A 288,358-nucleotide genomic window follows, 5' to 3' on the forward strand; every position below is an offset into this window, starting at 1 on the left:
CTACGGCAAGGAGAAGGAGTCGGGACTCCCCGGTTCCTCCTCCCGTTCTTTCCCCAATGCCTCCATTTCTAGTCTCTCCTCAGGGGTCTCTGGGCAGCTCTGTTCCCCGTCTGGCCAAGGATCCACCACCTGTGTGGACTGTGTTTCAATCACAGGCAGTCTGGTTCATGCGCGCCCTGCTTCTGCCTCTTTGGGTCGCGCCTCTCCAGCCCACAATGGAGACTATCGAACGGGGAGGGAGTCGGGACTCCCCGGTCCTCCTCCCGTTCTTTCCCCAACGCCTCCGTCTCCAGTCTCTCCTCAAGGCTCTCCCAGCCAGTCTGCACTCAGCCCCGCAGCTCACAAGCGTACTGTGTGCGGAGCGCACAAAAGGCAGGTTAATGGATTCCCTTATGCTTGAGCGAGATGGTAGCTGCAGAGTGGGAGGTGCGTTATCACCCGGGCTCCACTGGCCACTGTGTCAGTTCTCTTCACAAAGTTTTCCTCACCAGTCTTTTCCCAGGCACCAGCCCACCATGCTGCCGCCTCTACCCAGCGATCAGGGAGGGTGGCTGCCACTCCAGCTTTTGCGTTGGCCCTTTAAATGTCTCTTTGCATCCCCAGCCACCTGTCTCCGGCAGATAGCGTCCCTAAGGTTTTCCGGGTTGCGTTTTGTCTGTATTTTCTTGGCTTTAGCTGCTGTAGTTTAGGGGTTCCTGTTTATGATTCAGACCCCGTTCTTCTCGGGGGAAGCTAACTAGCCCTTTCAATGTCCCTCTGTTGCCAGTGTCCGTGGGCACCCAGCCCACCCTCTCGAGCCTCCACCGCACTTCTCACCTGTTGGGATGTGTGAGAGTAGAATCCACTGTCCATGGCACCAGGGCTCCTCTCCCACTATCGCTCCAGTGATTTCCAGGTGATTACTCTCTTATTTAGTTGCAATTCCAGTTTGGTCTTGGGAGGAGGTCAGCGTGACTCCCATTCACTCCTCCGCCATCTTCTCTCCCCCTTCATTTTTCTGATCTAAATGTGGTCCATCCTCTTTTGCTTACTTGCAAATGGTGCTTAATATTGAAATTATAATATTATAGATTAATTACTTTGGCCTAAACTTCTCACTCCCTCTTGAAAACAATATCGTTGGTTGGGGATACATAGGGAAAAGTGCCAATTTTACTAATCTTTTACATATCAGTAAAAATTATTTATAGAGCTTTTTGTAGAGTTTTTCCCCCCTCTCCATTAATAGGGCAGAAAGAGCTGGATAGAACTTTGAAGACACATGTGACGTACTAGATATTTTTGCCAAACAAGCTTTCTGACTGAGGCCTAAAATAGAGCCTCATTAAGAACAGTTATATAAAATATTTCATTTGTGTTCCATGTTTCTTCTTCATTACCTAATCAACAAATATTTGTTGAGTATCGATTATGTGGTAGACATTGTGTAGGGCCTGGAAATACAATGGTGAGCAAAAGCAAGCATGAAACTTACAAACTTGACCTTACATACAAGCCATGTTGGTGGACATTATTGCTGTCTTCCTCCTGATATACATAGTTCTTTTCCTGGGGAGGTTTTTTGGCTAGGCCCTCCATTCCTCCACTTTTTTTTTGTAGTTTCAGGCTCAGTACGTACCATGTTCTCAATATGTACTTGTTAATAATGATAAGATAGCAAACAGTTTTAGGAACCCAGATGTTCTAAATTATGTAGCATAACTCCAGCATTAGTCAGGGGGTAGTAATTCACCTTGTAGGTACTTGATAGAGAATTATAGACCATATTTAAAATTATCAGGAGCTGGATCTGTAATATAGAAGTAAGTACAAACCACTTAGGGGAATCTAGTACACGAAAAAGCTAACTAGAAAAGCAAAGGCTAGAGAATGTTGATTGATTTCAGAAAGCAGTTTAATAGTGTAGAGGTTTATAAAAGTTACTGCCTGGAACAAATACTGAATCCCAGGATAAGTATACCTCAGAGAAGAAAGGGACTTACAGATTTTCTAGTTTAGCTGAGGGGAAAAAAGAGAGATTGAGAAAGGAAGAACAAATTCTTCAATGTTACATGGTGAGTCAGTGGCTGAAATGGATTTGGGACACATTCCTTCTGAATCCCAATGCAGTCTTCTTTTCAAACAGCAAGAAAGACATTGTGTGGTCAGTATCCTATCTCATTTAATCTCTCACATCAAAGCATTAAATTAAATTCACCTCCATTTTGCAGAATAGGACATTGAAGATCAGAACAAACATGTCAAAAGGTGTACTATTAAGACCTCCATTCTAAAAGACTAGAACACAATGTAATTGGTGGCCACACGCCCCTCCTTCCAGATGTGCAACACTGAACCCCGAGTGAGGCCTAAGTGGGCAGTCCCAAGGCTAGTCTTGAATACTAGTAAATTCCTTTTAGTGGATAATAAATCTCTACCTGAGCCTCTGAGTTTACTCCACCTGTTCCCCTCATTACCTAATTAATTTTTTTTATGAGGAACTAAGGGATTTTTGTTAAAAAACAAATGAATCATTAAATGTCAGCCTAGGTAGCATAAAAGGTATAATAATGTTGGTCTCAGTGACTTTATAGTTTAGGGGCTGCCGGCAGGCTGTCTAATACAGTGCTCAATCAACTGGGATGCAACTCTCCATTGTATCACAGTGTGCCCTCAGGCAAGTTACTTACCCTTTCTGAGCCTCAGTTTCATCATCTGTGCATGAGGGTGATAATAGTGCTTACCTCAAAGGTGTATGCTTAGTTTTTATTTTTTAATTTTTTTATTTTATATTATTATTTTTATTTTTAGAAATAAATGTTTTATTTGGTAACAAGGAGTAAAAGAGGAATCCTTCATTTCTTTTCTTTCTCTGGTGACTGAACTGTGATAGTCAAATGTATAGCAACATACAAGAATTCCCTTGAAGTCCTTGATCTTTTGCTGAAGTGTAAAGATGCCTGAATTATGTGACTTGCAATTATCATTTTCTAGACAGAAGTGCCAGCTGTTATGCTCTCCAATGTATTAGCAGTTGCTACATTTTCCTTGTCTTCATGTTTCATGGCAGGAAACAGAAGTACTTCCTTGATGTTATTGGAATCTGTAAGAAACATGATGACTCACTCAAGGCCCATGCAACAGCCAGTTGTTGGGGGCAGCCCATATTCCAGGGCAGTGCAGAAGTTTTCATTTGTGAACATGGCCCCATCATCACCAGTGGCCTTGGCCTTGGCCTTTTCTTCAAAAAGCTGCTGCTGCCTCACGGGGTCATTTAGCTCAATGTAGGCATCGCATATTTCCTTCTTCCTGACAAAAAGCTCAAAGAGCTCAGTCAGATCCTCTTTTGAGCAGTGTCATTTGGCCAAAGGGCTCATTATCTTCAGGTGATCACTGTTGAATGTAGGACTGATGCAGCACTTCTTGGAACTCCCCCACAAATGTATCCACAAGCCTGGCTGTGGTCCCAGATGGAGGGCATTCAATAGCTTTTCCACAGAGATATCAACAAGAATTTTGTGAATTTCTTCAGTTTCAAAGAGGTTGGTTTCTGGCAGTTTCACTCCAAGGGCTTTCTCAAGCTCTACTGCTGATTTTTCCAGAAGGGTGGCGTGAAGTTAATCTCATAGGCTTGGTCCTCTGGGCCATCTGGATGGTAGGTGACCTTGTAACTGCCTGTAATATGCTTTATCACCCCTGAAATCACCTTCTCTGTGATTTCCATGAGATCATGATAGAGCCATGGAAGACTCATAGGTGGTGAACTCAGGATTGTGATTCATATCAATTCCTTCATTCTGGAACTGGTGTCCAATTTCATAAACCTGGTCAATGCCACTAACCACCAGCATCTTATGATAGAGTTCTGGAGCAATTCTCACATATGAACTCATGTCCAGCTCATTGTGGTAGGTGATAAAAGGCTTTGCCACAGCTCCCCCTGGGATGATATTCATGGGATTTTCAATCTCTAGAAATCCCAGCTAATCCAAGAAACTTCTTATATGTGTGATGATTTTAGAGTGGATGATAAATTGCTGCCTCACAAAGTCATTGAGGATCAAGTCCAAGTATCTCTGATGATATCATATTTCCTTGCCTTTGAGGCCAAAGTGAAGATGAGGTAACACATGCAATCAAAGACACAGCAGTGTGATCTCATAGGGAATGATGCTTAGCTTATCCTTCCTGGTTTTCCCAGGATTCCCCTGAATTCCAGTCATGTCTCCCTGATGCAGTTTGTTATTGATACAAATAAATTCTTCTTCTGATTTATAATGCCTGGTATTGGCTATGACTTGCAACTTGACCCCCTCTCCTCGAAGGTCAGAGAAAATGAGCCTTCCTTCAGATGCTCTTTCGGCATGGATGCTAACTGCCACCTTTAAGGTAATGTCACTCAGGTGATCTCCAGGTGACTGTATTCATGGAGGAAGTGAGTCAGCGAGATGTCTACATGGAACTTTTGTGGGTACAGGTCTTCCCCATTGACTTTTAGTTGGTGGATTGCTTGGCTACAAATCTTGTAATATTGGTTTGGGTCCAGGCCCTCCTTTGCACCCACATTATTGTTAGTGGTGTGGTTGGTGGCAGCAGCATCGGCCTGGCTTAGCTGTTTCTCACTGAGCTCCTTCTACTTGGCCTCCTCTGCTATTTTCTTTTCAGCTTTCAGGCATCTCTTTAGCTCATTTTTGCTGAGTTTTGGCTTGCTGCCATCCACATTCACTTCAGGCCCCTGCAACGTAGCCATCTCTCCAGAGGCCCAAACTGAAAGGAATGAGGATGATACCACAACTTCCAGGTCATTGTATGCTTAGGGATTTAAATCAAAATTTTAAAATAACATAATGTATGAAAAGAATTTTGCCCAGCCTTTGATACATAGCAAGAACTCAGGAATTATCTTAGCCTTTGTTATCTGAGTGATAATTTCTGGCTAAATGTAGCATTTCTGTGAGAGAACCCATCAAACTAGGTGTGTTTTGTCAAGAAGAGGCAGTAGGTTGCTGTGAACAGGGCTCTATTCTTCATGTGGATTTCCCCTCACTGTTTCCCACTCCTAATGGTTGAAAGAGTGAGTTCCTATAAGGACAGAGGTATCAAACAGTTCAATATCCCTGTTACAATGCAGTCCAAAAATAGGGACCCCTTCCATGCTTCCTCAGAGAAGGGGCTGTTCCTAGAGTGCCTTCGTTCCCAAGATTTTCCATGACAGATAAAAGACTGGGGTGGGGTGGGTGGGAAGAGAAAAATGTGTCTATTGACTAGAACTCAGATTGCAGTGCCAGGCTGGGGTTCTTTGAAGGCTGAGTCCACAATTCGCACCCCATGAGGTGAATCTCAACCTCATGCCTTCCACATAGCATGTGGAATACATCTATTTGGGGGGAGAGAATTTGGACTGGATTATTTTTGAAGGTCTAGGAATAAATTTGAGCTCCTTTGTGTGTAGTTAGTACAGAACCACTTTTTCACCCCCATCCCAAGCAAAGCTGGAAGTTTTCCCTCTCTATCCTACATACCTTTCAGCCTCTGAGTCATCCTGTTTTGTGAGACATTTCCTGTTCAATTCTTTCTTGATCCTACTTTTAACCAGCTTTCACCTGTTTATAAATGTTGGGGCATTCTATTGTGGCAAGTCTTTAAGTTTTAGCAGATATGACCCTGACTGGTCTCTTGAGAAGTCAGGCTTTCTCATAAAATTAATGATGAGAGTCAAGATAATAACTAACAGGCCTGGCACAGGCAGATTGTTTGTGGCAATAAACAACCAGGCTGGGCTTTATCGGTGCACACCAGTGCTGATTATCAGCCCTGGAGAGAGCCATGCCATTACTTTTATCTTTGGTAAAAATTAAAAATTTAGTAAGGCCCTGGCTGGTGTGACTCAGTTGGTTGGAGCATCATCCTGTGACCCAAAAGGTCACCGGTTTGATCCCTGGTCAGGGCGCATGCCTAGGTTATGAGTTTGTTCCCCAGTTGAGGTGTGTGCAAACAGCAATCGATCAATATTTCTCTCTCACATTGATTTTCCTTTCCCTCTCTCTCTCTTCGCCCCTCTCTAAAATCAATAAGCATGTCCTCAGGTAAGGATTAAAAAAATGATAACAATTTAGCAAGAATTTTCCTTATTACCATCTTCCACAAGCAACTAATGTGTTTTATTATGTCATGTGGTTATTCCTGACCTTAGATCAACTTTAATGTTTATTAATTCATTTCACAAACATATGATACCTACTCTGTGTTGGGAACTTGGCCTTAGGGTTATTAAGAGGACCTCTAAGAATTTCCAATATAGTGGGCTGTATTCTGCATAGAGAGTTGCCCTAGGTGTTGCCCACTCCTTGTGGTTGAAGTGTGAGATCCTGTAAATATGGAGATATCAAGCAGTTCAGTATTCTTGTCACAATATACACCAGAAATATGGATAATGTATAAATCAGAGTGACCCTTCCCTAATGGGTATAAGTATGAGGCACATATGGAAAAACAATGAATTCAAACTGGGGGTGTTAACTAAGGATGCATAGAGTAGGGAACACTTTGGTTGGTTCTTGAAGGTTGAGTTCATCAGGAGAATCCAGAAGTGGAGTATGAGAGGAAGGGGGAGGGAATTCAAGGCAGAAGAAATGGCATTTTTCAAATCCTATACTTGACAGACTATGTGATATCTGTCCGTAGAACTGCAAGAAATTTACTGTAGCATCAGGTGAGAATGGTGGGAAGTGGAGGTGTACAGAAAGGCAAGGGCCAGATGGAGAAAGGCTTTGCTTGCATCATCATGAAAGAATTCTCTACATATGCTGACTCCACTTCATTTATTTCTATTCAGTTTTGACTCATTGTGGCCCCTCAACTTGCAGCCTTACTCTCTGAATCCAAATCCAATGGACAGGCTCCTTTCTATCTTTACTTGGATACTGAGCAGAGTGTAAGATGTGATAGACATTTTTCATCCTCAAAGTTTTATCTTCCTTGGATTATAAGATACCACTGTCTCCTGGATTTTGCTGTTCCTCTGAACTTTTCATGTTAATTTTCATTATGACTTCTTTTCTCTCTGCTTGACCTTTAAGTATTGTGGGTTCTCAGGGTTTTGTCCTCTGGCTCCTTTCTATATTCTACAACTCTCTTATGTTGATCTTATGTACTGCCACATCCTCAATTAGCCTCTATCAGTTGATTACACTCAAATTTATAAATCTAGCTCAGTTTTCTATTATGAGATGCAATATGCCAAATTATCTACCAGATATTGCCACTTGTACATTCTACAAGCGTCACCAGTTCAACATGTCTAATAGAATGCATTGTATCTCATTCCTTTTTCTCTAGTGTTCTCTATCTCAGAGACTTATATCATTTTTTGACCAGTTGCCTGGGTCTGAAAAGCATCAAAATCAAAATTACCTGTTACTTCCTACATCTTGTCAGTGGCTAGGTTGTTATTGGTTCTACTTTCTTAAAGTCTTTGGTATTTTTAATGTTGGTGAAATTCATCTCCATTTTTCTATATATTCACTACCACTCTCTTGGTCTGTCATAATTTCTCATATGGATTACTACAATAGCCTCTAACCTGGTCTCCTGGACTCCAGTCTTGCCCCCTTCCAACCCATTCTCCACAGTGCTACTTGAATGATCTCTGAAAACTAGAAATGTGATACCACTTCTCTTCTTCAATCCATTGTCTACAGGATTAAATCTGAAAACCTATGAATGGCATATATGACTCTTGACAGTATGGTCCTTACCTTGGCTACTAATATAGACTTGAGCAGAGCAAATGGCATATAATTCTGAGAATCTAACATATCCTTTTAAAAAAAAGTCTTTATCTTACTTCATGCTGTTCTTTCTTCCTGCAAGGCTCTTAGCACCCCCTCCCCCAGCCACAACCCCATTCTCCTGGACTTGTCTTTCAATACTCAACTAGAGAGATGTCCCTTCTCCTACCTCCTCCCCTCCCCTGAAATCTGGGTTTAGGTGATCTTCTCTGTCTTCCTCAGTCTGAGCTACTTCAATAATAGCACTTTTTACCCTACATTGCCATTATCTGTTTATATCTTTCTCTCTCTCCAAGAGAGCAGTATGGTGGAGAAAAGTAGACATATTTAAAACTATAATAATGATAACATCCATAATATAATGCTAACAACATGCCATGGAAAGATGGAGCAGACTGAAAGTGACCAGTGGGGATGTGGAAGGAGGACAGTGGTGGAAAGAAGGAGGAGGGACTAAACAAAGAACATGTATGAAAGACCCATGGACATGGACAACAGAGTGGGAATTGACTGTGGGAGCAGGGGATGGGTGTCGGATGGATGGAGGAGGGCAAAGGGGGAAAAATTGAGACAACTGTAATAGAATAAACATGATTTAAAAGTAAAAAATTTAAAAAATGCTAACAACATGTCAAACCCTGTTAGGGGTGCTTGCTGTATGTTAACCCATATAATTCTCACAACACATGGGGTGGGCAGTTATTACTGAAGTTAAATCAACAGGACTTGGTAATGGATTGAATGCGGGGACAGAGAAGAAGGAAAAGTCTCAGTTGGCTACCAGGTTTCTGACTGGAGCAATTGAAATGGGTGAACTGTGGATGGAAGTGCCATCTACTAATATTAGGAGTACTGGAAGAACAAGAAAAGGAGTTTTGGTCATGGGGAAGGGGAAGAAACTTTTAGTTTGGGGACAGCTATTCCTTTGCCATTCTTTCATAACCAATATTTCCAGAAGCTTCAGGAATAATATGAGTAACACATCTTTCTCTTTAATTGACAAGCATTTGGAAACACCACTGTTCATCTCAGGAAAGCACACTACACTTCCAGTATCTCTTTGTAGCTTGCTGGAAACAGGAGGGCAATGTTCTCAGGACTCTGGCCTTTCTCTCAACTTACGGTCTGGTTTAAGGCTACCAGAAGACAGTGAGGACACTATGACCTTGCATCGTTCAAGCTCCTGTGGTGCTTGTACCTCCTGGCCTTCACAATCCTCCCACAGCAGGTGTGGGCACCCCCCTACAAGATAGACGTAGCGGGCCCTTGGCCTTGTGATCAGTTGTTCTCAAAGGCCCTGCCTAAAGTTGCTGCTCAATTAGCCACTGAATGGATCAACAGAGACCCATCATTGGACCTGAGTTACTCTTTTGGATATGTGATTCTCAGTGAAGACTGCTAGACTTCCAGGGCCTTCTCCAGTTTCATTTCTTACCACCAGATGGCCTCAGGATTTATTGGATCTGCCAACCCTGGCTACTGCGAGACAGCCGCACTCCTTGGAAACAGCTGGGACAAAGGGATTTTCTCTTGGGTTTGTGTAAATTATGAATTAGACAATAAAAATAGCTACCGGACATTTTCTCAGACACTCCCTTCTCATATCCAGGTGCTGTTAACTGTGATGGAATATTTCCAGTGGGCTCCTGCTGGAGTAATTTCCTAAGATGAAGACATCTGGGTGCACACAGCCAATCAAGTTGCAAATACTCTTTGGAGCTGTGGCTTACCTGTAGGGGTCGTCCTGACTACAGGACAAGACAACCAAAGCATTCAGAAAGCTCTCCAGCAGATTTGCCTGGGAGAGGGAATTTGAAGTGTGTGCTTTCTCCTAGCTGAGGTTTAAACATGGCTCAGAGAAAGATACTACAATCTCTAAAACGTTTCCTACCCTTAAGCCCTAGGGTAGCACATTACTCCCCAGTTCTTCATGGGTTTCCCTTTTCTACTCCCACGCAGGCCCCAAGACTGTCCTTCAACAGAGCCTATTTTATTAACTGAATAAAGGTACAAATAATTCTGCAGTTAAAGTGCTCATATATGCCAGTGCCTGCTCTCACCACCTGTGTGGGGAAGAATAGCATCAATAGCAACTGCACCCACATACCCTCTATGCCCTTAGGACCCCTGGTGGTTTCAGATGAGCCAGAGAGTGCTGTTCATTTTTTTTGAATATGCATAATATATTTATGTTTAATTTTTAATTCTTATTTTTTTGATTCAACCTTGACTGTATTTTTCCCATTAGCATTTACCCCTTATACCCCTTCCCCCAACAATCACTACACTGTTGTCCATGTCCATGAGTCCTTTCTCCTTTTTGCTCAATTCCTTCAACCCCCCAGCCACTAGCTATCATCCTGCTCTTCATCTATCTCTTCATCTCTGATCCTATCCCCATTTTCCTTGTTCAGTTTGTTCATAGATTCCACATATAAGTGAAATCAAATTGTATTGGTCTTTCTCTAACTAGCTTATTTCACTTAGCATAATGTTCTCCAAGTCCATCCATACTGTCACAAAGGGTAAAACTTTCTTCTTATTTATGGGCGAGTAATATTCCATTGTGTAAATGTCCCATAGTTGTTTTATCCAATCATCTACTGTGGACACTTGAGCTGCTTCCATATCTTGGTGATCGTAAATAATGTTGCAATGAACATAGTGGTTCTTTCGAATTGGTGTTTTGGGTTCCTTCGGATATACTCCCAGAAGTTGGATCACTGGGTCAAAAGGCAGATCCTTTTTTAATTTTTTGAGGTTATCTCCATAAAGTTTTCCACAGCAACTGCACCTATCTGCATTCCCACTAATAGTGCAAAAGGGTTCCACTTTCTTCACATCCTCACCAGCCCTTGTTGTTTGTTGATTTATTGATGATAGCCATTCTGACAGGTGTGTGATGATATATCATTGTGTTTTTAAATTGCATTTCTCTGATGATTAGTGACATTGAGCATCTTTTCATTTGTCTATAGGCCATCTGTATGTCCTCTTTGGAGAAGTGCCTATTCAGGTCCTTTGCCCATTTTTAATTGGGTTGTTTTTTCTTTTTTTCTTTTTTTTTGGTGTTGAGTTTTATAAGTTTTTTAATAAATTTTGGATACTAAGATGTTATCAGATGTATCAATGAATATGTTCTTCCATTCTGTGGGTTGTGTTTCTATTTTTTTGATTTGCTGTGTAAAACCTTTTTAGTTTGATGTAGTCCCATTTGTTTATTATTATTTCTTCCCTTGCCTGGGGAGATATATCTGATAAATAATTTATGCAGACAATGCATGAGATATGGCTGGCTATGTTTTCTTCTAGGATTTCTATGGTTTTGGTCTAACACTTAAGTCTTTGATCCATTTTGAATTTAATCTTGTGTGTGGTATAAGAAGGTTATCTAGTTTCATTTTTCTGCATGTATCTGTCCAATTTCCCAACACTATTTATTGAATAAACTATATTTAGCCCATTGTATGTGCTTGCTTCCTCTGTCGAATATTAATTGACTATAAAGGTGTGGTTTTATTTCTGGGCTCTCTGTTCAGTTCCGTTGATCTCTGTGCCTGTTTTTATGCCACTACCATGCTGTTTTGATTACTATGACCCTATAGTATAGTTTGATATTTGGTAGCATGAGTCCTCCCACTTTGTTCTTCTCTCTCACTATTGCTGTTGCTATGTGGGCCCTTTTGTGATTCCATATAAATTTTTGAAATATTTGTTCTAGTTCTGTGAAATATGTCCTTGGAATCTTGATTGGAATTGCATTGAATCTGGGGATTGCTTTGGGTGGTATGGACACTTTAATGATATTAATTCTTCCTATCCATGAACAGAGTATGTGCTTCCACTTATTTGTACCTTCTTCAATTTCTTTATTCAGTGCCTTATAATTTTCAGAGTACATGTCTTTTACGTCCTGGTTAGGTTTATTCCTAGGTATTTTATTATTTTTGAAGCAATTGTGAATGGGATTGTTTTCTTAATTTCCCTTTCTGTTAGTTCATTTTTGGCCTATAAAAATGCAACAGATTTCTGGATATTAATTTTGTATCCTGTTACTTTGCTGAATTTATTTATCAGTTTTAGAAATTTCTTGGTGGAATCTTTGGGGTTCTCTATCTATGGTATCATGATATCTGCAAATAATAACAGTTTAACTTATTCCTTTCCGATTTGGATACCCTTTGTTTCTTCTTTTCTGATTGCTTTGGCTAGGACTTCCAGTACTAGGTTGAATAAGAGAGGTAAAAATGATATCCCTCTCTTGTTCCTGATCTTAAGGGGAACATTTGTATTTTTTGCCCATTGAGTATGATGCTGACAGTGGCTTTTTCATATACGGCCGTTATTATGTTTAGGTGTATTCCCTCTATTCCCACTTTGCTGAGAGTTTTTATCATGAATGGGTGCTGGATTTTATCAAATGCTTTTTCTTAATCTATTGATATGATCCTTTGGTTTTTATCCTTCATTTTGTTTGGTGAATCACATTTATTGATTGGCAAATGTTGTACCAAACTTGCCTTCCCAGAATAAATCCCACTTGATCATATGTATGATCTTTTTGATGTGTTACTGTATCCTTTTTGCTAATATTTTGTTGAGGATTTTAGCATATATATTCACTAGGTATATTGGCCTATAATTTTCTTTCTTTGTAGTGTCTTTATCTGGTTTTGGAATTAAGATAATGCTAGCATTGTAAAATGAGTTCAGGAGCCTTCACTCCACTTGAACTTTATGAAATAGTTTGAGCAGGAAAGGTGTTAGCTCTCCTTCAAATGTTTGGTAAAATTAACCTGTGAAGCCATCTGGTCCTGGGGTTTCTGTTTGTTGGTTTTTTGATTACTGCTTCAATTTCACTAGGTGTAACCTGTCTATTCAGATTCACTGATTTTCCTGATTTAGTTATGGAAGGTTGTATGTTTCTAGGAATTTATCCATTTTGTACAGGTTGTCCAGTTTGTTGGAATATATTTGTTCATAATATTTTCTTACAATCCTTTGTATTTCTTGGTGCCACTTGTTACAACTCATCTTTCATTTTTTTAAGATATGAAAAAGTATCCATTTACTTTAGAGCCTGTTGTTGACTTTTTTAAATTTATTTTTTCAAATACATTTGTCTCTGACTACCCCCCACCTTTCCCTTGCCCTCTCCCTCATTCCCTCCCTCAGCTCTTCCCCTTTGGTTTTGTCCATGAGTCCTTGCTATATGTTCCTTGACTTTCCCCTTCCCTTCCTTTCCCCCCCCCTCTTTCCCTCTTGTCTCTGTTGATTTCTTTTAATTTCAGTGTTGCTAGTCTTATTTTCCTTGCATCTTTGTATTGTTGGTTAGGTTCTGCTTAAGGTGAGATCATATGGTATTTGTCTTTCGCCCCCAGCATATTTCTCTTAGCATAATGCTCTCCAGTTCCATCCATGCTGTTGCGAAGTTTAGTAGTTCTTTTTTTCTTTCTGCTGCGTAGTATTCCATTGTGTATATGTACCATCGTTTTTTGATCCAATCATCTACTGATGGGCATTTAGGTTGCTTCCAACACTTGGTTATTGTAAATTGTGCTGATATGAACATTAGGGTACATAGGTCCTTTGGAATTGACATTTTGGGATTCTTAGGGTATAGTCCCAGCAGGGGAATCACTGCAGCAAAAGGCAGTTCCATTTTCAGCTTTTTGAGGAAATTCCACACTGCTTTCCACAACGGCTGCACCAGTCTGCATTCTCACCAACAGTGTTCTAGTGTTCTCTTTTCTCCACAGCCTCACCAGCACCTGTTGTTTGTGGATCTGTTTATGATGGCCATTCTGACAGGTATGAGGTGGTACCTCATGGTGGTTTTGATCTGCATTTCTCTGATGGCTAGTGATGCTGAGCATCCTTTCAAATGCCTCTGGGCCCTCTGTATCTCCTCCTTGGAAAAGCATCGGCCCAGGTCCTTTGCCCATTTTTTGATTGGATCGTTTGTCTTCTTGGAGTGGAGTTGAGTGAGTTCTTTATGTATATTGGAGATCAAACCTCTATCAGATGTATGATTAGCGAATATATTTTCCCATAGGGTTGGCTCCCTTTTCATTTTGCTGATGTTTTCTTTAGCCGTGCAGAAGCTTCTTATTTTGATGAGGTCCCACTTGTTTATTCTTTCCTTTATGTCCCTTGCTTTAGGAGACATATCAGTGAAAAAATTGCTGCGTGGGATATCTGAGAGTCTCCTGCCAATGTTCTCCTCTAGGGCTTTGATGGTGTTGAGAATTATATTTAAGTCTTTTATCCATCCTGAGTTTATTTTGTGTATGGTGTCAGCTGATGATCCAATTTCATTTTTTTGCATGTACCATCCAGCTCTCCCAATACCGTTTGTTGAAGAGGCTATTATGACTCCATTTTATGCTTCTGCCCCCTTTGTCAAATATTAGATGCCCATAGAGACCTGGGCTTATTTCTGGGCTTTCTATTCTGTTCCACTGGTCTATGGGTCTGTTCTTGTGCCAGTACCAGATTGTTTTGAGTATGGTGGCTTTGTAGTAGAGTTTGATGTCCGGTATTGTGATCCCTCCTACTTTGTGTTTCTTTCTCAAAATTTCTGCGGCTATTCGAGGTCGTTTATGGTTCCATATAAATTTTTGAAATGTCTGTTCTATTTCTGTGAAATATGTCATTGGTCTCTTAATAAGGATTGTGTTGAATCTCTAAATTGCTTTTGGTAGTATGGACATTTTGATGATATTAATTCTTCCAATCCATGAGCACAGTATATGCTTCCATTTATTTGTGTCTTCCTTAATTTCTTTTTTCAATGTTGTTAGTTTTCTGCATACAAGTTTTTAAGTCTTTGGTTAAATTTATGCCTAGGTACTTTATTTTTCTTCTTGCTGTATCGAATGGTATTTTTATTTCTGATTTCTTCTTCTTCTATTTCATTGCTGGTGTACAAAAATGCCTTTGATTTCTGAATTTTGACTTTGTGTCCTGCTGTTTCGCCAAATTCACTTATTAGGTTGAGGAGTTTTTTGGTAGAGTCTACAGGGTTCTCTATGTGCACTATCATGTCATCTGCAAATAATGATAGCTTTACTTCCTCCTTTCCTATTTGGATGCCTTTTATCTCTTTCTCTTGTCTGACCGCCATGGCTAGGACTTCCAATACGATGTTGAAAACAAGCAGTGAGAGCGGACATCCTTGGCGTGTTCCCGATCTTAGTGGGAAAGCTTTCAGTTTTTGCCCGTTGAGTATGATATTGGCTGTAGGTTTTTCATATATTGCCTTTATTATGTTGAGGAATGCCCCATTTATTCCCATTTTGCTGAGTGTTTTCATCATAAAAGGGTGCTGTACCTTTTTGAATGCTTTTTCTGCGCCTATCGAGATGATCATGTGGTTTCTGTCTTTTCTTTTATGTATGTGATGTATCGGGTTTACTGATTTGCTTATATTGAACCATCCCTGCACGCCTGGGATGAATCCCACTTGATCGTGGTGGATAATCTTTTTAATGTATTGCTGGATGCAGTTTGCCAATTTTGTTCAGGATTTTAGCATCTATATTCATCAGTGAAATTGACCTTTAGTTTTCTTTCTTTCTAGGGTCTTTATCTGGTTTTGGGATCAGGTGATGCTGGCCTCATAGAAAGAGTCTGGGAGTCTTCCCTCCTCTTGGATGTTTTGGAATAGTCTGAGAAGGACAGGGGTTAGCTCTTCCCTCAAAGTTTTGTAAAATTCTCCTGTGAAACCGTCCGATCCTGGGCTTTCCTGTGCCGGGAGTTTCTTGATTACTTTTTCAGTTTCTCCAGCTGTTATCGGTCAGTTCAAGCTTTCTGTTTCTTCCTCCTTCAGTGTTGGAAGATTATACTTTTGTAAAAATTTGTCCATTTCATCAAGATTTTCAAATTTCTTGGCATATAATGGTTCATAGTAGTTTCAGACAATCCTTTGTATTTCTGTGGTATCAGTTGTTATTTCTCCTCTTTCATTTCTGATATTATTTATTTGGGTCCTCTCCCTCTTTTTCTTGATGACTCTGCTTAAAGGCTTGTCAATTTTATTTATCTTTTCAAAGAACCAGCTTCTAGATTGTTTGATCCTCTGAATTGTTCTTTTCATCTCTATGTCATTCAGTTCTGCTCTAATCTTGACTATTTCCTTCCTTCTACTTGCTCTGGGATTTATTTGTTGTTGTTTCTCCAGTTCCTGAAGTGGTAGTGTTAGGTCGTTTTTCTGAAATGTTTCTATCTTTTTTAGGTAAGCCTGTATTGCTATGAACTTCCCTCTCAGGACCGCCTTTGCTGTGTCCCGTAGGTTTTGGACTGTTGTCTGTTCATTTTCATTTATTTCCAGAAATTTTTTGATTTCTTCTCTTATGTCATTATTGACCCATTCATTGTTTAATACTCTACTGTTCAGTCTCCATGAGTTTGCAAGTTTTTGAAGTTTCTCTTTGAGGTGGATTTCCAATTTCAAGCCCTCGTGGTCCGAGAAAAAGTTTGGTATTATTTCAATATTCCTGAATTTGCTGAGGCTTGCTTTGTGTCCTATCATGTGGTCTATCTTTGAAAAACTGCCATGAGCATTTGAAAAGAATGTGTATTTTTCTTCTTTGGGATGTAAGGTTCTATATATGTCAGTTAAGTCTCTTTGATGCAGTGTGTCATTCAGTGCCACAACATGTTTATTAATGTTTTGTTTGGAAGATTTGTCCATTTTTGACAGTGGGGTGTTGAAATCCCCTACTATCAGTGTGTTGCTGTCTATATCTTTTTTGAGGTCATCCAACAATTTCCTTATAAACTTGTTGGCTCCTATATTGAGAGCATATAAGTTTACAATTTTGATGTCTTCTTGATAGATTATTCCCTTAAGTATTATAAAGTGCCCCTCTGGGTTTCTTTTTATGGCCTTTGTTTTGAAATCTACTTTGTCTGATACAAGTATGGCAACCGCGGCCTTTTTCTCATGCCCATTTGCTTGGAATATTTTTTTTCCATCCCTTTACTTTCAATCTGTGAAGGTCTGTTGCTCTGAGATGGGTCTCTTATAGGCAGCATATGTGTGGGTCATGTTTTCTTATCCATTCAGTTACCCTGTGTCTTTTGATTGGGGCATTTAGTTCATTTACATTAAGAGATATTACTGATAGAAACTTACTCACTTTTCTCTTTGTACATGTGTTCCTCTCTCTCTCATTCTTTTCTTCATCTGCTTAAACCAGTCCCCTTAGCATATCTTGGAGTCCTGGTTTGGTAGAGATGTATTCTTTTAGCTTTCTTTTGTCTGGGAAACTCCGTATTTCCCCTTCTATTTTAATTGAGAGCCTAGCTGGGTAGAGCAGCCTTGGCTGTAAGCCCTTGCTCTTCATGACTTGGAATATTTGTTGCCATTCCCTTCTGGCTTGTAGTGTTTCTGTTGAGAAGTCAGCTCCTAGGCGTATCGGGGCCCCCTTGTATGTTACTTTCTCCTTCTCCCTTGCTGCCTTGAGGATTCTCTCTTTGTCTTTGATACTTGCCATTTTAATGATGATGTGTCTTAGAGTGGACCTCTTTGAGTCCCTCTCGAGTGTGGTCCTCTGTGCCTCCTGGATCCATGAGAGCCTTTCTCTCCTCAACTTAGGGAAATTTTCCATCATTACTTTTTCGAGGAGGTTCTCTATCCCTTGCTCCTCTTGTTCTCCTTCTGGTATCCCTATTATACAGATATGATTGCATTTCAGGTTGTCCTGCATTTCCCTAAATGCCTCTTCATTCTTTTTCAGCCGTTTTTCCATTTCTTGTTCTTTCTGGGAGCTTGTTTCTACCTTATCCTCCATCTCACTGATTCGATCCTCACCTTCTTCCAGTCTGCTTTTGATTCCTTCTACTGTGTTCTTGAATTCAGAAATGGTATTCTTCATATCCTCTTGTGTCTTCTTGATAGCTTCTATGTCCTTTTCCAGGCTGATATAGTTTGTTGTAAGATCCTGATCGTTTCTCTGCAGTTTCTCATAGTTATCTTTGAGCTGGCTGAGTTCATTGAGTTCCTTAGAACCATTGTTTTGAATTCAATATCTGATCGTTCCCTTGCCTCTATTTCATTGAGCTGTCTCTGTGGGGAGTCCCCTTTTCCACTCATTCGGGGGGAACTTCTTTTCCTTCCCATTTTTGTGAGAGTCTGTTAAGTAATTTACTTATTTATTTATTTATTTTTGCTTCTGCTTCCATTGGGCTGTCTAGATTTCCTGGCTTTGTGGATTAAACTTCTATGGTAGTAGTTGGGTCTTTTTAGTTAATTAATTATTTATTTTTTCCCTTTACTTTTCTTTCTGGGCCTGCCTTTGTTAATGTCAATTGTTGACCCTCTATGACCTTCGGTTATTTTTTTCAGCCTTCCAGGAGTCTACTGTCTGTGTCTGACTCCTGTTTGGGGCAGGTCTGTGACTCCTTCGGTCAGGGCTGGACTATTTTTTGGGATCGCTCTGCACTCTCACGCCGGCTCCTTCAGTGCGCTGCCCGGCGCGGGATGATCCCCAGCCTGCCTGGGCTCCCGAGTGGTTGCCCCAGATCAGGGGGCCTATTTGCAACCTCACGTACTCGTCTGGCCCCCTTGGCTGGCGAGCTCCCCCGCACTGGTGTGTTTAGGGTCTTCTATTGCGTGTTTTCCCCGCTTTTGGCTCTTTGGGTGCATTGCTTGCCCTGGCTGAATGGAGACTATGGAAATGGGAGGAAGTCAGCTCCAGGACTCTCCGGTTAATACTGTCTCAGGTCTCTCTTCCAGGGACTCTGGGCAGCTCTGTGACCCCTTCGGCCGGGATCTACTAATTTTGTGAGCTGCTCCGCAATCGCGGGTGGGCGGGTCAATTTACGCCTGCCCTTGGCGCTCTGTGCACTTCCTCACAGGCCATATCAGTGCCAGTCTGTGGGAGGCCTTGCTGGCCGGTGCGAGCATTCACCAGCCCGGGCAGGTTACATACACGCTCACCAACCTTCGCGGGTCACTCGGCGCAAATGTGCGGAGCCTGCACTAGGTGGCTTTGAGGTGTCTATGTTGTTTTCGGCTTTTGGCTCTTCGGGGGTGTGGCCTCTTCCCGCACAATGGAGACTATGCAAGGAGGAGGAGTCGAGACTTCCTGGTTCCTCCTCCCGTTCTTTCCCCAACGCCTCCCTCTCCAGTCTCTCCTCAGGGGTCTCTGGGCTGTTCCGTGACCGCTTCGGCCAAGGATCCACCCCTGTGCGGACTGCATTTCAATCGTGGGCAGTCTGGTTCATGTGCGCCCCTCTTCTGCTTTTTTGGGGGCGCGCCTTTCCAGCCCACAATGGAGACTTCGGAATTTGGAGGCAGTCAGGACTCCCTGGTTCCTCCTCCCGTTCTTTCCCCAACGCCTTCATCTCCAGTCTCTCCTCAAGGCTCTCCCAGCCAGTCTGCACTCAGACCCCCAGTTCACATGCACAAGCTGTGTGCAGAGAGCACAAAAGGCAGGTTAATTGATTCCCTTATGCCTGAGCGAGATGGTAGCTGCAGAGTGGGAGGTGCATCATCACCAGGGCTCCACCGGCCGCCCTGTCAGTTCTCTTCACAATGTTTTCCTCACCAGTGTTTTTGCAGGCACCAGCCCACCCTGCTGCCGCCTCTACCCAGAGATCAAGGAGGGTGGCTGCCACTGCAATTTTTGCACTGGCCCTTTAAATGTCTCTTGGCATCCCCCGCCACCTGTCTCTGGCAGGGAGCGCCCCTAAGCTTTTCGGGATTGCGTTTTGTCCGTGTTTTCTTGGTTTTAGCTACTGTAGTCTAAGGGTCCCTGTTTTTGATTCAGACCCCATTCTTCTCGGGGGAAGCTAACTGGCCGTTTCAATGTCCCTCTGGTGCTAGTGCCCGTGGGCACCCAGCCCACCTTCTCGAGCCTCCACCGCACTTCTCACCTGTTGGAATGTGTGAGAGTTGAATCCACTCTCCGTGGCTCCAAGGCTCCTCTCCCACTATCATTCCATTGTTTCCCAGGTGATTACTCCAATATTCAGTCGCAATTCCAGTTTGGTCTTTGGAGGAGTTCAGCGCGAGTCCCATTCACTCCTCCGCCATCTTAATCTCTCTCATCATCTTTCATTTCTTATTTATTTGGGCCATTCTCTTTTTTCCGAAAGCTTTTATTTATTTATTTTTAGAGAGAGAGGAAAGGAAGGAGAAAGAGAGTGATAGAAACATCAATGTACGGTTGTCACTCATGCACCCCCCTCTGAGGACCCTGCCCGCATCCCAGGCATGTGCCCTGACTGGGAACTGAACTGTGATGCAGACCGGCATTCAATCCACTCAGCTACATCAGCCAGGGATTTCATTATTTTCTTAATGAGTCTGGTTAAAGATTTGTCTATTGTGTTTATCTTTTAAAAGAACCAGCTCTTGGATTCATTGATCTTTTATACCTTTTTTTAGACTCTATTTAATTTCTACTCTGATCTGATATTTCCTTCTTCTACTCACTTTTGGCTTTGTTTACTGTTCTTTTCTAAGTTTCTTTAAGTGTGAAGTTAGATTGTTTATTTGTTTATTAACAAACTCTTTTAGCTTTTTCTTGTCTGGGAAGGCTTTTATTTCTCCCTCAATTTTAAAGATTTATTTATTTATGTATTTATTTTTAGAGAGGGGAAGGGAGGGAGAAAGAGAGGGAGAGAACTATCAGTGTATGGTTGCATTTCGTGCACCCCTACTGGGGACCTGGCCTGAACTCAGGCATGTGCCCTACACTGGGAATTGAACCAGCAACACTTTGGTTCACAGGCCGGTGCTCATCCACTGAGCCACACCAGCTAGGGCTCTCCCTCAATTTTAAATGATAGCTTTGCTGGGTAAGTAGCCTTGCTTTCATCACCTTGAATATTTCATGCCACTTTCTGCTGGCCTGAAGTGTTTCTGTTGAGCAATGAGATGACAGTCTAATTGATGTTCGCTTGTATGTAACTACCTGTTTTTCTCTTGTGCCTTTTTGGATTCTCTCCTTGTCTTTAAGCCTTGTGATTTTCATTATGATGTGTCTCCTCTTTGGGTCCAACTTGTAGGGGACTCTCTGAGTTTCCTGGACTTGTATGTCTTTTTCCTTCAGCAGAGTAAGGAAGTTTTGTCATTATTTCTTCAAATATGTTCTTGATCCCTTGCTCATTCTATTCTCCTTCTGGTCTTCCCATGATAGAGAGGTTGTTACACTTCATGTTGTCCAAAATGTTTCTTAAGCTCTCCTAATTTTTTTTAATTCATTTTTCTTTTTGCTGCTTCACCTGGGTGTTTTTTTCTCCTTTGTCTTCCAAATCACTGATTCAATCCTCTGCTTCATCTAACCTACTGTTTATTCTTTCCAGTGTATTATTTATCTCAGATATTGCATTCTTCATTTCTGACTGCTTCTTTTTTATGGTTTCTATGTGGTTTTTTTTGCATGCCATTGATTATTATTACTCTAAAATCTCTGTCTGATAAATTGTTTGCCTCCATTTTCTCTAGTTCTTCTGAAGAATTCTCTTGTTCTTTCATTTGGGGTCTGTTTCTTTGTTTTCCTATTTTGGCTGCTGCTTTGTATTTTCCACCTTAGTGGTTAACTGATCAGTGATATAGCCTGAAGCTGTAATCAGCAGCCTGCCCTAAACACCACAGAGTGGGGCAGATTAATTCCTGTGGGTGGGGCTATTACTTCCCTTGTGGCTGATGTCACTTGGATAGGAGTGCTCTGCCTGAGAAAGATGGCTTCTGCAGTATGGGGAATGACTCAGCACGGGGATCCTGGTGGCTCTTTTGTCAGTTCTTTCCCCGGAGCCACCAACTGGCTTCTCCTCAAGCATCTCTAGTGTACTTTGCCATCTTTCTGCTCTCAGGGTAAGTGGCTGCAATAGAAATTTTGTGTGTTGGCCCTTTAAGAGGCTCTCTGTGTCTCCAGCCATCTCTTTCTGGCAGACAGAAACTCTGCTGCTTTTCACAGCTGGATGTTATCTGGGTTCCTTTCCCAGCTCTTGTACTGTAGGCTGGGGAGCCCAGCTTGGTATTCAGGCAGCATCCCCTGTCTGTTGAAATTTCCTTCCAGAACATCAGCTGCCACCTATGGAAGCCCAGTCAGCCCTCTCGCACCTCCCCATCACTCCCTACCAGTCTTATTGTGGTGAAGTGTTTTCTTTTGTCTGGTTATAAGGCTTCTCTCCAGCTAGTGTTCAGTTAGTTATTTTGCATGCTTTTTCTACAATTTAGTTGTAATTCCAGATTGGTCCTGGGAAGAGGTTAGTGTAGCTTCCAGTTACTCCTCTGCCAACTTGGATTCCTTATTGGGGTGTTCTTATCACTCCGTTTTTTTCTGTTCTAGCCTCTGAAGGGAGATTTTTCCTTTCACATACTTCTTGGTACTTTCCCTCATAAGTGCCCCAGGCCTTTGTGTCATCATATCTCACTTAGAATCTGTCTTACCTGGATTCCAAAATGCATGTCCCCCTTCTGTCCTTCACCCCCAAACCAGGACTGCTTTCTCTGTAGCACACAAGTAGCAGATATGGAACACCATGTCTGGCTGATAATTTTAAACATATTCAAAAAGCCTGCCTAAATTTTAATCTTTCCCCTTTCAAGAGAAGTTTTATGTTCAAAGATGATTTTTTTTTACAAGAGAATGGATAAATTGTGAAGCACTTTGGACTGACCCACTGAAACTACCCAGGGTATGTTGTATACGTTTTGGGGAAGAGGGTCCTTACTGATCCTTTTAAATCAAATCTTTTACTTACATTTATTGCAAACCCTGTGACACTTGATTTTAATTTTTTTCTATTCTAATTTTTTAAAATCTCCACTTTACCTTTTTCTAGAAAGTAGCAGTAATTTGTGGGAGCCCTGCTTATTTCCTCATTGCAGCCACCCCACAACTTTAGGACAGACAGCTCAGACACTACTTTGTCCAACTGATTACTTCTAGGATTAGTCCTAGTTCCAGTCATTTCCTTAACATAACAGTGGGCATTTTAGAGAATGGTTCAGCTAAGGCCTGGCCAATACCCAGAATCCCATTTTAGGTTTCAAGTGTCTTCAGTCTTGGTCCTTAATTAAGATCATTATGTAAGGATAAGGCCAGGAGTTTTTAGTTGCAGGAACTACAGTAGTCTGCTTTTAGCTTCCCTCTACAAGATACTTTAATGTTAAGCAATCAGTGTGGCTCTGATTACTTCATAATAGAGCTGATACTTTCAAAGCAGAGCTCAGAATTATTTTAAAAATATAAAATCATTTCCTGGGAGAAGTCATGCCAGAAAAAGGCTTACATATTTAATATCATAACTTCATAAGATGTTACAAATTCTCATAAAGCCAGGTGTATTCTGCAAGTTTACATTTCATGAGTGTCTCATATCCCACCCATTTGAAATGACATTTTGACCTCTACCATGAAATGTTAAATAAATCCAAGTCCTGAAGCTCTTGGGGCTGTCAGGCTGAGAGAAGATAGGACTGAGTGCTCACCACCCACAGCTTATTTGAGGTAGGGAAGTAGAAAAGGTACACAATATTGCCTTACTGTTAGAAATTTATTTCTGTAGGTCAGAGGTTCTCACTGTGGCAGCACACTGGAATTACCTGAACATCTTTTCAAAATGTACTGATACCGGAGTGCTACTTCCAGAGATTCTGATGGTCTAATAGTGGGACCCCAACAAAGATATTTTAAATAGCTTCACATGTGCTTGTGAAATGCAGCCAGAGTCAAGAACCACTTCTTTAAGTTAATGAAAATGCAAATGAATGTTCCTTATGTTGGGTTATTAGTCATTTTTGTCTTATGACTTTGTTTAATCAGATTGGTTTCTTTGTAACAGTATGGATCAACCCACTAAGAAAATGAAAATTTTAAGATTATGAGGGAAACCCAGAGAGGAAGGTACGTATTTATGGAAAAAAAGGAAGACTCTGGGTAAAGAGGACAGCAACAGGAAATGAAGTAGGGACTCAGAAAGGGAGATAAAAGGTAGTGAAGACAAACCTGTGCACCCTAGGACTTTGTCTCTGATTTCTGACAAAACACAGGCAGACTCAGATGAGGCATTCTGGGACCTCAGCAACATGAGTCAGAATGTGGTCAGGTGGGTGGGGGGAAGGACAGGCAAGGAAAGCGAGCCATAGGTTAGGCTGTACTCTGAGTATACTTTCTGGTAGGTCAGTGTGCAAATGTCCAGAGTGTGTGGTACTCACTTACACTTGATACTGCCAGTTGTTGGTATCTTAGGGCATGCCAAGTAGTAGGAGGGATGTGACAGTAAGAGCTGTGGAAGGGGAATAAGTCTTAAAATAAGATAGACCTGTTGTCCACTTTGTCATCCATTGAGAACAGTGCCTCAGCTACTAGGAGCATGAGAAGTAGGATCCAGATTATAAACATAAATAGACAGAGTCTTAGGACTTTAGCTAAGTGGCCTATGGTTCAAAGCACATTTGCAGCTCAATCAGAAAATGGGAGATCTGATGAAAAACTGAGCCAGAAGCCAATGAGTATGGATCGAGCCAACAGAACAGTGAGGAAAGTTACAACACATCAAGCACAGCACAAACCAGAATAAATCTCTAGCTGATGTTTTAGCCCCTCTCAACTGGTAAGACTGAGACTGCTAAAGTATTCCTAGCTGTTATCTATCATGACTGAAAAAGACTCTAAGCTTTTTGTGTGACAGCTGAAAAGAGATGGGGAAGGCAGGCCTTTCATATTCTGCTGGATATGAGACTACTTCTCAATACTGCAGACCCCCAAGTGAACCTTCAGAGAAGGACCTTTTGTGATATAAAAAATACAGTGAAAAGGAATCCTTTCCTTTGGAGAGAACTGGCACTAGTTGGAAGTAAAAGAAGTGGTTGGAAGATTGGCTTTGTCTGATTTGCTCACAATAACAGCAATTACAGCTTCATGTGGTGATAGTGTTGATAGATAGTGATGGGAGGAAGGGGAGAGAAACCTAGGCTACTACTGGCTGTCAAGCTATTTCTCTTTCTTGTAAATTTGTGTTTCCAACTAGGAATAATACCAGCACCTTACAGGAGTCAGAAGGACTGACTTTCTCAGAATCAGGTCTAAATTGTGCTTACACAATACCAAGATGATGATGAAATTTAATAGTAAATATGATAACAATAACAATAATAACAGCTGTGGGCTCTTGGGAGAGGAAACAGCAGGGATGTTATTTGATGATACTATAGAGACAACAAAGCAGCCATAATGCCAATTTGCATGTGAACAGCTCTTTAATCCTCAGAATTATCTAGGAAATAGTTATTTTCTTTCAAATTTTACAACATGTGTGAATCTCAAAAAACAAGTAGGTAGGTGTAGGTGTTACTAACACCAAAGAATGGGATAATGAAGACGGCTCAGAGAAGGGGGTATTCAACCTCTCCCAGATTATCAGCACATTTCTTTTAAACTTCAGGGCAATTACCAATTTTATTTGTTTCTGACAAAGTCAAATAGGAGAGATATAATCAAAGACAAAGACCTCAATTTACAGTCAGGGCTGCTGTGTGTGGTTATGTAGGTTGTGCCCTACACAAGGGAAAATGAGTGGGCATGAGGGCCAAAATCCAGTTTACTCTCTGCCTCTTTAACCATGAGCCCTGATGGAGGTTTTGATCAAATGGGACAAAAGAGCATCCATTCATCAGGCAGAGCACCTGTGGGATTGCAATTATTCTGAATAGGTTCTTTTGCTAATTCTCACAAAGGCTAGCAGGAGGCCCAACTGAAAAAGCTCTTTAGAAAACCTTTCAAATGGCTATTTCAAGCCCTCTTTCCTTCTCCTCAACTCTTTGCCTATCAATGCTTGGCTGATTGTGAACGCCTTTCAATTTGGGTTTACCAGGTTGTTGAACCATTTGGGGAAGTCCTTTAAATCTTTCTGAATGGGAAATTCTTCATGACAATATGATGTTCAGTAAATAGGACACAATCAGAATGGCCTTCTTTTGCTCTTCCAAAAATTAGATACCGTATTGCTCTCTTATTTCTAGGAACCTGGCTAGCCTCTTCCTATCTATTGAAGATTGCTGGGCATAAGAAATAATAATAACAGCAATGATAATAGCTAATATTTATTGAGAGTTTATTATGTGCTATTTTGCAAGAGCTCTGTATGGACCATCTCATTCAAATCTTGGGACATCCTTATAAAGTAAGGCCAATAATAATTTAATGCACTTTATAGAAGAGACTTCTGAGGCTAAAAGAGGTTAAATAATTTGCCCAGTGTCACACATATAATGAATAAGAAAGCCAGGATATATATTCAGGTATATATATTCAGGTTGGTCTAAAGCAGTGACTCTCAAACCTACCTAGGTACAAAAATCCCCTGCAAGGCTTTGTAAAACACAGATTGCTGGGTCTTTCCTACACAGTTTCTGATTCAGAAAGGCTGGGGTAGGACCCCTGAATTTGCATTTCTCAACAGTTCATAATGGTGTTGATGCTGCTGGTTCAGAGTCCACACTTCGTGAACCACTCGTCTAATGAAAGACATTCTCTACTGCCTCCTGTCAACTTGAGGTATGACCATAAAGAATACTCACTTGAGATCTTGTGTTCTGTGTGTGGTATATAATTCAGCCCTTCCATTTTTCTTTTTGAACTTTTGGATCCACTAATGAAATTCTTTTAAGTGCCTCAGGGTACCAGGCCTTGTTTTCTTAACAGTAATAACAATAGTGATACTGATAGAGCTATGGCCAAGAGTCTTAGTGCTGATAGGGAAATTGGTATAGGATTTGACATAGATAAATGTAGGTGAATATAAGTGGTGAAAGAAAAACTTACTCTCATAAATGGGTCCACTATCAAAAATGATAAAAAATATTGAAGACCCAGCAGAAGAGATAATCTCTAAACATCTAGGTTTACTGTATTTAAGAGGACTTATCTGTATAGCAGGTTAGGAAGATTGAAGAAAACATATGTTGCAAGGTGTGGAGAAATATTAAAAACTTATTTCAAGCTGGACAGCAATAAATGCACTTGCACTACCAGTTGTATTGGGTATGTGAAAAATGACCCAATGCAGACAGAATGGCCATTGACTGTAATATGTGTCTGACATCATGCTGAGGTACTTGGACTGGTCACCATTTGTGGCAGCTAAGTAAGTGGTGGTCCCAGGACTTAAAGTGAAAATGTGTGGGGTGTCCTCAGCCAATAGAAACAGCCACACGTCACCTAGTGCAGTGTTCTTAAAGTATGCTTTGAGAGCCTCTTGTACTGAATCACACTGTGGGGGAGGGGGAGGGCTGGGAAGCATGCAGATTCTACATCTTCCTAACCTATTTTTATGTATCCATTTTATAGACTGGGTAGGGGAAAACAGAGGAAGAAGGTATGAATCTACTTCTTTCATAGTATGGCCAGATGGGGTAAATCCTAGAGAAATATGAGGCTTGGGGTAAATCACATTGAATACCCCCCTCCTCCCCTGACCTGCCTACTGTCCCCTCTCTCTTAATATTTGTTAAAATAAAATAGGTTAAAATAGATGTTAGTGGTGGAAAATGTCACAAAATGGTAAAAATGAAGAGCAAAGACGATAGAATGGGGGTTTCTGTGAATTCAGAGCAAGACTGTATGCTCATGACTCTTAAGGGCTTCTTCAGCAAAAGTTAGTGGAATAATTTCCACCTAAAAAAGTGTGAGACTGGGCACAGTTTCTCTTCCCAAGGACTACATAGCCAGTAAGATGTGAGAAATAAAAAAAAAATAACTTTGCTTTCTCAGAAACACAGTTCCTCTATCACAAGGAAATATTAGACAGAGTATTTTAATATAGAAAAAGAAGTAGGAGTTGAGTGACTTGGTGATTAGCTTTTCCTAGAGTTTCATGACATTTCCTGCTACTAGTGTTGAGGGTGAAAGAGGGGGTCCTGGACAGCCTGTCATAATGGATACCACAGTATAAAGACATCGAGCTGCTAGACATATTGAGCAGGGTTCAGGTAACTCAGATACAGAGCAAATATTAAATCCTGGTAAGATAGGAACTCAGGAGAATGTATCTCCTGGTCTTTGTTTTGGTCATGGAATAGCTTGACTGGTACTAATGAGAATGGAAACTTAGGAATTGATATTATTCAACTATCACTTGCTGACCCAGGCCTTGCCTGGGATTTAAGGTTTCTGTCCACTAATCCTTTCCTGACAACAACTTACAGGTAAAATCCCATTTTAATGAATGTAATTTTGAGATAATAAAGCTATTTAATATATCATGGTGTAGACCAGATTCATCTACAAATCCCTGTTCATGAAGCAATCTATTAAATTAAGATGTGGTTGTTTGAATTCCATATTTATGCTTTTTAATTTAATTATGTTCAATAGCAGGGTCTTGCCACAAAAAACAGAGGAACCTATGATCATTCCATCTCAAAGCTTCCATTTCCTCACCCATAAAGTAATGGGAGTGAGAGAGGAGCTAGATGGTCTCTAGGGGTATTTCCAATTATGAAACTTCTGACTTCTTATCTGAAATGTCCTCAGTGAGAGATTCAGTTTGAGAGTAAAGTCTTGAGCATATTTAATGATACTAAGCATTAAAAATAGCCATGGTAGTATCTACCTGCTCAGCAAATGTCACTTCAAATTGTTGCTCCACACTAACAATTCAAATATGCCCATGTCTTTTAAGGTACCAACAAGAGATACCCAAGTATACAACCTCTCTTTCTGAAATTTTCAAACATTCATTTAAACAATATTTACCTAGTACCTAATATGTACCAAGATAATACATACCAGGATAGATAACATACAGTCTCAGGAGCTCACAGTTTCATAGTGGAAGCTGATGTAAATAGGGGAAATACATATTGTATACGCCATGATAGAAGTCAGTTCAGAGCATAATGGGGCTCTAAATCAGTGTCCCAAGTTGGTTCCCTGGAAAAAATGTCTGCCAAATGAATATTTGTGTGCAAGAAGCTTATTGGGGGAATGTTTTCAAGGACATCACCTGTGAGGAAGAGAAGGCAGTAAAATTGGGCAGAAAGAAAAATGGAATGGTCGTGTAGCTGCAACAAAGGCCTTAACCAGTCCCAACGGGAGCTCTCAAGCTGGGATAACCCCTTAGAGTGTTCCAGCATTGAGGTAAATATTCTTGGCCTTTATATCTCCATGTTGACTAGTCACTGGGTACAGGCTGAGGCAGAGAAATGGGTGCAATGTGAAAATAATTTTTTAACAGCCAGCTCTTCAGTGGGGAGGAGGAAGCTCTGATTTGTAGCATTAGCTCATTTTAATAGTGTAATCACCACCACCATGCCTGATTTTATGTTACAAATATGACATTAACTAGCTCACAAAATCCCTGAAGATTTAACCATAAGCTCTGTTACCAGCACCAGCTGACTCCAGTACACTAATGATGGGATGTGACCTCAGGAAATGTGGCTTTCCTCAGCTAAGGGCAATTCCCAGAGAGGCATCAGCTATCACCTCCTAACACTCCCAGCAGTTAGGAGAATTAGTGCTTCAGTTATGAAGGGTACATTTGTGTGGCACACTATAGCACCCACTACAAGTATTATATGTTAAAATTATTTCATATATTTCAACCAACACAAAGCACCTAGTTCTACTTCTTTAAGTAAATTAAATAGAATTCTATCTCTATTGGGTAACATCAGTTGAGTCATCTAATTCCTGCTTTTGTAGAAGAAAAATGTCAATACTGACCTATTTTCCAAGGATACTGTTGGACGAACTGGCCAACTAACCGAAACATTTGACTTAACTCAGTTTTTCCCTGTTACTAGATTTATTTGACCAAACTGTTTAATAGTGTAGATAAATGTAGGAAGTTGGAGAACTTTGGTTCTAGTTTCTTTTTCTAAATCCAACCCTTGCCTTGTCAAACCTCTTTGGTTCTCTAGTTTCTCATTATACAATATGTGATTATGCACAAGGGAGGCTGAATCCCCTGTGTGGCTCATAAACTAGCTCCAAAGATATCCCTAGAGAATTTGAAGAAAGGTTTAAGCATCACAATACATTTAGAACCTCTTAAGGTAATTATATTGAAGGGGCTAACGGTCATTTGGAAACTCAAGTTATGTGTGTGTGTATGTGTGTGTGTGTGCACATGCGCGTGTGCGGTGTGTTTAAATCAGTTTCATAATTCATTCCTGAAAAAGTGAAGGGTACCAGCTTTAGCTCCAAGGGGAACTTTTCTGGGGCTATTTAACAAGTGCAAAGAAAGTTTTTGAAAATTGATGAAACAATGTGTAAATTCCAAGGACCAGTCATTGAACTTAGTTAAGTGTAGTCAGATGGGAAACTTCCTGAGATTAAAGCTTCCCACTTAAGCATGTATAATTAATATTTATCAATTGCAATAGGACATTTTCCTTTCTTCAAGGAGCTTAAAATACTTACCAGCATTATTTAATTAAATTACGCAATGTACCTGTGAAATGGATTGGAATCTACATTTTAAAGATGTGGGTACTGAAGTGCAAGTGAGCCTACACTAAACTCATTTACATGGAGGGCAAAATTGTGTATAAGACTTTCAGTCTCATGATATAGTTCCCATTCTTCAGCCATGGTTTCCTCTAATCTACTCTATTCTAGTGTAGCCTTGCTAACCAACATAGTTTTATAAATCTAGGAAGAACTAAATTGAGTGCAAAGTAATTCCAATTGTAGGGAAGTTAGATTTTTAAAAGTTGAACTTACCCATATTAGTAACATTTATAGGTGAATGTAAATTAGTGCCATTCATTGTCTATAAGGATCCTGGTGAGAGTGGGAACAGTAGGTCAAAATCTACTGAAATGTTTTTAGGGGTTTGGTGATAAAAAGTAACAGTGGCAATTGGAGTATCTCCCATCATCTCTTTCTAGCTTACTTATTCTTAGGTATAATAATAGCTACTATTTATTGAGAGGTATGTGCTAAGCCCTTGGTATGAATTTCTTCTTCAATCATTACTACCACCCCATGAAACAGATATTTATTAACTCCATTTTATGAATGAGACAGAGAGAGGTTAAGTAAGTTACCTAAGGGTATACAGCTAATAACTGATGATGGTAAGATATGAACCTAGGTCTTCCAACCACAAAGTCTCTTCATTATGCTACCATTTGTTTTCTATATTTGTTGTTGTTTCTACCTAGTATTAGGTTCTGCACCTGTGGACATATTTGTTTTGTCCCTATGCCTAATCCAGAGTCCCTGAACATACCTCAGCCTCAGATCAGGACTTCAAATTTTGCTCATCTTGGAGGCAAAAGATAGAAATCATTTACAAATTGGTTATAACACATATATTTACTTCTCCAAATCTGTAGTTTGGGGTACTATATTTACTAACATATTGCTGTCACTACCTTCTTGCTCTGTTGGTTTCAGTAATCATAATGTGTATGCATTCAGCCTTGACTGAGGGAGAAACTCAGACACATCTCTTGGAGTGGGCTCATTATCTGAGTGTGACTGATGGAACCTATATCTTTGTTCCCTATGATGCCCTGTTCTACAGTTTACCCTATAGACATACCTCCTACCAGGTTCTGAAAAATGACCCAAAACTCTGGGAAGCTTATGATGCTGTGTTGACCATTGCAGTAGAGTCTCAAGAAAATACTTTCTATCAAGCCTATTGAGAGGTAGCAGCTAGAGGTGAAATTTCTGAGAAACTGGAGTCAGATCAAGTAAGTACAGATGTATAAGTTATCATGAGCAAGAAGCTAAAAAATCAATAAAGTAAATGTTTTTTTTTTTCTATCAAGAGCCTCTATTCCATAGGAAACCCAATCAATAGCAGGCAGTCACAGACAAATTAAATATGTCTTTTGTTTTGCAGAAAACATTTATAAAACAAAAACATTATTGTGGAAATCTTTGTCACCTTCAAGCAACCCACAATGATAGCATACAGCCATGAAAGATAAATAAAATATATTTGTGAACAGGGCAACAAAACTTTAATATATACTAGTGCTGATCAAGGGGGTCTAGCAAGAAGAAGGCTTGTTTCTGACACGAGTTCTGAACCAATTCAACAATAAGACAAGTGAGGTAGTGTATAAGAATATATTACCTTTATTATTGATAAAACTTATTATCAGAGAGTTTAGCTTCTGTCTGTAGGCATTTGAGCTTCCCACTACTGAATCTAAGGATTGATCAGACTTCTCCATCTAGTCATCAGTATAATTGGACCACTATATTCCTGCCCCATGACAGCATCCTTTTCATAAAATGTACAGCCTGGAAGAGCATAGTAGAGTGTGTGTTCCCTATTGCTGACTCCTTAGGAAGGGCTGGGATACACATTCTCAGTTCTTTCCAAACTAACCAGTCCAATTAAGTCATTTCTCCTTTGTGGGAAGGAATGAGTAAGGGAGTGGAGAGAGGTCAGGTGTTTTTTGCTAGTAGGACTACCTCTATATGAAAGAAATTTGGAATGGGGAAGAATTCTTACCTTCTAATATATAAGAAACAATATTTATAGATGTTTATGTATATATAGATGGATGTATAGATAAACATATTTCAGTTTTAAATCACAGCCACTTAAGGGCAGAGTAAGGAAAGGAAGTGGTGAGGGTATAAAACAGAAAAGAATGGCGAGTAAAGACAAAGAGGAAAAATACAAAAAGATGAGGAATATAAGAGGAAGATGGGGAAGCCTAAGATGCAAGTTAGATTAGAAAAAACACAGAGGGTTTTTTATAGATTGGAGGCCAGATGTAGAAGTCAGTAATTTTCAGTAGTATATTTAGAATGACACCTAAATAAGCTTTAAAAGTTCTAGCATTTGCTAGCATACTGTATTAATTATAATGCTTCTGGCTGTAAGTAGCAGACAGCTCAACACAAAATGATCCAAGTAATTTTCTTTTTCAAAATTTGAAGGTATGGGAGCTCCAGGGTCAGTTATTCAGCAACTCAATAATGTTATCAATGAACCAGATTCTTCTGATTTTTCCACTTTGCAAGTCATAGCATGCTAGCTTGACCTCATGATCTGATTGTTCTCATGTTCCAAGATGGCTGCTACAGTTCAGACATCACACGCAGCCGGCCATGTCTACAGACAGAAATGGGGAATGTCCCTCTCACAGAAGCTCCTCAAGCAACCTTCTGCCACATGTCCCCTGTCATAACTGTATTACATACCCATACTTAAACCAATAATTTATAAAGAGGAATGAGACAACCATGACTAACTCTATGGCTGTTGGAAAATTATAAACAAAATTGGGATTTTGTTACCAAAGAGGAAGGCTGTCAACTAGGCAGCTGATTTTGTCTGACATTTATATTCACCATAATATTCTCCTTCTTATCCTTTATTTCTTTATCCTGTGGACTGCTTCTCTCTCTGAATAAGTAAATCAGATGACACTTAGGTTTACTTATCTCTTTCTCTCCTGAGTCTTGATAGCAAAGATTTTGCTGATTCTTGTTCTAATGAAAAAAAATGTCTAGCAGAAATATTTGAACTTTATTGCCACTGATATGTTTAATAATAAATCTGCCTTTTAGGAGATAAACACATATTTACCTGAAAACAGTTGATCAATTTGATCAAGAATTACAAGGATCCCTCAAGTGGTTGAGTGGTTGTTCAAAAACAGTTGTTTGGTGTACTTACAGGCATGTGACAAGATGGTTAATTTTTGTACTTTTAGCCAATCATATGGCATCACATAGATATAGACTAGGTCATCTTTGTATTTTAAATACAGGATTTAGGAAAGGAGGAAGATGCATGTGTGTGTGCACATGCACATGTGCATGCATGCACACATATGTATTGTACATATATGTAAGCAGATATTTTGACACCCAAAACTGAGACCTTCTACTCTTAATATTTGATTTAATCTCTTTGAGCTTGTGGAAAAGGTAATTAAGGCAAAAAATGCCATTAGCTTGGTTGCTAGGCAACTTGTACTCAGCTTGAAGCAAGGAGATGGAGCTAAAACAAAGACAACAAAGCTTATAAAAAAGCTTGTTTAGATGCACTTCTCCCTCTACTTCGCAGGTGGCTAGGCTTTACCTTCATAACCAAAGAATGATAAAGAGTGAGACAATTATCTTCACATTCATGATAAACAAAGCTCCCCATCTCCATTTTGAAATTAACTTGCTCAAAGGTATTTTTTAAGGGAGCTGGTATAGCAGAAACAGCATATGATTAGGAGTTAGACAAACTTGGGTAAATCTCAGCTCTCATTCTTACTAGCTGTGTGTTTTGGAGCAAGTACTTAGACTTTTTTTCCAATTACAGTTAACAATTTTTTTTATTAGTTTTAGGTGTTCAGCATAGTGGGTAGATTACTTAGACTTTTTGAGTCTCAGTTTTCCCATCTGTACAATGGACCAGTGAGCTACATCTTCTAGGATTATTGTGAAGATTAAACAAAGTAACATCTATAAAGTGCCTAGCAGACTGCCTGGTTCATAGCTACCTTTCTTTATACTTTCTCTCCTTTGGGTCCAGAATTATCTTATTGATTGATGGTGACTTACCATTAAATTACAATCTGACTTCAGCTTCCTACTCTCTCATTTTCTAATTACTGGCAGAGATGCTTGATAGTTCTAGCTTTCAAAATTATTTTACTTTTAGATTCCCAAATGGTATTTTCTCAGATAAAATTATGTAATTCAATGTTCACTTATCTCTGAGCTCCTGTTGTTTTTCCCCCATTCAGTCAGTAGATCAGTAACTATTTATTGAGCACCTGCTATGTGTCATGCACTATGTTGAACTCCAGATAGAACAGTGAACAAGACAGGGTTTTTCCAGTTATATGTTAGAGCCAGTCCACAAAAGCCAATTGTGTGCAAATTGTTGGAGCCAGTCTATAAAAATCAATTGGCTACAACACACAACTGACAAAAATTCTGTGGTGGTACTGGAAATATCAGGGGTAGGGGGGACCTCTTTGTAAATCTATGACTGTCTAACCACTATGCTGTACACCTGAAACTAATAAAAAATAATATTGAATGTAAACTGTAATTGAAAAAATAAAAAACAAACAAAAAGCCGATTGTGGGCATCTTTTCCCACCTTAGTGTCAGCAGCATCATGTCGGTAGCTTCAAATCAGGCATTATTTACACCAGATAAATTGGTAAATGATAAAATTAACAGCTTTTTCCCTTTCTCATAGAAATGTTAAACATTTACTAGTACACTACTTGGTCCTACTTTTATGGTGCTTAAATTCTAGTGAGAGACACAGGTAGTAAATGATTAAACAAATTTATGAAAAAGATGGCAGTAATTTTTGTCTTGCCTAGTAACTTACAGCAAAATTGAAATGTCTATACATGGCTATATTGCCTATAGGAATGGTTTGCAACCTCTTTTCTTTTATATCCTTGATTCTTTAAAAGGTAAAACAAACAAAAAAACTATGTAAGTGATAAATGTACCTAAATTTAAAAGTAAGAAAATACTAAAAGTTACAAAAATCAACAAAGCAGTCCCTAGGCCTTCCTCCCACCCTTCATCAGAAGCAGCAGTTCATGTCTTTTAGCTCTTTATTCTGGTATGTACCTCTATATTTCTAAGTATCATCCTGCTACTGGTCTATTGATTGATCAATTTTGGACACTATTAATTGATTTTCTATTATAGCTCAGAATTGGTGTCTCATATACTTCCTTATCTTTCTTCAAATGCTCAATATAGTTATGTCACAATCTTTATATTTAGTATTTTAATATACTTATATAAATATAATTCATAGATGACCCATGTGATATATTATGGTAATAATTCATTTAAAAAATAACTTTGATTTTTACTAGAGTTCATAATTGGTGTATTTTTAAATTTGTTTATCTTAATTTGAATTTCTAAGTCTTTCCATACTATCTGTTAAGGTTATAGAATCATCTCAAAACAATTTTATACGATGGTGAAACACTGTTAAATCCCTTATTAATTTCATTTGTTATCCCTGAGGCTCTCTGTCCTCATATTTTGAACTAAACTTGTTTCCCTAAATCTGCTGCCCATCTGTTGTGCTAAGATCTCCCTTTTCATGTCTCTGGAAATTTTATCTTTCTTCTGTGCTAGGTCCACTGTTTCATAAATCTTATGACTCCTATTTTCTTAGTTTACTCATTCAGTGGAGTACATCCTTTAGTAGCTTCTACGAAATATATACAGGGTAAATTTTTGAGATTTTCCATGTCTCAAAGTCATTATTCTATCTTTACTATTTATTGATAGTTTGAGTATTTAAATAAAAGTTAAAAATAATTTTCTCTCAGCATTTTGAAGACATTGCACATTGTCTTCTAATTTCCACTGCTGGTCTTGAGAACTCCAATGTCATTCTTATTCCTGATCCTGTGATGCAACCTGTTTTCATTCCTTCCTATCTCCCCTAGAAGCTTTTAAGATTATCTCTTTATTCTTGATATTATGAAATTTCATCATGATATCTGACATGTATTATGCTGTACATTTGGTGGGGACTTTCAATCTAGACGCTCATTTTACATAGACAATTTTCTTGTTATTTATTTGAAAATTTCCCCTAACAACATTATCTTTGTTATCTCTGGAAATACTCTCACGTGGATATAAGGTTACCTGGGTTGATCTTTTTTTGTCTTATTATTTCTCTTGTATTATCTATATCTTCTCTTGTTTAGTTTTTCTTTCTGGAAGAGTTCCTTAATATTGTATTCTTACTATTTGCTGATTTAAAAATAACATTTGTTATCATATTTTTAATTCCTAAGTGTCAATTCTTATTGTTTTATTACTCTATTTTAATAACATTATGCCTTTGTTTCATGAATATAGTATTTTCTCTTATTTCTCTGAAGATGTTTGATAGAGTTCCTTTGGAGTTTTCTTCTGTTCTCTGTGTTTTCCTCAGTTCCTAATTTTTCATGTTTCTTTGTTTTGGTCTTTCTATTTCATGTTGGGAGATTTCCTTAAGTATTTGGTGATTCTGGCTGTCTGTTCACATTTAAGAGTTAAGCTCTAAAAGGTGGATTTTAAGGTGTATGTGCATGATAGGAATGTTGACCAGTGGGTTTCAGTATAGGACAACTGGCTAACCATGGCTAACCAGCTGTTTTGTTTTTATTTTTGTTTTTTGCTAATATCTGTAGGCCTTGCCTCTTGGGCTAGTCGCTTCTTCAAAGAAGAATGCTCCAGTCCCCTTCTTAGAAGTCATAATCCTGGCTGCAGTATTCTATGAGCCATGTTAGGGGAATGAGACTGGGACTCTTCACCAGTAAGTATGAAGACTTTAACTTCTTTACTCTTTTTTGTGGCCCACCTAATTCCCATTTTCCTTTGGGTCAAGTCCATCCCTGGAGCTGCTTGGAATTTCCTGTGGAGATCTGACTGTCCTTAGTAGAAGTGAGGCTGGCGGATGTCTAACAGCTCCATATACAGACACTCAAACAGCTCTCCCTCTTTTAGAGCTCTTCCTCACCTCCTTACCCCCACTTCCATAGTAATTGGCGCCTCTAATTCCCAAGCCTTTCCTGGATTCTCAGGGGGCAAATCTGCTTGTTGCTTACCAATATTCACCTCTTCAAGTACTTAGGTTTAATCACCCTCCACTCTGCTAAATTAGTTGCCACTCCTGTAGCAGCTTTTCATCTTCATTTTTTGTGGTTTAGGGTTACAGACTCGTTAATGCCATTAGCTATGGAAGTTTAGAGTTTTTGTTCCTTGTTCCCTTTGTTGTTTAGGAGTGATGTTTAGGAGGAGGAAGGGAGTGAAGAAAAAAATTTTGACTTAATTATCTTTAAGCAGGAAGTCACAAAGGAAAAAAGTTACAAAAGGTTGTATATGATATTTTTCGTTGGTGAGTTTACCACAACCATTAATTAAGCAAATATTTATTAAGCTCAGATATTGCATGGTAATTAAGAGCATGAGCTTTGACGGTGGATTGCTGTAAATTTACTTCAGCTCTGCATCTTCTTTTCATTTTTAATGGAAAATAATAATAATAATACCTACCTCATAGCTTTGTTGTGAGGATTAAATGAGTTAATACACATAACAGCTTGCCTGGCATCTAAAACTTCTCAATAAATATTATTATCGCTAATATTTTTTTATCATTAGTATGGGCTAGGCACTCTGCAGGTAAGATAATGGAGAACAAAATAGAAATAAGATCTTTCCCCAGTGAAAGGGAGCAGTTTTACAATTTCAGGATGCTAAGACAGTCGGTATAAAACTGAGACTTTATTACTTATTGGTCACAAATTTAAGACTGGGACAAGAGATTTGAACACTGCAATTCCAGGATGATATTACTAGAGCCCTGTGCTCCTCTTCTGAAATGCAAACAATAGCAGCTATCATGCATTCAGTACTTACTCTGCACAATGATAGTTCACATAAATGATCCCATGGAATCTTCAGACCAAGCCTAAAGATTAGGTATTAATAGCTCTATTATATGGACAATGAAACTGAGGCACAAGGTAACTGGCCCAAGACCAAACAGCTGGCGAGTGGCAGAGCTAGGATTCCAACCCAAGTCTGCTACCAAAACCTGACCTGAACAACACAACCTTTAAAAAAAATAAAGTTACACTGTGTCCCATGTCTAATGCTTTATTCAAAGAAAGTAACATTACTAAATGACTAATACTTTGATTTGAATGGGTTTATCGGATTGTTTCCTGTGATATAGCAGGTGATAGGGCTTTATGAGGACCCATTAAAAAAGAACAATAAATCAGAATGGAGAGATTAGGGTAGTGGGACACCAGTGACAAATTTCCTAATTTGGTCTCAGGATAATTGGGCAAGGATTATCACTTTGTGCCTTTATATTTTGGCACAGACCAGACTTCTGAAATGTTTTAGTGCCTGCATTCTTCTCCTTTATTGTATTCCCTTGTTTTCAATGAAATTCTATCTGCTGCAAATACATATTTCTGGAACACACATTTTGGATTTTTTTTTTCTAAATGGGCCTTATTTGGCTAAGCAAAGGAAATCCTCTATTTCTCAGCAAGCCTGGAGGGCCTTAAGCCTTTGCACCTATTGTTTTCTATTACCCTAATTATAGGTGCCTGGGTTGCTAAGCTGAAGGGAATGTAGTTAGGACTGGAACATTCCAAGATGGGGCTCATCACGTAGGTTTTCAGAAAAGGTTGCCTGCAGCTCACAGTAGCTACAACTAACTGTCTTTGTTCCTCATTCTTTATATAAAATAAGGGTATTGTATCATGAGTATCATATGAAACAGATTGGGCTATTAGCCATCTCTTGGCTAAATCCAAGGTTTAAGATCATGTATTGTTGGGGGTACTGCCTTTAATAACAGAAATTCAATTACTCTTTGGTTTCACGTTCTCTGCACGTTCCTGACTTTTTGCTCGAAAGTGATGTTACCATTTTGTCCTTCAAGTTATGCTTTCCAAGCCAGGTATGTTTTAATGCATGCTTCCAAGGACAAAAATTTTTGGAAGCCAGTTTTGTGTCTTTCAAACTCAGTAAATGTGAACTGATGATAGTCAACTTAAAAACAGCATGAACCATTATAGTGAACAAATGCAAATATCACTGCTCTTGAATAAGACCTCGCTTTCTCAGATACAAGCTCCAAAAAGCTTAGGGTAGGACAAGCTAAAGTCAATGAATGACACGTATAAGTTTCAGTTATTGTTCATTCAAAATTAATTAATGTTCAAGTCTATAAGAAGACAAATCATCAGTAATTTCCCAGTTCTGGGATGTGATGTCAATAAGGTCATCTGTGTGACAGAAGTTCCTGCCAATTCTGTTTTTCTTTGGAGTTGTAGTCAGAAGCCAGTGCAGATGGTTGTTGAGAGTGTCTTTTCTTTTTCTCTGTCCCAGTCTCTACCTCTTCCTTTTCTCATTATTTGCAGCAGCTGCAACTGGAGACCATTTGTGACAAATGCTAACAGAGTGTGTGAACAAATGCTAACAGAGTGTGCCTTTGATTTATAGGAAGGGACAATTCCCATTTCTGAGGAGCACAATGGGTGAAACAGGAACACAAACCAGCTAGAACACAAATCCAGGCCCTTGCAGTAAGAGTGGGCCATTATGACAGACACTGTTTTGCAACTGAATGCTGTTGCTACAGCTATGCTTTTCACCTTAGTTTCATGTCCCTCTACCATACTTTGTGGCTGTGTGTGTATGTGCATGCATGCATATGTGTGTTTGTGTATGAGTGTTTGGTATGTGGTGGAGGCTAAAGAATCCTGAAGAATGGAGTTCAGGTTTCAGTCACCTTGATGAGTTGGTGTCAGTCAGCTCTAACAGGGATCAATCAGAGTGCACAAAGGATAGTGTCACATGGTCAGCTGAAAACCCTTTGAGATAGGTCAACTCAGAGGTGCGGGTATTGTTTTTAAGGGTATCAATCTTTGCTTTTGGCTATAGGTAGATGTAGTCTCTTTTCCCAGAAAGCTCTGTGCCTTTCAAAACAGAATACTAGCATTCTCCTTGCTTTCCGGTGCTTGCTGCCTTGTGGCTTCTTACTCATTCATTTTACTAGTATTGATTTTATACTCTGCCTTCCAGCCTTCATTTATTGTCATAACCTACCAAAGCTCCAGAAAACAGGCAGGCTCTTGCAGAAATCTTAAAGAAAATTAAATGAAGTATCTGGGAATGTCAGCAGAGAGAATTAGTGAGAACCCCTTAAGGGACCTCAGTGTGTTCTAGGCAACTAAGTGTAGATGCCTTGGTGGAAGCACATGTCATCCATTCACCCTACCTATTTGTATAGCAGCGTATGTTAAAGCAGAGTGGTAAAGGGAGATTATTGGAATAAAGATCAGGAGACTAAGGTGTTGACTTCTGTGCTGCTATTAGTTTGTCTCTGTTATCTGAGGTAAGGCTTTTGGCTTGAATGACTAGAAGCATGGACTACCTTTTAGCAAAAAAAATGGAGAAGACTCATTGTAGATGGAGCAGGAGGATTTGAGGTAATGATTAAGGTTTCAATTTTGGGTACTTTAAAATTTAACATTCAAGTAGAGATATTAAAGTAGGCCATTGACTATATCAGTATGGAATTTAGGAAAGATTCTTGAACTGGAACTGTATATCTCAGATTTATGACATAGATAATTAGAGGAGGTTACCAATGGAGTGAGTATATATAGAGAAGCAGGCAAAGGACTGGGCTGTGAGGCACTCCAATGCTAAGAGATCAGAGAGATGAAGAATAACCCATATTAGGCCAAACAAGAATGGCTGCAAGGTAAATTTGATCCCTGGATTAGACCAAGAGTTGGGAAAATTCACAGGAGTTCAGAACTAGGAGGGATCACAGGGAATATCTCTTTCAATCAAGAATGCTAAACTAAGAAATAGGAGACCTGGGTTGTAGTCCTGAATTTATGCTTAGGTGAGCGACCTTGAAAAATCACTTAACTACTCTAGGTTTCCATTTTGTACCTAGAAAGAAAGACACTAAGACCAGATGATCTCCAAGGTTTACAATTCATGATTCTGTATCATTTTTGAAGCCCAGAGAGAGGGGAGATGTGATTTGACCAACAGTCTGGCATTAGACCAGTTTGTCTTCTACACGCTTGATGTTAAACCCTAAATGCATATTAGACTCCCTGCAGAACTTTTAGTAGTACTGATTACTGGGTCCCAAACCTAGTGTCTCATTTTGTTTGTCTGGGTTGGGTTTGGCAATGGTATTTTTGACACTCTTTGGATAATTCTAATGTGCAGGCAAGTTTGAAAACCCTCTTCTCTACATTAACCTATGTAGAGAAGAAAATGGCATTACTGCCATTAAGGCATGGCAGTGTCCTGTTAGCTGGTACAACTCTCTGCATCTTGTATTTCCACCACAAAAATGACTCACTCAATTACAAATCCTTTAATTCAGATGAATGTTCTCACATGAGGATAGCTTTCTAGACCTTGTAAAACCAAAGTAGTAAGTATCAGTTTTCCCTGAAGCTCAGTTAAATGGCACAACCATAGCTTTCTTGAACTCCATGCTAGAGGTGAAATGTTATGGAAAACCATGAAGTCATAGCTGGTGTAGGGGGAAGGAGGGTGGGATTGTGCCCTCTTCTTTCCTACCTTTATGGGAAAAAAGATACAAGGTTTGTCCCAAAAATAAACTTACAGTGTTAATGAGGAGTGTATCAGGCATAGTACACAAATGCTATTGCTTTTACCATATTTATAAAGCATGCATAGTCATGATGTCCACTGTAGTAGCCTTACTGCATAGTAGTGGCTTGTCACCAAGGCTTTTCTACTTTGCACACCAATAAGATACAAAGTTTCTTGATTGAACCCACATTATCTATATACTACAACATTTTGCTCTGTATTTGTGGATGTGTATGTGTTAGTATGCATGTCTACATGTGTGGGAGACACTATGTGTTTAAAACTGTATTCTTCTGTTCACTTTCTCCGGGGAGCATGTGTCTAGAAGAATAGCCTTGTTAAACTAAGACAGGAGAAGACATGGATTGTGGATGCACATTATTTACAGTCTCACCACACACACCTACCACTCTAGTAGTGCCAGCAAAGTGATTTTACCATGCATACTGCATCCGTAATTAACCTGGTAAATAATCCGTTGAGTGCCTCTTGTCCATTCCATACATGTTATTTTAGTGCCCCTTATAACTCTAAATTACTTTCTTTGTTTAGGGACATAAAAATATATTGTGTATGACTTGGTTTGCTTATAAAATCGTCATTTTTGATGTATTTAAACATGTGAAGGACTGGGGGAGAAAAACAGAAAAATTCAGGTGAGAAACCAAGCAAGTCCTCTGAAATATTTTTTTCCTTCTTGGTCTTCATAGCTCTCCTCCACTCAGATGTGCATCCCATTATAATGAACACAGAGTTGGAATACACTCTGAGATTACTCTAGGGTGACTAGAGCTCAAGATAATTATAATTTTTAAAAATAGGTTTCACCATTGTTTAGAACCATCTACAATTCAATTTACCTTATCACGCAAGCCATGAATAGTACTATGAAAGAAAATGGATGGGCTAGTGCTGCCAGCCTGGTTAAGCATTCCAGAAATATGCAGTTTTATGGATTCAGCCAGTTGATAAAGACAGATGGAAATGGAATTTCAGAATATGTAATCCTGGACACCAACAAGAAGGAATGGGAACTCCATAGTACTTACACTGTGGACATGGAAACGGAGCTATGGTTCAGAGAGACTCCCATTCACTTCCCTGGGGTTAAGCTCCCTTGAGTAGATGCAAAATGCTGGTTTGCAGAAAGGAAGGCCTGCTAAGGAGGTAATGAGAAATCACTGGTAGTCAATTTGCTTTATTTGGGTTACAAAGGAACCTCTTTAGGGGAAAGCATATTTTCATATTGGAACACTCATAGAATCAACCATTTGCATTCAGATGACATAAATATCTTGGCACCCTATGTAGTGAATTTAAGATAATAAGGACAATGAGAGGTACTTCTCAGTCTTAAATAATCACCCATAATTTAAAAGCTTCCCCTGCTTGTTTTTTTTATTTAAAATCTTATTTTTTATTTACAGCTTATATTCAATATTATTTTTCATTAGTTTCTGGTGTACAGCGTAATGTTTAGGCAATCATATACTTTACCAAGTAGTCCACCTGATATTTCAAGTGATATTTCAAGTGCCACCTGGCACCATACAGTTATTACAATATTATTGACTGCATTCCCTATGCTGTACTTTTCATCTCATGACTATTACATAGCTACCAATTTGTAGTTCTTAATCCCTTCAACTTTTTCATTCATTCCCCAAGCCACCCTTCCATCTGGCAACCCTGAGTCTGTTCTCTGTATCCCCTAGTTGTTTTAAGAATCCCACTCCCAGAGTGTTTACTCTAATTAAGAGAAAGGCATGGGACTTCTCCTTGATCTTTTGTAGGCTGCTATTTCTCCCCCTGCTAGAAAGATCATCTATCCTTCCCTTGATATATCCAAATCCTGTCGATCAGGTTCTAGCACATAAATACCATATCTACACCCTCTCCTCTCTGAAATCCCATTGAACTAAAAGTCCGTACCTCACAACTTAGCACAAAATTGGCTTCCAGTTTTTTCTTGTATATTGATTGTGTCTCCCCCGCCCCAAATAGACTGCTCCCTGAGGGCAGGGAACATAGCTAATAATTCTTATGCTCTCCAACTGCCTGACACAGTTAGCATTCAATAAATACTTGCAGTTTGATTGATGGAACTCTTCTGGCCTGAAGAAGAGGGGAAACTCCATCAAATCCCTGAGAGCCAGAGGGGAACTTTGGAAGGATCCATATTTTTGTTTTCTAAGTGTATGACACAACCTCCTAAAACAAAATGTGTATATTTGAAATAGACTTTCATTTCTATTTTGCTTTCATATGACATACTCAGCTACCTCTTTACTCGTCATCATATATTTCCCCCCTGAAATGTTAATAATCCATGCAAATATTTAGATTTTCCAGAGGCCAAGTTATATCCTGATGAAAACACTAATTGTCAAAGCTGGACTCACCCTTGATGGACAAGTGCTATATTTTTCATCAAAAACTCATGAGGTTGCCCTGGCCAGGTAGCTCAGTTGGTTAGAGTGTTGTCCCAATACTCCAAGGTTGTGGGTTCTCTCCCTGGTCAGGGCACATATGAAAATCAACCAATGAATTCATAACTAAATGTAATAACAAATAGATCTCTCTCTCTCTCTAATCAATAAATAAATTTTAAAAAACCTCACTAGGTCTATGGGTTCAGGTGAATTAAAAAGATCTTTCATTTTATCAAGGCAACATAATACTTAGCCTTCACAAGTGAGCTAACATATTTATTCTGAAGAACTCTATTGCTGTCTAACTTAAAATAAGATACTCAAAGTTTTCCACCCATGGACTTTTTCCTCCAAAGGAATACCCAGATCAGCTTTAATCCGTGTGATTTGTTATTGTCAGGGTGGTGAGTGGTTTTGCTTCAGAATAGTGAAACTGCTTTCTGTGTCTATAAAGTCAACAAGACAGACTGTGCTGTAGAAAAATGGTAGTTGTGGCTTGATTTTAGAGTCAATCACCAGAAAGCATCAGGAGTTGCTCTGTGGTGCCTTTTATTTACAGCCTCTCTCTGATAATGCCATTCTTCCTCTTCCTCTTGCTCTCTACAGGTTTCAACCCTGCCTTTGCCGTGATGGCCTGCCTTCCTTTGCTGATAGCCCTGCTGTCTATTAATGGATTTACTTACTTTATAAAGTACATTTTTGTTTGTTTTTGTATCTAAAAATATAAGCCCATAATAACCTTGTTAATATTGATTTCCAGGAAATCATGTTGCAGTGCGATTGCCTCATTACATGACCCAATGATTTTCTTTTTTCCATAGTGATTTACCATCCTTACTAGCCCGGTTTAGGGTGAAGTGTTTTCATGATGTCAAGAATAATTTCCTCAGCTGTGTTGTCAGTGTTATTGCCTGTGAGTAAATCTGGATCTCAATGCTATCATAAAATAAGAGAACTGGTACTTTAGGGCTTATCTGCTCCTTATCTGTGCTCTTTTTTTGTACTGGCAGTATCTTCTATAACTATCTCCTTCCCTAAGTGGTATGGACTTGTAGGGAATGGAGTAGAGGTATATTAACAAGTTCCAAGTATTAGGCAGAATTAACTAGAACCCAGTATTTAGGGGTAGTGATACTAACTCACAAGACTGTAATGGGGATTAAATAAACTAAAGTCCCTAGAACAATACCTGACTCATAGTAGGTGCTCATCAAATGGCAAACCTCACCTCCTTCTCAAGCAGATGAGACTCTCCTGCTGATTGTTGGGAGTTCATAATCCTCACTTTCACTCTCATGACTTTTGCCCAAGGTATCATATTCCAGATTTTTACTGTCTTTCTTTCTTGGACCAAAGCTCTCCTAGGTAATCATTAACATCATCATTGTCACCATTCTTTGTCTTCCTCCCTCAGCTCCCTTAATAGGCGACCAACTATTCTCATAAACTAATTGAGGACCAGGGATAAATGGCTGAAGGTGGCTTAATGTGACACCCTCTTCTTATAATCTTTGCATTTTAACAGTTAGACCATCCCCCATACTAGGATGATTTAGGGAAAGTGAAGAATGAAATCAAACACAACTCTCCACTTTACACATTCCACCCAGCAAACCACACCTTTGTTATCTCTTTGTAAGGGTGGTTCTGTCAGCAATGTGATGCAAAATTGGTAGGGAATGGAATGCAGCTATTTTGGTGAATTTCAAGAAAGACTGTCTAAAGTGTATTGAGTACTTATATAAATTTGGACCAGGCACTAAATCTCTCTTGGCCAGAATTTTCTCATTTTAAAATGAATTGGTCTAGATGATCTTTAAGAGCCCTTCCAGCACTAATATTCTAATGACCATGAAATCCTGGATTGAAACTATAACAGGTATAGCTTTTAATGTTTAATATGTTGGCATTGCTGTGAAAAAACACTATGATCTATTCTCCCCATAATTTGAAACTTGGTAAAGCCACACAGAATAGTAGGTAACCTATGAATTCTTAAAACACACTTGATAAATGTTAATGGCAGATGGTACCAGAATGTTACTGGTGACATTAGACCTTGGTCCTTGAGTTTGGCTAAGAAACAATTCAGAGCCAAGAACTCTGACATAAGAAATTTGTTTAGAAAGTCACAGAGGTAGAAGAAATGAGCCAACTGGGCTGTGTTGTCTCAAGAAACAAGTTACAGAGGCAAAAGAAGTGCCCTTGGATCTCAGGAAAAAGAAAGGCAAAGAAAATGAGCCTGTGGGAAGGAGAGGGGGAAAGGTACGGGTGTGTTTCAGAGAGACTGCAAATTGGGTTCTTCATCTTAAGGGGTTTTATCTGTTTTCCAATGGCAGAGATTTTAGAGGAGGTCTCAGGGAAGGATCTTGATAGAATATTCACCAGCTTTCCAGGTGTGTCCTTTCAGGGTTGTGGTTTCTACTGATTGGTCAGCACCAGGGCAGGGGGTTATTAATCATTGCAGCTAGTTCTGATGTCAGCCACCATGTTGCTTCATTTGGTTTTGCTGCTTTACTGAGCCTGGGAAACACAGCTGAGGTCTAGATGTTATCTCTCATTCGACCAAAACACTGTCTCTGTGGTCAACAGACTCAAGGCTTTGTTCCTAAGATTATTTGATGTTGGCCAGAACCTCATTGTCCTGGGAGCTTAATGCTTACAAGAAGGGAAGGGCCTGTACAGGAGTTGTAAGAGGATTTTCTCCAGGCCCCTTGTTCTTCCTCTAATGGGGTCTACCACATGACTAGTGACATGCCAGGGAAGGAAAGGTTAGGGGAGGCTCCGAACCTAATTACCAGTGATATGAAAGGTTAAGGGGTCTAAACCTCATGATTGGTGAAATGCTATGGGAGGAAAGGTCACCCTGGGAGCAAGGTCCCACCCTATAATACCTGTTTCCCTAATTTTGCTAATTGTCTAGCTACCTACTATATCAATAAAGACGTTACTTCAGAGGAAGTATTTTCATTTCTGTGGCTGTGATATATTCCTACTCACAACAGAAATTTAATGTCTTTAATTTAGCTGCTGCCAAAGAATAAAGTATTTAATTAAGATCATTAGCTACTTAGTTAAAATAAATTTCATTCAATCAATAAGCTTCCCCCTTTAGGGAAATTTGAGGAGAATAGGCTCTGACCACCCAATGCCAAAACATCCCATAGTAAGGTGGAAAATGGAATCACTCAGCTGTTGGTGTTAGTTGTTAATCCCCCCTCAAATGCCTGGTCTCACTGGTCTTTCCCATGGAATGAACTGGTTCTTTGGGTTTAGAGTGAGTCCAATCTACAGTTCTTGGTAAAGGAAGGAAAAAAAGAAAAAAAAAACATGGAGTTGGGGGATTTGTTTTGTAGTTTGTGGCTGAAAGGCAGAGAAGATTGGAGAGGAAACTGATTGGAGAGGGACATGATTAGAGATGAAAATGATTGGAGAGGAAAATGAGTTTGAGACAATTGGTACTTGAAGTGGTCACCAAAAACTCAGAGATGGGACAAAAGCACATCATTTTTCACAGTCACTTGTTTCTTGGTTCTTCAGCTAACAAAGCACAAAAGATGCCCTCTCTTTGCTGCCGACCTCCTTCTCTCTGCCTACAGGGCTGCAATCATAAGAGCTGAGTGGCTGATGAGTTTCTGTAATAGATCTTGATTACTTGCAGGAGAGTGACTCTCTGTTCCTTCATTTTCTGTGTTTTGATTGTTCATATTTTTTTTTCAGAAAGACTTGCAAAGAACCCAACCACCCCAAAACAAAGGATTCTTTGAACTCCTCCTTTTTACCTCATCTGAAACAGATTGCCTCTCCTTGCTATAAGGCTCTCCTGTGCTTCATAATATTAATGATCATAATGATAATAATGAGCCCTTATACTTTTCATAGTGCTTCATGCTTTTCAAAGCACTTTCACATACATTATTTAATTTGCTTTTCAAAACAACTATATAAAAGCAGATAATGCAAGGACAATTATCTCTCTAAATAGATGAGGACACTAAGGCATGAAGAGGTTAAATTATTTACCCAAGCTCCTCTGGCTAATTAATGACAGAATCTGAACTATATCCCAGGTCTTTGGATTGTGAGTCCAGTTCTTTCTTCTTGAGTGTATTCTGTAGCATGATTATTTTGACAGGTGTGCTTGCTTTAAGACAATTCACTACACATAAGAAACAGATAAGTTAGGGAGTGATGCTTTACTTTGCCAAACAATTGATGGGGTCTACCCAAAAATTCACACATAGCTCTTTTAATTTTCTCTGCAGGGCAGCAGCTCCTACAGTGATAAGGGACATATTTGTTGGCAGACAATAGAAAGATACTGTCTGTTTACAAACCAGTGGAATCACTGAGAAAAACAGACTAGATTGTTGGTACTTAAAGCTTCAATGACATTGTAGATTTCTTTTACTTTTTTAAAAAATTTTATTTTAATTTATTTTTTCAAATACATTTGTCTCTGCCTACCCCCCACCACTTTCCCTTGCCCCTCTCTCCTTCCCTCCTTCAGCTCTTCCCCTTTGGTTTTGTCCATGAGTCCTTGCTATATGTTCCTTGACTTTCCCCTTCCCTTCCTTTTCCCTGCCCCCCCTCCCTCCATCCCTCTTGTCTCTGCTAGTTTCTTTTCCTTTCAGTGTTGCTGGTATTATTTTCCTTGCATCTTTGTATTGTCGGTTAGGTCCCACTTATAGGTGAGATCATATGGTATTTGTCTTTCGCCCCCTGGCTTATTTTGCTTAGCATAATGCTCTCCAGTTCCATCCATGCTGTTGCGAAGTTTAGTAGTTCTTTTTTTTTACTTTCTGCTGCGTAATATTCCATTGTGTATATGTACCATGATTTTTTGATCCAATCATCTACAGACGGACATTTAGGTTGCTCCCAACACTTGGCTATTGTAAATTGTGCTGCTATGAACGTTGGGGAGCATAGATTCTTTTGTATTGGTGTTTTGGTATTCTTAGGGTATAGTCCCAGCAGGGGAATCACTGGATCCAAAGGCAGTTCCATTTTCAGCTTTCTGAGGAAATTCCACATTGCTTTCGACAGTGGCTGCAACAGTCTGCATTCCCACCAACAGTGGACTAGGGTTCCCACTTCTCCACAGCCTCGCCAGCTCCTGTTGTTTGTGGATCTGTTTATGATGGCCATTCTGAACGGTGTGAGGTGGTACCTCATGGTGCTTTTGATCTGCATTTCTCTGATGGCTAGTGATGCTGAGCATCCTTTCAAATGCCTCTGGGCCTTCTGTATCTCCTCCTTGGAAAAGCGTCTGCCCAGGTCCTTTGCCCACTTTTTGATTGGATCGTTTGTCTTCTTGGAGTGGAGTCGAGTGAGTTCTTTATATATCTTGGGGATCAAACCTCTATCTGATGTATGATTAGCAAATATATTTTCCCATATGGTTGGCTCCCTTTTCATTTTGCTGATGTTTTCTTTAGCCATGCAGAAGCTTCTTATTTTGATGAGGTCCCACTTGTTTATTCTTTCCTTTATGTCCCTTGCTTTAGGAGACATATCAGTGAAAAAATTGCTGCGTGGGATATCTGAGAGTTTCCTGCCAATGTTCTCCTCGAGGAATTTTATGGTGTTGCGAGTTATATTTAAGTCTTTTATCCATCTTGAGTTTATTTTTGTGTATGGTGTCAGCTGATGATCCAATTTCAATTTTTTGCATGTAGTCGTCCAGCTCTCCCAACACCATTTGTTGAAGAGGCTGTTATTGCTCCATTTTATGCTTCTGCCCCTTTTGTTGAATATTAGATGTCCATAGAGACCTGGGCTTATTTCTGGGCTTTCTATTCTGTTCCACTGGTCTATGGGTCTGTTCTTGTGCCAGTACCAGATTGTTTTGAGTATGGTGGCTTTGTAGTAGAGTTTGATGTCTGGTATTGTGATCCCTCCTACTTTGTTTTCTTTCTCAAAATTGCTGCGGCTATTCGGGGTCGTTTATGGTTCCATATAAATTTTTGAAATGTCTGTTCTATTTCTGTGAAATACGTCATTGGTATCTTAATAGGGATTGCGTTGAATCTATAAATTGCTTTGGGTAGTATGGACATTTTGATGATATTAATTCTTCCAATCCATGAGCACGGTACATGCTTCCATTTATTTGTGTCTTCCTTAATTTCTTTTTTCAGTGTTGTATAGTTTTCTGCATACAGGTCTTTTGTGTCTTTGGTTAAATTTATCCCTAGGTACTTTATCTTTTTTCGTGCTATATAGAATGGTATATTTTTTCTGATTTCTTCTTCTTCTACTGCATTGCTGGTGTAAAAAAACGTTGACAAGCCTTTTAGCAGACTCATCAAGAAAAAAAGGGAGAGGACCCAAATTAATAATATCAGAAATGAAAGAGGAGAAATAACAACTGATAACACAGAAATACAAACGATCATCAGAAACTATTATGAACAATTCTATGCCAAGAAATTTGAAAATCTTGATGAAATGGACAAATTTTAGAAAAGTATAATCATCCAACACTGAAGGAGGAAGAAACAGAAAGCTTGAGCAGACCGATAACAGCTGGGGAAATTGAAGCAGTCTTCAAGAAACTCCCAGCACACAAAAGCCCAGGGCCAGACGGTTTCCCAGGAGAATTTTACAAAACATTTAAGGAAGAGCTAACCCCTGTCCTTCTCAGACTATTCCAAAAAATCCAAGAGGAGGAAAGACTCCCAGACTCCTTCTATGAGGCCAGCATCACCCTGATCCCAAAACCAGATAAAGACCCTACAAAGAAAGAAAACTACAGGCCAATTTTGCTGATGAACATAAATGCTAAAATCCTCAACAAAATATTGGCAAACCGCATCCAGCAATATATTCAAAAGATTATCCACCACGATCCAGTGGGATTCATCCCAGGGATGCAGGGATGGTTCAATATACGCAAATCAGTAAACGTGATACATCACATAAATAAAAGAAAAGACAAAAACCACATGATCATCTCGATAGATGCAGAAAAAGCATTTGACAAGGTACAGCACCCATTTTTGATCAAAACACTCAGCAAAATGGGAATAAATGGGGCATTCCTGAATGTAATAAAGGCCATATATGAAAAACCTACAGCTAATATCATACTCAATGGGCAAAAACTGAAAGCTTTCCCACTAAGATCAGGAACACGACAAGGATGTCCGCTCTCACCGCTCATTTTCAACATCGTATTGGAAGTCCTAGCCACAGTGGTCAGACAAGAGAAAGAGATAAAAGGCATCCAAATAGGAAAGGTGGAAGTAAAACTCTCATTGTTTGCAGATGACATGATAGTGTACATAGAGAACCCTGTAGGCTCTACCAAAAAACTCCTCAACCTTATAAGTGAATTTGGCAAAACAGCAGGATACAAAGTCAACATTCAGAAATCAAAGGTATTTTTGTACATCTCCTTCTATTTTAATTGAGAGCCTTGCTGGGTAGAGCAGCCTTGGCTGTAAGCCCTCGCTTTTCATGGCTTGGAATATTTGTTGCCATTCCCTTCTGGCTTGTAGTGTTTCTGTTGAGAAGTCAGCTCGTAGATGTATCGGGGTCCCCTTGTATGTCACTTTCTCCTTTTCCCTTGCTGCCTTGGGGATTCCCTCTTTGTCTTTGATAGTTGCCTTTTTAATGATGATGTGTCTTGGAGTGGCCCTCTTTGAGTCCCTCTCGAGTGGGGTCCTCTGTGCCTCCTGGATCCATGAGAGCCTTTCTCTCCTCAAATTAGGGAAATTTTCCATCATTACTTTTGCGAGGAGGTTCTCTATCCCTTACTCCTCTTCTTCTCCTTCTGGGATCCCTATTATACGGATATTATTGCGTTTCAGGTTGTCCTGCATTTCCCAAAATGCCTCTTCATTCTTTTTGAGCCTTTTCCATTTCTTGTTCGTTCTGGGAGCTTCTTTCTACCTTGTCCTCTATCTCACTGATTCGATCCTCGGCTTCATCCAGCCTGCTTTGGGTTCCTTCTACTGTGTTCTTCAATTCAGAAATGGTATTCTTCATATCCTTTGTGTATTCTTGATAGTTTCTATGTCCTTTTCCAGGTTGATATAGTTTGCTGTAAGATCCTCATAGTTTCTCTGCAGTTTCTCATAGTTCTCTTTGAGCTGGCTGAGCTCATTGATCTTTTTAGAACCATTGTTTTGGATTCAATATCTGATAGTTCCCTTGCCTCTATTTCATTGAGCTGTCTCTGTGGGGAGTCCCGTTTTTCACTCATTTGGGGGGAACTTCTTTTTCTCCCCATTTTTGTGAGAGTCTGTTAAATATTTTTGTCCTTTACTTTTGTTTCTGGGCCTGCCTCTGATGATGTCAGTTGTTGACCATATATGACCTTGGGTTTGTTTGAGCCTTCCAGGAGAGTACTGTCTGTGTCTGACTCCTGCTTGGGGCAGCTCTGTGACCCCTTCGGTCAGGGCTGGGCTATTTTTTGGGATCTGTCTGCGCTTTCACGCCCACTACTTTAGCGTGCTCCCGGCATGGCAAGATCCCCCGCCCGCCTGGGCTTGCATGTGCTTGCTCCAGACCATGGGGCTTATTCGCGACCTTGCGTACTCATGTGGACCATCTGGCCGGTGTCCTCCCCGACACTGGTCAGTTTAGTTTCTTGTATTGTGTGTTTTCACCGCTTTTCGCCCTTTGGGTATGTTGCTTTCCTTGCCAAATGGACACTATGGAAGTGTGAGGAAGTCAGCTCCAGGACTCTCTGGTTAATCCTGTCTCTGGTCCCTCCTCCAGGGACTCTGGGCTTCTCTGTGACCCCTTTGGCTGGGGATTCACTAATTTTGTGGGCCGCTCCGCAATTGTGGGCAGGCCGGTCAATTTACGCCTGCCCTTGCCGCTCTTTGCACTCCCTCACAGGCCATATCTATTCCAATCTGTGGGAGGCCTTGCTGGCTGGTACAAGCGTTCGCCAGCCCTCACGGGTCACACACATGCTCGCCAACTCTCGCCGGTCACTCGGCGCAAGTGTGCACGCCTGCACTGGGTTTTTTTGGGGTGTCTATGTTGTCTTTTCCACTTTTGGCTCTTTGGGGGTGTGACCTCTTCCCATGCAATGGAGACTAAGGTAAGGAGATGGAGTCCTTACTCCCCGGTTCCTCCTCCAGTTCTTTCCCCAACACCTCCGTTTCTAGAGTCTCCTTAGGGGTCTCTGGGCAGTTCTGTGATTCTTCGGCCAAGGATACACCACCTGTGTGGCCTGCGTTTTAATCGCAGGCAGTCTGGTTCCTGCGCATCCCTCTTCTGCCTATTTGGGGACGTGGCCTGCCTACACACAATGGTGACTTCGGAATGGGGAGAGAGTTGGGATTCCCTTGGTTCCTACTCCTGTTCTTTCCCCAATGCCTCCATTTCCAGACTCTCCTCAGGGGCCTCTGGGCAGTTCCATGACCCCATCAGCCAAGGATCCACCCCTTGTGCGGACTGCGTTTCAATAGCAGGCAGTCTGGGTCATGCGCACCCTGCTTCTGCCTCTTTGGGGTCGCACCTTTCCTGTCCACAGTGGAGACTACAGAATGGGGAGGGAGCAGGGACTCCCCAGTTCCTCCTCCCGTTCTTTCCCCAACGCCTCCATGTCCAGTCTCTCCTCAAGGCTCTCCCAGCCAGTCTGCACACAGTTCCCCAGCTCACATGCACAAGCTGTGTGCAGAGCACACAAAGGGCAGGTTAATTGATTCCCTTATGCCTGATGGAGATGGTAGCTGCAGATTGGGAGGTGCGTTATCACCTGGGCTCCACCGGCGGTTGTGTCAGTTTTCTTCACAAAGTTTTCCTCACCAGTCTTTTCCCAGGCACCAGCCCACCCTGCTGCCGCCTCTGCCCAGAGATCAAGGAGGGTGGCTGCCACTGCAATTTTTGCGTTGGCCCTTTAAATGTCTCTTTGCATCCCTAGCCACCTGTCTCTGGCAGAGAGCGCCCCTAAGGTTTTCAGGGTTGCGTTTTGTCTGTAGTTTCTTGGTTTTAGCTGCTGTAGTTTAGGGGTCCCTGTTTATGATTCAGACCCCATTCTTCTCGGGGGAACCTCACTGGCCGTTTCATTGTCCCTCTGGTGCCAGTGCCCGTGGGCACCCAGCCCACCCTCTCGAGCCTCCACCGCACTTCTCACCCGTTGGGATGTGTGAGAGTCTAATCCACTGTCTGCGGCTCCAAGGCTCCTCTTCCACTATGGTTCCATTGTTTTCCAGGTGATTACTCCACTATTTAGTTGCAATTCCTGTTTGGTCTTGGGAGGAGGTCAGCATGACTCCCATTCACTCCTCCGCCATCTTCTCTCCAAAGCAGTTCTTTTCTGTAGATTTCTTAAAGCAACTTGACAAAGCACATTGATCAGTGGTTGTTTTCCCCACTCTGACACTCAGGTCTAGTACATTCCATAGGGTGACCATTAAGGGCCTATGGAGAAATAAAGTCAAATGGTAGCTATCAGACTCACAAGGCAAAACAGAACAAAACAACCAACATGAACTAATCCAAAATTCTCTCCAAGTCCTCAAATTGACCCATCAGCTCAACTAAGGTGACCAACTTGGCTATGTGATTAGACATCATACACTCTCCTATGTGTCTAGTAATTGATTTATAAGAAATAGTTACATTCACTGCAAATTAATAGGCACTTGGAGAGAATCCGTTGTAAACTGTGTCTATGTAATGCTCAGACAAGAGAACAATTCAGTAAAAGAAAAAAAAAAGCCAGTCAGCCCACTTGTCTGGAATCATGTAGACAAAGCAACCAACTGATTGAATTTTTCCACTTTTCAAACTGCTACTTTGGCAATGCAGACATGCAACTTCGCAAAGCAAGTGGTCTTGTAGGCAGAACTGTGGGTCCACAGCGAAGGACCAAGGATTCCAGTTCCAGCTCTGCCTCAGGCTAGGGGATCTCACACAATTTGCTTAATTTTGGTTTTTTCCTTAATGTGTTTTTATGTCTGTAAAATGGAGATTAATGATTTTTGGCTCTGGTATTATTAGAATATACGCTCTAGCATGTGAGAAAGGGTGTTGAGTTCTTTAAAAGTATTCAGAAGTGATGTTTTGGAATGTGCTCTTGTGGTGGGAACATCGCTTTTTTGGTCTCAGATACTATCCCCATGCAACACCTTCATCCCTTCCTTTGATGTCTCTTCAATAGTATTTTCACTTTTCTCTTTTCGTCTTTGTAACTCTGCAACTTGTGAAGATCAGGGTTGCTGCCTCTCTTTGTTGTGGGCACTATGGTAAAGATCCAAGTGTGGTTATTCCCTCAATTATCTTGTGTATTTTTTAACTTCTATCACAGGGCAAATGTACCTTGGATTTGAAAAACATCCAGCCCCCTATGACCCTCTGATATTATGCTTGTTTCAGGCATTGTATAAATAAAATCCAGTTGATTAAAGGGCCCAACAGAATTCTACTGACTTTGGACACTGTGACATTTATTTATCAATCCCCATTTTGGCAATAAGGTAAGGAGCTTCCCTTCCTCTTGCTGAACTGTCCAATATGGTATCCACAAGCCACAAGTGATTGCTGAACACTTGACATGTGGCTAGTCTGAATTGAGATGTGCTGTAAGAGTAAAATATACACTGGATTTAGAAGACTACAAAAACATGTAAAATATATCATTAAATTTTAAAAATATATTAATTATATCTCAAAAATGATAATACTTTGGACCTATTGGGTTAAAGTCTATTGTCAAAAGTAATCTCACGTTTTTTCTTCTTAAGTTTTTTAACATACCTATTAGAAAACTTAAAATTACGTATGTGGCTTGTGTTACATTTCTATTGTTCTGTCTTAGAACAGTTATGTGAAAGTGATGCAGCACACTTTGAGCTATAGTGTAGTTTTTACAGAGATACATATTTTTTTTTAATGTTAGCCCATAGCACTTGACATGGTGCTTATAGTATAATAGGTGTTTGTAAAAGTTTTGTGAATGAATCAACTAGTGAAAGAGAATTGGGCTTCACCAGGGATTTTGGTCTGATTGTGACTGTGTTGTAATTGGATCTTTATTGAGTGCTTGCTACTATATACTGGCTCTGCACTAGAGATGGCATATAGTCCCTGCCTTCAAGGAGATTACAGTCAAGTCAGAGAAGCAAATCATACTATACAAAAAAGTTGATAGATAGCCTATTGGACAAAAGACACTAGAAATATGGTGGAACTTCAGAGGAGACAGATCAGTGGAGAAAATCCTTTCAGAGACCCAGCACTGAAGCTGTGCCTTAAAGAAGGAATAGGATTTTTCTAGATCACAGGTCAGAAACTTATAACCACTGTTGTTCGCTCCTTATGGTTACAAAAATTAGTAGACAGATTTTTGAAATTGTGAGATTACACATTTTCCATAGGAATGTGGATTTTTTCAGTGTTCTTTAAAAGGTTGGATGATTTATCAACCTTTGGTATCATTGTGACAATTCATTGGAACTAAGTAGTAGGTGCTCCTTTTGGAAAAGGTATACATCCTGCAGCTTGACACAGTTCCCAACACACTCTATTGTCTTATACTCAGCCTATTTAATCAATTTATATTACCCATCTGGCTCCTATAGGCATCCTAGGCAGAGAAAACAGCATAAACAAAGCTTGGTAAAGAGAATGTGTAGAGAAGAGTTGTGTCAAATATAGCTAGCAATGGGAGAGTGCGCGTTTCTGTGCCCTTACAGCCAAAATAAAGACCTTAGTCTTTGCAAATTCTAGTATGGTGTTGGCAGGAGGTAGGGAGAGGATGCAAACATGACATATTATTCCCATGTGCTATTTTTGCTTTTGCTACACCCATGTACTAGATCTGAGAATTAATTATCTCTGTGGCCAAACTGATCATTTGCTTAAATATAACACTGAAAAGTGTACTTTAACTAGTTGGCGGGGTGAGAATAGATTTACAGGGTAATAGTTTGTGCAGTTAGAATCAAATAAAATGTTCAGCTGCTTGATTTAATTTTAATTACAATACTAACTCCTACTTATTTAAATCATCATATCCTGCTGTAAGGTTGATATCATGTTCCTGAAAATGTATTGTTGAATGCCAAAATTATTACTCTAAAAGCCATATTCCACCCTCATGTCATAAAAACGTATTGATAACAGCCTGTATTTTTGAAGCCACTGGAGTACCCTAAGGTGGTGAATTTGTCTGAATTTGCCACACTCAATATGCCTTGTATGAAATTTCCCACCTCAATTAGAAAGGGTAGATACTGAAGTGCAAGCTCTACAGCAATCCCAATAGATAACGTGATACAAAAGGACAAGTATTTAATTCTGCGATGAAATATTTTTATCCAGAAATGGATGATCAGTAGTAAAGGCAGATGACTAGAAGTTATTGTACAAAGGGAGAAATATGGAGCATAGTTTTTATCAAAAGCAATACACCTATGTTTTTGCAATAAATCTCTTTTAAGTATATTTTATTGATTATGCTATTACAGTTGTCCTGATTTTTCCCCTTTGTCCCCTTCTACCTGGTACCCCCATTGCCTCCAGCAATCACCTCCTTAGTTCATGTCCATGGGTCGCACATATTAGTTCTTTCACTTCTCCACTTCCCATACTATTCCCAATACTCCCATCTATTTTGTACCCATCAACTACACTTCATATTCCTTGTACATTTTCCCCTATTCTCCCCCGCTCCCCACTGTCAACCCTCTGTGTTATTTTCACCTCTATGACTCTGCTCCTGTTCTAGGTTCTTGCCCAGTTTGTTTTTCTTTATTTAGATTCTGTTGTTGATATTTGTATTTGTTGTCATTTTACTGTTCATAGTTTTGATATTCTTTTTCTTAGATAAGTCCCTTCGACATTACATACAACAAGGGCTTGGTGATGATGAACTCCTTTAGCTTTACCTTGTCTAGGAAGTACCTGCCCTTCTATTCTAAATAATAGCTTTGCTGGATAGAGTAATCTTGATATAGGTCCTTGCTTTTCATCTCTTTGTATACTTCTAGTCAGTCCCTTCTCGCCTGCAATGTTTCTTTTGAGAAATCAGCTGATAGCCTTATGGGCACTCCTTTGTAGGTTACTCTCTTGTTTTATCTTGCTGCTTTTAACATCTTCTCTTTATCTTTAACCTTTGGCATTTTAATTATGCTGTGTCTTCCTGTGGGCCTTTTTGGGTCCAACTTGTTTGGGACTCTCTGTGTTTCCTGGAATTGTAGGCGTATTTCCTTCAGCAGATTGGGGAATTTTTCTTTAATTATTATTTCAAATAAGTTTTGAATTTCTTGCTTTTCCTCTTCTCCTTCTGGCACTCCTGTGATTTGGATGTTGGTACATTTAAAGTTGTCACAGAAGTTCTTAAGCGTTTCCTCATTTTTTTTGAATTCTTGTTTCTTCTTTCTGTTCCAGTTGATTGTTTATTTCTTCCTTTTGTTCCAAGTTGTTGCCTTGAACCCTGACTTCCTTCCCTTCACTGTTGGTTTCCTGTATATTTTTCTTTATTTCACTTTGTATAGCCTTCATTTCTTCCTTTATTATGTGGCTGTACTCAGTCATTTCTCTGAGCATCCTTATCACCAGTGTTTTGAACTCTGAATCTGATAGATTGGTTATCTCCATTTCATTTAGTTTTTTTTTTTTTCCTGGAGTTTGTCAGTCTTTCAGTCTCCCTATCTTTCTGTGTATTAAGTAGAGTTGTTTTGGCTTCTGTTGGTGCACCTGTTACATTGTAAGGGGCAGAGCCTTAGGTATTCACCAGGGTGTTACAACCCACTTTTCCACTTTGCAGCACTCTATGTGGAGGAGGGGCCAGAGAGGAAATAATGCCTGTTGCTTAGCCCTCACTCTGTTTCTACTCACTTTCCCACTTTCCCTAAGCATCTGGTGCCTGTCAAGTTGCTGCCATGATGCTGATTTCAAGAGTGGGTGGGTTTGTGTATATTTCTTTAAACAGACTCCTGAGAGATTGGCTAGTCTACCTATGCCTCCATTGGCTGGAAGCCAATAAATCTATTTTTTAAATCCATACTTCTTTGGTGTTATCCATGTCAGAATGACAGTTCATATCCATTGACTAAATGTTTTGGCTCTAAAGTGTCAAAATAATAAACATTGCTCAATTCTGGACTGAATTAGCCTTTTCTTTGTACAGGCCTTGCAATAGTCAAGTAATGTCTATAAAACCTCACCTGTGCCTTCTCACTTTCCTACTGAGGCACAAAATGTGTTTGGGTTCCATACTGATTCTTTCTAAATCACTATAAATAGCAGAATAGTGCTTCCTTCAAGATGAACAAAGTGTCTGGGGTTTTAAAATCCTGTTCATTATGGCAGACCTTTTCTTTCATTTGTGCCTATATTTTGACATAATGAGAGAAAAAAAATCATCATTTTTCACCATATGAGTGAGAAAAATGAATAGCAACAGAGATTAATAGCCTTATAGAGAATGTTCTTTTTATTTTTCTCTTATTATTTTTTTTTTTACTATTTTAGCCCAGATTGAAAAATATGGCATTACCCTAAGAGAACGTAGCTCTTGGCCTCCGTATCTTTTGGCACTTGGCTTGTATCACAGGTTCTGAAGGGAAAAGAGAGGTGGCTATACAAGTTTCCAAACTTATAGCTGGCTGTGTCTAATCAGTAAAGAAGCCAAGCCAAGAATTCCATGCAAATGGAATGTCTGAAAGTGTAAATTCTTGGTGAATATAGAATTAATTTCGTCCAGAAAAATTAGCAGGTTTGTAGAAATCAGGTCAGGAAAGGAAGTTTTTAGAGGAAAGTGAAGCTGAAGCCCAAATGTGTATGAATTTTGACAGATACTTTTGATTTCTCCTTTGCCCCTAATAGAGAGGTCTGTATCTCAATGTACACATCTAGGTGCTCCTGCTGAGGTAAGAAAATAAATAGTGAAAGGCCTTACTGGCCTTGCTCTGCTGTAAGAGTGAAGAGTCAAGTTTTACATATTGTCTGAATCTTGAGCTGTTGGGATTTTAATACATTAGGGGATAGATATAATTTACTATTGCCTTGGGATTTTGTTACAATGTTATCTTGGTAAAATTAGCTTAACATAGGCCTAAAGCAAGTAGGATCTTCAGTTTATCAAAGGCCATTAAAGGAAGAGTGTGTGAAAGTACTTAAAATTAAATTTTGTTGGCAGGGAAGAGTGAAACAAAGCATGATGTGATAGAAAGAACACAAGACCAGCACATGTAACATCTATATTCTTCCTCCAGTCCTTACATCCCTCTCTAGGTTTCTATTTCCTCATTATAAAAAGAGGGTGTTAGAGTTGTGGGTGGGAGCTGGCTCAGAGAGTATCAAATGTAACTACTAGCTTTGAATTGCTATAATTCTAAAAAAAGGCATATTTGAAGACATGGAGAAAAATATGAGGAACCTGTTGATTTATTATTTCTTCATGAGAAATAAGTCTGCAGGTTTAGTTGAAGATAAAGGTGATTAATTTTAAAGGTTAACATAGACTGCAAATAACTCTTCATTTTGGCTTTCAACTCTGCACTTCCTAGCCCTCTGTTACCAAACTTATGTGTACAAGTTACCAAATCAAGCAAGAGGGGATTTGGCCTTTTTAAGCATTAGACTAATAAATCACAGGGAGATGATCTACTGACTCTCTAGATTTTATTGCTTTATGGGATACCTTCTGCCATTAATCTTGCCTGCACAAAGAAGGATGTCATTGAAGACGTTATAACAACATCAACAACAACAACAACAAAAGCCAGGCCTGAAAGACAGAAGGATGGGATTTTGTCCTAGTTCTGCAACTGATTTCTTTCAAAATGCTAAATTTTTATCTTTTTCTCATTTTTGTCTATAAAATGAAGGCCCCAGATTAAGTTATGACTAGTGTTCTTTTTTTTTTTTGTCCTTCCAAATCTATGATTCTAATCCTCTCTAGGACATGGAAGTACCTGGAAATCTATACCATTCTTTCGTGGTATATAAAGTTAAAGCATGGTACCAACCTTGGCCTAAAAAAAGTACTGGGGATAGGGAAAATAATCTCATTTACAGAGTTTAATTCATATAGCTACTTTCTTTGGAATAAAAAGGAAAGAAAACAGGTAAACACAGTATCTATACCATAGCTCAGTGCTCTGTCCTAAATCATGAGAATTTTTTTATAAACCTTTTTTCTTAATACGTTCACAGAAAGGAAGTCATGTTAGTGTAAGCTTCCAAATTACCTCAGAGGTCCAAAGTGGGAGGTCCCCAAGGCTTTCCTTTTCTTCAGGGAGTCTTAACTCCAGCTACTTATGAAAACTCCAACATAGCGATTTATGAAGTAGGATATCAACTGCTTTCTCATCTGTTGCCTTTTGTGTTTTAAAATTAGGCAGTGATTTAGGATTTAGTCTGTGGGCAAAAATATTGGAGACTTTTGGTAAGACTTTTCAGTTTGTTTTTTTTTTGTCTGTTATCCCCTATGGACTTGTTTGGTTGACATTTTTGACAATGATTTTCCCTAGCAACTAATCTTATACTTACTTATAACTTCATTGATTTTTCAGCTTCATGTATTTACTATGCATGTAGAAAGAGCTGTGAGACCCAAACACTTTATCGTGTCACTCCTTCCAGAAGCTATAGATGTAATAATAGAAGAAATGACTTTTTAAGTCAACTGTTTGTGACAGGATGTCTAGATAGATGTTTGGGTAGAGTAGGGTTTGGGCATACCCTTCTCTTGAAATGCCAGCTGTTCTTCTTATACCTGTTATCCTATGATATTATTGAAATAATACTTTTTAAAATTATTCATTAATTAATTTTTTTAGCCTATACTGACTCTTGTAGTAACAGGTTGCCTTCTTCTGTGTAAAATAGAAATCTTTTTCTTTCACTTGAGTTTCTGTCTTTCAAGCTTTAAGAGGCCAATTCTGACCCCTTGTTTTAAGATACTGGAATTTGGCAACCAGAACAAATCTTGCATCAGTTGGAGAGATGAATTGTTTCTTCTCAGGAGGAAAGAGTTAAACAGGGGGTAAAAGGGAAACTAGACTGCTTTCTGTCCCTCCTAAGTGAGGCCATCCCAGTGTGGTTTCCTTATTTTGTGTGAAGATACTCCCCAAAGCATCAAACACTCTAAACTTCAATAGTAACTACAAAGGAAGTCTAAAACAAGACAGAATGGGTTATTTAATTGCCTACCACATTGGGTTTTCCAAGTGAAAGCTCTCATCCATTGGATAAATAATTGACAGGGGTCTAAAACACCAAAAGTGGCATGGTATACATTTTCTCAGTGTAGTTGAGTGATTTGACTTAAATGTGTGGCAGGAAACCTCTGGATCTCGCCTTGGACTTAATTTGCTTTAAATATAAACTTAAGATATTGGGGAATTGACAGTTTTACTCTCTCAGACTAAAGATAAGATAATCACATAGCTTTTGGATGTCAAATGGTATGGGCTGATGGTTTTACACATACATTGACACCTCTAATATTCTGAAGTAAATCTCAATTACTTAAGGCAATCTCTTGGTTTTTCATCTGTAAACTGAGGGGTTGAACTAAATTCTTAATCTTGATTGCTTATTAGAATCTCCATAGGAAACTTAAAAAAAAAAACAAACCTAAGCCCAGTCTCCACCCCTAGTAATGTTGATTTATTTGTTATGGGTTTGGGCTAGGCAATGGTAGTATTTAAAAGTTCCCCTATATGTGCAGGTAGTGTTGAGAATTGCTCGACCAAGAGACATCTAAAGGCCTATTTTAGCTAGGATATGCCACAATTCTCTCTCTGATTCTATGGAAAAATCTATGTGTTGAATTGTAGTATATTTTATTTGGTGGAGTTGGAAGATTATAGTGTAGAGTTGAGATGGGAAAAAATAAACATTTGTATGTAAATGTTCTTTAAGAATCTGCCAGATATTTCTTCATTTGGGACAGAGGCAGAGAATTCAGTTAGTTCCCATAATGACTGCAGGTCAATCGGACGATGAGTATTTCTGAACTGTGTACACCCAAACTGTGTAAAGGCCCAAACGAGGACCTTTATCTGCACAAAAGGAATGTGTTAGTGAGAATAATACCACACAATGAAGTCAACATTAGGTTGATGGTAGGGTGGAAAAAAAATACAGCTAGAACTAGAAAACTACCAGGCTATAGCTGAAGAGGACTCTAGGAGGGAACCTAAGTTAAGAGAATCAACAGATCAAACAATGAGGACTAATTTGCCTTTCTAAATAGTTCTCTTTTAAGGGTATTTTAAAAAAGATATGATATCTAGTTCCTGTTTAAAATAAATCAAATTTTCATGAGAATTGCTATTGGAAGATCTTGGAGTTCCAGAAAATGTTCCTAGAGAAATCGGAAAGGACAAGCTTCTCTAAGGATGTAATATAACATTGTACTACATTGATATAAATTCACACTTTGATTGTACACACAGATGCACACCCTTCAGAATTGCACATAAAATCAGCCCTTATTTCATAGATATTCTTGGAGATGTGAAAAGAAAGCCAGATGAGCAGGCCTCTGGGGAAAAAGAATTGTAAATTGCACATGTAGTGAGAGCACGTCATGGTCTGCTCTAGTAACCACAATCTAGGAGAGAAGAGTGAGATGGGCAGTAGTACAACTCTGGCACACAAAGAGAGAACCCACTGAAATTATCATCCAAGTGCTAAAGGTTTATATATTGTGTTTTCTTTTTCATTAAATAAACAAATAAATAAAAATAAAAAATAAGAAGCATTCACAATAAAAAAAATTATCATCCCTCTCCATTCTCTGACTTCATCTGCTTCTCAAACCATCCCTTTGTTTTGCTCTGTCTCATTTATCTCCATCTCCCTGCACATCCTCCACATTCATCTCCCTTTCCCAGAGCCTTTCTTTCTCTCTTCCAACCTTTTTCTATTATTCCTTATAGCTTTCCCTGCACCCACCTCCTTTCCACCAAACGTCTTCTCTCTCTTTTCACAGAATCAGATCATCAAGATGAAAGTGGTCCAGCTGTATCAGTGAGGAAACTGAGACTTAGGCAGATTAAGTGGCTACTCTAAGGCTCTGCCCCTGAACTTGAGGCAGAGCCAGGTTTAGGACCTAATTCCCTTGGCTCTTAGTTAATACACCATGGCCTTATTGCAAAACTAATGGGCTTTAAATTACTTTTAAAAACTTTAGTGGATAGAGTTTGATGTTTCTTCCTCTTAATTAAAAATTGAATAATGATTGAAGTATTATATCATTCTTTCTCTTAAAACAAAACAAAGCAAAACAAATAGTGCCTGTGTTGTAAAGATAAAACCTGCCCATTTTCTTATTCTTCTTCATTATTCATGAGGTAGGACACACACAGACTCAATATAAATTTTCTTATAAAGTTTGTGAGAACTATCAAAATCTTTTTAAATTTTTTAATTTTTAAATCATGTTTATTCTATTACAGTTGTCTCAGTTTTCCCCCCGTTGCCCTCTTCCACCCATCCCACCCACCCCCCACTCCCACAGTCAATTCCCACTCTGTTGTCCATGTCCCTGGGTCATTCATACATGTTCTTTGTCTAGTCCCTTCCCCTTCTTTCCACCAGTGCCCTCTTTCCCCCTCCCCTCTGGTCACTTCCAGTCTGCTCCATGTTTCCGTGCCTGTGGTTTATTTTGTTTGTTAGTTTATTTGGTTGAATAGATTTCACTTTTAGGTGGGATCACATGGTATTTGTCTTTCACCAACTGGCTTATTTCACTTAGCATAATGTTCTCCAGTTCCATCCATGTTGTCGTAAAAGGTAAGAGTTTTCCTTCCTTCCTACCTTTCTTTCTTTTTTTAAAAAGGCAGATTGATTTTACTTATTTTTTATGTCAAGATCCATTATAAAATATTAGAAATTTAAATCAATTATAAAGTCTCAGCAATGAAAACATGACAACAGTACAGAAATAATCAAGTAAATCAATGAAATAAAATGAGCATTCTAGAAACAAACATATATATCTGTGTAACAATGTAATATATGATTCAATTGATATTTCAAATCAATGGGGAAAATAAGGCTTATTCAACATATATTGTGTATGGACCATTATTACTTGAAATAAAACAAATATAGAGCTCTAATTCACATATTATACAAAAAAATATTCAGGTGAGTTAAAAATCAGTATGTAGAATTTAAGGAGTTTTAGGAGGAAATACAAAATAATATTTTTCTCATGCTGAAGTAAATTATTCACACCCAGAAGTTGTAAAGGAAAATATTGGCAATTATGACTATATTAAGCATTTAAGACTATACAGTAATATACATGTAAAAAAGATAAAAGACAAGTAATAGAATGGGAAAGTATTTACAACACATCTAAAAAAGGGTTAATAGGGTTTATTTTAGGGCAAAAATTCTACAAACATTTAATTAAAAAAAGGAATAAAGAATACCAAAAAGTCATTTAAAGCTTTCTAAAAATAATAGAAATAGGCAAGAAATATACAAAAACAGGTTTAGCTTCATCAAATAATAAAGGAACAATTAAGACATCATTGTCACAGTTAGATTAATACACATTAAAAATATTGGTAATATCAAGTATTGGCAACTCTGAAAGGAACTGGGTATTCATAGACTCTTTTTCTTCATCTTCTTAAAGCAGTCCCTTTAGCATATCTTGCAATGCTGGTTTGGTGGAGGTGTATTCTTTTAGCCTTCTTTTGTCTGCGAAACTCCTTATTTCACCTTTCATTTGAATCGAGAGCCTTTCTGGGTAGAGCAGTCTTGGTTGCAGGCCTTTGCTTTCATGACTTGGAATATTTCTTGCCATTCCCTTCTGGCTTGCAGGGTTTCTGCTGAGATGTCAGATGCTAGCCGTATCCGGGCTCCCTTATATGTTGCTACCTCTTTCTCCCTTGCTTGTTTTAGGAATATCTGTTTGTCTTTGATATTTGCCATTTTTAATGGTGATGTGTCTTGGAGTGGGCCTCATTAGGTTCCTCTTGAATGGGACCCTCTGTGCTTCCTGGACTTGAGAGACTTTTTCTCTCCTCCAATGAGGGAAGTTTTCCATCATGACTTTTTCAAACAGGTTCTCTATCCCTTCCTCATCCTCTTCTCCTTCTGGTATCCCTATTATATGAATATTATTACATTTCAGGTTGTCCTGCATTTCCCTCAATGCCTCTTCATTCTTTTTGAGTATTTTTTTTCATTTTCTTGCTCTTTCTGGGAGCTTTTTTCTACCTTATCCTCAAGCTTGCTGATTTGATCCTCTACTTCATCTACTGAGCTTTTGATCCTTCTACTGTGTTCTTCAATTTGGAAATTGTATTCTTCATTTCCTCTTGTCTCTTAATGATAGTTTCTATGTCCTTTGTCACGCTGATATAGTTTGCAATAAGTTCTTTGTAGTTTCCCTGTAGTTTTTTTGATTTTTCTCTCAGCTCACTGAGCTCATTGAGCTTCCTTTTAACTGTTGTTTTGAACTCAATATCTGATAGTTTACTTTTCTCTCTTCCATTTATTTCTCTTTGTGGGGATTCTTCCTTTCCCTTCGATTAAGGGGGAGGGATGTTTCTTTGTCTTCCCATTATTTGTGAGACTCTTCTTTTTTGCTTCTGCTTCTTAAATTGATCTGTCTTGATTTCCTGACTTTGTGGTATGAACTTCTATGATAGGAGACTGCTGTTTTTTGTTTTTTTTTTCCTGGATCTGCCTCTGATGATGTCAGATGTTGACCCTGCCTGATCTTAGCAGTCTGTTCAAGACTTCCAGTAATCTATTGTCTGTGGCGGTGTCCTTCAACTGTTAATCTAGTCACTTTGTACTCAGGAGGCCAGCTTAGACATCACAGGGTGGGGCAGAGTCCGTCTTGGGGGCAGGGTTACTGGGTCTTCTCATGCTGCTGCCACTCAGGGCAGTGGTCTATTGTTGCTGCTTTTTTGGGGGAGGAATCAGCACCGGGATCCTTCCAGGCACTTTGTGTTCTTTCTCCAAAGCCTCTGTCCCCAGTCTCTCCTCAAGTGTCTCTAGACCACTACTCACCCCCTTTAACCAAGGATTTACTATTTGTGACTGCCACTCTGTACTCAGTAGTCAGGCTTTAGCACTACCGGGCCAGGCCTGAATCCCTCCTGTTGGCGGGGCTTTGTGTCCTCTCACATTGTTGCTGCTCGGGAGGGATCTGCCTGAGCAAGATGGCTGCTGCCGTATGGGGGAGGAGTCAGCACCGGGATCCCTCCAGCCATTCCCTCAGTTCTCTCCCCATAGCCTCGGTCCCCAGTCTCTCCTCTGACGTCTCTAGCCCACTCTGCCCCCCCGCTTTGCTGGAGGTCAGGGTAAGTGTCTGCATATAAAAAATTATGTGTTGGCCCTTTAAACGGATTTTTGTGTCTCTACCTTCCTGTCTCTGGTAGAGAGCAACTCTGCCACTTTTTGCAAGTGGCTGTTATCTGTGTACTTTTTGGACTCCGGTGCTGTAGGCTTGAGATCCTTGTTTATGATTTAGACCCCACTCTTCTCAAGGGGATACAACTGGCCATTTCAATATCCTTCTGGTGCTGCCACCTGTGGGCGCCCCACCCACCTTCTCGAGTCTCCATCGCACTCCTTACCAGTTAGGTTGTGCTAAAGCTGATTCTTTTTCCTGTCCGAGGTTATAAGACTCCTCTCTCACTGTTTGTTCCAGGTGATTTCTCCACAATTTAGTTGTAATTCCAGGTTGGTCCTGGGAGGATGTCAGTGTGACTTCCATTCACTCCTTTGCCATCTTCAGTCTATCTATATTTATCAAAATCTTAAAACATGTACACACACCCACAACACACACACACACACACACACACACACACACACACACACACATTCCCCAAACCAAAAAAAAAATCACATGAACAAAGCAACAAAGTGAGAAATGGAAGACCTTGGTTGTATTACTGCCTAGCTTTCTGACCTTGGGCAAGTTGTTTAATCTCTTTGGAATTCAGTTTCTTTATCATAATATAAAGGGATTGGCCTAGGCATACCTAAGACTCTTTCTAGCTCTAAAATTTAATGAATTTTCAGGGGAAAAAGATGTCTGCTTAACTACCTGTAAAAGTCGATAAGCTAGAGTGAAGGCTAACCCATGTCTGCAATAACGCTGACTCCAGGAAGAAGGTATCAGGTACTGGGTATAGGCAGAATCAGGGCTACCAGTATGCTGTTCAGGCTGTGTCCTATACAAGGACACCATATCTCAGATGGTACTATTCACATTGTAGATATACACTAACTTATATGAGAGGGATGTAGGTGTGGGCAAAGAGATTCTGGTCTTCCAGCTTACTTCTGAAATGAGGCATCAGGGGTACCTTCTCATACCTACATTTATACCAGCACACCAGACCATACACCTACATAGTCACTGGTAAATATATGTGCACCTGGCTATGTGTTATCTTAACTATGCCTCATGGGTTCCCTGAGGTCACTCCTTTCTCTTGCCTAATATTCTTGGAGACACAATTCCATCTTCTCAACCCCACCTCTATAGCCTGACTCTGAACCTGAGAAAAAGACCTCACCTGACAGGCAAGGTTTGGGGGTATGCAGAGTATTCATGTTGCTAGTGGAATGTGTTCCCTGGTGTCTGGAAGATATGTGAGTAAATAAGAGTGTGGTATATGCATGTATGTTTACAACTGCAGTTGCTACCCAACATCACAGGGCTACCACAAAGTATAACATAACTATTTTTTTTACTTGAGGGAAAACACCCTTTTCTAATTGGCCCAAAGGTACCAAAGTGGCTAGGAGTGACCATGGGTTGAGTAATTTAGTTGTAAAGGTTCTGGAAAGGCTTTATTGTCCACTGGCATATCCCACACATTGTCTGGGTTTGTGAATTCCCAGTTATTTATTCTTTCAGCTTAAGATTTGACCCCTCTAAAACCTTAGAAGGCTAAAACTTCAAGCTCACATCAGGCCCTCATGTCTTGTCTGATTAAATAAGTATGGGGTGGAACCTCACAATTAGCCTTTCTAACCAGTTCCCAAATTACCATAATGCAGCTGGACCAGGGCCACACTTGAAGAATTGCTTGGCACAAGACCAGGAAGGCTGCCTTTGGTGCTTTGACTATTTTGCTGCTGCCATGCACTGATCCTGGGCTACCTTTCTGAACTCTGGGCACCGAGCCTGGCTGGCACAGTTTTGTTCAGCCTCTGAGGGCCTCTGAGAGCCATTCCCTAGTTAAAGTGTTTTGAGTTCCTTGACTAGAAGATGCCCTCTAACACAAAGTGTGGGTGAGTAACTCAGATGCCTGCAGCTCATTGTTAGCATTTGTCTCTGATAGGTCTCCAGATGCAGTACCATAGCTGGATATATTCCTTAATAAGAGAATGGTTACACTCTCTATTCGTGGAATTTGCACAGACCTCTCCGCTTTATTATCTCTACTTAATGACTATTTGGTACAGCCTAAAATGGAATCTCCAGGCTATAGGTAATAGAGGTGAAAGCATTTTGAAGAGTAGAGAGTGCTGTGCAAAAATGTAAGGCATTATTATTATTATTATTATTGGAAAAAGGAATCTATATTTGCATTGCTTTTCGAAAATTTGGGTTGGACAGAAACTAAATAGGGTTTGATGACTGATGAATCCTTGGAACTATGTATTTCGAAGAAAATTATCTATCAGGTCCCAGTGTTAAAATGAATACAATAAAACAATTGTTGTTTTTGACTTGAGAGAAACCTTAGAAATTTCTGTTTTGTACTTAACAAGTCAGAAATATAGTTCTGAAACAGTTTAGGTTACCCATATTATTATGGTAATACATCCAAATAAAAAAAGTCCCTTCCCCTCTAAAAATAAATAAATAAAATCTTTAAATAGAGGAGAATACATATAAAGGATCTGGTACATTTCTTGACATACAGCTTCTTTGTAAAATAATAGCTATTATAATTGTTATTAAATACATATCCCATAATCATTCAAAATCCCCATTTGCCAAACCTAGAAAAGTTATCTGGTAATTTCTATTGCTTTTTAAATATTTAAAAAATATTTTATTTATTTATTTTTAGAGAGAGGGGAAGGGAGAAAGGAAGAGAGGGAGAAAAACATCAATGTGTGGTTGCCTCTCATGTGCCCCTAACTGGGGACCTGGCCCACAACCCAGGCCTGTGCCCTCACTGGGAGTTGAACTGATGACCCTTTGGTTTGCAGGCTGGCTCTCAATCCACTGAGCCACACCAGCCAGGGCTGGTAATTTCTATTTACATAAGAAAAATGGTGATTTTCCCAATCCCACCAATTACGTTAAAAGAATCCTTGTATGGTTTATTTAAGGAAGCAGTCTGCACATAAGGCAGATATGATGGTGATTCCTCCCAAATAATTTAAAATCTTGGCTCCCTCTTGAATTTTGAGTACATAAAAGATACTTGAAACCTTTTAAGATTTCATGTGAGATATAGAACTAACAAATTATTGAGAGAAAGGACACGTTCAACTATCAAATTTTGATGGTAACTAGCTGGGGAGATATTATGGCAGAGGTGAAGTACATGCCTACCCAGTAAATGTTTCAGATGACCATCTGGCTAATGCAGGTGCTCCAAACATTCTCTGTTTCCTGGGGTTGTCTAGAATATGAGCAGGACATGACTGCCTGAAGGTATCTACCTGTTTCCTGTATAGAATTTTCTCCATTGGTCATAGCTGAGGACATAACACTATAAAGATCCAGGGAAAATTTAAGCTAAAAATTTTTCCATGCTAGGGCTGCTAAGGTAAAACTAGATGCTGTAACAAAAAGACTCCCAAATATTTAATGTTTCAAACACAGCAGACATTTAATTTTCATACCAAAATGTTATAAGGGAGGTTTTATTAGTTGGCTGATGACTCTTTTCCAATATAGTGATTCATGGGCCCAGAATATGACCATCTTATGATTCTGCTATCTTCTAGGACATTTTCATCATCTGAATTCATTTATAGAAGTAGGAGAATAACATGGAAGGTATATATTCACTTCTTAAAAGCCTTGGGCTAGACATAGCACTTATCACTTCCTTTCACATTCCATTGCTAAGAATTCAGTCATATGGCTACAGTTAGCTCCAAGGAAGGCTGGAAAATGTGGACTACTTGTTTTCCCAGTAAGAAAAGTAAGTGTGTTTGTATTGAACTGCTACCATTCTCTGATATAACCACTTTGTATTGTGTCTTACATTGGAGGTTCAGAGCTCAATTGTTTTTGCTGCTTGGTCCATAAGAGCTGCTACAATGAAACCTTAGAAAAAGCTGCCCACTTTGTTATGTGTGGGCTGAATTTCCATGTCTGCAATAGCTGGTTTAGTCTGGACTATGATTTTATTTTGTTTATTTCTGCCTCTCTAGTGTGAAGTCCTGTGTCTTGGACATTGGGGGCACGCATTAAATGCTTCTCACATTAGTGAAAAAATTAATAGTTGCAAAGGGAAAATGTAGCCAAAATTCTAGATGTTTATTCTGAAACAAATTTTGTAGGCAATCTATTCTACCTTTTAATTTATTAACCTTTTTCTTAGTCCTCCTGGGTCACTCAGCTCTACCCCACAGAGTCCCCAAAGAATCAGAAAGAAGGCCACAGCTCCAGCATTAGCTTACAATATTCTAAGAGATATCTCTCTCTGAAATTTCCCTTTTTGACCATTGCATTCTTTTTCTATCATTGTCTGTGATGTGGTGATTTATAGTAAGAAATATATATTTGGTCTTTGTCCCCATTTCTGGTACACAGCTCCTGAAACCCTTGAAATTTCCGAAGTGATGAGAATGACAACAGTGCCTTTTCTTACATTAATGAGGTGACTCTAGGAAAGCACCGAAGGATGAGAGCTGGTTGCCAGGGGAAGTTGGAACTTTTAGTTCCGCCACCCTGACCTTTGGGGAGAAGAGATGGGCCGGAGGTTGAATCAGTCATCAATGGCTGATGATTTAATCAATCATGCCTGTTGAACTCGATAAAAAATCACAAAGACAACAGGGTTTGGAGAACTTCCAGGTTGGTAAACAAATGGAGATTTGGACAGAATGGTTTGCAGAGGTTATGGGAGCTCCTTTGCCCTTTCTCCATAACTTGCATTGTGTATCTCTTTTGTATGGCTGTTCCTGAAGTATATCCTTTTATAATAAACCAGGAATCTGGTAAGTAAAATGTTTCTGGGAGTTCTATGAGCTGCTCAAGCAAATTAATCAAACCTAAAGAGGGGTTAATTAAAACTCCAATCTACAGCTGGTCAGTAGGAAGCCCAGGTGACCTGGAATTATGACTGGGGTCTCAAGTGGAATGGAGCAATCTTGTAGGACTGAGCCCTTATTATGTGGGATAGTACCAGAAACAAGCTGAATTGTTGGACACCCAAGAAATTCTCTGGTGTCAGAGAATTTCTTGTTTGTGTTGGAAACTACCACCACCCCCGACCTGCACAATGTGTAATTCGTGACTAGAATCCTTAGCACCATAAAAAGATAGCACAAACTTAGGGGCTTAAAACAGCACTGATTTATTATCTCACAGTAAACTAGTTCAGAAGGATAAATAGGTTCACCTGAGTCCACTTAAGCATTATGCAAGTGTGAAGTCAAGGTGTCTGTTGTGCTGGGCTCTTATTTGGCATTTCTGGAGGAAAACCATTCTAGGCTCATTCTAGTTGTCAGCTGAATTTAGTTCCATGCAGTTGTGGGACTGAGATCCCCATTTCCTTGATGGCTGTCAGATGAGAGCCATTTCCAGCTTCTAGAGGCTATCCACATTCTTCAGTTTGCAGCATCCTTCCTTAGTCTTCAAGCCAACAATAAAGCATTGAGTCCTCACACTTTGAAATCTCCAAATTCATCTTGTTCCTCCTCTTCTGATTTAAAGGGCTCATGGGATTCGATTAGGCTGATGCTTATACTCTCCCTTGTGCCACATAACACAATCACAGGAGTAGTAACACTAGGGTTTGGCCATCATTGGGCCAAAATTCTACTTACCACAACTAGAAATCATAAGAAAGGCTAAGAGAAGTGTATGTGTCCTAAATTCTGGTCTCCAGTTGAAACAGGACAGCTGTGACTCTCTGCTCTCCCTCTGTTTCCAGATGAAGGACATGCGGCACAAGAATATTAACCCTTTCTTGGGCTTCTTCTATGATTCTAGGATGTTTGCCATTGTGACAGAATTCTGTTCCCAAAGGAGTCTAGAAGACATACTGAAGAATGAGGATATGAAACTAGACTGGATGTTTAAATCATCACCCCTGCTGGATCTCATCAAGGTTAATGGAAAGACTGAGGAAATCATGGATTTTCCTTGTACATTAGAACTTAAATGTTTTTGGATGTTTTGTTTTCCTTGGATCATTGTGATAATCTCACTCCTCCGCCTTACTTCCCGGGGTCAGCCCCCCACCCCTTCTCACAGTCTCTGTCCATATCTGTCATAAGGTACTAATATAGAAAGATTTTACTTACCCTTCCCAGTCCCCCAGTTTGAAGGCCGGATTTGTTTCTATTTCCTGTTGGCATTGAGCTCTCTTTACTTTCAGCTATCCTTTCTTCCATCCACTTCTCTGCTTTCTGGATGTGGGAAAGTGCTCATTAACAGATTTTTTTGGTACTCCTTAGTCCCATCTCCTGTCTTTCACATTCTAAAAGGTGGTTCAGTTAAGAACTAGGTGATGGGTTTTTGCATACCATAGGTGTAGATATGGAACTCAGCAAGACTAGAAAGCCAGAAGACCGTTGGGTCTATCAGGCAGCATATCCATTTTCTGAGGCAAGGACTATTGACAGCAAAGGGGATTCATGAATAAGCCTATGGATGTGCTTCTCAGGGAGTCTATGAACTCCCTGGAATAATATGCAAGCTGTGTCTGTGTGCATTTTTATGAGGATTATCTGGATAATCAATGACTTCTTGAGCATCTTGCCTGTTGGTCATAGTCTTGACGTTTATATTATGGCCTAACCTTTTTTCAAGATAGCTTCATAGACATTATCTCGTTCCAATTCTCCATAAAATAAGTGATTAGCCTCCTTTTATAGAGGCTCAGAGAAGCTAAATGAGGTATACTTTGTCATATAGTGTCTGCCACACATAGTAGGTGCTCAATAAGTATTTATCAGCCAACTATTAAGTGTCAGAGAAGATAATAGAATCGAAATCTCCTGATTCTTATTTTAATACTCTTTCCACTTACCTTGTAAACAAGGTCCTGTGACTTAAGGGAGAAATCTATAAATGACAGTGCTTTCAGGCCCAGGGTGAGTGAAACCCAAGCTTCAGACAACCTGGGGAAAAATCTTATGCACTGCAGAATGTTAGAAAATACTGCAGACTTTTTGAAGGCGCAAGATATAAAGCATACAAATACAAAAGGGGTGTCAGGCTACAAAATAGAGCCAGAAATTTGAAAAGGCTTGGCATAAACAGTTCTGAAATGATTATGCAAGAATATAGATGTATTTAAATATGAATGATTAAATCCATCTGATAGAGTCCTGGTAGATCATATTTGAATGTCATATAAAGTTGCCAAGCAAGTTGCAGAGATCAGTAGTATTCAGTTTTCTTCTTTTTATTTTTTTTTTGTATATTTTATTGATTGTGCTATTATTAGTTGTCCCAATTTTTCCCCCTTTGCCTCCCTCTACCTGATACTCTGCTTTCCTCCAGCAATCCGTCCCCTTAGTTCATGTCTATGGGTCATGCATATAAATTTTTTGGCTTCTCCATTTCCTATACTATTCTTAACATCTCCCTGTCTATTTGTACCTACCAATTATGTTTCTTAATCCCTGAAATGTCCCCCCTCCCTATTCTTCCCCTTCCCCCTCCCAGCTGATAACCCTCCAAAGAATCTCCATGTCTATGATTCTGTTCCTGTTCTGGTTTCTTGCTTAGTTTGTTTTTGTTTTTTAGATTCAGTTGTTGATAGTTGTGAGTTTGTTGTCATTTTATAAATTTTTTAAAGATTTTTATTTATTTACTTTTAAAGAGAGGGTAAGGGAAGGAGAAAGAGAGGGAGAGGAACATCAGTGTGTGGTTGCCTCTTGTACGCCCCCAACTAGGAACCTGGCCTGCAACCCAAGCATGTTCCCTGACTGGGGATCAAACTGGCGACCCTTTGGTTCGCAGGCTGGCACTCAATCCACTGAGCCACACCAGCCAGAGCAGGCTGTACCAATTTCTATTCTTGCCAGTAGTGGTTGAGAATTAGACTAGATCTTTGAGGGAGAATCAGAATCTTCAAATTCTTGGCAATTGTATATTTATGAGACCATCCTGTGTTTGAAATGTCAGTAAATCTTCCAATAACACACAATTCTCTATACACTTAAGATACGACTCTTCATCAAAGCATAAAATTTTAGAGCTAAAAGGGACCTGGAAATGATTCTTGTCAATGTTTTGCTTGCCTGGATATAAGGAAAAAAAGGGGCTGAATTCTGGATCATAATATCTCATGCCATTAACAATCTCAGAAAATGGCTCTAAAAGCACAAAATAGTTACATAAGTTACTAGATAAATCCTGTTTGCATCATCTTCGGGGCATGGAATACTTACACCACAGCGAGCTTGCTCATGGGAGGCTGAAATTTTGGAACTGTGTGGTAGATGGGCATTTTGTATTAAAAGTGACAGATTATGGCTTTTATGACATCTTGGAAATGTTAAGACTCTCCCAAGAGGAACCTTCTGCTAAAGGCAAGCAATCTATTTTACCCTTCTGATGCATACAAGGTAACTCCAAAGTTTAAATAAGAATATGCACTGAATTAAAGCCTCAGGCTGATTCAGCTCCCCACTTTTGTTGAAAATCCACCCTCATTTCCAAGCTAAAGGAGTTGAATGAAATCTGCAGGCTATAATCTTAGCACAGCCTAACCTTCCTAACAAAGTCTATGAAATAATGTTTAGTTCCTGCTGTGGCAGGATTAGGCTGAATTGTTTAGAGACCTCAGGGGTCCCTAAAAGAACTTACTGAGAACACAGTAGGTGCTCAATAAATGCTTGTCATATTGAATGGAAGGTAATTTGGTAGCTGGACCCTGTCAAAGCACATTCTGGAATGGGATGTCTCTAACACCTACCCTCACTGTCTCTGTGGGAGAGAAAGGAGCAAGTAGGGGGTCCCCAGCAAGCAAATGCTCTATGGGTTGTATGGGATGACTTCAGACAGAACTATGGCATTCTAGTAAATAAGTAGGCATGCCAGTAATGTCCATTTTCTGTTTTTGTCTTCTGTTTTAGAGTACTAGTGACAGGGCCAAACAGTGTCTGTAGGAATCATCACAGATCAAATGGGAGAAATCTGCGATGAGGAGTGGGAATGGATGAGTCAGAACTAGGAGGAAATGAACTGATGGAAGAGAGGGGAAAGAAAAAGAGTAAGAAGGAGAAACAATGAATAGGGTAAAATACACATAGGAAACTTAAGCATTAAACATTTTAACCAGTATCACAAGGGCAAAGAAGAGGAGACACACACACACACACACACACACACACACACACACACACCCACCCATACCAGAAAAAATACAACCCAAGAAGACAGAGGAGAGACAAAATTACAACATATACTCATATTCTTTGGCATTATAAGTTTTAAAACTGTTGACTTTACCACATAGAAAAAAATGAGGAATGAAAGATAGAGGGACACATGCACAGATGGAGACAGACAGTCCAGTCATCAGTGGTATCATTTTTGTGCTTTACAAAACTTGTGGGATACTAAACTTTAGGGAGTCATCTAGTCCAACTCTGTCACTTAACAGATAAGATAACTGAGGCTCAATAATTTTCCAAATCATGCAGCTTCTTAGCAGCATTTCTAGGAATTCAATTCTGGTCTTCTGAAGACTAGTCTACAAAACCAGCTAAATTAAAAGTTTCTTCTTTCTGTGTCCATCCACACTTTGGAGGACTTGACAGTCCTGGAAACCACAATAAAAATCATGTAATTCATTCTCTCTTTCCCTCTCTCTCTCTCTATCTCTAACTAACTCTGTCTCTCTATCTCTATCTCTGTGTCTGTCTCTGTCTATCTCATCTCTCTCTCTCGACCTGCTTATTGAAGACTTTGTCCTATGGTTATTATTTGGCTGGTTGCAATTTGAAAATTTGGAGTAGTTTCCAGGTATTAGTGCTACAAAAGAAAAAACTCAATGCTCAGCTTGCCAGAGCTCCATTTAATTCGCATGTTGACAACTTCCAAACTGAATAATGTCAGGTCTCAGAGTGAGAAAAGGATAGCTGCAGACTCTGTGTGTGTGTGTGTGTGTGTGTGTGTGTGTGAGTGAGTGTGTGTGTGTGTGTGTGTGTATGGTCTCTATCTTTTTCTGTGCCTCTCACTCTTAATGTTTTGTTTCACTGTCCAAATTGCAATGGCAGTGTGGATGCTCAATCCATTCTTCACACAGTGCAGCTAGGAGTTTTCTAAACTGCAAATCTGATCACATTACAGCTGTGCCAAAATTCACTGAATGGCTTCCCATTGCTCTTAGGATAAAGTTCAGATTCTTTTACATGACTTATGAGCCCTGCATGGTCTGGGCCTTACACACCTCTCTTTATCTCTATGCTCCAGCAGTGAACTCCTTCTAGTTGTTTATTTGCACCAGGCACTCTTTTATTTTCAGATCTTTGCACATGCCATGCCCATTGCTTGGGACAGTCTTCCATTCCCACTTTGTTATAGACTCATCTGATTCTGGCTAAGTTCTACTCTTTCTTTAGGCCTCAACATAGATACCACTTATTCAAGAGGCTTTCCAAGACATCTTATGCCGGGCTAAGTTCTCTTCATGATCTTTTAGGGCTTTGGTCTTTGTTGGTATTATGTGTTTAATTAGCTGTTTTCTTTCCTTATTTAAACTAAAAACTCTGTGAAGGCGAAAAACAAGTTTGCTTCCCTCAGCACCTTTCACTACTTGACAGGATAAATGTTTGTTGCATTAATGAATGGATGAAATAAAATGAAATCACTTGCTGCTCAACACCTTAGATGACAGGGCTAGTAGGATCTTTATATTTGGAAAACTCTTGGAAATCATCTGGCTAAACTTCCATTTTGTAGTTGGGTAAACTGAGGTTCAGAAAGGTGAGCTAATTAGTGACCAAGCTGAGATTTTAAACCCAGATTTCTTTACCCCCAGCTCTGTGTTCTTTTGTACTGTATCACACTAACTATCCAAAGGTGATTTTATCACTACAGCAAGGCTCAGAGTCAGTACTGGCTCTAGCAGATAAAAAAACAAGCAAAGATAGTTTTTCTAGTGTTCCCGAGAGTTCAAGTATGGTAGGTAGTGGCTCTTACTTGGCTCTGGAGTAGGGATGCAGAAATGGGGGTGGGTTGTAAGTGTATTCATTCCTGTCTGCTCTCAATTATGTAAGTATAGTGCAGATAAAGCCTCATTTTAGCCATTAACAACATACATGTAAGTGCTCTCTGAAAGTACTATTTGGTAATGATTGTATTTAATAATCCAGCTTTTACCAGAGAGTTTTGTCCTCTTTTCCCTTCTTGCACTTTTACATGTGCAGGGATAGAGGATGCCAAGAAAAAGCAGCCACATACTATTTTCCCTGCTTCAAATATTTTCCTTGCCCTCCCCCCAAAACCTATGCCTGAAACCCCACAGTCAGAAATGTATTCCTTTGACTAAAGTATCATTCAATATTTTCAGTTTTATTTGTAAATATCACTCCACTTAGGCAAAGAGACGTAAAGGCGAAGTCATTATAATAGAGAGTGTATTAGAGACTTTCATGGGGGTAGGGGCTTGGGGGGAACAATGGCTGGGGGCACTTGGAGGACAAAGAGAAAACATAAGTACATGATTGAAGGTAGGCCTAGAATGCCCTGTTTTACCATTTTGATCAGGACTGGCTTAAAATAAGAATTTTCACGGTGAGTTTCTCTTTCCTTGGTTTCACTAACCAAAATAATCTCAGACATTTTACCTTCCTTCCTGCTTCATAGTAGCTTGTCTTCTGTACTCCCTTCCCAATACCCTAAATTTAAGAAGATGAAAAGTAAGCCACTACTTTCCCCCCTGTCACCCCACCCTCAGCAGATACTCTTCTTCAGCCTCCTGATCTGGCCATCAACCTGTTGTATGCTATAAATTTCTTCCGTTCTCAGAGCACGTTGAGCCTATCCCAAGCCCTGTAATTTTCTTCTCCATTGGAGCCTTCCCGTGTATCTCCTTCCTGTCCTGCTGCCACCCCCACTCCCATTCAGGCCCCTTTCACTTTGCTTCTGGCTCTTCCTATAATAACTTCCTAGCTGGTCTCTCTGACTCCAGCCTCTCTCATTCTTGAATCCAGTTTGTGCATTTTGCCAGATTCATCTTCCTGAACATGGTTTTCATCAAATCCCTCTCCAATTCCTGCACCCCTACTGTCTTTTGTATTCATTCCAAATGCCTTCATTTGGCTCTCAGGGCCTCTCACCTTCTGCCCTCATTCTTCCAACCACCCTCCCTCCCCCACTTCATCAACCCTGTTTCTCATTTCTCATTATTTCTTAACAGAGCCATTCTCTTCAGCCAAGCTAATCTGCTTACCACGACCCCACCCACAATTTGCCCCTTTCTACCTCTTGTTCTTTTGCACATACTGTTCTTTCGCCTTGCAAAGCCTTTACCCTTTCATCTCCAGGAAACTGCATCCTCAACTGTTTTAACAAGCTCCTTTAAGATTTAATTTTTCCAGATAGCCTTTCTGGATTAAGTTGATCAGTTTTTTATTTGTTTGAACTTTATGAAATTGTCCATATTTCACCGTTTTGACCTATAGAAACGGCAATTTCATATGATTCAATGTAAAACACTCCCTCTAACTTTTGACTATTCTATATATTGTTTGTGTGTTTCTTTGTGTATTGCTTAAGGGGCCCTCCCCCAAAATTTCCGAGTTTCTGACTGCCATAACACCCTGAAAGCATAAATAATATCTTTTTTACCTTGATTGGGCCTGAAATGGAGCAGAGCACACCATGGGTAGTCAAATTTGGCTTTTAATATATTCATTTTCCTGCACTATATGGTGGGGCTCATCATTGTCTCCCTTGTATTGCAGGCAGGAGTACACAGGTCTGTTTTACCTATTGCTTGTCAACTCTGCAAGGGCAAAGGCAAGGAGTAATTAATCTCGGCCACCTCCCCTGTACCTAGCGTAGTGCCTAGTTCATGGTAGATCTTCAATAAATATTTGCAGAACTGAGTTGAAGGATTTGCTGCACCTTTTTGCTCTGCAAAGAACAGAGGAGGCCTGGGGATCCTCTAATCCTTTTAGAGAAGACCTCAAGAAAGCAACCTATGAATCTCTGAGCTGGTCCATCCCAATCAAATTACCAGATACATATAGGTCTCAGCAAACAACAAATCCATAGCAACTAGTCTGGCAGTGCCCTCACCTTTCCCTGGAAGCCTGCCAACTGCTACTGGCAGGCTCAAGAGAGCAAGCAAGCAAGTGCCAGATAGTTTTTCTACTTTGAGCTTTTCTGCCCTTCCCCACACATATGCTGTGTCTGCCTGCATCGTCCTGGGGTAGGGAGAGCAATATGCTTTCTTTGTGTGTAATTCCTTAGGTTCATAGATTCAGACCCTGGGAAGACACTAGCATGCTGATCTAATAAAAATATAAAGCAATCAATGAAATAGCACCCTTGGAGCCCTTGAGGGCATTGCACAAGCTGTCAGTTAATCCTCCCTGTATTCATTACACAATGCCTTCTTTTCAGAGTTATTGTGGACTGCCCCTGAAATGCTGAGAGCCCCTACGGGAAGGAGGTTAGGTTCTCTTGCAGGAGATATCTATGGCTTTGCCACCATCATGCAAGAAGTTACGGCCTGGGTAACCCCATTCTGTATGATGGATCTGCCTGCTGAAGGTAAGCAGGATGTGAGAAAATGGCAGCAGGGGCTCACCATGACACAGATTATCAAGCCAACCCAGGCTGTTGTGATTTACCAGAAGAGTGAACACAGCTACTTGTTTGTACTAACTGCCTGCTAGTCTGCAAGCAGCCTCTGTTGTGTGCAGGTGGGACTTGCATTTGGAAGAAATTTTCCTTCCCAAGAAACTGGTCCTTTTCCAAACTGACATGAACCAAGGGCCTACAAGACCTATGTCAGTCCTTTATTTTAGCAGCCTCCTCTACTTCTTTGAGACACCCTCTGCCAGGTATTTCAGTATCCCTCATGATGCTCCTGGATGGCAAGGTCCTCCCATACTTTTCCTGTGATATGCACAGGTTTTCATCCTCATCTCTCATTGGCTATCAGCAAAATGAGTGGTAAAAACAGTGGGCAAAAGTTTGAGAGGAAGCAGGATATTTGCATATTCTAAAAGTACAAACCCACTAACTTTATTAGTGAAAGATCCTGCAGACACCACCTTAACCAAGTGATCAAGGCACTTCAATATCATGTACTCCCTGACACGATGCACTGAGAAGGGCACAATACTGCCTCTGCGGTATTCTTGCCAAAAATGCATGGCCTCCATGTAACTATGGGAAAACATCAGACCCACCCTAATTGAGAGGCATTCGGCAAAATAAGTAGCCAATGCTCATCAAAAGTATCAAAGTCATAAAAGACAGGGAAAGAATGAAGAACCATTACAGATTGGAGGAGACTGAGAAGCACAATTAAATCCAATATGGGATCTTGAATAGGAGTGCAGGACAGAAGAATAATATTAGGGGGAAATTGATGAAATTCAAATAAAGATTCTAAATTAGTAATGTTGACAGTATTTTACCAATATTAGTTTCCTTCATACTATGATGATATAAGTTGCTAACATTAGGGGAAACAGAGTGAGGGGTATACAGGAAATTGAAGTATTTTTACAATTTTTCTAGAAGCCTAAATTTATTTCAAGTGAAGGATTTTAAAAATGTAAACAAAAAACTGCAAAATACTTAGCTATCCTTTGCCCCACTTAGAGTCTCATGTCATTTCTCTACTCAAAGCTCCCCAACTGTCCCCCATCACTTGTTAAATAAAGCTTGTGTTTGTCATATGACATACAAGGTTTTTTACTATCTGGCTCTCAACCACATCTCCAGGCTTACCTTCTGTCACTCCCCACACTCCACCTATGTCAGTGCATCGTGTCAGGGAGTACATGATATTGAAGTGCCTTGATCACTTGGTTAAAGTGGTGTCTGCAGGATCTTTCACTAATAAAGTTAGTGGGTTTGTACTTTTAGAATATGCAAATATCCTGCTTCCTCTCAAACTTTTGCCCACTGTTTTTACATCATGACAGGTAATGCTCTAAAATCTTTGTGGTTTCTCCCACTTGTGTCTTCACACAGGTTGTTTGCAGTACCTGGAATGACCTCACTTTCTCCCCATCTTGCCTCATCCAGATTGTGTCACCTCTTCTTGGAAGCTTTCTCTGATCTCTTCAGTGTGAATTAGGTGCTCCCTCTGTGTTCCCCTGAGTGTCGGTCTGCTAGTGCATGTATATTGTTTGTCATTGTTTATTTCCTCACTTGGACTGTGAGCTCCTCAAGGGCATGAATTATGCTTGACCTAATTAAAGAGGTGATCCATTCAACTTGATGGTGTTCTGAAAAAGGGACAAGGACTCCCTCTGCTAGAGAGTGGATGGGGGCAGTTGCACCTCAAAGGGTTGATTCACATGCACCGTCTCCATCTATTGCACTGAAAGAGCAAGGTGCTGTGATGGAGAAACCATTACTGGTATAGGCCAACCTGGGTTAAAAGAGCTGAGAGCTGAGGATATGATTTCTCAAGGAGCTGAGAAGTCTGAGGCAACAGCTAAAATCCTTTCATTGGATAAGGGGACATTTATTATGGTCTGAAGTAGGATTGTGGTGGTGTTAGTCAATTGGAAGGGCACACTGGTGGGCAAGCAAGGTTTGGTTCATAAAGATGATGCTAAGATTGGGGTTTTGGAGAGGGGACTAAGGATAAGAAATGAGCTGAAAAGATAGTCAGGGATTGGATTTTATCTTGTGGTTATAAGAAGTCATGAATAGATTTTAGGCAAGAAAGTGACATGGCCAAATTCATGTTTTAGGAATGGTTTGGAGAAGGCTAGGCTGGAAGCAGAGACCAATTTGAGACTAGTGTGGGTTGCTGGGGGCATTGAAGGAAAAAAATTTTCTCCAACTTCCAGGGAGATTTCCCCCTTTGTAAAAACATAAGTCTGACTGATCTAGACCTCTAGTCACTAATGGCTGTTGTGTCTGAATTGGGACTTCAAAACCTCCAGTTGAGGTATGAAGCATTTGCAAGAAGGACAATGTATTACACTGAGATTGCCTGGGATCAAATTTGAATTATCTTCACTTACTACCCATGTGACTGGGTAAGTTACTACTCTCTCAGTGCCTCAGTTTTCCCTTTTGAGAAATGAAAAGTTCCTGCCTCATCTGTGTATGAGAAGCAAGTGAAACAATGCATATACAAAGTGATTACTCAGCACATAGTCTGATAAATGTTCCACCAAAAGTGGAGCTCAAAGACCAGCCACAAGGAGGATCCCCATGACGTCCTGAAATATCAACTGGATTTCTTAATTCTCTTTCTTTAAAGGCTAGGCAAGGCCAATAGCGTGGCCCTGAGCTGGGCTTGGGCCTTAAGTGAGTGGGGTGATAATTATATCTACTGTGGGGATTAGAAGACTTAGATGATTTGGGGATGAGTGAAGGGAGCCAGATCATTAGAATTATAGTTTTACAATTGACATCATATAGGCCATATATAAAACCTAGCAGAAGCAGGATAAAGCTGTGCCTAAATGAAAGTAATACCTCAGAGCCGCAGACAGACAGTGGATTCGACTCTCACACATCCCAACGGGTGAGAAGTGCCGTGGAGGCTCGAGAGGGTGGGCTGGGTGCCCACGGGCACTAGCACCAGAGGGATATTGAAATGGCCAGTTAGCTCCCCCGAGAAAAACGGGGTCTGTAAACAGGGACCCCTAAACTACAGCAGCTAAAACCAAGAAAATACAGACAAAACGCAACCCCGAAAAGCTTAGGGGTGCTCTCTGCCACAGACAGGTGGCTAGGGATGCAAAGAGACATTTAAAGGACCAATGCAAAAATTTGCAGTGGCAGCCGCCCTCCTTGATCTCTGGGTAGAGGTGGCAGCAGGGTGGGCTGGTGCCTGGGAAAAGACTGGTGAGGAAAACTTTGTGAAGAGAACTGACACAGCCGCCGGTGGAGCCCGGGTGATAACGCACCTCCCACTCTGCAGCTACCATCTCTCTCAGGCATAAGGGAATCAATTAACCTGCCTTTTGTGCGCTCTGCACACAGCTTGTGTGTGTGAGAGCTGGGGGGCTGAGTGCAGACTGGCTGGGAGAGCCTTGAGGAGAGACTGGAGAGGGAGGCGTTGGGGAAAGAACGGGAGGAGGAACCAAGGAGTCCCGACGCCTTCTTTCCATAGTCTCCATTGTGCGGGGAAGAGGCCACACCCCAAAAGAGCCAAAAGCAGAAAAGCACACATAGACAGCCCAAAACCACCCAGTGCAGGCGCACACACTTGCGCCGAGTGGCCAGTGAGGGTTGGTGAGCATGTGTATGGAATCATGCGGGCTGGCGAGGGCTTCCACGGGCTGGCAAGGCCTCCCACAGATTGGCACCGATATGACCTGCTAGGCAGTGCGCAGACTGGCAAGGACAGGCATAAATTGACCCGCCCAGCACATGATTGCAGAGTGGCTCACAGAATTAGTAGATCCCGGGCCAAAGAGGTCACAGATCTGCCCAGAGTCCCTGGAGGAGAAATCAGAGACAGGATTAACCAGAGAGTCCTGGAGCTGACTTCCTCCCATTTCCGTAGTCTCCATTTGGCAAGGGCAAGCAACGTAGCCAAAGAGCCAAATGCGGGGAAAACACACAATAGAAGACCCTAAACTGACAAGTGCCAGGGTGCCTGCCAGCCAGGGGAGACGGACGAGTACGCGAGGTCGCAAATAAGCCCCCTGGTCTGGGGCAAGCACGTGCGAGCCCAGGCGGGCGGGGGATCCTGCCACGCTGGGGAGCGCACTCAAGGAGCCGGCGTGAGAGTGCAGAACGAGCCAAAGAAATAATCCATCCCTGAGCAAAGAGGTCACAGAGCTGCCTGAAACAGGAGTCAGACACAGACAGTACTCTCCAGGAGTGCTCAACCAAACAACCCAAGGTCATATAGGGTCAACAACTGACATCATCAGAGGCAGGCCAGAAAGAAAAGTAAAGGGAAAAATAAATAAATAAAAAGACCCACCTACTACCATAGAAGTTTAATCCACAAAGTCAGGAAATCTAGACAGCCCAATTGAAGCAGAAGCAAAAATAAATAAGTAAATAAATTAACACACTCTCACAAAAATGGGAAGAAAAAGAAGTTCCCACAAATGAGTAGAAAAGGGGACTCCCCACAGAGAGAGCTAAATGAAATACAGGCAAGGGAACTATCAGATATTGAATTCAAAAAATTGTTCTAAGGAACCTCAATGAGCTTAGCCAGCTTGAAGATAACATGGGAATCTGCAGAGAAACTATCAGGATCTTACAGCAAACTATATCAACCTGGAAAAGGACATAGAAACTATCAAGAAGACACAAGAGGATATGAAGAATACCATTTCTGAAATGAACAACACAGTAGAAGGAATCCAAAGCAGGCTGGATGAAGCCAAGGATCGAATCAGTGAGATAGAGGATAAGGTAGAAACAAGCTCCCAGAAAGAACAAGAAATGGAAAAAAGACTCAAAAAGAATGAAGAGGCATTGAGGGAAATGCAGGACAACCTGAAACGCAATAATATCCATATAATAGGGATACTAGAAGGAGAAGAGGAGCAAGGGATAGAAAACCACCTTGAAAAAGTAATGATGGAAAATTTCCCGAATTGGAGGAGAGAAAGGCTCTCATGGATCCAGCAGGCACAGAGACCCCACTCAAGAGGGACTCAAGGAGGTCCGCTCGAAGACACATCATCATTAAAATGGCAACTATCAAAGACAAAGAGTGAATCCTCAAGGCAGCAAGGGAGAAGGAGAAAGTAACACACAAGGGGGCCCCGATACACCTAGGAGCTGACTTCTGAACAGAAACACTACAAGCCAGAACGGAATGGCAACAAATATTCCACATCATGAAAAGCAAGGGCTTACAGCCAAGGCTGCTCTACCCAGCTAGGCTCTCCATTAAAATAGAAGGGGAAATACGGAGTTTCCCAGACAAGGGAAGTCTAAAAGAATACATCTCTACCAAACCAGCACTCCAAGATATGCTAAGGGGACTGGTTTAAGCAGATGAAGGAAAAGAATGAGAGAGAGAGGAACACAGGTACAAAGAGAAAAGATGAGTAAGTTTCTATCAGTAATGTCTCTCAACGTGAATGGACTAAATGCCCCAATCAAAAGACACATGGTAGCTGAATGGATAAGAAAACATGACCCACACATACGCAGCCTACAAGAGACCAACCTCAGAGCCAAAAACCTACACAGATTGAAAGTAAAGGGATGGAAAAAAAATATTCCAAGCAAATGGGCAAGAGAAAAAGGCCGGGGTTGCCATACTTGTATCAGACAAAGTAGATTTCAGAACAAAAGCCATAAAAAGAGACCCAGAGGGCCACTTTATAATACATAAGGGAATAATCTATCAAGAAGAATCAACATTGTAAACTTATATGCTCCCAATATAGGAGCCCCCAAGTTTATAAGGAAAGTGTTGGATGACTTCAAAAGTGATATACACAGCAACACACTGATAGTAGGGGATTTCAACACCCCACTGTCAAAAATGGACAGATCTTCCAAACAAAACATTAATAAACATATTGTGCACCTGACTGACACACTGAATCAAAGAGACTTAACTGACATATATAGAATCTTACATCCCAAAGAAGAAAAATACACATTCTATTCAAATGCTCATGGCAGTTTTTCAAAGATAGACCACATGACAGGACACAAAGCAAGCCTCAGGAAATTCAGGAAAACTGAAATAATACCTAATTCTTTCTCGGACCACAAGGGATTGAAACTGGATATCAACCTCAAAGAGAAACTTCAAAAACTTGCAAACTCATGGAGACTGAACAGTAGACTATTAAACGATAAATGGGTCAATAATGAGATAAGAGAAGAAATCAAAAAATGTCTGGAAACAAATGAAAATGAACAGACAACAGTCCAAAACCTATGGGACACAGCAAAGGCGGTCCTGAGAGTGAAGTTCATAGCAATACAGGCTTACCTAAAAAAGATAGAAACAGTTCAAATAAAAGACCTAACACTACCACTTCAAGAACTGGAGACATAACAACCAATAAATCCCAGAGCAAGTAGAAGGAAGGAAATAGTCAAGATTAGAGCAGAACTGAATGACATAGAGAAGAAAAGAATAATTCAAAGGATCAACCATTCCAGAAGCTGGATCTTTGAAAAGATAAATAAAATTGACAAGGCTTTAAGAAGAGTCATCAAGAAAAAGAGGGAGAGGACCCTAATTAATATCAGAAACGAAGAGGAGAAATAAAAACTCAGAAATACAAAGGATAATCAGAAACTATTATGAACAATTATATGTCAAGAAATTTGAAAATCTTGATGAAATGGACAAATTTTTTAAAAAGTATAATCTTCCAACACTGAAGGGGGAAGAAACAGAAAGCTTGAACAGACCAATAACAGCTGGGGAAATTGAAGCAGTCATGAAGAAACTCGCAGCACACAAAAGCCCAGGGCCGGACGGTTTCACAGAATTTTACAAAACATTGAAGGAAGAGCTAATCCCTGTCCTTCCCAGACTATTAAAAAAAAATCCAAGAGGAGGGAAGACTCCCAGACTCTTTCTATGAGGCCAGCATCACCCTGTTCCCAAAACCAGATGAAGACCCTACAAAGAAAGAAAACTACAGGGCTATTTCGCTGATGAACATAGATGCTAAAATCCTCAACAAAATATTGGCAAACCGCATCCAGCAATACATTCGAAAGATTATCCACCACGATCAAGTGGGATTCATCCCAGGCATGCAGGAATGGTTCAATATACACAAATCAGTAAACGTGATACATCACATAAAAAAGAAAAGACAAAAAGCACATGATCATCTCGATAGACACAGAAAAAGCTTTCGATAAGGTACAGCACCCATTTATGATCAAAACACTCAGAAAATGGGAATAAATGGGCCATTCCTCAACATAATAAAGGCCATATATGAAAAACCTAGAGCCAGCATCATACTCAACGGGCAAAAACTAAAAGCTTTCCCACTAAGATCGGGAACACAACAAGGATGTCCGCTTTCACTACTTCTTTTCAACATCGTATTGGAAGGCCTAGCCACAGTGGTCAGACAAGAAAAAGAAATAAAAGGCATCCAAATAGGAAAGGAGGAAGTAAAGCTATCATTGTTTACAGATGACATGATAGTGTACATAGAAAACCCTGTAGACTCTACCAAAAAACTCTTCTAGCGAATAAGTGAATTTGGCAAAACAGCAGGATACAAAGTCAACATTCAGAAATCAAAGGTATGTTTGTACACCAGCAATGAAACAGAAGAAGAAGAAAAAATAATCCCATTCAATATAGGAAGAAGAAAAATAAAGTACCTAGGCATAATTTTAACCAAGGAGGTAAAAAACCCGTATGCAGAAAACTATACAACATTGAAGAAAGAAATGAAGGAAGACACAAATAAATGGAAGCATATACCGTGCTCATTGATCGGAAGAATTAATATCATCAAAATGTCGATACTACCCAAAACAATTTATAGATTCAACGCAATCCCTATTAAGATACCAATGACATATTTCACAGAAATAGAGCAGACATTTCAAAAATTTATATGGAACCATAAACAACCCCGAAGAGCCACAGCAATTTTGAGAAAGTAAGACAAAGGGGGGATCAGAATACCGGGCATCAAATTATATTACAAAGCCACTATAGTCAAAACAACCTGGTACTGGCACAAGAACAGACCCATAGACCAGTGGGACAGAATAGAACGCCCAGAAATAAGCCCAGGTCTATATGGGCATCTAACATTTGACAAAGGGGGCAGAATAATAAAATGGAGCCATAATAGCCTCTTCAACAATTGGTGTTGGGAGAGCTGGACAGCTACATGCAAAATTGAAATTAGATCATCAGCTGACACCATACACAAAAATAAACTCAAGATGGATAAAAGACTTAAATAGAAGTCACAACACCATGAAAGTCCTAGAGGAGAACTTTGGAAGGAAACTCTCAGATATCTCACGCAGCAATTTTTTCACTGATATGTCTCCTAAAGCAAGGGACATAAAGGAAAGAATAAACAAGTGGGACCTCATCAAAATAAGAAGCTTCTGAATGACTAAAGAAAACATCAGCAAAATGAAAAAGGAGCCAACCATATGAGAAAATATATTCGCGAATGATACATCAGATAGAGGTTTGATCTCCAAGATATATAAAGAACTCACTCAACTCCTCTCCAAGACAACATACGATTCAATCAAAAAATGGGCAAAGGACCTGGGCAGACACTTTTCCAAGGAGGAGATACAGAGGGCCCAGAGGCATTTGAAAGGATGCTCTGCATCACTAGCCATCAGAGAAATGCAGATCAAAACCACCATGAGGTACCACCACACCCCGGTCAGAATGGCCATCATAAACAGATCCACAAACAACATGTGCTTGACCAGGCTGTGGAGAAAAGGGAACCCTAGTACACTGTTGGTGGGAATGCAGACTGGTGCAGCCACTATGGAAAGCAGTGTGGAATTTCCTCAAAAACCTGAAAATGGAACTGCCTTTTGATCCAGTGATTTCCGTGCTGGGAATATACCCTCAGAATCCCAAAACGCCAATTCAAAAGATCATATGCACCCCAACGTTCATAGCAGCACAATTTATAATAACCAAGTGTTGGAAGCAACGTCAATGCCCATCAGTAGATGATTGGATCAAAAAATTATGGTACATTTACACAATAGAATACTACACAGCAGAAAGATCAAAGATCTACTAAACTTCGTGACAGCATGGATTGAACTGGAGAGCATTATGCTAGGCAAAATAAGCCAGGGAGTGAAAGTCAAATACCATATGATCTCACCTATAAGCCGAACCTAACCAACAATACAAATATGTAAGGAAAATAAGACCAGCAACACTGAAAGGAAAAGAAATCATCAGAGACAAGATGGAAGGAGGGAGGGGGAGTGGGGAAAAGGAAGGGAAAGGGAAAGTCAAGGAACATATAGCAAGGACTCATGGACAAAACCAAAGGGGAAGAGCTGAGGGAGGGAAGGAGAGAGTGGGCAAGGGAAATTGGTGGGGTGTAGACAGAGACAAATGTATTTGAAAAAATAAATTAAAAAAATAGAAAAAAATAACATGTATAAAGGACCAATGCCCAAAACCAAAAAGGGGGTGGGATTGAGATTGGGAGGTTGGGGTAGGTGTGGCAGGGGAGGGTGGTGGGGGTAAAGTGGCAGCAACTATACTTGAACAACAGTAAAAAATTATATTAAAAAAAGAAAAGAATAGCCCAATTGACTGATTTTTTTACCCCATTCTCAACCAACTGATGTAATCTTTGCTCATATAATATTTATATTCATGTTACCTAAGGAGAAAGCAAGGAGATTGGCTTTCTCTGCCTTTTCCTTACCAGCACCTTTCTTGGTTAAAACTCTCATATCTTTGCTAAATCTTGGTGCTTTTCTGATGATTTGTGGACTTTTTTCTTTTTGCTTCTGGACAGAAATCATAGACAGACTTAAGAAGCCTCCTCCTGTGTATAGACCACTTGTTCCTCCTGAGCATCCCCCTCCAGAATGTCTCTAGCTGATGGAGCAGTGCTGGGCTGAGGCTGCAGGACAATGACCAACTTTTGATGAAATATTTAACCTGGTAAGGGCTGCGTGAATCTTAGCACTGTCCAGTAGCCATCCTGAACCTGGCTCCAAACTAACCCCAAACTAACTCCTTGGGTTGTCATATTGTGGAAGGAACCTCTGGCAAGAGAAAAAGGCACTCCTTTTGAGAAAGTAGCCAGTTGGAGACCTTTGATGCTAGAACATCCCAATACATCCTCAGAGGGCACACAGGTTGGTTTTGGTGCTCTTCTGTATCTGGCATTCTTTTCCAGACCATCCACAATCTAACCTAGCCAAACTTTCAATGGTAGAATTAAACCATCAGGTATTAGCAAGGCGCTAGCATTGAGACTATTACAAGATAGATATTATGGTATAAATTGGGATTCTTATACAGCCATGATTGCTTTGAAGATCATGGAGAACTCTGATGAGTATACTATTTAAGCAATGTCAGGTTATTTTTAGAGGGTCAGGAAAAGTATGGGGTGTTTGAAAAGGTGTTCAGGGTTGGAGAAAGTAAGTATGGAGTACAAAAGCAGGAGATAACTTAGGTTCCTAAGGAAGGACATGAGGCAAGAGTGCCTGAAAAGTGATAAACTTAAAATATGGAATTTATAAAATGGCTGAATCTTTCCTTAGAGTGGGAAACTAAAAGGGGAAAATGAGAAAAGGGAAGAGAGAGTCCTACTGAGGGAAACAGGGTGCAGTTCCTATGTTGGAGCGGGCAGTTTAGGGCTTTGTTGGAACTATAGGATGCTGAAAATCAGGGTGCTCTCTGTGAGTGCTTGTGTCAGCTCTGGTGAAGTGGCTTTTGATCCTGGCTGGAGTACAGTACTGAGACGCTTTGTGAATGGCAGGTATCTGAGGTGGGAAAAAAGAAACAGTGAGATTTAAAGCCTAAGGGGTCCTGCGTAGGAAGTCATCCATGTCTCCAGCTAACAGTACCTCCATTAGCCTGGCTGTTTCTTGAGGACAATCCAAGAGGTGTTCAATACTATGTAAAAGGTCAAATTTCTAAAAAGTTACTGTGAGGCAGGGGAAAAAGCATTTGCCCTTGTGTTGATGCTAGAGATGTTATTTCAGAAGGCATCAGAGAAGCTAGTGGTAGATAGAAGGAGTGTACATCATGCAGCCTTCAAACAAGACATAACTGGAGCTGCCCTCACTGAAATGATTCAGTGGAAGTTTAGACCTTCTGAGAGCAAGGGTTGCCTCCCAAATCCCTGTAGCTAATAAAACTTAAATGGAGAGAGGAGTGTGAGTATCCCTGGATTAGGCAATAGGAGAAGCTGAAAGCATCTGATCTAGTTACTGAGATTACCAGCAGGACCTTGGTGGACATCTAGATGTGGACCAGGCTCAAAAGAAAACTACTGGTGTTGGCCCTGGGGTATTGAGAGCTAAGTGGCAGATGTATGGCTTAGCCATATAGGAGGGTTCATTGAGACAGATTCTTAGATGCCTTCCCAGCAACACTACCACATGTCTTTTTCATTGTGAACAGAGCCTTGTTTATGCTGAATACAGCAGCAAGGAGGCTCTACCCTCCTTGATTCCAATGTTATGCTAAGCTCCCAGTCTCTAGATGGAAAGGGTCCCAGGCAGGCATATTGAAAATCTGTGGAAAACAGACGCTTCTAAAGGATCAAGGCATATAATGGGGCAAGACCAGTTGGATTTCTACATTACCCCGACTAACATGAAGGGCAGGAGATAGGAAACACCATTTTCCCTGGACTCCATGTGAAAGAAGGGAGACCTTGGGCCATATTTAAGAAGGCAAAGAACCTTCCACTGCCCAAGAACTGGCAACACAGCAACATTAGAAGATAAGAATAATCTCGACAGAATCGAGATGGCAAAGTGAATGGAAGTCACACTGACCTCCTCCCAGGACCAATCAGGAACTACAACTAAATTGTGGAGAAATCACCTGGAACAAACAAGTGAACAATAGCAAGAGAGGAGCCTTAAAACCTCAGACAGGCAGAAGAATCACATTTAGCACAACCTAACTGGTAAGGAATGCAGAAGAGACTGGAGAAGGTGGGTGGCAAGCCCATGGGTGAGAGCACCAGAAGGATATTAAAACAGCCAGATGGATCCCCCTGAGAAGAGCAGCATCTACATCATAAGCGGGAATCTCCAGCCTACAGCACCAGAGCCCAAAAAGTACACAGAAGACAGCCAGCTGCAAAAAGCTTCAGGGTTGCTCTCTGCCAGAGACAGGTGGCTGGACAAGCAAAGAGCCACTTAAAGGGCCAACTCATAACTTTTTACTTGCAGCCACTTACCCTGATCTCCAACATAGGTGGGGCAGAGTGGGTGAGAACACCTTTCCTTAAACTTGAAAGAAACAGAAGAGTAGGGGAACAACTACTCAAAGAAAAATAGCCCTATGAATAGGCCAGGTTAACAATTAAGGTGGGTGGTGACTTTTGCTACTTTTACCAGATTCACCTCTTCTGCCCTGGCATTTTAAAGGAAGAGATTTTTTGATAAGGGGTCCTGCTCCATCATCAATAAATTTGGGGAGTAATAATTCCCCGGGTCCTCCTCTTGTTTCACTTCCAGTTCCAAACTTTCAATAAAGGGAAGGAGACCAATATCATTGATTCTATGCTTTGGATGTTGGAGCCACTTGGAAGATTTGATCCAGAAGTGGACTGAAGAGTTGGAAATTAAAAAACAGAAAACAGAAAAGCTTCTAGCACAGATGCTACCACTGTATGTGTGAATAACTAAGGTGTGTGAATCCTTGCAACAATGTATTCTATTAAAAATCGAAAAAAAAATACCCATCAACTAACTTCTCTTTCTCTCCCTGCCCTGCACCCTCTCTACTCCCAGTAGGTTTGATTTGCACCTTGAAATAAAAGAATTGGAAATCAAGGGAACAGAACACACTTCCTTATTTTCCACTATCTGTAGATCATGCTGGTCATTTAATTTTTTAGTGCTTTGGTTTTTCTATGCATCACTGCATGACTTCGCCTAGTAGTTGACCAATTAAAAGGAAGCAGTTCTTTGAATTCCTAGAGGGAAGTAGTAAAGTTGCTTTTCTAGGTTTTTACTCCCTTAGTTAAAAGCTTTATCTGTTACTACAATTTCCAAATTTTCCAAGGTACCTTATTCTGTTGTAACAGGATCTTCTAGGAGATAATTGCAGAGCCGAGTCCCTCCCAAAGCAACCACCTGGGGATATTCCCCAAGGGCATGGGGTGCTGAGGAAGAAGGATAAGGAGATGAAAAAACTCCACAAAGGCATAGAGCAGCGCTACCTGTTCATTGCTATAGTCCAGCACCTAGCACATGCTTGGCACATTGTAAGCACTTAATATATATATTTGTAGAATAATTGAAAGAATTAATGTTTTCATCCAGGTGAAATTTTCTTCTTCATCATTTACTTGGTAGTGATTTTTTGAGACATTATTTTCTAGCAGATGTGTGTGCAGCATAAAGGGAGGCCTGTGTCCTCTGAAGAATTGCTGTGTCTGCTTTTCAGATCAGTTGCCGAATCCCTCAAAAAGGGCTGCACGGTCCAACCTGAAAATTTTGACTTGGTCACCTTGTACTTCAGTGGCATTGTGGGCTTAACCACTAACTCTGCCATGAGTGGCTCCACTGAGGTGGTGGATCTTCTCAATGACCTTTATGCACTCTTTGATGCCATCATTGGCAGTCATGATAGTCATGATGTCTACAAGATAAGTTATTTAACACAGAAATATATTCCAGAGAGAAATTTTTATATGAGGCTCATTTGTGTGCACTTCAAAATTGAAGGATGCAATTTTATTATGTTGTTACTTAGAAATTAAAATTTGACCCTGGCTGGTGTGGCTCAGTGGATTGAGTATTGGCCTGTGAACCACAGGGTCACTGGTTCAGTTCCCAGTCAGGGCACATGCCTAGGTAGTAGGCCAGGTCCCTGGTAAGGGGTGTGTGATAGGCAACCACACATTGATGTTTCTCTCCCTCTTTTTCTCTTCCTTCCCCTCTCTCTAAAATTAAGTAAATAAAATCTTCTAAAAAATAAAAATTCCAAGTAGTGAATTAAAAAATTTCCATTGGTATCCCATTGGAAAAGAAAGCCAGAGAGAATGCATATAATTTAACACTTTGCAAAACAACAGTCTCAACCCAGCAAGAAATTGCCAGTGAGATTTCCTTTAAGCTGTTTTCTAGAACTGGAACTAAGAAGAGCTTGGGTCTAAAAGTGTTACTGCATTTCAGTAGCTGACTACACACAGTGTAGGCAGTATTATGCTAGGCACTAAAGGGGATACAGAAGAAGTATTGGTGTTTTGCCTGTAGTTGGTGACTGCTACAGAGTTCATCTTGGTAAAGTTTGTGTAGAAATACATGGTGTTAAATTTTGGTTTCCCCTTTAGGTACTGTTTTTATACAGGAAAGAATTCTAACATTCCTCATGTTCAAGATCTATTGAATCTGAGGCTCTCAGGTATTGCTACAGGGTAACCAGAAGCCCATCTATTGGTCTGAGGTCTGGGAGGTGGTTAATTGTGAGGTTGCAATCCTCTGCTGCCACCTTTCTCCACCCCTCCAGCTTGTGAATTTGTACTCTTCCTAGCAAAGTTTGCAAAAGATGAGTAGAAAACAGATGGCTATATTCACTTATTTTGGTGTGATGTTTTCTTACCCTTGATTTTATATGTTATTTCATCTCTAGGAAGAAACTTGCTAAGATTTTCTTAGCTGTGAAGGGACATTTCCACATTGTCTGCAACATGGATGCTTGTCTTATTGATGGAGAAAGATGCCCCAGGCATCCCAAACTTTAGACAGCTCCTCTGTCCCAGGAACTAAGGCAGAGCTGGAGAATGAGTAGCTCCTTTCATTGAATTCTTCACAGTAGTCTGAAATGTTCCAACACTTTTTTTATTTTTTAATTAAAAATATTTTATTTATTTATTTATAGAGAGAGGGGAAGGGAGGGAGAAAAGGAGGGAGAGAAACATCAATGTGTGGTCACCTCTCGTGCACCCCCTACTGAGGACCTGGCCTGCAACCCAGGCAAGTGCCCTGACTGGGAATCGAACCAGCGATTTTTTGGTTCACAGGCCAGCACTCAATCCACTGAGCCACACCATCCAAGGCTGAAATGTTCCAACTCTTAAATCTCACACAGGGCAGTGTGTTTATCTCAGCTTAGACAAGGCCCTTTCAGATCAGGTAGAAAGCCTGAGGGCTAGGTCAAGCCATCTAAATAGGTCTCACAAATAGACATCATACCTGTCAATCATTAGGAACTGCAAACTTATCAAAAAGCACACATGGAGACTATAAAGGAGGAACAATCCATGGAATCAGACTACTTGTCTCAATGTTTTTTTTAATCAAGTAGCCTGAAGAGAAAAAACGAATCACCAAAAGCTAATTCAGTTGAAACTAAAATAAAAAATGATTCAGCATGAGCAGTAACACAGCTGCTGGTTTAATCAATCCACCTGATAGTGTTCAGACAATTGTTGGGGGTTTTAGAGATGAGGCCATTAGGTATTTTGGTACTTTATGGCTATAGAAGGGAGTTAGTGAGCTGTTTCCAGGACAGAGCAGGGCTATGTGAATGCAAAAATGGAATCCAATTTTTTATACCTGTTTATTAAAAATAAAAATGTGCAAAGTTAAAATATTGAACCAGCAGTGGTTCACCAAACCTGTTTGTGTTTCCATTTTTATTTTACCTGTAAAATTGGAATCACTTCCCCTGACACTTGATAACCTGAAGTGGAAGTAAGAAGGCTACTGCAGAATCATGAAGTGGGTGATTTGTTTTCAGTTTCAATTCTCCTGATACCACCTCATCTCAACCAGACCCTTTTCTATACATCTTCTTCCCTTTCTCTGTCCTTATGCTGATTTATGCAACCCACAGTTTCCCACAGCAGTCTCACAAGGCCAGGCAGTGCCCATGCTCTCTGACCTTCTAATCTTCTCATCCATTATCATTGGGACTCCTGTGTGACTGACTCAAAGCTGAAGTGTCAACCACTCATAATGGCCAGCTAGTGAATTTTTTCCTCTCATATAGCATTTGCACGGTACCCATTGCCTTTCTCTGTGTAGCCAGGCATGCTTATTTGATGGCAGTGATACTTTTTTTCAAAGTGTACCAGGTAAAGGAAGACCTTAAAGGAAGCATGCCAAGGTACAAATTTCCATAAGTAAAAAGGGTCATTGTTATTGGCTATATAGGAAATCATGATGAGGGGCCCATTGTTGACTACTAAACTTTCTCTGGAGCTGAGTCATAACACAGTCCTAAGTCTTGTTTCAAGACTTAGCAGTTTGGCAATGATGATGATGATGAGATAGCTTGCACTTATCATCCAACCAGGCAGGCTTTAAGTGCTTTGACGTATATTAAATTTTTAGTCCTTAGAAAATCCTGAGGTAGGTACTGTCATTATCCCTATTTTATAGATAAGGATACTGAAGAACAGAGAGATTAAGTCATTTGCCCAAGGCCACACAGCTTATAAATGGTACATCTAGGATTCTAACCAAGACAGCATTGCTTCACAGTTTCATGCTCTTAACCATTGAACTCATGAGTACTGTTCTTTATGAGAACATGGATTTTAACTAGATCCAAACTTGTACTAGAAGAGTCTGACTGGCAGATTTCATAGAAGTCCTTTCAACTCACTTATCTTTTGGATTTACTTGAAAACTTCCAACTTACTTTTCCAAGTCACCTAAAAGAGTGATCATACTTCTGTGGAGAAGACAAAGAGTACAATTTTGCCTTTATTTTCAGGTGTCCAGCTCTAACTTCTCCCTGCAAAGCAGTAGACGCTTAGTGTTGCTGCCCCTTAAATGGTAGCACTAGGAGAGCTGATGGAAGCTGGTGGTAAAATACCCAGTTCTCATCCAGAATGGGACTGCAAAACTAACGTTGTCATATTAGCAAGGCAAAGCAGAAGGAACTGACTCTTCCATCTTCTTTCTTTCCCTTTTCCTATACTTGCCTTAGGGCTGCTCTAGCTCATTTACTTGAAATCATCTAGGGAAATATGCTTGATGGAGGCGCACCATGCGTGCACCTTTTCCTAGGATGCTTCCCCATGGGCACCCGCAGGCAGTCTCAGAAATCTCTCATTTTCTCTTCCCCAGGAATTGTTTGGAGCCACATAGTTTTCTAGGGCCAGCCAGGAGTTTGCAAAGTAGCTGCACTTATTTAAGAATTTATGGATGTGGGACCAAGACATCAGTATTTTTTTAAAAATAAAGTTCCCTGAGTGATTCTAACATGCAGCCAGGCTTGTGAACCACTGACAACCTCCCTGTCTTCCTAACTTTACAAAAAGAACACCTGACTCTCATCATACCCCTTAAACACTGTGAAACACACACAGAGGCACAAACAGACACAGCCACACAAACACACCAGAAGTTATTTGCTTGCTAATTTTATTTTCTCCCAATTTCCCAGGTAGAGACCATTGGAGATGCTTACATGGTGGCCTCAGGCCTCCCTAAGAGGAGTGGCAGTAGGCATGTAGCTGAGATTGCAAACATGTTCCTAGATATCTTGAGCTCCATGGGTACCCTCACGATGTGTCATATGCCAGAAGTGCCAGTTCAGATTCAAATAGGCTTGCATTCAGGTAACAATGATCAGTAAAGCAAAAGATGATATTCCTATGTGTCTAAAGGGAAAACTAGAAAAGGAGGGAGAGGGTATGTCTTTCCTGATTACTAGAAACTGGATTATCCAGGTGTCCAGTGTTACATAATTCCTTCAGTCCTACTCAAGTTTACTCTCTTCCCAGTGGGCAGCAGTCCTTGTTCAAGGTACCAAACCCTTTTAGTTTACCTTTCTTTTTAAAGCCAACATTTCCATGTTTGATTATATGACACATGATCAATGTGCACATGTTATATATAGGATAATTCACTTAATCATTTAAAATCACAACTCCTGAAGTTTTTGTCTCCCACACTACTTCAACTTGCTTGAATGTCTTCAGGATTTTCCCTTCATTGTATCCTTATTATCTACCTTCACAAATTCAGAAGTATCCTGACAAATACCTCACTTGATGTCACAGATATCTTGGCTAGTAGTCCTGCTTGCTTCCCTTTCCACTCACCTCCTCTTAATCATTGCTTTGCTCTTCTAGGCTCCTTTTCTTCACCCATACTTTCTACCCCTTTCCTACCACATTTCTTAAAAATGATCGATACTCACTCTACCATTTCTTCAGTATCCACTTCCTCTTTTGCCCTTTTGTAATCTTGTTTCAGCTCTCACCACTTTTCCAAGTCCTCCTCTGCTCTTAACTCTGCAACATTTGATATTCTTGACAGTCCTCCCTAACACTTTCCTCAATTGGCTTTTCTGACATGTTCTTCACTTGCTGAATGATTCTTCTCCATTTCCTTTCCTGTCTAAGCAAGTCCTGCTCACTGACTGTGGCTATTCCCACCTTTTCTGCAAAACTCTGAGTTATGGCCTCCTTAATCTCTGCACATTCTAATCTCTAATTCATTCTCAACCCACTGCAAACTGGCTTTCATTTTCTACTATTGCCTGATAATCTCTTCCATCTCCATCTGTTGCTTAGATATTGATATCGCTCAGGATTTTGTCATTTATTTACCATTTTTCTCTTTTTCTATAAGCTTCTGACTTCATGTCTACTATTTAACTACCACTTGTGTGCTGATGACTTCCAACTCCACGACTTTAGCACATGTCTCCTTTCTTAAGGTTTAGCCTTGTATATCAGACTTGATGCTGATATTTTCACATGAATGCTCCACATGGTCCTCAGACTCAACACATTCAAAACAAATTTATTTTCTTCCCACATGAATTTCCTCTTCTTTCTGCTTTTATTTTCTATTTTAATTCATGGTATCACCATTCACCTTGTTATTTCAGTTAGTCCTGGGAATCATTCTCCTTGACTACTCCCTCAACATGACCTTCATCATTCAACCAACAATTAAATCTTGAATATTTTACATTTAAAATATTTCTTCATTATGTCTTGTCTCACTACTCAAGGCTAGGCCACCAGCATCTCTTCCCTGGATCATTGAAACAGCATCTTTTTTGCTTCCACTCCTATTTTTTTCAAAATATTTTTAAGTCATGTTTATTCTATTAGAGTTGTCTCAATTTTTCCCTCTTTGCCCTCCTCCATCCACCTCATGATGTTCCTTTCTCCCACAGTCAATTCCCACTCTGTTGTCCATGTCCATAGGTCATTCATACATGTTCTTTGTCTTGTCCTTTCCCCTTCTTTCCACCATTGTCCTCCTTCTGCACCTTATCTGGTCACTTTCACTCTGCTCCATGTTTCCTTCTCTGTGGTTTATTTTTTTTTATTTTTTTTTATATAAACCCATGTTTTACTTTTTTTAAATTAATTTATTTACTTTTTAAATACATTTGTCTCTGCCTTCCCCCCACCTCTTTCCCTTGCCCCCTTCCACCTCCCCTCCCTCAGCTCTTCCCCTTTGGTTTTGTCCATGAGTCCTTGCTATATGTTCCTTGACTTTCCCCTTCCCTTCCCTTTCCCTGCCCCCCCCTTCCCTCTTGTCTCTGTAGATTTCTTTTCCTTTCAGTGTTGCTGGTCATATTTTCCTTGCTTCTTTGCATTGTTGGTTAGGTTCCGCTTATAGGTAAGATCATATGGTATTTGTCTTTCGCCCCCTGGCTTATTTCGCTTAGCATGATGCTCTCCAGTTCCATCCATGCTGTCGCAAAGTTTAGTACTTCTTTTTTCTTTCTGCTGCGTAGTATTCCATTGTGTATATGTACCATAATTTTTTGATCCAGTCATCTACTGATGGGCATTTAGGTTGCTTACAACACTTGGCTATTGTAAATTGTGCTGCTATGAACATTGGGGTGCATAGGTTCTTTTGTATTGGCGTTTTGGTGTTCTCAGGGTATAGTCCCAGCAGGGGAATCGCTGGATCAAAAGGCAGTTCCATTTTCAGCTTTCTGAGGAAATTCCACACTGCTTTCCATAGTGGCTGCACCAGTCTGCATTCCCACCAACAGTGGACTAGCGTTCCCTTTTCTCCACAGCCTCGCCAGCACCTGTTGTTTGTGGATCTGTTTATGATGGCCATTCTGACTGGTGTGAGGTGATACCTCATGGTGGTTTTGATCTGCATTTCTCTGATGGCTAGTGATGCAGAGCATCCTTTCAAATGCCTCTGGGCCCTCTGTATCTCCTCCTTAGAAAAGCATCTGCCCAGGTCCTTGGCCCATTTTTTGATTGGATCGTTTGTCTTCTTGGAGTAAAGTCGAGTGAGTTCTTTGTATATCTTGGAGATCAAACCTCTATCTGATGTATCATTAGCAAATATATTTTCCCAAATGGTTGGCTCCCTTTTCATTTTGCTGATGTTTTCTTTAGCCGTGCAGAAGCTTCTTATTTTGATGAGGTCCCACTTGTTTATTCTTTCCTTTATGTCCCTTGCTTTAGGAGACATATCAGTGAAAAAATTGCTGCGTGGGATATCTGAGAGTTTCCTGCCAATGTTCTCCTCGAGGACTTTGATGGTGTTGCGACTTATATTTAAGTATTTTATCCATCTTGAGTTTATTTTTGTGTATGGTGTCAGCTGATGATCCAATTTCAATTTTTTGCATGTAGCCATCCAGCTCTCCCAACACCATTTGTTGAAGAGGCTGTTATTGCCCCATTTTATGCTTCTGCCCCCTTTGTCGAATATTAGATGTCCATAGAGACCTGGGCTTATTTCTGGGCTTTCTATTCTGTTCCACTGGTCTATGGGTCTGTTTTTGTGCCAGTACCAGATTGTTTTGAGTATAGTGGCTTTGTAGTAGAGTTTGATGTCCGGTATTGTGATCCCTCCTACTTTGTGTTTCTTTCTCAAAATTTCTGCGGCTATTCGAGGTCGTTTATGGTTCCATATAAATTTTTGAAATGTCTGTTCTATTTCTGTGAAATACGTCATTGGTATCTTAATAGGGATTGCGTTGAATCTATAAATTGCTTTTGGTAGTATGGACATTTTGATGATATTAATTCTTCCAAACCATGTGCACGGTATATGCTTCCATTTATTTGTGTCTTCCTTAATTTCTTTTTTCAATGTTGCATAGTTTTCTGCATACAGGTCTTTTGTGTCTTTGGTTAAATTTATCCCTAGGTACTTTATCTTTTTTTCGTGCTATATCGAATGGTATATTTTTCCTGATTTCTTCTTCTTCTATTGCATTGCTGGTGTACAGAAACGCCTTTGATTTCTGAATGTTGACTTTGTATCCTGCTGTTTTGCCAAATTCACTTATTAGGTTGAGGAGTTTTTTGGTAGAGTCTACAGGGTTCTCTATGTACACTATCATGTCATCTGCAAACAATGATAGTTTTACTTCCACCTTTCCTATTTGGATGCCTTTTATCTCTTTCTCTTGTCTGACCGCTGTGGCTAGGACTTCCAATACGATGTTGAAAAGAAGCGGTGAGAGCGGACATCCTTGTCGTGTTCCCGATCTTAGTGGGAAAGCTTTCAGTTTTTGCCCGTTGAGTATGATATTGGCTGTAGGTTTTTCATATATGGCCTTTATTACATTCAGGAATGCCCCATTTATTCCCATTTTGCTGAGTGTTTTGATCATAAATGGGTGCTGTACCTTGTCAAATGCTTTTTCTGCATCTATCGAGATGATCATGTGGTTTTTGTCTTTTCTTTGATTTATGTGGTGTATCACGTTTACTGATTTGCGTATATTGAACCATCCCTGCATCCCTGGGATGAATCCCACTTGATTGTGATGGATAATTTTTGAATGTATTGCTGGATGCGGTTTGTCAATATTTTGTTGAGGATTTTAGCATCCATGTTCATCAGCGAAATGGGCCTGTAGTTTTCCTTCTTTGTAGGGTCTTTATCTGGTTTTGGGATCAGGGTGATGCTGGCCTCATAGAAGGAGTCTGGCAGTCTTCCCTCCTCTTGGATTTTTTGGAATAGTCTGAGAAGGACAGGGGTTAGCTCTTCCTTAAATGTTTTGTAAAATTCTCCTGGGAAACCGTCTGGCCCTGGGCTTTTGTGTGCTGGGAGTTTCTTGATGACTGCTTCAATTTCCCCAGCTGTTATCGGTCTGTTGAAGCTTTCTGTTTCTTCCTCCTTCAGTGTTGGAAGATTATACTTTTCTAAAAATTTGTCCATTTCATCAAGATTTTCAAATTTCTTGGCATATAATTGTTCATAATAGTTTCTGATAATCATTTGTATTTCTGTGGTATCAGTTGTTATTTCTCCTCTTTCATTTCTGATATTATTAATTTGGGTCCTCTCCCTTTTTTTCTTGATGAGTCTGCTTAAAGGTTTGTCCACTTTATGAATCTTTTCAAAGAACCAGCTTCTGGATTGGTTGATCCTCTGAATTGTTCTTTTTGTCTCTATGTCATTCAGTTCTGCTCTAATCTTGACTATTTCCTTCCTTCTACTTGCTCTGGGATTTATTTGTTTTGTTTCTCCAGTTCTTCAAGTTGTAGTGTTAGGTCTTTTATTTGAAATGTTTCTATCTTTTTAGGGTAAGCCTGTATTGCTATGAACTTCCCTCTCAGGACCTCCTTTGCTGTGTCCCATAGGTTTTGGACAGTAGTCCGTTCATTTTCATTTGTTTCCAGAAATTTTTTGATTTCTTCTCTTATCTCATTATTGACCCATTCATTGTTTAATAGTGTACTGTTCAGTCTCCATGAGTTTCCAAGTTTTTGAAGTTTCTCTTTGAGTTTGATTTCGAGTTTCAAGGCCTTGTGGTCTGAGAAAAAGTTTGGTATTATTTCAATTTTCCTGAATTTACTGAGGCTTGCTTTGTGTCCTATCATGTGGTCTATCTTTGAAAAACTGCCATGAGCATTTGAAAAGGATGTGTATTTTTCTTCTTTGGGATGTAAGATTCTATATATGTCAGTTAAGTCTCTTTGATTCAGTGTTTCATTCAGCGCCACGATATGTTTATTAATGTTTTGTTTGGAAGATCTGTCCATTTTTGACAGTGGGGTGTTGAAATCCCCTACTATCAGTGTGTTGCTATCTATATCTTTTTTGAAGTCATCCAACAATTTCCTTATAAACTTGGGGGCTCCTATATTGGGAGCATATAAGTTTACAATGTTGATGTCTTCTTGATAGATTCTTCCTTTAATTATTATAAAGTGCCCCTCTGGGTCTCTCTTTATGGCCTTTGCTTTGAAATCTACTTTGTCTGATACAAGTATGGCAAAGCCAGCCTTTTTTTCATGTCCATTTGCTTGGAATATTATTTTTCATCCCCTTACTTTCAATCTGTGTAGGTCTTTTGCTCTGAGGTGGGTCTCTTGTAGGCAGCATATGTGTGGGTCATGTTTTCTTATCCATTCAGCTACCCTGTGTCTTTTGATTGGGGCATTTAATCCATTCAAATTGAGAGATATTACTGATATAAACTTACTCATCTTTTCTCTTTGTACTTGTGTTCCTCTCTGTCTCATTCTTTTCCTTCATCTGCTTAAACCAGTCCCCTTAGCATATCTTGGAGTGCTGGTTTGGTAGAGATGTATTCTTTTAGCTTTCTTTTGTCTGGGAAACTCCGTATTTCTCCTTCTATTTTAATGGAGAGCCTAGCTGGGTAGAGCAGCCTTGGCTGTAGGCCCTTGCTTTTCATGGCTTGGAATATTTGTTGCCATTCCCTTCTGGCTTGTAGTGTTTCTGTTGAGAAGTCAGCTCCTAGGCGTATCGGGGCCCCCTTGTATGTTACTTTCTCCTTCTCCCTTGCTGCCTTGAGGATTCACTCTTTGTCTTTGACATTTGCCATTTTAATGATGATGTGTCTTGGAGTGGACCTCCCTGGGTCCTTCTTGAGTGGGGTCCTCTGTGCCTCCTGGATCCATGAGAGCCTTTCTCTCCTCAAATTAGGGAAATTTTCCATCATTACTTTTTCGAGGAGGTTCTCTATTCCTTGCTCCTCTTCTTCTCCTTCTGGGATCCCTATTATACAGATATTATTGCGTTTCAGGTTGTCCTGCATTTCCCTAAATGCTTCTTCATTCTTTTTGAGCCGTTTTTCCATTTCTTGTTCTTTCTGGGAGCTTTTTTCTACCTTGTCCTCCATCTCACTGATTCGATCCTCAGCTTCATCCAGCCTGCTTTGGATTCCTTCTACTGTGTTCTTCAATTCAGAAATGGTATTCTTCATATCCTCTTGTGTCTTCTTGATAGTTTCTATGTCCTTTTCCAGGCTGATATAGTTTGCTGTAAGATCCTGATAGTTTCTCTGCAGTTTCTCATAGTTCTCTTTGAGCTGGCTGAGCTCATTGAGCTTCCTTAGAACCCTTGTTTTAAATTCCATATCTGAGAGTTCCCTTGCCTCTATTTCATTTAGCTCTCTCTGTGGGGAGTCCCCTTTTCCACTCATTTGGGGGGAACTTCTTTTTCTTCCCATTTTTGTGAGAGTCTGTTAAGTATTTTTGTCCTTTACTTTTCTTTCTGGGCTTGCCTCTGATGATGTCAGTTGTTGACCCTATAGGGCCTTGTGTTGTTTGTTTGAGCCTTTCAGGAGTCTAATGCCTGTGTCTGACTCCTGCTGGGAGCAGCTCTGTGACCCCTTCGGTCAGGGCTGGGCTATTCTTTGGGATCTCTCTGCGCTCTCACGAGAGCTCCTTGAGCGCGTTCCCAGCGCAGCAGGGTCCCCCACCTGCCTGGGCTCGCATGTGCTTGCCCCAGACCAGGGGGCTTATTCGCGACCTCCCGTGCTCATCTGGCCTCCCTGGCACGCGAGCTTCGCGGCACTGGTCAGCTTAGGGTCTTCTACTGTGTGTTTTCCCCGCTTTTGGCTCTTTGGGTGCGTTGCTTGCCCTCGCCAAATGGGGACTACGGAAATGGGAGGAAATCAGCTCTAGGACTCTCCGGTTAATCCTGTTTCTCGTCTCTCCTCCAGGGACTCTGGGCAGCTCTACTTATTTTGCGGGCTGCTCCGCAATCGCGACGGGTAGGTCAATTTACGCCTTCCCTTGCTGCTCTCTGCACTGCCTCGCAGGCAGTATGGGTGCCAGTCTGTGTGAGGCCTTGCCGGCAGGTGCAAGCGTTCGCCAGCCTGCGTGGGTCACACACACGCTCGCCAACCCTCGCCAGTCACTCGGCGCAAGTGTGCGCGCCTGCTCTGGGTGTTTTGGGGGTTTCTATGTTTGCTTTTCGGCTTTTGGCTCTTTGGGGTGTGGCCTCTTCCCGCGCAATGGAGACTTCGGCAAGGAGAAGGAGTCAGGACTCCCTGGTTCCTCCTCCTGTTCTTTCCCCAGTGCCTCCGTTTCTAGTCTCCCCTTAGGGGCCTCTGGGCAGTTCTGTGACCCCTTCGGCCGAGGATCCAACCCCTGTGCGGACTGCGTTTCAATCGCAGGCAGTCTGGTTCATGCGCGCCCCGCTTCTGCCTCTTTGGGGTCGCGCCTTTCCAGCCCACAATGGAGACTACCGAACGGGGAGGGAGTCGGGACTCCCCGGTCCTCCTCCCGTTGTTTCCCCAATGCCTCCGTCTCCAGTCTCTCCTCAAGGCTCTCCTAGCCAGTCTGCACTCAGCCCCATAGCTCACAGGTGTACAAGCTGTGTGCGGAGCGCACAAAAGGCAGGTTAATTGATTCCCTTATGCCTGATGGAGATGGTAGCTGGAGAGTGGGAAGTGCGTTATCACCCGGGCTCCACCGGCCGCAGTCTCAGTTCTCTTCACAAAGTTTTCCTCACCAGTCTTTTCCCAGACACCAGCCCACCCTGCTGCCGCTTGTACCCAGTGATCAAGGAGGGTGGCTGCCGCTGCAACTTGCATTTGCCCTTTAAATGTCTTTTTGCATCCCCAGCCACCTGTCTCTGGCAGAGAGCGCCCCTAAGCTTTTTGGGGTTGCGTTTTGTCTGTATTTTCTCGGCTTTAGCGGCTGTAGTTTAGGGGTTCCTGTTTATGATTCAGACCCCGTTCTTCTCGGGGGGACGCTAACTGGCCGTTTCAATGTCCCTCTGGTGCCAGTGCCCGTGCGCACCCAGACCACCCTCTCGAGCCTCCACCGCAATTCTCACCCGTTGGGATGTGTGAGAGTCGAATCCGCTGTCCGCGGCACCAAGGCTCCTCTCCCACTATCGCTCCACTGCTTTCCAGGTGATTACTCCATTATTTAGTTGCAATTCCAGTTTGGTTTTGGGAGGAGGTCAGCGTGACTCCCTTTCACTCCTCCGCCATCTTTTCAACCTCTCTCTGTGGTCTGTTTTGTTTGTTAGTTTATTTTGTTGAATAGATTCCACTTATAGGTGAGATCTTACGGTATTTGTCTTTCAATGACTGGGTTATTTCACTTAGCATAATATTCTCCAGTTCCATCCATGTTGTTGCAAAAGGTAGGAGTTCCTTCTTTCTTTTTTATAAAATGTATATTTTATTTACTTTTTTTTTAAATGTCAAAATCCATTATAAAATATTAAAAAATTTAAATCCATGATAAGGTCTCAGAAATTAAAACAACATGACACCTGCACAGAAAAAATCAAGTAGATCAATGAAATAAAATGAGCATTCTAGAAACAAATGTATATGTCTGTCTAACAATGTAATATATAATTAAATTGATATTTCAAATCAAAAGGGAAAATAAGGCATAGTCAACAAATAAGGTGCATGGACCATTATTACTTGAAATGAAACAAATATAGAGCCCTATTTCATACATTATCCAAAAATAATTCAGGTGAGTTAAAAATCAATATGTAGAATCTAAAGAGTGTTAGGAAAAAATACAAAATAATATTTTTCTTACCCTAAAGTAACATATTCAAACCCAGAAGCTAAAAGTAAGATATTGACAATATGACTATATTAAATATTTAAGACTATGCAATTATATATGTGTGTTTGTATACATATATATTTATACGTTATATATATTTATATATAACATATAATATTTATATGTTATATATAAATATATATAACTTGATATATATATAAAGTTAAAGGACAAGTAAGAGAATAGGAAAATATTTGCAGCACATCAAAAAAGGGTTAATAGGTTTTAGGTTTCTTTAAGGAAAAAATTCTACATATATTTAGTCAAAAAATAGATAAAGAATACCAAAAGGTCATTTAAAGCTTTTTAAACATAATAGAAATACGCAAGAAATATACAAAACAGGTTTAGTTTCAACAAAGATTAAAGTAACACATCATTGTCACAGTCAGATTAATAAATATTAAAAATATAGGTATTATCAAGTACAGCTGACTGTGAAAGGAACTGGGTACTAATACACTCTTTTTCTTCATCTTCTTTTTTTAATTTTAGTTAATTTATTTTTTCAAATACATTCTTCTATGCCTACCCCCACCAATTTCCCTGGCCCCCTCCACACATACCTCCCTCCCTCCCTCAGTTATTCCCCTTTGGTTTTGTCCATGAGTCCTTGCTATATGTTCCTTGACTTTCCCCTTCCCTTCCCTTTCCCTGTCCCCCCTTCCCTCTTGTCTCTGTTGATTTCTTTTCCTTTCAGTGTTGCTGGTCATATTTTCCTTGCTTCTTTGCATTGTCGGTTAGGTTTCGCTTATAGGTAAGATCATATGGTATTTGTCTTTCGCCCCCTGGCTTATTTCACTTAGCATGATGCTCTCCAGTTCCATCCATGCTGTCGCGAAGCTTAGTAGTTCTTTTTTTCTTTCTGCTGCATAGTATTCCATTGTGTATATGTACCATAATTTTTTGATCCAGTCATCTACTGATGGGCATTTAGGTTGCTTCCAACACTTGGCTATTGTAAATTGTGCTGCTATGAACATTGGGGTGCATAGGTTCTTTTGTATTGTTGTTTTGGTGTTCTTAGGGTATAGTCCCAGCAGGGGAATCACTGGATCAAAAGGCAGTTCCATTTTCAGCTTTCTGAGGAAATTCCACACTGCTTTCGACAGTGGCTGCACCAGTCTGCATTCCCACCAACAGTGGACTAGGGTTCCCTTTTCTCCACAGCCTGGCCAGCACCTGTTGTTTGTGGATGGGTTTTTGATGGCCATTCTGAGTAGTGTGAGGTGGTACCTCATGGTGGTTTTGATCTGCATTTCTCTGATGGCTAGTGATGCTGAGCATCCTTTCAAATACCTCTGGGCCCTCTGTATCTCCTCCTTGGAGAAGCGTCTGCCCAGGTTCTTTGCCCATTTTTTTGATTGGATCATTTGTTGTCTTGGAGAGGAGTTGAGTGAGCTCTTTATATATCTTGGAGATCAAACCTCTATCTGATGTATCATTCGCGAATATATTTTCCCATACGGTTGGCTCCCTTTCCATTTGGCTGATAATTTTTTTAGTCATTCAGAAGCTTCTTATTTTGATGGGAACCCACTTGTTTATTCTTTCCTTTATATGCCTTGCTGTAGGAGACATATCGGTGCAAAAATTGCTGCGTGGGATATCTGAGAGTGTCCTGCCAATGTTCTCCTCTAGGACTTTCATGGTGTTGCGACTTCTATTACGTCTTTTATCCCTCCTGAGTTTATTTTTGTGTATGGTGTCAGCTGATGATCGAATTTCAATTTTTTGCATGTAGCCATCCAGCTCTCCTAAGACCATTTGTTGAAGAGGCTATTATGGCTCCATTTTATGCTTCTGCCCCCTTTGTCAAATATTAGATGCTCATAGAGACCTGGGCTTATTTCTGGGCTTTCTATTCTGTTCCACTGGTCTATGGATCTGTTCCTGTGCCAGTACCAGATTGTTTTGAGTATAGTGGCTTTGCAGTACAGTTTGATGCCCGGTATAGTGATCCCTCCTACTTTGTGTTTCTTTCTCAAAATTTCTGCGGCTATTCGGGGTCGTTTATGGTTCCATATAAATTTTTGAAATGTCTGTTCTATTTCTGTGAAATACATCATTGGTATCTTAATAAGGATTGCGTTGAATCTCTAAATTGCTTTGGGAAGTATGAATATTTTGATGATATTAACTCTTCCAATCAATGAGCACGGTATATGCTTCCATTTATTTGTGTCTTCCTTCCTTTCTTTTTTCAATGTTATATAGTCTTCTGCATACAGGTCTTTTACGACTTTGGTTAAATTTACGCTTAGGTACTTTATTTTTCTTCTTCCTATATCGAATGGTATTTTTTCTCTGATTTCTTCTTCTTCAATTGCATTGCCGGTGTACAAAAATGCCTTTGATTTCTGAATATTGACTTTGTATCCTGATTTTTTACCAAATTCACTTATTAGGTTGAATAGTTTTTTGGTAGACTCTACAGGGATCTCTATGTACACTATCATATCATCTGCAAAAAATGATAGCTTTACTTCCTCCTTTCCAATTTGGATGCCTTTTATCTCTTTCTCTTGTCTGACCGCTGTGGCTAGGACTTCCAATATGGTGTTGAAAAGAAGCAGTGAGAGTGGACATCCTTGTCATGTTCCTGATCTTAGTGGGAAAGCTTTCAATTTTTGCCCGTTGAGTTAGATAGTGGCTGTAGGTTTTTCATATATGGCCTTTATTACGTTGAGGAATGGCCCATTTATTCCCATTCTGCTGAGTGTTTTGATCATAAATGGGTGCTGTACCTTATCGAATTCTTTTTCTGAGTCTATCGAGATGATCATGTGTTTTTTGTCTTTTCTTTTATATATGGTGTATCACGTTTACTGATTTGCGTATATTGAACCATCCCTGCATGCCTGGGATGAATCCCACTTGATCGTGGTGGATAATCTTTCTAATTTATTGCTGGATGTGGTTTGCCAATATTTTGTCGAGGATTTTGCATTTATGTTCATCAGCGAAATTGGCCTGTAGTTTTCTTTCTTTAAGGGTCTTTATCTGGTTTTGGGATCAGGGTGATGCTGGCCTCATAGAAAGAGTCTGGGAGTCTTCCCTCCTCTTGGATTTTTTTTTTAATAGTCTGGGAAGGACAGGGATTAGCTCTTCCTTCAATGTTTTGTAAAATTCTCCTGGGAAACCGTCCGGCCCTGGGCTTTTGTGTGCTGGGAGTTTCTTCATGTCTGCTTCAATTTCCCCAGCTGTTATCGGTCAGTTCAAGCTCTCTGATTCTTCCTCCTTCAGTGTTGGAAGATTATACTTTTCTAAAAATTTGTCCATTTCATCAAGGTTTTCTAATTTCTTGACATATAATTATTCATAGTAGTTTGTGACGATCCTATGTATTTCTGTGGTATCAGGTTTTATTTCTCCTCTTTCATTTCTGATATTATTAATTAGGGTCCTCTCCCTTTTTTCTTGATGACTCTGCTTAAAGGTTTGTCAATTTTATTTATCTCTTAAGAGACCCAGCTTCTGGATTGGTTGATCCTCTGAATTGTTCTTTTCGTCTCTATGTCATTCAGGTCTGCTCTAATCTTGACTATTTCCTTCCTTCTACTTGCTCTGGGATTTATTGGTTGTTGTTTCTCCAGTTCTTGAAGTTGTATTCTTAGGTCTTTTATTTGAATTGTTTCTATCTTTTTGAGGTAAGCCTGTATTGCTATGAACTTCCCTCTCAGGACCGCATTTGCTGTGTTCCCTAGGTTTTGGACTGTTGTGTGTTCATTTTCATTTGTTTCCAGAAATTTTTTGATTTCTTCTCTTATCTCATTATTGACCCATTAATTGTTTAATAGTCTACTGTTCCGTGTCCAGGAGTTTGCGAGTTTTTCAAGTTTCTCTTTGAGGTTGATTTCCAGTTTCAAAGCCTTGTGGTCTGAGAAAAAGTTTGGTATTATTTCAATTTTCCTGAATTTGCTGAGGTTTGCGTTGTTTCCTATCATGTGGTCTATCTTTAAAAACTGCCATGAGCATTTGAAAAGAATGTGTATTTTTCCTCTTTGGGATGTAAGTTTCTATATATGTCAGTTAAGTCTCTTTGATTCAGTGTGTCATTCAGCGCCACGATATGTTTAATAATGTTTTGTTTGGAAGATCTGTCCATTTTTGACAGTGGGGTGTTGAAATCCCCTACTATCAGTGTGTTGCTGTGTATCACTTTTGAAGTCAACCAACAATTTCCTATATACTTGGGGGCTCCTATATTGGGAGCATATAAGTTTACAATGTTGATGTCTTCTTGATAGATTCTTCCTTTAATTATTATAAAGTGCCCCTCTGGGTCTCTGTTTATACCCTTTGTTTTGAAATCTACTTTGTCTGATACAAGTATGGAAACCCCAGCCTTTTTCTCATGCCCATTTGCTTGGAATATTTTTTTTCCATCCCTTTACTTTCAATCTGTGGAGGTCTCTTGCTCGGAGGTGGGTCTTTTGTCGTCAGCATATGTGTGGGTCATGTTTTCTTATCCATTCAGCTACCCTGTGTCTTTTGATTGGGGCATTTAGTCCATTCATGTTGAGAGACATTACTGATAGAAACTTACTCATCTTTTCTCTTTGTACCTGTGTTCCTCTCTCTCTCATTCTTTTCCTTCATCTTCTTAAACCAGTCCCCTTAGCATATCTTGGAGTACTGGTTGGTAGAGATCTATTCTTTCAGCCTTCTTTTGTCTCGGAAACTCCGTATTTCCCCTTCTATTTTAATTGAGAGCCTTGCTGGGTAGAGCAGCCTTGGCTGTAGGCCCTTGCTCTTCATGACTTGGAATATTTATTGCCATTCCCTTCTGTCTTGTAGTGTTTCTGTTGAGAAGTCAGCTCCTAGGCGTATCGGGGCCCCCTTGTATGTTACTTTCTCCTCCATTGCTGCCTTGAAGATTCTCTCTTTGTCTTTGATAGTTGCCATTTTAATGATGATGTGTCTTGGAGTGGACCTCCTTGAGTCCCTCTTGAGTGGGGTCTCTGTGCCTCCTGGATCCATGAGAGCCTTTCTCTCCTCCAATTTGGGAAATTTTCCATCACTACTTTTTCAAGGAGGTTTTCTATCCCTTGCTCCTCTTTTTCTCCTTCTAGTATCCCTATTATATGGATATTATTGCGTTTCAGGTTGTCCTGCATTTCCCTAAATGCCTCTTCATTCTTTTTGAGTCTTTTTTCCATTTCTTGTTCTCTCTGGGAGCTTGTTTCTACCTTATCCTCTATCTCACTGATTCGATCCTTGGCTTCATCCAGCCTGCTTTGGATTCCTTCTACTGTGTTGTTCATTTCAGAAATGGTATTCTTCATATCCTCTTGTGTCTTCTTGATAGTTTCTATGTCCTTTTCCAGGCTGATATAGTTTGCTGTAAGATCCTGATAGTTTCTCTGCAGTTTCTCATAGTTCTCTTTGAGCTGGCTGAGCTCATGGAGTTTCCTTAGAACCACTGTTTTGAATTCCATATCTGATAGTTCCCTTGCCTTTATTTCATTGAGCTCTCTCTGTGGGGAGTCCCCTTTTCTACTCATTCGGGGGGAAGTTCTTCTTCTTCCCATTTTTGTGAGAGTCCATTAAGTAATTTATTTATTTATTTATTTATTTTTGCTTCTGCTTCAATAGGGCTGTCTAGATTTCCTCACTTTGTGGATTAAACTTCTATGGTAGTTGGTGGGTCTTTGTATTTATTTATTTATTTATTTTCTCCTTTACTTTTCTTTCTGGGCCTGCCTCTGATGATGTCAGTTGTTGACCCTATATGACCTTGGGTTGTTTGTTTGAGCCTTCCAGGAATCTACTGTCTGTGTCTGATTCCTCTTTGGGGTATCTCTGTGACCCCTTTGCTCAGGGATGGACTATTTTTTGGGATCACTCTGCTCTCTCACACCGGCTCCTTGAGCATGTTCCCTGGCCCAGGAGGATTCCCCCACCCGCCCGGACTCGCGCTTGCTTGCCCCAGTCCAGGGGGCTTATTAGCGACCTCGCCTACTCGTCTGGCCCCCCTGTCCTGCGGCCACCCCGCACTAGTCCGTTTAATGTCTTCTATTGTGTGTTTTCCCCGCTTTTGGCTCTTTGGGTGCGTTGCTTGCCCTCGCCAAATGGGGACTACGGAAATGGGAGGAAGTCAGCTCTAGGACTCTCTGGTTAATCCTGTCTCCGGTCTTTCCTCCAGGGACTCTTGGCCGCTCTCTCACCCCTTCGGCCCGGGATCCACTAATTTTGTGAGCCGCTACGCAATCACAGGCCGTGCGGGTCAATTTACCCCTGCCCTCGCCAATCTGTGTACTCCCTTGCATGCCCCATTGGTGCCAACCTGTGGTATGCCTTGCCAGCCCACGCGAGCCCTCACCAGCCTGCGTGGGTCCACACACACACTCGCCAACCCTCGCCGGCCATGTGGCGCAAGTTTGCGCGCCTTCACTAGGTGGTTTTGGGGTGTCTATGTGTGCTTTTCTGCTTTTGGCTCTTTCGGGGTGTGGCCTCTTCCTGCACAATGGAGACTATGGAAAAGAGAAGGCGTCGGGACTCCCTGGTTCCTCCTCCCGTTCTTTCACCAACGCCTCCTTTTCCAGTCTCTCCTCAGGGGTCTCTGGGAAGTTCTGTGACCCCTTCGGCCAAGGATCCACTCTGTGTGCGTACTGCGTTTCAATAACAGGCATTCTGGTTCATGCGCACCACACTTCTGCCTCTTTGGTGTTGCGTCTTTCCAGCCCACAATGGATACTACGGAATGGGGAGGGAGTCAGGTCTCCCCGGTTCTTCCTCCTGTTCTTTCCCCAATGCCTCCCTCTCCAGTCTCTCCTCAGGGCTCTCCCAGCCAGTCTGCACTCAGTTCCCCAGCTCACACATGCACAAGCTGTGCGTGGAGTGCACAAAAGGCAGGTTAATTGATTCCCTTATGCCTGATGGAGATGGTAGCTGCAGAGTGGGAGGTGCGTCATTACAGGAGCTCCACCAGCCGCCGTGTCAGTTCTCTTCACAAAGTTTTCCTCACCAGTCTTTTCCCAGGCACCAGCCCACCCTGCTGCCGCCTCTACCCAGAGATCAAGGAGAATGACTGCCACTGCAATTTTTGCGTTGTCCCTTTAAATGTCTCTTTGCATCCCTAGCCACCTGTCTGTGGTAGAGAGCGCCCCTAAGCTTTTCGGGGTTGCGTTTTGTCTGTATTTTCCTGGTTTTAGTTGCTGTAGTTTAGAGGTCCTTGGTTATGATTCAGACCCTATTCTTCTCAGCAGGAGCTAACTGGCTGTTTCAGTGTCCCTCTGGTGCCAGTGCTCGTGGGCACCCAGCCCACCTTCTCGAGCCTCCGCTGCACTTCTTACCCATTGGGATGTGTGAAAGTTGAGTCCACTGTTTGTCCGCGGCTCCAAGGCTCCTCTCCCACTATTGTTCCATTGTTTTCCAGGTGATTACTCCACTATTTAATCGCAATTCTAGTTTGATCTTGCAGGGAGGAGGTCAGTGTTACTCCCATTCACTCCTCCACCATCTTTTCCCCTCCTATAGTCCTCATTTTTATTCTTAAAAATTAAAGTTCAGATAGAACTTTTGGAAGCAAAAACACTAATAACTTTCTCTAACTTAGGAAACAGCAAAAAAATAATAATAATGCTGATTAATTTTAACATAGAGTAGAAATAATAAAGGTAAAGGTGGAGGCACTTACTAGATACTCCTGAACTAGATTTTCAGTATGGTTGCTGAAGTTTTTCCAAGTAATGTCAACTCAATGAATACCTAACGTGGCTATATTAAAATGTAAGAACAAGAAACATTCTAAGTCCAAATAGAAAATATTCTTGGATTATCTATATATACTTTCATGCCCCTCATACAAATGATTGAAAGTCAACCCTACTTCTTTTCAAATTTTAAAACTATCTTAGCAATAATTTTCTTTTTTTAATTTTTCAAAAATTTTTAAAGATTTTATTTATTTATTTTAGAGAGGGAACAAGAAGGAGAAACAGTGAGAGAAACATCAGTGTGTGGCTGCTTCTCACTCGCCCCTTCCTAGGACCTGGCCTGCAACCACAGGCATGTGACTCTACTGGGAATCGAATTGGTGACTCTTTGGTTCACAGGCCAGCACTCAATCCACTGAGCCACACCGGCCAGGGCAGCAATAATTTTCTTGATAGACACAGTTTGAGAGACATATAGCCCTGTGGCATTCCTTCTTCCAACACTAAAGCAGAAAAAAGTGTCACATTTTTTCCTTGCAACAAACATGTTTGGATTCTGAGTCCCTGCCCAGGATTTCCTGGTTTGAATTTGAGGCTTATTTGTCCCTACTGACAGATATAAGCATCTTGGGTGTAACTGTTGCGTGGAACAAAGGTATAAATAAGAAGAGTAGTCATGTCTGCATAATTATAAACTTGCTTCTCATAGGGCAAAGAGTTTATTACTAATTATAAGACTTCTTACAAATTCCCAGAGCTATTTGGTGGCAACTTTACTTTTATGCACATACATTTCTTCCCTGGACAGTGCTCTTCTATTAATGTTGGATGCATGCCTATTGACTGTAATCCCACCTGCCTGCTACTCTACAGGGCACATTGTTGCTGGAATGGTGGGCCTCATCATGCCCAGATACTGCTTGTCAGAAACACTGTGAACACAGCTTCTTGGATGTAAGCAGCAGGGTTACGTGAGTATCTATAGCAGGATGGATGGCATAGTAACCTCTTACTTTTGGGAAAGTACTTCTTCCTCAAGAGAGGAGGAAGAGAGCAGGGTACTTGATGCTTTGATGTTTTAAAGAAAAATAAAAGGTAATTTGAGAAGATTAAGGATATTTAACACATTTTTCCTGATCTCTTATGGCAAACCAGTCGGGGGTGATATTGGATTGAACATGTAACATTCTTGTTCTAGAAATGAAGCTGTAGCTAAGTGACATTGAAACACCCAGTATTTGATCAAAACAACTAAAACAATTTTGGGGGTAAAGGAAAAAATTGGCTAGCTTGGTGGATTTAGGGGAGTTGTGTTGAAAAAAGAATTAGCTAAGGAACTGACATTTTAGTTTTTCAACTAGTTTGTGGAGACACATGCAAAGCCAGCTGCCTCCTAGCCTGCTGTTTGCTGCTCTACTCGTTTTGAACTAGTTAGGACCACTGGAGTTCTGGCTTCATCAGATAGGTCCCTTGAATTTAGCTAGCAATTATCTCTCAACCTAAGGAGCTTGGTGTTCTAAAATAACTAATTCCAACTTGCCTGTACATAAAACCCTTAGCTGCTATGAAAATATCCATGGTATCAATGATATCACTCCTTTCCCTCATCTTTGAGAAGAAAACTTTACAAGCCATTATGATATTTGTCTATTGTCAGCAATTTTTTCTTGGTTAGGTATTGCTACTACTAAGCCAATGTCAGAATCACAATGTTCCTTTACCTGGTTGAGCAAAGCAATTTGTTCATGCTAGTCTGGGAAGAATATAGATTTTATATAAAGTTTTTAATGGTTTTTATATTTAAAAAACACTCAGGCCCTTAGCATCCCTGGCTTTTGCAGTTGCCTGGCAAGACAGTTCTTCCCAAATTTCAGCAATATACACAAACTAGTCTCTGATGATTGAGTGGCCTATATCACAGTGGGTGATGCCTTGTCTTATCCCACTCCTTGTGACTCGTGCAGAAACAGGCTTGAGCAATAAATCCAGTCTTAGTTGATCTAGCCTATGCAGCCATGATTAAGGAGGCAGCATGGAATTTAGAAGCTGTTGTCAGACAGCTTTTCTGACATCTGGGAAAGTCTTTGAACTCTACAGATATGACCAAGTCCATGGACATAGTCATGCACGAACTGCTAAGCATATGACTTTTCTTTTGAAGTGCAACTCAAGATAAAGTGAAATTGATCATGGAACTGCAATGTGGATTAGACACAATAGCCTGGACTGATGGAAGCTTGTAGAAGACTAAAGTCATATTCTAGTTGGCACCAAGGAAACTCCACACATTTCATATTGAATATATAGAACTGAGAGCAGAAATTGAATACTCAGATATAGGCAGCACCTTGTCCAATGATCAGCTAGGAAGAAGAAAATTGAATGAATCATACATAGAAGGTGTTTATTAAGCACTGACTATGCAAGAAAGGCATTAAGAGGGATACAAAGAAGTATACACATGTGATCGTTTCACTAAAGGAGCTGGTTAGTGTGCTTATCTGGAAATGGATAACTGTAACTAAGATGTGGCATTAAATTCTACACCTGATTAAATGTCTGTAAAGAAGTAGCCTCTAACCTCATATGAGACTGGGGCATGTCACAAGTCTATTAAAAATCAACATCATCAATACCTCATTTGTGCCCAGTTGTATCTATTGATACTAGAATAGATGTGACTAGTGACACAGCTCTGGAGTGATCCTCCTTGCCACACAACTAGATGGTGGCTTGAATGAGCTAACTCTCTCTCTCTCTCTTTCTCTCTTTTTTAAATATATTTTATTTATCTTTAGAGAGGGGAAAGGAGAAAGAGAGGGAGAGAAACATCAATATGTGGTTGCCTCTCAAGCACCCCCTACTGGGGACCTGGCCTGCAACCCAGGCATGTGCCCTGACTGGGAATCAAACATGCGACCCTTTGATTCGCAGGCTGGCGCTCAATCCACTGAGCCACACCAGCCAGGGCTCTCTCTCTCTCTGTTTTTTTTAAAAACATTTTTTCATTCTTTTTTTAAATCCATGCTTGCTTAAGGAGTTGCTTATTGATTTTAGAAAGAAGAAAAGGGAGGGAGAGAGAGAGGGAGAGAAATATCAATCAGTTGCCTGTTGTATATGCCCTGACCTGGGGACCAAACCTGCAACCTAGGCATGTGCTCTGACCAGGAATTGAACCCGTGACCTTTTGGTTTATGGAATGACACTCCAACGAACTGAGTCACACCTCTCAGGACTCTCTCTTTTTTGAGTAGTGTCTTTCCCACCAGTATGATTAGTCTATTGAAAGTCTCCCTGACAACCAGATGCTAGTGAAATGGCACACATAGACTTGGCTAGGGACATACTAGATGATCATATAACTCTTAGGAATAGGACAATCCTTTTTTTTGAGCAGATGTTCTGGGTACCCATGAGTTAGTGAGGAAGACACTAACAACAGTAGTGAGATGTCAAAAGAAGGAAAGTCATTGTGAGTAAACAGCACAAATTTCATCCAGTTCTTTTCAACCATGCCTTCCAACTTAGACTGTACTAAGCTTCTAAAAGAATTCCCTTCTCAAATGTGTGTTAGAATAAGTATTGGACTTTTATTTAAGATTCAACTTGAACAAGGTCTTACTTCTTAGGATGACAGTTTTTAGGAAGGTCAAGGATTCTGCTTTAGTTAACAAATGGTTTTTCTTTACCAAGAAATTATACTCAGTTTCCAACAAAATTTTTAGTCATAGTTCCCCATGTAAAACTCTTACCCCATGTTGGGATTATTAGTTGGAAAATAATACATTCATGTGTGTATACAGCTAGATGCACCCACTCAAAGGACAACTATAAATATACAGTAGGAACAAAATGTTGACAAAGGTCTTGTGTCACATCTCATTGATTTTTATTTTATGTACAGCAATATTGAAAGATAGCTGTATGGATGTATATGGAAAATCACTCTCTTGTCTCTTACGTAGAATATGTAAACCTTGGGAGTTCAGCCAGTGAACTCACTGGTTGGAAGCAACCAGTGAGAGGCTGCTTGGAACCTTAGTTCCCTTAGAGGAGGTCACATTTCAGTTGAGAGCACAGGTGCTTTCTCCACCTCCACCCTAGAATTAAATTAACACCTTTCTATTGCATGACCTTTCATCCAGGAGCTGATAAGTGCTACAGCCTTATTTGGGCCTGGTGAGGAAAGCCATAACTCTGCCCTCCTCCTCCTGTGAGACCCCCAACTGAAGCTCTCTGTCTCAGGGACTTTGTTTAAGATCTAGTTCATTTAGAAGTGGGGGTATTTATTACGTTAATATTTTTTCATTGATTTTACCTGAAAGGATCTAAAGTTATACCTTTCTTTCTTTTATAGCTTATTACATTCATGTCAGTCATAGCATTGTGACAATTCTTTGAGCTGTAGGTGAGGGATGTGAAGTGGAGCTTTGAGGAAGGACAGAACTCAAAGTATAATGTCCTTCTCTTTTGTGAGTCAAACCAGTTGGACACACTTGCTTCTGGGGAGATCATGGTGTGCTGAAAGAGTTTACCTGGGTGTCCGAGGCTAAGAGCTATAATTTGGGAAGAATTTTCAGCCCCATTTGTGGTTCTCCAAATATTGTTCCATTTTGCCTCAGTTTTCTTCTCTTTAAAATATGGCTACAGTGAGTAAGATTGTTAAAACTCCTGCATTTTTTAGACTGTAAGTTGCATCTTCCTCTCTTAAATAGTTGCCTGGAATTTGGCTTTCCAATGAGCTGCGCTATTGTTTACATTTTTAAGCTTCTGTTTTGTTTTCTTTTGCAGTGACAGACACTGTTTCATTAGCTACAGCACTAGTGAGTATTGGGTTTTCTATTTGCCTGATCAGTGGCCACCTTTTCTGACTTTTCACCTCCACCATTGACCCTCTGTTATGTCTTTCTCCAAGGACCAAGATGAATAAAGTCAGTTCCTACGAAAGACAAACATTTGGTACCACCTTTTCTCTGTTAGGACTATCCCTTGATCTAAGATTCAGGATTAGAATAATTTTCTTTTTTTTTTGACACTTCCACTGCATTTTTTTCATCTTCCTCTGGATGGCTCCAGGAATCCTAGATGTCCCAGTTGTAAGAGGCTCTCGAGATCTGATAATCTAACTCCTTCATTTTCAGATCAAGAACCAAGGCTCAGAGAAGTGAAATAATTTGACTAGTATCACACAAGTCAATCGACAGCAGAATCAGGCCAAAACTCAAGAAACCTGACTTCCCATTAAGTACCCTTTTTATGATACCGTTGTGCATGAAAATTATTTCCTCCGTGATTATTCTGAGCCAAAGCAAAACCTGGGCACTGAGAAATGCACAATTTGTTTCTGTCTTTGGCATGCCTTCCTCAAATGGTGGCAATTTACATGTAAACATATTCCAAAAGTTAAGTGTTGGAAGGCCTGATTCTAGTTAACTTTTTTTTGGCTAGTCCTACTTTGTCCTTTTCAATAGATCATTAATATCTTCGAGCAGGTGGTATGAATCATTTATGAGGGTACAGAGGTTCCTTTCCCACCTGGGCAGTGAATCAAGTCACCCAAGGCTTTTGTGATCCCTCTATACATTCTCAGCAGAGGTGAAAAAAGGCAACTTGGTTTCCTGAAGCACTTTACTCTCTATTGCTGGGCATAGATTCCCTCATTTAAAAGTTGAAGAGCTGAAGAGGTGCTACTTTGAATCTGAAAAGGAGAAATATGCCCTCATCCCCTTGGTTTTTATTCCCCCCCCCAAATTCCAGTCATAAACAATCACATCTTTGGGTGTTTTAAGTACAAAAGCAAGGTTACTTCAAAAGGGCCATTTGCAGAATCAGTTTCCCCCTATATAGCAAGTTGGAGGAAGAGGCAGGGAGAGGGTTCCCCTAAGGCCACCTCAGGTCTTGGTTATTGGGGTGGCAGAGGCCTCTTGAGAAAGGGAGATTGAAAGGAAGATACTAAGAAGAGTAGAGAGGCCCCAGGGGGAAGGAAGAGGCAATGAAAAGAAGTAAGGTGATAAGAAGTAAGATCCAAAGAAATGAAAGAAGAGAAGGGGAGATCCTTCCTATCCCTGTGAAAGGTATTTGACATTACATAGTAGGGACTGGGAGATTCCTTGTCTCTTGGGGACATGCAATATATCCCCAGTAAGATCCTATCACCAGCACACTTTAGAAATTCTGATTCAATATTTCCACCCCCTCATCCAGTTTTGGCTCTGAAAGCAAGAATTTCTCTAGTACATGTGTCAGAAGGGCCACATTTGATGGCCAGCTGTGATTTCAAAGCTAAAAACATCTTCTCTTCCAACTGACTGATGTTTGAAATACCTCCATCAGAGTCTCTTACCTAGGGCCCAAAGCTTGGATCTAGTAATACCCTCCCCACCGCCATCCTATCTCCTTCATTGGAGTGACAACACTTCAGTTGTTTCCCTTAGTGGAATCAAAGATGTAGATTGGATTGGGTGAGAGAAGAGAACGTAGAGTGGAGTAATTAGGTGGGTGGGTGGTAGCTCCAAAAAGAGGAAGATGAGGTAGCTCGGGGGTGCACCCATCTAGAGATGTGAGGCTTAGTCTCTCTGGGGAAATATCTAACTGTTCACTCCAACCCCATCTTGTACTATGCAGGTAACAAATCCTCAGTGCTTAACCAGCCAATTTTTTTTTTCCAATATTTTTTTCCTAATGGCCAGGTGATAAGTCATCTTATTACTTTTTTTTTTTTACATGAGTCCTCTTTCAGTTACTGTTTTCCTGACAAGTTTGAAGCTCTTTGCTGAGACTTCGTATATATCTTGGCTTATTAGTTGTATTTACTAAGGCCTCTGAAGTAGATTTATATTCTGAAAAGACTTTCCTAAATGTTTTTTCTTGGCCAGTTTATGTTGTCCTTGCAAGAGGTGGACACTTTCTGACCTTGTCTCTGAATTCTGGGACTAAAAAATATTTGATTCTCAGGCCCCTAGGCAGTAGTCCTGTTTTATTTGTAATTTCTACTTTTTCTCCCAACCTCTCACACCCCAACCCTCAACCCCTAACACACATGAACATCATGTCTGCAACCATGTGCACACATATATACACACACCAGCAATTAAGCTAAGAAGTAATAAGTTTGTATTGACAGGGTCGTGAGGGTGAAAAGATATACTCTATGTTTCTTGTCCTATCAATGACTCAATGTGTGACATTGAACAAGTAAGTACATCCTCTCTGTGCTTCCATTTCTCCACATAAAGGCCTCTTCTGACCTGTGATAATCAGGAAGTTCATTAATCACAAATTTTAACATTTTCAACAGTTGCTTTTTAGACTCTAGACCTGCATCTTGACTCCAGTGTATTGGAAAAGCAATATAGTATGGAGATAAGAGCAATAAAAGTTGGAATCTAAGATGTTAACTGGAATTACTGTTGTGATTATTTCACAATATATACAAATATTGAGTCATTATGTTGTACACCTGAAATTACTATAATGTTATGTGTCAATTATACCACAATAAAAAGTCATAGTAAAAAAATTAAATTAGTAGAATTGGGTTCAAGTGCCAGCTATGCCTGCTTATTCACTAGACATTTAATCTCCATGAACCTTAGTGAACCCATTTGCTAAATGAGATTAATAATAAACCTACTTTTCAGAGGTTTAGTGAGGATTAAAGACAGGAGATGTCAAATTGTCCTAAAAGTGTGAGACTAAAGTAAGATGATATTATTTGGAGGGACTATGGGACTGTTTAGAAATTGATTTTTAGTAAAAGAGTTTGCTTAAGGCTTTAGTTGTTGCATACTTATTTCCCCTTTCTCTCTTTTAATCAGAACTTTGGAAGTAGGGTAGGTAAATAGACATTTAGGATTCTAAGAATCCTCCTGGATGGGCTCCAAAACCTCAGGGAGCCTCTGAAGTTTCCCTGCTTACACTTTTTTAAAATTGAATTTATTGGGGTGACGTTGGTTAATAAAATTATATAAGTTCCAGGTGTACAGTTCTACGAGATATCATCTGCACATTGTATTGTGTGTTTACCACCTCGAGTCAAGTCTCATTCTATCACCATTTATCCCCTTTTCCCACCCTGCTTTCCCTCTGGTAATCACGATACTGTTGTCTGTGTCTGTGAGTTCTTTTTCTTAATCTCATCACTTTTTTCATCCAGCCGCCCAAACTCCCTCCCCTCTGACAGCTATCAGTGTGTTGTCTGTATCTTTGAGTCTGTTTCTATTTTGTTTTAGTTTATTTTTTTATTACATTCCACATTTAAGTAAAATCATAAGGTACTTATCTTTCTCTGACTGGCTTACTTCACTTACAATAAGGCTCTCCAGGTCCATCTATGCTGTCACAAAAAGTATTTCCTTCTTTTTTCAACTGAGTAATATAATATCCCATTATGTAAATGTACCACAGCTTTTTTATCCACCCATCTCCTGATGGGCACTTGGGCTGCTTCCAAATCTTGACTGTTGTAAATAATGCTGCAGTGAATATAGGGGTGCATATATTCCTTTAAAAATTTTTTATTGTATTTTTTCCATTACCATTTAGTCACTTATACCTCCTCCCCTCAACAATCACCACACTGTTCACACTGTTGTCCATGTCCATGAGTCCTTTATCCTTTTTGCTCAATCCTCTTTTTCTTAATCTCATCACTTTTTTCACCCAGCCCCCCAAACTCCCTCCCCTCTGACAGCTCAGTGTGTTGTCTGTATCTTTGAGTCTGTTTCTATTTTGTTTTAGTTTATTTTTTATTACATTCCACATTATGTAATGTAATAATTATATTGTATGTAATTACATACAATATGTAATGAACCAGTAAGGGGCAATTCATGCCTGGCTATGTAATAATGTATGTAATTATATTACCCCCTAACCTCCTCCCCCTCAGCTGTCATCTTGCTCTCTATCTATACATTTGGGGTTTCTTTGGATATAGTCCCAGAACTGGAATCACTGGGTCAAAAGGCAGTTCAATTTTTAATTTTTTGAGATAACGCCATACTGTTTTCTACAGTGGTTGCACAAATCTGCATTCCTACCAACAGTACATGTAAGTTCCCTTTTATCCACATCTTCACCAACACTTGCTGCTTGTTGATTTACTGCTTATAGCCATTCTGACAGGTATGAGGTGATACCTCATTATGGCTTTAATTTGCATTTCTCTAATGATTAGTGATATTGAGCATCTTTTCATAATTCTACTGACTATCTGTATGTCCTCTTTGGAAAAGTGTCTATTCAGGTCCTTTGCCCCCTTTTTAATTGGATTGTTTGTTTTTCTGGCATTGAGATTTATGAGTTCTTTATAATTTTTGGATGTTAACTCCATATCATATACATCATTAGGGAATATGTTCTCCCATTCATTGGGTTGTCTTTTCATTTTGTGGAAGGTTTCCTTTGTTTTGCAAAAACTTTTTAGTTTGATGCACTCACATTTGTTTATTTTTCTCTTGTTTCCCTTGCCTGAGGAGATCTACTAGAAAAAAATAGTGATATGAGAAATGTCCGAGATTTTACTGCCTATGTTTTCTTATATGAATTTTATGATTTCGAGTTTTACATTTAAGCCTTTAATCCATTTTGAGTTTATTCTTGTACATGGTATAAAAAGGTGGTCTGGTTCCATTTTTTTCACATATCTGCCCAATATTCCCAACACTATTTATTGAATAGGCTGTCTTTACCCTGTTGTAAGTTTTTGCCTCCTTCGTCAAGTATTAATTGACTTTAATGGAATGGGTTTATTTCTGGGCTCTCTATTCTGTTCCATTGATCTATACTTCTGTTTTTATGCCAGTACCAGGCTGTTTTGATTAGTATAGCCTGGTAGTATAGTTTGGTATCAGTTAGTGTGATTATATTTTTGTTTTCTTTTCTCAAGGTTGCTGTGACTATTGGGGATCTTTTGTGGTTTCATATACATTTTTGGACTATTTGTTCTAGTTCTGTGAAATACACCATTGGTATTTTTATAAGAATTGCATTGAATCTATAGATTGCTTTGGGCAATACAGATATTTTAATGATGTTAATTCTTCCTATCCATGAACTTGGTATATGCTTCTACTTCTTTGTACGATCTTTATTTCTTTCTTAAGTGTCTTAGAATTTTCCAAGTATAGGTGTTTTACATCCTCAGTTAAATTTATTCCTGTTTTTTTTTCATGGAGTTGTAAATGAGATTATTTTCTTACTTTTCTTTTCAGATAGTTCATTACTGGTGTAAAAGGGGCAATTCATGCCTGGCTGGTGTGGCTCAGTTGGGTGGAGCATCATCCCATACACTGAAAGTTTGTGGGTTCAATTTCCGGTCAGGACACATGCCTGGGTTGTGGGTTCTGTCTCTGGTAGTGGTTTGTACGGGGTATGGGGCAACTGATCAATATTTCACTCACATTGATGTTTCTCTCTCTCCCTTCCTCTCTGTCTTAAAAAACAACTGATTTCTGGATATTTATTTTGTATACTGCTACTTAATTGAATTCATTTATCAGTTCTAATAATTTTATTTGTAGAATCTTTAGGGCTCTCTATTTAGTCTCATGTCATCCACAAATAATGACAGTTTTGCTTTCCCTTTTCCAATCTGGATGCCTTTTGTTTCTTTTCCTTGTCTGATCGCTTTGGCTAGAACTTCTAGTACTATGTTGAATAAGAGTGGTGAAAGTGGCCACTGTTGTCTTCTGATCTTAAGAGAAACTCTTTTAGTTTTTGCCCATTGAGTAGATGTTGGCTATGGGTTTGTCATAAAAGGCCTTTATTATGTTGAGGTATATTCCCTGTATTCCCACTTTGCTGAGAGTTTTTATCATGAATGGGTGCTGAATGTTATCAAATATTTTTCTGCATCCATGGATATGATTATGTCATTACAAGCCTTCATTTTGTTTATGTGGTATATCACATTTATTGATTTGTGGATATTCCACCAGCCCTGCATACCTGGAATAAATCCCACTTGATTATGGTGTATGTTCTATTTAATATATTGTTCAGTCTGGTTTGCTAATATTTTGTTGCCTTTTTTTAACATGTATGCTCATCAGAGATATTGCCCTATAATTTTCTTTCTTTGTAGTGTCTTTATCTGGTTTTGGAATTAGAGTAATGCTAACCTTGAAAAATAAGCTCGTGATTTGTCCATTCTTTTGAATTTCTTGTAATAGTTTCAAAAAAATAGGTGTTAGCTCTTCTTTGAATGTTTGGTAATATTCACCTATGAAGCCATCTGGTCCAGGACTTTTTTCTTGGGAGATTTTTTTTTATTACTACTTCAATTTCATTAGCTGTATTTGTTTTATTCAGATTTTCTGACTCTTCTTGTTCAGTTCTGAAAGACTGCATGTTTTTAAGCATTTACCCATTTCATCAAGATTGTTCAATTTATTTGCATATTGTTTGTAATATTTCCTTGTTTGTTTGGTATTTGTTTGGTGTCGGTTGTTACCTCTCCTCTTTCATTTCTGATTTTATTTATTTGAGTTCTCTCTTTCTTTGATGAGCCTGGTTACAGGTTTGTCAATCTTGTATATCTTTTGAAAGAACCACCTCCAGTTTCATTGATTATTTTGTATTAATTTTTAGACTATATTTATTTTGTTTCTGTTATGATCTTTAGTATTTCCTTTTTCTACTCACCATGGGCTTTGTTTGTTGTTTAAGTGTAAAGTTAGAATGCTTCTTTCAGAATTTCCTTGTTTTTTGAGGTAGGTCTATAATACTATGAATTTTCCATCTAGGACTGATTTTGCTGTGTTGCATTGATTTTTGGTTGTTGTGCTCTCATTTTCATTTCTTTCAAGGTATACTTTGATTTCTTTCTTGATTTCATTGTTAACCTATTTCTAGTTTAGTAACATGTTATTTAGCCTCCATGTCTTTTTGTGTTTTCCAGTATTTTTCTTGTGATTGATTTCTGGTTTTATACCATTGTGGTCAGAGAAGAAGCTTGATATGACTTCAATTTTCTTAAGTTTATTGAGACTTGTTTTATGGCCTAACATGTCTTTTATCCTAGGAAATGTTTCACATGCACTTGAAAAGAATGTATATTCTGTTGCTATAGGGTGAAATGATCTCAAGATATCAATCAAATCTATCTGATTTAGCGTGCTATTTAAGACTTCCATTTCCTTAGTTGTCTGTCTGAAATATCTATCCATTGATGTCAATGGGTTGTTAAAATCCGGTACCATGACAGTATCACTGCCAACCTCTCCCTTTATACTGACCAAGATTTGCTTTATATATTTAGGTGCTCCTATGTTGGGTGCATAAATGTTTACAATGGTTATATCCTCTTGTTGGATTGATCTCTTTATCATTATGCAGTGTCCTTCCTTATCTCTTACTATAGGCTTTGTTTATTTTATTCTATTTTTGCATTTTTTATTGTTGTTCAAGCACAGTTGTCTCCACTTTCCTGCCACCACTTTCCCCCACTGCAACCACCACCTCCCACCCTCAATCTTTCCCCAGTTCGGCTTTGTCTACAGTGACCTACACTCTTCTGTCCCCCATTATACCCCTCCCCCTCCCTTCTGGTTACTGTCAGACTGTTCTTTATCTCAGTGTCTCTGGTTATATTGTGCTTGCTTGTTTGATTTGTTGATTAAGTTTCACTATAGGTGAGATCATATGGTATTTGTCTTTCACCCCCTGGCTTATTTCACTTAACATAATTCTCTCCAGTACCATCCATGCTGTTGAGAAGGGTAGCAGCTTCTCCTTTTTTTCTGCTGCATAGTATTCCATTGTGTAAATGTACCAGAGTTTTTTGATCCATTCATTTACTGTTGGGCACTTAGGTCATTCTCAGAACTTGGCTATTATAAATTGTGCTGCTATGAACATTGGAGTGCACAGGTTCTTCTGAATTGGTGTTTCACAATACTTTTTATTTATTTATTTATTTATTTATTTTAGAATTCTCTTTTAAACACATGGTCAAATCTGTAATAAGGCCAATACCACCACCCCCTTCCTCCCAAATCTTTAAGTAAGCAATGTAATTAGAACCTTCCTTTCAAGCATAGTAGGCAGGTCATTGGATATAAAAGGTAGAATGGTGGACAGGGGTGGCAGAGATGGCTAATTCTTTCCTGCGTCCAGTGGAGGTGGGGGAAGTTCTGGAAGTTTCGGCTCCTACCAGCAGTTCAGTGTCCCAGACCAGGGCTGGTAGATGGGTCAGTATAGGGCACCGGGCTGTTCCAACAGTGGGAGAGAATTCCCCAAAGAGCTAACATACCAATATTTTACCAGTTCTACAGATGCTTTCAGCAGAAAACCAATTAACTTTTCAATTATGACTTGATTTTTTAATCCAATTCATGGAATCAAAGTAAACTTTTAGATATTCATTATGTCTAAGCTAACACTTCTTTATTTATTTATTTATTTAAATGTATTTATTTATTTTTTCAAATACAATTGTCTTTGCCTTCCCCACACCACTTTACCTTGCCCCCTCCTTCCCTCCCGCACCTCTTCCCCTATGGGTTTGTCCATGAGTCCTTGCTACATGTTCCTTAACTTTCCCCCTCCCTTTCTTTTCCCTTGCCCCCGCTCCCTCCTTCCTTCTTGTCTCTGTTGGTTTCTTTTCCTTTCAATGTTGCTGGTTTTATTTTCCTTGCATCTTTGTATTTTTTGTTAATTTTTATTTTGTTTATTTATTTTTTTAATTTATTTTTTCAAATACATTTGTCTCTGCCTACACCCCACCACCTTCCCTTGACCCCTCCCTCCTTCCCTCCCGCAGCTCTTCCCCTTTGGTTTTGTCCATGAGTCCTTGATATATGATCCTTGACTTTCCCCTTCACTTCCTTTACCCCGCCCCCCTCCCTCCTTCCCTAGTCTCTGTTGAATTCTTTTCCTTTCAGTGTTGCTGGTCTTATTTTCCATGCATCTTTGTATTGTTGGTTAGGTTCCACTTATAGGTGAGATCATATGCTATTTGTATTTCTCCTCCTGGCTTATTTCGCTTAGCATAATGCTCTCCAGTTCCATCCATGCTGTCGTGAAGTTTAGTACTTCTTTCCTTCTTTCTGCTGCGTAGTATTCCATTGTGTATATGTACCATACTTTTTGATCCAATCATCTACTGATGGGCATTTAGGTGGCTTCCAACACTTGGTTATTGTAAATTGTGCTGCTATGAACATTGGGGTGCATAGGTGCTTTGGAATTGGCGTTTTAGGATTCCTAGGGTATAGTCCCAGCAGGGGAATCACTGTATCAAAAGGCAGTTCCATTTTCAGCTTTTTGAGGAAATTCCACACTGCTTTCCACAGTGGCTGCACCAGTCTGCATTCCCACCAACAGTGGATTAGGGTTTCCTTTTCTCCACAGCCTGGCCAGCACCTGTTGTTTGTGGATCTGTTTATGATGGCCATTCTGAGCTGTGTGAGGTGGTACCTCATGGTGGTTTTGATCTGCATTTCTCTGATGGCTAGTGATGCTGAGCATCCTTTCAAATGCCTCTGGGCCCTCTGAATCTCTTCCTTGCTAAAGCCTCTGCCCAAGTCCTTTGCCCATTTTTTGGTTGCATCGTTTTCTTCTTGGAGTGGAGTCGAGTGAGTTCCTTATGTATATTGGAGATCAAACCTCTATCAGATGTATGATTAGCGAATATATTTCCCCATACGGTTGGCTCCCTTTTCATTTTGCTGATGTTTTCTTTAGCCGTGCAGATGCTTCTTATTTTGATGGGAACCCACTTGTTTATTCTTTCCTTTATGTCCCTTGCTTTAGGAGACATATCAGTGAAAAAATTGCTTCTTGGGATATCTGAGAGTTTCCTGCCAATGTTCTCCTCTAGGACTTTCATGGTGTTGCAACTTTTATTTAGGTCTTTTATCCCTCCTGAGTTTATTTTTGTGTATGGTGTCAGCTGATGATCAAATTACAATTATTTGCATGTAGCCGTCCAGCTCTCCCAACACCAATTGTTGAAGAGGCTATTATTGCTCCATTTTCTGCTTCTGCCCCCTTTGTCAAATATTAGATGCCCATAGAGACCTGGGCTTATTTCTGGGCTTTCTATTCTGTTCCACTGGTCTATGGGTCTGTTCTTGTGCCAGTACCAGATTGTTTTGAGTATAGTGGCTTTGTAGTACAGTTTAATGCCAGGTATAGTGATCCCTCCTACTTTGTGTTTCTTTCTCAAAATTGCTGTGGCTATTCGGGGTCGTATATGGTTCCATATAAATTTTTGAAATGTCTGTTCTATTTCTGTGAAATATGTCATTGGTATCTTAATAGGGATTGCATTGAATCTATAAATACCTTTGGGAAGTACGGACATTTTGATGATATTAATTCTTCCAATCCATGAGCACGGTATATGCTTCCATTTATTTGTGTCTTCCTTCATTTCTTTCTTCAATGTATAGGTTTCTGCATATAGGTCTTTTATGTCTTTGGATAAATTTATTCCTAAGTATTTTATTTTCTTCTTGTTATATCGAATGGTATTTTTTTTTTCTGATTTCTTCTTCTTCTATTTCATTGCTGGTGTACAAAAATGCCTTTGATTTCTGAATATTGACTTTGTATCCTGCTGTTTTGCCAAATTCACTTATTAGGTTGAGGAGTTTTTTGGTAGAGTTTACAGGGTTCTCTATGTACACTACATGTCATCTGCAAACAATGATAGCTTTACTTCCCCCTTTCCTATTTGGATGCCTTTTATCTCTTTCTCTTCTCTGACCGTTTTGTCTAGGACTTCCAATACGATGTTGAAAAGAAGTAGTGAAAGCAGACATCCTTGTCGTGTTCCCGATCTTAGTGGGAAAGCTTTCAGTTTTTGCCCGTTGAGAATGATGTTGGCTGTAGGTTTCTCATATATGGCCTTTATTACGTTGAGGAATTATCCATTATTCTCATTCTGCTGAGTATTTTGATCATAAATAGGTGCTGTACCTTATCGAATGCTTTTTCTGCATCTATCGAGATGATCATGTGGTTTTTGTCTTTTCTTTTATATGTGATGTATCACGTTTACTGATTTGCATATATTGAACCATCCCTGCATGCCTGGGATGAATCCCACCTGACGTGGTGGATAATCTTTCGAATGTATTGCTGGATGCGGTTTTCCAATATTTTGTTGAGGATTTTAGCATCTATGTTCATCAGCGAAATTGGCCTGTAGTTTTCTTTCTTTGTAGGGTCTTTATCTGGTTTTGGGATCAGGGTGATGCTGGCCTCATAGAAAGAGTCTGAGAGTCTTCCCCCTTCTTGGATTTTTTGGAATTCTCTGGGAAGGCCAGGGATTAGCTCTTCCTTCAATGTTTTGTAAAATTCTCCTGGGAAACCGTCCAGCCCTGGGCTTTTGTGTGCTGGGAGTTTCTTCATGACTGCTTCAATTTCCCTAGCTGTTATCTGTCTGTTCAAGCTCTCTGTTTCTTCCTCCTTCAGTGTTGGAAGATTATACTTTTCTAAAAACTTTTCCATTTCATCAAGGTTTTCAAATTTCTTGGCATAGAATATTTCATAGTAGTTTCTGACGATCATTTGTATTTCTGTGGTATCAGTTGTTATTTCTCCTCTTTCGTTTCTGACATTATTAATTTGGGTCCTCTCTCTCTTTTTGTCGATGAGTCTGCTTAAAGGCTTGTCAATTTCATTTATCTTTTCAAAGAACCAGCTTCTGGATTGGTTGATCCTCTGAATTGTTCTTTTTGTCTCTATGTCATTCAGTTCTGCTCTAATCTTGACTATTTCCTTCCTTCTACTTGCTCTGGGATATATTGGTTGTTGTTTCTCCAGTTCTTGAAGTTGTAGTGTTAGAACTTTTATTTGAAATGTTTCTATCTTTTTTAGGTAAGCCTGTATTGCTATGAACATCCCTCTCAGGACCGCATTTGCTGTGTTCCCTAGGTTTTGGACTGTTGTGTGTTCATTTTCATTTGTTTCCAGACATTTTTTGATTTCTTCTCTTATCTCATTATTGACCCATTAATTGTTTAATAGTCTACTGTTCTGTGTCCAGGAGTTTGCGAGTTTTTCAAGTTTCTCTTTGAGGTTGATTTCCAGTTTCAATGCCCTGTGGTCCAAGAAAACGTTTGGTATTATTTCAATTTTCCTGAATTTGCTGACGTTTGCGTTGTTTCCTATCATGTGGTCTATCTTTAAAAACTGCCATGAGCATTTGAAAAGATTGTGTATTTTTCCTCTTTGGGATGTAAGGTTCTATATATGTCAGTTAAGTCTCTTTGATTCAGTGTTTCATTCAGCGCCACGATATGTTTAATAATGTTTTGTTTGGAAGATCTGTCCATTTTTGACAGTGGGGTGTTGAAATCCCCTACTATCAGTGTGTTGCTATCTATATCATTTTTGAAGTCGTCCAACAATTTCCTTATAAACTTGGGGGCTTCTATATTGGGAGCATATAAGTTTACAATGTTGATGTCTTCTTGATAGATTCTTCCTTTAATTATTATAAAGTGCCCCTCTGGGTCTCTGTCTATAGCCTTTGTTTTGAAATCTACTTTGTCTGATACAAGTATGGAAACCCTGGCCTTTTTCTCTTGCCCATTTGCCTTAAATATTTTCTTCCATCCCTTTACTTTCAATCTGTGGAGGTCTCTTTCTCTGAGGTGGGTGTTTTGTAGGCAGCATATGTGTGGGTCACGTTTTCTTATCCATTCAGCTACCCTGTGTATTTTGATTGGTGCATTTAGTCCATTCACTTTGAGAGAAATTACTGATAGAAACTTACTCATCTTTTCTCTTTGTACCTGTGTTCCTCTCTCTCTCTCTCAATCTTTTCCTTCATCTTCTTAAACCAGTCCCCTTAGCATATCTTGGAGTACTGGTTGGTAGAGATGTATTCTTTCAGCCTTCTTTTGTCTTGGAAACTCCGTATTTCCCCTTCTATTTTAATTGAGAGCCTTGCTGGGTAGAGCAGCCTTGGCTGTAGGCCCTTGCTCTTCATGACTTGGAATATTTGTTGCCATTCTCTTCTGGCTTGTAATGTTTCTGTTGAGAAGTTAGCTCCTGGGCAATCGGGGCCCCCTTGTATGTTACTTTCTCTTTCTCCCTTGCTGCCTTGAGGATTCTCTCTTTGTCTTTGATAGTTGCTATTTTAATGATGATGTGTCTTTGTGTGTACCTCCTTGAGTCCCTCTTGAGTCGGGTCCTCTGTGCCTCTTGGATCCATGAGAAACTTTCTCTCCTCACATTAGGGAAATTTTCCATCATTACTTTTTTGAGGAGGTTCTGTATCCCTTGCTCCTCTCCTTCTCCTTCTGGTATCCCTATTATATGGATATTATTGCGTTTCAGCTTGTCCTGCATTTCCCTAAATGCCTCTTCATTCTTTTTGAGTCTTTTTTCAATTTCTAGTTCTTTCTGGGAGCTTTTTTCTACCTTATCCTCTATCTCACTGATTCGATCCTCGGCTTCATCCAGCCTGCTTTGGATTCCTTCTACTGTGTTCTTCAATTCAGAAATGGTATTCTTCATATCCTCTTGTGTCTTCTTGATAGTTTCTATGTCCTTTTCCAGGGTGATATAGTTTGCTGTAAGATCCTGATAGTTTCTCTGCAGTTTCTCATAGTTCTCTTTGAGCTGGCTGAGCTCATGGAGCTTCCTTATAACCATTGTTTTGAATTCAATATCTAATAGCTCCCTTGCCTCTATTTCATTTAGCTCTCTCTGTGGGGAGTTCGCTATTTCACTCATTTGGGGGGAACTTCTTTTTCTCCCATTTTTGTGAGAGTCCATTAAGTTATATTTATTTATTTAATTTTGCTTCTGCTTCAATTGGGCTGTCTAGATCCTGACTTTGTGAATTAAACTTCTGTGATTGTAGGCGGGTCTTTTTATTTATTTTTTTATTTATTTTTCCCTTTTCTTTCTGAGCCTGCCTCTGATGATGTCACTTGTTGACCCTATATGACCTTGGGTTGTTTGTTTGAGATTTCCAGGAGTTTACTGTCTGTGTCTGATTCCTGCTTGGGGCAACTTTGTGACCCCTTTGTTCAGGTCTGGACTATTTTTTGGGATTGCTTAACAGTCTCAGGCTGGCTCCATGATCGCGCTTCCCGGCCTGGCAGTATGCCCCGCCTGCCTGGGCTCACGAGTCCTTGCCCCAGCCCAGGGGGCTTATTCGCAACCTCTCATACTCGTCTGCCCCCCAGGCCAGCGAGCTCCCCGGCACTGGTCAGTTTAGTGTCTTCTATTGTGTGTTTTCCCTGCTTTTGGCTCTTTGGGTGCATTGCTTGCCTTCTCCAAATGGGGACTACGGAAATGGGAGGAAGTCAGCACCAGGACTCTCCAGTTAATCCTGTCTCCGGTGTCTCCTCCAGGGACTCTGGGCAGCTCCCTCACCCCTTCAGCCCGGGATCTACTAATTTTGTGAACCGCTCCGCAATGATGGGCCGGATGGGTCAACTTACGCCTGCCCTTACCACTCTATGCACTCCCTCGCAGCCATATCGGTGCCAATCTGTGGGAGGTCTTGCTGGCCGGTGCAAGCATTCGCCAGCCCGCACGGGTCACAGACACACTTGCCAACCCTCGCCGGTCTCTTGTCGCAAGGGCGTGCGCCTACACTGGGTGGGGTTTTTTTTTTTTTTTTTGGTGTTTCATAATTCTTAGAGTATAATTCCAGCAGTGGAGTTGTCTGGTTAAATGGCAGTTCCATTTGTAGCTTTTTGAGGAAATTCCAAATTGTTTTCCACAGTGGCTGCACCAGTCCACATTCCTACCAACAGTGTACTTTGCTTCCCTTTTCTCCACATCTTTACCAGCACTTACTATTTAATTGTTTGATGGACATTCTGACTCCTATGAGGTGATATCTCTCTGTGGTTTTATTTTGCATCTGTCTGAGGGCTAGCAATGCAGAGCATCCTTTCATATGTCTCTAGGCCCTGTGTATGTCCTCCTTGGAGAAGTGTATGTTCAGGTCCTTTGAGCATTTTTAATTGGATTGTTTGTCTTCCTTGAGTGGAGTCGTGTGAGTTCTTTATATATTTTGGAGATCAAACGCCTGCCCGAGGTATCACTGGCAAATATATTTTCTGATACAGTTGGTTCTCTTTTCATTTTGCTGATGTTTTCTTTAGCCGTGCAGACTTCTCATTTTGTTGGAGTCCCATTTGTTTATTCTTTCCTTTATGTCCCTTGCTCTAGGGGACATAGTGTTGAAAATATTGCTGCATGGAATATCTGAGATTTTCCTGCCTATGTTCTCCCCTAGGACTTTTATGGTGTTGTGACTTATATTTAAATCTTTCATCTGTCTTGAGTTTATTTTTGTGTATGGTATAAGTTTGTGGTCATGTTTCTTTCCTTTTTTTTTTTTTTTTGCATGTAGCTGTCCAGATCTCCCAAAACCATTGTTGAAGAGGCTATTTTTACTCCATTTTATGCTTCTGCACCCTTTGTCAAATATTAATTGACCATAGAGACATGGGTTTATTTCTCGGCTCTCGATTCTATTCCATTGATCTATGTGTCTGTTCTTATGCCAGTACCAGACTGCTTTAATTACGGAGGTCTTGTAACATAGTTTCATATCAGCTATTTTGATCCCTCCTACTTTGTTCTTCGTTCTTAAAATTGCTGTGTCTGTTCAGTCTCATTTATGGTTCTATATAAATTTTTGAAAAGTTTGTTCTATATCTGTGAAATATATCATTGGTATTTTAATAGGGGTTGCAATGAATTTATAAATCACTTTGGGTAGTAGGGACATTTTGATGATGTTAATTCTTACAAGCCATAAACATGGTATATGCTTCCATTTAGTTGTGTCTTCCTTAATTTCTTTCTTCAACATTGTGTAGTTTTCTGAGTACAGGTCTTTTACCTCATTGGTTAGGTTTACTCCAAGGTACTTTCTTTTTATATTTGCTATAGCAATTGGGAATTATTTTTTGATTTCTGTTTCTGGCATTTCATTGTTGATGTACAAAAGTGCCTTTGATTTCTGTACATTGACTTTATATCCTGCTGTTTTCCCAAATTCACTTATTAGGTCGAGTAGTTTTTGTGGAGTCTACATGGTTTCTTATGCACACTATCATGTCATCTGCAAACAATGACCACCTTTTACTTCCTTCTTTCCAATTTGGATGCCTTTTATTTCTTTTTCTTGTCTGACCACTTGAGCTAGGACTTCCAATACTATGTTGAATAGATGTCGTGAAAGCAGACAACTTTGTCTTGTTCCCAATTGCAGTTAGAAAATTTTTAGTTTTGCCCATTGAGTATGATCTTGGCTGTACATTTTTCATTCTTGGCCTTTATTATGTGGAGGTATGCTTCATCTCCTCCCACTTTGTTGAGTGTTTTTATCATAAGTGGGTGCTGCACCTTATCAAATGCTTTTTCTGCATCTATTGATATGATCATGTGATTTTTGTCTTTCCTTTTGTTTATGTGAAGTATTACGTTGATTCATTTGTGAATATTGAACCATCCTTGCATCCCTGTGATGAATTCCACTTCATCATGGTGGATGATCTTTTTAATGCATTGCTGGATTCGGTTTGCCAACATTTTGTTGAGGATTTTAGTGTCTATGTTCATCAGCGATATTGGTCTGTAGTTTTCACTCTTTGTTGTGGCTTTATCTGGTTTTCGGATTTGGATGATGGTGGCCTCATAAAAAGAGTTTGGGATTCTTTCTTCTTCTTGGATTTTTTGGAATAGTCTGAGAAGGACAGGGGTTAGATCTTCCTTAAATATTTTGTAAAATTCTCCTGTGAAACCATCTGGTCCAGCGCTTTTGTGTGCTGGGAATTTTTCAATTACTGCTTCAATTCCACCAGCTGTTATCAGTCTGTTGAGACTTTCTGCTGCTTCTTCATTCAGTGTTGGAAGGTATATTTTTCTAGAAATTTGTCCATTTAACCCAGGTTTTCAAAATTTTTGGCGTATAATTGTTCATATGAATTTCATACAATCCTTTGTATTTCAGTGATATTAGTTTTAATTTCTCTTTCATGTCTGATTTGCTTTATTTGGCTCCTCTCCCTTTTTCTCTTGATGGGTCTCCTTAAAGGTTGTTGATTTTGTTTATCTTTTCAAAGAACCAGCTCCTGGATTGGTTGATCCTTTAAATTGTTCTTTTAGTCTGTATGTAACTTAATTCTGCTCTGATCTTGATGATTTCTTCCCTTCTATTCATTCTGGGCTTTATTTGTTGTGGTTTCTCCAGTTCTTGAAGCTGGAAGGTTACGTTTATTTGAAATGTTTCTATCTTTTTTAGGTAGGCTTGTATTGCTATGACCTTACCTCTCAGGACTGTCTTCTCTGTGTCACACAGGCTTAAGAATGTGGTGTGTTCATTTTCATTTGTTTCCAGAAACCTTTTGTTTTCTTCTTTGATCTTATTATTGACCCATTTATTGTTTAATAGCATGCTCTTTAGTCTTGATGAGTTTGAATGTTTTCCTGTTTTTTTCCTTGAGGCTGATTTCTAATTTCAAGCCCTTGTGGTCTGAGAAAATGCTTGTTATGATTTCCATTTTCTTGAATTTGTTGAGGCTTGTTTTGTGTCATATAATGTAGCCATCATTGAAAATGTTTATGTGCATTTGAAATGAACCTGTCTTTTGCTTCTTTTGGATGAAAGGTTCTATATATGTCAGTTAAGTCCATTTGATCCAATGTGTCATTCAGTTCCACAATATCCTTGTTGATATTTTGATCGGAATATCTACCCATTTTTGACAGTGGGGTGTTAAAGTTCCCTACTATCAGTGTGTTGCTGTTGTATCTTGAAGTCGTCCAAGATTTTCCTTATATATTTGGGTGCTCCTGTGTCGGGTGCATATATGTTTACAATGTTTATGTCTTCTTGATGGATTCTCCCTTTGAATATTGTGAAGTGTCCTTCTGGGCCTCTTTTTATGACCTTTGTTTAGAAATCTATTTTGTCTGATAAAAGTATTGACAGCCCTGCTTTTATTTTCCTGTCCATTTGCTTGGAATATTTTTTTCCATCCCTTTACTTTCAGTGGGTGTAGGTACTTTGTTCTTGTAGGTATCATATGTGCAGGTCACGTTTTCTTATCCACTCAGCTACCCTATGTCTTTTGTTTGGAGCATTTAATCCATTTAAATTTAAAGTTATTATTGATAGGTACTTATTCAATTTTTTCCCTTTGTACCTCTCTCACTCTTTTACTTCATTTTCTTAAAGCAGTCCTTTTAGCATACCTTGTAGTGTTGGTTTGGTAGAGGTGTATTCTTTTAGCCTTTTTTTGTCTGGGAAACTCCTTATGTTGCCTTCCATTTTAATTGAGAGCCTTGGTGGGTAGAGGAGTCTTGGTTACAGGACTTTGCTTTTCATTACTTGAAATATTTCTTGCCATTCCCATCTGGCTTGTAGTGTTTCTGTTGAGAAGTCAGTATTGGAGCTCCTTTTTATGTTACTACCTTTTTCTCCCTTGCTGCCTTTAGGATTCTCTGTTTGTCTTCGTATTTGCCATTTTCATGATGATGTGTCTTGGAGTGGGCCTCTTTCGGTTCCTCTTGAATGGGATCCTTTGGGCTTCCTGGACTTGTGTGACTTTTTCTCTCCTCCATTTAAGGAAGTTTTCCATTATTACTTTTTCAAACAGGTTCTCTATCCCTTCGTTTTCTTCTTCTCCTTCTGGTATCCCTATTACATGGATATTATTACATTTCAGGTTGTCCTGAATTTCCTTCAAGGCCTCTTCATTCTTTTTGAGTCTTTTTTAAATTTCTTGCTCTTTTGGGGAGCTTTTTCCTACCTTGTCCTCCAGCTGATTGATTCAATCCTCCGCTTCATCTAGCCTGCTTTTGATTCCTTCTACTGTGTTCTTCAGTTCAGAAATTGTATTATTCATTTACTCTTGTTTCTTACTGATAGTTTCCATGTCCTCTTTCATGCTGTTATAGTTTTCAGTAAGTTCCTTGTAGTTTCCCTGTAGTTTTTGGTAATTCTCACTGAGCTCATTGACTATAGCCTTTTTTTTAAAGTCCATTTTGGGAGCTCCCTTTTAGGTAATGAACTGTGTTTCTTTTGCAGCTTTTATTTTTCTCTTTTCATCCTTGATCTTTGCTATTTTACTTATGATATGTGTTGATTTTGGTGTCCTTGGGTCTATCTTGGTTGGGAATCTCCACTTTCTGGAATTGTGCGTCTTTTTCCTCCACCAAGTTGGGAAGTTTTGGGTCATTATTTCTTCAAATAGGATCTCAATCCCTTGCTCTCTCTCCTCTCCTTCTGGTATGACTCTGATACAAGTGTTGTTATGCTTCATATTGTCCCAATGGTCTCTTAAATTATCCTCCTTTTTTCAATATTCTTTTTTTCTTTTTACTGCTCAGATTGGGTGTTGTTTTCTACCTTGTCTTCCAAATCATTGATTCAATCTGTTGCTTTATTCAACCTACTGTTTATTCCTTCCAGTGTTTTCTTCATTTCATATATTGTATTCTTCATCCTGATTGGTTCTTTTTAATGGTTTTAATATCCTTTTTCATGCTGTTGAGCATCCTTATATCCATTAGTTTAAATTACTTGCCTCTATTTTATTTAAGTCTTTGTTTCTGGAGATTTCTCCTGTTCTTTCATTTTTGTCCTTTTTATTTGTCTCCTCATTTTGCCTGCCTCTTTGTGTTTGTTTCTATGTATTAAATAGGTTTCCTATGATTCCCATCCTTCATTGGCTTTATGTAGTATGTGTCCCCTGGGGTCCAGTGGTACAGTCTCCTTGATCTCCTGAGCTGAGTGCTCCAAGAATGACCCTCGTGTGGATTTTTGTGGGCCCTGCTGTTGTAACTGAGTCTTGATTGTTATTAGCCCTTTCGTGCATGAGATCCAGCTTCAGGCTGGCTGACTGTGAGGCTCAACCCTGACCACGGCATGTGTGCTGCTGTGCAGATGCTGATAATGAAAATTGGAATTAACCTCAGCAGGATTTTGTGCCTGCTTAGTTCACCCTTTGGATATTCTGCTTTTGAAGCTTATTGGATCCTGCTCTAATGTTTTCTGAAGCTGGCCATTGGGTGCATTGTTTCTGGGTCTCTTGGGAGGAACTTTGGTGCAGTCCAATGTAAGGCATTGCCTGTGTCTTGCCCTTAGAAACCTGTTTGGAGCTACAAGTAATCCACCATTTGTAGTTGTCTCTGCTGGGCCTGGATGTATACAGAGAGGACCAAACTGCACAATGAGGCTGAATTTTACCGACATCAGGCCTGGTGCAGGTCAGTAAAATCCCAAGGCACCCTGAGGTGATTTGCCTTCTCTTGCCAGTTGCCTGTTAGGCTCAGTTACTGAAAGAGCCTCTGGTATACTCCTCAGTATAGCATTAGCTTGACAGGGTGGGGCAAGTGGGAGTCCAGACGGTGGACTATTGCTTTCCCACAGGCTGATTATGCATGGAAAGGAGTGCTGCACCCTAGAAAGATGTCCTCTGCTGTATGGGAAAATCACTCAGTACAGGGATCCTCGTGGCTGTCCTTTCAGCTCTCTCTCTAGAGCCACAGACCACAGTCTCTCCTCATGTAACTCTAGTCTGCTTTTCCCTCCTTCCATAGAAGCCCAGAGTGAGTTGTTATGATTGAAATTTTGTATGTTGGCTCTTTCAGAAGGTGCCTGTGTCTCTAGCAGCCCTCTGCCTTCCCCTGGCAGACAGAATCCTCACTGATTTTTACAACCAGATATTACGTGGACACCTCTTCCTGGCTCTGGGGCTCTGGGCTGGGGATCCTGGCCTGGGGTTGAGGCCCTGTGCTTCTCAGGGGGAACCTCCCTCCAGCTGAGATATCCCTCTGGAACTTCAGCTATAGCTTGAGGAAACAGGGCCAGCTTTTTTCATGTCTGTGCCCTTCCTACCACTCTCAATGTCACTTCTGTAAATTCTTTGTTATAAACTTTCTCTTCCACTAGTCTTCAGTTAATTATTCAGGTTGATTACTCTATATTTTAGTTGTAATTCCAGTTTGGTCTAGGAGGATGTAAGTGAAACTACTACCTAATCCACTGCTCCCATGGATCCTTCCCCTCTCCCCTGTATGCTTAGATTTGAAAGATTGCCCGAGGCTATTATGCTCCCATCTTCTTTTTTAACTATTAGTTTTCTCATCCCAGTGTGTCCCAGGACTCACTGAAATATCTGGTCAATCCTAGCATCTACAAAGCTCCCTTGGGGATTGACATGCTGTCTTGATAGCTTGTAGATTTCAAGACAGTCAAATATGGCTGGGGGTTAGGGTCCTCAATTTTGAGCTTTAAGAGTATGTTTTACCAAAATGAGGTCCTATGATATCTTGAACATACCAAGTGCTCAAGAGTTGGGAGCTCTAGTTAATGGAATAGTCTGTTTATTTACTGAGCAATTGCTTTATACAAAACATTGTACTAGATACTGTGAGGTAAAATCTTAAGCAGCAGAAGAGTTGGGCTTGTGTTTAGAGCTTAAGACATGGCCTGATAGTTGTTTTTATTTAATTACATTGAAGTCTTTAAGGACAGAGCCATTTCTATATTCTCCAACCTGGTACAGTAAGGATGGAATAATTGTAAAAATGAGTGATGTGAGAATATTTTCAAGTTGTTCACCTCTTCTGAAAGCAGAGTGGCTTCAAACAGTCCAATTATTTGAGTTTTAGGTTGGTTGCCAGATAATAATGGTAGTTGGGTGTTGTGGTATTCTCTTTCTACTTACTTGATCAAGGGCTTATCCAGAGCCTTTAACCAAATAATTGCAAAATGTGTTGAGATCCTCCAATTAAATGTGCTAATTATTATTATAGTTATTGTTATTATTGTTAAGGAGTATGTATATGTGATATAAAAATAGAGAGCAATGGATTTGATATTTAAAAAGGGAAAACCTAATTTAAATTTCTAAGTTAAAGAATTTAGAACTGTTCCAAATGAGATCTGCTGAAAATAAGACCATATTTCAGATTAAATAATTGGAAACACATCCCATTACTTTCCTCAGTCTTAATAAACACATTTTTTTCCTCATGTATTGAAGGAAATTAGAGGACAGACAAAAGAGTTTTGAAAGGAGGAAAGAGAAATTAATTGAGAGGAGAGTTTATTGGAAAAAAAAGAGGACAGAGCAGAGGTTGAAAATGTGGCTCCTCTGAGGTCATCACTCAGGCTTTGGGATGACCAGCTTGAATTTACATTCCCTTTCTCTTCTCAGCTCTATGGTTCTTGACCTGGGCAATAGAGGCTTCTCTGGGGTCTCTCTCTGCCTGTAAGAATCTGCTGGCAAGATGAAAAAAACATTGCAGAAATATAGAATTATAAAAGCAGCCAGGATACCCTGGGCTTAAAAACAAAGTTGCACAGCTTGCCCTTCATTTCTATTCATTTTTTTTTGTTTTATGGGAGTTGTTGGAGGGTGGGGTGTTAGGGGGAGGTAAGCTCTGAATGTATTTATTCCAGATACAAAATACAATGTGTTGCCTAATGTCAAAAGTTTAGGGTGAAAATGACAAACACAATCTTCAATTGAGCATCCAGATGTTTGCTTGTTATGAAGCTAAACAGGCACACATTCTTGAAAATAGAGCTACATGGAAAAGGGTAGACAAAACATCTGGATGACAGCTTGAAATGGTGTTTACTTTTCATCTAGCTGCTGTGGCATCTTATGGAGCTTGCCTGAACCTCAGGTATATATAGCAAGCAAGCCTTGTAAGAAAGAAGGCTCCAAAATTAATGATTAAAGGAAATCAGAGGCAACTTCTGCAACAAACTGAATGCTTGTACCCTATTGGCAAGAAGGACTTCTTTAGGTTTATAATATATTTAATATTTTTCATATTTTCTATAATAAGGGCAAAGGAGCGGAAGACCTTCGGTTAACTGGAAAAAAAGGCTTCACAAAGTCCCTTCTTGTGCTCCCAGCAGTGGGAAAAGATGGGTAAGTGGAGTTCATACTTTATTAGAGTCTTCCTATGTCCTGCTCTACCACACTTTCTTCACTATTTTTGTGTCTCTCCTACCCTGAAAGCAAGTGGGCCATGGACTGCCACCAGTAGAGATCGCAGCCTCCCAAAGAAGAAAGCAGAGAGGCAACTGATGAGAAACAAACCACAAGGTAATGACCAGAGGAAAACAAAACACAGGAGTTTGCCATATTTTCAAAGCTGGGGCTTCCTTTGGCATGAGTGCCATTCTCAGCTTACACTCTGTTGGCAGAGCGGGATGGAATTGGTGAATTTCCAAGTTTGGCTAAGATATGCAAAAACCTCGTGAGGAGGCTTGCTGCAGAGTGAGCTGCATCTGAGGGAGCTCAGCTTCCCTGGCTTGAGAGAGGCCCTTGCCTCCTGCACTGATAACACATTTGAATGTTAACAAGGCTGGCCTTGGTATTCAGCTATCAGGCAGGAGCACCCGTCTCTTTTATTGTCAAGCATGTGGGCCACATTGTGAGCCACCTCAAGTTTTCAGAGACTCACATCTATCTAAGCAACACAGCTATATTGCGACAACCCCTTTTTTTTTCTGGGATCTATTGGCAAGACCATCTTTGAGGGAATGCTTATGTCATTTCCTCTGGAGGCACTAACCGATCCCTTCCAAGGCTGGCATTGCCAACCAAACTAATACTGGCTACTCTTTGACTGTTTGGCTTCAGGCCAATTCCCCCATCCCTCCACTTCTACTAGAAAAGTATGATTTGGAAGCTGTAACAACAGTCTAACTATCAAGAATTCTAATGTTTTTATCTGTAAGGAATCCATTGTTTTCTTGGGCCCCTGTCAGTATTTCTTTTATTCTTTATCTTGCTATCTTATTCTCTCTTTCATGGGGACTTTCACCCCTGGATCCATAGCTCCCTCCACATAACCTTGGAAATCACAAGATTTTAAAGTAAACATTAGGGCATCTCCACAAAATCCTATTCACTTTTTTTTTAGCATGTTCTAGAGGAATCCCAATTCTAGCAACAACTAGCAAAGGCATCCATGTTCTTGCTACTTTTCCACTAGCCTCAGTTGATTTTATCAGCTATGACTTTCTCTCCTAGGGAAACCCAGTGCATCTTCATTTCTGCAACTATCACCAGTACTCTCTATAAATTATAACATTTATGCTTAGGAAAGTCTTCTGTACTGAGCATGCAGCTCCCCTGCCATGCTGCCACCTGGGGCCTGGCTCTGTCCTTTCCTATTGACTAATACAGGCAGATAGCAGGTAGGACATACATTCACCCAGTTAGCAGGAACATTATTTCCTGTGGGGAAGGAAATACACAGTCAGTTTCAGTCTCAGATTCAGTCTCAGTTTTTGTCTCCTTCTGCCTTTCTGTCTCTCTCTCACACAGCAGGAAAGGGTTTGGAATCTCTTGAAGAGTTTTTCTTTTGGCAGGATGGTGCAGGCATTGTAGGCACTATAGAAAAAGCTCATCCATTTCTAAGAATGTGCTGGAGTTTACAGGAGAAGAATCTGTAGCTGACTCACCATCATTGACTGTGCTTGGAAGTGCTTTCCTAGCATTACAAGTGGATGTGGCTTAGGCCATTTACACTCACTCATCTGGAGCTCCCTGACAGAAGGCAGGCTTCTGTGGGCTGTGGGTATATGGAACAGATTGAAGTGATTTGGACCAAAAGTAGATCTGACCTCTGATCCCAGCCTCATTAGCGCTTGTGCTTTGATCAGCATGTTAATTAACCATAGTGGCCTTGGTAGGCTGTGCAAATCACAAAAATTCTTAAGAAGAGCACTCTAGACAAATTTAAGAAGGCAGGTACTAAATCCAAGAGCTCCACTGTGGCTGGTGTGGCTCAGTGGATTGAGTGCCGACCTGCAAACCAAAGGGTTGCTGGTTCAATTCCCAGTCAGGGCACATGCCTGGGTTGCAGGCCAGGTCCCAGTTGGAGGCATGCAAGAGGCAACCACACAATGATGTTTCTCTCCCTCTCTTCCTCTCTCCTTTTCCTCCCTCTCAAAAGAAAAACAAACAAACAAAAAAAAAAACCCCAAAAACCCAAGGCCTCCAATACATCTCATTTATCTCATTAAATATCCTATGTTGACGTCACCCAGTAATATTACCTATTTCAGAATGTTTCCTGTCTTTCAATGTGATAGATACAACTTAGAAAAGACCCACAATAACTATGAATGCCTGTCACCCACTGCCACAATAATGGGAGCTGTTAGGGGAAAACGTGAGGCTTTTAGATAGCCCTGTGGAGTCAGAGAGGAAGGAAAGATGCTGTGGAAGGAAGCGCAGCTTTAGTGAACTGCCTTCAGGGGCTGCCTCTCAGGCAAGTCTCTGCTGTCTTACTAGTAACCCCTTCATCATGTCCCCAAATATCCACCACTCACCAAATCTTCCCAAAAGCTACCACTTCATCTAGTTACTTGCCCTAACGTTTCACCAACTGGGTTTCATTTCAGATTGACAATCCCCTTCTTTCAAACACAGATGTACCTTTTGGAGGGTAAGAGGCAATCAGTCACTCATTTCAGAATGAAGGTAACTGAGCTACATATTTAGGAGGATAAAGAAGTTTCACTGTGAGTGGGCCAAGTGGAAATGAGGAAGTTGTCTGTTTTTAAGAATAGAAAGTAATAGTGGTTAGATTCTACCACTTCAAAACATTTGATTTGGGTTTTCCTTAAACCCACAATATTGGAAGAAAGCACCCCTTTTTTCTGCCCTCAGGACTGAGGACCCCTGCCAGGGCTCTAATATAACTGTTCCATGTAGGTTAAATCAACCTTTGTGGACTGGGCTGGAAACCTAACCACCACATACATAACACTGTTTCTATGGAGCAACACATTTCAGATACTAAATCATTGACTGATAAATGTTTTGGACACATCTCACTAGCAAGTTGAGGACTGTATATTAACATATCCCCCTTTTTTGTGAATATTTTTCACAGCTTTTTTTTTCCTAAGTAGCTTATATTCCTTGTCCCAAAAAAATATTTAGAAAACAACTGAAGGTTTTCAAACAGAGATTTAAATCAGTTCCATCATATGGCTTGTTTTCTTGTGATGTGCCTCTTCTCAAAATAGATTATTGAAAAAGAAAGTCAATGCTGACTTGTGCCGAGTGGCCGGCGAGGGTTGGCGAGTGTGTGTGTGGAACCGCGCAGGTTGGCGAGGGCTCGTGCGGGCTGGTAAGGCCTCCCACAGGTTGGCACCTATGGCGCCTGCGAGGGAGTGCACAGATCAGTGAGCGCAGGTGTAAGTCGACCCGCGCGGGCCACGAGTGCAGAACAGGCCACAGAAATAGTGGATCCCGGGCTGAAGGGGTCACAGAGCTGCCCAGAGTTCCTGGAGTAGAGACTGGAGACAGGATTAACCAGAGAGTCCCAGAGCTGACTTCCTCCCATTTCCGTAGTCTCCATTTGGTCAGGGCAAGCGACACATACAAGGAGCCAAAAGCGGAGAAAGCACACAATAGAAGACCCTAAACAGACCAGTGCCAGGAGGCCCGCTGGCCTAGGGGGCCAGATGAGTACGCAAGACGTGAAGAAGCCCCATGGGCTGGGGCAAGCACGTGCAAGCCCAGGTGGACGGGGGATCCTGCTGGGCCTGGGAGTGCTATCAAGGACCTGGGAGGAGAGTGCAGAGCAATCCACAGAAATAGTGGATCCCTGGTGGAAAGGGTCACACAGCTGCCCAAAGCAGGAGTCAGACACAGACAGTAGACTCCTGGAAGGCTCAAACAAAAGACCCAAGGCCATATAGGGTGAACAAATGACATCATCAGAGGCAGGCCCAGAAAGAAAAGTAAAGGGGAAAAAAATAAATAAAAAGACCCACCTACTACCATAGAAGTTTAATCCACAAAGTCAGGAAATCTAGACAGCCAAATTGAAACAGAAGCAAAAATAAATAAATAAATAAATAAATAAATAAATAAATAAATAAATAAATAACTTAACAGACTCTCACAAAAATGGGAAGAAAAAGAAGTTCCCCCCAAATGAGTAGAAAAGGGGACTCCCCACAGAGAGAGCTAATGAAATAGAGGCAAGGGAACTATCAGATACTGAATTCAAAACAGTGGTTCTAAGGAAGCTCCATGAGCTCAGCCAGCTGAAAGATAACTATGACAAAATGCAGAGAAAATATCAGGTCTTACAGCAAACTATATAAACCTGGGAAAGGACATGGAAACTATCAAGAAGACACAAGAGGATATGAAGAATACCATTTCTGAAATGAAAAACACAGAAGAAGGAATCCAAAACAGGCTGGATGAAGCTGAGGATGGAATCAGGGAGAAGGAGGATAAGGTAGAAAAAAGCTCCCAGAGAGAACATGAAATGGAAAAAAGACTCAAAAAGAATGAAGAGGCATTGAAGGAAATGCAGGACAACCTGAAACGCAATAATATCCGTATAATAGGGATACCAGAAGGAGAAGGAGAGGAGCAAGGGATAGAGAACTTCCTCCTCAAAAAAGTAATGAAGGAAAATATCCCTAATTTGAGGAGAAAAAGGCTCTCATGGATCCAGGAGACACAGAGGACCCCACTCAAGAGGGACTCAAGGAGGTCCACTCCAAAACACATCATCATTAAAATGGCAACTATCAAAGACAAAGAGAGAATCCTCAAGGCAGCAAGGGAGAAGGAGTAAATAACATACAAGGGGGGCCCAATACGCCTCGGAGCTGACTTATCAAAGAAACACTACAAGCCAGAAGGGAATGGCAACAAATATTCCAAGTCATGAAGAGCAAGGGCCTACAGCCAAGGCTACTCTACCCAGCAAGGCTCTCAATTAAAATAGAAGGGGAAATACGGAGTTTCCCAGACAAGAGAAGGCTAAAAGAATACATCTCTACCAAACCAGCACTCCAAGATATGCTAAGGGGACTGGTTAAAGAAGATGAAAGAAAAGAATGAGAAAGAGAAAAACACAGGTACAAAGAGAAAAGATGAGTAAGTTTCTATCAGTAATGTCTCTCACAGTGAATGGACTAAATGCACCAATCAAGAGACACAGGGTAGCAAAATGGATAAGGAAACATGACCCACACATATGCTGGCTACAAGAGACCCACCTCAGAGCAAGAGACCTCCACAGATTGAAAGTAAAGGGATGGAAGAAAATATTCAAAGCAAATGGGCAAGAGAAAAAGACCGGGGTTGCCATATTTGTATCAGACAAAGTAGATTTCAAAACAACGGCCATGAAAAGAGACTCAGAGGGGCACTTTATAATACTTAAAGGAAGAATCTATCAAGAAGACATAAACACTGTAAACTTATATGCTCCCAATATAGGAGCCCCCAAGTTTATAAGGAAAGTGTTGGATGACTTCAAAAGTGATATACACAGCAACACACTGATAGTAGGGGATTTCAACACCCCACTGTCAAAAATGGACAGATATTCCAAACAAAACATTAATAAACATATTGTGCACATGACTGACACACTGAATCAAAGAGACTTAACTGACATATATAGAACCTTACATCCCAAAGAAGAAAAATACACATTCTTTTCAAATGCTCATGGCAGTTTTTCAAAGATAGACCACATAATAAGACACAAAACAAACCTCAGCAAATTCAGGAAAATTGATATAATACCAAACTTTTTCTTAGACCACAGGGGCTTGAAACTGGAAATCAACCTCAAAGAGAAACCTCAACAACTTGCAAACTCATGGAGACTGAAGAGTAGACTATTAAGCAATGAATGGGTCAATAATGAGATAAGAGAAGAAATCAAAAAATTTCTGGAAACAAATGAAAATGAACAGACAACAGTCCAAAACCTATGAGACACAGAAAAGGTGCTCCTGAGAGGGAGGTTCATAGCAATACAGGCTTACCTAAAAAAGATAGAAACATTTCAAATAAAAAACCTAACACTACAACTTCAAGAACTGGAGAAAGAACAACCAATAAATCCCAGAGCAAGTAGAAGTAAGGAAATAGTCAAGATTAGAGCAGAACTGAATGACATAGAGACAAATAGAACAATTCAAAGGATCAATCATTCCAGAAGCTGGTTCTTTTAATGGAGAAATGAAATTAACAAGCCTTTAAGCGGAGTCATCAAGAAAAAAAGGGAGAGGACCCAAATTAATAATATCAGAAACGAAAGAGGAGAAATAACAACTGATACCACAGAAATACAAAGGATTGTCAGAAACTATTATGAACAATTATATGCCAAAAAATTTGAAAACCTTGATGAAATAGAAAAGTTTTTAGAAAAGTATAATCTTCCAACACTGAAGGAGGAATAAACAGAGAACTTGAACAGACCGATATCAGCTGGGGAAATTAAAGCAGTCATCAAGAAACTCCCGCCACACGAAAGCCCAGGGCTGGACTGTTTCCCAGGAGAATTTTACAAAACATTTAAGGAAGAGCTAACCCCTGTCCTTCTCAGACTATTCCCAGAAATCCAAGAGGAGGGAGGACTCCCAGGCTCTTTCTATGAGGCCAGCATCACCCTGATCCCAAAACCAGATAAAGACACTACAAAGAAAGAAAACTACAGGCCGATTCCGCTGATGAACATAGATGCTAAAATCCTCAACAAAATATTAGCAAACCGCATTCAGGAATACATTTGAAAGATTATCCACCACGATCAAGTGGGATTCATCCCAGGCATGCAGGGATGGTTCAATATACGTAAGTCAATAAACATAATACATCACCTAAATAAAAGAAAAGACAAAAACCACATGATCATCTCGATAGATGCAGAAAAAGCATTCGATAAGGTACAGCACCCATTTAGGATCAAAACACTCAGCAAAATGGGAATGAATGGGGCATTCCTCAATGTAATAAAGGCCATATATGAAAAACCTACAGCCAACATCATACTCAATGGGCAAAAACTAAAATCTTTCCCAGTAAGATCAGGAACACGACAAGGATGTCTGCTTTCACCTCTTCTTTTCAACATCGTATTGGAAGTCCTACCCACAGCGGTCAGACAAGAAAAAGTAATAAAAGGCATCCAAATAGGAAAGGAGGAAGTAAAGCTATCATTGTTTGCAGATGACATGTACATAGAAAAACCTGTAGACTCCACCAAAAAACTCCTCGACCTAACAAGTGAATTTGCCTAAACAGTAGCATACAACGAAATCAAAGGGATGTTTGTATACCAGCAATGAAATAGAAGAAGAAGAAATAAGAAAAAAAATACCATTTGATATAGCAAGAAGAAAACTAATGTACCTAGCAATAAATTTAACCAACAAGGTAAAAGACCTGAACGCAGAAAACTATACAACGTTGAAGAAAGAAATGAAGGAAGACACAAATAAATGGAAGCATATACTGTGCTCATGGATTGGAAGAATTAATATCATCAAAATGTCCATACTACCCAAAGCAATTTATAGATTTAATGCAATCCCTATTAAGATACCAATGACATATTTCACAGAAATAGAACAGACATTTCAAAAATTTATATCGAACCATAAACAACCCCAAATAGCTGCAGCAATTTTGAGAAAGAAACACAAAGTAGGAGGGATCACAATACCGGACATCAAACTCTACTACAAAGCCACTATACTCAAAGCAATCTGGTACTGGCACAAGGACAGACCCATAGCCCAGTGTAACAGAATAAAAAACCCAGAAATAAGCTCAGGTCTCTATGGGCATCTAATATTTGACAAAGGGAGTAGAAGCATAAAGTGGAGTAATAATAGCCTCTTCAACAAATGGTGTTGGGAGAGCTGGACGGCTACATGCAAAAAATTGAAATTGGATCATCAGCTGACACCATACACAAAAGTAAACTCAAGATGGACAAAAGACTTAAATGTAAGTTGCAACACCATAAGAGTCCTAGAGGAGAACATTAGCAGGAAACTCTCAGGTATTCCATGCAGCAATTTTTTCACTGATATGTCTCCTAAAGCAAGGAACATAAAGGAAAGAATAAACAAGTGGGACCTTATCAAAATAAGAAGCTTCTGCATGACTAAAGAAAACATCAGCCAAATGAAAAGGGAGCCAACAGTATGGGAAAATATATTTGCTAATGATACATCAGATAGAGGTTTGATCTCCAAGATATATAATGAACTCACTCGACTCCACTCCAAGAAGACAAACGATCCAATCAAAAAATGGGCAAAGGACCTGGGCAGACACTTTTCCAACGAGGAGATGCAGAGGGCCCAGAGACATTTGAAAGGATTTCATCAGAGAAATGCAGATCAAAACCACCATGAGGTACCACCTCACGCCGTTCAGAATGGCAATCATAAACAGATCCACAAACAACAGGTGCTGGCCAGGCTGTGGAGAAAAGGGAACCCTAGTACACTGTTGGTGGGAATGCAGACTGGTGCAGCCACTGTGGAAAGCTGTGTGGAATTTCCTCAAAAACCTGAAAATGGAACTGCCTTTTGATCCAGTGATTCCACTGCTGGGACTATACCCTAAAAATCCCAAAACGCCAATTCAAAAGAACCTATGCACCCCAATGTTCATAGCAGCACAATTTACAATAGCCAAGTGTTGGAAGCAACCTCAATGCCCATCAGTAGATGATTGGATCAAAAAACTATGGTACATTTACACAATGGAATACTACGCTGCAGAAAGAAAAGAAGAACTAAACTTCGTGACAGCATGGATTGAACTGGAGAGCATTATGCTGAGCAAAATAAGCCTGGGGGCGAAATACAGATACCATATGATCTCACGTATAAGTGGAACCTAACCAACAATACAAATATGTAAGGAAAATAAGGCCCGCAACACTGAAAGGAAAAGAAACCAACAGAGACAAGTGGGAAGGAGGGAGGGGGGCGGGGGAAAAGGAAGGAAAGGGGAAAGTCAAGGAACATATAGCAAGGTCTCATGGGCAAAACCAAAGGGGGAGAGCTGATGGAAGGTGGGAGGGGGCAAGGGAAAGTGGTGGGGGGTAGGCAGAGACAAATGTGTTTTAAAAAAATAAATTAATTAATTAAAAAAAGAAAAAAATAAAACTAAAACTACATTGTCTAAAATATTTTTATAAACAAAAAAATGAAAGAAAGCCAATGCTAATGAACTGCTTGTTGTATTCTCCTTGTTGAGGTTTTACTGTGCTTTACATATGTAACTTAACAAAATGGGCATCCCATTGGGGATTGTTTAAGTCCTATTAGATTTTTTCTTACTTATCTAAACAGTAATATATGTTCATTATAGAAAATTTAGAAAAATCACAGAATGGCAGATAGGAAATTAAAATTGCTCAAAACCCCTGTAGATGTTTTATTTTATTTTATCTTTTCTGTCTGGGCTCATTTCATAGACTACTGCATGTTATTATAACATACAGCTAGACCAAGAATACCTTAAGTCAGCTGATTCTCAAATTAGTCCATTTTACTTTTATTTTATTGATGAGAGTGTTACTGATACTTTTCATGTTAGAAGATGGACCTGTTTAGATTGTAGGCAGCTTTCAGTGATCCACTTGTTCCTTATTTTACTTGCTGTTGCTAAGCAGGATGAGATAGCATATAGCTGTCTTCCTCATCAGAGGGCTGTAATTTGTTTTACTACAAAAAGCTACTCTACCAAAAAGTGTTGTTCCAAGGACTCCCATTCCATCTACCTTGTCTTAGACTTAGTATAAACAACTTTATTATCAGGCTACTCATCTCATCACATTCTTGTTCTTAATCCAAGTGGAATTAAGGAGTGGGAGGTAGTAAGCAGCCAAATACTTGGTGAACTGGGTGGTCACATCTATGCAACATCAAACAATTGGATGTAACTTAAGGACTCAATTGAAACAAGTAAGCAGTAATTACTTTTTTTTGCAATGGGTTTGCTGCCATAACATAGGTGTAGAGAAAACGACCACTAAATGAAAGCCAAAATGGGAAAGGAAAAGACTCACATCAACATTGTTGTCATTGGTCACGTAGATTCAGGCAAGTCTACTACTACTGTGTCACCTGATCTACAAATGTGGTGGGATTAACAAGAGGACCATCAGAAAATTTGAGAAGGAGGCTGCTGAGATGGGGAAGGGCTCCTTCAAGTATGCCTGGGTCTTGGATAAACTGAAAGCTGAATGTGAGCGTGGTATCACCGTTGATTTCTCCCTATGGAAATTCGAAACCAGCAAGTATTACGTGACCATCATTGATGCCCCAGGACACAGAGACTTTATCAAAAACATGATTACAGGCACATCTCAGGCTGATTGTGCTGTCCTGATTGTTGCTGCTGGCATTGGTGAGTTTGAAGCAGCGATCTCCAAGAATGGGCAGACCCGGGAGCATGCCCTTCTGGCTTACATACTGGGTGTGAAACAGCTGATTGTTGGTGTTGACAAAATGGATTCCACTGAGCCTCTCTACAGCCAGAAGAGATATGAGGAAATTGTTAAAGAAGTCAGCACCTACATTAAGAAATTGGCTACAACCCTGACACGGTAGCATTTGTGCTGATTTCTGGTTGGAATGGTGACAACATGCTGGAGCCAAGTGCTAACATGCCTTGGTTCAAGGGATGGGAAGTCACCCACAAAGATGGCAGCGCCAGTGGAACCATGCTGCTTGAAGCTCTGGATTGCGTCCTGCCACCAATTCATCCAACTGACAAGCCCCTGCGCCTGCCCCTCCAAGACATCTACAAAATTGGTGGTATTGGTTCTGTTCAGTGGGCCGAGTGGAGACTGGTGTTCTCAAACCTGGCATGGTGGTCACCTTTGCTCCAGTCAATGTTACAACTGAAGTCAAGTCTGTTGAAATGCACCATGAAGCTTTGAGTGAAGCTCTTCCTGGGGACAATGTGGGCTTCAATGTCAAGAACGTGTCTGTCAAAGATGTTCGTTGTGGCAATGTGGATGGTGACAGCAAAAATGACCCACCAATGGAAGTAGCTGGCTTCACAGCTCAGGTGATTATCCTCAACCAACCTGGCCAAATCAGTGCTGGTTATGCACCTGTTCTGGATTGTCACACAGCTCATATTGCTTGAAAATTTGCTGAGTTGAAGGAGATTGATCATTGTTCTGGGAAAAAGCTGGAAGATGGCCCAAAGTTTTTGAAATCCACTGATGCAGCCATCATTGATATGGTCCCTGGCAAGCCCATGTATGTTGAAAGCTTCTCTGACTATCCTTCTCTGGGCTGCTTTGCTGTTCGTGACATGAGACAGACAGTTGCTGTTGGTATCATCAAGGCAGTGGACAAGAAGGCGGCTGGAGCTGACAAAGTCACCAAGTCTGCCCAGAAAGCTCAGAAGGCTGAATGAATATTATCCCCAATACCTCCCACCCCAATCTTAATCAGTGGTGGAAGAACGGTCTCAGAACTGTTTGTCTCAATTGGCCACTTCAGTGTAATAGTAAAGGACTGGTTAATGATTACAGTGCATCATAAAACCTTCAGAAGGAAAGGAGAATATTTTGTGGACCATTTGTTTTGTGTGTGTGTGTGTGTGGCAGCTATTAGTTTTTAAAACCAGTACTTTTTAATGGAAACAACTTGACCAAAATCTGTCACAAAATTTTGAGACCCATTAAAACAAAGTTTAATGAGAAAAAAAGTAAGCATTAATTTAAAATAATTAAAAAAGTAAGACAAAAGGACACAATGGATTGACTGTTTTATTTTAACCTCTTCTGTCTCAAAGGTGGTTGACTTAATCAAACACATTTCCCATCTGGCCAATTGCTTCTAGCCCATTAAAATAATGGAATCTGTGCAACAAAATTCTCTCTCACCCCTTCTCTGATCCATGTCATCTTTTCAGGTCATGATGATTGGTAAGTAGACCACAAACATAGGCACAAACTATCTTTCAAAAAACATGGTATATTTGTTATTTGTATGTTGTTTGAATTTCTCTGGAGTGGTTTGTAAAAACTCTGCTATCTTATTTCTTTTCCAGTTTGGATTTGCTGCATACCAAGTAATAGTAGATCTCTTTCAGAGAGGCACTGAGAGCAGTTGTGACCATTAATCTATATTCTCACTTTGGCTAACTGCAAATTAGAGTGGCTCCAGATGCCACTAAAGATTTTTCCAGGGTAACCTAATTCCAAGCAAATGAATATGCACATAGAATCATAGAGCTAGCAGGGTCTTGGAGACCATAAGTCCTGCCAAACTATGGAAAAGGATATTGTGGTCCAGAAAGGAGAAACCATCTTCCTAAAGTCCACCATCTAGTTAGTAGAAGTGCAACTGGTCTTACCAAGGTCAAAAAGAGATCTGAGTTATCAAGGACAATTCCTGGCTCTGAGGAATACTTCTTAGAGTTCCTGAAATAAGACTGCTAACTGTATGTATGGGCACAAGCTTGGAAACAATACTTTGGATTGGGTTGTTTTGGTCTAGTTGAGTGTAGTAACATCGTGGTCCACAGAGAGATAGAAAAGAATGCAGATCCCTTGGTCACTAAATCACCTTTACCATGCAGACAGGATCTCTTCCATAGCCATATGTTTCTAAGTTGATCTGGCCTAAGTGGATGGAAAACAAACTTCTAATTCTACTCAGCCCAATGGATTCATTTGTTGTTTATAGCACATGGCCTTATTTCTATTTATAGAATTAAAGTCTCAGATATATCTGAGAAGAGGCCTGACTTCAGAAAACATCTTAGGTATAATTTTACTGTGCCCATCATCCAAATAAGAGCTCTAGTATATAGTGAGGGAAGACAGGACAAAACCAAGCCTGCAAGCTTCAAAACAAGATAAGAAATCATTCTGATTACTTGATTGTTGACACCATCTTTCTCCTCCAGAGACATGAAATCTGAGTTGTTGGGTAACGTAGTGCACCCAATAGATGTAGGCTAGCCAGAGAGGGGCTTTGCCCTGCATTATCTGACTGCAGCTGCTTTAGGGGTGATTGAGCTCATCCTAGGCAGTAGTTCCAGGTGAATTTCTTATGAGTATGCCTTCCTAGAATGGGAGATCAAAGGAAGAGCAATTGCTTGGAGCCCACTAAGAAACTAGATGATGGAGCTAGGTTCTTTATAAGTGTTAATAAATTAACTTAATTGTGACATCTTTGGTGTGGTTAAGAAGCAAGGCCTGCTTGTTCCTTTAGGTATCCCTTGGTCCAGGAGCAATCTAAGGTATGAATAAATTCATTGGGTTGGTTGTGAGTCTGTAGAACCTGCCCCTTCAGTCAGATTTGGGTTGCTATAGTCATTGACACCATAGAATAAATATTAACATGAAATAGCCCCATTTATGCCTATAATTGGAAAGTACAACATTACTTTAATGGTTTGTAATGATAGTATTCCAAAAGACTGTCATAGATTGTTATGTTACTTCAGAAAAGTTATTTTTTCCTTTGTTTGTATATCTGTCTGTATTTCAGTGTATTTTTCTAGGATTAAAGTTCATATCTTGTAGTTTTCCTATTCCAAAAATTTCAATATTCTCTATTTTTATAAATTTCTTGTTATGTTCTAACCTAGATTTCTCTATCCTCCTTTTTATGGTTTATGCTCTAGCTCAAACCAATTATGTGCTTTTTCCCATTACCTCTTCTGACTCCATGCCTTTATTCGTTCTTTTTCCTCTACCTAAAATTCCATCCCTGTCTCCCACCACCACAGGTCCAAATTCTACCCATTGTTCAAAGTCTAGTAAAATGTTACTTCCTCCAGAAAGCCTTCTGTATTCCCTCTAGTTATATGTCCTTATTTTTTCTTATTCTCTCTCTCTCTCTCTCATTTCTGAATTCCAATAATAATTTCACCTGTGCTTCTTTGTTATATAATATTAACATGTTTTATAGCTATTTGTTTACTTGTTGTTTCTACTATACTTTGATATATAGGTAAAATAAATGCTACAAGTTTCTTGAGAGCAGGAACCATGTTTGCTTTATCTTTGTACTCCGTATAGGGCCTGACACATGTAAAAGTCACTCAGATATTTTTTAATGAATAAATGAATGTTTCTCTGCCCCTCCGAGTATGTATCTTTCATCATATTTTCATCTCTTTTCATTTTTGCTTAATGTTTTTTCTGTGTTCCCATTCATCTATCAATCGCACATCACCCACCTCTTCTCTCTCTTTATATATATATATACACACACACACACACACACACACACACACACATATGTATAGAGACATATGTGTATATATATGTATATACTACATATATACACATATATATACGAAAGATGTAAATGTCAAATCTTTAGCCAGTAAGAGTCTTTTTTTCCTCAGAAGGCTAAATATGTATGATTAAGGTAAGTTGCTTTCTGTTAACCTAACAATACAGAGGACTGGCATAAAGAACCTAGAAGAATGGGAAGTTAAGGTGACCCTTGTCTGCCCTCAAATATCTCCTGTATCAAGTGATCCTTTGGATAACAGACAATTCATTGTTAAATTCTCTAAGGGTTATCCCAAGGAAGATTGAGACTGGGAGCCTATACATATATATGTATGTGTTTTCCTATATTATATATATATATAGTTGTGTGTATATATATATAATTGTATATATATATAGTGGGGAAAAAGCAGGTTTACAGATGTTTGTATGAAAAATAATGCAATAATAATACAAGAATAAACTCTGTGTTTTATGTCCTCACAACTGTAAACCTACTGTTGCCCCACCCTGTATATACATATTGATAGATAGAGGTATAGGGATAAATACAGATACACATATATAAAATAAAATATATAATTTAATTAACCATTATAAAAACAAAGTACATTTTGAATTTGTTGTATTTATTAAATTGAAGTTAGATAATTTATTTTAATCTGAAAAGCAGTAGTGCTTTTATATCCATCTCATAGCATTCTAAAGAGATAAAGGACATTTTATTTTTGTTTAACTTTTTTTTCTTGATGTTCACTGATATTGTTAGCAAGATGCTCCCCATTCATGCATTGGTTACTGGATTCAGTAATTGTTTACTATGATTTTCTCTTGAAACATTGAGAAGAATCAGTTTTAAGAAGTATAATACTTAGCCAAGTGAAGTGGCAACTAAAGGGCTAAGAGATGGGGTCATTATAGCTCTCTGTATATACGAGGTCTCTCCAGAAAGTATACAGCCATGTAATATGAAAAACTAGAGACATTTATTGAAGAAGACACAAGATATATGAAACATTGTACATAGGACAGTGATGCCTCAGACCCCTGCCAAGTAGGTACCTTGGGACCTCACACAGTTCTCCCAAATGCCATCAGCTGCTCCAGCGTATTTTCCTGAATCTCATTGATGGTCTGAAATCACTTCCCTTTCAAAGATGATTTTAGTTTTAGAAAAAGCTAGGAGTCACAGGGCACCAAATCTGAGCTCTAGAGGGTCTGAGTCACCTGGGTGATTTGATGTTTCACCAAAAAACTCTGCACAAGACATGATGTATGAGTGGGTGCATTGTCCCGATGAAGCTGTCAATCACCAGTTGCCCATAGCTCCGGCCTTCTGAATCATCCCAATACGTTCCTCGGAGCAATGTTCAGGCTTAACACAAAATTTGATGCAGATTTGTTGCTCTACTCAGTCACTTGGAATGTTATGGCCACACATTACACATGCTCACACAATGGTGTCTACCACCCCCACTCACTAGTACAGCGAAGTCATCATTGTTCATCTATGTGCATTCCAGTCCACTCTCCTTGGCTGCCAGGTTACATCAATATCTTGCAAACTGTTCTCATTATATTAACAATGGCTGGACTTTTTCTGGACAGACCTCATTTGTGAAAGTATACTATGGGGAGTAGGTTTTCACTTTGCTTTATGTGGCCTCAGGAAGTAGAATCTGAATCAAATAATGGAAACTGGAGACATAAGGAAGAACTTTCTAGCAATGAGAGATGTCCAAAAATGAATGTTTTTTTTCCTCAAAGATAGTGAGTTCTCTATTATTAGGGGTATTCAAACAGCACCTGAATGCTCATATTGTGGGAAGAGAGTAGATGGTATTCTTAGCATTGTATGGGGTGTTGGGATAAATGATCTTTTAAGACCTTTTCCCTCTCTGAGAGTCTATAGTTCTATGATCCCCTAACATGTCTCCTTAATATAGACTTAAGCAGTTTTCAATTGTTAAGAACACATATAAGCAGATCAATTCAAATTAAAAACAGGAAAGAATGTTGTAAGAAACAGAACTAGAAGCTTCAGACAGCCCCATGATAAATCACTGTATTTGACCACTAAATTTTACTCTGAATTTCTAGGCAGTTAAGGTAAAAAAGAAAGAAAACAACAAAATTGAGCCACATGGTTCTCTGTCAAGTAGAAAAACATGGCTATAAGTTCAATTGCCTAGACAATTTTTTTCTGCCACTGAATTCCAGGAGGAATTTATCATGTAATTCCTTGTATAATAGATGGTGCTTATCATAATGGACAGTGCGATTTTACAAACAATATAGATATAATCTTCAAATGGAAATGTCCTTTCTCCCCTTTCACAAATAAAAGACTGCAAATGTCAAATCTTCAGCCAGTAAAAGTCTTTTTTTCCTCAGAAGGCTGAATATGTATGATTAAGGTAAGTTGCTTTCTGTTAACCTAACAATACAGAGGACTGGCATAAAGAACCTAGAAGAATGGGAAGTTAAGGTGACCCTTGTCTGCTCTCAAATATCTCCTGTATCAAGTGATCTTTTGGATCACAGACAATTCATTGCTAAATTCTCTAAGAGGTGTCTCAATGAGGATTGAGACTGGGAGCCTAAGGATTTGTGGTGTCTGCCAATTACTTGCCGGCAAAGGACAGTAGAGATAAACACATCCCAATCTTACCTACCTCAGAGGGATGCCATGAGGATGGAAGAACAGAAAATTGATATCAAAGTACTGGGTAAAGTTACAATTTTTTAACCAAATGTCAGGGGTGAGGGATAATGCTATTGCCACAAGACCACACCTCACCAGGGACTAGGCCTCAGGAGTGCTTTGGTGGTTAGCTACTGGGAAAAACCAATTAGTCAGATCTGCTATGAAGTGCCATTGCATATGTACAGGAGCAAGGCATTCAACCTCAGAGACAGATGATTTTATGAACTTAATGAAACTGTTATGGAGTAAGGACCCTCGTTGATCAGTGTCAGAGGAGGGTCATGGTCAAAGACATAGTCTAGCATCCAAAAGTAATTTCAAAATAAATCAAATTCTAGCACCAATCAAAAAACATGAAAGGAATTCAGAACATCTTATTAAAATCCCCCTTTCTCTAGTTATTTTCATCATATTCCATAGGTCTTCAGTGTCTCTCTGTCCAATTCACCACCCTCCCACTAACTTTTCCTGAACCTCCAGGCAGAACAATTCTTTTATTTTTAAATCAATATTTCCCTCTCTCTAAGCACTTTATTAAGTGTATTGGCTTAGAATGTAGCCTAAATCTGTTTTCCCTGCCTCCCATGTGTTCTTTTTGTCTCTTAAAGCCAGAGATCATTTTGCCAAATATAGGAGGGAGAGGTTGAAATGGTGAGAATCTGAGAAAACAAAAACCAACCTGTCCTTGATGCACTGGGAAAAGGAGAAGGTTTTTTAACATATAGTCATATACATTAATAATTTTCACCCCATCACACCATGACATGGACTGATAGATTACCAGAATCACTCAATTTCAAACTTTATTGCTTTTAACCCAATTTCTCTTCCTTTTACTCCAACTCATAGACTAGATTTTCCCACAAGAGTTGGAAACAAAGACTATTAGAAACAATAGTTAATTATAGCAAAACATGCTGGTGGACGTGGTCAGAAAAAGTTGCAAACCTGGTGGAACAGCTGGGGCTCCTCTTGGACTGGTTCCATACATCAGTCTGAGAGATGCTATTTTCAACATGCAGAGGGAGCAAGGTAGGGCTGGCTAAATTTCCCAGTGCTTCTTACATCTGAACTTCAATATTGTGCTTGTGGTGTGAAAACTCCAAGCAGTAAGATTACCTTTTCAAATAAAAACCCAACCCAGAATTCTAAAGCCAAATGTAAGTATTTTTGTAATTGATCACACCATTCTCTTCTGTTGACACAAATTCAAAGCATGTTAAAGGTGTGAATAAACATCTTCATCCTCTCATTTATGGCCCTAAAACACCAGCTGTATATCTGAAGAAATGCCAGCTCCTGTGAGTTTTACAAAATATAAAGAGGTATATGTGCATATTATGTTTAAATTTTTAGATCTCTTCAAGATTCCTTCCAGATTAACAAAGTAAATCACTTCAGTCATCATTCTAATCTTACTATTTCATGTAAGTTATGGGATGCTGATTATCATATGGGATATGCATGCTGACTATAGATATGAAGAATAGTAGTTGGCATAAACCCAGCAATGAGCATAACTCAATGATTCATAGTAGTGAGTATTGGCACAATGTCTCTAGCTCTTAGCAAAGGCTCTGCAATGTATTAATAAAAAAGAAGTTCAAGTTTAATGATTGGTCACAGTGATATATCCTGAATCATCTACCCAATATCCTCTGTACAAGCACCCAAATATACACTTATTGCACCTTTGTATGGTCCCAATAAATAGAGTCATAAAATTTCAAAGCTGAAAAGGACCTCAAAGATCATTTAGTTTCATTTATTTCACAGACTGGGAAAATAATCCCAGAGAAGAAAGTGCCCTCTCAAAGTTTGCACAGCTGGTTAGTGGCAGGGCTGTGACTAGAACCTCATTTCTTTATGTTTCAGGTGCAGAGTTACTGTTGACATTAAACACTGGCTGTTGGCAGAGTATCCACTATTGAAAAGGCACCAAGTGTGGTTAATAACTTCTGAACTTTAAGTCAATGTATTCTGACCCATTTTAATTATGAAGACAATGAACAGGGATTAATTAGGTCTTCATGTAAGCATTGACATTTCTGGCCTGCCTCATGATATTCCATTTTTCCCCCTTCTTCTTTGGCACCAATTGAAAAAGCTGTACAAACTATATTTTGGACAAGTTCAGCTGGTTAGTTATATCACATTAGTAGAAAGGAGAGACCTCGACTTTTGATTATTTAGTCTACAATCTTAAGAATTGCCTGACTTACACTTTCTAAATGGACTTAGTCTTTAGGCATTACAGGAAAGTAAATTATGCTTGTGTGAATAATAAATTTATTTAACTTTCTCCTCCCCCATGGGAAAGAGGTTTGAAATTGCCAATCTGTGGATCGGTTTAGGATCACATATTGACCAAGAGTTTCCAAATCCTCTGACCCAATATTTCAGGCTGAGAAAAGCTACAACTAGAACAAGAACCTACTAAGAGCTGCCAGATCCCCTAGATAACAGTTTTTTTTTCAGACTGATTTCATGATATTACCTACTATCTTGTATGTATCCCAGTGAATGCTAATTCACTTAATTTATGACACTCACCAGAGTGGCATTCTCTATTTTGATAAAAGAAATAAGAATTGAATTTATTCAAAGTCAGTTGTAGGCACTGGTGACATTAACTTCAGTTTTGACAAGTCCTACCTCTGCTTTTCTTTGGTTGGTTACCTAGAGATAAGCTTAGCATCCAGAAGGACAATTTAACATGTTGAATGTTAATCAGTAAAACATACTATTACCCAGGAGAGGTCGGAAAGATGGCGGAGGAGTGAATGGGAGTCACGCTGACCTCCTCCCAAAACCAAATTGGAATTGCAACTAAAAAATGGAGTAATCACCTGGAAAGCAGTGGAGCGATAGTGGGAGAGGAACCTTGTGCCGCGGACAGTGGATTCTACTCTCACACATCCCAACGTGTGAAAAGTGCGGTGGAGGCTCGAGAGGGTGGGCTGGGTGCCCACGGGCACTGGCAACAGAGGGACATTGAAAGGGCTAGTTAGCTTCCCCCAAGAAGAACGGGGTCTGAATCATAAACAGGAACCCCTAAACTACAGCAGCTAAAGCCAAGAAAATACAGACAAAACGCAACCCGGAAAACCTTAGGGGCGCTATCTGCCGGAGACAGGTGGCTGGGGATGCAAAGAGACATTTAAAGGGCCAACCCAAAAGCTGGAGTGGCAGCCACCCTCCCTGATCGCTGGGTAGAGGTGGCAGCATGGTGGGCTGGTGCCTGGGAATGACTGGTGAGGAAAACTTTATGAAGAGAACTGACACAGTGGCCAGTGGAGCCCGGGTGATAACGCACCTCCCACTCTGCAGCTACCATCTCGCTCAGGCATAAGGGAATCCATTAATCTGCCTTTTGTGCGCTCCGCACACAGTACGCTTGTGAGCTGCGGGGCTGAGTGCAGACTGGCTGGGAGAGCCTTGAGGAGAGACTGGAGACGGAGGCGTTGGGGAAAGAACGGGAGGAGGAACCGGGGAGTCCCGACTCCCTCCCTGTTCTGTAGTCTCCATTGTGGGCTGGAGAGGCGCGACCCAAAGAGGCAGAAGCAGGGCGCGCATGAACCAGACTGCCTGCGATTGAAACGCAGTCCACACAGGGGTTGGATCCTTGGCCGAAGGGGTCACAGAACTGCCCTGAGGCCCCTGAGGGGAGACTAGAAACGGAGGCATTGGGGAAAGAACGGGAGGAGGAACTGGGGAGTCCCGACTCCTTCTCCTTGCCGTAGTCTGCATTGCGCGGGAAGAGGCCACACCCCCAAAGAGCCAAAAGCTGAAAAGCAAACATAGACACCCCCAAAACACCCAGAGCAGGCGCGCACACTTGCGCCGAGTGACAGGCGAGGGTTGGCGAGCCTGTGTGTGACCCACGCGGGCTGGCGAATACTTGCACCTGCCGGCAAGGCCTCACACAGACTGGCACCTATACGGCCTGCGAGGGAGTGCACAGAGCAGCAAGGGCAGGCGTAAATTGACCTGCCCCCCGCGATTGCGGACCGGCCCACAAAATAAGTAGAGCTGCCCAGAGTCCCTGGAGGAGAGACCAGAAACAGGATTAACCAGAGAGTCCTAGCGCTGATTTCCTCCCATTTCCGTAGTCCCCATTTGGCGAGGGCAAGCAACGCACCCAAAGAGCCAAAAGCGGGGAAAATACACAATAGAAGACCCTAAACTGACCAGTGCCGCAAAGCTCGCAAGCCAGGGGGGCCAGATGAGTACGCGAGGTCGCGAATAAGCCCCCTGGTCTGGGGCAAGCACATGCGAGCTCAGGCAGGTGGGGGACCGTGCCGCGCTGGGAAGGCGCTCAAGGAGCCCGCGTGAGAGCGCAGAGAGATCCCAAAAAATAGCCCAGCCCTGACCGAAGGGGTCACAGAGCTGCTTCAAGCAGGAGTCAGACACAGGCAGACTCCTGAAAGGCTCAAAGAAACAACCCAAGGCCCTATAGGGTCAACAACTGACATCATCAGAGGCAAGCCCAGAAAGAAAAGTAACGGACAAAAATACTTAACAGACTCTCACAAAAATGGGAAGAAAAAGAAGTTCCCCTCAAATGAGTGGAAAAGGGGACTCCCCACAGAGAGAGCTAAATGAAATAGAGGCAAAGGAACTATCAGATATGGAATTCAAAACAATGGTTCTAAGGAAGCTCCATGAGCTCAGCCAGCTCAAAGATAACTAGGAGAAACTGCAGAGAAACTATCAGGATCTTACAGCAAACTATATCAGCCTGGAAAAGGACATAGAAACTATCAAGAAGACACAAGAGGATATGAAGAATACCATTTCTGAATTGAAGAACACAGTAGAAGGAATCCAAAGCAGGCTAGATGAAGCCAAAGATCGAATCAGGGAGATGGAGGACAAGGTAGAAAAAAGCTCCCAGAAAGAACAAGAAATGGAAAAATGGCTCAAAAAGAATGAAGAGGCATTTAGGGAAATGCAGGACAACCTGAAACGCAATAATATCCATATAATAGGGATACCAGAAGGAGAAGAAGAGGAGCAAGGAATAGAGAACCTCCTCGAAAAAGTAATGATGGAAAATTTCCCTAATTTGAGGAGAGAAAGCCTCTCATGGATCCAGGAGGCAGAGAGGACCCCACTCAAGAGGGACTCAAGGAGGTCCACTCCAAGACACATCATCATAAAAATTGGCAAATGTCAAAGACAGAGAATCCTCAAGGCAGCAAGGGAGAAGGAGAAAGTAACATACAAGGGGGCCCCGATACGCCTAAGAGCTGACTTATCAAAGAAACACTACAAGCCAGAAGGGAATGGCAACAAATATTCCAAGCCATGAAAAGCAAGGGCCTACAGCCAAGGCTGCTCTACTCAACTAGGCTCTCCATTAAAATAGAAGGGGAAATACGGAGTTTCTCAGACAAAAGAAGGCTTAAAGAATACATCTCTACCAAACCAGCACTCCAAGATATGCTAAGGGGACTGGTTAAAGAAGATGAAAGAAAAGAATGAGACAGAGAGGAACACAGGTACAAAGAGAAAAGATGAGTAAGTTTCTATCAGTAATATCTCTCAATGTGAGTGGACTAAATGCCCCAATCAAAAGACACAGGGTAGCTGAATGGATAGGAAAACATGACCCACACATATGCTGCCTAGAAGAGACCCACCTGAGAGCAACAGACCTACACAGATTGAAAGTAAAGGGATGGAAAATAATATTCCAAGCAAATGGGCATGAGAAAAAGGCTGGCGTTGCCATACTTCTATCAGAAAAAGTAGATTTCAGAACAAAGGCCATAAAAAGAGACCCAGAGGGGCACTTCATACTAGTGAAAGGAAGAATCTATCAAGAAGACATCAACATTGTAAACTTATATGCTCCCAATATAGGAGCCCCCAAGTTTATAAGGAAAGTGTTGGATGACTCCAAAAAAGATATAGACAGCAACACACTGATAGTAGGGGATTTCAACACCCCACTGTCAAAAATGGACAGATCTTCCAAACAAAACATTAATAAACATATCGTGGCGCTGAATGACACACTGAATCAAAGAGACTTAACTGACATATATAGAACCTTACCTCCCAAAGAAGAAAAATACACATTCTTTTCAAATGCTCATGGCAGGTTTTCAAATATATACCACATGATAGGACACAAAGCAAGCCTCAGCAAATTCAGGAAAATTGAAATAATACCAAACTTTTTCTCAGACCACAAGGCCTTGAAACTTGAAATCAACCTCAAAGAGATACTTCAAAAACTTGGAAACTCATGGACACTGAACAGTACACTATTAAACAATGATGGGTCAATAATGAGATAAGAGAAGAAATAAAAAAATTTCTGGAAACAAATGAAAATGAACAGACAACTGTCCAAAACCTATGGGACACAGAAAAGGTGGTCCTGAGAGGGAAGTTCATAGCAATACAGGCTTACCTAAAAAAGATAGAAACGCTTCAAATAAAAGACCTAACACTACAACTTCAAGAACTAGAGGAACAACAACCAATAAATCCCAGAGCAAGTAGAAGGAAGGAAATAGTCAAGATTAGAGCAGAACTGAATGACATAGAGACAAAAAGAACAATTCAGAGGATCAACCAATCCAGAAGCTGGTTCTTTGAAAAGATAAATAAAATTGACAAGCCTTTAAGAAGACTCATCAAGAAAAATAGGGAGAGGACCCAAATTAATAATATCAGAAATGAAAGAGGAGAAATAACAACTGATACCACAGAAATACAAATGATTATCAGAAACTATTATGAACAATTCTATGCCAAGAAATTTGAAAATCTTGATGAAATGGACAAATTTTTAGAAAACTATAATCTTCCAACACTGAAGGAGGAAGAAACAGAGAGCTTGAGCAGACCGATAACAGCTGGAGAAATTGAAGCAGTCATGAAGAAACTCTTAGCACACGAAAGCCCAGGGCCAGATGGTTTCCCAGGAGAATTTTACAAAACATTGAAGGAAGAGCTAACCCCTATCCTTCTCAGACTATTCCAAAAAATCCAAGAGGAGGGAAGACTCCCAGACTCCTTCTATGAGGCCAGCATCACCCTGATTCCAAAACCAGATAAAGACACTACAAAGAAAGAAAACTACAGGCCAATTCCGCTGATGAATATAGATGCTACAATCCTCAACAAAATATGACAAACCGCATCCAGCAATACATTGAAAAGATTATCCACCACGATCTAGTGGGATTCATCCCAGGCATGCAGGGATGGTTCAATATACACAAATCAGTAAACGTGATACATCACATAAATAAAAGAAAAGACAAAAACCACATGACCATCTCGATAGATGCAGAAAAAGCATTCGATAAGGTACAGCACCCATTAATGATCAAAACACTCAGCAAACTGGGAATAAATGGGGCATTCCTCAACAAAATAAAGGCCATATATGAAAAACCTACAGCTAGTATCATACTCAACGGGCAAAAACTGAAAGCTTTCCCACTAAGATCGGGAACATGACAAGGATGTCTGCTCTCACCGCTTCCTTTCAACATCGTATTGGAAGTCCTAGCCACAGCAGTCAGACAAGAGAAAGAGATAAAAGGCATCCAAATAGGAAAGGAGGAAGTAAAACTATCTTTGTTTGCAGATGACATGATAGTGCACATAGAGAATCCTGTAGACTCTACCAAAAAACTCCTCAACCTAATAAGTGAATTTGGCCAAACAACAGGATACAAAGTTAACATTCAGAAATCAAAGGCGTTTTTGTACACCAGCAATGCAAAAGAAGAAGAAGAAATCAGGAAAAATATACCATTCGATATAGTAAGAAACAAGATAAAGTACCTAGGGATAAATTTAACCAAAGACACAAAAGACCTGTATGCAGAAAACTATACAACATTGAAAAAAGAAATGAAGGAAGACACAAATAAATGGAAGCATATACCGTGCTCATGGATTGGATGAATTAATATCCTCAAAATGTCGATACTACCCAAAGCAATTTATAGATTAAACACAATCCCTGTTAAGATACCAATGACGTATTTCACAGAAATAGAACAGACATTTCAAAAATTTATATGGAACGATAAACGACCCCAAATAGCTGCAGCAATTTTGAGAAAGAAACACAATGTAGGAGGGATCACAGTACCGGTCCTCAAACTCTACTACAAAGCCACCATACTCAAAACAATCTGGTACTGACACAAGAACAGACCCATAGACCAGTGGAACAGAATAGAAAGCCCAGAAATAATCCCAGATCTCTATGGACATCTAATATTTGACAAAGGGGGCAGAAGCATAAAAAGGAGCAATAACAGCCTCTTCAACAAATGGTGTTGGGAGAGCTGGATGGCTACATGCAAAAAATTAAAATTGGATCATCAGCTGACACCATACACAAAAATAAACTCAAGATGGATCAAAGACTTAAATATAAGTCGCGGCACCATGAAAGTCCTAGAGGAGAACATTGGCAGGAAACTCTCAGATATCCCACGCAGCCATTTTTTCACTGATATGTCTCCTAAAGCAAGGGACATAAAGGAAAGAATAAACAAGTCGGACCTCTTCAAAATAAGAAGCTTCTGCACGGCTAAAGAAAACATCAGCAAAATGAAAAGGGAGCCAACCGTATGGGAACATATATTCGCTAATCATACATCTGATAGAGGTTTGATCTCCAATATAAATAAGGAACTCACTTGACTCCACTCCAAGAAGAAAACGATACAACCAAAAAATGGGCAAAGGACCTGGGCAGATACTTTTCCAAGGAGGAGATACAGAAGGCCCAGAGGCATTTGAAAGGATGCTCAGCATCACTAGCCATCAGAGAAATGCAGATCAAAACCACCATGAGGTACCACCTCACACCGATCAGAATGGCCATCATAAATAGATCCACAAACAACAGGTGCTGGCCAGGCTGTCGAGAAAAGGGAACACTAGTACACTGTTGGTGGGAATGCAGACTGGGGCAGCCACTATGGAAAGCAGTGTGGAATTTCCTCAGAAAGCTGAAAATGGAACTGCCTTTTGATCCAGTGATTCCCTTATGGGACTATACCCTGAGAACACCAAAACGCTAATACAAAAGAACCTATGCACCCCAATGTTCATAGCAGCACAATTTACAATAGACAAGTGTTGGAAGCAACCTAAATGCCCATCAGTAGATGATTCGATCAAAAAACTATGGTACATATACACAATGGAATACTACGCAGCAGAAAGAAAAAAAAGAAGTACTAAGCTTCGCGACAGCATGGATGGAACTGGAGAGCATCATGCTAAGCGAAATAAGCCAGGGGGCGAAAGACAAATACCATATGATCTCACCTATAAGCGGAACCTAACCAACAATGTAAGGAAGCAAGGAAAATATGACCAGCAACACTGAAAGGAAAAGAAATCAACAGAGACAAGAGGGAAGGGGGGTCAGGGAAAGGGAAGGGAAGGGGAAAGTCAAGGAACATAAAGCAAGGACTCATGGACAAAACCAAAGGGGAAGAGCTGAGGGAGGAACGATGGAGGGGGCAAGGGAAAGAGGTGGAGGGGAGGCAGAGACAAATGTATTTAAAAAGTAAATAAATTAAAAATAAATAAATAAATAAATAAAAATAAAATAAAACATACTATTACAGAAAGGTCCAACGTACCATCCACCTATCTGACTAGAATAGAATAATTTTGAATCGGCTGTCTTCTAGATTCTGTCCAAGTTGTTATTCATTATATCAATATCATCTCATTGGTTAATGTGCATCCTATGAGATCAGCTGTGTATTCATACAGACTAGCAATCCTGGCCATGCATGTACTTGGGAGTTTCTCCTGTCATTTTTTATCACAGTGCCAAAGAGGTAGTGACAGATGGGCAATAGCTGGAGAGTCTTTTCTGCTTCTCTTTGAATCACATCTCTGAGCTAAAGAATCAAGGCAATGTTGAATCACATGGCAAAAAGATTTGGCAAATACCCTGTTATTTACGTCCACAAAAGCAGCCAAACCAGATAAATGATCTCCAAAGTGGATTTTTGTTTGTGGTAGGGGCGCTGAAATGATCTGGGTTGTCTATGAGAAATTGACTAGCTGCGGAAACTCCCAAACCTTATTTCCTTTTTAGCTTCTCATCCTTGAAGTAAACATCAACTGTGGCTATTAACTCCAGACACCATTAGTTTTCTGAAGAGCCAGTTAACAACATGTCATTTTCTTTCTATTTTTTTAACAATGTGTCATTTTCAAATCAGGAAAATTTACTAATCTACTTCCTTTAGCAGAAAATCTCACAATCATCTTTAGCACCATCACTGTGTACTAACTATGTGGAAGAAACTGTATACATATGATCTCTTTGATTCTCACAAAAGTTTTGGGAAGTAGGTACTATTATTATCCCCAATTTACAAATGAAGAAATTGAGGCTCAGAGGGGTCAAACAAATTGCTCAAGGCCACAAAGGTGATAAGTGCCAAGTAGAACCAAAACCTGATTCATCTCGATTCCAAAGCCCGTTCACATTCTACTGTACTCACATGATGTGAAGTTATCCAAAATAATATTTTTACTGCAGGCTTTACAAGGCACTGGATTATTTAGAATTCTGGGGATTTATTTCCCACTTGAGGGAACATTTTTATAGCATTGAGGTTTGGTTCAATGGATATTTGATGGATGAGGGAGATATTGGAGAGCAAGCATATTTAGCAACCAGAGTCAGAGTGTATGTTCCTTGGGTTTTATCTGGCTGGGTATATAGAAATAAGTTTCTTCAAAATGTGAAATGAAGACTTCTGGTAAAGATGGAGACATAGGTAAATATGGCTTGCCTCCTGGAACAACCGCATCAAAGTTACAACTAAATTAGAGAACAACCATGACTCAAAACTATCAGAAATCAAGTTTAATGGAAGTCCAACAGCTATGCAGAGCCTGGAGAGATGCGAAACAGGCTGTTCCCACCCCTATGTGTGGTGGATAAAAATTTGGCAGCGATATTTTGGGAGCAAGGGGTTCCAGCTGTACACCAGTCCCCCAGCCCAGGGATCCAGTGCCAGGATGATAAGTCCCCATAACTTCTGGCTGTAAAAACCAATGTGGATTGAGTAGGTGGAAGAAACTTCTGGAGCCCCAAGCAGTTTCTCTTAAAGAGCCCACACACAGACTTACTCAGACTAACTCACTCTGAGCTCCAGCAACTGGGGTAACAGTTTGAAAGGCACCAGTGGCATATGGGGAGGAACTGAAGTGTCAGGCATCAAGGCAAGAGCTGGGGGGCAGCTTTCTCCCAGACACAAAGGTGGGCAGAGACCATTGTTCATTTTCTGAACCCTTCCCCCACAGAGTCAGCAGGTGGAGGCCATATCTGAGACTCCATCATTCTTGCCCATACTATTTGCTCCACCCTGGTGAATCCCCAAGGCTCTGCCCCACTCAACTAACAGGCCAACCCAAGCTGTTAACTGGCTTTTCCATGTGAATAGCTGGTCTTGGCTCAGGCTTCACATTTTCCTAAGTCATCTTAAATAAGCAACAGCCAGCCTCAGCCAGCCCTCAGCCCCTATAACTCTGGCTAAGTGGCCTCAGGCCTGGCACAAGCAGCAGCCAACATCTGATCACAGTTTGCCTTTGCCTGGGCACTTCCAAGCCCAGCACAAGTAGCAGCTATTTGCATATTGCTTTCTAGCTTGTGCTGGGTGGCCCTGGGTGGAACACAGGTGATGGCTGACCCTGGCCAGCACCACCAAGGAAATCACAGAATCTGTGCACCCAGTGGATAGCTACAGATCATGTCAGAGCATCAGCACCCTTCCCCTGCACAGCTGATCCTCCACCGAGGGCAGAGGTTGGTGGTCAGTAGTCACAGCCAGCCTTAGAGCTGACTGGCTTAGGTAAATCTCTCCCACTGATCTATCAATAGCAACTAAGACTCAGCTACAAGAGGAGGGTGTACTCAGCCCACACAAAGGGCACACCAGCTTGGGTGATAGGGGAGGCTGTGCCACTGGACCCCACAGGACACCTATTACATTAGGCCACACTACCAAAACAGAGTCATAGCAGCTCTGCTTGATACATAGGAATGAAAACAGGGAGGCTTCCAAAATGAGCAGACAAAGAAACATGGCCCAAATTGAAGAACAGATCAAAACTCCAGAAAAGGAGTTAAAGTGGAGATGAGCAATCTATCAGATGCAGAATTCAAAACACTGGCTATAAGGGTGCTCAAGGAACTTAGTGAGGACTTCAACAGCATAAAAAAGATCCACTCAGAAATGAAGGATGCACTAATTGGAATAAAGAACAATTTTCAGGGAATCAACAGTAGAATGGATGAAGGTGAGAATCAAATAAATGATTTGGAACATAATGAAACAAAAAACAACCAATCAGAACTACAAGAAGAAAAAAGAATACAGAAAAAACAAGGATAATAAGGAACCCCTGGGACAACTTCAAGCATACCAACATTCACATCAAAGGGGTGCCAGAAGGAGAAGAGAAAGAGCAAGAAGTTGGAAACCTATTTGAAAAAACAATGAAAGAAAACTTCCTTAATTTGGTAAAGGAATTAGATGTGTAAGTCCAGGAAGCACAGAGAGTTCCAAACAAGATGAATGCAAACATGACCACACCAAAACACATCATAATTAAAATGTCAAAGGTTAAAAATAAAGAGTCTTAAAAGCAGCAAAAGAAAAATAGTTAGTTACCTACAAAGGAGTTCCCTTAAGACTGTCAGCTGCTTTCTCAAAAGAAACTTTGCAGGCTAGAAGGGACTGGCAAGAAATATTCAGTCATGAAAATCAAGGATCTACAGCCAAGATTGCTCTACCCTGCAAAATTATCATTTAGAATTGAAGGGCAGATGAAGTGCTTCCCAGACGAGAAAAAAAAAAAATAAAGGAATTCATCATCACCAAACCATTATTATATGAAATGTTAAAGGGAATTATTTAAGAAAAAGAAGATCCAGGCTATGAACAATAAAAAGGCAATAAGCACATACCTATCAACAATTGACTCTAAGGCAAATTAAGCCAACAAAAAGAACAGAGACAGAGTCATGGATATGGAGAGCATTTTGATTGTTGCCAGATGGGAGGGGCATTTGGGAGAATGAGTGAAGAGGTGAGAGAATTAAGAAGTACAAATTGAACTGAGAACCCAAGGTCATTTCACTAATTGCCCATGACTCTTTAGCTATATGCTATTTCTCTAATAGGCCAATTTGTCCATTTATAATAGACAAGATTGCCTTTGGTCTAAAAACCCTTTCTGACTAGATGCCTCTATGTTCCGGAAGTTGCTTCTGAACCAAATTGCTGTCCTCCATTAGATATTTCTGGAGCTGTGCTATCATGACAAAGAGAAGTGAAAAAAAGGGGGAGTTCAAACAAAAAGGAGCTGGAAAAAAGGAGAAAAATGTCGTTCAAACAGAACGGCCCACACTTCAAAGCACTCCTTTCTGCACTCACCAACTCAAGGGGCACTATAGGCCAGACAGACCTGAATTCACATATCAGCTTTGTCACTAATTAGCTGCAAGATCTTGGGAAATTTTCTTAGTCTTTTGAGCTTCAGTTTTCCACTTTGTAGAGTTGTGAGGATTTTTATGCAGATTAGATGAGAACATATATATAAAGTAGCTGGCATAAAGCAAGCATTCAATAAATGGTAGCTATTGTAATTCCTTACAACAGCTCTGTGGAGCTCTCTATTGCTATATAATAAAACCCTTACTGTTCTGGAGGGTAGAACTAGATAATTTCCCCCACCTAGGCATGCCTATCAGAAAACAGGCCAGTCTCTTCAGCAGGGTGAAATATATATACCCAGGTTGACAGTGACAGTCAGGCTGCCATCTTAAGCCCACATATCAAGGAATAACTCACTATAAGATGTTACAGGCCTCACTATATTCCAGAGAAGCCAATATGAAAGCTTCTGGAACCACCTTGGGTTCCAAGAATTTTCATGGGGGATGGGGCAAAATAAACATGTCCCTTTCTTACTTGTGTCTGGCATATGGTGTTTCTAATCCTGACAGCACAAGATAAGCACTATATCCCCATTTTACCATTAGAAAAAGAGGCACAGATTACTTACACATGATTATGTGGCCTTGGTGGTGCCATGCCTTACCTATCAGTTTAGCTCTGAGGTAATGTTCATGCTTGTTATTATCTAGTTATCTGTGTGTGAAGGTACGGTGCTCTCCTAGAGGACAGACAGCAAGATGGAAAGGAGGCACAAAACCATAGATATAAACTCTGGCAGAGACAATGTTAAGTGTTCACCAGGTCCTATTTAATTTTCCCCTTTCTGCACTCACAGAAAGGTTACATTTTCCACCCTCCATTGCAGTTAAGTGGGGCTCATGTGACTGTGTTTTTGCCAATGGGATGTGGAAGAAATGGCATAAACTACTACCTAGCTTGGCTCTTAGAATATTTCACAGGACTTTCAGCCCACTTTTTGTCTGCTGCAGAGAACTTGAAGCCTCATGTTGAGATGGTGTCATCATAGAACGGAAAAAGCTTGGATTTCCAAGTTGCCCAAATTGGAGGAGAGCCCCCGATGATTCTAATGAGATTTTTAAATGTAAATGAAAGAAACTTTAACTGTCCAAGTCACTAGAATGTGAGTCTATTTGTAATTGTAAAATAGCCTATCTTATCCTGCCTAATGGCACCAGTCATGTACAGGGTTGGGAAAAAGTAGGTTTACAGTTGTTTGTATGGAAAAATAATACAATAATGAATAAATAATAAAGAATCAACTCTGTGTTTCACATACTCACAACTGTAAACCTACTTTTGCCCCACTCTGTATAGTTAGAAATACACACATACTCTAAAGAGTAAGTAAAGAGACAGATGACACAGAGAATGGTTTGGCATGTCAGGGAACAGATTAATGACAAAGTAGAGGGGGAAAACACAGGTTGGGAAGCCAGGGCTGAGGGTTTACAGAGTGAAGATCAGAAGAACCAAAGGATAGCTGGCCCTCTCTGCTTCCTGTTTCAGGTAAGGAGAAACCTTATCTTTAGCTTTCCCTGAAGCTGTTCCCCATCTAGAAAGACAGAGCAATGCTTGCAGAAAATTCCCAGTTTCTTATATCAGGCTCACATATTGTGTGCATCCTGGTTGAGCAGATGCTGATTGCCAGCAACTCCTTGAGCTAGAAACAATTTTGCAGATTGTTTAATTTTTTTCCTTAAATCTTCCTGAGAAGGAAGGAATTTTCCTGTTTCTATTCTAAAAATAGACAAAAACAAGTCTTTTCTGCATGGGCACTGTGGCCTAATCCATCCAGTTTACCCTGTCGATCAGAGGTACCAAATACTACATTGGACACTGGTCTCTGCACTACACGTAAGGTATGCACATCCAGCCCCCAAACTGCTAAAGATCCACTCTGGAGCTGCTGTCCATGTCTTCCTCTAAGAGTGGACCATTGTTTGCCAGCAATCCAGACTATATCTTTAAGCTTCCCTAATGCCCATATGCTTCAGTTTAAAAGCATTTCCTCTTGTGCCGTTGTCTGTAGAAGTGGAGAATGCCTACCACCCATTCTGGCTACATTCCTTCACCAAGCTTTGCTTCTTCCCTAGGCTGCTTGGTTAACTACCGTCCAGTAACCTAGAAAAACTTCCCTTTTTGGAAAGCTTCTTATGGTGAGTATTCTGAACCTGACAGAAACTGTATTCCTTTTAATGTCTAAGAAAGTCATTGAGGATTTTACAACTTCTTGAGGAAATCTAAAGAGGAAGTGCTTTCTTAGCTAGGTCGGGCCATCCACAATCTCCCAGGGGACTCGTACAGAGGCTTGAGAAAAACCTCATCCTGGCCTATTACAACAGTTTTGCCTTGCCAAAGTACACAAAGCCAGCTACCACTGTGCTCTGCCTTGAGCAATGGAGGGTAGAGTGGAAGAAGAGCAGTGTTTCCCTGACCTGACAAGTCAGGTGGCCAGTCTTCAGGCCAGTCAGTTCTGTGCCATGCAGGAAGCAAGTTAGCACACTTGTTTCCATCCAGCAATGTTGAATACAACAGAGTACCAAGAACTAGAAAGAAAAGATAAAAGAAGGAAAGGCTTAAATAATGAGAGAGAGAGGAAAGAAAGAATAAATGAAGGAAAGAAGGAGGAATAAATGGAACAAACCTTGCTTCTGAGCATTCTTGGGCCATTACAATGAGCTGTATTGAAACCATATTTACACATAGCTAGACAACCAGAATGTGCGTGCCTGGTAAATTTAAAACACTGAAATTATGGAAGGAACTTAAGAACCAGGAGGCCTTCTCATTCTGATATCTAAACAAACCTGAAAAGATTTTAGGACAATTCCAAGAAAGTATATTACGCACACTTTTATGCCCACATTTTTGAGGGAAAAATAGGGTGTGCATTATACATGGGTAGTACTAAATCTGTATTTATATAAATGTTTTAAATTCTTTTATTTTTGCTTATGCATTAAAAGTATAACTCTAGAAAGCAAAAATGATATCTGTATGCAAAATAATACCCTGGAATACCATAATTGGTTTTGTTTCTAAATATAAGTAAATATATAATTGGGTTAAAAATTAAAATGAGAGTTTTTTTCCTGAAAGTTTGGGCCAAAAATGTGGGTGTGCAGTATGCACGGGAGCGCATTGTACATGGCAAAATACTGTAATACAGTCCAAGTAGATTTACAGAAATGCTTAGGTAAGTTCCCTCATATAGCTCACTACCCCAATCTGGGAATAGACCACTGGGTTTCTTCAGGCCCACAGACTTACCTATGGCCTAAACTGTTATTTGGCTCCATCTTGGAGCCACACCTATAGTTTCCCTCTGGCATCAGCTTTGTGAAACTCTGACACAAGATTAGGGTTTCAGGTGCAATATCAGACACCAGCAACTCAATATCCACACTCAGTATAGGAAGGGAGACTTTGAGGCTACCATTACAAGGAACTGTGTAATTGAAAGGAGGTAGCAAGTATGTCTTTAATGGACAGAGAGGGAATAAGCATATTCTCTGAAGAATTGAGGGCAGGGGTACTGGAACAGATGTGCTTTTTTTTTCTAGATCACTTTAAACTCCAAAATTCTGTAATTAGTACTGCTATTTAAAAATTACTTTATTTAGAAAACTTTAGTTTTGGCTCCCTTATCATTCAGCTTCCCTCTGGTGGTCAGCCTGTTTGGCAAGGCTGTGTGTGTATGCATGTCTATATGTCTGTGTAAGTATGCATCTATTTCTTTCCAAAGAAAAAAGATACCTGGCCCTGACTGGTGTGGCTCAGTTGTTGGGCATTGCTCTGACAAATTAGAGATCACCAGTTCAATTCCTGGTCGGGTACATATGAGAGGTAACCAATGGATATTTCTCTCTCCCTTTCTTTCTCCCTCCCTTCCCTCTCTCTAAAAATGAATAAATGCAATCTTTAAAAAAAATACACCTGAAGACATACAGACTCACCTAAATGTGCCCTCTCAACCCATCTCAACCTGCCTACCAGGAAAAGTTCAAACTTTAGGGATTCCTGAAACCAGAGTATCCACTAGCCTACACTTGAAAATGTTGCCTTCCACCTTTGATAAGCACTAGCACATATCAGCAAAGTTGTCAGAGCTTAAATCTGTCTTAAATAAACAAGTGAGTAAAATGGCATAAATGAAAGAGGAGAGAGGGCAGTGATGGGTGGACCATTGCCCCTCTTGAATTAGTCATTTTTCCTCTGAGTTTCTGAGAAGGAAGATATTGAGTTAACAAAATCCTAGGGCAAGAAGGGACTTTGAGAAATAGAGCCCCATTTAAACCACCACAGACAGATTCCACAGCACCCTTATTTTAAAATTTTCTTGAGAAATTCACTTAATTATTGTTTCTAAGTGCTCGCCTTTGTCTAACTTCTGCTCCTTGTGCTGCTACAAGCTCATTGCTTTTTGGTTTACATGTGGTGATATAGGTGGTGATGAGTGGAGCTGTCCTGCGTGAGCTTTTTTATATCCACTATGGGATATAAAAAAGAGGAAAATCTCCAAGATCTGCTCACTCTCTCTGCCTGATAGAGAACCTGGATACAGTTTGGATAGCTCAGAGCCCCAGTTTGAGGGAATGACATAGGATGCTGTCCTTAACATTTCTGAGAAGTCCTGCAGATATCTCCAAAAGTCATAGGAACTTCTTATATTCCTGGGTGCTTTAGAGATTCCTGGAACAACTAAAAAGAAGACAGGTCAGAAGCCAGCTTCTTTTTCCAGCTTGTCTATAGAGGGGTTATTTTCAGTTCTCTGCATCTAGCTTGCACTCCCTTTCTACTAACGCTCTGTATGTTAGGGAAAAAGACAAACCTAATTCTTTTTTGGTTGGCAGGTCATATATTTCCACTTAGCATGTGGTAGTCAATCTATTATTCAAATGACATCTTATTGGTGGTTGGAGCTGTTAGTGATAGGTCAGAGAAAAGGTGATAGAAGCATTCGTTTGTCTAGTAACATCCAAGCTGGAACAGTGTGAAAAATAAAAGAAAGTGCAAATATTATGTAGACATAGACATGCGCACATACACATACATTCATAAGGCTCTTGGCTATTCTAACTTTCCCTCCCTGGCACCCCCACCCCATAAACAACCATAGCAACAAAGCTTGGCTCCAAGATATACCCAAATAAGAGCTGTGGGGCTCAAATCTGGAATTAGCAAACACCAGGATTACAGAAGTTAGTTTCTTCTTAACTCTCCTTCTCTTCTACCGGTTTTCATCCAGGCAAGGTAATCCCTAGGTAAAAATGGGAGTTAGGGTTAGGCTCCTCCTCTTAATGTCTTTTTCCTTGGCCTGTGTCCAACTTTCTTGGCCTCACTGCCATGTCCAATTAAATCACTCATCAATCCTCAACCTGCCTCCTCTCTGGTGGCTTCTTCGGGGGCTGGCCTTTCCTGTAATTTTTCCTGCCTGGCATAGCTGTGTTGGTAAGAGTATCAGCCTAGATGAAAAAGGCCAGCAAAAGCTGGGAGGACCATTTGTGCTTCTGTGCACTGTCCAGACTGTCTTTTGTAGTCAATTACCTGCAAAGCCTTAACTAAGTGAGGTACTATGGGTCATGTAAACAAGGAGGAGACAGGTTCTTATCTCAAGAATATCACAATATAACAGTGGAGGAAGAAGCTAACACACCTACTGAAGACTGAAAAACTGGATATAGTGCTACAGAGATTTACTCAATTGTGAGCAACTGTCTTCTTGCCGAAAGAGCTGAGAAGACATGGAGGCCTACTGGTGAGCTAGAATAGTCTGAGAAGACTCTGCACAGGATATAGGAGTTGATCTAATGTTCAATGAATCTCACCATGGAGCCCCATACTGCGATAGCCTGACAATCAGCTCTGCCTGGGTTTTTTTGAGTTTGGAGTTAGCTCAGAGAGGTTGGGGAAAGCCATAAACTAGTTCTTTTCTACCTATAGTCCTCCTGTAACTCTCTTCTTCCTTAGCTTGGCCTTCTGCACTTCCTTCTGCCCCTCCAGGTATTGTTGAGCTTGGAATTTTTACCAAGCAACAGCTTGTAGCCAGACATGGGTGTTGGAATAATATCAGCTAGATTTTAAGTTGCTTTTAGACCTCCATTAGGGGAACTCTGCTTTGCTCTTGCTCATTATAATGAAGACCATGTGCACATAAACATAATTGATAGAACAATTTCTCCAATAGTTCATCTTGGGTATTCAACAGCAAATACAAACTTGAGTTGCTGTGGAAGGGATGCTGGCTACCTGAACTCAAGATTAATGCTCTTGGGTTCCTAAGGGTATTATTTATCCTCAAAAGAGAGAAGCTTTGGGCTTTTAGAAAGGGCACAGGATTCTGACAAATCTCTCACTCTCTGCTCTTTTGAGAAACACAGAGCTTCTTATATTAATAGCAAGAGAAAACTAGCATAGGAACTGTGACCCACTCAAAAAGTCCCTTGAGATTTGTTGAATGAGGAGCTGGGTATATCTGCAAACAATTGTTGGCCAAATGAGGCCCAGGAAAGGTCAGGTGTTCAACTCAGAGTGCTCGGGTGTGGTAGGAAGCCACAGACCTGGGCTCTAGCCCTAGTAGGGCCATGGATTCCTTATGTGATCTCGCTATTTATTCCCCTTACCCCTGCTTCTCCCTTAAACCCTAGGCTCCAGTTTTCAAATTGAGGGAATGGCCTCTTCTCCAAGGGCTTTGGCAACTCTGAAATTCTGTGATTCAAGTCTAGCCTTTCAAACAGCACCCAGAACCTGAGGGAAAACAGCCTGTGATAGAGCTCACTCCAAGGATTATTTCATGCATGGGAATGGTAAATATTGTCTCACTAGGGAGATTTGACATATCCTTGCCTTGCCTAATTAGTATTCCCTCATTGATGCATCAAGAGCATATACTAATCTGCCCTGGATGGTGTGGCTCAGTAGATTGAGCACCAGTTCGCCGACTGAAACTTTGCTGGTTTGATTCCCAATCAGGGCGCATGCCTGAGTTGCAGGCCAGGTCCCCATTTGGAGGCATGAGAGAGGCAACTGATTGCCGTTTCTCTCACACATCATGTTTCTCGCTCTCTTTCTGCCTCCTTTCTCCCTTCTCTAAAAATAAATATATACAATATTTTTTTTAAAGAGCATATTTAATCTGGTCTCCTTTCCTTTGGAATAATCATAGATCCAATGCTGTCTTCTAAAGTCAGGTGGTCTGTATTTTTCCTTAGCATGAATACACTGGTCTGACATACTTCTCCCTAATCGGAGAATAGAGAGAAGGTGGTGATGGGGGAGGGGTGCAAATTTGGAATAATGGTTGCCAAGGTTGCATATTTTCTTGTCTTCACAATCTTGCTCAGGGACAGACCTGGCTCTCCCCTAGTCTTGCTGTTATTGTTTTGTTTCCAGAATTAGTAAGGAATTAGAATGTTCCCACCTCCTTCTAATTATGCTATGTTTGGAAAATCACTTTTTAGAAATGTTGGCCTATCCCCAGTTGGATTTAATCTGTAAGGAAATACTGAATGACAGAGCATTCCCACTGCAATGAAGCAGCACAATTCTTTTATTTTTTTTAATTTTTATTTTTTGTTCAAATACATTTGTCTCCACCTTCCCGTCACCACTTTCCCCTGCCCCCCACCCCCACCTCCTTCCCCAGTTTGGCTTTATCCATGGGTCCTTTATACATGTTCCTTGACTTGACCCTTCCCTTCCCTTTCCCCCCCCACCCTTCCCTCCCTCCCTCTTGACTCTGTTGGTTTCTTTTTTCTTTCAATGTCGCTGGTTATATTTTCCTTGCTTGTTTGTTTTGTTGGTTAGGTTCCACTTATAGGTGAGATCACATGGTATTTGTCTTTCGCCCCCTGGCTTATTTCACTCAGCATAATACTCTCCAGTTCCATCCATGCTGTTGTGAAGGGTAGTAGCACTTTTTTTCTGTTGTGTAGTATTCCATTATGTAAATATACCATAGTTTTTTGATCCACTCATCTACTGATGGGCATTTACGTTGCTTCCAACATTTGGCTATTGTAAATTGAAGCAGCACAATTCTTATGTCGTCTGTGAGGTATTTGGAAAGACCTTTAGGGATGAAAAGCCCTTGTCCCTTTGCTCATTTATTTCCATTAATTAGGCCCCTTTTTTAATCATAAATTTACTCTGTTAGCTGAAGTTTCTCATACTGTGATCTGCAGGAAACATAGGGTCTAATCCTGGCTCACCTCTTAACCTAATCTTAACCTAACCTTGGCAGTAGTCATTTAACTTTTTTGCATTAGGTTATGAGCCACACAAGAAAAGTGGTCTTAATCATTCATAGTTATAGTTGGAAGGGAGGGCTGGAGAGAGGGGCAGGTAAAGTGAAGTAGGGTAGGGAAGGAAATGGAGAAGAGAGGGAGTGGATTTTTTAAAATTAAAAACTCTATTACTGAGCTTGATCACCCACCTTATTTTGTAAACTGGGCTCTGAGTGACTTTTGGCTGTTTGTTAAAATTGTATCTACCATCAAAGGACAAAGATTTATCACCACTGAGGATAAATTCAAAAGAATGTGCCACAGGCTCTAAACTCAATCATTAAAGAGGAGTTCTAAAAAACATTTTGAGCAATGGCAACATCATTGCAATCAAGGTACAGGGATTTAGCCTTCCAAGGTGCTAGCTTGAAGGGGATACCAATCCTTTGCATGTGCATGTCGCAATATGCTTTTGAAAAAGCAGTAGTCACATTACATTATGGTCACATTTGAAATTGTTACCTGTTTCCTCTCCTTTCATTCTCAATGGTGATTAGCAATAGCTGGTTGCCAAGTTTTGTAGGGAGCAGCTTAAAGCCATGTGGGATTTTTACCCTAGCTTATTCTGTACCTATGACTATTAGTTTCCCTTCACTGTACATGTGATAAAACTATATAATAGGAAATTGGCACTTGCATAGTGCTTTATGTTTTTCCTATCTTAATAATAAGAAATAATAATTTCCTGGAGTGAAGGAACCCATCCTAATTATTTTTGAATACTCAAATCCTAGAACAATGCCTTGCCCGTAACACTCAATAAATAAATGTTCATGGAATAGAATAGCTATCCTCTCATTTTATCTTTGAGACATTCTATTAATTCATTCTTGAATAAGTATTATTCAAGATATTTTTCCTATCTTACATGGACTCAGGACACAAAGAGTGTGGTGTGTATGGGCTGGAAGCCACCTACTATAGTAGTGTTTGGGACCATCGGATGTGGACACACTTCTGAATTCTAATGTGGACTTTATCACTCATTAGTCATTGACCTTGAGTCAGTTACTAAACTTTAGTTTTCTCAACTGAAGAATAATATCCTCCTGAAGTGATGATAATAATAGTTTTGACTTTCCAGGGTTGTCGTGATGTTGAAATGTCATTCTCTATGTAAGGCACTTAGCATAGGGCTGGCACAGTAAGCATTCAATCAATAGTGGCTATTCTTATTCAGTTTCTAGAGCTAGCTCATGACAAAGCCCAAGCTAGAATCCAGGGCTAACTTTAAGTGTCATGTTCTTTGCACAATATAAGGTGGAAAGAAAGTGAAATAAAGTGGTCTAAACTCTAGAGACTTGGTCAGCAAATGAAGAACAGAAGTTCCTGATGACATTTCTGTTTCTTATGCAAAGAATCTTTTGAAATGAATATTCAAAACCATACAGTCCAGTGCCTGTACCTTTCAGAAATATTGTCCTAGGTTTGAAGATCTTTTTGACCTTGTGATCCCCTTCATGGATGCCAGAACCTCTTTCGATCCTCATCCTTCCAGAGAATGGAGACAATTTTGAATAAATAAATAAATAAATAAATAACACACATATATACAAATATATACTATATATACAAAATGACAGACTGGCAACTGGTGACAGGGTGAAATCTGAGGCAGTATCTCCTTATATTTCAACTTCTCATCCCATGGAATGGAGCTAAACAGAGGCCTATGTTGGCCTCTTTCCTGATTTCAGAAACATAAATCGAGTTCACTGAAATGTTTTGTGTTTATACTGGCTACTCCAAGGCCTCTCAAGACTTTATTCAAGAAGTCATTGAAATTCCTTATATTCTCCCCAGGCAAAGGCAAACCCAGTCAACCATCTTCATGCTTCCATCTATCCAGATGAGATCTAGGTATCTTGCGACCTTCAATGCAGTGAAGACTCTTCTCTGTTTGGACACTTGGACTTGTCTCATTTGGGAATCTTGAGTGACAATTTCAATCACATACACAAGAATTTTTAGCAGACCTGAGAATGGACATTTATGTCTACTCCTATACACAAGAAAGACCATGCTCTCATCACAGGACCTATATAACCTGATTTTGCTCTTTTTTCCCCCCTTATAAGTCACTCCTGAAAAAACAGAATGCCTGTTCAGGCTGAGAAATACAGCCCCAAAGTGCCATAAACCCTTCAATCTTCGGTGTTTAGGAGACCAAAAATCAGATTTTCACTTTTTTCTGGCCCTTTGAAACTCAAAGCCTGAAACATCCTGCTCTTTTACATCTGCTTCTTTACCACAGAGCTGGAGCTGCTCCAGTGGGATAGAAGGATGAATTTGAAAATAGCCATCTTAAAATTTACATGTGGTTTATCATCAACCGACAAGGAGAGCTCAAGCTAAAGCATAGCATTGGTCTCATCCTTTCTTTCCTAATTAAAAACATATGATCTCTACTCCCTTCTTTTGCTCACCTCTCAGGTGCTCCCCCATATCACAGTGCTAAAGATCCAAAGACAATTGAAGTTTAGATCATCATAAATCCGTGGCTTACCCAGGTCTTGTCTTCTTCCCTAAGAGATGCCCCCAATTATGTACTTCTTTCTATGTACCAAGCTGCTGCTCAACAAATATCCAGCTTTATCCTGAAGAGACAAGTATAAGGAAACTTGTGGTGCTTTCTCGGATTTGGTAAATGTTCCCTAGGTCCTTACACTGAGTACAGAGAGAAATCAAGCCAGCAAGTTCTGAGCCAGCCCTTCCTAGAGTTGGCAGTTTTGACTTCATCAACGCAAATGTATATTTTCTGGCTCTCTCCTAAGTATCAAGCACTCACACTTACTTCCTTCTTGTTCTAGCTGTATGTTTTTTAAAATCATTTTCCCCAAAAGGAGAGAAAGGGGGACTACTTGAGAACTTAAGGATTTTCACCATGACCCACAGAACTCATGACCAGGGTGATTTAACTCCAAAACTTCTACGTGAGACCCATATTTTTATTTTACATTCACCAGGTCCCCTGAACTCCATCTTGGGAAAACAGTTTCTATACTTGGTTTCTATGTCTGGTGAGGGACTGAGGAACAGCTATTCTCAAGTCATACTGAGGTCTGTCTTTTTTTTTAATTGTTAAATCGTGTTTATTCTATTACAGTTGTATCAATTTTCCCGCCCTTGCCCCCATCCACTCGACCCACCCCCGCCCCCACTCCCACAGTCAATTCCCACTCTGTTCTCCATGTCCATGGGTCATTCATACATGTTCTTTGGCTAGTCCCTTCTCTTTCTTTCCACCATTGTCCTCTTTCCCCATTCCCTCTGGTTGCTTTCAGTCTGCTCCATGTTTCCATGCCTGTGGTTTATTTTGTGCATTAGTTTATTTTGTTGAATAGAGTCCACTTATAGGGGAGATCATATGGTTTTTGTCTTTCATCAACTGGCTTATTTCACTTAGCCAATGAAATATTCTCCAGTTCCATCCATGTTGTCACAAAAGGTAGGTCTTTCTTTCTTTCTTTCTTTCTTTCTTTCTTTCTTTCTTTCTTTCTTTTTTAAATGCAGATTGATATTATTTATTTTTTTAAATGTCAAAGTCAATTATAAAATATTAAAAAATTTAAATCCATTATAAAGGCTCAGCAATTAAAACAACATGACACCAGCACAGAAATAATCAAGTAAATCAATGAAATATAATGAGCATTCTAGAGAGAAATGTATATACCTAACAATGTAATATATGATTAAATAGATATTTCAAATCAATGGAGAAAATAAGGCTTATTCAACAGATAAGGCACATGCAACACTATTATTTGAAATAAAACAAATATAGAGCCCAATTACACACACTGTACAAGAAATATTCAGGTGAGTTAAAAATCAATATGTAGAATCTAAGGAGTTTTAGGGGAAAATACAAAATAATATTTTTCTTACTCTGAAGTAAAATATTCAAACCCAGAAGATATAAAGTAAAATATTGACAATATGACTATATTAAATATTTAAGACTATATAGTAATATACATATAGAAAAAGTTAAATGACAAGTAATAGAATGGGAAAGTACTTGCAACACATCTAAAAAAGGGTTAATAGTTTTTTTTTCTTTTTTGAGGGAAACAAATTCTACAAACCTTTAATCAATAAATGGAGTACCAAAAAGTCATTTAAAGCTTTTTAAAAATAATAGAAATAGGCAAGAAATATACAAAACCAGGTTTAGTTTCAACAAATAATAAAGGAACAATTAAAATAACACATCATTGTCACAATCAGATTAACACATATTGAAAATATTGGTAATATCAAATATTGGCAACTCTGAAAGGAATTGGGTTTTCATAGACTTTTTTTCATCCTTTTAAAGCAGTCCCTTTAGCATATTTTGCAGTGCCAATTTGGTGGAGGTGTATTCTTTTAGCTTTCTTTTGTTGGAAAACTCTTTATTTCACCTCCCATTTTAATTGAGAGCCTTGCTGGGTAGAGCAGTTTTGGTTGCAGGCCTTTGCTTTTCATTACTTGGAATTTTTCTTGCCCACTCCCTTCTGACTTGCAGCCTTTCTGTTGAGAAGTCAGCAACTAGCCATATCGGGGCTCTCTTATATGTTATGACCACTTTCTCCCTTGCTTCTTTTAGGATTCTCTGTTTGTCTTTGATAGTTGCCATTTTAATGATGATGTGTCTTGGAGTGGGCCTTATTGGGTTCCTCTTGAATGGGACCCTCTGTGCTTCCTGGACTTGCGTGACTTTTTCTCTCCTCCAATTAGGGAAGTTTTCCATCATTACTTTTTCAAACAGGTTCTCTATCCCTTCCTCCTCTTCTTCTCTTTCTGGTATCCCTATTATACGGATGTTATTATGTTTCAGGTTGCCCTGCATTTCCCTCAATGCCTCTTCATTCTTTTTGAGTCTTTTTTCATTTTCTTGCTCTTTCTGGGAGCTTGTTTCTACCTTGTCCTTCAGCTGGCTGATTCGGTCCTCAGCTTCCTCTGTCCTGCTTTGGATTCCTTCCACTGTGTTCTTCAATTCAGAAATTGTATTCTTCATTTCCTCTTTTCTCTTATTGATAGGTTCTATGTCCTTTTTCATGCGGATATAGTTTGCAGTAAGTTTCTTGTAGTTTCCCTGTAGTTTTCTGTAATTCTCTCTGAGCTCACTGAGCTCATTGAGATTCCTTAGAACTGTTATTTGCAGCTCAATATCTAATAGTTTACTTGCCTCTATTTCATTTATATCTCTTTCTGGGTATTCCTCTTTTCCCTTCTAGTTGGGGGTATTTCTTTGTCTTCCCATTATTTGTGAGACTCTTTTGCTTCTGACTCTTAAATTGATATATCTTGATTTCCTGACTTTGTGGTGTAAACTTCTATGGTTGGAGACTGCTGTCTTTACTTTATGGATCTGCCTCTGATGATGTCAGATGTTGACTTTGTCTGACCTTAGGCAGTCTGTTGGAGACTTCCAGGAATCTGCTCTTTGTGTCTGTCTCCTTCAGTTCTTAATCTAGTCATTCTGTACTCAGCAGGCTGGCTTAGACAGCACAGAGCATGGCGGAGTCCCTCCTGGGGGCGGGGTTATTGGGTCCTCTCCTGCTGCTGCTGTTGCTCAGGGGAGTCATCTCTTCCTGAGCAAGATGGCTGCTGCCATATGGGGGAGGAATCACCACGAGGATCCTGCTATCTAATCTCTCTGTTCTCTGCCCAAAGCCTCTGTCACCAATCTCTCCTCAAGTGTCTCCAGACCACTCTGAGACCCTTTTAGCCCGTGATCTATTATCTGTGGCTGCCACTCTGTACTCAACAGGCGGCTTAGACAGCACAGGGTGGGGCGGAATCCCACCTGGAGGTGGGGCTATCGGGTCCTCTGATGCTACTGCCACTGAGGGGGAGTGGTCTCTGCCTGAGCAAGATGGCTGCTGCCACATGTGGAATTGAGTTAGCAAAGAGATCCCGCTGGCCACTGTCTCAGTTCTCTCCTCAAGGCCTCTTTCTCCAGTCTCTCCTCAGGCATCTATAGCCCACTCTGGCCCCACATTTGCTGGAGACCAGGGTAAGTGGCTGCAAACAAATATGTATACATTGGCCCTTTAAGTTGCTCTTTGCATCTCTAGCCACATTTCTCTGGCAGAGGGCAAACCTGCTGCTTTTCACAGCTGGCTGTTTTCTGTGTACTTTTTTGGTTCTGGTGCTGTAGGCTGGAAATCCCTGTTTTTGGTTTAGACCCCATTCTTCTCAGGTGGATCCAACTTTCATTTTCAATATCCTTCTGGTGCTGCCACCAAACTATCAGATGCAGAGCTCAAAACACTGGTGATCAGGATGCTCACAGAACCCACTGAGTGTGGCAAAAACATGAGGGAAGGAATAAAGACTACACTGAGTGAAATAAAGAAAAATCCACATGGAATCAGCAGTGAAGGGAAGGAAGCCAGGATTCAAATACAAAATTTGGAACATAAGGAAGAAATAAACATTCAATCAGAACAGAATGAAGAAACAAGAATTCAGAAAAATGAAGAGAGTATAAGAAGACTCTGGGACATCTTCAAAAGTGCCAACATCAAAATCATAGGGAAGCCAGAAGGAGAACGGGAAGAGCAAGAAATTAAATACTTATTTGAAAAAATAATGAAAGAGAGCCTTCCCTAATTTGGTAAAGGAAATAGACATGTAAGCCCAGGAAGCACAGAAAGTCCCAAACAAGTAAGACCCATAGAGGGCCACACCAAGACATATCACAATTAAAATGCCAAAGGTTAAAGATAAATAGAGCATCTTAAAAGCAACAAGAGAAAAGCAGATAATTACCTACAAAGGAGATCCCATAAGACTATCATCTGATTTCTCAAAAAAAACTTTGCAGGCAAGAAAGAACTGGGAAGAAGTATTCAAAGTGATTAAAAGAAGGAATCAACAAAACAAACAAGCAAGGAAAATATAACCAGCTACACTGAAAGAAAAAAGCCAACAGAATCAAGAGGGAAGGAGGGGGGGGTAAATGAAGGGAAGAGTCAAATCAAGGAACATGTATAAAGGACCCATGGACAGAGCCAAAGTGGGAAAGGATTGAGGGAAGGAGGTGGGGAGGGGGTCAGGGGAAAATGGTGGCGGGAAAAGGGAGACAAATGTGTCTGAACAATTAAAAAAAAGAGCTGAGATGTAAAGAAGAAGAAGAAGAAGAAGAAGAAGAAGAAGAAGAAGAAGAAGAAGAAGAAGAAGAAGGGCCTACAACCTAGATTACTCTATCCAGCAAAGCTGTCATTTAGAATGGAAGGGCAGATAAAGACAAGGAAAAGCTAAAGGAGTTCATCATCACCAAGCCCCTTATTATATTAAATGTTAAAGGAACTTATTTAAGACAAAGAAGATCAAAACTATGAACAGTAAAATGACAACAAACTCACAACTCTCAACAACTGAATCTAAAAAATAAAAACAAAAATAAACTAAGCAAACAACTACAATAGGAACAGAATCATAGATATGGAGATCATTTGGAGGGTTATCAGCTGAGAGGGGGAAGGGGAAGAATGGGGGAAATGGGGCAGGGATTAAGAAGCATAAATGGTAGGTACAAAATAGACAGGGGGAGGTTAAGAATACTGTAGGAAATGGAGAAGCCAAAGAACTTATGTCCACAACCCAGGAACATGAATTAAGTATGGGGGATTGCGGGAGGAAAGGAGGGTACCAGGTGGAGGGAGGCAAAGGGGAAAATTGAGACAACTGTAATAGCATAATTAATACAATATACTTTAAAAATTAAGAAAAAACAGTAAATATTGTGGAATTTAAAAAAAGAGATAGAGGAATAAGTGTCACTGTTAATTCACAGGAGTCAAACTGCTACTGTGTGTAGGTCAGAATGCCCTTCAAGGGGTAGTTTTATGCCTGACTTAGCACTTTCTTTATTTACTATGTTTGCTTTCTCCAGATTGTAGGTCAGATCCATGACAAACATGTTGGCTGTAGAGACACAGAAAACTATTCCAATGAAATTCCCATTCACTCATGAATTGCCTTGCCCACGGCCTTAGTGGTATCAATATTTTCAGGGATGATTTGAGCACCATCACAACCAACATATTACAGTTTTCGAGAGAGGCTACCCACATTTTTCAGGGTGAAAGCAATGATTCAAACTGTATTTGTGAGTCTCTCCATGAACCCAAAGTAGTCATGGATAAATAACCTTGACCAGTGTGCCAAACAGTTTGTAGTATAGGTGGAAAGGCTGATAATCTTGAGACAGTGATCACATCTCTTAAGGTCCCTTCCATTACAAGCACGGGGACATCTTCAAAAAGAGGAAGTGATGATGAGCCTCTTACCACCACCTGAGCTTCAGCTTTCTTCAAGAGAGGGAAGAGATATGTGGACTTCAAAACATATTCAACACTAAAATGATTTTATTTGATGTTGGCTATATCTCACCCCTAGAAGATGGAGATGAACTTCCTGTCATTGACAAATTTCCCTTTCTCTGTCTTCACATTGCTGTTGGATTTTTCATGGGTGGGATCATACATGCAGATGATTTAGATGAGGTGGTCATAACTAGTGACAATGTCTACTTTGCCTCAGATAAACACAGCCTGCAGAACAGATGCCCAATACAGCCAAATTAAATGATTTTAACTTTCACTATGTGGTCTCTGGAATGTGGCTGGCACTTCCCAAAATGATTTAGTTATGTGCTAAATACATAGGAACAGACAGTGGACCATATCATTCTTTCAGTCTTCAAATATTTTTTACTGGAAGACCATGTATTGCCTTCATTCATTGTATTTCAAATCACTGTACATTTAATTTTATGGAAATACTGCCTTCATTTTCGGGTACAAAAAACCCCCCTAAAATTGTTTCTGGAATGTAGATAAATACCCAACTTAAACAGCAAAAAAGTGCACCATAATTACTGATGCACTATAGTTATCTATGCATTTTCCATGTTTCTTATATAACTATTTTGTTGATAACACAAAACATAAAGAGCAATATGACAAACAGGCATTTACATATACTTCTAAAGTCTTATTGAGAATATCTTGTTGGCATTGGATAACGAATTACAGGCACAGCTGCAGTGGCAGAGTGTGCATATGCCTGTTGGTTCATACCATTGTGCATATTTGGAACATTACATCCATATTGCTGAGTGCTATCATAACCACTCTTGTAAGTCCCTGTTCTAAAACTGGTCTGTATACCAGAGGACACAAAATTACTCCCAAAGCTCCCATTGGTGTAATTTGTAGTACTATAAACACCATTCTGGGTTTTTGCCCTCAAATCTCTCTTAAGCAGACTAGAGTAACCTCTGCCATAATTTTCCTGCCCATAAGTGTATTAAATCCACCACTTTTGCCCACAGAGTATCTGTCCCAATGGTTATCCTTCATGCCTCCTCCACCCCTGGAATGACCTGAACCTGTCTTCAACCAACTGAAGCAACTTGGGATTAATTGCTTGATTAGCTTCATAAAGAAGAGAGATAAAGTTGCTCACTTGCTTATATTATTAGGTGTAAAGAAAGTGTATGCTGTTCCTGTTTTGGTACTATAAGCAGTTCTTCCAATTCGATGAACATAATCTTCTGAGGAATTAGGGTAGTAGTCATAATTGATGACAAATTTCACATCTTCCACATCTAGCCTTCTGGAGGCCACATCTGTAGCAATCAGAATAGGAACTTTTCCATGTTTGAATTCATTTAGAACCCAGTCACGTTCTGTTGACTCTTGTCACCATGGACACCCATAAAAGGCCACCCATCTCTCCTCATTCTTCTAGTTAGTTCATCATATCTTCTTTTGCTTTCAACAAAGACAAGGCTTTATTCTCTTTCTTACTCATGATCTCTTTCATTGGATGAATAAGTTTTTCATCCTTTTCTACATCATGACACACATCCACAATGTGAAGAATGTTGTTGTTTGCCCTCAGTTCCGTGCACTAATGTTTATATGATATGGTCTTTCAGGAAACCCTCAGCAACCTGTATTACTTCTTTTGGCCAAGCTGCACTCTACCCTAGGGTTTACCTGTCACATCTTATCTGATACACAATCTTCCTTATTTGGGATTCGAAGGCCATGTCAAGCATTCTATCTGCTTCACAAAGGACAAGGTAGATAGCTCTTCTCAGATTTGTTTTCCCACACTCTCAAAAAAAGTAAATCTGTCTTCCAGATGTTGCAATAGATTTTCACACCTCTCTCCAAGTATTCGTGGTCTTTTGGGAACACCACCATAGATGCAAGTAGAATTCAATTGACATGCTCTACAGTATTCAGCAGATATTTACTGCACCTGTTGGGTCAGTTCCTGAGTTGGTGCCAGCACCAAGCAAATAGGCCCATCACCTCTCTCTAAGAATGACTGATGATTGATGTGGACAATAGCAGGCAGCCAATAAGACAATGTTTTTCCAGATTCAGTATGTGCTACTTCAACCACATCCAATCCACTTAAACCAACTGGCCATCCCTGAGCTTGATGAGCAGTGGATTCAGTAAAATTGTCTTGTACTCAAATCCATGACATTTGCAGGGAAGTTTGCTTCAAAAAATTCAGAAATGGTTTTGGCCTCTACTGCAATTTCCTTGATTCCTCTGTATGTATCTACCTATTGCAATTTCAGAAATTGCAATTTCAGAAATTATGGCCTCTACTGCAACTTCCTTGCTTCCTCTGTATGTCTCTACCTATTGGGCTGTGAGCGAAGCCATATCAAGGTGTTCTTGATAAAAATTCTCAAATTTGGGAAGATCATCTCTATTACAGTTTTTTTTTAACTAGTTTCTGTCCAGCGTTTCCAAATTTCTTTCCTAATAGAGGCCCTGCCTTACTTCCTCCAAACTGAGGTGCACCAAACCCTCGATCATGGCCATGGTCTCAGTCACTCGAATAGCCTGACATGGCATCAATGATTGCAGTCAGCAGAAAAGGAAGTGGAGAGAATCAGGTGTGACAAGTCACTGAAGGTGACTTCAACAACAGTGAAGCCCGTGGGAGCTGCTGCGGTGGAGAGGTGGCAATGACAGGAGCCTGAGCTGCTCACCTAGAGACCAGTGTAAATGAATGAGCTGATCATATCATTTTTAATGGTCATATAATAGGTTGGGCTATAAGACTTCATTGCTCCCCGGCAGTCACCAAATTGTATTCATTGGACAAAGTTGTATTTAAAACCATCATATTTATCTTCTAATGTCCAGGCTTCTCAGCCTTAGAAAGATTCCACTGCTGGGATTATACCAAAATAATCCAAAAACACCAATTTAAAAGAACCTGTGCACCCCAATGTTCATAGCAGCACAATTGACAATAGCCAAGTGCTGGAAGCAACCTAAATGCCCATCAGTAAATGAGTGGATCAAAAAACTATGGTACATTTACACAATGGAATACTACGCAGCAGAAAGAAAGAAAGAGCTACTACCTTTCGTGACAGCATGGATGGAACTGGAGAGCATTATGCTAAGCAAAATAAGCCAGGGGGTGAACGACAAATACCATATGATCTCACCTATAAGTGGAACCTAATCAAGAAACAAGCAAGCAAGAAAAATATAACCAGCAACATTGAAAGAAAAAACAAACTGACAGTAAGTAATGAGAGGGAAGGAGGGAGAGAGATAATGGGGAAAAGAAGGGGAAAGGTCAAATCAAGGAACATGTATAAAGGACCCATGGAGAATGCCAAAGTGGTAAAAGATTGAGGGTGGGAGGTGGGGGTGGGTGGAGCAGGGCAAAATGGTGGCAGGAAAATGGAGACAAATGTAAAAAAAAAAGAAAGAAAGAAAGAATCACATAACCACATGGGGATTCCTACTGAAGCTCAGTCTTTAGAAACTGGACCTACAACATGACCCAGAAGTATCTCTTTATCAGATTAGTAATATTCCCCATCCCTATGCCTATTACAAACTTTAACCTCTTTTTTCAGACTCCTTCTCTACCCCATTTACTCCCTACTCTTACAGAAGTTTGCTTTGCTTCCTCTATCAGCAAAATAATAGAGGCCATCTGTGAGAGGGAGAGCCCCAAACTTTCTGCCTTGACATAGTGACAAATATGCCAAGACATAGACCTATTCTTTCTTTTTCCCTTCTATCTGTGATCTGGATCTCACCTTTTCACTTATACCCTCAGATGTTCACTAATTTTCCTGTTCAAATCCATCATTAATTATTCCATTTCATAGTTCAGTATTTAATGATGGTCAAGCCTAATTTTACTAACAACAGACATAGAAAAAACTCTCCAAAAAAAATCTTCAGCTATCATACAATGCATTTCATTATCTCATTACTGTGAGAATGCCTCAACACATTACAACTTGTTGCAATATGGCTGAAGCTACTTTAAGGTCTTCTCTTAATTGTCAAATTCAATTTACACATCTCAATCGCTACCCGACTTTATTTTCTGTGTCATTTGATGCTGTTGGCCACTCCCTTCTACTCAAAACTTCCTTCTTCCTTGGTTTCCATCATAATATTCTTTGCTGTTTTTTTTCCCCTTACCTTTGGTATTATTCTTTTTCAGTCACCTTTGAAGGTTTCCCCTATGCAATCAAACCTTTGAATGGCATTGTTTCCCAGGGCTCTGTTCTCAAAACTCCTTTTTTCACTCCATTCACTTCCCCTAGGTTAACTCATCCATATTTATGGCTTTCATGACCACCAATGTAATTGCAATTTCAAAAGATAGGTTATCAGCCCAAATAGCCTGAGCTGGAAGTGCATATTTACTATTGACAACTAGACATGTCCATTGGAAATCTACAGTAAACTCAAACTCAACATATTAAAAAACTTGAATCCACCTTTCTCTTTCCTTCCTCATTTCTTCTAATCCTTTAACTTCTCTAATTTATTATTCACTAGCTGCCCAAGCCAGAAATATGTTTGGTATCATCAATGTATTCTTCTCTTTTATTCTCCATATCCACTCATTTATTGAGTCATGACAATTTAATTCCTAAATAACTTGCATCTCCACCTCACTTTTCTATAGTATACTTATCTTTATTACTCTGAACTAGTCTGTCTGCATATCACAACTTCTTCCAATGGTTCCCAAATAGCAGATGAAGTGAGCTTCTTAGAAAATTTGATCATATTTTTCCTTGTTTCAAATACTTTGTTGACATTATTTCCTGTGCTTCTCTAACTTCCCATCTGAAAAATCCCTAGGAGCTTGAAGTATAGTTAGAAGCAGCTCAGTGCAAGTTGAAACTTTCTCTTTTTTAAGTTAAGAATTCAATCATTTAGCACTCTATATGGCATTATATTTGTTTATTTAAATATAAAAATATATATTGTCATAGTTCCATCAACTTAAAAAAGTATTCAGATAAAATTTATGCATCAAGAAGACTGGTCATGTTTAACTTAGCAATTCAAGAATCCTACTTGCACACCATCTTCTATTGCAGTTTGAGAAGCTCAGGTCCTATAGGAGCAAGTTCAAACTCATTAGCAGGGTATAAAAAGTCATCTTTGATCAAGCCCCAGGGGTTCTCAACCAAGATAAGAGGTACTACTTAGGAGTATTTATAAAAGCGTATGTATGACAGAATGTTTTTTATTATTATAATAACTGGGGGCGGTGTGGATTTGGCATTTAGTGGGAAGGGGGAAAGAATATAAACATTCTTTCTTTCTTTCTTTCTTTCTTTTTTACAATTTACACATACTTTATTTGATTGAAAGCCTTCTTATGGTACATATGATGTTTTACATAGCTGATCTCAACTATGTTCACACTGATGGCTATGAGTTGTATTTGGTTTTCTATGCTCAAGATGCTGTTCAGTTGCTATTGCTGTCGGTTTGTTTTCTTTCAGGATTAAGGTGGGTACTTTCATATAAAATCTTATTTTTAATTCCTTCTCTGGCAATTCTTTCCTTGATTCTTGGCTTCACATAATTATACCTACAATGGAACTGGTTAACAAAAATTGTCCAAGGGCAGCCACAACAAATATTAACGAACCATATAATACTAAGTCCCATGCACAGTGAATGTTGTTGACATCTAAAATTCCTAGGAGGTTGAAGGCCTTCCCCTTCCTTGGCTCTTTATGTTCTGGTGTGGCCATGGGGACAAGTAGATGCCTCCAGCCTTGGCCTCTCAAACATTCTTAAAATAGGGGGACAGTCTCACATGATAAAGAATTGCCCTGACAATACCTCCTGTCTACCTCTACAAACTCATTTCTCATTGTGTGCTTTCTTTATAATCCATCCTATGGCCATAGACAACAATATACAGTTTTTCTTATAGGTCATGAGACTTTACATCTCCAAATCTTGAGAGAGGTTGCTTTGTCTGCCCACTATCCACACCTCCTCTAGTAACTGTTTTCTAATCCCAACCCATCATTTCTCCCAGGGAGAACTCTGCTTGTCCACAATAATGCATGGAATAGTAACTCAGTACATATTACATGTTTGTTGAATAAATAAATCAGTTAATTCCAATTAGTACCATCTTCTAACTAATTTATGAATAAACTCTTTCCTGAGTGAAAATTAGCCAGGATTTGCCATCATTTGGGATCATTAATGTAAAATAAAGAGGGAGTAAAGAATTAGAGAGACTTTAAACCATCAGGCATGCAAGGCAATGGGTACATAACAGAATAAAAGAGACAAGAAAGAGGAGATAAAAATGGGCAAGAGAAAAATTGTGCTACTTTTCTTACCTGTCAATAGTCAACACTTTGCACAAAAGTTTGCCATGCCCCCCATTCTCTGCCCCCTCTCTTGCAACAATTCCTGTGGATCTCACCTAGAAGGACTTCCATATTACCTTCTAATTTATTATTTACTCATTTTAAAATTATAAAACCAATAAAGAAATTTGTTATCATTTCTTTAAAAGTTGACTGAAAACAAAATCATAAAGGGGATATAAAGTGAAAAAAGTACCAAATTTATACCCCAAACCTCAGTCTTTGTCCTCAGAAGTGACTGCTATTAATATTTTCTTTGGTCTATGCATAAAATTGTATTTTTATTTTTTAAGAAAGAAGAAATCATAACATACATACTGCAATGTTTAAATATATGTGTCAATTTAACTGAGTCATAGGAATGCCCCTATAGTTGGTTAAACATTACTCTGGGTATGTCTGTGAGGGTATTTTGGGTCAGATTAACATTTAAAAAACTTATTAAAAAAGAAAGATGGCAGAGATGAATGGGAGTCACGCTGACCGCCTCTCAAGACCAACTGGAATTGCGACTAAATAGTGGAGAAATCACCTGGAAAACAATGGAATGATAGAGGGAGAGGAGCTTTGGAGCTGCGGACAGACAGTGGAATCAACTTTCACACATCCTAACGGGTGAGAAGTGTGGTGTAGGATCAAGAGGGGGCCTGGGCACCCGCGGGCACCAGCACCAGAGGGACATTGAAATGGCCAGTTAGATCTCCCTAAGAACAGAGTCTGAACCATAAATAGGGACCCCTAGACTACAGCAGCTGAAACCAGGAAAACGCACAGACAAAACGCAACTCCGAAAAGCTTAGGGGTGCTCTCTGCTAGAGACGGGTGGCTGGAGATGCAAAGAGACATTTAGAAGGCCAATGCAAAAATTTGCAGTGGCAGCTGCCTTCCTTGATCTCTGGGTAAAGGCAGCAGGAGAGTGGGCTGGTGCTTGAGGAAAGATTGCTGAGGAAAACTTTGTGAAGAGAACTGAAATGGTGGCCAGCGGAGCTCCGGTGATAACTCACCTCCCACTCTGCAGCTACAATCTTGCTCAGGCATAAGGGAATCAATTAACATGCCTTTTGCGCACTTTGCACACAGCTTGTGCGTATGTGGGCTAGGGGCTATGTGCAGACTGGCTGGAAGAAATAGAGGATCCCTGGCCAAAGGGAATACACAGCTGATTAGAGACCCTTGAGGAGAGACTGGAGACAGAGGGGTTGGAGAAAGAATTGGAGGATTATCTGAGACCCCCAGAGCAGACTCCCTCCCCATTCCGTAGTCCCCATTTTGCGTAGTCAGGAAATGCCCCCAAAGAGGCAGAAGCGGACTCGCAAGCTGGAACGTGTACGATTACAACACGGTCCGCAGAAATAGTGGATCCCTGGTCGAAGGGGTCACAGAGCTTCCCAGAGACCCTTGAGAAGAGACTAGAGACAGAGGCGTTGGGGAGTCCCGGTGCTGACTCTTCCCCAGTACACGATCTCCATCTGGCTCAGGAGGACTACACCGCTGAGTGACAGCAGCCTGTAAGGGCACAATAGTCCCGCCATCAGGAGGCACTGCTCGGCCCTGTGGTGCCTAAGCCTGACAGATGAGGACAGAGTGACCAGATTCACAATCACAGGAGACAGACACACACAGTAGACTCCAGGAAGGCTCAAACAAATGGCCCAAGGTCAGATAGGGTCAACAACTGACATCATCAGAGGCAGGCCCAGAAAGATAAGTAAATAAATAAATAAATAGACCTGCCTACTGCCATAAGAAGTTAATCCACAAAGTCAGGAAATCTAGACGGATCAATTGAAGCAGAAGCAAAAAATAAAATAAAATAAAATAAAATAAAATAAAAATAATAGACTCTCACAAAAATATGAAGAAAAAGAAGTTTCCCCCAAATGAGGGGAAAGGAGGGATCCCCAAAAGCTCTCTCTTTTAAAGAGAGAGCTAAATGAAATAGAAGAAAGGGAACTATCAGATATTGAATTCAAAACAATAGCTCTAAGGAAGCTCCATGAGCTCAGACAGCTCAAAGATAACTATGAGACACTGCACAGAAACTATCAGGATCTTACAGCAAACTAATAAACCTGGAAAAGGACATACAAACTATCAAGAAGACACAGAATGATACGAAGAATATCATTTCTGAATTGAAGAACACAGTAGAAGGAATCAAAAGCAGGCTAGATGAAGCAGAGGACTGAATTGGCGAGCTGGAAGATAAGGAAGAAAAAAGCTCCCAGAAAGAGCAAGAAAATGAAAAAAGACTAAAAAAGAACGAGGAGGTGTTTAGGGAAATTCAGGACAACCTGAAACACAATAATATCCGCATAATAGGGATACCAGAAGGAGAACAAGAGGAGCAAGGGATAGAGAACTCCTTTGAAAAAGTAATGATGGAAAACTTCCCCAATTTAAGGAGAGAAAAGGTCTCACAGGTCCAGGAAGCACAGAGGGCCCCATTCGAGAGGAAGCCAAGGAGGCCCACTCCAAGACACAGCATCATTAAAATGGCAACTATCAAAGAAAAACAGAGAATCCTCAAGGCAGCAAGGGAGAAGGAGAAAGTAACCTACAAGGGGGCCTGATATGGCTAGCAGCTGACATCTCAACAGAAACTCTACAAGCCAGAAGGGAATGGCAAGAAATATTCAAAGGAATGAAAAGCAAGGGCCTACAACCAAGGCTGCTCTACACAGCAAAGTTCTCAATTAAAATAGAAGGGGAAATAAAGAGTTTCCTAGACAAAAGAAGGCTAAAAGAATACGTCTCCATCAAACCAGCACTACAAGATATGCTAAAAGGACTGAAGATTTAAGAAGATGAAGGAAAAGAGTGAGAAAGAGAAAAAATTAATAGGTTTCTATCAGTAATAACTCTCAATGTAAATGGACTAAAGGCCCCAATCAAAAGAGACAAGATAGCTGAATGGATAAGAAAACATGACCCACATGTATGCTGCCTACATGAGACCCACCTCAGAGCAAAAGACCTACATGGATTGAAAGTAAAGGGATGGAAAAAATATTCCAAGCAAATGGGCAAGAGAAGAAAGCAGGGGTAGCAAAACTTATATCAGACAAAACAGATTTCAAAACAAAGGCCACAAAAAGAGACCCAGAGGGACACTTTATAATAGTTAAAGGAAGAATCTATCAAGAAAACCTAAACATTGTAAACTTATATGCAACCAACATAGAAGCATCCAAATATATAAGGAAAATCTTGGACGACTTCAAAAAAGATATAGACAGCAACACACTGATAGTAGGGGATTTTAACACCCCACTGTCAAAGATGGACAGATCTTCCAAACAAAACATCTACAAGGATATTGTGATGCTGAATGATGCACTGAATCAAATAGACTTAAGTGACATATATAGGACCTTACATCCCAAAGGCGCAAAATACACATTCTTTTCAAATGCTCATGGAATTTTTTCAAAGATAGACCACATGATAAGACACAAAGCAAGCCTTAGCAAATTCAGGAAAATTGAAATAATACCAAACTTTTTCTCGGACCACAAGGGTCTGAGGTTGAAACTGGAAATGAACCTCAAAGAGAAACCTCAAAAACTTGCAAACTCATGGAGACTGAAGAGTAGACTATTAAGCAATGAATGGGTCAATAATGAGATAAGAGAAGAAATCAAAAAATTTCGGGAAACAAATGAAAATGAACAGACAAGAGTCCAAAACCTATGGGACACAGCAAAGGCGGTCCTGAGAGGGAAGTTCATAGCAATACAGGCTTACCTAAAAAAGATAGAAACATTTCAAATAAAAGACCTAACACTACAACTTCAAGAACTGGAGAAACAACAACAAATAAACCCCTAGCAAGTAGAAGGGAGAAAATAATAAAGATTAGAGCAGAACTGAATGACATAGAGACGAAAAGAACAATTCAGAGGGTCAACCAATCCAGAAGCTGGTTCTTTGAAAAGATAAATAAAATTGACACGCCTTTAAGCAGGGTCATTAAGAAAAAAAGGGAGAGGACCCCAATTCCTATCAGAAATGAAAGAGGAGAAATAACAACTGATACCACAGAAATACAAATGATCATCAGAAACTATTATGAACAATTATATGCCAAGAAATTTGAAAATCTTGATGAAATGGACAAATTTCTAGAAAAGTATAATGTTCCAACACTGAAGGAGGAAGAAGCAGAAAGCTTGAACAGACTTGATAAGAGCTGGGGAAATTGAAGCAGTAATCAAGAAACTCCCAGCATACAAAAGCCCAGGGCTGGACGGTTTCACAGAAGAATTTTACAAAACATTTAAGAAAGAGCTAACTGCTGTCCTTCTCAGACTATTCCAAGAAATCCAAGAGGAAGTAAGACTCCCAGACTCTATTTATGAGGCCAGCATCACCCTAATCCCAAAACCAGATAAAGACCTTACAAAGAAAGAAAAGTACAGGTCAATTTCACTGATGAACATAGACACTAAAATCCTCAACAAAATATTGCCAAACCACTTCCAGCAATACTTTAAAAAGATTATCCACCATGATCAAGTGGGATTCATCCAGGGATGCGGGGATGGTTCGATATATGCATATTAATAAACATAATATATCACATAAACAAAAGGAAAGACAAAAACCACATGATCAACTCGATAGATGCAGAAAAAGCATTCCATAAGGTACAGCCCCCATTTATGATCAAAACACTCAGCAAAATGGGAATAAATGGGGCATTCCTCAACAAAATAAAGGCCATATATGAAAAACCTACAGCTAGTATCATACTCAACGGGCAAAAACTGAAAGCTTTCCCACTAAGATCGGGAAAACGACAAGGATGTCCGCTCTCACCGCTTCCTTTCAACATCGTATTGGAAGTCCTAGCCACAGCGGTCAGACAAGAAAAAGAGATAAAAGGCATCCAAATAGGAAAGGAGGAAGTAAAACTATCTTTGTTTGCAGATGACATGATAGTGCACATAGAGAATCCTGTAGACTCTACCAAAAAACTCCTCAACCTAATAAGTGAATTTGGCCAAACAACAGGATACAAAGTTAACATTCAGAAATCAAAGGCGTTTTTGTACACCAGCAATGCAATAGAAGAAGAAATCAGAAAAAAAAAAACCATTCAATATAGCAACAAGAAAAATAAAGTACCTAGCATAAATTTAACCAAGGAGGTAAAAGACCTGTATGCAGAAAACTATACAACATTGAAGAAAGAAATTAAGGAAGATACAAATAAATGCAAGCATATACTGTGCTTATGGATTGGAAGAATTAACGTCATCAAAATGTCCATACTACCCAAAGTGATTTACAGATTCAACGCAATCCCTATTAAAATACCAATGAGGTATTTCACAGAAATAGAATAGACATTTCAAAAATTTATATGAAATAGAAAAATTTATAATTCATAAACAACCCCAAATAGCCTCAGCAATTTTGAGAAAGAAAAACAAAGTAGGAGGGATCACAATACCAGACATCAAACTATATTACAAAGCCACTATACTCAAAACAATCTGGTCTTGGCACAAAAACAGACCCATAGACCAGTGGAACAGAATAGAAAGCCCAGAAATAAGCTCAGGCCTATATGGTCAACTAATATTTGACAAAGGAGGCAGAAGCATAAAATGGGGTAATAATAGCCTCTTCAACAAATGCTGTTGGGAGAGCTGGACAGCTACATGCAAAAAAATGAAACTTGATCATCAGCTGACACCATACACAAAAATAAAATCAAGATGGAGAAAAGACGTAAATAGAAGGTGCAACACCATAAAAGTCCTAGAGGAGAACATTGGCAGGAAATCCTCGTATATCCCACACAGCAATTTTTTTTTCACCGATATGTCTCCTAAAGCAAGGGACATAAAGGAAAGAATAAACAAGTGGGACCTCATCAAAATAAGAAGCTTCTGCACAGCGAAAGAAAACATCAGCAAAATGAAAAAGTAGCCAACCATATGGGAAAATATATTTGCTAATGATACATCAGATTGAGGTTTGATTTCCAATATATATAGAGAACTCACACAACTCCACTCCACAAGTGATCTAATCAAAAAATGGGCCAAGGACCTGGGCAGACGCTTTTCCAAGGAGATACAGAGGGCCCAGAGGCATTTGAAAGGATGCTCGGCGTCAGTAGCCATCAGAGAAATGCAGATCAAAACCACAATGAGGTACCACATCACACCAGTCAGAATGGCCATCATAAACAGATCAACAAACAACAGGTGCTGGTGAGGCTGTGGAGAAAAGGGAACACTAGTCCACTGTTGGTGGGAATGTAGACTGGTGCAGCCATTGTGGAAGGCAGTGTGGAGTTTGCTCAAAAAGCTGAAAATGGAACTGCCTTTTGATCCAGTGATTCCCCTGCTGGGACTATACCCTAAAAATCCCAAACGCCAATTCAAAAGAACCTATGCACCCCAATGTTCATAGCAGCACAATTTACAATAGCCAAGTGCTGGAAGCAGCCTAAATGCCCTCCAGTTGATGATTGGATCAAAAAACTATGGTACATTTACACAATGGAATACTACGCAGCAGAAAGAGAAAAAGAACTACTAAGCTTCGCGACAGCATGGATGGAACTGGAGAGCATCATGCTAAGTGAAATAAGCCAGGGGGCGATAGACAAATACCATATGATCTCACCTATAAGCGGAACCTAACCAACAAAACAAAGATACAAGTAAAATAAGACCAGGAACACTGAAAAAAAGAAAAAAAGAAAGAAAGAATCCAACAGAGACAAGATGGTTCGAGGGAGTGGTGGGCAAGGAAAATGAAGGGAAGGGGCAAGTCAAGGAACATATAGCAAGGATTCATGGACAAAGCCAAAGTGGGGAAAGATTGAGGGAGGGAGAGAGGGGAGGAGGGGAGGGGAAAGTGGTGGGGGGAGGGAGGAGACAAATGTATTTGAAGAAATAAATTAATTCATTAAAAATTAAATTAAATTTATACTAAATGTAATAGAGTGACATTGTTTAATAAAATTATATTGGTTTAGCGTATACAATTCCATAATACATCATCCATATATTGTATTATGTATTCATCACCCTAAGTCTCCTTCCGTCACCATTTATCCCTCTTTACCCTCTTCTACTTCCCTCTACCCCGCTTTGCCTCTGATAATCACCATACTGTTATCTGTGTCTGTGAGTTTTTTTCTTCATCCCTTCACCTTTTTCACCCAGTCCCACAACATCCCTCCACTCTGACACCTGTCACTCTATTCTCTGTTTCTATGAATCTATTTCTATTTTGTTTGTTAGTTAATTTTGTTCATAAGATTCCACATATAAGTAATATCATATTGTATTTGTCTTTCTCTGACTAGATTATTTCACTTAACATAATACTCTCCATGTTCATCCATGTTGCTACAAAAGGTAAGATTTTTCTCTCTCTTTTTTTTATAGCCAAATAGTATTCCATTGTGTAAATGTACCACGGTTTTTTTATCCATTATTCTACTGATGAGCACTTGGGCTACTTCCAAATCTTGGCTATTATAAGTAATGCTGCAATTAACAAAGCTGTGTATATATTCTTTAGAATTAGTGTTTGGAGTTCCATTCAATATATTCTCATAAATGGAATTGCTGGATTATAAGGCAATTCCATTTTCAATTGTTTGAGGAAACTCCATATTGTTTTGCAAATGTCAGCACCAATCTGCATTCCCATCAACAGTGCACTAAAATTCCCATTTTTCCCCACATCCTCACAAACATGTGTTTGTTGACTTATTGATGATAGCCATTCTGAGAGGTGTAAGGGTATATCTCATTGTAGCTTTAATTTGCATTTCTTGGATGATTAGTGACATTGAGAATCTTTTTATACGTCTATTGGCCATCTATATATCCTCTTTGGAGAAGTGTCTATTCAGGTCCTTTGCCCATTTTTTAATTGAGTTGTTCATTTTCTTTGGTTTTGAGTTTTGTAAGTACTTTATAAATTTTGGATATTAATCCCTAATCAGATATATCAGCAAATATGTTCTCCCATCCTGTAGGTTGTATTTTTATTCTGTTGATGATTTCCATTGCTGTGCAAATTTTTTTAGTTTGATGTAGTCCCATTTGTTTATTGTTTTCTTTTATGTTTTCCTTGTCTGGGAAGAGATATCCGATAAAAAAATTTCCACGAGCAATGTCTGAGATTTTGCTACTTGTGTTTTCTTCTAGGAATTTTTGGGTTTGGGTCTAACATTTAAGTCTTTGATCGATTTTTGAATTTATCCTTGTATGTGGTGTAATAAGGTGGTCTAGCTTCATTTTTCTTCACATATATGTCCAAATTTCCCAACACCATTTATTGAATAAACTATCTTTAGTACATTTTATGTATTTGCTTCCTCTGTTGAATATTAATTGACTACAAATGTGTGAGTTTATTTCTGGGTTTCCTATTCTGTTCCATTGATCTATGTGTCTGTTTTTATGCCAGTACCATGTTCTTTTGATTACTATGGCCTTATAGTATAGTTTGATATTAGGTAGTGTGATTCCTCCAGCTTTGTTCTTCTTTATCAGCACCCCTTTGCTATGTGGGGCCTTTTGTGCTTCCATATAAATTTTTAAAATATTTGTTCTAGTTTTGTGAAATATCTCATTGGAATCCTGATAGGAATTACATTGAACCTATAGATTACTTTGGGTAGCATGGACATTTTAATGATGTTAATTCTTCCTATCCATGAACACGGTATGTGCTTCCACTTATTTGTATCTTCTTCAGTGTCTTATAATTTTCTGTGTACAGGTCTTTTACATATTTGGTTGTGTTTATTCCTAAGTATTTTATTCTGTTTGTAGTGATTGTGAATGGGATTGTTTTCTTTTTTAAAAAAGATTTTATTTATTTATTTTTAAGGAGAGGAGAAGGGAGGGAGAAAGGAAGGGAGCAAAATACCAACGTTTGTTTACCTACCAGGGACCTGGCCTGCTACCCAGGTGTGTGCCCTGGCTGGGAATTGAACCCGCGACCCTTTGGTTCACAGGCTGACAGTCTACTGAGCCACATCAGCCTGGGAAGGATTGTTTTCTTAATTTCCCTTTCTGTTTGTTAGTTATTGGCGTACAAAAATGCAACTGGCTTTTATCAATCTTTAAATGTTCTGCCAATATGATAGATGAAACATAATATCACATTGTTGCCAACGTACTCTCTATAAAAGTGGCATCAATTTAATTACACTCTTCCCATATAATCCTATATACCTGGAACCATTGTCAGAAATTCTTGGAAAATTCTAATTTGAATCCATGTCTGCTGGTGGATGCCATGAACAGATGGCATTCTGGTCCACTAGTTGACTCCTAGTGGGCTCTTCATTGACCTGTTTTTCAAGATACACTTCAAGAAAACACTTCCTGCACAGAAGGAAAGCACCATAGCACTGTTAAGAAAAAAAAAATGTTAACATGGTTTCAAAAGCAAAAACCAGAAAAGGAAATCACATTGCTAAATTAGATTGCTCATCCAAGATGCACTTGCCTTTGAGAACAATGCAGACCAGCGTGAAAGATTAGAAGCATTTTTAAAGTAGCAACTTGCTAAATGTTTCAACAGTGATGCTCATTTCTTTCATTTACGCTCTGATGGAGAAATGTGTTTGAGGACACTTTGAGTAACTTAAATGTCCAAATTAACTTTCAAGGCTATGTGTTAATCAATATCTAGCTAATATGTTACCAAGTTCTAATAAAACAGAACTAAGCAGAAAGAAAGGATCCAGCACCCTCATACATTTAGTAAGTTGTAAAAGAGCATGACTATTCCAATTGAATCATTTCTTTGATACTGAGAAAATGGCATGGGTGCAATAACATTATATTTTAAAGATCACCAGGAAGAGGCTATTGATAAATCACACCTGACAGCCCCACAGCAAATTAATAACTAAACAAGCTTAACTTTCAAACAAATAAACAGAAGGATGGAAGAGGAGTCATTAAATTCAGCCTTGGAAGTTAACATTGGAGGTGCTAGTAGTAACTTGAGAAGAGATGCATGCTCTGCTGTCCTTTTTGCTTTATGGTTGTCAACTGATGGCAGTGATTAAAGTAAAGTAAAGTAAAGTAAAGTAAAGTAAAGTAAAGTAAAGTAAAGTAAAGGAAGAAGTCATTCTCCAAGGCTGCATATTAGAAACATATTAGTTACCATCTTCCTCTACTTCATAGCCTGTCAGTTACCTAATCTATTCTTTCATAATGTCTTCTGCATCTTTCCATCAACCTCCACAGTCTCCTCTATCAGCCTAATCTAAATGAAAGTTTTTCTCAATTCATGATTAATAATTCCATTTGAAATGCCCAAATATCCTAGACACCTACAGCCAGATATACACTGAATCCTGTGATAAAGTTAGGATATTAGAATGGTTATTCTATTTCCCAGACAAGTGGTTCTGCATTTCCCAGAAAGAGAGAAAGTTTAATGTCTCTGCAGTGACCTGTGCATGTAAAAGATGACTTACTTGGTTTCTTGGGTGGACAGATTACCATACAGTGACTCATTGTCTGACCAGGAAGCCATCTTTATTGATAGGGTCAGTTATTTCCCCTTGTCCCTAGGAATCTTGTTATCATAGAGTATACAACTAACTGACTTTGTCAACAAATAGGTTGGAGAGACCATTTCTAAAGTACCATGACTTCTGTCCAGGTGTACCTTAATCAGTGCTTACATTTCATTGATCAACAAACAGGTATTTGTACAGTGCCTGAAGGCAAAACACTGTGCTATGGGCACCAGCAAATCATAAAGTATAGTCCCCATCCTGGAATAGCCTATTTAGGAGGCAAAACTTTCATGAGGCTGGTTGAACAGGCTTTAATGGAGTTATGAGGATTTAGCATGGAAAGGAATTAAGAAGTAGAAGAGAAGGCATTTAGAACAGTTGAAACTATTATTGTTTTTGGTCTAAAGCCTTCATAAAATGTACAGAATAAAGTAGATATAATATGCTCTTAAAAATAAGCTATCAAGATCAAAACAGAATTTAGAAGGGTTTTTCTTTTTTAGTTTAAGTTTAGAAAACATTTTCCAGTTGTTTTCATAGAAGGAGTTGCCAGACTAATAATATAGTTGGATTAATCATAGTGTCTAAAATAGTTTTAGGTCTGACTTTTAAATGATTGGCAGAAATAAAGAATTATTTCTGGTTATAAAACTGCCTGGGTCAAAACTAAGCCATTTACAACTTCTAGCATTACTCTAAAGTTGACATTAATTAAAATGATCTCCCAACTTGCACCCAAATAATTTCCAGTATGCTTGCTGGCAACTTGAATCCATCAGTTCAAAGGATATATATATCATATATCTCATATATATATATATATGATATATGATATATATATATATATAAAATCTCCTCAGAAGCAGGTGCAATGGATCAGAGGAGCATTCACGAGTCCAACCTGTGTCCCACAGCCCGCATGCAGCCCAGAATGGTTGTGAATGTGGCCCAACACAAAATCATAAATTTACTTAAAACATTATGAGAATTTTTTGTGATTACATATCGCAACATATTTAATGTCTGGCCCAAGACATCTCTTCTTCTAGTGTGGCACAGAGACACTAAAAGTTTGGACACCCTATAGTTTGGGAGCAGGTTGTTACAAACGCTTGCTGATGCCCACTCCAGGCAAGACTGACCAGGGAAATAAGTCTTTTACTTTCTTTCCAGACATCCACCTGCCTTTCCCTCACTTTATTAAGGTCTCAGCTCAGATATTACCTCCTCAGAGATACTTCCCCTGGCTTTCCTTATTTAAAAAAATCACACCCTCTGCCACACTTTATCTTGTCATCTTGATCTTAATTATTTGAATATATGCTTACTGTCTCTTTCCACAATTGGAATAAACTCTCCATGAGGGTAGGAGCTTTTCTATCTTATTTACTGTGTATCTTTAGCTACTAGAACAATGCCTGGGATATAGGAGGGGGTCAATAAATATTTATTGGATTTATAAATGTCATAACATTTGAAAAAAGCTATGTAACTCTCAAATAGGTGATTGGACACCTATTTTAGAATCAGTCATCTCATATAGATTATTGCTTGCATTAGAAATGGTTTGTGAATTTGGAAGGCACAAAGGCCTTCTACACAATGTCACTCCAGTCCCACCTGTTCCATGAAGCTTCTCTTCTCAGGTAACTCCATTCTTTTTCTGAACTCTGAATGCATACAGGTTAATGTTTAACTGCCTTTGTTCCATGTGTATAGAATTTTTTTGTAAGTTTTTGAGAATAAGGGTGATATTCTATTTTTTTTTTATTATACTTTTTTTTTCCATCTTGCCAAGCACAGCACAGGGCACACAATAGTCACTCAAAATATTGCACCAATTGTTTATTAATTCCAGATGGCGAAAAATGGCAAGCATAAGCTATTGGAAGTGAGCTTTTTCTTTGTTTTCTAAGACAATCCAATAATCATCTGGTATTGAAGAAATTACTCATAAGTCCCAAAAAATAATTTTAAATATAAAGATAAATTTGATCCAGCAGCATTCGTTGGGCATGTTTCACACTTGCTAATGAATAACCAAGGGGTATAGAAGAAAATAAATGACAAGATATAGCCTTTGGTGGGGAGGATTGTCAAATGAACATATTAACTTTTCCATCTGCTTCTGCCCTGGGTTATGAGGGTTGGGGTGCAGTGGGAAGCCTGCAAAGATTGCTTCATGCCTTGCCCTTTCTAGATTTCTTCTATGAGGTGAATGTCTTCTTCTTTCTGGAGTATCAAGATATTGGAATTTGAGCTGATTTCTGGAGTAAATTCTCCATTCCTGGCCTCTGATAAAAAACACATTAGTGTTTGTAGTTTTTATTTTTTCCACCGATTTCAATGGTTTGTGGAAGCCACAAACCTAAGCCAGAGACTGCTTCATCCCAGAGTATTCTAATGCAATCTGGGGAGTGAAGTATTTCCTAAACTATTCTGAGATGACGATTAGATTCCAGGGTAACTTGATCCAAGCTCACATATCCTACCCGGAGGTATTACTCTACATCTTGGGATGCAGAGGGCTTCCAACTTAAGGATAGTGCCCTGCTGATGGCACTAATTAGTTATGTGGATCTTCAGGCTGCAACTGACCTCAAGTAGAATATAAGTTCATTGCTATACTGTTTAAGGTGTTCTCTGCTTCTTCCTCATTTTTTACAGCTGAAGATAGTGACTAGCATCAGCTTTCCAACCAGGGTGCTATCCATTATAATACTTAATATCAGATTATATTACAAGTCCACTGTAATCAAAACAGGCTGGTACTGGCATATGAACAGACACATAGATCAATGGAGCAGAATAGATAACCCAGAAATAAACCTATGTGTCTATGGTCAATTAATATTTGACAAAGGGGGAAGAAGTATAAAGTGGGATAAAAATAGTCTCTTCAACAAATGGCGTTGGGAGATTTGGACAACTACATGCAAAAAAAAAAAAAAAAGAAAAAGAAAAGAAAAGAAAAAAGAAAAAAAAAGAAAAAAAGAAAAAGAAAAGAAACCCGACCACCAACTTACACCATACAGAACAGACACTTCTCCAAGAAGGACATATAGAGAGCCCAGAGATATATGAAAGGATGTTCAGATCACTGTCCATAAGAGAGATACAAATTAAAACCACAATGAGATACCACTTCATGCTGGTCAGAATGACCATCATAAACAAATCAACAAGCACTGGCGAGATTGTAGAGAAAAGGGAACCCTAGTAAACTGTTGGTGGGAATGCAGACTGGTGCAGCCAATATGGAAAACAGTATGAAATTTGGTCAAAAAGCTAAAAATGGAACTGCCTTTTGACCCAGCAATCCACTGCTGGGATAATATCCCAAGAATTCTGAATCACCAATTCAAAAGAACCTATGCACCCCAATATTCATAGCAGCTTTATTTATAGTAGCCAAGTGCTGGAAATAGCCTAAGTCCCCATCATTAAATGAGTGGATCAAAAAACGGTGTTACATTTACACAATAGAATGCTATGCAGCAGAAAGAAATAAGGATCTTTTACCCTTCGCTACAGCATGGATGGAACTAGAGAGGATTATGTTAAGTGAAATAAGCCAGGGGGTGAAAGACAAATACCATATGATCTCACCTATAAATGGAACCTAATTAACAAAACAAACAAACAAACAAGCAAGCAAAATTGAACCAGAGGCATGGAAATAAAGAACAAACTGACAGTGACAAGATTGGCGGGGGTAGATAATGGGGAAAAGAAGGGGAAGGGTCAAATCAAGGAACATGTATAAAGCATCCATGGACAAGGACAATGGGGTAGAGGGAGGATTGAATGTGGAGGGGCTAGGACAGGGGAGAGTAATAGGGAAGAAATGAGGACAACTGTAATTGAACAACAACAAAAATTTTTAAAAATTTTAAAAAGCCCTGATTGTTGTGGCTGAGTGGATTGAGTGTAGGCCTGTGAACCAAAGGGTCGCCGTTTCGATTCCCAGTCAGGGCACTCATCTGGGTTGCGGGTCACGTCCCCTTGATGTTTATCTCCCCCTTCTTTCGCCTTCCCTTCTTCTCTCTCTAAAAAGAAATAGATAAAATCCTTAAAAAAACTTTAAAAAATGAAACAAATAAAAGCACTTCTTATATTGGAAGAAAAAAAAAAGCTAGTAACTCCTAACAGTTTTGGAGTTGTGAGAGTCTATTTGATTTTGCAACACCTCTGCTTCTTTTATCTCCTCTCAGGAGGAGACAACTTCTGACAGACAACTTTAATAACAGAGGAAGACACAGTGGAAAGTAAGAGGAATACTAGATGAGAAGTCAGTGGATCTGTGGTCTAATTTGGGGGTTTAATCCTGGTACTTCAACTGGGTGTTTTTGACCTGAGCAAATCACTTGCTTCATTTTGGCCTCAGCTTCATTTGTGAAATGAAGCGGTTGTATTAACTAGATCAGCATTTCCTAAACCTTGCTGCATCTCAGGCTTACTGGACAAAAGCAACAGTGAGAATTTTTAAAAATACTGATTCTCGGCCTTATGTCAGACCTGCTGAATTAGAGTATGTCATGGTGGGCATCTATAGTTTTTTTTAAGCATTATTGGTAAGTCTTATATAAATAAAGGGTTAAAACTAAATCAAAGTTTCTCAAAATGTAATATGCAATCAAATCACCTGGAGAATTTGTTAAAATGCCTGTGCTTTCTGATTCAGTAAGACTGCTTCTCTAACAAGTTCCAAGGTTATTCCCACACTGAACTTTAAGTAGTAAGGGGCTCAACTTTGATGGCTCTCAACTAGGGGCAACATTGTTCCCCTCCCCAGGCAGTGTTTCCATGTAAAATATATTCACTATGGCACTCCTATCACCACAGGACATGTGGCAATGGCTGGAGATATTTTTTGGTTGTCACAACAAGGGGTGGTGGGTTGCTAGGACATTTAGTGGGCAGAGCCAAGGATTCTGTTCAACACTTACAATGCACAGTACAGCCTCCACCTCCAAGGAAAGAATAATCCAGCCTTAAATGTCAGCGGTGTCATTATTAAAATATCATGGACTAGATGATCCAATTTAAGGTCTTTTCAAATCTTTATATTACTGTATATGATTCTGGTATTTAATTATAATAAACTCATATATTAAGTGGTGGAGTCAGGGCTTAAGCCTGGCAGTTAGATTTTGGGGCTCATGCTATTAACTGTCAAGCCAGACTGCCTCTCAGAGCTTTCAGTTTTACTAAAAAGTAGGAGTTCCTTGAGGAAAGGGAGTAGGCCATTTGTCTTCATATTCCCAAAGCCTAACAAAATAATCAGCACATATTTAGTGCTCATTTTCTCTTTTTTTCAATTTATAAAACATGTTTATTCTATTACAGTTGTCTCAATTTTTACCCCTTCACCCCTCTCCACCCATCCCACCCCACCCCCATTCCAACAGTCAATTCCCACTATGTTCTCCGTGTCCATGGGTCATTCATACATGTTCTTTGTCTAATCCCTTCTCCTTCTTTCCATCATTGTCCTCTTTCCTCATCCCTTCTGGCCGCTTTCGGTCTGTTCCATGTCTCTGTGCCTGTGGTTTATATTGTTTGCTGGTTTATTTTGTTGAATAGAGTCCACTTATAGGTAAGATCATATGGTATTTGTCTTTCATCAGCTGCCTTATTTCACTTAGCATAATATTCTCCACTTCCATCCATGTTGTTGCAAAAGGTAGGAGTTCCATCTCTCTCTCTTTATTTCTTTCTTAAATGCAGATTGATTTCATTTATTGTTTTAGATGGCAAAGTTAACTATAAAATATTTTAAAAATTTAAAATCATTATAAAGTCTCAGCAATTAAACCAATATGACATCAGCACAGAAATAATCAAGTAGATCAATGAAATAGAATGAGCATTCTAGAGACAAACGTATATATCTAACAATGTAATATATGATTAAGTTGATATCTCAAATAATGGGTAAAATAAGGCTTATTCAACAAATAAGGTGCATGGACCATTATGACTTGAAATAAAACACATATAGAGCCCTATTTCACACATTATAAAAGAAATATTCAGGTAAGTTAAAAATCAATATGTAGTATCTAAGGAGTTTTAGAAGAAAATACAACTAATATTTTTCATGACCTGAAGTAAAATATTCAAACCCAGAAGTTATAAATTAAATATTGACAATATGACTATATTAAACATTTAACTATATAGTAATATACATATAGAAAAAGTTAAAGGACAAGTAATAGAACAGAAAAGTATTGGCAACATATCTAAAACATGGTTAATAAGTTTTTTTTCTTTGCTTTTTGGTCTTTTTTTAAGGAAAAATGTTCTAAGAACCTTAAATCAATAATGGATAAAGAATACCAAAAAGTCATTTAAAGATTTTTTAAAAAAATAATAGAAAAAGGCAAGAAATATACTAAAACAGGTTTAATTTCTACAAATAATAAAGGAACAATTAAAATAACATCATTGTCACAATCAGATTAATGAATATTAAAAGTGTTGGCAATATCAAGTATTGGCAACTCTGAAAGGAACTGGGTATTAATAGAAACTTTTTCTTCATCTTAAGGCAGTCCCTTTAGCATATTTTGCAATGCTGGTTTGGTAGAGGTGTAGTCTTTTAGCCTTCTTTTATCTGGGAAACTCCTTATTTAACCTTCCATTTTAATTGAGAGTCTTGCTGGGTAGAGCAGTTTTGGTTGCAGACCCTTGCTTTTCATTGCTTGGAATATTTCTTGCCAGTCCCTTCTGGCTTGCAGGGTTTCTGTTGAGAAGTCAGCTGCTAGCCGTATTGGGGCTCCCTTATATGTTACTACCTCTTTCTCCCCTGCTTGCTTTAGGATTCTCTCTTTGTCTTTGATATTTGCCATTTTAATGATGATGTGTCTTGGAGTGGGCCTCACTGGGTTCCTCTTGAATGGGACCCTCTGTGCTTCCTGGACTGGCGTGACTTTTTCCCTCCTCCAATTAGGGAAGTTTTCCATCATAACTTTTTGAAACAGGTTGTCTATCCCTTCCTCAACCTCTTCTCCTTCTGGTGTTCCTATTATATGGATATTATTACATTTCAGGTTGTCCTTCATTTCCCTCAATGCCTCTTCATTCTTTTTGAGTCTTTTTTCATTTTCTTGCTCTTTCTGGGATCTCTTTTCTACCTTGTCCTCCAGCTCTCTGATTTGATCTTCTGCTGCATCTAGCTTGCTTTTGATTCCTTCTACTGTGTTCTTCAATTCAGAAATGGTATTCATTTCCTCTTGTCTCTTGTTGATAGTTTCTATGTCCTTTTTCATGCTGATATAGTTTGCAGTAAGTTCCTTGTAGTTTCCCTGTAGTTTTTAGTAATTCTTTTTGAGCTCACTGAGCTCATTGAGCTTCTTTGGAACCGTTGTTTGGAACTCAATATCTGATAGTTTACTTCTCTCTATTTCATTTATATCTCTTTCTGGGGATTGTCCCTTTCCCTTTGAGTGGTGTATTTCTTTGTCTTCCCATTATTTGTGAGACTCTTCTCTTTTGCTTCTGATTCTTAAGTTGATCTATCTGGATCTCCTGACTTTGTGGTGTGAACTTCTATGGTTGGAGACCTCTGTTTTTACTTTCTGGATCCTCCTCTGATAATGTCAGATGCTGACACTGTCTGACCTTAGGCAGTCTGTTGGAGACTTCCAGGAATCTACTGTTTGTGGCTGTCTCCTTCATCTCTTAATCTAGTCACTCTGCACTCAGCAGGCTGGCTTAGACAGCTCAGGGCAGGGCAGAGTCCCTCCTGGGGGCAGGGTTATTGGGTCCTCTCCCACTGCTGCCATATGAGGGAGGAGTCCACACTGGGATTCTGCCAGCTACTCTCTACATTCTTTCCCCAAAACCTCCTTTCCCAGTTTCTCCTCAAGTGTCACCAGACATCTCTGTGCCCCCTTTAGCCAGGGATCTACTGTCTGTGACTGCCACTCTGCACTCAGCAGGCAACTTAGACAACACAGGGAGGGGTGGAATCCCACATGGGGGTGGGGCTATGGGGTCTTTGATGCTGGTGCTGCTCAGGGGGAGTGGTCTCTGTTTAAGCAAGATGGCTGCTGCCGCATGGGGGATGAGTCAGCACTGAGATCCCACTGGCTACTCTCTCAGTTCTCTCCCCAACGCCTCCTTCCGCAGTCTCTCCTCAGGCGTCTCTAGCCCACTCTGTCCCCACCTTTGCCAGAGACCAGGTTAGTGGCTGCAAAGAAAAATTTATGTGTTGGCCCTATAAACAGTTCTTGGCATCTCCATCCATCTGTTCTGGCAGAGTCTCTGCCGCTTTTCACAGCTGGCTGTTTTCTGTGTACTTTTTGGCTCTGGTGCTGTGAGCTAGAGATCCCCACTCTTGGTTCAGACCCTGCTCTTCTCAGGGGGATCCAACTGGCTGTTTCAATATCCTTCTGGTGCTGCCACCTGTGGGTGCCCTGCCCGCCTTCTCAGGTCTCTACCGCACTCCTTACCAGTTAAATTGTGCTAAAGCCAGTTCTTCTGTCTCTGAGGTTATAAGGCTCCTCTCTTGCTATTGTTCAGTTGTATGTTCCAGGTGATTTCTCCCCAATTTAGTTGTAATTCTAGGTTGGTCCTGGGAGGAGATCAGTGTGACTTCCACTCACTCCTCTGCCATCTTGATTCAGTAGTGCTCATTATCTCTTGGTTCCATGAGTGAAGGCTAAGATTTGGTGCTCTCAGCAAAGAAGCCCACAGGAAGGTGAAATGGTTTTCTGTTGACTTCCCTTTCCATAGGCTTTAGCAAGAGTTTGCACAGGACATGACTACCTGCTCTATTGTCTGAATACTTAGAAATTTTTTTCTTAGGGAAAGGATATTTATATCCTGAAGGTACAGTAAGAACTGCCATGTATTTTAGGAGTTATTAATCTGGCCCAGGTGAAGAGACAAGAGGTGAGAATGCTCCAAACAAGGTCAGGGGTTCAGCCTGGGTTCCACAACTGGAGAGCTGCTGCTTTTACTTCCAACTACCTTCCTTTCTGGGCTGGCAGCTACCAAACACACACTTGAGCAGATGAGTTTATAAACACAGTGGGAGAGATCCCTTTCATCAAGAGTAAGTACGAGAACCTTCAGTCAGGACTTATCTCATGTTCCTCCCTTCATTTATGGAAGCAGACTTGTCAAGGGAAGATATAGGCTTTGATATCCTACAGACTTGTAGTCTTACTCTGGTTCTGCTACGTACTACCTGAGTAAGTTCACATCTATTAGCCTCAGTTTCCTCATACTGCATCGAATTTTTGGGGGAAGACTCCAAGTTAACTTCCTTTCATAAGGAAGGCCTTCAACAAATGTTAGTACTCTCTCCTCTAAAATGTACAAGATTCTCCACATTGAGCCATGTGGAAAGAGTATGATTCCCCAGGCTTCAGACCACTGAAAACTTGTCAGCACATAGTCATACATTGTCCTTTATTTTCTTTCTTCTTCCCTTATAGTAGCAGAATTGCAAAGTGATATCTGCAAGTTGGCCCTGTGATGTCAAAACCCAAGAATATCCTCAAGATTGAGCCCCAAGGATAGCAATTACTAGCTAACCACTTGAAATGTGGCATCAAGGTTAGTTGATATTAAAAAATTATATGAGTGAGCCCTGGCTGGTATGGCTCAGTGGATTGAGCACCAGCCTGTGAAGCAAAGAGTCATTGGTTCGATGCCCAGTCAGAGCACATGCCTGGGTTGCAGGCCAGGACCCCACTAGGAGGTGTGCAAGAAGCAACCACACAGTAAAGTTTCTCTCCCTCTCTTTCTCCCCTTCCTCTCAAAAAATAAATGAATAAAATCTGTAAAAAAAGAGAAAAGGCTGTTAAAAAAATTGTATGAGTCAAAAGAGTTGGAGTAAACCTAAATATTTTTTATAGGAATTTTCTACAGACATGCTGGTATTTTCTACAAAGGGATTTGCTATTTCACAGTAGTCACTGGTACAACCTCAGCAACTGGGAAATGGTAGAAATAATAAGAGGAAGTCCCTAGTAATAGAATTCAGCAATTTAGAAGTAAATTATATTCCAAGCACTCAGTCATTTTGAGCCAATATTTTTTCTAAAGAAAAATACCACCAGGAGGTAGAAATTTTTTCATATATTAATACAGCAGAGCTACCCCACCCATGCTCTTTGCCATACACACAATAAAATTTCACCTGGTTCACACATGCCCTTGTGTCAAGCATTTGTTATCAATAACTTTTATAAGCCAAGACTTCTGGACTACATGTGAATTAAATTTGTAAATACTTCTGTGATCTGGGTGGGGGGGATGTAAACTTTGGGCTGCAGTAACAAATCTAGAAGCAATAACCAGAAGATCAGGGTCTTCCCAACTTAACAAGAACATATCCCATCTGTACATGGATATTTACAAGAAGGAACCCTTAAACACTTTTGCTTTACAGTAACACATTAGCCCTGAGCTTTTGGTCCAGCTTTGACACTAACTCAGACTGTGGGGAATTTCACTGTTCTGGGTCTTAGTTTTTAAAGGAGAGGACTGAAGTAGAAAATATTCATCTTGCCCCAACGCTTGATGAATCTATAGGAGTACCAGATATATAACTGGATGTTGACCTTATTCTTGAAAGGCAAGCTGGGACCTTGTCTTCTTTGGAATCTAACATAGACAAAGTATCAATAGATACCTTTCTCTTATTCCAGTACCATCAAGATGTGACTGACCAACTAAGGGGAAGGGGCACAGAGGTAGGGAAAGGCAGAGAGCAACACCTGTGTGCTCAGACTATACTGTGTTTTGCATTTGCCTGGATTTACACACGGCCTAAAGCCTATTTGTTCTCTGCTTGTATTGTTTCAACTTTCGCCCATTTCATTGATTCTATAAATTGGCTTTAACCCAATTCTCTGTTTTGGCCATTAAAGTTCAAGTTGATTCCTGGCTTCATCTACAATACCTTTTTTCCTTTAATAATGAAATTAATTTCACTCCCAAAAATAATGGTTGGAAACTCAAAAACAGGCTAGTTACTGCTCCCTTCATTGTATCCAGTTTCCTACCATTTAACTTCCTTTGGATTTGTTCTTTACTGTAGTATCCAACATCTCAAACCTCAAATTCTTTTAATGGGCTGAGGAGTCTTACATGTAAGAAGGCTGGGGAATCCAGTGTCCCTTGGGGATATGATGTTAGGACTATCACAGCAAACAGGCTTAAAGTTAGAAATTGAACCAAAGCTGTCCAGTCCTAGTCCAATGAGATTCTTCAGCTGGCAAAAGCTTCTCAAAATTTTCCAAGACCTGAAAGGGTCCCACTTCACCTGAGAATGGCAGGGAGCTATATCTGACACAAGGCCAGTTTATTTTGCTCAGGTATGTGTTGGTAAATGTTTGACAACTGGCTCTGTGTGGGGGATGGAGGAAGCCCTGATTTGTAGTGTGCCAATGCCCATAGTGAAAATATCCCCACCATGGTTGTTTGAAAGCTAATGACATCATATCATCAGGAAATAGAGGGCAATGGATGATTATGTGTCTGCAGCTTTGACTTGGAAAGAGATGAACACAAGCTCTGAAGGCTTTAAGCTGTGCGAGGCTGTCAAGGATTGGGGAAGAAAGAGAGTAGTGCTTACATATTGTCCTGCCTCTCTAACACACTCCTTGGGAAAAAATATATCAGGGAGTAAAAAAAGAGAGTGGTCCTGAAAATAACAGGGGCCACTGCAGGGAGTTCTGAGTGTCCTGCATGAATTGCACCCCTTCAGGCTTGGTAGATGTTCACCTGCTGACTTGGAGGAAAAACAGCAGAGTTCATACCCTGCCCAGATGACAGAAAAAAAAATTTTGTTTTGTTTTTTTTAAAGTTCTTTCCATATAGAAGGGGAAAAGAAAGGGAATATTAAATCAGTTTTTGTTCTTCAGCCAACTGGTCTGCCTACAAAACAATATATATATTCAGCTCTGTTGTGGAAAGTGGAGACTAAACCTTACTGTCAAAGAAGCAGCTCTTTCACACTTCATCAAATGCTGGAGCTTGACTCCACACTAACACAATAAACCTGAACAAAGAATGGTCATCTTGGCAGCAGTCTAGATTATTGCAAAATTAACACTAGCTCTGTTTAGACATACTTTTCTAGACTCTGCTTCTTTCACTTTGGCCAAAACAGAGGTGAGTGCCCATGGTTTGATTGGCTATGAAATAAAGATATTTGGCATTATGTGTAGTATCTGAACCATAAGGAGAGCCACAGGTTATGAACATTCAATTTTAGAGCTGGAAGGACCATGGAAAACAAAACTTATGTGTCAAAGAAGATTTGTCATACCTCAAGGAATGTTAGGACTTAATATCACCCTAACAAAACCAATATGAACAATGGGCAGCCTTCTTGGCAAAAGTTTAGCACATTGCAAAATGTACACTGTATCTCCACTTTAGAAACACTTTCCCAAACAACTCACCTTATAGATACTGTTACTGGCTGCCCTCTCTTCTTCCTTGGTCAACACAGAGAAAGGAATATGGCAAGTAGAGTGTTATTGACCACAGAATGCAAATATTTTGTACTATAGCTGGTATTAAATGGTATTTTAAGACTTCTGGCCAAGATGGAGGCACAGGTAGATACACGTTGCCTCCTTGCACAACCAAAAGAAGGACAACAACAAATTTAAAAACAAAATAACTAGAACTGCCAGCAAATTGAACTGTATGGAAGTCTGACAACAAAGGAGTTAAAGAAGAAACATTCATCCAGACTAGTAGGAGGGGTAGAGAAAGGCAGCTGAGGCAGAGAGGACGCATGGCAAAGTGGTGGCTGGTAAACCGGAAGGACCCACATATGGATGCGGATAAACCATAAGGAACAGCTGGGGAGCAAGACAGACTATGCAATCCAGTGCAGAAAAAGAAAGCCTCAGAACCTCTGCAGGTAAAAACCTATGGGGTTTGTGGGGGCAGGAGAAACTCCCAGCCTCACAGGAAGTCCTCTGGAGAGACCCATGGGGTCCTAGAATGTACACAAAACCACTCACCAAGGAATCAGCACTAGAAGGGCCCATTTTGCTTGTGCATACAGGAGGTGACAGATTGCGGAGAATCAAGCAAGCAGCATTGTTCCCTTTCAGACCCCTTCCCCAAATACAGCATCACAATGCTACGACCTGGGTTGTCCTGCTCTGGTGAATATCTAAGGCTCTGCCCCACCCAATGTAACAGGTATGTTGAGACAAAGAAATATGGCCCAAATGAATGAACAGATCAAAGCTCCAAAATAGAACTAAGCGATGAATAGATAATCAACCTATCAGATGCACAGTTCAAAACACTGGTAATCTGAATGATCACTGAATTGGTTGAATATAGTCGCAAAATGGAGGAAAAAGTGAAGGCTATACAAAGTGAATTAAAGAAAAATATACAGGGAACCAACAGTAAAGGGAAAGAAACCAGGACTCAAATAAATGACTGGGAGCAGAAGGAAGAGATAAACATTCAACCAGAACAGAATGAAGAAACAAGAATTCAAAAAAATGAGGAGAGGCTTAGGAACCTCTGGGGCAACTTTAAATGTTCCGACATCCGAATCATAGGGGTGCCAGAAAGAGAAGAGGAAGAGCAAGAAATTAAAAACTGATTAGAACAAATAATGAAGGAGAACTTCCCCGATGTGGCCAAGGAAATAGACTTCCAGGAGATCCAGGAAGGTCAGAGAAACCTAAAGAAGTTGGACCCAAGGAAGCAAACACCAAGGCACATCATAATTACATTACCCAAGATTAAAGGTGAGAGAATCTTAAAAGCAGCAAGAGAAAAGGAGACAGTTACCTACAAAGGAGTTCCAGCTGATTTCTCAAAAAAAAACAAAACAAAACAAAACAAAAAAACAACCCCAAAAACAAGCAAAAAAACCCCCCAAAAACAAAAAACAAACAAAAAAAACCAAAAAAAATCAACCTTGCAGGCAAGAACAGGCTGGAAAGTATTCAAAGTCATGAAAGACAAGAATCTACATCCAAGATTACTCTATCCAGCAAAGCTATTATTTAGAATGGAAGGGCAGATAAAGTGCTTCCCAGATAAGGAAAAGTTAAAGGAGTTCATCATCACCAAGCCCTTATTATATCAAACGTTAAAGGGACTTATCTAAGAAAAAGAAGAAGGTCAAAAACTATGAACAGTAAAATAACAACAAACTCACAACTATCAACAACTGAACCTAAGAAATGAAAATAAAAACAAACTAAGTAAACAACTAGAACAGGAACAGAATCATAGAAATGGAGATCAGAGGGGCAGGGAAGGAGGAATAATGGGGAAAAAGGTACAGGGAACAAGCAGCATAAATAGTAGGCACAAAATAAGCAGGGGGAGGTTAAGAATAGTATAGGAAATGGAGAAGCCAAAGAACTTATGTGTACGACCCATGAACAGGAACTAAGGGCAGGGGAAATGGTGAGGGGTGGGGCGGTGCAGGGTGGAGGGGAATAAAGGGGAGAAAAAAAAGGGGATAACTGTAATAGCATTATCAATAAAATATATATTTAAAAAACAAAAACAAAATAAAATGGTATTTGAAACAATAAACAATAGACCATGACTGTAGCATTAGAATTGAGTGTAAAATGCCATATACTTGTAACTCTCCAGGAGGAAAAAGCCACATCCTGTTCCTCCCAGGATGTTTTGATTTTTTTCCCCTTATAATTTAGCTCAGGGTAAGTTTCATTCCTGGCTTTCTAAAAACCCTTTACAGAAGACTCTACTTGTTGAAGACTCTAGAAAGGAACTTGCAACATATTCTGATATTGGAGATTCCTTCTTTGGTGCCTAAAGAGCTCAGAAACCTGTGATTCAACAGAACTGCCTGACATATAATTTTATCACAGAGACCAATTACCAAATTAATTGTCATACAGTTAATCTAATCCACTTATTTGTCTACCTCAAATGTGGGTCGATCATGTAATATATATTATCAGATTTATTTAGCTGTGCAGCTATCCAACCACTTCTTTAGTAAAGGACCCCAAATGGTATCTCAAAATTGTTTTATAAAGAACACCTAACATGTATTGAGTTTTCACTATGTCAAGCTGTCCATCAAGGATTTTATATGTAATATATAATTCTACCAACAACCTCCTGAAGGAGGTACTATTATAATCCCATTCAAGAGATGAAGAAACCGAGACACAGAGGTGTTGAAATATTTTGCCCAAGGTCACACAGCTGGTAAGTAGAGCCAGGATTCAAGCTTTATCAAACTCAAGAATCATTTTATTTAGCCACTAGACAAATGTAATCTTGCCATAGGCACAGAGTTTAATTTAAAAATTAAAACTCTCCTAGGCTTGAAGTTAGGGAAGAGGAGTTCTGATTCTGCAACTGGTTTGTGAGACCTAGGGAAAGTCTCTCTAGTTCTCCATGACTGCATTATACAAATGCCAGGAGAATTCAACAAAAAATGTTTGAGCCATGAACAAACTTTTCAAAAAGTAGTTGTAGGGATGCAAGATGTTACTGTTTCGTGCTGTTTTTCACAGATTCCATGAAACAGATTTGTTTTTGCTGGCTGTATATTTTGTAGTTTGACCCTCATTGTTAGCCTTTCAATCTCTTCAGGAGAACAATCCTTAGAAGTTAAGACTTGAAAAATGTCCAAAAGAGCAGTCATCTCACTTTTTTCAGGCAAGATTGCTCCCTATGACATACCCCATGTGTTTTTTAGTTTTTCCAATCTTCTGAACAGAGTACACTTCTTCCCTTGAATACTTTGTTGGGAATTTCCACTAAATCCTTTTTTTCTTATGTAGAGTCTATATATTACATTTGATTACAGTCTTATAATTCCAAGCCAGACAAAACTATGAAGCATTGAGGAACTATTTTTTGAAGGCTCTATCCATGCTCATTCCTTAGCACCATCACCAATGTTACAAGATGCTGAAATCTGTATGTATCATGAGGGAAGTAAAGGCCTTCATTCTCAGGAAACACTATAATTTTGGGTATGCTGGGGGGAGGAAGGAAGCTACTAATAACAGGTACTATATGTAGTTATTATTGCACAAAGTAGGAAGCAGTTTTTGGAAGCACACACTATGGCCTAAACACCAATACCAATAGGAATCTTGGCCCGACGAGAAAGTAAATATTCTATACCACTTTGTTTCATTTTTCCTAAGGTTATGAGATTTTAGCTTTTTAAAATAATTTTTAATCCTTACCTGAGGGTATGTTTATTGATTTTAGAGAGGAAGGAACAGAGAGAGCGTGTGTGGAGAGAGAGAGAGAGACATCAAAGTGAGAGTGAAACATTGATCAGTTGTCTCCCATACATGCCCTGACTGTGGATCAAACTTGCAACCCAGGTATGGGCCCTGAGCTGGAATCAAACCTGCAACATTTTGGTGCACAGGATGATGCCCCAACCAACTGAGCCACCCAGCCAGGTTTATTTAGCCAGGGCTATACCATTTTCTTATCTATGTCTTCCCCATCCTGTCTATTTCCCTGATGGAAAGATTTGCAGCTCCATGAATAATCTGAAGTAAGATATGTAAGAGAGTTATCATCCAAATCAAGACACTCTTTAAAATACTCTTAGCTAAATGAATACAACAGTGATAAATTGGACTGTTTAGGGCAAAACAGGGCAGCTGGTTTCCTTATCCTGGAGGTAGTTAAAGCCCTCCAAAACTTGAGGGTCTGGATTCTCAGTAGAAGACCCTACTCTAAGGTCATGTTTGACATCACAGGGTGCTCCACAAATTGCCCTGGACAGCACAAGGAAATGAGAAGGCTCCCTGGGCAGTGCATCCAGCCAGAGTATCAGCTGGGGTTTTCATGTGTATATTTGTGCATCTTCTCAGATAAAATTGTCATGCTGATTGCAAAATGAAGGAACAATTAGCACAGTAATTAATTAGAGTTTTGTTTTCAATTCTGCTGTGAAGAGTAATCTTTTGTTAACTTGAATGTGATCCTAAGCTTACCCTGAGCTTTAATTATAGTGTTATTTAAAAATATTGACTGGCCCTGTTCCAAGGTACAAGAGTGTTTAAATTTAAATACTCCAGTGGTAATTTAAAAACATTATAAGTTACTGACGGGTACTAATGACCCAAAGGAATTCCAGTTTGTTTATTTCAAACAAATGATTAAGCTGATAACAGATCCTGAACTATGCTAATCACATTTTCAAATTCTCTTGGCCAGAGAGCATGAGTACAGATAAATGAGAATGCATCTGTTTATGGATGTCTCTGAGCTGCCAGGAGAGGCTGCAGCATAAGTATGTTGACGAATTGCAACTTTTCAGCCTGGTATTGAACTCCTGCTCTACCATAAGTCATATTTGCTGTGTGACTTTTTGGTAGTTTAGCATCTCCTCTAAGCTTTAGTTCCCCATTTATAAAATGAGATGAATGATAGCCTCAGAGGAGTATTGTAGACTCCTATTACAATTTACATAGGTATCTTATTTGTAGTTGTATATTCTTGTGTGTATCTCCTGTTTATATTTTCCAGGTGTCCACATTTCAGTTTGTATCTATCTACTTATCTGGGTACGTACATGTATATTTTGGTGTTTGGTGATGTGTATCTATCTGTGTCTGTGTGAATGCAGAAGTCTTGGTATGCAGTTATATCTATGCATATATTGAGTGAGATTCTGTTTGTAAGGAGGAGGGATATGTCATATTAATATGAATAATGTATATCGCTGTGCTTTCTGTAGTTCACGATCTCCAACTAGGCCACGAAGACCATCTTAAGCATGACCTAATTTTTAGCAATACCTTAAATTCCTTAATTTTTTTTGATTTATTGATTTTGAGAGAGAGTGGAGAGAGAGTGAGAGAGAGAGAGAAACATTAATCTGTTGTTCTTCTTATTTATTCATTCACTGGTTGATTCTTGTATGTGTCCTGACTGGAGATCAACGCACAACCTTAGTGAATTGGGATAATGCTCTAACCGTCTGAGCTACCTGTCCAGGAAAATATCTTAAGTTCTTGGCTTTGATTTTACTCAGTTAGTGGAGAGAGTTTAGTTGTGTTTCCTCCTTTTATGAATTTGTGTGTGTATGTATGTGCTGGAATCAACAGCTCCATAGCCTACAATTAGCCACTTCCTTTTTCTGGCTTCCTTTTTTTCTTTTCCTGCCCCCAAGTAATTCTCCTTTCCTTTTTCTTTATTCTCTACAGCTTTACTGGCTTTTTACCCTATTAACATCAGGGGGAGGAACATCTGAAGTAGGTTGGACAACGATCCTTGACTCTAAAATAAATTGGGAGTTCATTCAATGTGAGCTCAAATTTGGAACCTTGTGTATTGCACACACGCAGATTAGCATATATGAGGAAGAATGTACAGATTAGAGAATCACCAGAGCCAAAATGAGAGGCACTTTTGTGGTATGATTTTAGACTAACTAGGAAGTTTTCTTCACCAATAAGTTGTTCTCACACTGACCTGCCATAGCACTTGAAAGTCCACTCTTACGGCTTATGTATGGTGGGGGCTTTTCCCTGTGCTGCAAACACAGCTGCAGCACCCAGCTTTGTGACACCTTTGTTACATCAAAGAGCACCAAGTCTCTGTCCCATCTGGTGAACTCTTATTCTTAAGTTCTGAAGAATCTTGGTAGCTTCCATGGTCATTCTTCTACAACTTAAATTGTCACTGAGGAGAGGGAGGCATTAAGTACAAACAACCCTTACCTTCTCATTTCTTACTTCCCCTGATTTCAAGTCAACAGTGGATTATTAAAAATCAATCACATGAAGCCCCTAGGTTGGGTATTGGGTGTGAAGACCAGGAACAAAAATGCCTTCTCTCTTTCTCTCCTCTCCACCTTGCAGTCTTTACCCTAAGCTGTCCTCATTGCCTCTAGGACCACAGCAGATAAGATAGACCACTGTTAACTCTTTTGGTTATCTTTTCCCCCAAGTTTTGGCATTTTAAAAGAGGGCCTGGGGACAGCTTTGTGCACCCCTACCCACACTTAAGTAGTGCCCCCTACATTTTGAAATGAATCCTCTCTGCCTCCAGCTTCAGCCAAGCTCCTATTTCTTCTACATTGGAGGCCATCTATTTGTTAGGGAGGAATTAACTTGATTTAAGGTGTGAATGATAACTGCCTGAACGTGTTTATTTTCCACAATAAGTCTGAATTTCAAAAAGTAACTTGTTAAAAGTATAATCTTTAAATAGTAAGAATGTAGCAGAAATCTAAGGCCTTTCTGGGCCTCTCGAAATATAGCATATAAGGAATCAATATTTTCTTACCAATGCTCATAAAATGCTGAAATTCACCCAATTCTTCTGGTGCTCACTTTTGTTTTCAACAAGCCTCACAACAATGCTTAATGATGAAAGATGCCATAGATTTTTTTCTTGATATAATGGCCATTGGCCATTAGTCTCCATATGGATCATTGGATATGTGGTAGAGTGAGGGTGGCAGTAAGTCACCCCTGCTCTATCCACAGCCACTCAACTGAACCAAAAGAGTCCCATAGGAAGTGTCTAAACTACTCCCACAGACCTCCATGCAATTGTTGAACCCATTTCCACAAATGTTAAGAACTTCTCCCCTGTCCCTCTCTTCTTCTCTTCTTCAGGAACTACTTAAGGATATAATTCTACTTGGTGATCTACAAAAGGAACCACATCAGTATGGGACCTAGCTTCTGATAGGTAAGAGTGTAAGGTAGAAAGCCCAGAGAAGTATGTATTTATATGAGACAGATGGCTGAATATACTGAAATCAATTTTTTAAAGATTTATGTATTTATTTATTTTTAGAGGGGAAGGAAGGGAGAAAGAGAGGGAGGAAAACATCAATGTGTGGTTGCGTCTCTTGCGTCCCTACCGGGGACCAGGCCTGCAACCCAGGCATGTGCCCTGACTGGGAATCCAACTGGAGACACTTTGGTTTGCAGACCAGCACTCAATCCACTGAGCCACACCAGCCGGGGCTGAAATCAATTTTAAGAGGTTATTCTTAATAAGTAATAGTAAATACTACTAATATTTAACATTTTTAAGTACTCACTATGTGTTTGACACTGTATTAAGTGTTTGTAGGCATTATATCCTCAGGTTTTTGGAAGTATTGCAGGGTTGTGGTTAAAAAACAGAGTGTCTAGATTCACATATTAGTGCCACCACTTATAAGCCATATAAATTTTAGCAAGTTACTTAACTTCCCTTTGCCTAGAGAGCCAATAAACTAGAGATAATAAAAGTACCTGTCTTTTAGGGTAGTTGGTAGGATTATATGAGATAACCCTTTTAAAGAGCTTAAAAGTTTCTTTTTTAAGACCAAATAGTATTCCATTGTGTTCATGTCCCATGGTTGTTTTATCCACTCATCTACTGATGTGCACTTGGGCTACTTCCACATCTTGGTGGTTGTAAATATGCTGCAATGAACATAAGGATGCTTACGTTGTTTCAAATTGGTATTTTGGGTTCCTTCACATATATTCCCAGAAGTGAGGTTACTGGGTCAAAAGTAAGATCCATTTTTAATTTTTTGAGGTATCTCTATACTACTTTGCACAGTGGTTGCACCAGTCTGCATTCCCACCAACAGTGCAAAAGGGTTCCACTTTCTCCACATCCTTGCCAGCACTTATTGTTTGTTATTTATTGATGATAGGCATTCTGACAGGTGTGAGGTGATATTTCATTGTGTTTTTAATTTGCTTTTCTCTGATGATTAGTGATGTTGAGCATATTCTCATATGTCTACTGGCCATCTGTATGTCCTTTTTTTTTTTTTTTGCAACAGTGTGGGTGGACATGGAGAACACTATGCTAAGTGAAATAGTCTGTTGGAGAAAGAAAAATACCATATGATTTCACTCATATGTGGAATCTAATGAGCAAACTGAACTAACAAGCAAAATAAAGACAAATTCATAGGTAGAGAGTAGGATGTGAGCTAAGGGGGGCGATGGAAAGGAGTGGAGGGATTGAGCAAAAAATGAAAAAGGACACATGGACATGGACAACAGTGTGGTGACTGTGGGGAGGAGCGTATAAGGTGACTAAATGGTAATGGAAAAAATACAGTAAAAAAAGAAAGGGCTTAAAACAATGCCTGATTCCAAGAACTTGGTCAATTAATGTTATCTTCTGTTAATGATTCTCCTATTAACCCTAGAAAGTAGGTACTATTATTACCTTCATTTAAAAGATTATAAAACTGAGGCTCATGGATGCTAATTAATTTAACCAAGCTCAAACAGATAGTAAATAGTACAACTAGTGTTCAAACTCATGTCCATGAGATTTCTCATTGAACTGCTTTGGTACTCATTTAATGTATATAACAGTGGAAACAAACAAACAAACAAACAAACAAAAACCATGATCAATATGTGAGTCCTAGTTTCTTATATTGTTATGTGCAATATCTCATTTTTATGCTTTTATACCTTCATCAAGATCATAAGTAAATATTAGTAAATGTTACTGGATTTCAATTCACATATGTGCATTTAAATTTTGCATTTGTTTTCTAAAACAAGGGCCTGGCCTCTGGCAACACTTTTATACCGCAATACTTGTAACCAACACCTAGGATTTTACTTAAACTACTCAATTATATGTTGTACAATAGCATTACCCGTAAAATTGTGAAACTGGGATTTATGAGTTATTCATCTGTGATGCAGATGTTACTCTCTGTTCAATCTTTGGGCAGAACAAATTCTGCCAATGTAAAGAAAAGGTAAACATCTTATAATAGGGGTGAGGCAATGAGGGCTAAGTGCATGATCAGGGAGGGGAGAATAGCAATGGATACTTCAGGTGTAGCCTGAGGGGGGGGAGAAAAAAAAACACTTTCAGTTGGCCGATCAATCTTAGAAGACTGGGGGATGGATGGGATTTCAGAAACTATTTAAATGATGGGAAAGTCCATTTGACTGACTGAAGAAAATGTATTTCTGAGAGAATATATTGTTTTGGAAGAATTCAGAAGCAGAAGTGGGATATGACTGCAGGAAATCTGAAACAGGTGTGCTTCACACTTGAGGTGTAACCATAAAGTGATGAATGTGACTTCTTTTGATGAGGTGTAACCATAAAGTGATGAATGTGACTTCTTTTGATGTAAATATACCAGAACATTGATATCCCAACAGTGTTTTCCTTTTTAAAGCAGACATCTTGGAAGCCCAGATTCTTTAAAAAATTTTTTTTTATTTATTTGTTTTAAGAGAGAGGGAAAGGGAGGGAGAAAGAGAGGGGAACATCAATGTGCAGTTGCCTCTCATGAGGCCCCTACTGGGGATCTGGTCTACAACCCAGGCATGTGCCATGACTGGGAACTGAACTGGTGACCCTTGGGTTCTCAGGTCAGCACTCAGTCCACTGAGCCACACTAGCCAGGGCAGAAGCCTAGATTCTTAATGCAGCTCAACGTACCTTTGAAAATTCTCTTTTGGTATAGCCTTCAGAGACAAATAAGCAAACTGTGTCCATATCCTTGGAGCAGAAAGTGAAAATAACTAGCTTTGATGGAAGAGGGTTCTGAAGACTAGATTAAGACTCATGGCTTCTTAATCATCACCTTAGATGATCACTTGGGGAGCTGGAGAAGTGACCTCTGTAACTATAAGGTAAATGGAGCCACCTTACCTAATTAAAGGTGGTGAGACTCATGGCCTCTGGAATCTTTTTCAAGTCTAACTATAACTTTTGTTTTCCTTGTTTATATTGATGGTGGATCATCCTGACAGAGTTTGCTTGCTTGCAAATGGGGGACTAAATAAAATTAGATGAAAATCTTTTATACTTTCTACCTTTATGAAATTGACTCCATGAGACCAAATGAATTCCATTTAGGTCTTAATGGATAGAGAAAAAATCAAGGGACCTCTAAGTGGGAGCTGGTATGATGCAAATTGAATAGATAGAGATCATCAGGTGGTCCAAAATGTGTGAAGAGTTATCCTGGAAGCCCATTCAAAGAGCTTGATATGGTATATAGACTTTACTCTATCAAAGGCTTCAGAGAGACTAACAGGTATTGAAACAAAAAAACTGTCATTTGGATTTGACAATAAAAAATATATGGGTAAATTATCCATAGTCTGCAATGGAGCTTGAGGTCGGGATCAGGGGTACTCAAATGACATTGGATATGGTAGGACTCTTGAATTTCACATTGTAAGTATAAATCATATTGCTGTAGGAACTTAAAGTTAAAAGGGGAAAAAGAGATAAAGCGTGTCAATGGGTCAAATGTTAGATATTGTTAGCTAAGAAGTAAGGATGAGGAATGACCCATTATATTCATTACGCATCTATTATATCCCATATATTTAAATATACTGCTTCAAAACAAGTCTGTGAACGAGAGGTTATTATACCAATTAATTTTTTTCTATATTTATTGATTTTAGACAGAAGAAAGGAAGGAAGAAGGGAAGGAAGGGAGGGAGGGAAGGAGAGAGAGAGAAAAATGTAGATTTGTTGTTTTACTTTCTGCTTTCATTGGTTGACTCTTATATGTGCCCTGACCAGAGATCAAATCCACAAACTTGTTGTATTGGGACAATGTTCTACTTAACTGAGTTACCTTGACAGGGCTATTATACCCATTTTAATGATGAGGAAACGAACTCAGACAGGTAAATTAACTTGCCCAAATACACATAGCTAGCAGCTGAAACAACTAGAATTGAACATAGATCTCACCGATTCCAGTTTCTTCTGTTCATTGGTATAAGAGGTCTGTCTGGAAAAAGTCCAGCATTGTTAATACAACGAGAATGGTTTGTGTAGCTTCATTGTAACCTGGCGCAGCCAGGAATGGACTGGAATGTGCAGGTGTGAACACTGGCAATTTCACTGTACTAGTCAGTGGGGGCAGTAGATGCCATTGAGTGAGCATGTGTATTGTGTGGCTATCACATTCAAAATGACTGAGTGAGTAGAGCAATGAATCTGTATCAAATTTCATGTTAAGCTTGACATTCCTCCATGGAAACTATTCAGATGATTCAGAAAGCCGCAGCTATGGGCAACCAGTGATGGGCAGTTTCATCACAACAATGTGCCTGCTCATGCATCATGTCCTGTGCAGAATTATTTTTTGAAACATCAAATCATACAGGTGACTCAGACACCCCTATAGCCCAGTTTTGGCACCCTGTGACTTCTGGCTTTTCCAAAAACTAAAATCATCTTTGAAAGGGAAGAGATTTCAGACCATGAATGAGATTCAGAAAAAATACAACGGGGCAGCCAATGGTGATTGGGAGAATGGTGTGAGGTCCCAAGGTGTCTACTTTGAAGGGGACTGAGGCATCATTCACCTATGTAGTGTTTCTTCTATCTTCCTCAATAAATGTCTCTTTTTCATATTACATGGTTGGATACCTTCTGGACAGACCTTGTATTGAGATACTCTTGAAGGATAGGTGCATTTGGGTATGCACTTAAAGAAGAATGAACTAAAAGAGAAGTGTTTTTTTTTTTTTTTAAAAAGATTTTATTTATTTTTATTTTTTGTTTCATTATTATTATTACTATTTTATTTATACATCATGTTAATTCTATTACAGTTATCTCAATTTTTCCCCCTTTACTCCCTCCACCCATCCCCTGCTCCCACAGTCAATTCCCACTCTGTTCTCCATGTCCATGGGTCATTCATACATGTTCTTTGGCTAGTCCCTTCCCCTTCTTTCCACCATAGCCCTCTTTCCTCCTCCCCTCTGGTCACTTTCAGTCTGCTTCATGTTTCTATGCCTGTGGTTTCTTTTGTTCATTCGTTTATTTTGTTGAATAGAGTCCACTTATAGGTGAGATCATATGGTAATTGTCTTTCATGAACTGGCTTATTTCACTTAGCTTAATATTCTCCACTTCCATCCATGTTGTCACAAAAAATAGGAGTTCCATCTCTCTCTCTTTCTTTCTTTTTTAAATGTAGATTGATTTTATTTTTTTAAATGTCAAAGTTAATTATAAAATATTAAAAAAAATTAAAACCATTATAGAGTCTCAGCAATTAAACCAACATGGCACCAGCACAGAAATAATCAAGTAGATCAATGAAATAGAAGGAAAATTCTAGAGACAAACGTATATATCTGATTAATATATGTATGATTAAGTTGATATTTCAAATCAATGGGGAAAATAAGGCTTATTCCACAAATGAGATGCATGGACCACTATTACTGGAAATAAAACAAATATAGAGCCCTATTTCACACATTATAAAAGAAATATTCAGGTGACTTAAAATCAATATATAGAATCTAAGGAGTTTTAGAAGAAAATAGAACTAATATTTTTCATGACCTGAAGTAAAATATTCAAACCCAGAAGCTATAAAATAAATATTGACAATATGACTATATTAAACATTTAACTATATAGTAATATACCTAAAAAAAAGGTTAAAGGACAAGGAATAGAATAGAAAAGTACTTGCAACACATCTAAAACATGGTTAATAGGTTTTTTGTTTCTTGCTTTTTTTAAAATTAATTTATTTCCTTTTTTTTTTTTTTAGAGAAAAATGTTCCACAAAGCTTTAATCAGTAAATGGGTAAAGAATACCAAAAAGTCATTTAAAGCTTTTTTTAAAAAAAATAGAAATAGGCAAGAAATATACTAAAACAGGTTTAGTTTCAACAAATAGTAAAGGGACAATTAAAATAATACCATTGTCACAATCAGAATAATGAGTATTAAAAATGTTGGTAATATCAAGTATTAGCAACTCTGAAAGGAACTGGGTATTCATAGAAACTTTTTCTTCATCTTAAAGCAGTCCCTTTAGCATATTTTGCAGTGCTGGTTTGATCCAGCACCAAAGGTGTATTCTTTTAGCCGTCTTTTGTCTGGGAAACTCCTTATTACCTTGCTGGGTAGAGCAGTCTTGGTTGCAGGCCTTTGCCTTTCATGACGTGGAATATTTCTTGCTATTCCCTTCTGGCTTGCAGGGATTCTGTTGAGAAGTCAGCTGCTAGCCATATTGGGGCTCCCTTATATGTTACTATCTCTTTCTCCCTTGATGCCTTTAGGATTCTCTGTTTGCCATTTTAATGATGATATGTCTTGGAGTGGGCCTCATTGGGTTCCTCTTGAATAGGACCCTCTGTGCTTCCTGGACTTGCGTGACTTTTTCTCTCCTCCAATTAGGGAAGTTTTCCATTGTGACTTTTTCAAACGGGTTCTCTATCTCTTCCTCATCCTCTTCTCCTTCTGGTATCCCTATTATGCAGATATTATTGTGTTTCAGGTTGTCCTTCATTTCCCTCAATGCCTCTTCATTCTTTCTGAGCCTTTTTTCATTTTCTTGCTCTTTCTCGGAGCTTTTCTTTACCTGATCCTCCAGCTTGCTTATTGGGTCCTCAGCTTCATCTAGCCTGCTTTGGATTCCTTCTACTGTGTTCTTCAATTCAGAAATTGTATTCTTCATTTCCTCTTGTCTCTTATTGATAGTTTCGATGTCCTTTTTCATGTGGATATAGTTTGCAGTAAGATTTTCATAGTTTCCCTGTAGTTTTTTGTAATTCTTTTTGAGCTCACTGAGCTCATTGAGCTTCCTTAGAACCATTGTTTGGAACTCGGTATCTGGTAGTTTACTTGGCTCTATTTCATTTATGTCTCTTTGTGGGGATTCCTCCTTTCCCTTCAAGTGGGGTGTAATTCTTTGTCTTGCCATTATTTGTGAGACTCTTGTCTTTTGCTTCTGACTTAAGTTGATCTGTCTTGATTTCCTGACTTTGTGGTGTGGACTTCTATGGTAGGAGATCACTGTTTTTACTTTCTGGATCTGACTCTGATGATGTCAGATGTGGATCCTGTCTGACCTTAGGCAGTCTGTTCGAGACTTCCAGGAATCTGCTGTCTGTGGCTGTGTCCTTCAGCTGTTAATCTATTCACTCTGCACTTAGCAGAGCACCTTAGACAGCTTAGGGCAGGGTGGAGTCCCTCCTGAGGGCGTGGTTATTGGGTCCTTTCCTCCTGCTGCCCTATCGGGGAGGAGTCCACACTGGGATCCGGCTGTACATTCTCTTCCTTGTCTCCCCAAAGCCTCCTTTCCCAGTCTCTCCTCTAGTGTCGCCAGACCTCTCTGCGTCCCCTTCAGCCAGGGATCTACTGTGTTTGGCTGCCACTCTGCACTCAGCAGGCAGCTTAGACAGTACAGGGTGGGGTGGAATCCCACTTGGGTGTGGCGCTATGGGGTCCTTTGATGCTGGTGTCACTCAGGGGGTGTGGTCTCTTCCTGAGCAAAATGGCTACTGCCGCATGGGAGATGAGTCAGCACTGAGATCCCACTGGCTACTCTCTCAGTTCTCTCCCCAAAGCCTGCTTCTCTAGTCTCATCATGCATCTCTAGCCCACTCTGTTCCTCCTTTGACAGAGACCAGGGTAAGTGGCTGCAAATAAAAATTTTGTCTTGGCTTTATAGAAGTTTGTTTTTGTCTCCAGCCACCCCTCTATGGCAGAGAGCAACCCTGCCGCTTTTTGCAGCTGGCTGTTTTCTGTGTACTTTTTCGGCTCTGGTGCTGTGCGCTAAAGAACCCCACTCTTGGTTTAGACCCTGCTCTTCTCAGGGGGATGCAACTGGTCACTTCAATATCCTCCCAGTGCTGCCACCCATGGGTGCCCTGCCTGCCTTCTCAGGTCTCTACCACCCTCCTTACCAGTTAGGTTGTGATAAAGCCGATTCTTCTGTCTCCAAGGTTACAAGGCTCCTCTCTCGCTATTGTTCAGTTGTTTGTTCCAGGTGATTTCTCCCCAGTTTAGTTGTAATTCCAGGTTGGTTGTGGGAGGATATCAGTGTGACTTCCACTCACTCCTCTGCCATCTTTATTCTCCTATTTATTTATTTTTAGAGGAGGAAGGGAGAGAGAGACTAATCAATGTGTGTTTGTCTCTCACTTGCCCCCTCCTGCAGATCTGGCCTGCAACACAGGCCTGTGCCCTGACTGAGAATCAAACTAACGACCCTTTGGTTCATAGGCCAGCGCTCAATCCACTGAGCCACACCAGCCAGAGCAGAAGTGTTTGGTTTTTTTTTTAAGGCTAATAATATGAAGGAAGAAGACTTAAGAATGTGTGAAGCAGTGGGATACCAGGTTGATGCTACCAATGACAACAAATATAGGAGGGAGAATTAAGTAGTGTTCTGAACAGAGGCTGTAAACTGGTGGCCTATTGGCCAGACCAGCAACAGGGCATGTTTTGTTTGGCCTGCACAATGTTTTTTAAATATCAATATTTTTTTGCCAGTATTTCAAAAGAGAATTCTTCACATAAAAATCCTAATTTCCAGCTTGCCTTAAAAAAAATAAAATAAAAGCTCTGGTAACATGGGGCTTGCAATCAGCATGGCAAAGCCTGCTAAAGCCACGTTGCACATATACTGGTAACTTGTTTTCCAGTTTCCCAAAGTCTTCAGCACATCCTACACTTTGGCAGCTTTACTCATCACATTACCTGCCTAGCCCTTGTAAACGTTTTGATATATGACTGATAGTTTAGATGGTCACACTGGATTGCTCTTTGTTTTCTTTGAAGAAGATACCATCTTCTAGAGGAAATAGCAATGAGAGTAGGGCAAGACACTTTTCATGAGGTGACTCAAAGTGCTGAAATGTATATGTGAATCATTTGACTAATGGCTGAGAGGAGCTAGAACCATTGTAGTGTCAACCATCAGTCTAGCTGGGGGTTGTACATTCTTGTTTAGATGTTCAGTCATTTGAGTACAGGACTTGGGGCACTGTATTTTTCCTTGTTTGTGATTTAACGTTGGATTGTAAACAGTTTTTAGAGGGCAGTGAAGACATCCAGAGTCTTAGATAAGTGGCCTTCAAGATAGTAACTGTAGGACTGGTTGTATGTTGCAGAGAATAAACGATACCCAGAGATGATATTGTCTCCTTGAAATAAAGGCACCAGTCTAAAATTAATAAAGGTATCGGGAAGAAGATTTTCTGACTATGCTGGGTATTGGGAAGAAATGTGGGAAATAAAACAATGGTCCAAGAGGATGATTGTTTATTTTTTTAAAAAAATGAATTCACTAAGGGATTTGTATCTAGAACTGTCACAACTCAATAATAACGAAAAACCCAATTTGAAAATGAGCAAATTACTTGAATAGGCATTTCTCCAAAGAAGATGTGCAAATGACTGATAAGCACATGAAAAAATACTCTATGTTGTTGGTCATTAGAGTAATGCAAAAAAAAAAAATAACCACATTGAGGCACCACTTCACACTCACAAGAATGACTATAATAAAAAAAGACATAATAACCAGGGTTGCTGAGGAAATGGAGGAGTTGGAATCTTAATTCATTGTTGGTGGGAATGTGAAATAGTGTAGCAGCTTTAGAGAACAGTCTATTACTTTCTCAAAAAGTTAAACATACAGCTACAATATGACTCAGCAAATCCATCTTAGGTATCTTTCCAAGAAAAATTAAAATACATAACCAAACAAAAACTCATACATGAATTTTCATAGCAACATTATTCACAATTGCCAAAAAGCAGAAACAACTTCAATGTCCATCTAGAGAAAAAAGGCCAAACAGAAAGGGGTATATCCCTATAATTAAAAAGAATGAAGTACTGATACATGCTACAATGTGAATGAACCTTAAAAACATATGTGGTAAGTGAAAGAAACCATATTAAAAAATATATGATGAACCGACATTTTTCGAAAGAAGGTATATGAATGCCCAACAGATATATAAAAAATGCTCAACATCATTTATCAGGAAACCAAAACCATAATTATCTATCACCTAACACCTGTTAGAATGGCTACTATTAAAAACAAACAAAAACAAACAATACCAAGTGTTGGCAACATTGTGGAGAACCTTGCAAACTTTTGGAAATGTAAAATGGTGTAGCAACTGTAGAAAGCAGTTATGGGTGTTCCTCAAAAAATTAGACACAGAACTACTATATAATCCACCAATACCACTTCTGGGTTTGTATCCAAAAGAACTGAAATTAAGACCTCAAAGAGATATGTTCATTCCCGTGTACATTGCAGCATTTTTCATAATAGCCAAGATATGAAAACAATCCAATTTTTCTATCAACAGATGAATGGATAAAGAAGATGTAGTATATACATACAATATAATATTATATTCAGCCTTAAAAAGGATATCTGCAATACGTGATAAGATGGATGAACCTGGAGGACATTAGTCTAAGGAAAATAAGCCAGTCACAGAAGAACAAATACTGTATGATTCCACCTATATGAGGTACCTAAAATAGTCAAGCTCATAGAAACAGAGAGTACAATGATAGTTGTCAGGGGCTGGGGTTAGGGAGTATAGAAATGGAGAGTTGTTATTCACTGGGTATCGTTTCAGTTATGCTAGATGAATAAATTCTGTAGAATTGCTATAATTAAAAATATAATATTGTTCACTTAAAAATTTGTTAACTGTGCCCTGGCTGATGTGGCTCAGTGGATTGGGCACTGTCCCACAAACCAAAAGGTTGCCAGTTTAATTCCTGGTCAGGGCACATGCCTGGGTTGTGGGCTGGGTCCCTGGTTGTTGGTGTGTGAAAGTCAACTGATCAACGTTTCTCTCCTTCTTACTACCTTTACCCCGTTCTAAAAATAAATAAATAATTTTTAAAAAGATTTTATTTTTAGAGAGGGCAAGGGAGGGAGAAAGAGAGTGAAACATCAATGTGTGATTGCCTCTTGAGTGCCCCCTACTGGGGACCTGGTCCACAACCCAAGCATGTGCCCTGACTGGGTATCAAACCAGCAACCTTTTGGTTCGCAGGCCGGCACTCAATCCACTGAGCCAAACCAGCCAAAGCTAAATAAATAAATTTTAAATAATTGTTGTTATCTCATGTTAAGTGTTCTTACTACAAAAAATAAAAACAAACAAAAACTCTGGGATTTGTTGGATATATCTATTATTTTGATTGTAGTGATGTTGTCATGGATGTTTGCAGATGTCCAAATACATTAAATTGTACACACTAAATATATGTAGTTCTTTGTATATAAATTATCTCTCAATGAAGCTTTTTAAAAATGCTATATGAATTCTTTTCTATGAAATGTCCAGAATAGGTGAATCTGTAGAGACAGAAAGTTGATTAGTGGTTGTCCAAGTATTGAAATAAAGGTTTGGAAAGAACGAGGAATGACTACTAAGGAATATAGGATTTCATTTATGGTGATGAACAAAACCAAAGGGGAAGGATTGAGGGAGGGAGGGGGGAGGGGTCAGGGGAAGGTGGTGGGGGGAAGGCAGAGACAAATGTATTTGAAAAAATAAATTAAATTAAAAAGAAACAAAAAGAAAATATTCTAAAATTAGCATTGATGGTTGCACAGCTCTGCATATAATAAAAGCCACTGAATTGTATGCTTTAAATGAGTGAATTGCATGGTATGTAAATTATATCTCAATGAAACTGCTTCAAAAATGAATTTATAAAACAGACATAACTATCTATATTGACTTTTTCCCCAAATTTGAAAAAAAGAGAGAGAAAAATTAAAGAGATCCCTGTTCTTTACTGGATCCTCCACTGTTCCTTAACTCCCCAAAAGACCTTTAAGACACTGTCCCTTGGAAGTTTAGCTTAAGTTTTTAAGCTAGTGTAGGAGGCTGAAATCCATTTTTCAGCACAAAAGTTTCTTTAAAATGTGTTTCTATATGATAAGGTTCTCTGGCCTCAACATTCATCTGTATATGCATCTCATCCTTTACTCCAAGTCACTCTCCTCAGTGTCATGTCTATTCCTAAACATGGTTTAAAGCAAACATCACTGAATACAAAAAACAAACAAACTAACCCAAAACACCATGTAGAATTCTTATAGACTAGCATTGGAAAATGCTGTGAAATAGAGTAATATATTCTTGACAGACTCAAACAGATTGTGTAAATAATTTTTGTATGAGCCTATCTACCATAAAAGCAATTCCATAATATCTTTAGGTGTGTGGTACAGTTTCTTTGCCTAATCTGGCAGTTTCTTCTACTGTGAAACCTAAATACAGTACTGGGAATCCTCAGAGAATATCTGGGAGAAAAACGCTGGTCCTCTAGGAAAAGTCATTATAGATCAAAAAAGGAAACAAGGCAGAGAAAAGAATGGCTATCTTTTGGGGGTGTCATTACTGAAGACCTTATAAACAGCTTTAAATAGTCTGAGAGCACTTCAGCTCTAAGACCAAAAATAAATTACTGTAGCTAGGATAGAAAGCTTTTCTACTGATGGGTAAAAACAACTTTAAAGTGGAAACTCCCTAGGTAATTCTTAGTTTTATCTAATACTTCCATTTCTCAATCTAAAACTCAGTGATTTCCCCCTATGGTTTTATCAATGATCCAGAGGTCTGATAAAATTGCTTCCTTCCTGCACTTGGAACTCAGCCATCTCACTTGGAAGAAGTAATACACTTGCCTTTCTGGCCTGGTTCAGAGCTCAGTGGAACAAGAGGCACAGGAAATGTGGGGCCACAAAGTACAGAGGCAGACCAGTGTGATGAGCCAGGGTAGACTGGAGTGGACATGACATGAGTCTTCCCTCTTTATCTCTGTGATTGTTGATTATCCTGCAAATCATCTTGCTTTTTGCCCAGTTAGTCTGTAAGTTGAATCAAGAGCATAGTTTCAAAGTAACCATGGTTTATGCCTGATTCTGGGGAGTAACCCTGGATCCAAGAGAGACTACTTTTCTGTTGTTGCCATTCTCATTAATACAACTTTTGAATATTTAGTCACCTGAGCAAATGCTATGGTGGGAGATTGTGTGGAGGTCCTGAAGGTAAGAGATCTTGAGAATTTGAGCAACAGGGTAGTAAGTAAAACTCAACTCCATTGGCTCTTCCCTCTCTTCCCCCTAACCAATTTAAATTACAAGCCAACCCTTCAGCTTTGGCAAATACCTGTGGTGACCTGACAGTGCTATCTTCATGCCCAAGATCAGGCATTTCCCATAAGCAGAATTACACAGGTCTCCTGTTCAAAAATTTCCTTATCTACAGTCATGCTTATTATTCTGTCATTGGAGGGCTTTTGATTGAACCACTATGAAAATGCAACAATCATATAAGCTAAGAGTGACACATTACACCACCAACTATATTTAACATGTTCAGGAGAGTTAATTTGCTGTTTACTAGAAGGGAAAGCGGTCTCTGAGGGACAAGGACAAGGAATGTAATAGAGGGATCTTGCATCAGCGGACTGAACAAGGAGGATGATGGTACTGAAAGGACAGGTGGAAGAATACCAAAGACAGATGTAGTAAGATTTGAGCTCAGAGAAGAATCTTAGAAAAGGGACCCTTCTATCCTCCCAGCTCACCCAAGAGTCCTGAATGATACTATTATAGAGAATAGTTTGGTAGCAAGAGATTTGGCAAGAGAAGAGAACTATTTACTGTGTGGCATCTTTGTCCATCACTAAAAGGTAGGTAGTAGCTGGCATTTAAACAAAAAGGGATTTGAAATGTCATACTTTTGTGGATGTGTTGATTTGGTTACCCTTATAATGAATATGGGGCAAAAACAGGGTAGAAAAACTAAGCATACAGGTGCAGTGAGTGTGAGTGGGGAGTGGGAAGGAGGAGGATGGCAAACTCCATGGCATCAAAGGCCCTCATCTTGGGCTTTTTCAGAAATGCTTTGCTTGTTTATTTTTTTCTTTTTATCATTCCCTTCTTTCCTCTCCCTCATCTTTACCTCCTCTATTGCTTATATTCTCCTAGGAATTCCTGCCTCTCCCTGAATTCTCTGCTGACCAGGTTTCATGGGTGCCTGTGGTCCTCTTTAGTCTGCCCTTGCATCTGGCCCATCCCAATCCCAGCTGGTATCTATCAGGACCAAAGAGCCAGCTAGCTGGCAGACATTGTTTTTTACAAATCAAGTCACATATTGAGCCCAAAGTTTACATATGTGGTGTTAATTAACAGCTCATCAATTAATACTGAGTAGCTATTTATGTGTTTTTCCAGAGATGCACAGGGATCCCTGGTGGCTGCTCACTGGGTTTGACTCTGGTTCCCGGTAAACTTGGAGGGAAAATTTTCCTTTGGCTGTGGGTGACCTGTTAGAATAGAATAACCTTCCTTCTCCTTAATGCCCAGATTCTTCCCTATTACCTCATCTGATAATCTATAAAGACTTCTCCAGAACAGGATGCAGCTTTGATAGAAGCCCAGACAAAGAGGATGGGAGCTCAGAAAGAATCTTACTTTACCCAGCAGCCCCTTCCTCTTTCCTCAGCATCACCCTCCTCTTCCTATTATGCCTGATACTGGGCTGACATAGGGTAGGGGTAAGGTGGTAAGGTGGTGTTTTGCACCAGTAGTTACTTCCTTATGGATTATGGGAGGTTAGGGGAACTGTGCCTTCTGATGTACAAAAGAAGACAATGAAAAAGGAAAATGAGGAGCAGGACTCCATTTACAACCTCTTCTCTCTGTTCCTGCTGATTGGACTAATAAACAAAGAACACTTTTTCATAGTTGTTTCAAAAGTCAGGCATTTTCCTAAAGCTCAAAGATACTCCAGGTCTTCCAGGCTGGTTGGCTTCTTTCACCCAACAGTTCTGTTGCTGCTTCTGAAGCTCACAGCTGGAATAAACAGAAAAAAAGGGGCTACGGAGTCTCTGCCCACTCCACCCCCCATTTTGAACTAAGCAGGGCCTTAGTAGTTGAAGGAGTTGGAAAGAGTTGGGGGGAGTCAGTGCATGAGGGTGAAGAGTGTGGGTCCTTCTAAGTGTTCTCCAGAAATTTTAGTGGTTTTCTAATTCTACATGTTCTACTTCAGCTTCCTGTGTACATAGTAGATGCTGAAGAAATGCTTACTGAATTAAATGGGTGAATAAAACCAGATTCTTTGAAGCCATTGCCTAACATCCAATAAACCCAAACATATTTCTTGGAGAGGGCTTAGAAACATAGATTTCTATTGATCTTCAAGACATCCCAAATCACATTGTTTCTGTGCTACTGTGGTGATACATGTAGGGAGAGAAATTTCCTTTTGACAGAAACAAACACTGTCTGTAACATGCATTACACTGTAAATGAGTGATGGAGTGCTTGAGATTCAGAGACTTACTTAGCTTCTATAGTAGGACAAAGAAGAAGGTGAAAACATAACTCAAATATTCTAATTCTTGTTCCACTAACAGAATAACTTTTATTCCTTGGGGCTACAATTATGACAATCGAAATTCCATTTGTTTGACTGTTCTGCATATTATTAATTTAAAGATGGTCGGTTCAACATAAGCAGGAATATGGAAGCAGCTTTACGGTGACCCATGTGATGCAAAATACCTGCACCCTATCTCACCAACTAATTTGTATTTTAAAGAACTTTATATAGAGTTGTAACAGTGCTAATTATAATACCTTGCATATGTTTATGATTAAGATCCTGCAATATTGTATTTCTTATGTATTTCCATGGCACATTTCCCTTTGAATACAGGTATCTTTTTCATTGTACAAAATGTTAAGTACTACAATGGTTCTTTTTGCACATTTACTTTCTTTTGTGAAAACAAAAATTCCTTAAAAGCTTGCATTCACTGATTTATGCAAGCATGCTTTATTTTTTAATTATATTTTATTGATTATGTTATTATGGTTGTCCTGATTTTCCTCCCTTTATCCCCCTCCACCCAGAAGCCCCCACTACCTCAGGCAATCTCCCCACCATTGTTCCTGTCCATGGGTCATGCATGCAAGTTCTTTGGCTACTCCATTTCCTGTACTGTACTTTACATTCCCATGGATCTTCTGTAGCTACCAATTTATACTTCTTAATTCCCTCACATCTTCACCCATTCCCCCACACCTCTCCCCCACCTGGCAACCATCAAAATACTCTCCATATCCATGATTCCTTCTGTTCTTCTTGTTTGCTTAGGTTTTTTTTTAGATTCAATTGTTGATAGATGTGTATTTTGTGCCATTTTATTGTTCATAATTTTGATCTTCTTTTTCTTAAGTAAGTCCCTTTCACATTTCATCTAATAGTGGTTTGGTGATGATGAATTCCTTTAATTTTTTTCTTGTCCAGGAAGCTCTTTATCTGCCCTTCAATTCTGAATGATGCTTTGCTAGGTAGAGCAATCTTGGCTGTTAGTCCCTGCTTTTCATGACTTTAAATATTTCTTGCCAGTCCCTTCTACCCTGAAAAATTTCTTTTCAGAAATCAGCTGACAGTTTTATGGGAACTTTCCTGTAAACAACTAACTTCTTTTCTCTTGCTGCTTTTAATATTTTCTCTTTATCTTTAACCTTTGGCATGTTAATTATGATGTGTCTTGGAGGGGGCCTCTTTGAATCCATCCTGTTTGGGACACTCTTCTTCCTGGACTTCCATGACTATTTCCTTCACCAAATTAGGGAAGTTTTCTTTTAATATTTTTTCAAATAGATTTCCAATTTCTTGTTCTTTCTCTTCTCCTCTGGCAGTCCTTTTATGTAAATGATAGACCTCTTGAAGTTGTCCCACAGGCTGCTTATGCTACTCTCATTTTTTGTATTCATTTTTCTTCTTGTTATTCTGATTGGTTGTTTTTTGCTTCCTTATGTTCCAGATCATTATTTGATTCTTGGCTTCATCACTCTACTATTGTTTTCCTATAAATTATTCTTTAATTCAATTAGTCTATCGTTCATTTCTGACTGGGACTTTTTATGCCATTGAGTTCCTAAGTTCCTTGAGCATCCTTATAACCAGTGTTTTGAATTCTGCATCTGATAGATTGCTCATTCCATTTTGTTTAGCTCTTTTTCTGGAGTTTTGATCTGTTCTCTGATTTCAGCCATATTTGTTTGTCTCCTTGTTTTGGCAGCCTCCCCGTGTTTGTTTCTATGTATTAGGTAGAGCTGCTTTGACTCTATGTCTCAGTAGTGTGGGCTAATGTAGTGGGTGACCTGTAGGGTCCAGTGGCACAGCCTCCCCTATCACCCAAGCTGGGTACTCAAGGTATGCCCTTTGTGTCAGCTGAGTACACCCTCCTCTTATAGTTGTACTTTGGTTGCTGTTGGAAAATGAATGGGAGGGATTTACCCAGACTAATCAGCTGCAAGGATTGGCTGTGACCACTGACCACCAACCCCCACCCTCCCTGAAGGATCAGCTTTCCAGGGGCAGGGTGCTGGTACTCCGATGTGGTCTGTAGCTATCCACTGGGTGTGCTTACCATGGGGTTTCCCAGGTGGTGCAGGCCAAGATCAGCCCCAACCTGTGTTTTGCCTCGGGCACCCTACCAGAACTATAAAGCAATCTGAGATGGTTGCTACTTGTGCTGGGCTTGGAAATTCTCAGTTGAAGCCTAGGTGTGAATCTAGGCTGGCTGCTGCTAGTGCTCAGCCTGGGGCTCACTGAGGCCAGCTGTTGCTTGTTTGAGAGGATTTAAGAAGTTGTGAAGCCTGAGTCAAAACCACCCATTCAAAAAGGAAAAGCAGTTTGGGTGGGTCCATAAGCTGGGTGGGACAGAGTCTCAGGGGTTCTCCATGGCATGTCAAACAGTGTTAGCCAGGTTGATGGAGTCTCAGATATGGCACCAGATTGCCAGCTCTGTGGCTTTGTGGTGGGAGGGTTTAGAAAAGGTACAATGTCCTCTGCTTGCCTTGATGCCAGACACTTCAGTTTCTCCCTATATACCACTGGTGCCTTTCAAGCTGCCATCCCAGTGCTGGAGCTCAGAGTGAGTCTGTGTGTGGGTTCATTAAGAGGAACTGCTTGGGGCTCCAGAAGTCTCTTCTACCGACTCAATCCGCACTGATTCTTGCAGCCAGAAGTTGTGGGGACTTCTCTTCCTGGGACTGGAACCCCAGGATGGAGGTCCTGGTATGGGGCTGGTACTCCTGACTCCTGAGATATCCCTCCCAAATTTTTAACCACCACATGTGGGTGAGAGACCAGCCCATTACACATCTACACCCCTCCTACCAATCTGGATGGATGTGGTCTTTAATTCTGTAGTTATCAGGCTTCCATTCAACTTGATTTCTAATGGTTCTGAGTGATGGTTGTTCTATATTTTAATTATAATTTTGATGTGGTTGTGCAGAGAGGTGAGCAATGTCTGCCTACACTACCGTCTTGACCAGAAGTCCACAAACATGCTTTACTTTTAATGACAATGTATCCAATTTGTTGCTAGCCAAGCCTTAATTAGGTTCTTGCTTTCTGTTCACCCTCCCCTTTTTTCTCTCTCATAATTATAAATAGTGTAATGTTCAATTTGAGTAGTTGGCATTTAGGACTTTCCCCCAAAGGCCCTAATAGAGAACCTGCGGATGAGCATTTCCCAAGTTTCCTTTAGACATGAACTCTGGAGTTTCCCAAGTCTCTAGACTGCCAAGTTGGCCGAACAATCTCCAAAAATCACTTCTCCTATTGAGCTCTGTTCCTTGGACTTCTAGGGGATCTATTCAATTGGGTTCTTGTTTTGTAAGAGGCCCAGGTATGCAGGTTATCTGAGGTAGAGCTAAATGAACCTAGCAGGGAATGGAGATCTGCGTGTGTTACCATTGTCAGAAGAGCAGTTCTCCTCATCCATCTTTCATCAAAATTCCCAGAAAACATTATTCACTTGGTTGCAGAGGACACAGCATATTCCTTGGACTCCTGGAGACCATATTGTGTGAAGGCCAGGGGCATGTTCAACCAACAAACAGAAAAACGTGAACAATATGACGGGGAAATGCTAAAGGGATAACATTGAACAATGGTGTGTGTGTGTGTGTGTGTTTCAAAGCTACATAAGTGATGCAATTTTTCTAAGACTTTTGTCCTTTCCAGAAAATTTGCAGCGGTGCTGGCCCTCATCTAAATGAGACTCTTGACAGATGGGGCAACATATCGTCAGAGTAGGGGGATCTGTCTTGCACCACCTCTGAAAAGCAAACAGGAAATAAAAACAAAGAGGGGAACAGCTACCTGAAATAAAAAACTAAAGACTACCAGAAGAGGACTCTACCAAGGATGGGCAGAAAATACCTTGAAAGCAGTAGGAAGGGTACAGATGTGAAAGAGCCAGCACTGCTTCCACAGTGATAGGCAGAGCTTACAGCTTGCTTTTGGGAGCTTCCTCCAGAGAGAAGTGAAGCCTGGACCCTGGACTGGGCTCCCAAGCCCACAGAGGGCCAGTGCCAGGATCAGCCTCCTATGTAGTATCCAGAGGTGAAAGGCCTTGAAGATTTCTGTCTATTGGGAAGAGATGAAACCCACTGGAGAAAAAGCTACTATTTTTTTTGTTTGTTTTTCCTAGCAGCCACTCACATTGGGCTTGTGCGAAAAGAGAACAGTGGAGACTGAAGCCACCCGAAGAGAGTCAGGAGTGGGAGGCCTTGGGGAAAGATGTAGGGGAATGGGGGCTGCTTACCTGGTGCTGGGACATACCATGACACTACTGCAACTATTTTTCTTCAGAAGGGAAAGACTGTCCAAGGGGATAAACAGTTACTCCACCCTGTGGGAAACCACTCACTTCAACCACTGGGATCCTGCTCATCTCACCCTCTGGAAATCTGCTTACTCTACCATGCATCTTTTCTTTTTCTTTTTATCATAACTCCTGCTGAGGAGACAGCAGCATATGCAGACTCAGCAGGTATCAAAACTGGCTTTAGGGTGCAGCGCTTCCCTACACTTTCCTGGGAACCAGACTGGCACTTCCCTGTCATAGGAGAGCCATAGAAGCAACCTCCTGATTTCCAGCAGACCCAAACTCAGGCCTCTGCTGGCCCTACCCACATTAATACTCAGGGTTTTACCCTGCTGAGCTCAGGGAAACAATCCAGGACAGATTCAGATGTGTAGCATGTGGACAAAGGAACATACCCACCATTTTCCCTGAAGTCTAATTGGCAACTCCAACAAGAGATCAAAGGGTCTCATCCTCCCAATTCTGGTAAAAATTCTGTCAGAAACAGTCCGGTTAATGGCTAGACTAGGACTGACAGCAGGCCAGCAGGCCAAGGCAGGTGGAAGTGGATCCCACAGTGAATTGGCCACATGCTGACCCACTAGGGGCCCTGTGCTGATAAAAACCAGACTACCAGACTTTCAGTACAGTGAGATCCATACCAGATGCAGCCAAGCCCAGAGGAGACAGCCATAAACTGTGTGTCACTTGTAGCTTTGAATGGGTTGTCCAGGGCAAAATATAGACAGCATCAGACATTGGCTTACACCAGCTTCAGACAACATCAGAGCTATATCCAAAGGGAGAGATCGGCAGAGCAGAGAAGCAATAAACTCTGCTGAGATGAATTCAACTTTGTTCTTTTTCATTATTTTTCTCTTTTGTATAGACTCTAATGATATGCTTCTTTTAATTTTTTTCTTTTTTTCTCTACTTTTATGTTATGTCTCTTGTTTTACTCTTCTCTTTTCTTACTCCATTTGTTCCTTTTATTATGCTTTCCCTTTCTTTGTTCTTTTTTGGTGATTTCCTCTTTCTATTGTGTACTCTTATTGTTTCTATTCCTTCTCTCCTCTCATAATCATGTTTATTTCCTTTGGTTTTCTCATATACTTTTTTTCTTTTGCTATTCTATTTCTCTTTTTACATTTATTATTATTATTTTCATTGATTTAGCTGTTTTCAGGGATCTCTTTCGCATATTTAGTTCTGCTTTTTGTGTTGTTTTCTTTCGTTTTGTTAACACCTGTACAACAGCATATAAGACATGGAGAGGGGTGAGGCTTGCAGGCAGTCAGCCATAAGGGAAATGCAACCTACGAATGGGGCAATAACAATCAAGACCAAAATACAACAGTAGAATCCACATAAACCACACCAGGCATATTCCTAAACCACCCAGCTTAGGAGATCAAGGAGACTGAACTACTGAGTCCCTCTGGACTCCTGCCACAGAAGGCCACCCAATAAAGACAGGGATCAAAGCAAACCAAGTTAATACAGAAATAAAAAAAAGTCAGCTAAAAATGGGGAAGCAAAGAAACTACCCCAAAATGAAAGAAAAGGGAGAATCCCCAGAAAAAGATCTAAAAAATTGAAGCAAGCAACTTATCAGACATAGAGTTCAAAGTAATGGTTATAAGGATGTTCAAAAAAACAGAACTACAAGGAACTTAGTGGGAACTATATCAGCATGAAAATGGACATAAAAACTATGAATAAGAACCAGTTAGAAATGAAGAATACAATATCTTTCATGAAGAATATACTAGGAGGAATTAAAAGCAAGCTAGATGAAGCAGGTGGTGAAATCAGCTATTTGGAAGACATGGTAGAAAATCATTTAATCAGAGCATCAAAAAGGAAAAAGAGTTAAAATGAACAAGGATGGTTTAAAGGAACATTGGGACAACATGAAACAATATCTGCATCACAGGGACACCAGAAGAGGAGAAAGTAAGCAAGGAACAGAAAACTTGATTAAAGAAATAATGACAGAAATATTACCTAACTTGGTGAAGGAAAAAGTCACACAAGTTCAGGAAGCACAGAGAATCCCACTCAAGGTGAACCCAAAGAGAGCTCCATGAAGACACATCATAATTAAAATGACAAAGTTTGAATGCAAAGAGAAAAACTTAAAAGCAGCAAGAGAGAAACATTCAGTTTCCTACAAAGGAGTTCCAATAAGGCTGTCAGCTGATTACTCAACAGGAACAATTCAGGCCAGAAGGGACTGGCATAAAGTACTAAAGTAATGAAAAGCAAGGATCTGCAGCTAAAACTACTCTATCCAGCAATGCTATCATTTAAAATTGAAGGCCAAATAAAGAGCTTCCTAGATAAAAAAGAAAAAAAAAGGGTAAAGGAGTTCATTAACACAATAACAGCATTGCAAGAGATGTTAAAAGGACTGCTTTAAGAAGAAGAAATAGAGAGAGAGGAGAATAGTTATAAAGGAATAAAATGGCAATGATGCTCTGGCTGGTGTGGCTTAGTGGATCGAGCACCAGTCTGTGTATCAAAGGATCGCCAGTTCGATTCCCAGTGTAAGGCACATGCCTGGGTTGCAGGCCAGGTCCCCAGCAGGGGGTGCATGAGAGGCAACTACACATTGATGTTTCTCTCCCTCTCTTTCTCCCTCCCTTCCCCTCTCTCTAAAAATAAATAAAATCTTAAAAAAGTAAAATAAAATGGCAATGAATAGGTACCTCTCCATAATAACCTTAAATGTAAATGGATTAAATGTTCCAATCAAAAGGCATAAGGTAGCTGAATGGATAAAAAAACATGACCCCTGAATATATTGTCTACAAGAGACCCACCTCAGAACAAAAGAGTTACACAGGCTGAAGGTGGAGTGATGGAAAAAATTATTCCAGGCAAATAAATGGACATGAAAAAAAACTGGGATAGCAATATATTTTCTCTTATATCGGAGAAAATGGACTTAAAAACAAAGGCCATTACAAGGGACAAGGAAGGTCACTACATAATACGTAAGGGATCAATCCAATAAGAGGATATAACCCTTGCAAACATATATGCACCCAATATAGGCGCACCTAAATATATAAAGAAAATCTTGGAGGACTTTTAAGGAAGAAATAGACAGCAATATAGTCATGGGGGGGTGGAGGATTTTAACACCCCACTGTGACCACAGGATAGATCTTCCAGATAAAAAACAACAACAAGGAAACAACTACCTCAAACCACAGACTACATTGAATGGATTTAATTGATATTTATTAATTCCTTGTAAATATATATGCACCCAATATAGTAACACCTAGATATATAAAGAAAATCTTTGTGGATTTTAAGGAAGATATTGATAGCAATATACTCATAATATAGGATTTTAACACACTAATGTCACCAATGAATAGATCTTCCAGAAAAAAAAAATCAACAAGGAAACAGCAACCTTAAATAACACACTGGATCAAATGCATTTAATTGATATTTACAGAAGATTTCATCCCAAAGCAGCAGAATATACATTCTTCTCAGGTGCAGATGAATCATTCTCAAAGACAGACTACATGGTTGGACACAAAATTAATCTTAACAAATTCAAGCGAATTGAAATAATATCAAGCACTTTCTCAGATCACTATGGCATGAAACTAGAAATCAAACTCAAGGAAAAAAACCCTCAAAAACATTCAAATACATAGAGGCTAAATAGCATGTTATTAAATGATGAACGGACTATCAATGAGATCAAGGAATAAATTTGAAAGTACCTGGAAATAAATGATAATGAATATACAACATTTCCAAACCTATGAAATCCAATGAGAGCAATCCTGAGCGGGAAATTCATAGCATTACAGATTTACCTCAAAAAGAAAGTAAAGGAGAATAAAGATGGCCAATTACGTGGAAGCTGAGCCTAATAGCTCATGCTACCAGTGTGCATTTTTGGCTGATCTTCTGACAAGTGACCTGAACAACCAACAGAATCTCAGCTGATATGAATTTTTGAAGCCAAGGAGTACACAGGATGCTTCGCACCATCTGGTAAGAGATTTTATTAGTTGAAGAGGAAATACACTGAATGAGGCACCTACAGTAGAGGACAGGCCAGGCAGAAAATGCAACTTAGTAGCTCACTCACCTCCCAGAAAGGGGTGCCCTGGTCGCATACAAGGAACCCCCAATGCTAATGATGAGAGACTTGGGAGGGTATATGGAATCTGGGAGATTCAGGCTACGTACACACACATAGCGAGCAGCATATCCATACACACAGCACCAACCAGGAGAGTTCCAGAGAGACATCCTATCTCTTAAAACTGTTGAAGGCACTGTCAGGCTGTGGCCAGCCTTGACCAAGAGAAAGTTTTTGCTTTATGAATATATGGAATAAGTGGATATCTGGTCAGTGACTCCATGTTGCAGTGTGGGTGCCACATGAGACTTTTTAAAAGAAGAGCTGAAGCATGCCTGGGCAGGGACACTGTGCATGTATGCAGTGCCAATGCCAACAAAGAAACCAGATTAAACATACAGTTTGTTCCCACTGAATCCAGCTGTGCAGGCAGAACAAAAAGTGTCACAGCAAAGGGATTGCAGGACCTCACCCAGCGCAGCTGGCAAGTAGGGGGCCACGCAGAATGGATACCTCAGGATTGAGTCTCCTGCAGAGCAGCAGGCTGGGAGCTAGACAGGAAAGAGCTGAGTGTTTGAAATGCTTTGCAGCCAGACAGGTCCCCTCGCAATGCAGAGTACACACCTCCAGGAAGAGGAAGGCATGCCCAACTCCGTACCTGCAAGATTAAAAACTGTAGAACAGTAAGGCCAGGCTCAAGAACCCCTGATAACATGCATAATGACAGGGGAAAGAAAGGATCTTCAAAAGGTCCCTTTCCGAACTTTTCTTTTTACATTTTTAAATTTTTTTAACATTCCATTTTTTATTACTAAATCATGTTTATTCTATTACAGTTGTCTCAATTTTCCCCCTTTGCCCCCCTCCGCCAACCCCACCCCACCCCCTACTCCCCCAGTAAATTCCCACTCTGTTGTCCATGTCCATGGGTCATTCATACACGTTCTTTCTCTAGTCCCTTCCCTTTCTTTCCACCATTGTCCTCTTTCTCCAACCCCTCTGGTCACTTTGTCTGCTCCAACTTTCTGAGCCTGTGGTTTATTTTGTTCGTTAGTTTATTTTGTTGAACAGATTCCATTTAGAGGTGAGATCATATGGTATTTGTCTTTTACCAACTGGCTTATTTCACTTAGCTTAATGTGCTCCAGTTCCATCCATAATGTCGCAAAAGGTAGGATTTCCATCTCTCTCCCTCCCTCCCTCCCTCCCTCCCTCCCTTCTTCCCTCCCTCCCTCCCTTCCTTCCTTCTTTCAAATGCAGATTGAATTTATTTTTTTAAATGTTAATTACAAAATATTAAAAAATTTAAAACCATTATAAAGTCTCAGCAATTAAGCCAACATGACACCAGCACAGAAATAATCAAGTAGATCTATGAAATATAATGAGTATTCTAGAGACAAATGTATATATCTAACAATGTAATATATGATTAAGTTCATATTTCAAATCAAAGGGTAAAATAAGGCTTATTCAACAAATAAGGTGCATGGACCACTATGACTTGAAATAAAACAAATACAGAGCCCTATTGTACACATTGTACAAGAAATATTCAGGTGAGTTAAAAATCAATATGTAGAAACTAAGGAGTTTTAGAAGAAAATACAAAACAATATTTTTCTTACTCTGAAGTAAAATATTCAAACCCAGAAGCTATAAAGTAAATATTGACAATAAGACTATATTAAACATTTAAGACTATATAGTAATATACATATAAGAAAAAGTTAAAGTACAAGTAATAAAATAGGAAAGTATTTGCCACACATCTGAAAAAGGGTTAATGGTTTGTTTTGTTTTGTTTTGTTTTTAAGGAAGAAATTCTACAAACTTTTAATAAAAAAATGGATAAAGAATACCAAAAAATCATTTAAAGCTTTATAAAACTAATAGAAATAGGAAATAAATATACAAAACAGGTTTAGTTTCAACAAATAATAAAATAACAATTAAAATAACATATCATTGTCAATCAGATTAACAGGTATTAAAAAATATTGGTAATATCAATTATTGGCATCTCTGAAAGGAGCTGGGTATTCATAGACTCTTTTTTCACCATCTTAAAGCAGTCCCTTTAGCATATCTTGTATTTCTCTTTTGGGGGAGGTTTATTCTTTTAGCCTTCTTTTGTCTGAGAAGCTCCTTATTTTGCCTTCCATTTTAATTGAGAGCCTTTCTGGGTAGAGCAGTCTTGGTTGCAGACTTTTGCTTTTCATTACTTGGAATATTTCTTGCCACTCTCTTCTGGCTTGCAGTGTTTCTGTTGAAAAGTCAGCTGCTAGCCATATTGGGGCTCCCTAATATGTTGCTACTCTTTCCTCTTGCTGCCTTTAGGATTCTTTCTTTGTCTTTGATATTTGCCATTTTAATGATGATGTGTCTTGGAGTGGGCCTCATTGGGTTCCTCTTGAATGGGACCCTCTGGGTTTCCTGGACTTGTGTGACTTTTTCTCTCCTCCAATTAGGCAAGTTTTCCATCATGACTTTTTCAAATAGGTTCTCTATCCCTTCCTCATCCTCTTCTCCTTCTGATATTCCTATTATATGGATATTATGATGTTTCAGGTTGTCCTGCATTTCCCTCAATGCCTCTTCATTCTTTTCGAGTCTTGTTTTCATTTTCTTGCTCTTTCTGGGAGCTTTTTTCTACCTTGTCCTCCAGCTTGCTGATTGGGTCCTCAGCTTCATCTAACCTGCTTTTGATTCCTTCTACTGTGTTCTTCAATTCAGAAATTGTATTCTTCATTTCCTCTTGTCTCTTGTTGATAGTTTCTATGTCCCTTTTCATGCCAATATAGTTTGCAGTAAGTTCCTTGTAGTTTCCCTGTAGTTTTTATAGTTCTCTCTGAGCTCACTGAGCTCATTGAGCTTCTTTAGAACCGTTGTTTGGAACTCAATACCTGATAGGTTACTTTCCTCTCTTTCATTTAGTTCTCTTTCTAGGGATTCCTCCTTTCCCTTTAGGTGGGGGAGTATTTCTTTGTCTTCCCATTATTTGTGAGACTCTTCTTTTTTGCTTTTGCTTCTTAAATTGATCTGTCTTGATTTCCTGACTTTGTGGTGTGGACTTCTAAGGTAGTAGACTGCTGTTTTTACTTTCTGGATCTGCCTCTAATGATATCAGATGTCATCCCTGTCTGACCTTAGACAGTCTATTGGAGACTTCCAGAAATCCACTGTTTGTGGCATTCTCCTTCAGCTCTTAATCTAGTCACTCTGCACTCAGCAGGCTGCCTTAGACAGCTCAGGGCAGGGTGGAATCCCATGTGGGGGTGGGGCTATTGGGTCCTGTGACAGTTCTGCTGCTCAGGGGGAGGGGTCTCTTCCTGAGCAAGATGGCTGCTGCTGCATGAGGGACGAGTCAGCACCAAGATCCCACCGACTGCTCTCTCACTTCTCTCCCCTAAGCCTCCTTCCCCAGTCTCTCTCCTCAGAGTCTCTAGCCCACTCTGCCATCACCTTTGCCAGAGATGAGGATAAGTGGCTGCAAATAAAAATTTATGAGTTGGCCCTTTAAATGGTTCTTTGCGTCTCCAGCTGTCTGTCTCTGGTGGAGAGCAACCCTGCTGCTTCTTGTAGCTGGTTGTTTTCTGTATACTTTTTGGGCTCTGGTGCTGTAGGCTAGATATCCCAGCTTTTGATTTAGACCCCACTCTTCTCAGGGGGATCCAACTGGCTTTTTCAATATCCTTCTGGTGCTGCCATCTGTGGGTGGCCCGCCCACCTTCTCGAGTCTCTGCCACACTCCTTACCAGTTATATTGCACTAAGGACAGTTCTTCTGTCTCCAAGGTTACAAGGCTCCTCTCTCGCTATTTTTCAGTTGTTTGTTCCAGGTGATTTCTCCACAATTTAGTTCTAATTCCAGGTTGGTCCTAGGAAGAGGTCAGTGTGACTTCCACTCACTCCTCTGCCATCTTGGTTCTGCCTTTCTGAACTTTCATCAGATGAGACAAGATATGCTGCTCCTTGAAACCTGATCCACTGAAACAAGTAGAGCAGAGAGATTAGAGGTAGGTGCAGGAAGAGGAGTTCAAGGCCCTACCCAGCCTAAGCTCTTTTCCAGAGCTGCTATCAGTAGGAAAGAGCTGACCCTTTTACACAAATTGGCCCCTTACATGAAACATACAGCTAATTCATCTGAAACTATACATTATTAGAAATAATCTGGGATAGACCAAGATGTGTGGTGTATACACTGGAGAACATACCCACCATCTTCCCTGAAGACTGCACAGTGCCTCCCAGGAGTGATCCAGGTGTGCTACACTCCTGATTGCACCAGAAACCCTCTATGGATCCCTTTCGAGGCAGGTGACGGTGGTACTTGTGGTGTAGTCAAACATTAGATGAACCACGTTGAGGCCTTGAGCTAATAAAAAGCCAGTGAGGCAGAATAGCATGGAATAGTCAAGTGTGAAGGAGACAGCCACAAATTGTGGATCACTTGTAACCTCGAACAGGCTTACTAAAGCTAGACTGGGACACCATCTGATATTATCAGAGATGGGTCCCAAAGGAGAAGACAGTAGCACCTGTACAACAGCATACAAAGTGTGGTCGGCGGTGTGACTCTGTCAGCCAACCAGAGGGAAGAACCCACCAAAGAATGAGCCATCAACTAAAACTCAACAAGAGAGCCCACACAAATGGCATAAAGAGCATCCCTGAAGTATCCAATTCATGAGATCAAGGAAACTGCACCACTGAATCCCACAGGACTCCTACCACAGAAGGCTAACCCTGACAAAGACAGGTAGTCAAAGGAGAGCAATCTGAGACATGAAACAAAAAAAAAATAGTCACCTAAAATCAGGAGACCAAGGAACAATCTCCAATCAAAAGGACGGAAGGAATACCTAGAAAAAGCATTCATTGAAATGGAGGCAAGCAATTTATCAGACTTAGAGTTCAAAATAATGGTTATAAGGATGCTCAAGGAACTCAGTGAGAACTACAAGGAACTTTATGGGAGCTACAAGAACTTGGTAGGAACTACATCAGCATGAAAAAGGACATAGAAACAATGAATAAGAACCAGTAGCAAATGAAGAATACAGTATCTGAAAAGAAGAATACACTAGAAAGTATTAAAAGCAGGCTAGATGAAGCATGGGATCTAATCAGTGAGTTGGAAGGCAAGGTAGAAAAAAACACATAGAGCAACAAAATGAGAAAAGACTCAAAAAGAACAGACGGAATCCAAGATGGCAGAGTAGAGGGCAGCTCCTTTCATCTACACATGGACAGGATTTGAAATCAGAACGGAGAAAGGAGAGTGAGAGAAAGCATATGTGAGTGAGAGTATACACAGAGGAGAGCATGGGAAGTGTGCAGAAGTATGCATGAAGTCGCCCCTTTGTGGGGTGCCCAGAGGCCAAAGGCCCGGGCATCCTAGGAGGACCAGGAGCCGATGACCTGGGCTTTCAAAGCAGACTGCCACTGCTGCCCAGCCCAGGGCTACTGGCAGCACAGAGTCGGGGCAGCTGTTGATCAAGCAGGACCTGCGAGCCACTAGGGCAGCAAGAAAGGACCCAGGAGGTGTGGGCTCCAGAAAAAGCATGGCAGGAATGGACAGGTCCGAAGTTGAAGACCTCAGGAAGGAGCAGGAACAGGATGCTGTCACAGCCTTGTGTTATAGTAGAGCTGAGAGGATCTTCCCAATGTCATCTGGGAAAGATTCAGAAATTTTACCTAAAATTGTTGGAGGCCCTGTAAGGAAGTGGCTAGTCCCGACCATGAGATACTGTGTGATTTTTGAGGAGAGGGAGCATGCAGAGAACAGGACACCCAGGGACACATGGTACAGCATGAATGCCACAGAGAAACTCTTTTAAAAGGGGTGCAAGGTATACCCAAAGGCTGGGCTGACCTGGGCACACAGGCCTGTGCGCAGGGGCAGGATGCAGCAGCTCTGCTAACCAAAAAATTCAGAGGCAGAGAAAACACTGAAGGAATGGGAGGACATGACCCAACATGGCTCGCAAGCTGAGGGCAGAGCAGAGTGAAAAATTCCGGCTGAACCTCCTGTGAGAGAGTGGCAGGCTCAGGTCTGGAAGGCAGAAGCTGAATGCCTAAGATTTAATGCAGTCAGCCAGAGCCTTTCACAGACAGATGAACCCAACCCCCACCTCCAGTATTACAGACTTGGCACAACAGTGAGGTCAAGCCCAGGGGAAAGGCCCTTTGCCAGACACTATGCTACACAGCATCTCAGGCCCTGATTTACTAAACCAAGCAGAGCAGAGGAAATAGAGACAGGTGCAACAACACATTATCTTCTCTCCTGCAAAGCTGTTTAACATTCATTTCATATCCTTCAAGATTGGGCACAATACGGCACCAGGTTTGGTAACATAGTTTATTTGAAATCTAATATTTTGCTCTTCCCTTCTCTTAGTCCAAACTACCTCCTTCATAATTTTGTTTTAAATTCTATTTTCTTTCTTGCTACAACTTGTTTTTATTCTGCACTATTACTATTACTTCCCACACCAGCCCCTCAAAACCATTAGTGATTGTTATTAGTCATTTCACATTCCTTCTGCCATTATTAAAATACCTTTATTCTCTCTCCACCTTTATCAATCTTTGCTCATGGTAGTGGATAAGGGGGTTGTTACAAGTCTTCAATCTTATTTCTACATAGTGTCTCTCTTTGTGTTTCAAATCTCAAATTTCACTGTTCTCCTCTCCTACTCCATTTGGCCTTTCTCCTACCCTTCCCTTTTTTTTTCATTTTAAACACTGTTTTTTTTCCCTGTCTTAGCCAGGTTTTCATCTTGCACTCTTAGCATTCCTTCTCCTCTATCCTCTCAAAATAACTTATCTTTCTTTTAGATATCTCTTAAGCTCTTCTTTCTTTCCTTGTACCCTCTTATTCCCATTCCACCTATATAAATATTAGCTAATTGGTTATCGATATCTCTGTGGTGGAAATTTTTCTGCAGTTAAAGTCATATACATATATGTTATTGTTGTTGTGGTTGCCTGTTTTTTCTCTCACTATATATATATATGTATATGTACATATATATATAATTTTTGGTTTTAACTTAATTCTACATGCTTCTCTCTTATTGCATTCCACCTTCCCTCCTCCCTTTTTAGTTACAAAGTAAATTTTGTTTTCTTTCCCACTTTGCCTTGTCTCTATTCCCTGTTCTTATTATTGTTCCTCATTCTACACCCAAAAAATCTATTTTCTTTCCATTAGCCATCTCATATTTGTTTTTCCTTTCTTGTGATAGTCTTAATCTCTTTACACCTTTATTAATATTGGTGCATTGTCTGTTGATAGTGTGATTGTGGGTGGGGGATATCTTTGCAGGTGTGGGCCTTTTTCCTGGGCTATTTGCTTTTTATTATGGCATCACCTGTATAGCAGTGTACAAGATTTTGAGGGCAAAGTGACTCTTAGTCAGTCATCCAGAGAGAACCCACCAAAGAATGACCCAACAACAACCAAACCCAATTACACCCACATAAAAGGCATAAAGAGCAACATAAGAGCATCAAGCCCAAGTGATCAAGGAGATTGCACCATTGAGCCCTGCAGGTCTTCTAGCTATTACAGAGGAATAGAATGACATAGAAATTCAGGAAGAAGACTGGAAGACAGAGGAGGCTGTCTCAGCCTGAAAGGAACTGTATGTGAGACTAGATGGAAAGGGGTAACAGGCACAGGAAGAGAACTGCCAAGAAAGGACAAGAAAAGAAATGGGGTCAACCCCAAGGAAGCCTTCTGTTTTATTTAATCACATAATTACTGAAGATTAGTTCTCTTCCTGGAACCCACTTTATACCATTCTTTATTTGACTCACACTCATCTTTCTAGATTTACGTCATCCTCCAGATTGTATTAAAATAATTTGTTTATGTATATGTTTTCTCTACTAGATTTAGAGCTTCTTGAGGACAGTATGTGTTTTCTCCTTCTCTCCCTGCTCTTTTCCCTTTCTTCCTCTTTTCTTTCCTCCACTCTTTCCTTTTTTCCTTCCTTTCCTTTCCTTTCCTTTCTTTTTCTTCTTTCTCTTTTTGAATAACTACTACAGTCCAAGGAAATCCAGAAAAACTTGGAACAGACATTTCACCTGATTTTTGCATACCAAGCTTAGGAACTGATGGCATGTCTTATGTGAAACTGTCTAAGTTACTACCAAAAATAGCAAATTCTCTGCTATTGCTAGCACAGAAAGTATGGTATAGTAAAATATATATATTTGGCCAAAATAGAATGAGGGGGAATTTTTTCAAGCACAATTTATGAGGCCAGCATTACCTTGATGCCAAAACAGACAACAATGTGCCCCCACACAAAGAGAGAGAAAGAGGGGGGAGAGAGAGAGAGAGAGAGAGAGAGAGAGAGAAAGGAAGGAAGGAAGAAAAAAAATATGGGCCAATACCCCTGGTGAACATAGATGTAAAAATCCACAAAAAATTAGCAAATTGAATTCAACAATACATTAAAAGGATCATATACCATGATCAAGTGGGGTTTATTCTAGGGATTCAAGGATGGTACAACATCTACAGGTCAGTCAAGGTGATATACCTCATTAACAAAATGAAGAATAAAATTATATATTCATATCAATAGATATGGAAAAAACATTTGACAAAATTCAACATTCATTTATAATAAAAACTCAACAAAGTGGGTATAGAGAGACTACACCTCATATAATAAAGCCCATTTATGACAAACCCACAGATAACATCATAGTCAACAGTGAAAGGCTAAAAGTTTTACCTCTGAGATAAAACACAAGTAAGGATGTGCACTCTCACTACTTATCATTTACACAGTACTGAAAGTACTAGCCAGAGGAGGTAGGAAAGAAGAAGGAATAAAAGGTATTCAAATAAGAAAAGAAGTAAAATTGTGTCTGTGTGGAGATTACATGATCATATATATGGAAAACTTTAAATATATCATAAAAACTATTAGAACTAATACATGAATTCAGTAAAGTTGCAGACACAGTGTACAAAGATCAGTTTCATTTCTATACACTTACAATGAACTATCAGGAAGAGAAATTAAGAAAACAATCCTGAGAGATTTCAAGATGGTGGAGGAGTGAGTGGAAGTCACACTGACCTCCTCCCAGGACCAACCTGGAATTACTACTAAATTGAGGAGAAATCACATGGAAAAAAACAACTGAATAATAGCAAGAGAGGAGCCTTGTAACCTCAGATACAGAAGAATCGTGTAAGGAGTGTGATAGAGATTCAAAAAGGCAGGCAGGGAGCCCATGGATGGCAGCACCAGAAGGGTATTGGAAAAGCCGGTTGGATCCCCTTGAGAAGAGCATGGTCTAAACCAAAAGTGGGGATCTCTAGCCCAAAGCACCTGGGTCCAAAAAGTACACAGAAAACAGCCAGCTATGAAAAGCAGCAGGATTGATCTCTGACAGAGACAGGCTGCTGGAGATACAAAGAACTGTTTAAAGGACCAATGAATAAATTTTTATTTGCAGACACTTACCCTGGTCTCCAGCAAAGGCGGAGGCAGAGTGGGCTAGAGACTCTGAGGAGAGACTGGGGAAGGAGGCTTTGGGGAGAGAACTGAGGGAATAGCCAATGGGATCTCAGTGCTGACTCATCCCCCATGTGGCAGCAGCCACCTTGCTCAGGCAGAGACCACTCCCCTTAAGTGGCACCAGCATCAAAGGACCCAATAGCCCCACCCCCAGGTGGGATTCCACCCCACCCTGTGCTGTCTAAGCCACCTGCTGAGTGCAGAGTGGAAGCCACAGAGAGTAGATACCTGGCTAAAGGGGGCACAGAAAGGTCTGGAGACACTTAAGGAGAGAATGGGGATGGCGGCTTTGGGGAGAGAATGTAGAGAGTAGCTGGTGGTATCCCAGTGCGGACTCCTCTCCCATACGGCAGCATCATGAGAGGACTCAATAACCCTGCCCCCAGGAGGGACTCCGCCCCACCATGAGCTGTCTCTAAAGTGACCTGCTGAGTGCAGAGTGACTAGAGTAACAGCTGAAGGACACAGCCACAAACAGTAGATTCCTGGAAGTCTTGAAGAGACTGCCTAAGGTCAGACAGGGAAGACATCATATATCATCAGAGGCAGACCTAGAAAGTAAAAACAGTGGTTTCTAACCATAGAAGTTAACATCACAAAGTCAGGAAATCAAGACAGATTAACTTAAGAGTCAGAAGCAAAAGAGAAGAGTCTCATAAATAATGAGAAGACAAAGAAATATGCCCTACTCAAAGGGAAAGAAGGAATCCCCACAAAGAGAACTAATGAAAGAGAGACAAGTAAACTATCAGATATTGAGTTCCAAACAACAGTTCTAAATAAGCTCAATGAGCTCAGTGAGCTCAAAGAGAATTACCAAAAACTACAGGGAAACTATGAGGAACTTACTGCAAACTATATCAGCATGAAAAGGGACATAGAAACTATCAACAAGAGACAAGAGGAAATGAAGAATACCATTTCTGAATTGAACAACACAGTAGAAGGAATCCAAAGCAGGCTAGATGAAGCTGAGGACCCAGTCAGCAAGCTGGAGGACAAGGTAGAAGAAAGGTCCCAGAAAGAGCATGAAAATGAAACAAAACTCAAAAACAATGAAGAGGCATTGAGGGATATGCAGGACAACCTGAAATATCATAATATCCATATAATAGGAATATCAGAAGGAGAAGAGGATGAGGAAGGGATAGAGAACCTGTTTGAAGAAGTCATGATGGAAAACTAATTGGAGGAGAGAAAGTCACACAAGTCCAGGAAACCCAGAGGGTCCCATTCAAGAGGAACCCAATGAGGCCCACTCCACGAAACATTGTAATTAAAATGGCAAATATCAAAGACAGAGAATCCTAAAGGCAGCAAGGGAGAAAGAGGTAGTAACACATAAGGGAGCCCGATACTGCTAGCAGCTGACTTCTCAACAGAAACACTACAGGCCAGAAGGGAATGGCAAGAAATATTCCAAGGAATGAACAGCAAAGGCCTACAACCAAGACTGCTCTACCCAGCAAGGCTCTCAATTAAAATGGAAGGTGAAATACGGAGGTTCTCAGACAAAAGCAGACGAAAAGAATACACCTCCACCAAACCGGCACTGCAAAATATGCTAAAGGGACTGCTTCAAGATGAAGAAAAAGTTTCTATGAATACCCAGTTCCTTTCAGAGTTTCCAATACTTGATGTTAACAATATTTTTAATATTCACTAATCTGATTGTGACAATGATGATATTTTAATTATTCCCATATTATTTGTTGAAATTAAACCTGTTTTAGTATATTTCTTGCCTATTTCTATCATTTTTAAAAAAAAAGTCTAGCAAAAATAAAAAAAGAAAAGAATCCCATTTAGAAAGCACCCAAAACAATCAACTACTTAGGAATAAATTTAACCAAACGGGTGAGAGAAACCTATAGACTAATACCTATAAGACATTGATGAAAAAAATTGAAGAAGAAACAAATAAAAAGATATTCGATGTTCATGGTATGGTAGAATTAATAATATTAAAATGTCCATACTGATCAAAGCAGTCTATAAAATCAATACAATCCTCAACAAAATTCAATGGCATTTTCTAAAAAACTAGAATAAAAACCATAAACAACCAAAGCACTTTTGAAAAAGAAGACTAAGGTGGGAGGTGTTGTGCTTCATGATTTCAAACTATACTATAAAGCTACAGAAATCAAAACAGTCTGGTACTGGTGCAAAAAAAGACACAGAGCCAATGAAACAAAATAGAGAACCTAGAAATAAACCCACACTTATATGGTCGATTAATTTGTAACAAAGGAGGTGAGAATACACAATGGTGGAAAAGAAAGTTTCTTCAATATAATGTGTTAGAAAAATTGGACAGCTACATGCAAAAGAATCAAACTAGGCTATGTTCTTACACCATATACAAAAATAAACTCAAATGGATTGAAGACTTCATTACCTGAAACCATAAAATTGGTAGAAGAAAATATAGTCTCATCAATATTTTTTTAAATCTATCTCCTCAGACAAGGGCAACAGAAGCAAAAATAAACAATGGGACTGTATAAATTAAGATTTTTGCCTAGTGAGGACAATTAACAAAATTAAAAGGCAACACTAAATGGGAGAAGATATTTGCAAATAAATATCCTCAGGTTAATATGCAAAATATATAAACAATGAAAACAACTCAATATTTTACTAATACAATTTAAAAATGGGCAGACCTGGCCAGTGTGGTTTAGTTCATTTGAGTGTTGTCTCATAAATGAAGGGTTGTGGGTTTGATTCCTGATCAGGGCACATGCCTAGGTTGCCAGTCTGATTCTCCGGTCTGGGCTAATAAGCTCCCTGGTCCTGGCACATATAGGAGGCAGCCAATCAATGTTCCTATCTCTCCCTTCCTCTCTCCCTCTCCATCTTTCTAAAAGTATACAAACTATATTATTCCATTTACATAACACTCTAGAAAATACAAACTAACCTGTAGTGGCAGAAAACAGATCAATGGTTGTTTGTAGGAAGAGGAGTAGGAAGCGGGGATTACAATGGAGCAAGAGGGAAATTTGGGGGATGATGGATATGTTCATTATCTTAATTTTTGTGATGCTGTCATGAAGATGATATACTATGGAGGAACCAAAACACATACTTTATTTATAAAAATTGTGTATTTATCCTTGCATGTTTAAATTTCAGTCACCTTCAAAGTACTCTCCATTTAATGCAATACTCTTATTGACACACTTTTTCCACTGTCTAAAAGAGTTTTTTAACTCTTTGATTTTGATGCTTTTTAGTGCTTCTGCCATTTTTTGTTCCACCTCTTCCACATTGGGGAAACATTTCCCTTTGAGGACTTTTTCATCTGAGGGAAAAAAAAAAAGTGGCTCAGGATAAGACTGGGTGAATATGGAGGGTGGGGAATTGGGGTTATGTGGTTTTTGGTCAAAAACTGATGAATATTCAGCACAGTGTGGGCAGGTGCATTCTTAAATCACCCATCATGAAATGGGCAAAACATTGAAAGAGTCTTGAAAAAAATTCACTGAAGCCGAATGCAGCCTCTCACAACAACACCAGCTGGTGTACTGATACAGATGGGTTCCTAGAACACTCATCTAGTGGGGGAAGCCTGTACTACAAGAAGCCCACCCTCCAGAACATGATTCTTTTTGGGGGCTCACCCTTGTATATGTATACATATGTATGTATATACACATATTCCTGCACTTTAAACATGGGAAGTTTATTAGGAAAAAAAAAGAGTAGGTAATTTGCAGAAATTTATAGCTAAAATTATAAACTTCTTTTTCTTGTTGTTCAATTACAGTTGTCCCCATTTACCCCATTACTCTCCCTTGCCCTTCCCATCCTCTCCATATTTAATTCTCCCTCCCCTCATTGTCTTCATACATGGGTCCTTTATACATGTTCCTTGACTTGTCCCTTCCCTTACATTCCCCTGTTATCCCCCTCCATCCTCCACTCTGGCTACTGTCCATTTATTATTTCCATGTCTCTTGTTCTATTTTGCTTGCTTCTTTGTTTTGTTGATTAGGTTCCACTTATAGGTGGGATCACATTGTATTTGTCTATTACCACCTGACTTCTTTCACTTAACATAATATTCTCCAGTTCCACACATGCTGTTGTGAAGGGTAGGAGCTCCTTCTTTCTTTCTGCTGAATAGTATTTCATTGTGTAAATGTACCATAGTTTTTTGATCCACTCATTTACTGATGGGCACTTAGGCTATTTCCAGCACTTGGCTACTGCAAATAATGCAGGTATGAACATTGGAATGAATAGGTTCTTTTGAATGGGTGTTTCAAGATGCTAAGGGTATAATCCCAGCAGTGGAATTGTTGTGTCAAAAGGCAGTTCCGTTTTTAGTTTTTGAGGAAATTCCATACTGTTTTCCATATTGGCTGCACCAGGTTGCATTCCCACCAACAGTACACTACGGTTCCCTTTTCTCCACTTGTTGTTTCTTGATTTGTTTAAGATGGCAATTCTGACTGGTGGGAAGTGGTACCTCACTGTGGTTTTAACTTACATCTCTCTGATGGCAAGTAATGCTGAGCATCCTTTCATATGACTATGGGCCCTCTTTATGTCCCCCTTTGAGAAGTGTCTGTTCAGGCCCTTTACCCATTCTTTAATTGGATTGTTTGTCTTCCTGGAATGGAGTTGTGTTAGTCCTCTTTTTTATTTATTTTTTATTAATTTCTTTTTTTAATTGTTCAAATACACTTGCCTCCATTTTCCCATCACCACTTTCCCCTGCCCCCCCCCCACTTCCCTCCCTCAATCCTTCCCTACTTTGGCTTTGTCCATAGGTCCTTTAAACATGTTCCTTGTTTTGATCCTTCCCCTTCCTTTTCCCATTTCACCCCTCCCTCAGTCCCTCTCAATACTGTCAGTTTCTTTTTTTTTTCAATGTTGCTGGTTATATTTTCCTTGCTTCTTTGTTTTGTTAATAAGGTTCCACTTATAGGTGAGATCATATGGTACTTGTCTTTCATCCCCTGGCTTATTTCACTTAGCATAATGCTCTCCAGTTCCATCCATTATGTTGAGAAGGGTAGTAGCTCTTTCCTTCTTTGTGCTGCATATTATTCCACTGTGTAAATGTACCATAGTTTTTTGATCCACTCATTTATTGATGCGCATTGAGGTTGCTTCCATCATTTGGCTATGGTAAATTGTGCTGTTATGAACATTGGAGTGCACAGATTCTTTTGAATTGGTGTTTTGACATTCTGAGGGTATAATCACAGTAGTGGAATCGCTGGGTCAAAGGCAGTTCCATTTTTAGCTTTTTGAGGAAATCCCCAACTGTTTTCCACAGTGGTTGCACCAGTCTGCATTCTCACCAACAGTGTACTAAGGTTCATTTTTCTCCACAACCTCACCAGCAACCATTGTTTGTTGAATTGTTTATGATGGACGTTCTGACTGGTGTGAAGTGGTATCCTATTGTGGTGTTAATTTGCATTTCTTTGATGGTTAGTGATGCTGAGCATCCTTTCATATGTCTCTGGGCCCTGTGCATGTCCTCCTTGGAGAAGTGTCTGTTGAGGTCCTTTGGAAATTTTTCATTGGATTGTTTGCCTTGTTGGTGTGGAGTCATGTGAGTTCTTTATATAGTTTGGAGATCAAACCCCAGTCCAAGGTAACATTGGCAAATATATATTCCCATATGGTTGGTTCCATTTTCATTTTGCTGATGTTTCCTGTAGCTATGCAGAAGGTTTTAAATTTGATGTAGTCCCATTTGTCTATTCTTTCTTTTTTGACCCTTGCTCTAGCGGATATATAAGTGAAAATATTGCTGCATGGGATATCCGAGAGTTTCCTGCCTATGCTTTCCTCTAGGACTTTTATGGTGTCATCACTTATATTTAAGTCTTTTATCCATCTTAAATTTTTTTGTGTGTATATGGTGTAAGTTGGTGGTCAAATTTAAATTTTTTGCATGTAGGTCTCCAGCTCTCCCAACACCATTTGTTGACAAACACTATTTTTACTCCATTTTATGCTTCTGCTCCCTTTGTTGAATTTTAATTGACCATAGTGACATGCGCTTATTTCTGGGCTCTCTATTCTGTTCCATTGACATATGTGTCTGTTCTTCTGCCAGTACAAGACCGTTTTGAGTAAAGTGGCTGTGTAATGTAGTTTGATGTCAGGTATCGTGATCCCTCCTATTTTGTAATTCTTTCTCAAAATTGCTGCAGCTATCTTTTTTTATAATTTATAGTTCCATATAAATTTCTGAAATGTTTATTCTATGTCTGTGAAGTACATCATTGGTATTTTAGTAGGAATTGCATTAAAACTATAAATTGCTTTGGGTAATATGGATATTTATAATTCTATATAAATTTCTGAAATGTTTGTTCTATGTCTGTGAAATACATCATTGGTATTTTAGTAGGAATTGCATTAAAAATATAAATTGCTTTGGGTAATATGGACATTTTGATGATGTTAATTCTTCCATCCATGAACACAGTATATGCTTCCATTTGTTTGTGTCTTCCTTAATTTCTTTCTTCAGTGTTGTGTAGTTTTCTGAGTACAGGACTTTTACCTCCTTGGTTAAGTTTATTCCTAGGTAACTTATATTTCTTGTTGCTATAGCAAATGGGACTTTTTTTCTGATTTCTGATTCTGAAAACTCATTGTTGGGGTACAAAAAAGCCCTCGATTTCTGAATATTGACTTTGTATCCTTCTGTATGGCCAAATTCACTTATTAGGTCAAGTAGTTTTTTGGTGGAATCTGGGGTTTTCAATGAACACTATCATGTAATCTACAAACAATGACCATTTTACTTCTCCTTTCCAATTTGGATGCCTTTTATTGCTTTTTCTTGTCTCATCGCTGTGGATAGGACTTCCAATACTATGTTGAAGAGAAGTGGTGAAAGGGGACAACCTTGTCTTGTTCCTGATCTTAGTGGGAAAGTTTTTAGTTTTTGCCCATTGATTAGGATGTTGGTTGTAGGCTTTCCATATATGGCCTTTATTGTGTTGACGTATGCCCCCTTTACTCCCACTTTGCTGAGTGTTTTGATTGTAAACAGATGCTGTACTTTGTCAAATGCTTTTTCCTCATCTATTGTTATGATCATGTGATTTTTTATTTTCCTCTTGTTCATGTGATGTATTTCGATAATTAACTTGTAAATATTATACCATTCTTGTATACCTGAGATGAGTCGCTTTTGATCATGTTGGATGATCTTTTTAATGTATTGCTGGATGAGATTTGCCAATATTTTGTTGAGGATTTGAATGTCTACGTTCATCAATGATACTGGCCTATAGTTTTCTTTCTTTGATGTGTCTTTATCTGGTTTTGGGATTAGGATGATGCTGGCCTCATAAAAAGAATTTGAGAGTCCTCCGTCTTCTTGGATTTTATGTAATAGTCTGAGAAGGACAGGGATTAGATCTTCCTTAAATGTTTTGTAAAATTCTCCTGTGAAACCATCTGGTCCAGCTTTTTTGTGTGTCGGGAGTTTGTTGATTACTGCTTCAATTCCACCAGGTATTATCAGTCTGTTCAGGCTTTCTGCCACTTCATTCAGTGTTGGAAGGTTATATTTTTCTAGAAATTTGTCCATTTCACCCAGGTTTTCAAATTTCATGGCATATACTTGTTCATAATAATTTCTTACAATTCTTTATATTTATATGGTATCAGTTGTAATTTCTCCTCTTTCATTCCTGATATTATTTATTTGGGTCCTCTCCCTTTTTTCTTGATGAGTCTACTTAAAGGCTTGATGACTTTATCTTTTCAAGAACCAGCTACTAGATATATTGATACTTTGAATTTTTCCTTTAGTTTTTATGTCATTTAATTCTGCTCTGATCTTGATTATTACCTTCCTTCTACTCACTCTGGGCTTTCTTTGCTGTTGTTTTTCCAGTTCCTGAAGATGTAGGGTTAGGTTGTTTATTTGAAATGTTTCACTCTTTTTTACGTAGGCCTGTATTACTATGAACTTCCCTCTCAGGACTGCTTTCATTATGTTTCATAGGTATTGGACTGTTGTATGTTTGTTTTCATTAGTTTGTAGAAAGTTTTTGATTTCTTCTTTGTTCTCATTATTGACCCATTAATTGTTTAATAGTTATTCAGTCTCCATGAGTTCGAATGTTTTTGTGTGTTTTCCTTAAGGCTGGATTCTAGGTTCAAGCCCTTGTGGTCCGAGAAAATGTTATGATTTTGATTTTCTTGAATTGTAGAGGCTTGTTTTATGTCCTATCATGTGGCCTATCTTTGAAAATGTTTCTTGTGCATTTGAAAAGACTGTATATTTTCCTTCTTTGGGATAGAAGGTTCTATATATGTCAAAATCCATTTGATCTAATGTGTCATTTAGGCCCACAATACCCTTGTTGATATTTTGTTTGGAAGAATTATCCATTGTTGATAGTGGGGCGTAACAATCCCCTACTATCAGTGTATAGCTGTCTATATCTTTCTTGAAGACCTCCAAGGTTTTCCTGGCATATTTGGGTGCTTCTATATTTGGTGCATATAGGTTTAAAATGTTTATGTGTTCTTGATGGATTCTTTCTTTGAGTATTATGAGGTGTTCTTCTGTGTCTCTTTTTATGGCCTGTGTTTTGAAATCTGTTTTATATGATACAAGTATTGCTACCCTGGCTTGTTTTTCCTGTCCATTTGCTAGGAATATTTTTTCTATCCCTTCACTTTCAGTCTGTATAGGTCCTTTGTTCTGGGGTGGGTCTCTGGTAGGCAGCATATGTACAGGTCATGTTTTCTAATCCATTCAGCCATCCTATGTCTTTTGATTGGAGAATTCAATCCATTTACATTGAGTTGTTATTGATAGGTACCTATTCAATTTTTCCCTTTGTACCTGTGTCCCTCTCTTTCTCACTCTTTTTCTTCATCTTCTTAAACCAGTCCCTTTAGCATATCTTGCAATGGTGGTTTGGTGGAGGTATATTCCTTTAGCCTTCTCTTCTCTGGGAAACTCCTTATTTCGCCTTCCATTTTAAATGAGAGATTTGCTGGGTAGAACAGCATTGTTTGCAGGACTTTGCTTTTCATTACTTGGAATATTTCTTGCCATTCCCTTCTGGCTTGTAGTGTTTCTGTCGATAAGTCAGCTGCTAGCTGTATCGGGTCTCCCTTGTATGTTGCTACCAGTTTCTCCCTTGTTGCCTTTTGGATTCTCTCCTTGTCTTTGATATTTGCCATTTTAATGATGATGTGTCTTGGAGTGGGCCTCATTGTGTTCCTCTTGCATGGGACCTTCTGTGCTTCCTGGACTTGTGTGACCTTTTATCTCCTCCAATTTGGGAAGTTTTCCATCATTACTTTTTTATACAGATTTTCGATCCTTTGCTCTTCTTCCCCTTCTGGTATCCCTATTATACAGATATTATTATGTTTCAGGTTGTCCTGCATTTCCCTCAATACCTCCTCATTCTTTTTTAATCTTTTTACCTTTCCTTCTCTTTCTAGGAGCTTTTTTCTACCTTGTCTTCCAGCTCACTGATTTGATCCTTTGCTTCATCTAGCCAGATTTTGATTCCATCTACTGTGTTATTGTAAATTGCATTCTTCATTTCCTCTTGCATCTTGTTGATAGTTTCTATGTCCTTTTTTACGCTGATGTAGATTGCAGTAAGTTTCTTCAAGTTTCCCTGAAGTTCTTTGTAGTTCTCACTGGTCTCATTGTGCTTTCTTATAACCACTGTTTTTATCTCAATATTTGATAATTTACTTTCCTCTATTTTATTTAGTTCTCTTTCTGGAGATTCCTCTTTTCCTTTAGCTTGGGTTGTTTTTTTTTTCTTCCCATTATTTGGGAAACCTTTCATTTTGGTCTGCTTCTTAAATCGATCTGTCTTGACTTCCCGACTTTGTGGTGTAAACTTCTGTAGTAGGGGACCTGTGATGTTCCATGGTGTACTCCCATTGATCTCCTGAACTTGATGCTCTTTGGATGCCTTTTATGATGTTTATGTTGGCTCTCTGGAATTAGGTTTTGATTTTTGTTTGGTTGATCTTTGGTGGTTCCTTCCTTCCAGCTCCTTGAGTGAGTTTCACTTTTCCCACTATGTCTGTGCATTTTTGTGCAGGTGCTCCCAGAGAAAAACCACAAATCCCAAGAAACAAACCCACATCCTCAAAATAACTGCCCTGCAATCCCCCTATTAATAGCAAATGAATCAGTTTTAATACAGATGTAAGGAGATTAAGACTATTATAAGAAAGGAGAGAAATAAACTATTAGTATAAAATCTAATTACTTAATATCCACAAACTTGACGTACCGAAAATGAATGTTAAAAAATATGTAGTAAAGAAAATATTACAAATCATGAAGAACACAGTGGATTTTGTCTCAGTAGCCTCTAGTATTTACCGCTGTATTTCTTTCTGGATCTGCCTCTGGTGAGGTCAGATGTTGACCTTAGGCAGTCTGTTCGAGAATTCTAGGAATCTATTCTCTGTGGCTGTCTCCTTCAGTTTTTAAGCTAGTCACTCTGCACTCAGAAGTCAGGCGTAGGTACCACAGGCCAGTGCAGAGTCCTTCCTGGGGGCAGAGCTATTGTGTTCTCTCACACTGTTGACACTCAGGGCAGGTGTCTGCCCAAGCCAGATGGCTCCTGTCATATAGGGGAGGAGTCAACACAGCAACCCACTGGCTACTTTCTCAGTTCTCTCCCCAAAGCCTCCTTTCCCAATCTCTCCTTAGGCATCTGTAGCCCACTGTGCCCCGCCTTTGCCAGAGCCTAGGTTAAGTGGCTACAAATGAAAATTTATGTGTTGTCCCTTTAAACAGCTCTTTGGGTCTCTAGTTGCCCGTCTCTGGCAGAGAGTAACCCTGCCACTTTTCGCCGCTGGCTGTTTTCTGTGTACTTTTGGCCTTTGGTGCTGTAGGCTGGGGATCCCCAGTTATTGTTTAGACCCTACTCTTCTCAGGTGGATCCACTGGCCACTTAAATATGCCTCTGGCACTGCTGCCTGTGGGTGCCCAGCTAGCCTTCTTGAGTCTCCACCACACTCCTTTCCAGACAGGTTGTGCCGAAGTGGATTCTTCTGTCTGTCTGAGGTTATAAGGCTTCTCTCTTGCTATTGTTCAGATGTTCGTTCCGGGTGATTTGTCCAGAATTTAGTTGTAATTCCAGATTGGTCCTGGGAGGAGGTAAGTGTGACTTCCATTTACTCCTCTGCCATCTTGCCACTCTCTTTCTCTTTGATTTTAAATGATAGCCTTGCTGGATAAACTAGCCTTGGTTTTATGTCCTTCCTTGTAAACACCTTGAATATTCCATGCCACCCTCTCTGGCCTGAAATGTTTCTGTTGAGTAATCAGATGCTAATCTAATTGGTGCTCCCTTGTAGTTAACTATCTGTTTTTCTCTTGTAGCTCTTATGATTCTCTCTTTGTTTCAAAACTTTGTGATTTTAATTATGATGTGGCTTGATGTAGGTCTCTTTGGGTCCAACTTGTTTGGGCCTCTATAAGCTTCTTGGACTTGTGTGCCTCTTCCCTCCACCAAATAGGGATGTTTCTGGGCATTTTTTTCCTCAAATAGTTTCTCAATCCTTTGCTCACTGTCTTCTCCTTCTGGTATTCCCATGATGTGAGTGTTGCAACACTTCATGTTGTCCAAATTGTTTCTTATGCTCTCCACATTTTTAAAAAATTGTTTTTTTCCTTTTGCTGCTCTGCCTGGGTGTTTTTCTCCCTTGTTTTCTAAAACACTGATTCTATCTTCTGCTTCATCTAACTTACTGTTTATTCCCTTCAGTGTGTTAATTATTTCACATATTGCATTCTTTATTTCTGATTCACCCTTTCTTATGGTTTCTATGTCTTTTTTCATGCTTTGAGTGTCTTTATAATCATTACTCTAAACTCTCAATCTGATAAATTGCTTGCCTCCATTTCATCTAGTTCTGCTTCTGGAGAATTCTCTTGTTCTTTCATTTTGGGTCTGTTTCTTTGTCTTCCCATATTGGATGCTTCCTTGTTTTTTCCACTTTAGTTGTTAAACTAATCAGCCATTAAACTGATGAGTTTATTAATCTAGTCAAGGTGTGATTGACACTAGGTCTTAAGCACCACAGGGTGGGGCAGGGTAACTATATTTTGCTGTGTATAATGCACACTGACATTTTTGTTTGCTTTATACATGGGATAATTATGCTTGTTATTATACCCATTGTCTGTAATCATTATATCCATGTATAATGTACATTATTATTTTTCCCTCAAAAATGTAGGCAAAAATATGTGCATTTTACATGGCAAAATGCGGTGATTCCTGTGGACAGGGCAGTTTCTTCCTCTCTGCCTGATGCCACTTGGAGATGAGTGCTCTGACTGAGCAAGATGGTTCCTGCAGTATGGGGAATGACTCAGCACAGAGATTCTAGTGGATGTTCCTTCAGTTCTCGCCCTGAACCTCCAACCCCAGACTCTCCTCAGATGTCTCTAATCCATTGTGCCCTCCCTTTGCAAGAGCCCAGGGTTAAGTGGCTACAAATGAAATTTTGTGCGTTGTCCCTTTTAGAGAGTGTGTGTCTCCAGCCAACTCTCTCAGGCAAACAGATACCCTGCTTCTTTTGACAGCTGGGTGGTATCTGGGTTCCTCTGATACTATTGGCTGGGGAGCTTAGCTTGGTGTTTAGACCCCACATTTCTCGGGGGAACCTCCCTGGTTGCTGAAATATGCCTCCAGCACTTTAGCTGCCATCTGTGGGAGCACAGCCAGCTCTCTCACACATCCTCTGCACTATCAGTCACGTTGTCCTGAAATGGTTTCTTCTCTCTAACCATGGTTGTAAGGTGTCTCTCCAGCTAGTGTTCAGTTGGTTATTCAGAATGATTTCTCAACAATGTAGTTGTAATTCTAGATTGGTCCTGGGAGGAGGTTAATGTAGCTTCCACTTACTCCTCTGCCATATTAAAACCCCTCAATGATTTTTACCATGGTATATGAGGTCCTTCTTGGTAGGCCCAAACTTAATTTTATAATCTATCTTACGGCACTTTCCCTCACACTCTCTATGCTCTAACAACAATGAAATATTACCATTCTCCTGATAGCTTATCCTTAAAATCAAGGCCATGTACCATTTGCTTATACTATTCCATTCCTTCAGCTTGACCATCTACAAACTCCTCTTTATTAAATTCTATTCTTGTCTTTATTTTCTCTATGCTTAATTTTGAAGTTTCCATTGTTATCTGTTCAGGTTCACTACTTTTTTTCCTGTAGTATCTAATCTGCCTTTACTTTTATCCAGTACATTTTTTGCAGGTACCATATTTTTCAGCTCTAGAATTTCCATTTCTTTTTTTTTTAAATAATGAAATTTGATTTCTCATTTTGTTCATGTATACCTTTAAACCCTGAGCATATTTATAATAGCCATTTTATATTTCTTCTCTGCTAATTCCATCACCTCTGTCATTTCTGGTTCTATTTCTATGCACTGATGCTTCTCCCAGATATGGGCCACATTGCATATTTATTTTTTAATTGAATTATGGAATTATGAATGTTTCATTATTGTGTGCTGAATTTTCTTGTCTTCTTTTAAAGATTGTTGGACTTCATTCTTGGAGACACATGGTTACTTGCATATCAATCTTTTCAAGGCTTTATTTTAAGTTTGTGGGATGGGTGTAGGATAGCTTTTACTCTTGGCTAATTTAGCCTAACTAAGACTGCATGATCCTTCTTGGTTTTCTACTATCCAATAGGGAGACCGGTGTGCTGAGTGAGGCGTCTTTACTCATTCAGAAACTTAAATGCCTTCCAGATCTACAGGAACTCTGAGAATTGTTCAACACACAGTTCCTTGACCATTCATTACCCAACTTCACAAATGTTCACCTAATGCCCAGAGGGCTTATTATTTAGTGACAGCCTTCAGGGGAAATTTAGGCAGGTTTCTAGAGTTCTTTCTCAGCGTAACTTCCTTTTCCCAGCTACCTCAACTTTCTTGAATATTGATCTCTGTGTTGTCAACTTGGTGAAACTATTATGCTCTACTTGGATTTCCCTACTCTGTGCTTTAATCTGGAAATTGCCTCTAGGTAGAAAGTCAGGGTTTATTTCATTTGTTTCCTTTATCTTAAGAATTATAATTCTGTACTTTCTGTTATTCAGTATCTGAAAGAAAATATTTCTTTTTCCTTTTCATTTCCACTTTTCAGGACTTGAGGAAAGAAAAAATCTCCAGGAGTTAAGTCACCTGACTGCCTTAGTAACAAGGTCATATAGTCATGCCATTCAGCTCCTACCCTTTGGAATCCAAAGGGTAGTGTTGAGACATTAATTCTGTGTATCTTGAAAAGTCTTCTTTTCCCAAGTAAGAAAGATTCAAATAGGAGGGAATTCACACCTGTAATATTTCCATACTACTGCCTTCTACTATATGATTGTAGCAGGCTGTGTTGAGTGTATTCTTCTATAAAAGCCAAAGAGAGAGAGGAAGATAGAGATAGAGAGAGCACTATTTGTCCTTAAAAGGATAGATGTCATGATACAGAACATCTGAGCACCTGCAGCTCATACAGATTATGACAAAGATCACAAAAAAAAGGTATGTAGTGATGTAGTGGCTGGTACAGAATGTTGCTAATTGACAGTCTAATGCCTCCTGCTACACTGATATTGTGCTTTGGTTGATAGTGAGATTTCTTAAAGCCAAGGAATTTTAGAACAAGTTACACTTAGTCAGTCGTCAGTATACTGAGTGATTTTATTCTTTGGGATTCCAGAGAGTCCAGAGATATACCAAGTCACTTCCCAATAATATAACAATAGTAAAAAGAGATTGAAAATATCAGTCTTGACAGTAGATGAAAATTTTAAATTAGTATGCATGAGAAATTCTCTTTTTACAATGCAGATGTGATCAAGTAAAATTGCATAACAACTACCTACCCTTTTTATCTCTTCTTCACAAACTTTTTAAGCTCTCTTTCAACTTGTCTATTCTTTACCCTACCATCAGCCCATTTACAGTTAGTCAGAATAGAGTGGTGGCATGTTTAGTTTTTGGACTACTGAACTTCCATCAAGTTGATGGATGAGAGAACCAGGAAACAGAACCATAGATGCTTTAGCCTGGGGAGGAGCAGAACCCATACTCACAACCTATCTTGATTTGACAGGTGATATCAATACCAAAAACAATGAAAACAATTCTGTCTCTCACTTAATACTCCATTTGCTGCTACTGGATTCTTGCTAAGTTTCAGAACATGTGCTTCAAAAAATATGCAATGAACCACACACACACACACACACACACACACACACACACACACAAATTCATAAAGTGAACTTAAATCCAAAGTCAAGACAAATTAATTGAAAAAACTAACCCTCCAAAAGAATGAGGATAGTAAAGTGGACAAAAATTACTTTGTCTATTTTAGTCAGTAGAACTCGTTTTTCAGAAACAGCTCTAATTTCCCTTCAGTGGGTGATAGGCTTTATATCTTTTGAGCTTTGACAATAGCAATCATCTCTTGTGGTTAAATTTAGAGGAAGATTTTGTTGGAGTAACTGCCAGGCATCTATTTGCCACTGCTGTGGTTTGAAAGGCATAGGTGATGTTCTATTGTCAATCAATAAAATAATTCTTTAATATGCACAGTGTTAGGCTCTTCCACAATCTACCATATTTTTCCAGGTTGTGATCTCCATTTCTGCTCACTCTTTCATTCATTGCTCCTTAAGTGATAAAGACTGTTAGAGACCTCAAACACTACCCTTACATTATAAATTTTCCCACACAACAGCCAATTCTTGGCCTATGTCATAGCCACATAACACCAGTACTTAATATTTACCTAATATACCTCTTACTCACTATCAACTCACTATGTAAAATAACCTCATGTTAAGCCATTATTTATTTTTTATATACTAGGTCTGACTAGAATGTATCCAGCCATGTAATATGAAAAATAGAGACATTTAATGAAGAAGATACATGATACAAGAAACATTGTATATAGGATAATGATGCCTCAGTCCCCTTCAAAGTAGGCACCTTGAGGCCTCACACAGTTCTCCCAGTTGCCATCAGCTGCCCCATCATGTTTTCCTGAATCTCATCTATGGTCTGAAATCTCTTCCCTTTCAAAGATGATTTTAGTTTTGGGAAAAGCTAGAAGTTACAGGGTGCCAAATCTGGGCTGTAGGGGGGCTGAGTCACCTGGATGATTTCATGTCTCGCAAAAGAACTCTGCACAAGACTTGATGTGTGAGTAGGTGCAGTGTCCTGATGAAGCTGCCAATCACCAGTTGCTCATAGCTGTGGCCTTCTGAATTATCTGAATAGTTTCCACAGGAGAATGTTCAAGTTTAAGGCAAAATTTGATGCAGATTCATTGTTCTACTCGCTCAGTCATTTTGAATGCTATAACCACACAGTACACATGCTCACTCAATAGTGTCTACCACCCCCACTGACTAGTACAGTGAAGTCATCATTGTTCACGCATGTGCATTCCAGTCCACTCTCTTTGTCTGCCAGGTTACATCAATGTTGCTCAAACCATTCTGTTATAGTAATACTGACTGGACTATTCTGGACAGACCTCATATATGTAGATATGTCCATCTGAATATATAGGTATATACACATACAGTTTGACTTGTGTAATTGTGTACCACTTAAAACCATCTTCCTTAACATACATTTTGGGGAAAGTTTCTTTAAGACATAGTTGAGGCATTTGAATTAAAAAAAATGACAATGCTTTATTTAAACCTTCTCAAGACTGAGGAAAAATGTGTCAAAGACTGCTCATTTGCCACAAAAATCTATTCTTCCCTTCCATAACATACAGTTGTACCTTAAAAGCTTTTACTCATCCAGGACTTCTTGCATCTAAATATGTGTTGTTACATGAGCATTGTCAATAAATACAAGCAAAAGTGATCAATTCCGTCCAAGGCCACTTTCAAACCAAAGTTTATAAGAAGCAGTTGTAACCTCTTCTACTTTCTCTTCCCTTTTGTCCATCTGGATGGAAAGATAGCCACAAGGCTCTCGGGAAGAGGCTCCCTACATTGGCAATAAATAGAAACATGAGGGGGAATTTTTAAACATACCAACGCCAAGCCCCATTCAGAGCAAATTGTATCATGATCTCTGGAGAAAGAGCCCAGCTGACATATCATGGTTATGGATTTGAAGTCTCAATGCTGTTAAAAGGTCAGATGTCCACAAATAAATCTTTACAGTTAATATGATTCAAACTGAAATCCCAGTAAACATTTTGTAGAAATTGGCAAGATCATTCTAAATTTATATGGAAACATTAACAACCTAGAACATTCAAAGCAACTGTGGAAAAGGAGAGCAAAATTATAGGACTACAACAGCTGATTTCAAAATTTATGATAAGCTATTATAATCAAGACAGTATGATTTTTTAAATATATTTTATTTATTTATTTTTAGAGAGAGGGGAAGGGAGAGAGAAAGAGAGAGAAAGAAACAGCAATGTGTGGTTGCCTCTCACACACCCCTACTGGGCACCTGGTCTGCAACCCAAGTATGTGCCCTCACTGGGAATCAAACCAGTGACCCTTTGGTTTGCAGGCCAGTGCCCGATCCACTGAGCCACACCACCCAGGGCAGGACATTCTTTTTGATAAATGGTGTTGGAAAACCCTGTATATTCATATGGAAAAAAGGAACCTTGATCCTTTCCTCACACCACACCCATAAGTTAACTCAAAGTGGATCATAGACCAAAATATAAAATCTATTACTATAAAATTTCCAGAAGAAATTATAGGGGATTATCTTCACATCTGGACAAAGAGAAAAAGATGAAGGACAATAACCATAAACAAAATTAATATAAATTAGACTTCATCCAAATTTTAAACTTCTGGCCATCAAAGGACACTATGAAGAAAAAGAAAATGATGATTGTGTAAGCCAAAGTATGGGTTAAAATATTCATTAGACTTGTTACTGACAAAGAACTTATGTCCAGACTATATGAAGGATCCTCAAGACTCAGTAATAAGATAAACAACTTATTTTATTTTATTTTTAAAAAAATTTTTAAAAATTTTATTTTAATTTATTTTTTCAAATACATTTGTCTCTGCCTACCCCCCACCACTTTCCCTTGCCCCCTCCCTCCTTCCCTCCCTCAGCTCTTCCCCTTTGGTTTTGTCCATGAGTCCTTGCTATATGTTCCTTGACTTTCCCCTTCCCTTCCTTTTACCCGCCCCCCCTTCCCTCTTGTCTCTGTTGATTTCTTTTCCTTTCAGTGTTGCTGGTCTTATTTTCCTTGCATCTTTGTATTGCTGGTTACGTTCTGCTTATAGGTGAGATCATATGGTATTTGTCTTTCGCCCCCTGGCTTATTTCACTTAGCATAATGCTCTCGAGTTCCATCCATGCTGTCGTGAAGTTTAGTAGTTCTTTTTTTCTTTCTGCTGCGTAGTATTCCATTGTGTAGGTTTGATCTCCAAGATATATAAAGAACTCACTCGACTCCACTCCAAGAAGACAAACGATCCAATCAAAAAATGGGCAAAGGACCTGGGCAGACGCTTTTCCAAGGAGGAGATACAGAGGGCCCAGAGGCATTTGAAAGGATGCTCAGCATCACTAGCCATCAGAGAAATGCAGATCAAAACCACAGCGAGGTACAACCTCACACCTGTCAGAATGGCCATCATAAACAGATCAACAAGCAACAGGTGCTGGCGAGGCTGTGGAGAAAAGGGAACCTTAGTACACTGTTGGTGGGAATGCAGACTGGTGCAGCCACTGTGGAAGCAGTGTGGAATTTCCTCAAAAAGCTGAAAATGGAACTGCCTTTTGATCCAGTGATTCCCCTGCTGGGACTATAACCTGAGAACACCAAAACGCCAATACAAAAGAACCTATGCACCCCGATGTTGGTAGCAGCACAATTTACAATAGCCAAGTGTTGGAAACAACCTAAATGCCCATCAGTAGATGATTGGATCAAAAAGTTATGGTACATATTCACAATAAATAACTTATTTTAAAGTGGCAAATATTTGAACAGAAATTTCTGAAGGAATATATGCAAGTGGCCAATATGTACACAAATAAATGGTCAATAAATAAACATATGAAAATGTGCTTGGCATCATTAGTCATTAGGGAAATGCAAATTAAGAACACAGTGAGATACTACTATATAACCATTAAAATGCCTAAAATTATAAAGCTTGAAAGTATCAAATGTTTGTTGGTGAGTATGTAGAGGTACCAGAACTCTCCTACATTGGTGATGGAAGTGTAAAATGATACAATCACTTTGGAAAAAAGCCTGACAGTTTCTCTTAAGTTAAACATATATCTACTATATGACATAGCAAGTTTACTTCTAGGTGTTTACTCAAGGAAAAAAAAATGTTTACTGAAACATTATATATGAATGTTCATAGCAGCTTTATTTGCAATCACACAAAACTGGAATTGACCCAAATGTCCATTATTAGGAGAATAGTGTGGTATATTCATACAATGGAATATTAGTCAGCAATAAAAAAGAACAAATTACTGATGCATACAATGATACGAATAAATCTCAAAAAGATTCTGCTGAGTGAAAAAAGCCACAAGTGCACAATGATAGAGAGCACACCAGTTGTTTCCTGGAGATAGGTTAAGGGGCATTGACTCTGAAGAGGCACAAGAGTACTTTTTGCGGTGATGAAAATAATCTATATCTTTTAATTTATTTTTAGAGAAGGAAAGGGAGGGAAAAAGAGAGTGAGAGAAACCTCAATGTGTGGTTGCCTCTCACATGCCCCTTACTAGTAACCTGGCCTGCAACCCAGGAATGTGCCCTGACTGGGAATCGAACCTGTGACCCTTTGCTTTGCAGGTTGGCACTCAATCCACTGAGCCACACCAGCTAGGGAAAATAATCTGTATCTTGAATACAGTAACCACATAGGTAGTGCATTTTGAAAAACTTGTGGAGCTCTGGATGGTGTGGCTCAGTGGATTGAGCATGGGACTGCGACTGTGAGATTTCCGGTCAGGGCATATGCCTCTATTGCCAGCCAGGTCCCCAGTGCAGGGTGAGCGAGAGGCAACCACACATTGATGTTTCTCTCCCTCTCTTTCTCCCTCCCTTCCCCTCTCTCTAAAAATAAATTAATTAATCAAAATCTTATTTTAAAAAAGAAAAACTTGTAGAAATGTACACTTTAAATGGATTCAGTTTATTTTTTTTGTAAATTATGTCAATAAAATTGATTTTTAAAAGTTAACCAGGCCATTGTAATGTGCAGTCAGGTTTGATAACCATTGTTTTATGGCCTTGCTTCTCAAAATGCAATCCTTAAGAATAAGCCTCTGATTCTCTGAGAGCTCATTAGAAATGAAGAATCTCAGCCCCCACCTCATCACAGAATCACAATCTACCTTTTAACAAGATCCACAGGTAATTCAAATGCACATTAACATTTGAGAAATATTAGCATAAGGAATAATGAAATCTTGAGCTAAAGGGAGCCTGGGTCCTGAAATCACCACTTGGAGATAAGACACCTGCTGATCCGGAACCCTCACCTTACACACTAATGTGAACAACAAATAAACTTCCCTTGTGGTTGTGTCATTTTAATGTGGAGTGTATTTGTCATGGCATGCTAGCCTATTAACTATAACAAGATTGATCTTGTATTTCTAGAGGGTCTGAGAGCACAGCCCAAAGTTGTCTCAGTGGGAAATAACTTTAAAGTCTCATGGTCATGCTTCATTTTAAAAATTCACTCAGATTTCTTTGCATCTTATGGTGTATTTGTTTGTTTGAATGTTATCATAATATTTTCAATTATGCATTAGTTATATTACTTCACTGTTTTCCCCTAAATCTTGTCATAAAACTGAAGCTCCAAGAATTTGAGCCATGCCTAACTTGTTGCTTTCCCTTCCTCTCAGGGCTTAGTGTTTACTGTCTAAGAAACATGGGATTGGATAGAAAGTATATGGTACAAAGGAGAAATTAAACATTTTTCTTGTTGTCACTCTTAGGGTGGTAAGATTTGAAAAAAGATCTGTCTGCAAATAGTACATTAAACATTAAGAATTACTCTCTAGTCATTAGGCTTTCTAGTTTCTAGTCTGCAAATTTCAGAGACTTCAACAGGTTTCATCAAGGAAAGGAAATCCTGCAAAGACAAACCTTTCCTTCATCCCTCAAGTGATACCACAAAATAGTATGCCTAATTTGTTTAAGTAATGGGCCACAAATGCTTTTACATATCTGCACAAGTTGGTGTGAGGATCCAGAGTTAACCTATTGAGCCCTTACTATGTGCCTAACCTTGTTCTAGGCACTTGTCTGAATTTCATTTCATCCTAGCCACAACTTTGGAGAATATTATTTTTGCCCTTAATTTTGAATGAAGATGGTGAAATTCTGAGGGATTAGTTAGCTTGTCAGACTGCACAATGAATTGATTATAAAACAGTCTAACTCCAGTGCCCTCCTTTTTTACAACAGCATTGTGCCCTGGGCAAACTCTTATCTACCTCTTTATCCTAATGTATTCCTATCATTAGGAAAGAAAAAGAGCCTTGAGACAGAGAGATTAAGTGCCGGCAAAGCGAGGGAGAGCTGTTTCCTGTATAGAGAAGGAGAAAGAGAACCAGTTAAAAGCAGATGGGGCAGCCCCCTCATCACCCTCCCCACTTCCCCCTTTTGGAGGCTCAATGCACCTCACACCTGCCTCCTGCTCATTCTTTCTTGATCCTTTTTCAATCTCAACATGCTGCCCCTTCTGCAATCCCTAAGCTTTTCTCCCTTATCTCCAGGCCACCTCATCCTCATTTTCCTTTCCTTTGTTTTCATTCCTAACCACTGGCACTCTCACCCCGCCCTCTGCCATCATCCTTTGCACCCCCACCGCACTTCCTTTACTCCTGTTTTCTCTGTTCCTTTCTCTTCTGCTCAGCTTTCATGGTCCCATTAGGGCCCCACCATTGACTCTGCTCTCACAATGGCTCACTGGTTTTAAGATGAAGTAAAATGTCACTAATTTGTTCTAATTGGGGGGAAAGGTCAGCCTGTCTTAAATGAAAAGTATGAATGATAGAAATTTGGGGAAAGAAAATGCAATCTCATTACTTTCAAGTACATAAAGTAATCCCAATGAGTAAGACAAGAGAATAAAAGGCAAAACTATATGTCTCAGAGATCTGTAAGTGGTTTGACAAATAGGCATGACTCATTTATAATTAGGACATTCAGATTGGGGATACAAATGCTGCTACTGAGGTCTTTGCACTGAAGTAGGCTAATATTTCTCTTGTTTACACAATTAGTTTGTGAAGAGAGCTCTTTCATCACAGATACAGGTACGATTTCATTAAAAGGTCCAGCATTTCAGATCCACTTTCTTATGTTATATGGCATTCATGAAGAGTGCTTTGTTCAGCAAATTCTCCAAAAGGAGTAGTAGTGAACAACAAAAAAAATTTTATTTCTCTGGTTCTCTTCTATGCAAGAGTTTCCATCAATAGAAAATAAAATCTGTTTGGTTCCTATTATTTAGGGGTGGAGATGAGGAGGTGAAGGGGAAAGAACTGAATGGACACAAGCAGAGACAAACTTCAAGTGGTCTTAGTTTAGAATCTACTAATTTAGAATTAGTGAAAATTGAGAAGTCAGCCTACTTTATTTTTATGTTCTAAGAAGCCAATTTGCTAAGCTAATTGCAATAGTAAGCAAATTTTTCCTGCAAAGATTTATAAAATTCCTTAAAAAAACAATTTTCCATGCATTGTCTAATACTTTGAAAGCACCCCCTTCATTTATGTGTAATTGTTAAGCTAATTAGCTAAACTTTCTACTAGTTTATGGAAATAGTTCCTTACAGGAAATCTTACTAGGAAACCCTTATTGGCCTATTTCACAGTATTGTGTATAAAAGCTATCAACCATACTTAATTCCTTTTCGAACAGCTTATAATTAAGTTTCTCTATTAATTCAAACTACCTTAACCCCAAAATCCTTCCTTTGTCATGGCTCATCACTATTTTCTCCTTGTACAATTCAGCAACAATGGGAAGAAATGGGTTTGAGTTCTACCAAGACCCCTCTGAGCCTTTAGGAGGCCAGGATCCAAGAATTTTATACATAGTTAGCCTCTATTCCTAATGGTATGTGGATATGTGGGTAACTGGTAAAAAGGGACATTCCATTATTATTGATTTGTATTATGAAAAGTTTCAATTTCAACATAAATGCTTAACTAGGTCTTTAAAATAAATAAATAAGTAAATAAACATGTTTTATTTAAAAAAAGAGGGGGAGGACATTTCAACATATTTTACCTTGAAGTCTTAGAGGGCTTCTGTGACACTCAAAATGGAGATATACCTTGCTATCAAAACACAATATGAAATTTGTAGAGATTTTCTTAAGCTAATAGGTAAGTCAATTGATGTGACACTATGACTTTCCCTAAAAGCTGTAAATAAGGGATGACTACTTACAATTGTAAGATTCTTTAGCTTTAACCCAAAGGATTCATGGATGGGGTTATTTAAATTGTTTAGTGGCCAAAACTAGAGATATGAGTGAGAGTGCAGCTTTTGTTCACAAACCATCAGAAGTAAAGTTGAAGGAATTAACTTTGTTTGAAAGCCACTAAAATTGCTGAAGATCATCAGGCTATTTCAGACTAGTATGAATTTTTGTGATTTAGATTCACACAAACACTATGCTTGGAAGGAGCAACAGGAATTCTTCATTAGCAGAATGCACTGAATGGAGTGACACTACTGGATTCAAGAATAATGATCTATACCTGGCAACTTTCAAGGTACAGTTGAACGGAAAACCACTGCCTGCAAATTTCAAAGAGAAGTATGGTGGCTTCTATTTGGGATTTTAGAAAGATAAAAGGATCTAAGGGCCACCCTCAACCTCCTCAAATGTGAAATTAACACAATATTTTAATGGTAGCACAATCAAATTAAATGCAATATAGACATAAACCAATTTTTTTCCAGAAAAGTGTTTGCTTTTGTATTTTATGGTTTAAAGAGAAGTTGAGTTGCAATCTCAGTGTGTTCTTATTCCTGTTAGGGTTCTGATCTTTTCTATAGCTGTATTCACTTTTGGCGCTAGATTGTAAATCAAAGGGAAATGGAATTTTGTTTACAAGTTTCTGCTTAGAAGTCTGCATGAATAAATCTGTAAAATGGCCAACGGTCATTTAAACAAGTTCAAGATAGCACTTCAAAAGTAGTCCAATGCACAAATTAAAGAGTTACTAATTCATAAAACTATTTGGCATCCCTTTCAATATATAGTTCCTTAAATTATGTACACCTAATTTTGGGAGGTAGTCTCATAACTTTGGTCGTTGGGATTAAAATCATAGAATTTGTGATTAGAAAGACTTTAGAGATTACCTTTTGCTGTAATTTTTTTCAAATTTCTTTTCTTCAAGTTTCTTCCATCAAAATCTTGCTTGAAAGCCTGTCATAGAAACTTGGTAAAAGGGGAAAATCTCTAGAGGTCAAGGGACTTGAAACCTAGTCTATTCCCCTCACCATCCTTCCCACATATTTCCTGACTGGAGGAGCTACAGTCTACAGAAAGTAAATAACTTGGTCAAGTTGATTCAATGAGTGATAGTGAATCTCCGAAATTACTTTAATCTTCTTTACCTCTATTTTCTACTTCCTTGCACCTTTACTAAAAGAAACACACATGCATGCACACATGCACAGACACATCATCCCAGGTGGCCACTAAAAGCTTCTCTTGACTATCACAAGTCACTAACATCTCATTGTGAATATATTTTTATTACATTCTGTCTCCCAGGAATACTTGCATTTCCAAAGAGAAAAGTGGGAAGAAGAAAATGGTGAAGCTTATGAAAAAAAAAATCATTAAAGATGGCATAACAGCACTGTGGCAAATTTTGCTGTGTGTGGACTTCCTCAAATCACACTCTCCTGGCATTCTTGTATGTACCCAATATTTAGGCTAACCCAGCTAGCTTATTTAAAAAGAGTGTTCTCAGACAGACCCTCAGTAGTAATTTGCATTTATACCATTTTAGTCTTGAGATTGAAACAAGAAGGAGAATGAAAGGTGCTCCCATTCTTATTTAGTGGTTTCCATTTTACTGTACTTCTTTCTGAATAGGTACGAAGTTCCAAAATACTTTGCTTTGTTTTCCTTATGGCTAAGAGACAGACCTGTGTATATGTGTGTGTGAGTGAATATGTGTGGTGTGAAGAGAGACAGAGAAACCCACAAAAAGAAACCCATGAAAATAAACATACACAAAGGTGCAAATATTCACACAAAGAGATGCACCCATACATAGGGACACAAAGAAAGCAACTCACACACATACACAAAGAGATGCACAGGGTCATACACAGAGAAACAAGAGAGAGAGATACAGCGAGTGACAGAGAAAAACAGCAATACAGAGAGAAACAATGGCATACATAGAGAGAGGATGAAATTGGGAATGAGAAATTGAATGAGGTACACACAAAAAAATAGAGTGAGAAATAGGAAAAGAGACAGAGACAGACTAAAGAAAAGCTCAGAGGGTGAGACAGAGAGAGAGTGATGTAGAAAAACTGAGACACAGAAAAGAGGAAAATCATAATGATAGGAGAAGACAGAAATCACTCTTGTATTTTTTTCTTCTACTGGAAGCCTTTGATGTTTGTTTCTTTTGTGTTCCATATAATTTGGAAATTAAATTTAAGTGTCTCCTATTCAGAGGTAAAATGCTCAGAGCAGTATATGCTGCTCAAAGGCGTTTTTTTTGTTGTTGTTGTTTGTTTTTTTTTACTGAGATTGACTCCTTTTTCTTTTTATTTTTTTTTACTAAAGTATAGTTGGTTTACAATATTATATTAGTTTAAGTTGCACAACATAGTGATTCAAGATTTATATACCTTACAATGTGATAATCACACTAAATCTGGTAATCATCTATCATACAACCCAGCAATTCCACTTCTGGGCATTTATCAGAGGAAAAAGAAAATACTAATTCAAAAATATATATGCAGATTCAAATAGTTTATTATGACAATAGAAAATATGCTGTTTTTCCCATTTTATTTACCAGATTTCTTTGGGAATGATAATTATGAGAGTCTTGGAATTATGAAGCTGGAGCTGAAGGGATCAACACAATTAATTGACCACCATTTTATCAGATCTCTAACATCAGATATTCACATCCCTGCAGTGCTGTGTGCCTTCTGGCTTTATGCCCCATGTAGGGCAGATACAAAGGTTGGATGTACCCAATTTTCAGTGTCTGTGTGTCTCACATTCATTGCAGCCTTAAGATCTCTATGCTATTGAGGGCAGCAGGGAATGAAACTCGTTTCAGCAGGGAATTTATTTTACTCATTCTGATGGAAACCTTCACATTGCCTCTATCACCAGATACTGTATTAGTTCCAATGTAAGAATGAAAATTAAAAAAGAGACAGACTTGGACAGTTTCACAAGTCCATGTACTATAAGTGGTTCTGACTAGCAATCAGATCTATAGTTAGAAGCCACTTTTCACTTTTCTCATTAGGTAGAGGGGAGGGGAGAGTAAGAGAAGAAATAAATGGCCTTACAGCTAACGAAAGTGTGTCCAAGAATGTTTTTAGCAGCTTTATTCAAAATAGCCTCAAACTACAAATAGCCCAAGTATGCAGAATAGAATGAATCAATGTTATGAATAACATTATATATACTGCAGAATACTACAAAGCAATAATAAATTCATTACTGATACATATACCAATGAGAGGATTATGAAGAAACCCAAAACACAAAAGAATATATGCACCTCTGTGTTCATTGCAACATTATTTACAATAGCCAAGATATGGTAACAATCTAAGTGCCTATCAAGAGACAGGTGGATAAAAAAGTGATGATACATATTTACAGTGAAATATTACTCAACCATGAAAAAGTGAAATCTCACCATTTGCGACAGCATGGATAGAGCTATAGTGTATTATGCTATGTAAAATAAGACAGAGAAAGACAAATACCATATGATTTTACTTATAAATGGATTCTAAAGAGCAAAATAAGTGAACAAACAAAATAGAAACAGACTCATATATACAGAGATCAGACTGCTGGTTGCCAGAGGGAAGGGGATTTGGGGGATTAGTGAAAAAGGTGAAGGGATTAAGAAATACAGGTTGAGCCCTGGCTGGTTTGGCTCAGTGGATTGAGCACCTGCCTTCAAAGCAAAGGGTTGCCAGTCTGATTCCCAGTCCGGGCACATGCTTGGGTTGTGGGCCAGGTCCCCAGTAGGGGGCACGTGAGAGGCAACCACACATTCATATTTCTCTCCCTCTCTTTCTCTTTCCCTTTCCTTCTCTCTCAAAATAAATAAATACAATCTAAAAAAAAAAGGAAGTACAAATTGATACTCAAAAAAATAGTCACAGGGATATAACATAGGGAATATAATCAATAATCTTGTAATAATTATGTACAGTGCCAGGTGGATGCTTGAAATGTCAAGGGGATACTTTGTAAAGTATATGATTGTCTAACCACTTTGCTGTACATCTGAAACTAATACTGTTGCGGGAAAACAGACTCAGACACGGTTCAGGGAACGGAGTAAGCCTTTATTCACGCACGCGGGCTCAGAGGAGGCAGTCTCCAAATTCTGAGCCCCGAATCGGGGTTAGATAGGGGTTTATAAGCCTTAGCGTTTGGCGGAAAAAGGATCAGAATGCGGAAATAGGTTGTAACGGTCAGCCCTTTGTGTGAGGGCTTATCGCGGCTGGCGGCGGTTAGCAATTTACACAAGCGAGAGCAGAGCTGGTT

The 288,358-nt window shown here is 39.7% G+C and overlaps 1 protein-coding gene and 3 pseudogenes across 1 annotated transcript; 2 read left to right on the forward strand and 2 right to left on the reverse strand.

Annotated features, from left to right (window-relative positions):
• Positions 1-2,969: 2,969 nt before the first annotated feature.
• On the reverse strand, positions 2,970-4,729 carry LOC129076251 (lysine--tRNA ligase-like; annotated as a pseudogene).
• Positions 4,730-8,856: 4,127 nt separating this feature from the next.
• On the forward strand, positions 8,857-143,870 carry GUCY2F (guanylate cyclase 2F, retinal). The gene is given in 23 exon segments (XM_054580399.1): positions 8,857-9,586; positions 31,139-31,440; positions 42,691-43,036; positions 44,908-44,992; positions 55,645-55,714; positions 55,716-55,745; positions 61,432-61,518; positions 61,520-61,564; positions 73,344-73,519; positions 75,797-75,954; positions 81,002-81,151; positions 91,027-91,175; positions 93,719-93,780; positions 93,782-93,871; positions 94,653-94,845; positions 98,607-98,781; positions 116,505-116,552; positions 116,555-116,602; positions 119,989-120,083; positions 143,430-143,519; positions 143,606-143,657; positions 143,660-143,692; positions 143,794-143,870. Coding segments are annotated over 23 exon segments (3,291 nt in total).
• Positions 143,871-153,446: 9,576 nt separating this feature from the next.
• On the forward strand, positions 153,447-154,831 carry LOC129076252 (elongation factor 1-alpha 1-like; annotated as a pseudogene).
• Positions 154,832-191,164: 36,333 nt separating this feature from the next.
• Positions 191,165-193,087, reverse strand: LOC129076253 (probable ATP-dependent RNA helicase DDX5; annotated as a pseudogene).
• Positions 193,088-288,358: the final 95,271 nt, after the last annotated feature.

The sequence above is a fragment of the Pteronotus mesoamericanus genome, unplaced genomic scaffold (assembly GCF_021234165.1).
Source record: "Pteronotus mesoamericanus isolate MK-2021 breed Mesoamerican mustached bat unplaced genomic scaffold, CSHL_Meso_final contig_58, whole genome shotgun sequence".
NCBI lineage: Eukaryota > Metazoa > Chordata > Mammalia > Chiroptera > Mormoopidae > Pteronotus > Pteronotus mesoamericanus.